General features: G+C 30.3%; 30 protein-coding genes across 58 annotated transcripts; 12 read left to right on the top strand and 18 right to left on the bottom strand.

Moving 5' to 3' along the window:
- The first annotated feature begins 8,696 nt into the window (after positions 1 to 8,696).
- Positions 8,697 to 25,565, top strand: LOC123261945. The gene is made up of 8 exons (XM_044723847.1): positions 8,697 to 9,267; positions 14,648 to 14,751; positions 15,674 to 15,850; positions 16,148 to 16,330; positions 16,471 to 16,656; positions 23,966 to 24,151; positions 24,405 to 24,489; positions 25,431 to 25,565. The coding sequence occupies exons 1-8, from the start codon at positions 8,876 to 8,878 to the stop codon at positions 25,498 to 25,500; spliced, it is 1,383 nt and encodes a 460-aa protein (XP_044579782.1). The 5' UTR covers positions 8,697 to 8,875; the 3' UTR covers positions 25,501 to 25,565.
- A 421-nt stretch (positions 25,566 to 25,986) lies between these two features.
- On the bottom strand, positions 25,987 to 33,529 carry LOC123261943 (HEAT repeat-containing protein 1). Its single transcript, XM_044723842.1, has 2 exons — positions 33,344 to 33,529; positions 25,987 to 32,292 (listed from the first exon to the last, which is right to left on the bottom strand). Exon 2 carries the CDS (start codon positions 32,283 to 32,285, stop codon positions 26,016 to 26,018), a length of 6,270 nt encoding a protein of 2,089 aa, XP_044579777.1. The 5' UTR covers positions 32,286 to 32,292; positions 33,344 to 33,529; the 3' UTR covers positions 25,987 to 26,015.
- A 160-nt stretch (positions 33,530 to 33,689) lies between these two features.
- LOC123261254 (2-oxoglutarate and iron-dependent oxygenase domain-containing protein 3-like) lies at positions 33,690 to 36,117 on the top strand. Its single transcript, XM_044722818.1, has 5 exons — positions 33,690 to 33,932; positions 34,002 to 34,439; positions 34,526 to 34,679; positions 35,698 to 35,824; positions 35,899 to 36,117. The coding sequence occupies exons 1-5, from the start codon at positions 33,823 to 33,825 to the stop codon at positions 36,051 to 36,053; spliced, it is 984 nt and encodes a 327-aa protein (XP_044578753.1). The 5' UTR covers positions 33,690 to 33,822; the 3' UTR covers positions 36,054 to 36,117.
- A 1,420-nt stretch (positions 36,118 to 37,537) lies between these two features.
- LOC123261598 (fatty acid synthase) lies at positions 37,538 to 52,564 on the bottom strand. Its single transcript, XM_044723282.1, has 4 exons — positions 52,286 to 52,564; positions 39,566 to 46,505; positions 39,252 to 39,488; positions 37,538 to 38,552 (listed from the first exon to the last, which is right to left on the bottom strand). The coding sequence occupies exons 2-4, from the start codon at positions 46,433 to 46,435 to the stop codon at positions 38,451 to 38,453; spliced, it is 7,209 nt and encodes a 2,402-aa protein (XP_044579217.1). The 5' UTR covers positions 46,436 to 46,505; positions 52,286 to 52,564; the 3' UTR covers positions 37,538 to 38,450.
- A 783-nt stretch (positions 52,565 to 53,347) lies between these two features.
- Positions 53,348 to 60,187, bottom strand: LOC123261592 (dynein regulatory complex protein 11). The gene is made up of 9 exons (XM_044723275.1): positions 60,099 to 60,187; positions 59,881 to 60,026; positions 58,104 to 58,493; positions 57,275 to 58,044; positions 56,897 to 57,181; positions 55,485 to 56,017; positions 55,308 to 55,400; positions 53,998 to 54,115; positions 53,348 to 53,801 (listed from the first exon to the last, which is right to left on the bottom strand). Exons 2-9 carry the CDS (start codon positions 60,024 to 60,026, stop codon positions 53,692 to 53,694), a joined length of 2,445 nt encoding a protein of 814 aa, XP_044579210.1. The 5' UTR covers positions 60,099 to 60,187; the 3' UTR covers positions 53,348 to 53,691.
- An 88-nt stretch (positions 60,188 to 60,275) lies between these two features.
- Positions 60,276 to 63,568, top strand: LOC123261595 (COP9 signalosome complex subunit 3). The gene is made up of 4 exons (XM_044723278.1): positions 60,276 to 60,475; positions 60,633 to 60,887; positions 61,674 to 62,398; positions 62,905 to 63,568. Exons 1-4 carry the CDS (start codon positions 60,421 to 60,423, stop codon positions 63,196 to 63,198), a joined length of 1,329 nt encoding a protein of 442 aa, XP_044579213.1. The 5' UTR covers positions 60,276 to 60,420; the 3' UTR covers positions 63,199 to 63,568.
- Positions 63,569 to 63,763: 195 nt separating this feature from the next.
- Positions 63,764 to 64,663, bottom strand: LOC123261596 (nicotinamide riboside kinase 1). Its single transcript, XM_044723279.1, has 2 exons — positions 64,515 to 64,663; positions 63,764 to 64,446 (listed from the first exon to the last, which is right to left on the bottom strand). Exon 2 carries the CDS (start codon positions 64,431 to 64,433, stop codon positions 63,837 to 63,839), a length of 597 nt encoding a protein of 198 aa, XP_044579214.1. The 5' UTR covers positions 64,434 to 64,446; positions 64,515 to 64,663; the 3' UTR covers positions 63,764 to 63,836.
- Positions 64,664 to 64,789: 126 nt separating this feature from the next.
- Positions 64,790 to 66,021, bottom strand: LOC123261597. The gene is made up of 4 exons (XM_044723281.1): positions 65,820 to 66,021; positions 65,657 to 65,737; positions 65,118 to 65,263; positions 64,790 to 65,051 (listed from the first exon to the last, which is right to left on the bottom strand). Exons 1-4 carry the CDS (start codon positions 65,881 to 65,883, stop codon positions 64,932 to 64,934), a joined length of 411 nt encoding a protein of 136 aa, XP_044579216.1. The 5' UTR covers positions 65,884 to 66,021; the 3' UTR covers positions 64,790 to 64,931.
- A 30-nt stretch (positions 66,022 to 66,051) lies between these two features.
- Positions 66,052 to 70,132, top strand: LOC123261594 (mitochondrial intermediate peptidase). Of its 2 annotated transcripts, XM_044723277.1 has the most exons (4): positions 66,052 to 66,355; positions 67,272 to 68,622; positions 69,369 to 70,002; positions 70,114 to 70,132. In XM_044723277.1, exons 1-3 carry the CDS (start codon positions 66,215 to 66,217, stop codon positions 69,971 to 69,973), a joined length of 2,097 nt encoding a protein of 698 aa, XP_044579212.1. In that variant the 5' UTR covers positions 66,052 to 66,214; the 3' UTR covers positions 69,974 to 70,002; positions 70,114 to 70,132. The 2 variants fall into 2 exon arrangements, with proteins under 2 accessions (XP_044579212.1, XP_044579211.1); XM_044723276.1 differs by lacking the exon at positions 70,114 to 70,132 and having other exon boundaries at positions 69,369 to 70,077.
- An 862-nt stretch (positions 70,133 to 70,994) lies between these two features.
- On the bottom strand, positions 70,995 to 76,706 carry LOC123260287 (cullin-4A). Its single transcript, XM_044721283.1, has 5 exons — positions 75,840 to 76,706; positions 74,980 to 75,343; positions 72,757 to 74,284; positions 72,532 to 72,684; positions 70,995 to 71,788 (listed from the first exon to the last, which is right to left on the bottom strand). The coding sequence occupies exons 1-5, from the start codon at positions 76,339 to 76,341 to the stop codon at positions 71,693 to 71,695; spliced, it is 2,643 nt and encodes an 880-aa protein (XP_044577218.1). The 5' UTR covers positions 76,342 to 76,706; the 3' UTR covers positions 70,995 to 71,692.
- Positions 75,828 to 82,058, bottom strand: LOC123260286 (PR domain zinc finger protein 15-like). 2 transcript variants are annotated; one of them, XM_044721282.1, is made up of 4 exons: positions 81,846 to 82,058; positions 81,701 to 81,765; positions 78,550 to 81,153; positions 75,828 to 75,838 (listed from the first exon to the last, which is right to left on the bottom strand). In XM_044721282.1, exons 1-3 carry the CDS (start codon positions 81,901 to 81,903, stop codon positions 78,580 to 78,582), a joined length of 2,697 nt encoding a protein of 898 aa, XP_044577217.1. In that variant the 5' UTR covers positions 81,904 to 82,058; the 3' UTR covers positions 75,828 to 75,838; positions 78,550 to 78,579. The 2 variants fall into 2 exon arrangements, with proteins under 2 accessions (XP_044577217.1, XP_044577216.1); XM_044721281.1 differs by lacking the exon at positions 75,828 to 75,838 and having other exon boundaries at positions 78,080 to 81,153.
- A 144-nt stretch (positions 82,059 to 82,202) lies between these two features.
- On the top strand, positions 82,203 to 84,175 carry LOC123260288 (probable protein S-acyltransferase 12). 2 transcript variants are annotated; one of them, XM_044721284.1, is made up of 3 exons: positions 82,205 to 82,410; positions 83,096 to 83,191; positions 83,246 to 84,175. In XM_044721284.1, the coding sequence occupies exon 3, from the start codon at positions 83,264 to 83,266 to the stop codon at positions 84,092 to 84,094; it is 831 nt and encodes a 276-aa protein (XP_044577219.1). In that variant the 5' UTR covers positions 82,205 to 82,410; positions 83,096 to 83,191; positions 83,246 to 83,263; the 3' UTR covers positions 84,095 to 84,175. The 2 variants fall into 2 exon arrangements, with proteins under 2 accessions (XP_044577220.1, XP_044577219.1); XM_044721285.1 differs by lacking the exon at positions 83,096 to 83,191 and having other exon boundaries at positions 82,203 to 82,410.
- Positions 84,176 to 84,683: 508 nt separating this feature from the next.
- On the bottom strand, positions 84,684 to 86,133 carry LOC123261300 (stromal cell-derived factor 2-like protein 1). Its single transcript, XM_044722881.1, has 4 exons — positions 85,984 to 86,133; positions 85,668 to 85,863; positions 85,166 to 85,390; positions 84,684 to 85,086 (listed from the first exon to the last, which is right to left on the bottom strand). Exons 1-4 carry the CDS (start codon positions 86,060 to 86,062, stop codon positions 84,924 to 84,926), a joined length of 663 nt encoding a protein of 220 aa, XP_044578816.1. The 5' UTR covers positions 86,063 to 86,133; the 3' UTR covers positions 84,684 to 84,923.
- Positions 86,134 to 86,886: 753 nt separating this feature from the next.
- On the bottom strand, positions 86,887 to 90,343 carry LOC123260991 (succinate--CoA ligase [ADP-forming] subunit beta, mitochondrial). The gene is made up of 7 exons (XM_044722412.1): positions 90,075 to 90,343; positions 89,322 to 89,581; positions 88,737 to 88,899; positions 88,398 to 88,662; positions 87,993 to 88,297; positions 87,802 to 87,921; positions 86,887 to 87,318 (listed from the first exon to the last, which is right to left on the bottom strand). The coding sequence occupies exons 1-7, from the start codon at positions 90,117 to 90,119 to the stop codon at positions 87,148 to 87,150; spliced, it is 1,329 nt and encodes a 442-aa protein (XP_044578347.1). The 5' UTR covers positions 90,120 to 90,343; the 3' UTR covers positions 86,887 to 87,147.
- A 448-nt stretch (positions 90,344 to 90,791) lies between these two features.
- On the bottom strand, positions 90,792 to 94,002 carry LOC123262103 (serine/arginine repetitive matrix protein 2-like). The gene is made up of 5 exons (XM_044724140.1): positions 93,829 to 94,002; positions 92,013 to 92,650; positions 91,762 to 91,937; positions 91,378 to 91,540; positions 90,792 to 91,192 (listed from the first exon to the last, which is right to left on the bottom strand). The coding sequence occupies exons 1-5, from the start codon at positions 93,863 to 93,865 to the stop codon at positions 91,010 to 91,012; spliced, it is 1,197 nt and encodes a 398-aa protein (XP_044580075.1). The 5' UTR covers positions 93,866 to 94,002; the 3' UTR covers positions 90,792 to 91,009.
- Positions 94,003 to 94,380: 378 nt separating this feature from the next.
- On the top strand, positions 94,381 to 97,587 carry LOC123262102 (GPI mannosyltransferase 4). Of its 2 annotated transcripts, none has more exons than XM_044724137.1 (4): positions 94,381 to 94,469; positions 94,527 to 94,780; positions 95,323 to 96,262; positions 96,669 to 97,587. In XM_044724137.1, the coding sequence occupies exons 2-4, from the start codon at positions 94,576 to 94,578 to the stop codon at positions 97,570 to 97,572; spliced, it is 2,049 nt and encodes a 682-aa protein (XP_044580072.1). In that variant the 5' UTR covers positions 94,381 to 94,469; positions 94,527 to 94,575; the 3' UTR covers positions 97,573 to 97,587. The 2 variants fall into 2 exon arrangements, with proteins under 2 accessions (XP_044580072.1, XP_044580073.1); XM_044724138.1 differs by having other exon boundaries at positions 94,389 to 94,458; positions 94,513 to 94,780.
- Positions 97,588 to 97,717: 130 nt separating this feature from the next.
- Positions 97,718 to 102,946, bottom strand: LOC123262100 (histone deacetylase 6). Of its 3 annotated transcripts, none has more exons than XM_044724135.1 (6): positions 102,848 to 102,946; positions 101,875 to 102,306; positions 101,710 to 101,807; positions 100,855 to 101,221; positions 100,715 to 100,774; positions 97,718 to 99,965 (listed from the first exon to the last, which is right to left on the bottom strand). In XM_044724135.1, the coding sequence occupies exons 2-6, from the start codon at positions 102,184 to 102,186 to the stop codon at positions 97,746 to 97,748; spliced, it is 3,057 nt and encodes a 1,018-aa protein (XP_044580070.1). In that variant the 5' UTR covers positions 102,187 to 102,306; positions 102,848 to 102,946; the 3' UTR covers positions 97,718 to 97,745. The 3 variants fall into 3 exon arrangements, with proteins under 3 accessions (XP_044580070.1, XP_044580068.1, XP_044580069.1); XM_044724133.1 differs by lacking the exon at positions 102,848 to 102,946 and adding an exon at positions 102,414 to 102,525; XM_044724134.1 differs by lacking the exons at positions 100,715 to 100,774; positions 102,848 to 102,946 and adding exons at positions 100,604 to 100,663; positions 102,414 to 102,525.
- Positions 102,947 to 103,090: 144 nt separating this feature from the next.
- Positions 103,091 to 105,265, top strand: LOC123262101 (mRNA cap guanine-N7 methyltransferase). The gene is made up of 6 exons (XM_044724136.1): positions 103,091 to 103,480; positions 103,559 to 103,718; positions 103,794 to 104,050; positions 104,327 to 104,508; positions 104,585 to 105,000; positions 105,081 to 105,265. Exons 1-6 carry the CDS (start codon positions 103,196 to 103,198, stop codon positions 105,158 to 105,160), a joined length of 1,380 nt encoding a protein of 459 aa, XP_044580071.1. The 5' UTR covers positions 103,091 to 103,195; the 3' UTR covers positions 105,161 to 105,265.
- Positions 105,266 to 105,884: 619 nt separating this feature from the next.
- On the top strand, positions 105,885 to 112,841 carry LOC123262089 (DNA topoisomerase I, mitochondrial). 3 transcript variants are annotated; one of them, XM_044724109.1, is made up of 10 exons: positions 105,885 to 106,373; positions 106,714 to 106,759; positions 107,080 to 107,323; positions 107,393 to 107,506; positions 107,958 to 108,603; positions 108,914 to 109,084; positions 109,156 to 109,250; positions 110,380 to 111,804; positions 112,275 to 112,424; positions 112,508 to 112,841. In XM_044724109.1, exons 1-10 carry the CDS (start codon positions 106,335 to 106,337, stop codon positions 112,608 to 112,610), a joined length of 3,033 nt encoding a protein of 1,010 aa, XP_044580044.1. In that variant the 5' UTR covers positions 105,885 to 106,334; the 3' UTR covers positions 112,611 to 112,841. The 3 variants fall into 3 exon arrangements, with proteins under 3 accessions (XP_044580044.1, XP_044580043.1, XP_044580042.1); XM_044724108.1 differs by having other exon boundaries at positions 107,080 to 107,506; positions 109,159 to 109,250; XM_044724107.1 differs by having other exon boundaries at positions 105,886 to 106,373; positions 107,080 to 107,506.
- A 1,763-nt stretch (positions 112,842 to 114,604) lies between these two features.
- On the bottom strand, positions 114,605 to 121,975 carry LOC123262090 (eukaryotic translation initiation factor 4E-binding protein Mextli). Of its 6 annotated transcripts, none has more exons than XM_044724110.1 (10): positions 121,810 to 121,975; positions 120,366 to 120,492; positions 120,156 to 120,296; positions 119,167 to 119,336; positions 118,910 to 119,108; positions 118,711 to 118,782; positions 118,253 to 118,313; positions 116,991 to 117,556; positions 115,598 to 115,713; positions 114,605 to 114,709 (listed from the first exon to the last, which is right to left on the bottom strand). In XM_044724110.1, the coding sequence occupies exons 2-10, from the start codon at positions 120,475 to 120,477 to the stop codon at positions 114,608 to 114,610; spliced, it is 1,539 nt and encodes a 512-aa protein (XP_044580045.1). In that variant the 5' UTR covers positions 120,478 to 120,492; positions 121,810 to 121,975; the 3' UTR covers positions 114,605 to 114,607. The 6 variants fall into 6 exon arrangements, 5 of the variants coding, with proteins under 5 accessions (XP_044580045.1, XP_044580047.1, XP_044580046.1 ...); XM_044724112.1 differs by having other exon boundaries at positions 118,910 to 119,105; XM_044724111.1 differs by lacking the exon at positions 121,810 to 121,975 and adding an exon at positions 121,435 to 121,569.
- A 533-nt stretch (positions 121,976 to 122,508) lies between these two features.
- LOC123262091 (neuroguidin) lies at positions 122,509 to 124,375 on the bottom strand. The gene is made up of 4 exons (XM_044724115.1): positions 124,218 to 124,375; positions 123,514 to 124,051; positions 122,903 to 123,241; positions 122,509 to 122,544 (listed from the first exon to the last, which is right to left on the bottom strand). The coding sequence occupies exons 1-4, from the start codon at positions 124,224 to 124,226 to the stop codon at positions 122,519 to 122,521; spliced, it is 912 nt and encodes a 303-aa protein (XP_044580050.1). The 5' UTR covers positions 124,227 to 124,375; the 3' UTR covers positions 122,509 to 122,518.
- Positions 124,376 to 125,528: 1,153 nt separating this feature from the next.
- On the top strand, positions 125,529 to 131,782 carry LOC123260581 (F-box/LRR-repeat protein 20). Of its 3 annotated transcripts, XM_044721753.1 has the most exons (9): positions 125,529 to 125,735; positions 125,804 to 125,891; positions 127,387 to 127,722; positions 128,542 to 128,739; positions 128,807 to 129,268; positions 129,349 to 129,540; positions 129,729 to 129,830; positions 129,918 to 130,133; positions 130,210 to 131,782. In XM_044721753.1, exons 2-9 carry the CDS (start codon positions 125,862 to 125,864, stop codon positions 130,315 to 130,317), a joined length of 1,644 nt encoding a protein of 547 aa, XP_044577688.1. In that variant the 5' UTR covers positions 125,529 to 125,735; positions 125,804 to 125,861; the 3' UTR covers positions 130,318 to 131,782. The 3 variants fall into 3 exon arrangements, with proteins under 3 accessions (XP_044577688.1, XP_044577690.1, XP_044577689.1); XM_044721755.1 differs by lacking the exon at positions 127,387 to 127,722 and having other exon boundaries at positions 125,556 to 125,735; XM_044721754.1 differs by lacking the exon at positions 127,387 to 127,722 and having other exon boundaries at positions 125,717 to 125,891.
- Positions 130,690 to 133,493, bottom strand: LOC123260582 (DNA topoisomerase 3-alpha-like). Its single transcript, XM_044721756.1, has 4 exons — positions 133,465 to 133,493; positions 132,903 to 133,174; positions 132,539 to 132,835; positions 130,690 to 132,447 (listed from the first exon to the last, which is right to left on the bottom strand). The coding sequence occupies exons 1-4, from the start codon at positions 133,486 to 133,488 to the stop codon at positions 132,252 to 132,254; spliced, it is 789 nt and encodes a 262-aa protein (XP_044577691.1). The 5' UTR covers positions 133,489 to 133,493; the 3' UTR covers positions 130,690 to 132,251.
- A 398-nt stretch (positions 133,494 to 133,891) lies between these two features.
- Positions 133,892 to 140,724, top strand: LOC123261056 (pre-mRNA-splicing factor ATP-dependent RNA helicase DHX16). 2 transcript variants are annotated; one of them, XM_044722523.1, is made up of 4 exons: positions 133,892 to 133,962; positions 134,515 to 135,421; positions 137,161 to 137,961; positions 139,660 to 140,724. In XM_044722523.1, the coding sequence occupies exons 2-4, from the start codon at positions 134,522 to 134,524 to the stop codon at positions 140,623 to 140,625; spliced, it is 2,667 nt and encodes an 888-aa protein (XP_044578458.1). In that variant the 5' UTR covers positions 133,892 to 133,962; positions 134,515 to 134,521; the 3' UTR covers positions 140,626 to 140,724. The 2 variants fall into 2 exon arrangements, with proteins under 2 accessions (XP_044578458.1, XP_044578457.1); XM_044722522.1 differs by lacking the exon at positions 133,892 to 133,962 and adding an exon at positions 133,979 to 134,040.
- A 929-nt stretch (positions 140,725 to 141,653) lies between these two features.
- Positions 141,654 to 146,701, bottom strand: LOC123260960 (LIM and SH3 domain protein Lasp). 4 transcript variants are annotated; one of them, XM_044722370.1, is made up of 7 exons: positions 146,508 to 146,701; positions 145,968 to 146,405; positions 145,328 to 145,422; positions 144,002 to 144,273; positions 143,229 to 143,459; positions 142,913 to 143,043; positions 141,654 to 142,643 (listed from the first exon to the last, which is right to left on the bottom strand). In XM_044722370.1, exons 2-7 carry the CDS (start codon positions 146,034 to 146,036, stop codon positions 142,464 to 142,466), a joined length of 978 nt encoding a protein of 325 aa, XP_044578305.1. In that variant the 5' UTR covers positions 146,037 to 146,405; positions 146,508 to 146,701; the 3' UTR covers positions 141,654 to 142,463. The 4 variants fall into 4 exon arrangements, with proteins under 4 accessions (XP_044578305.1, XP_044578304.1, XP_044578303.1 ...); XM_044722369.1 differs by having other exon boundaries at positions 142,895 to 143,043; positions 146,504 to 146,698; XM_044722368.1 differs by having other exon boundaries at positions 142,895 to 143,043; positions 146,508 to 146,698.
- A 1,770-nt stretch (positions 146,702 to 148,471) lies between these two features.
- On the top strand, positions 148,472 to 149,611 carry LOC123260505 (zinc finger BED domain-containing protein 4-like). The gene is made up of 3 exons (XM_044721631.1): positions 148,472 to 148,561; positions 148,693 to 148,772; positions 148,868 to 149,611. The coding sequence occupies exons 1-3, from the start codon at positions 148,537 to 148,539 to the stop codon at positions 149,609 to 149,611; spliced, it is 849 nt and encodes a 282-aa protein (XP_044577566.1). The 5' UTR covers positions 148,472 to 148,536.
- Positions 149,612 to 157,277: 7,666 nt separating this feature from the next.
- Positions 157,278 to 159,042, bottom strand: LOC123261158. 2 transcript variants are annotated; one of them, XR_006508624.1, is made up of 3 exons: positions 158,322 to 159,042; positions 157,460 to 158,246; positions 157,278 to 157,384 (listed from the first exon to the last, which is right to left on the bottom strand). XR_006508624.1 is itself a non-coding variant. In XM_044722673.1 (2 exons), exons 1-2 carry the CDS (start codon positions 158,757 to 158,759, stop codon positions 157,797 to 157,799), a joined length of 888 nt encoding a protein of 295 aa, XP_044578608.1. In that variant the 5' UTR covers positions 158,760 to 159,042; the 3' UTR covers positions 157,278 to 157,796. The 2 variants fall into 2 exon arrangements, 1 of the variants encoding a protein (XP_044578608.1); XM_044722673.1 differs by having other exon boundaries at positions 157,278 to 158,246.
- A 2,777-nt stretch (positions 159,043 to 161,819) lies between these two features.
- On the top strand, positions 161,820 to 192,004 carry LOC123261683 (rho GTPase-activating protein 100F). Of its 7 annotated transcripts, none has more exons than XR_006508729.1 (18): positions 161,820 to 162,360; positions 163,159 to 163,254; positions 164,328 to 164,550; positions 166,537 to 166,650; positions 167,360 to 167,542; positions 168,536 to 168,694; positions 169,841 to 170,070; positions 170,150 to 170,408; positions 170,952 to 171,201; positions 171,288 to 171,713; positions 171,791 to 171,954; positions 172,909 to 173,260; positions 173,910 to 174,517; positions 174,666 to 175,082; positions 175,170 to 175,359; positions 175,433 to 175,716; positions 177,375 to 177,864; positions 191,003 to 191,771. XR_006508729.1 is itself a non-coding variant. In XM_044723419.1 (17 exons), the coding sequence occupies exons 2-16, from the start codon at positions 164,353 to 164,355 to the stop codon at positions 177,705 to 177,707; spliced, it is 4,167 nt and encodes a 1,388-aa protein (XP_044579354.1). In that variant the 5' UTR covers positions 162,659 to 163,254; positions 164,328 to 164,352; the 3' UTR covers positions 177,708 to 177,733; positions 191,003 to 192,004. The 7 variants fall into 7 exon arrangements, 3 of the variants coding, with proteins under 3 accessions (XP_044579356.1, XP_044579354.1, XP_044579355.1); XR_006508728.1 differs by having other exon boundaries at positions 161,820 to 162,614; XR_006508730.1 differs by lacking the exon at positions 161,820 to 162,360 and having other exon boundaries at positions 162,659 to 163,254; positions 177,375 to 177,733; positions 177,831 to 177,864; positions 191,003 to 192,004.
- A 9,541-nt stretch (positions 192,005 to 201,545) lies between these two features.
- Positions 201,546 to 226,363, bottom strand: LOC123261686. Of its 2 annotated transcripts, none has more exons than XM_044723432.1 (11): positions 225,841 to 226,363; positions 210,448 to 210,607; positions 210,008 to 210,146; positions 209,678 to 209,742; positions 207,574 to 207,825; positions 206,666 to 206,983; positions 206,027 to 206,321; positions 204,917 to 205,062; positions 202,895 to 203,641; positions 202,576 to 202,821; positions 201,546 to 202,483 (listed from the first exon to the last, which is right to left on the bottom strand). In XM_044723432.1, the coding sequence occupies exons 2-11, from the start codon at positions 210,533 to 210,535 to the stop codon at positions 202,386 to 202,388; spliced, it is 2,394 nt and encodes a 797-aa protein (XP_044579367.1). In that variant the 5' UTR covers positions 210,536 to 210,607; positions 225,841 to 226,363; the 3' UTR covers positions 201,546 to 202,385. The 2 variants fall into 2 exon arrangements, with proteins under 2 accessions (XP_044579367.1, XP_044579366.1); XM_044723431.1 differs by lacking the exon at positions 225,841 to 226,363 and adding an exon at positions 225,399 to 225,829.
- A 4,540-nt stretch (positions 226,364 to 230,903) lies between these two features.
- LOC123261690 (DNA fragmentation factor subunit beta) lies at positions 230,904 to 234,952 on the bottom strand. 2 transcript variants are annotated; one of them, XM_044723441.1, is made up of 6 exons: positions 234,905 to 234,952; positions 232,959 to 233,060; positions 232,403 to 232,535; positions 231,885 to 232,096; positions 231,211 to 231,800; positions 230,904 to 231,123 (listed from the first exon to the last, which is right to left on the bottom strand). In XM_044723441.1, exons 1-6 carry the CDS (start codon positions 234,950 to 234,952, stop codon positions 230,937 to 230,939), a joined length of 1,272 nt encoding a protein of 423 aa, XP_044579376.1. In that variant the 3' UTR covers positions 230,904 to 230,936. The 2 variants fall into 2 exon arrangements, with proteins under 2 accessions (XP_044579376.1, XP_044579375.1); XM_044723440.1 differs by lacking the exon at positions 234,905 to 234,952 and adding an exon at positions 234,451 to 234,685.
- Between the last annotated feature and the right edge of the window lie 7,002 nt (positions 234,953 to 241,954).

Below are 241,954 nucleotides of genomic sequence, written 5' to 3'. Positions count from 1 at the left end.
TAAAAATTAATCTTTAATTAATTCAAGCTAACTTTTAAAATTAATTAAAATTTTTAATTAAATTTTATACTTCTTTTTAAATTAAAAAAAAAAATTTTTTAATTATAGTACTTAATAAAATTTTGAAAAAAAAAATAAATTATTGAAAAATTTTTCTGTAAAAATCAAATATAATATAATTAAAAAACTAGAAATGAACCAACGTAATTTGTGATTGTAATTTTCTCATCGAAAATTAAAATATCGAATTTAACATTTACTAGTCTTACGAATTTTATCTAAACTCATTCTCGATCGAAATTATACTCGTTATTTTAATTAAGCAAACTGTTGGCCTAATGAAAATTAGTACGTCATTTTAACATATGTAAAATTATAATTGTAATAACATTCAGAATCACGATCATGGTAATTTTATTGAACCGACTGAGTCATTGTAATAAAACTCCTCGAGGCTGGTAGACGGCATTAATAATCTAATGTCATTAAAATTAAAGTATAAAGTAGGCAATAAATCAAGGTAATGCTAATTGTAACTTATATTATATTATGACTATTGTATTAATGTAAGCGCCGTCATGTAATTAGGAAAGTCACGAAACGTATGTCAATTTAATCCCTCAGATGAGTGTGAGTGGAAGAAGAAATAATGTAAAGTGTGAATGAATTCAAGAGAATATATAAGTATTTAAAATAGTTTAATTATATATTCGTTCCAGGTTTCACGATGAGTCCCTCCAAATAGATCTCAATTGCTCAGAACATAATAGTTCTAGTGTAAAGTCTACGAGGTTTTAATTGCTAAGTGGTCTAAGTACTTTATTACTCGTAACTGCACGACGACTTAAGTCGATAAATTTTTTATTGTTGAATTATTATTGTTCTTATTACTATTCTTATTGAGAATTATGAATTTTAATGTATTATTAAATTTTATTATTAATATTTGAGACTTTTTGATGAATCTGAAAACGGATTTTTGCTTAAATATGAAGAAAAAAAATTTTAATTTTTAATTTAAGAATATTTAAGCATGGAAAATGTTTTTATTTAAAAAACGAAATTTTTTTTTACAAGTAAATTTTTAATCAAATAATTTAATGTCAAAATTTGAAGATAAATTAATTTTTTTTATTTGAAAAAAAAATTATTAAGTCATAAAAATTATTTAAAAAATTAAAAATTTTTAATTTAGGAATGTAATTTTTTAATTTAAGGAATTAAAATTTTTATTTTAAGTAAATTTTTATTTAAAAAATTTAATTTTAAAATTTGAGAATAAGTTAATGTTTTTAATTTAAAGAAAAAAATTTTTAAGTCATAAAAATGACTAAAAATTATTGAAAAATTGTAATTAAATATAAAAATTAATAAATATCAATTGATAAAAAAATTATTAAATCAAAATTTAAGGATTGAATTTAAATGAATGAAAATTTAAAAGTATAATTGCCCGTTTTCAGAATCACAAATTTGCAAATTAATTTAAACAGGGTTTTATATGACGCTCTAAGTGTTTGATATTTACCGAATTATTTATTGTATTAATGTATAATTATTATTACTAAGTACTTAAAATTAAATCAAGGGAATAAGACTTAGAGATTCGATTAAAGACGATTGCATCTTTGATAAATTAACCAATTACTAAATCGAAATCTTTTCTTATCGTCCTATCGTTTGCTCAAGTATCTCATGAGAAATACGAACAAGTCTATTAAATAAAAAAGTTCATAAATTATTACCACATATATGAATTTTAATTGTATTAGTAATTTTTTGTCATCGAATCTAATCACGAATAAAACTTTGTAATACTTTGTGTCCTTACTATTGGAAAATATTTAAATAATTGATAATAAATAAATGAAGAAATAAATAAATAAAGAGTGATAAACAAAGAATAATTGGTAAGGGGACTTTCAATCAGGAACGATAGATGTATGATACTTAGACACAAATTGTGCGATTGTATAATTAGATAATGAGTAAAAAGTATTTATTTAGCTGGCGCGACAAAAAATCAACACTAAATTATATATATATATATGGGTGATTCTCTGTAAGGATGTTTTTTGCTGTCCCAGGCATTTTTTTATTAGAAAAATTGTTATTTTGTTACTAAAAAAAATTTATTACGAAAGTAAAAAAACATTTCTATTTGGAGCATTGAAAACTAAACTGGAATAAATTTTGGTTTTTTTGCTATAAATTCATAAACCACCGAAATGTCAGTCCCCTGGGCTGTCCCAGTCCCAAAATTAAAACTTTAAGATTAAATTTTAAGTTATTCGTCAATAATATATAATTTGGTCCATAATGTTTATAAACTTAATTAGTTAACTAACAATCTTCTTCAATAAAAAGTACCGAAAGTTAATTTGTTTCATTAAATTCATTAAACCAAAGTTTGTCCCAGGCATTTTAAGATCAGTCCCCTGCCAGAAGTTCAAAGCCAAAAAAAAAATCTAGCGTGTTATTTTACCTTTTGTAAGGTTTATAAGGATCTAACTAGCCGTAAGTTAATAACCATAGGGCTGTTAGCGCTTTATCGTCATTTTATTTAGTGTCAAAGCACCGTTTGTTCTGGAAATATGTGTCTGGGCCACTTCAAAACTCAGTCCCCTGGCAACTATTTTTGTTTATAATTTATTTATAAAATTGGATCCATAAGTCTTAATATTATTCTAATTAATGTAAACATTCATTGAGAACTTAAAAAGTTGAATGCATTGAAATGGTTTGCTTGATTTTTCTCAATTTGATAGAAAAAATCAATCCCCTGGCAGTTAGTCCCCTGTCATGTTATATGGCAAAAGATACACAAATATCGAAAAAGCAAAAATTAATTCGGCTGTATATTTATTATAATTAAGCTGATAGTTTTGTAGCCCTTGTTAATTTTTTTTCTAATAAAATCAAAAATAATTTGGTCGGACAATTTTGTACAGATTTAAGACGTCCTTACAGAGAATCACCCATATACATATATTATAATTAATATTATCATTATTATTATTAAATATAAATTATATACAAATAATTGAAAGAAAAAACTAAATTGAGATTTGAGAGTATATGAAAAATTGATTATAAATATATATGAATATTGATTATTAATATATTATATATAAATATAATTATTGTCCTGTATATGTATATATGTATAAACGAACTATTATCGAGTATATAAATATACACATACACATAAAAAGTAATTGTGAGATAGCTGAAATAAATATAATTATTATTACTAATTATTTTTTCGTTTTTTTTTAATCCTGTTTATTATCTATATTATTAAGAGAATAAGAAAAATTTTGTGTCCAGTATAGCCATATGATAAAATCGGTTTTTTTAGTGATATTTAGTGTCTTTGCAAAGGTCTTGACATGAATTTGTGCCTTCTCATGGTTTCATATCATTCTCACCAATAGTCAATTTATGATGATAAGTATTTAGGCTGCATTCGAAGATGCTCTATCTCTAGATACATAATTTAGAAATTAGCTTGTATCTAGTGAACTATTGACGTTTTTAAAGATATAAGCTCAGTTCGACATTACACTCATGGAGACCTTTCATTTGAGTACCCACATCAATTTTTCATATATTTATCTATATTATATATATATATATATATGAAAAATATATCAAAATGCATGTAGGTACTCAAATGAAAGCTCTTGATGAGTGTAACATCGGGATGAGTTGATATCTTTAAAAATGTTAGTATTTAAGAAAGTACAGTTAATTTAACAAAAGTAATTATTTAATAAAGCGAAATTTTATTCATTTATTATAGTTCACAATTCACGGCAGTCACATAGTGACTGCGAAGTTGCTAGTTATTATTATTATTATCAAATTTTTTATTATTAAATTTTTTTTAGACTATTTTTCAAAATGATGATTAATTTTAATTTTTTGTAATGAAAATTTTGAACTTATTATTATTCTTACATATGAAATTATTATTATTTTGATCACGGAAAAAATATATAGGTAGAAAAAAAAAAATTATTTATAATTTTACAAAAAATTTTGCAATGTTTCGAAAATTTTTTATTTAAAATTTTGAATAATTTATTGGATGGAAAAATAAGACTAATTTTTTCTTTTATTAAATTATTGATAATTTATTTATTTATTTATTTATTTATTTATTTACTTAATACAGACCCAATTAATTAAATCAATTAATAATTGATTTAATCATAGAATTTTTTTAATTCATTTAAAAAATACCCAAATTATGAATAATTAAAATTCATTAAAAATTGAACTAAAACTTTTTAAATGATATTTCATAAATATTTGCAGTTCCAGATCAATTTTTTATCAATAAAATAAACAATTTACAATTATTTGAATTAAATAAATTTATTAGTTTCCAAAAGTCATTACAAGTAATAAAAACTAATCTAAACATAATTAAAAAAGACATGCTGGTCCCAATCAATAATCGATTAGAGTGTTGAGTGAAAAATAGTGTTCGCCCCCTACGAAATTACCAAAAATATGGTAAGACGGTAGATTGTAAAACATAGGGGAACTTTTAAACGCTTCGCTTATACAATTTGTCAATTTATTTGTGGGCTATAAACCTCGCGTTAAGTCGACCATATGTCTCGCTGAATAATTCCATGTGCAGCCTGCGTTTATAGTATGTAAAATACGTAGTTTACTGTATATAGTAGACGAGATGTATATCACCAGCAACAGTAAACAAAAACATCATTAATCCTCGTTTAAACATCCCTAGATTAAAAAAATGAGTACCACTAGTACACTTTATTTTAAATTTAAAAGCAACTCATATCATCAACATCTCTGGGAAACACGGAAGTGTAAAATAAGGAAATTAACTGTTGAATTGGGTGAGATAAACAAGGTCAGATAATTGTGCTCTCAAGAGGACAGTAACTTATTTTTATTTAGGTCTATACGGAAAATATAAACTACACTGATGAAAAAATTAACTTAGTTCATGAGAAAAAAATTTTAAAGCGAGAAAATAATTTTGAACCAAGAATTATTAATTTTAAAAATTTTTTAACTTGATTTAAAATATCCAAATGTTTTTAAATTCTTTTTTTTTAACAAGATTTTTTTTTGTATAATAAATAATAATGATAATTGATAATAAATACTATTTAAAACAGTAATAAAAGATAAAAATTATTTTTTAACAATTTTAAAATTTTGTTAATACTAAAATCTGAAAATAAATTTTCAATATTTAATAATCAACTTATAAATTTTATTATTATAAAAAATAAAAATTATATTCAGCCATAGATTTCTTCACTCAACAATTTATAATATTAATTTTTTGACAAAAAAATAATAATGTTTATTTTTATTATTTTAAACTTAAAAATAGCTTAATAACTTATTTTAAATTAAATAATAAATAAAAATTATTGTAATTAATGCGACAATTTTTGAGACAAAAAAGTACATTATTTAAAATTTTCAATAAATATTTTAGTGTCAAAACATTAAATTATTAAAAGAAGTATTATTTTCTCTCAGTGTACCAATTTCTTTAATTTAAAACACTAAAAAAAAAATAAATTTTATTATTTAGTTTTTCCATCTGAAGAAAAGAAAAAAAAACTTGATTCAAGAGAAAAATTTTTAAACTGACATTTTTATTAATTCAAGTAAATTTTACTCGATTAAAAAAATTTTCTACTCTGATTTAAAACCACAAAACTCTTCAATATTATTTTATTGGTTTAAAAATTTTTCTCTTAATTCTTTTTTAGTAAAAAGTAGCATTGAAGATGCTCTGGTCTAGATACTTGTAATGTAATATACTATTATGCAGCTTCCTGTATCGTTATAATACTCTACTCTTGAAACTAGAAGCGCAGATGCGCTTGTCGCGCACGTGCTTCTGTGAAAGCCACCGTGACACCCCCGTCGCCCTCTCACTCTTTTCCTACCTCGACATATATAAATATGGATAAATCAAGGGACATCTAGACACTAGACACCAAACACAATGTACTAAACACCGCGATAGAAATTCAGCGACAATGCGTTCTATGTACACAACATATAATGTGTAATATCAATAATACGAACGGTGACGTCTGGGCCCCGAATCGTGATCTGAAGAATGAACATCTTGAAAATATAATAATGCTTCACCCAATGCCCGATATTCTTTGTTCCTTGTAAATTTACAAAGACTTACATTCGAATTATTTTATACAAATACTTATGCTTGTACTTTATGTACTGATTGCTCAATTTTATCGCGCAGGATTCAAACAAAAATATTTTTATGGTTTTTCTTGGGAAAATACGGCTACAAATCTTTTTTTCATTTACAACAAATATCTGTTTTTTTATCTCACCTTTGTGATTTAATTCTACTCAGCGCCGCCTTGAGTATTTCATTCAAAGGGCAACGACTCTATTTCTCAGAAGGCTTAAGACGGTCGAGTAGTAAATTTTGTGGACAGTTATTCTGTTGAAAGAAAAATTTGGGATTGTAAATACCGAGGAAATTCTAGGTGATTATTATCGAATTTAAAATGAATTTAGTAGAAAATTTTTGGAAAGATTTAAAAAAAAAATTTTAGTAAGGTAAAAGCCCCAATAGATGATCACGTACCAGTCTATGATCATCTATTGGGGCTTTTACCTTAGTGATAAATAATTCGAAAGATATCGTTAAAAATATCATCAATTATTGACATTTTTTTAAGATATAAGCTCATCCTGATGTTACGCTTATCAAGACCTTTCATTTGAATACCCACACGAATTTTTCCATATATTTTATATATATGATATTTCTCATATTTGTGAAATATATAAAATATATAAAAAATTCGTGTGGGTATTCAAATAAAAGCTCTCGATGAGCTTAACATCAAGATGAGCTTGTATCTTAAAAAAAGTCAATAATTAAAAAATTACGTTTTTATTTCATTTTAAGTCATCAATTTCTTAATTTTTTATCTTTATATTAAAAACAGGTTTTAATAATAAAAAAAAAAAAAAAAAAAAAAAAGAATAAAACTAATGATAATTTAATATAAAACCCTAAATATAATCAAACGAAGCGGAAGTATCAGTCGTTCCGGAAGAATAGCGAAAAAAAATATATATGTATTTATATTTAATAAAATCCACATAAGAAGTTCCAGAGCTACTACAGGGTGTAAAATGCAGCCATTAGTAATTTTAATTTTCTTTTTTATTTTCTTCTTTCTTCTTTATACCCTCGTTCCATAACTCGAGCTCGTATTTTTTATTCCAAACTATCTCTACCCACCCAGCACAATGCATCAGCCCTTAAAGGTATATAGGTATAAGCCAACCTTCTTCGCCAGGACTCTTGCATTGTATCTCACTTGTTCCACCCTCGAGGGTTCGTTTGATCGTAGAATCTACTCGCGGGTGAATTTGCCACGCACGTGCCCACCGGGCTACACAATATTCGTATGTCTGGACACATACATTCATATATTTTCCCTTACACATATATATTTATTTATATATACAGTGGAGTGAGTGTATATCATAGTTATGGTATACAAGAGCTAGTCTGTAGGGGCTTCTCTGCACGCTACCAGCACTATCGGGAGCACTAACCAAAATGTACACGCTCTCTGACATTTCGAGCTCCACCATCGTTACGAGCGAACGCTCTCGCTTTCCTCCCCTCAGTGCTTTTGTAAATTTATAATTTAAAGTTTGCTAAAATTTTATTTTTATTTATCGCCGCAAAAATGTGAGTTTTATTTGTGCAAGTTTTTATTGTGTTCAGTTGGTGGAAATATTTATGGGATCATTGGGAATAATGATTAATATTTGATAAACAAAAGTAGACTATCTAGCAGCCACAGAAGTTTTAAATGAAGCCGGACTAGATTGCTCGTAATTTTTAAATCCCAAGTGGAATTCCCAGTTTAACTTACAGTACCCGGTTTCTGGCTCAGCGAATGTGAAAAATATCTTGAGAGTTACGAGTGATTTTTTATCAATACATTGATTGGTTTATTTTGGATTTTGTGATTGTAAAAAATAAATTTATAGCAATTTTTTAAAAATTAACCGGCGAAGTGTTGAAGAAAAAAAATATTTAATTTTCTTTGTAAATAATTTTTTTATCAATAAATTATTTAATTTAATTTATTTTTCATTCTAGTATTGCAAAAAGACAAATTTATGACAATTTTTAAATAAATTAAAAAAATTTTTTTAATAATAAATTGATGAATTTTTTATCAATAAATTAATTAATTTAATTTATTTTTTATTCTAGTATTGCAAAAATATAAATTTATGACAATTTTTAAATAAATTGATTAAAAAAAATTTTTTAATAATAATTAAGTGATTTTTTTATTAATAAAATAATGAATTTTTTTAATTTAAAATCCTAGAGTTTTAAAAATAAAAATTAATGGCAATTTTTTATAAATTAAAAATAGAATTTATTTATTAACTTTTAATAAAATGATTTTTTTTCCAACGAATTTATTTTATTTAAAATTATATTCTTAAAAATAAAAATTAATAATAAAAAAAATTATCAATTTATTAACTGCCTTTTAAAAAGTAAAAAATCAACCGACAAAGCAAAAGAAAAAAAATAAAGTGGATTTTTTTTTAAATTTATGACTAAAATCTAAAATTTTAAAGTTTCATCTGAAGAAGTTTAAATAAAACTCAAGAATCTAGTACCTGTTTCTCTAGTGCCTCTTAAGTAACTTTTGATCTCAAAGAAATATTAAAACCGAGATAAGCGCGCTCGTAATAAATATTAAATTACATTACAAAAATAAATTAAATATAAATCTTATATCAAAAGTCGGGAATGAGTTCAGTAGCATTGTGATGATTAGACATGCAACCGGGAAGGTGGTTGGCGGTAACGCTCCTCGCGCTTTCGATCTTGCACGCTAAAATAAGGGTAACTTTTTCAAAAACAACGCGAGTGTTGAAGGGAGTGAGGCTTCCCGCGGGCTACATGGAGATAGTGCAGGAAGACACGTGCTCTGACGGGGTGATCCGCTTGAATTGCAGGTCTCTGCACGCGTTCGTCTTCGTCCTGGAGGCGGAGTACCAGCGCGACAAAAGTCACAGCTGCTCCGAAATAAACAAAGTAAGAAGAGCCGCGAGGTTCCGCGAGTTCAGGCCGCGGATGCGCGAGGACTTTAAGGTGAAATTAAGGGGGAATTATATCAAGGACGAAGAGGATCCATCCCGGATCGATCTTAGGACACTTTTTAATCACAGGTAGGTTTTTACACTCTTTTATTACACATTTAACACATTTAACTTAATATAACACATTTAACTGTTAATAAATGATTTTTGAATATCATAAGATTAATAAATATTTATTAACAGTTAATAAATTATTTATTAAATACAATTTATTAAATGTTAATAAATATTTGTTAACAGTTAATAAATATTTATTAACAGTTAATAAATAATTTATTAAGTACAATTTGTAAACTGTTAATAAATATTTATTAATGGTTAATAAATATTTGTTAACTGTTAAAAAATATTTATTTAAAATACAAAAAGGAAAAATAGCAATTTTATAAATCGTATTTAATAAATAATTTGTAAACTGTTAATAAATATTTATTAATGGTTAATTAATATTTTTTAACTATTAACAAATATTTATTTAAAATACAAAGCAAAAATAGCAATTTTCTTTTGACACTTTTTATAACTTTATAGCTGGAATACATGATAATAATTCAATTCACTAAATAAATTAACGTTTTTAATATTTAAAAATATAAAAGATAATTATGAGTTGTGGTAGAATTGGGTATTTTACAATAAACGTTGTTATAATGTAATATAATTAATGCAAATAATTTATAAAGATGATTTTTGTTTATAAGCAATCTTCATATTCAAATTCACTCAACAAAATATTTATTAACTGTTAATAAATATTTTTTAACTAATAATAAATATTTTTTAACTAATAATAAATACTTATTAACTAGTGCGGCAGGATGGCCGAGCGGGTTAAGTCATTATATCGTTAATTCGTTCGTACATCATGCCGTGAGGCTAGGGTTCGAGCCCCGACGGTTATTCGAATAGTTCCAAACCAACCGTCGGGGGTCGCTCCGGTAGCCGACTTGTACTGGCATGGGTTTTCTCTGTGGTTTCCCCATCGCCACTATTCCAACAGCCATTCGAAAGAGGTGAGGAATAGGGTAAATAAATACAGTACAGGAAGCACAAGTCGGTCCACAGCCGCAAGAGATACGCAGAGATTATAAGAAGTTGAAAGAGCAGGTTGCGATGTCTAGGTGCAAAATTTGAAAGGCAGAAACTTTGAACGCAGTGAAAATTTGAAAGAAATTCGAACACAGTGAAATAGAGAGAGGCAGTAGAATTGTGATGAAAAAATTTTAAAAGGCAGTTCTTACTGCTGTACAATGTAACAAATCTATCTATCTACTTATTAACTATTAATAAATGTACTTTCCTCCCAAATAAATATTGATTGAACGTTAAAAAATATTTATTAAAATTTAATAAATTAAATAATTGTCTTCAAATAAATTAAATTGTTAATAGTTAATAAATTTTTCTATCAGTGTAGCTTCTTTTATGAATCTATGGATGCAACGAGTCTTTGAACTCGATTTTCGGGCACCAAAACGTCGGATTAAATTAAAACTTTGCACACTTATCAAAGACCGATGACAATACAGTTATTTTATAAGTTGGTCCCGATCCTGGTCAGGATCTTCAGGATTTCTGGGGTTTTATATCCGAAGCGGTAGTGTCTTGCGCCGAGCACTTACGCGTGTCCTAACACACATGCTGAGCTTACTGTTATTCTTTGAAACAAGCTTATGACTGGCAGGATCAACTAGGGACCTTTCCTACGTTTTACAATTTTTTTTAATTATTCTTTGAAAAAGTAAAACACACGCTTCTACGGTCAATCGAAATAAAAAGTATAAAATAAATAATTGTTTTAAAAAATTAAAAAGACGGTTTAGTAAAAAAGCAAAATAAAAAGTAGAAAATAATTTTTAATGAGTTTAAAATAAGAGTGATTGAGAAAAAAATTTATTTTATTGTAAAAAAGCCGGGGTACTTGATGTCAATTGTTGGAAATATTTTATTGACAGATATTGAGTCATTATTAAAATATCTTAAAAAGCACTCCCACGCTTTTTTACAATAAAATTAAATTTTTGTTTATTTTTAGCTCATTAAAAATTATTTTATACTATTTAGTAAAGCGGGTTTGTTAACTTTGTAAACTATTATTTTTTTTTGTTATGATGTGTTGAGTAAAAGGCGAGTAATGGAGGTATGGTATTGAGTTTCTTGAGAATTGTAAAGGACAAGATTAATGTGAGCATTTCGAAAGAAGACTAGAAAATGTTGACCGCAAAAAATAAATTTGATACTTCTGGTTAATTAGAAGAGAAAATACATGTTTTTAGTTTTTATTTGGTCGAGTTAAAAATTTTGTGGTGAAGTTTGCTTGCTTACTAAAAATATGTTATCAAAAAAATTTGCTAACTCACTATTATTGTTTAATTTATAAAAATTCTGTTTAGAAGTTTTATTTTAATTTTATCAAAAATAGAATAAAGAAAGAAATTTTAAATTTCATAACTTTAAATAAAATTAAAAAAATTTTGTTTTAAATGTAAATTTATTGCCTCTTTATTAAACAAAAAAAGTGACATTGAAACTAAATAATTACCAAAAATTAATTGACTTTATATTTTATCAAGAACTAATAAAAAATAATATTTTAAAGGAGATTAAATTTGCTCTATTAATAATAATAAATCAAAAGTATCGAGATTTAATTGTGTGAAAAATTAAAGGCTGATAAATTTATTGGAGAAATATAATAAAAAATTGAGAGGTTCAGCAGAACTTTTAAGTGATTTATTAAAGACATTTAATGACCAAGTATTAAAAAAAAAAATTTATACTTCAAAGTTTTAAAAGAATATTTTTAACTTCCCGCTAAGGGGCCGTTCATAAATTATGTAAGGCGTTTAGGGGGGGGGGGTTGTTGATTGAATATTATAACTTCTTACTATAGGTAGAGGGGGCAGAGAATCTAAAATTACGTAAGATTTGAAATTGAAAATTCTACCACTTTCGCACTAAAAAATGGCTTTATTGAATAGCACCATCTGTACTTCATCTCTTTAACTCGATATTGAATCTTATATATATATATATATATATATATATATATATATATATATATATATATATATATATATATATATATATATATTAGATATATTCCATCACTTTATCCTCTTTAACAAGCGCAAACTTTAGATATCCCACTTCCTAAAGACCAAACAAATGCTAATTTTTGTCCTTTATTAGTTCAATTATCTCTAAACATTGAGATTCCTAGCCATCCAGATTTTATTTTCACATCGTATGACTTTTATTGTCCTATGGTTCAATTGCAATTAATTGCGCGTACATGTCCAACGTGTGGATTGTACTTCGCATCAAATAAAAATATGAAAATCCATCGTTAGTCAGTTCACAAGTATCAGTGTGCTCGAACTGAGAGTGTATAACCGATTAAATTATTGCGTCGTCGAGCTGGACAGAGCCTGTGTCTTACATCACACAATAATGATACTCATGATGTATAATGGTACGACAATGAAGATATTGATATCGAAAAATTGAAAGATTCTCAAGAAGATCAAAAAGAATCAGTCATTTCGGTAATTGAATCAATATCAGACTGGTTAGTCAGCCCGTGGGTAAATAATAATTAGAGTTTTGATTTATTATCTATTTCTTTCAACACCTTAGGTTTTACTGAACTAATTCTGGTCAAAACTGTGATAGGTTTATAAGATTAATATTATTACAGTTAGTTAAAAATATTTATAGTAGTAAGATTGCAATAAAGAATATTTTCAGAATAAATGGAGTTATATTTTATCAATATATCCTTTTCTTATCTTTTCTTATATCCGGTCAAAATCGGTTGATTCGTTCGAGAGATATCGTGAACGAAAGAAAACCGAAAAAAGTGTTTTTTCGGAGTTACTTCGAAATTTTTAGTTTGACCAATTGAAACTTAAAAATTCTTTATGAGGCTTAAGAAACTGCGTAGAATGCCGCCAACCGCGTAGAAATCATTTCATTCATTCAAAAGTTATTGCGGTTTGAAAATTCAAAAAATAGTGTTCTATGAAACTTCTATCAGACTTTTAAGCTTAAAGAGCTCAAAAGCATAGAAAAGGTATCTTTTTGAGCTCGAAGAGCTCAAAAAAAGCGGCCAAGTATTAACGGAATTAGCGGGAAGTTGAAGGGATGGCCTTTAGGGTCAACCGTTTTCCTAATTTTTTTTCTTCATATAATTAATTAATATTTTTTATAAAAATAAAAATAAAATTTATTTAAATTTAAGTTGTAAAATTAAAATTTTAAATATAAAACTTCTATTTTACAAAATTCAAATAATAAAATTTATTAATATTGACATTGGATGTGTGAAGAGTAATAAATCGAAAAAAATCTAACATAAATAGTAATATGGTGAAAGATGTCGAGAGCAGTGATCGCAGATGTGCATCATTCGGAATAAAAAGGAGGGTCGGGAAAAATCATCGCCAGAATCGACAGAATAAGTACACAGAGAGAAAGAAAAAAGAGATGGAAAGGAACAAAGAAAAGTCCCCGGATCACGTGTTAGCTCTCAGCTCGATCCACGGGATTATCACTAGACTTCAAATCGTGGCATCTGCTATGATATTAATATAGCTTTCTCACCTTTTCCCATTTCATAAAAAGAAAATAAAAATTTTTCCTACTTGATGAATTCTTTCATATATATAGATATCGATATAAATTATAAAATTTTTTGTTATAAAAAACAGAACTCTAGAGAGAGGAAATTTATCTGATAAAAAAGTTTAATTAAAAGTATGATGAATAATTTTAATGGAAGACAAAGAAAATTATTAATCTACCCTTTGCGAATTAAAATGTTAAAAAATAAACTTTCAGTCGCTGATTCTATTGGCTTCAATGTATGTTCATTTTATCTGTGTATGTATGTGTGTGTTAAAACAACGTCCTTTACTATTGGTGCCTAACCCGTAGGCAAGCGAATGGAGTAATTGCATTTGGGTACGCAACTTTTTGCATTCCCCTTTTGTAGAACATATTCTCTGGTATTTCTCTGGCTTACACCTTTTCTCTTTGCGGTATATCTCTATACACGACTCGATTCTAGTGATTAAAAGTTAACAAACTATTGTTATGGTAGTTTTTAATTGTTATTACTTTTTTTTTAATAAAAAAAAGTCGTTGAATTAATTTAATTCAATGAAAAACGTCAAAGAAAATAACTGCAATTAAATTTTTACAATTTTTTTTCTTTTAATTAAATTTTGTGAATGAAATTAAGATACAAAAAAAAATTGTAATTAAATTTTCATAATTTTCCTTTTCATTCAAAATTATAAATAAAATTTTTAAGATAGAAAAAAAAAATTATTAATGTAACTAACTAAAATAATTATTAATTTTATTAATTAAAATTGGGAGTTAAATTTTTAATCATTTCTTTTTAATATAAAAATTATAAGCAAAAGTTTTTTTTGTTAAACAGATGCAGCGGGCGCTATCACTGCCGAGTGACCATCAACGAAGACCATCCAGGCGCGACAAAGTGGCAGCCGGCTAACCTGCGGCTTAAGTACGCATGTATACCCGGTAAGGCCTGTAACTATTATTACACCAATTAAACTAACTATGTGACCAATAAACAGCAACAATACCCCGCAACAAATATCCTAAAGCAGCTTACCCTGTGTCCACATTTCCCACAATCGAAAATCAGGCGGCGACAAATCAAATTAAACCTAATGTCCAGATTAGTATCATGTTAAACAGCTGGCTATATAACAAAAATAAGGCTTATAATTATTATTTACACAAGTTTTGAAAATTTACACTTAAAATAAAAAAAAATTTATTCAACTAAAAAAATTATTAAATAGTTAAAATTAAATAAAAATAAAGAAATTAAAAAAAAAATAATAAATAATTAAATTTAAATTGCAAATAAAAAATAAAATTAATTAATTAAAAAATAAGAAATTCAAATATCAGTATCAATAACAATTTTAGCAACCCTTTGTATAACTTAATCATAATAACTACTTTAAAATTTTAATTGAATTGAGTGGAATTTATTTGAATTTGAATGGCTATTTTAAAAGCCAGAAGCGAGATGAACCTGCCCGGTGGAATGGAGAGTGAATCAATGGCAAACAATAAAAAAAAATAAAAATCAGAATTAAAAAGAGAAGCGAGGTGGATTTTTTTGTTGTGTTGTTACTGTTATATAGAGTGTAGACCTGCAAGCTTATATTCATATATCTATATTTGATATCTCTATCTACATCTACATTTATAAATCGCAACCCCTAGATCTAGCTGACTCTTGTTCCCATCTGTTCATTCCCATCCGGGAGGCCGGGAGCGAACTGCAGGGGGTAAATCGGAATAAAAGTCGGCCAAGGGCGGATTCGCGAGCGGTTTTCACTGTATATTTTTTTAAACTGGAAATTAATTATTAATAATTTATAAATAATTGCTTGTTAAAAATGTAATTTTATTAAATAATTTTCAGAGAATGCGGTTAACAAATATTGCAACATGAAAGTGACGATTGACGACAATCAAGGCGGGTATGTTAAGTCTCCGGGTTATCCTCTGTATTATCCTGGACAGTTCGTTTGTAACTGGACTTTCCATACCGTTCCAGGTCACAGAGTTTCGCTGGTCTTCCATGACTTTAATATTCGCAGTAAGTTACTTTTTTATAAAATTATTAATTATTAATTAAATATTAACGCGCTTTTACACTCAAAGAGAAAAATTCTATCAATAATTATTAAGAAAATTTTCTTGACACAAAAACATAGTTAAAATAATTTTATAACTTTTTTTTTTAAATATCTATCAATAAAATATTTAAAAAAATTCATCAAGCTCCCACACTTTTTTTACAATAAAATAAATTTTTTTGTCAACCGTTCTATTTTTATTTTAAACAATAATTCATATTGTAATTAACTTTATTCACTTGCAAATGAATCCCCAGGTCCTGAACCGAACGGAAGCTGCCTTGACAGCGTTAGGATTCGTGAGAACGGTAGAATTTTATTTGACTCCTGCGGAACGAGAGCTGGAGTTAAAATAATCTCCCATTCTAACAAGATAACAGTCGATCTCATCTCTTCGTCACGTGTCTATCCAGGAAGGGGATTTTTGCTTCACTACGAAGGTACAGAGATCTATTTTTCGTCTAAAAAATTTTTCCAGAAGAATTCTGGAACCAGGAAAATTTTTTTATGAGTTTTATGGTTTCGATTTAACTAAAAAAAATTTAATTGAGAAATTTTTGATCTTTATAAATTATTCCAGCAATAAGGAGTTGCCCGGAGACCACAGCCCCTAAAGGAAGCTACGTCACCAACGATACCCTTGACTCTAGAACCTTCAAGTGTTTCTCGGGGACGATATTCCCGGATACGAAGGAGCCCAAAAGGACTCTTGATTGTCGAAATGGGCGCTGGAACGAGAGTATCGACAGACTGCCAACTTGCGTCGGTAATTATTCATTTAATTTATTAAATATAATAAACATAAACAAAAAAAAAAAAAACAAGAAAGTAAATTTTACGATTTTTATGTCATGGTTTGTCTAATTACCCCGCAGAAAAAAAAATATATTTATTATCTATATATTATTAAGAGAATAAGAAAAATTTTGTACCCAGGATAAGCATATGATAAAATCGGTTTTTTTTAGTGAAATTTAGTGCCATTGCAAAGGTCTTGATTTGAATTTGTGCCTTTTCAAGATTTCATAACATGTTCACCAATAGTCAATTTATGATGATAAGTATTTAGGCTGAATTCGAAAATTCTCTATCTCTAGATACATAATTATGAAATGACCTTGTATCTTGTGAACTATTGACATTTTTAAAGATATAAGCTCACCCTGACATTACACTCATCAAGACCTTTCGTTTGAGTACCCACATCAATTTTTCATATATTTCATATAATTATATATATGTATATATGAAAAATATATCAAAATGCATGTGGGTACTCAAATGAAAGCTTTTGATGAGTGTAACATTGCACGGAGAAAAAAATATTGTTAGAATAAGGATACGTATCGTTATTCTGACTATACGCCGTATAGTCATTTTTTTTAGAGATATACGCTTTATAGCCAATTCAGCTATACAGCGTATCATCAAAATGACGATCCATATCATTATTTTAGCGTTACATTTAGTTAATTCAACTATACAGATCCTCACGTTAACGAAACAATTGCCTGTTTTGACGAAACTACATATATTTACAAGAGCTATTCTCTGCATGCTTTTAAGTCAAACAAATGAATCCTTAAATCAGAAATCCGGATTGTTATTTTAAGGAAACGTCGTTTGAGGATACGTTGGATAGTCATTTTAACAATATTTTTTTTTCCGTGTGGGATGAGCTTATATTTTTAATAAAAAATTTTAATTAATAAAGAATATAATTTATAAAAAAATAAAGAATTTTAACAAAAGTCATTATTTAATAAAGCAAAATTTTATTTATTTATAGTTCACAAGTCACGGCAGTCACATAGTGACTGCAAGGTTGCTAGTTATTAATAATAATTATTATTTTTATTTACTAAATTTAAACTGATCCTTATTTTAAAATGATACTGATAATTTTTTTAACAAATAAATTATAGTAAGAAAAATTTATTAAAAAAATTCTATATTTAAAAGCTCTAAAAAATTACAAGCGAATTTTTTTGTAAACAATTTTCCTATACATAATTTATTTTCAAAGAAAAATAAAAAAATTGTCATGTCTGCTAATTTCAGTCATATTTTTAAAAATAATGTATTTAATTAAATGTAAGCTAGTAGTTATTTTTGCATATATATTTTTTTCCGCGGGGTTTGTTCTATCTGTACTGTCTATTGAAGTCGTCAGTCGTCAATACCACTGTCTAAAGCTCTTTGACCCAATTCAATACCTCTCACCAGACATTTCGGAGCGAAATAGGTCACCAGAATTCGAATAGACCCGATAATCGACTCGCGCTTTTCGTGCCAGACATTCGCATTCTATTCGCGGTATTGTGTCGAGTTTTGGGCTCAAGTGTCCGAAATTACGGCCCTGAAATTCTCGTAGGGAATCCCCGGACCTTCAGAGTACTAGAACAGGGCAAGAAGTACACTTTACACGTACTCACTCTGTATATAAAAATATACAATATATATTATCTATACATTAGTTGGTGGGGATAGAGGGAAGATTCAGTGGGGTAGAGTGCGAGTATACTTTCTTCACGACGCCAGTTAGCTCCGATACTACGACACGTGTACTCAACTCATCTCGCAAATATTCTCGATTTTTGCTCAAGGTTAGTCTAACCAACTCTCAAGCATTTATTCCCCAAATACATAAATTACACTTTAATTATCTCCTAACTTCTAAGCCACGTTTCCATTTAAATAATTATTATTATTAGTATAATTATTATTTAGGATGGAAGTTTATTTCTAATTGCCAAATAAATTCCAAGGTAGCCGTCCTTACAAAACCACTTTGATTTTGCTCTTTTTTCATTCCGTTAAACTCGCTGCCAAAACTATAAATATAAACATATATATTACTCCACGTGTCACGTGCTTACAAATTTCTTAACTTTAAATTACCAGTTTGTTTATTTTTTTTCTTCTTTTGATAATGGTAATTACTGAAGATAATTTTAATGAAAGTTTGAAACAACTTTCTAAATAATTTTAAAAATAATAGATAATTTTTTAGAGTAATTTATGGGTAAAGTATTGAGTGTTAGAAAATAATTATTTACTTTTATCTATTATTATTATGATTATTTTGTTTTAATTTTAATTATTTTAACATATTTATCAATGATATGAGTCAAAATTTTAGATTAATTTTAAATGATTTATTTTACGTGTTATAATAATGATAATAATAATAATAATAATTTTTATGTTTGAAATTTTTTATTATTAAATTTGTTAAAAATTAATTTTCAAAATGATTAATTTCAATTTTTTGTAATGAAAATTTGAAACTTATTATTATTATTATTATTATTATCTATAAAATGGTTGTTTATGGTTAAATTTGGTATCATTAGAAAGGTCTTGACTAGAATTTGTGCCTTTTCAAGATTTCATATCATTCTCACCAATAGTCAATTTATGATGATAAGTATTTAGGCTGCATTCGAAAATGCTCTATCTCTAGATACATAATTAAGAAATTACTTTATATCATGTGAACTATTGACATTTTTAAAGATATAAAAGATATAAGCTTATCCCGATGTTACACTCACCAAGACCTTTCATTTGAGTACACACATCAATTTTTCATATATTGTTATATATTATATATATGTATATATGAAAAATATATCAAAATGCATGTGGGTACTCAAATGAAAGCTTTTGTTGAGTGTAACATCGGAATGAGCTTATATCATTAAAAATATCAATAATTAAGAACTGACTTTGCGATCTTGTCAACTAATAATATTTTTGAAGATATAAGCTTATCTCGATATTACACTCATCGACACCTTTCATTTGAGTACCCACATCAATTTTTCATATATTGTCATATATTATATATATGTATATATGAAAATATATCAAAATTCATGTGGGTACTCAATTGAAAGCTCTCGATGAGTGTAACATCGGAATGAGCTTATATCTTTAAAAAATTCAATAGTTAAGAAAGTATCGTGCAATTTAACAAAAGTCATCATTTAATAAAGCAAAATTTTATTAATTTATAGTATACAAGTTATGGCAGTTATATGGTGACTGCAAGGTTACTAGTTATTATTATTGTAACATTTTGACTGATGATAATGATCAAAATTTTGAGCATAATAAATGTTTTTTTTTAGATTTTACAATTTTTTTCATTTTTCATAATAACAATAATAATAATAGTATTAGTTTATATATTTAAAATTATTTCATTTTAAATAATTTTTAAAATAAGAATCAGTTTTAATTTTTTAAATGAAAATGTTGAAGTAAATATAAGCCTTAATATTATTATTATTACTATTATTATTATTATTATTTCAAAAATTCAATTATTTATATTTAAATACAAAATTAAAAAAAAAACGCACTTACTCTTAAAAAAACTTACTAAAAAACAATAACAATATTCCATAATAAAAATATTTTCTCCAACTGTACTACAATATCAATGTCAAATAAAATCAAGTTACAAAATAACTCGGCAATCTAAACAGAAATAAATAAATTTCCATAAAAAAAAAATTTTTATTCAATTGATAAAAATGAATGAACATGACTCGAAACAACAGAAATCATTTATAGGCATAATTTATAGTAGGTTAAAAGTTTATCACTAATTAAGAACAAAAATAAAATAACATTATTCAATAATTCTCTGTTCGGATCACGCCACCGAGATTCCATTTCGGATAATTGTATTATATTGCAACGATAAATGTAAATTAAATATATAACTCGAATAAGATAGAAGAGCAGTCAAATGAACTTGAGCATTCGACTAGCGAGTTTCGCTCTTTATGTCCGTGCAATTTGCTTAACTTCCTGGTAATAATCGGTGAAATCATTTGAAACAGTCACGGTATTCGTGTTGAGACAAAGAGGTGATATTTTATTTTTTTAAATAGATAAAAATAAAAAAATCACATTTATGTGAGAGTAGTCTTGAACGTAACGAGCAGATCGGAGTTTAGTTAAGTTTAGCGGATAAAATTGCACATATAGTGGAACAGAACAAGGCGGGAAGAGACTTTGGACATTTATCTGACTGTAGAGTGTGCCTTGTGGTGATAAACAAAGACAGAGACTGAGAAAGAGAGTGAGAATCCGCGAGATTGTACAGTATCGTGAAAACGGTGTGAGAACGTGATGCTGACCGTGTTCAGCTGACAATTCCAAACCGAATTGTAAATGTCTTCGATAAATATTGATAAATTTTTTTCCGCTTTTTGGAGCTGCTTTTAAAATTTTTTAAAATGTTTTTTATTGCTATTTTTCATTTTTGTTGATTTTATTATTTATTAAATATTATTTGTGCGCTGAACCAAAGACATCATGATACGGATATTTGCAGACACGCTAAGAAACCTCATAAGTGAGTTAACTTTGGATGAGAATTCTCCTCTTTGTTCGCTCGATTTGTTTTTTTATCATTTGCTTGCCGAGTTTTTTTTTATTTAAGAGGCTTATTTGCATAAACAGAAATTACTTTTTTCATGCTAAGAGACCAATTGTAATCACATTTTTAAGCCATTGTTAATTATTTATTATTTTGCTGGAGACTGATGCAATAGTTTGTTAAATCCTTGATTTCTGCTTTATTGTAATATTTTATTATTTTACTTTGTATTAATAGTTGCGTAGGTGATATAATAATAATAATATTAATACATAATAATATATGTTGATAAGATTTTTGTAAGATTAGCGTTATCGGGGATCTTAATTTCAGTTTTGAGGACGTCAAACTCGGAATAACTTTTTTATTTGAAATTAAAAAGAAATTTAATTTTGAAAAAATTTATATTAAAAATTATTAAATGTATAAAACTATAAAACATATTAAAAAAAATATCTTTTTAATTTATTTTAAATATTATTGAAACACTAAAAATTTATTTTAAAAAAAATCAATAAGAGATTTATTTTGAACATTAAAATATTTTAAATATAAGTAAATATTTTATATATTTTTTCATATTTTAGCGTCAATTTGTGATTTATATTTTTTTAATGGTAGTCAAAATATTTATTTATTATTTAAAAAGAAAAAGTAAAATTTTATTGCTAAATTTTGATATTTAATTTTAATTAAGTTGATTAGATAAATAAACTCTATTTTGATTAAATTTCATTTTCGGATACAAAAAAAAATTAAAAGTTGACACAAAAAATGTTTTAATAATTTTAAATTATAATTTTTCGATTATTGAATTTTTATTCAAAATTTTAGCTTTAAATCTTTTTAATATTTAAAATTTGATTAAAAAATTGTCTTCAATTTTATTAAATTTAAAAATTCTATAAAACTCAAATTTTAACTTAAAAACTTTTAAAAAATAACTACAAAAACTGAGCGTAAAAAAAAATAAAAAAACAAGACATATCTATTAAACCACAGAACAAATAACAAACAGAAGCGTATTGTATGACTTGCGTGAGAATTAGTAGACAAGTCCCCAATCTACCTCCAAACGAATCCATTTTATATAATTAAGCCCTCTTCAGTGTTAGTCCGCCCGTCTTCGATACACTTGCTCATATCACTCTTATCATTCACTACATACTAATCTCTCCTCCATTCTGTCGCATTAAAAGAGACGCTCGGACAATCGACAGAAAGAGTAACAAAGAATTTGAATTTCCGGTCGGAAAGTAACTCGGTAAATACAGAGAATTATTTTTAAATGTTTCTATATACATATGCATATGCATATGTATATGTATATGTATGTACTATATATGACGCTGTGTTTTAAGTGAATTACGAGGGGAAGTCAACTGCGATAGCCTCATTCTGACCTCATGCTTCTTAGTTATTGTTATTATCATTATTACTAATGTTAATTTTATTGCATTACATGTAAGATTCTATTTAGTAGGGACTTTTAAAAATATTAACGCATGACAGCCACGTGGCTTTTTAAAATACTATTATTTCATAGAGCAAATAATATTGAATTGCATTATAATTTATTTTTTTTTAATTTATAATAATAAAATTATTATTATTGCTAGCAACCTTGCAATCACTATGTGACGGTCGTGATTGGTGAACTATAAATAAATAAAATTTTGCTTTATTAAATAATTTCTTTAGTTAAATTGCACTGTACTTTTTTTAATATTGATTTTTTTAAAGATATAAGCTTATCCCGGTGTTACACTGATCAAAAGCTTTCATTTGAGTACCCACATGAATTTTCATATATTTTTCATATATACATATATATAATATATATAAATATATGAAAAATTGATGTGGGTACTCAAATGAAAGGTCTTGATGAGTGTAACATCGGGATGAGCTTATATCTTTAAAAATGTCAATAGTTCACAAGATTCAAGGTCACTTCTTAATTATGTATCTAGAGATAGAGCATTTTCGAATGCTGCCTAAATACTTATCATCGTGAATTGACTATTCGTGAGAATGATATAAAATCATGAAAAAGCGCAACTCCAGGTCAAGACTTTTCCAACGATACCAAATTTAACCATAAAAACCCATTCTATCACATAAATACACTGGCCACAAAATTTTGCTTATTCTCTCTTAATAAGATAGATTAAAAAATTTACAAAGAATTTCTTTAAATGATAACTTTTTTTTAGAACAAAAATAATATCAAATTGCATTATAATTTACTTTTTTTTTTCTTAATTTATAATAATAATAACAGAAATATTAAAAATTTTATTATTAAAAAAATTTTTATAATTTTTTCTTTAAGAGCAAAAATATGGTCATTGACCATTTAATTATAATTATTAATTTATCAATTATTATACCAATTGACATAAATATGAAATATAAATTATTTCGTAATTTCTGATATAGTAATTATTTATTACCATTAACTGGCCAAGTTATTTAAACTTTAAAGAAAAAAAGATATTTAAAAATAAATTACGCTGAACATTAAAAAAAAATTTTTCTTATCTCGTATCTAATAACCGATTCATCAGCACTACATAAGTATAACGTTAATTTAAAAACTACTTAAACAGATAACGAAATAAATTATTATTAAATTTTTTAGTAACTTAAAACTGATAAAAAACTAATTTTCCAGCATCGTCGGCGGCAATTTTGAAAACGGAGTCGGACAGTAACCATTTATCGAGCCTATCAGACAGCAATATCCAGTCAACGGGGGTGAGAATCGGAAGAATCGAGAACGCAGTCGCCGTTGGAAGTAATTTTGATATGGCAGATCCAGCGCAATCAGCGATGAGCAAGAAGGGGGACTTTGTCATAGGTTAGTAGATTTTTTAAATTATTTTCATGCAAATGGAGCACCCTGGTCAGAGTTAGGTCGAGGGCTTTCTCCAAGCCTTCTTCAGAGAGGCGCTCGAGCTTCTGCCTGGCAAAATGGTTTATTTATTTAAATATACCGAAAGTTCATAGTTCAATGTGCCATGCGGCGTTCGAGTGACTCATTTGTAAACAGTTTAATCGATAAATCTACATTATTTATTCGCATTAATTAATTATTAATTTTTTTTTTGCAGATATGGTGGTGCCATCGATCCTGATTGTACTACTCTTTGTTGGCAACGCGGTTATTGTTTATATCATTTTTCAATACCGAAAGAGGTAAACGCTCTTTTTAATATATTTTATTATTTTTTTTTTTTAGTTAATTTTATTATGAAAATTAAATTAGCCGACATCTCAAAATTTTTATAATTTATTTTTAAAAAATTAAAAGAAAAAATTTTACATGTAGAAAATTTTAAAAATTATCCGTGCAATTTTTTTTAATATTTTTTTAGTTTTAGTTTAATAAATAAAAAATATAAAAAATTGTTGAACGTCGGATAATTTTAGTATCATATTAATTTTTAGTGTTATAATTTTTTTTATAGAATTTGTTAATAAAAGAAAAAATTATTTTAGTTCCAGATTAGGAAAATTGATTTTTTTTTAATTTAATTCTTTTTAAATATTAAAAATTTATTAATATGAATTAATTAATTAATTTTGAAAAATAAATTTTTTTATTACATAGGTTCAATTTAAAAGTAAAAATAAAAGGGATACTTGTTTAGTTTTTCATTAAATATTTTGAAAGATAAATTTTTAGAGTATCATCCTATTTTTTTTTTCTTAAAAAACTAATCAAATTAATAAAAAAAAAATGTCATAATATAATTATTTAAAAATTTTTTAATCATGTAAAAAAAAATTTTTTTTCAACTACGTTTAATTTTTGATGGTTTTTAATAAAAAAATTGTATAATACTCTAAAAATTTATGTTTGAAAAAATCAGCAAGAAAAGCGACAAGTATTTATTATTTTTAAATTTTAAACTGCAAAAAAAAAATATAAATATAAAATTTTATAAACTTGTAATAAATAATTCAAAATACAGCCTTAAGAAGAAGAAAAAAAAATTTACTTTAAAACAATTGTTTTCAAAAAAATTCTCTAATAATTGACTCTAAATTTCATATTAATTTTTACCACTTAAAAACCATGTAAAATTCCATTCCAATTTTAATAGCTAATAAAAATAAAAAAATTTTATGATCAGGAAAACGCCGGCAATCAACTCGGGAGAAGGAATGGCTCTGAGACCAGCGCAAGAAGTTCCACAAGTCTGATTACCCAACAACGCTGAAAAAACAAGACAACTATCCAATAAACATTAAAAATCCTCAACGACTTAAAAAAAAATAAAAAAACGAAGAGCCTAATGTAACTAACAGGAGAATTAAATAAACTCAAACAATAAATCCAAGCTTTGGATAAAAACCATAAAAAGTAGCTTACTATTTGAGCGACTTAAAAAAAAACTAGTTGATTTAATATTAACCGCGTGATATTGCGTCCATTTATTTAAACAAATAAAAACTGTCAAAGTTCGATACGTAATATAATTTTCCACAAAATTTTATAAACCCATAAATCACCTTATATTTTTTTTACTACTTAATGTAAAAACTGACAATTAAATTTGGGCTATTTTTTTTATGTAATCTATTTGTATTATAAAAAAAAACTATATAAATGTATTTCGAATAAGAAATTGTATTTAAGTTATAAATAAACTATTTTTTTTTCTAAATAACCAAATTTATTAATTAATCTTCAATAAAATAAATTTGCAATTACAAAATTAGAAATATTTCTGCAGCGGTTCTCCAAGAATATCTTCCAAAGTTCTAACAGCTTCCAAAGTGGCCTTCTCGACTTGTTTCTCTCCATCCTCCAGCAGTTCCGCGAGGAAGGGCACAGTTTCCGGCAAGAAGGGCATGAAGTCTTCCTGTAGTTTCCTGGCAATTTCTACAACAGCATTTAGCGCGGTGCTGCGAACATGAGAATCTTTATGCTGAGTCTTGAGCAACGTCTGGTAAATAATCTTCTTATGAATAGCAGCATCTGGGGTAGCAGCAGCAAAATACGCCACACAGGGAACAATCAGCTCCTTAGCCCTGACCTCAAACTCTTCTTTGCTTCCCATGACATTCTCAATCTGGTCCACAATCGGCTGTATCAAAATATCAAACCACTCCGAGTTAATAGCATTACTCGGAACAATCTTAAAAATCTTCTTCAGCGTCGACAAAATGGCCTCCGTGACTTCAACACGGGAGAACTCCTCCTGGAAAGTGTCGTCACCTAGCGGATTGACTTTCAAGTTGTTGTCTTTGAGCAGTGGCGCCGCTAGCGGCAGCATGAAGTTCGGTACAGCAGAGACCAACTGTGTCAAGGCCTTGGCAGAAGACTCAGGCAAAGACTCGGACAATTCGTTGATTCCGTCCATGACATTCGAAGACAACCTGTAGAAGATAATCTTCCTGCACTTGAGCTCAAAGTCTCTTCTGGTCCAAGGCAGCAGCTCTTTTCTGTAAAAATCTTTAAGGGTCTCAACGTCAAATTTCAGCACCCAGGCTATCAAAGCTTTGCTTACGCTTTCTTCAACCATATAAATCCTTTTAGCGACTTCATTTTGTTCATCATCAGTCTCCATGGCGTCATTAGTTCCTATCTTCTCGCGGAACTCCAAAAACTTCAAGAAAAACGAAGTTAGTTCGCTTTTAACCCCTTTTAAAGTTACACGCGTTAAGCCTGCAAAGGCGTTCGACAAAATGGTCATCAGAGGCGGGATTAGCGCGTAGTTCTGCCTCTTAATCACAGAATCATAAACTTCTCCAGTTGTGTGCAACAATGGCGACAATCTGACGTCTGAAGAAATTTTCTGACAAGTCGCTTTGAGTTTAGAAACAACAATTCCTATTTTTGGATGATCTGGGTCTGTGTAAAGAATATTAAGCCTGCATAATTCGGGAAGAAGTTCGTCAAGATAGCTGGACAAGAATCTTGCGAAGGAATCGACGATTTTCTGCAGCGCACTGATTATACTAATCACAACAATATCAGGAGACTCTTGATGACAGTGAGTCTTCACAAGCTTAATTATCCCAGGCATAAATTTGCTCAACAATGAAATCGCGTGGATTTTCATCGCACTGCTGAGTTCCGCGACGCAGAGCACAACAGATCCTAACAACGGTCCTTCTTTCGCGCTCATGTACTTGGTGGTGAGTATCAAAACTGGCTTGAACTCTTCAGGGTGTTCAAAAGCCAATAGCTTGGCCAGGAGCTTCAGAGTAATGAGAGCTGTTTGCTGAACGACTTCCATTTCTTGGCTCAGCATTTTTCCATGCTTGCCGACTATCTCCATCAAAGGTTTCACCAAAGTCATCAGCTTTGTGCGATTTTCTTCTGCAAACTTGCGCTGCTGGAGCCGCGCGTTGAGTAATTCCAGAATTTTGCGTCTTACTGTGAGCAAATTATGGTTGATCAGCTTCTCTACGCTCATTACAAAGACTTCACTTGGCAGAAAACTGTTCACTGCTGACAAAATGTCGTACAAGTTGTGCAAAAGCACTTTCCAGTATTTTTCCGTCGGCTTGCCTTGAGCCGAGTCTGCACTCTTAGACGCGCTCTGGATGATGACTATCAGTTCCACAATCAATTTTTCACACAAAGGTCTGATTTTGGAGAGACTTTTGTCGCTCAAGAGCGCTACTTTGTCAACAAAATCCTGAGAAGACAAAAGTACGCTCAAAAATAGGACAATTGTGTATCTGTAGTGTCTTAATTGCTTAGGAGAATTTTTACTGACGTCAAAAATGTAATTTTTTGGAAAAACAATGTGCTGTCTTTGGTTCTCTTTTATCTCCACTGGCAGAATCTTCATAAACTCGACCAATTTAACACAGACGTCGATCAGAGTTTTAACGGGAAACTCTTGAGAAATACTAAGCGCGAATTCAAGCCTCTGTGATGAAGTTTGTTGCAGCTGAGAATCTTTTCCTTGGATTAAAACATGACTTTCAAAAGTCAGAAGGTAGAACAAGTGGAGATGATTATCCAAAAGCTGCAGTAGCTTGGTAAAAATTGGAATTCTTCTGTGCTCAGGAATATCCGGTAGAGAAATAACAAAAATTCTGAGAATTTCACAGGCGTGAGTTTCATCATTATTAGCATTAATAATCGGCACAACAGTCTCGATGGTCTTGGAAATAATCTGAATTGAATAAGCGTCGTCTTGACGAAGAACAGAGCTTCCCATGAAAGTGAAGATGGGCATGATGTTGTGCAGAGCTGTTGAAATATCAGCAACTTTGAATAGTTCCACCAGAACCAGCAGAGCGTGATGATGAGTTCCAGGGTTCTGGGAAATTCTTATGCACTGAGAAATAAGATCTACTTGCTGATGAGGATCTGGAATGGGTAGTCCTTTGGAGGACAAGTAATTAATCGCAGAAAGCAGCAGCTGGTTGGTGTACTCAAGAGGACTCTGCTCTTCAAAGGCAATACACAGTCGAAGAAGTTCAAACAAAACTGGCAATAAAAGCTCCTGATTGTTGACATTCAGCTCCTGATTATCAGCCCGCTGGATGAATTCTAGCACAGTAATTCCACGCCTCCACTCGCGGGTGTTGATGATCTCCGGTCGTAAGTGGATGCGCTTCATGCGCTGAGATCGCCGTCTCTGCGCTGGAGTCAACTTGGAAGTGTCTTCTTCAGGCAGCTTGGCTTCTTTCATCGCCCTGAGCTCATCTACTATCAGCTGGGCGTCGATCTGGATTCTCTTGACCACCCGGGTGGCTGCTGTAACGATGCTACCGACCTCGCAGTCAGCTACAATGTCCACGAGCTTGCCAATTATTTTTTTTTCAAGCCCCGGGACAACTTTGCTGACTTTGTCGTAGAAGCTCTGGTCAATTTGCTTCAAGATGACAATACTGGGAGACTTCTGCTTGTCTTTCCAGGGAATTTCGACTCGGTGAGTGACAATTGCTTGGTCGAACAGCTTCCAGGCGTATTCTTGCTTCAGAGCTTCTGCTGTGCTGCTCTCGAACCTCTGCAAGATATTGCTGAGCGCTAATTTGGTGAAGAATTTATCTGGGAACTCCTTCAGCTGCTTGAGCAGTCTCACGCCTTTGGGAGCAAGTTCTTGAAGCACTTTTGGTCCGTTTACGAAAATTAGCACTTCCAGGAGCTGGGCTGAGGTGTGAATTGGTACGTTGTCGTCTAGAATTATGTTGAACAAAAATTCTCGGGTGTCTTGAAGCTTTTCCCATTCAGTTTCTTTGAACTGGGACTTGATAGCTGGGTCTGGAGATAATGTGAGGTAGAGAACGACTTGAAGCTGCTCGGGGTCTAGTAAAATTTCAGATTCTCGGTTGGAGATTTGGTTCAGAAGAACTGAAGCTCCCTCCATGGAGATGTTGAAGGTCTGAGTGATACGCTTTAAAATAGTCAACGCTGCTTCGCGACATCTTGGATTCGGTCTTGCTAAAGCGATTAGTAGATTAGCGATGAAGGTCTTGTCCTGGTGAATCCACTGGAATGAATCAGAGTGCGACAAAACTGCCAAAGCGATTTGTAAACAGTGAAATGAGGTTTGAGGCGCTACAGGTTTAACGAAAAATTGGGACAAAAAGCGCAGTAAGTCTGACGCTGAAGAAAAGTGACGTTGGAAAAATAATTTTACGCACCAAGAGTAGTGAGCTTTGTGAATAGACGAAGCCATGCCATCGAACAGGATCTCGAGGGTCCGTAAAATAAGATTAGCGTTTTCGGGATCGTTTTCAAAATCTAAATTCAACTTTGACTGGAGATCAAAGCGTCTGTGGACTTGTTCCAGGACACCGGTACCAGCTTGGAGTGGTAGGATTTCTTTGGAAGTCATTTTTAGCGCTTCGTGGATGTTTTGCCCGTTTAATTGATTGTACCCAGGCATAACCTGAACCTTGGGGTACTGTTTTATCATTTTAGCGACCATTTCAATAACTTCCAGCGCTGTTTTTGGTGGCAATTTCTTAACTGGAACCCTAACAACGGACCCGAGAAGCATCAAATTGAAGAACACAGCTGTAGCGTCGACATTGTCAGACAATTTCATGGTAGACAAAATATTCTCAGTAGGAGGTATCAATTCCCAATTGATCATATTGTGAAAAGCAGTTGACCCGATTTCTTCCGCGGTTATTCCAGAAACTACCGGATCTTTCGCGAGTATATGAGGCCCTAAATTTTCCTTCACCTTTTGCAATAACTTATTCTTATTAGCGAATTCTGAATTAAGAATTTGCAACGCTAGTGTAATTTCTTCGCCGCAGCTCGGGAATAAATACGGCAGAGTCGCGATGAAAATGCTGGTGTCGTCTCCCTCATCCCAGACTTCAAGTAAAATTTTCAACGCTGGACTGGCCAGGGTGTGGCGCTTCGCTGTGTGACACTGCGACAATAGAATCATCAAATTGTCCACCAGAACTTCGGTGGAAAACAAACTCTGCAGCCGCTCCACCGGAAAGTCCAAAAGCGCTTTGACAACTCTGACATCTTCGTCGTTGAATCTTTGGAGCAGGGCGTTGTTTAACAGTTCCTGGAACCCATCGCTGATGTGCAGAGTCTCTGTAGAGAGAGTGTTCAAGGCCAGGACTCTCTGGTCAGCGCTGTAGTGGAACAATCTGCTCAAAATCTCCATTGATTTTTTGGTGTCTCTCGTTCCCGAGTGCCAGGATGTCAGAAATTGAAGGACACTCTTGGCTTCTAGATCGTTTTCGCTCTTTTCCATCAAGTTTTTGAGGTACTCGTCGAAGCACACCGGGTACCGGGTCTCAATAGCTTTGAACAGCTGACTCAAAAATTCTTTACCAGCCATAGAAAGCGTTCCTGAGACTAAACTCGGCTTTAAAGTGGTTTTTAGAATAGTATCGATTTCTTTGTCTTTAAAATTAATTTTCTCAAAAATACTCATCACAAATGTTTTGACTTCTTCAACCTCAACTGGATTTTTTACCACTATTTTGATGGCGCTCTCGGTCAGAAGAATTAAAAATTTAGAAGTATCAATTTTGGTACTTCGAATTTTGGTGGTCTCTTCGCAGAACCACGATTTGTTGACGACGCGGTTTATTATTTTATCCGAAACTACTGTGAAAGAATGATGAGGCGTGTCGTAGACGTAGTAAACGAGCATCAATACTTCATTTCTTAGCTCGTGAGGTGGGCGTTTGAGAGCTTTAGCTAGCAAAGATTTCATTGTCCGATCATCAAGGCGCGCTTTGGTCCATAATTGTGTGAGAACCATGTAAGTACTCGCGATTAAGTCTACAACGGAACTGTTGAGTCCATGCAAAAGTACTGGGAGTAAATGACTTACTTGAACCTCGGTGATTTTTTCAGACCGCTCCAGAGCTCCGATGACTCTCGTCGCGTAGAAGGAGTACAAAGTACTCAGCCGGTGAGATTCTACTCCGTAGACTTCCGTCGCAGTGCACACGTGGGAGCAGAGTAAGTTCAGAAAACTGTTGTCGCACGCCAACCGGTTCACCACTGCAAGGGAAGACAGTGGAACTCCGGGTTTCTGGATCGGCTCAAGCCAGTGCCACTTGTTGGTCGGGTTTGTCAAGTCTACTAGCTGCAGCGCTCGTGCGAAAATCCTGGTGTCGTGATACGGTAAGATTAACATTATAAATTGGTCCTGGTTGTGCTCGTGGATTCGGAACCTACGGATTAACCACTCCAAGGTTTTGTGCGCGGTATGGAGTAGAAAATAAGGTGAGAGGTAAATTAGAAAATTGTTGATTACCGCGTCGAGTTTTTTGTTCTCCTGTGATGAGTGGACTGCTCGCTCGAATTTCAGCGAGCTTGAGGAAAAGAATATTGATTCGAACTGCTGGAAGACAGCTGATTGTTTTAGAAGCTCGTCAAAGCCACTCCTACCAATTTTGAAGACTTTTTCTAGATCGAGATTCGCAGCTTCCTTTGGGTCGAATAATAAACTCGGGCGCTTTTTGTCTTGGAGAAGCAACGACGTCTGCGGAACCTCGAGTTTTTTTAGTTGGGCTGCTAGTGATGTCGCCATTTTTTAGCTAGAAATTAAATGATACTCAAATTATCAGGCATCTAAAAAATTCTTCAAATTTTTATAAAAAATCAACTAACAACCTTGCAGTCACTATGTGACTGCCGTGGCTTGTAACTATAAATAAATAAAATTTTGCTTTATTGAATAATGAATTTTGTTAAATTGCACTGTCCTTTTTAACTATTGACGTTTTTAAAGATATAAGCTCATCCCGATGTTACACTTATCAAGAGCTTTTATTTGAGTACCCACATGCATTTTGATATATATATATATATATATATATATATATAAATAAAATTGATGTGGATACTCAAATGAAAGGTCTCAATGAGTGTAATGTCGAGATGAGCTTATATCTTTAAAAATGTCAATAATTCACAAGATATAAGGTCATTTCTTAATTATGTATCTAGAGATAGAGCATTTTCAAATGCAGCCTCAATACTTATTATAATAAATTGACTATTAGTGAGAATGGTATGAAACCTTGAAAAGGCACAAATTCAAGTTAAGACTTTGGCAATGACATCAAATTTCATTAAAATAAAACTGATTTTATCACATGACTATCCTGGCCACAAAATTTCGCTTATTCTTTTAATAATATAAATTATAAAAAAAAAAAAAAATTTTACTCAAGATTTTTTTCAACTTCTACTCCTGAAATTTTTTTTATTATAATTTATTTGTTAAAAAAATTCTCAAAAATTGTCAGATGTCTCTCGAATTCATTATCATGTAATTAATTAGAATAAAATTAAAATTTATATAATAATACTGAAATCGAGCCACTTGATAATTTTTAGAAGTTTTTTAACAATTAATTTATACACAAAAACATTTATTGAAAAAATTCCATCTTTAGATGGCTCCAAAGTTACAAATGCAATTTTTTTAAAAATAATTTATTAAACTTAGTTTATTTTTCAAGAAAAATAAACAAATTGTCGAATATCGGCTAATTTTTTTTTATTTCACTTTAAATTATTATTTATTTGTATTTAAATTTAAAAATTAATAATCACCACCAGTAAACATAACCAAAAATTTACCTTTAAAAAAGTAACAATTGTTTACTTTAATAAAATAATTGAGACAAAATTATTTTCAGTTAATTGGATTAAAATTAATTAACAATTATTATTTAACGTAATTATACGTTATTACTTTTAATATTTATTGCGTTTCATGCGGTAAATTAACACACGTGTTCCATTGTATGAAAAAAGAAAACGTGATATTTTAGACATTAAAATTAGTAGTATTCTTAAAATTAGATTGAAAAAATACCTTGTTGGTAATACAGATTCAAATTTATTATTATTTGACAAAAAGACGAGTTTCTGCGCCTCTAGCGGCGTAAAATTTCATTCGCCACTAGAGGCACTGTAACTCGAGAAACACTCAAAAAAGCCGATAAATAAGAGCGGGAGGTTATGTGATGATTTATAAATAAGTGTCAACGAACTGTCAAACGAAACGTCACTTACCGAAATCCGTCCGCAAAAATAAAAAAAATAAAAAACAAAAAATGACGCAGGAAGAAAAAAAAGTGCGACAGAGAGAAGGTAAAGGAAGTAAAACCGAGGCGAAAAAATACAGTCAGGATCAACAACAGGATCAGGATGTTCCAGTAGAACCGTGAGTAGAAAATTAGTTAAAAAAAAATATTAAAATTAATTTTTTTTAATTAAAAAATTAATTTTTAAGGAAATTTGGACCAAGAGTGTCATTTCCTTATCAGAAAGTCTGGTCTCGCTGTGTCCTGATCCTGGGAGTCCTGCTGATTGTCTGGTACAACAGCAAACGTGGCAAAGAGGTGTCATTTGCACGGCAGAAAGACATTCTATTGAGTAGAACTCAAAATCTAGATTGTGCTAATGACTACAAAGCTGAGCTAGCCACGTATCCAGGCTGCGTACCAGAAAAATGCGGCCGTGTCGTCACTGATAAGCTAGTTTCTAACACCGAAACTGAGGTGCTGTACAAAATAGCCTTGAATGGAATCAATCTAGGCGGATCTGACGGCGGAGCTAGCATACTGGACCTTCACAGCGGAGCGCTTAGCAAGGGGAAGAAGTTTATTGATGTTTACTCGCTCGAGCAAGCTGCTAAAATATTTAATCCTGCTGATTTTGCTATTTATAAGAAAGTCTACTTTTTTTGATATGATGATTGATGATCTTTATGTTAATATAAATGTAGGGGAAATTCATTGAGAAATTTAATTACAGGGTTGTCAAGACTAAGATTCAGCATGCTGTTGCTCATCACTTTGGAGTTGATGCAGATAAAATTTATTTAACAAAACCCACCTTTTTTTCGCGGATGGCCAACGTCTCTGCCAAAACTGTTCATGATGAGTATTGGCACCCTCATATTGATAAGGTTCATTTTTTTATGATTATTATTATGATACTGAAATTAGCAGACATTTGATGATTTTTAGGATTTTTTTAAATAAATTAATTATTGAAAAAATAATTTAAAAAAAAACATATTTAGATAAATTAAAAAAAAAATTTTAATGCAATTTTTTATAAATATTTTTTAAATAGAAAATTTGGTTTAATTAAATAAAAAAAAAAAATAATTAAATAAAATTAACAGATATCTGAAAATATTTAGAACTTTTTTTAAATAAATTAATTATTGAAAAAGTAATTTTAAAAAAACATATTAAGAGAAATTAAAAAAAAACTATTAATGCAATTTTTTAAAAATATTTTTTAAATAGAAAATTTTATTTAATAAAACAAAAAAAAAAGTAATTAAATCAAATTAACAGATATCTGAGAATATTTAGGATTTTTTTTTTTAACGAATTAATCATAAAAAAATTTAGAAAAAAAATAAAATTTAGAGAAATTTAAAATAAACAAACTATAAATAAAATTTTTTTTTAATATTTTCAAAGAAAAAAATTTTTTTTTTTTAAATAATATAAAAAAAAAATTCACCTTCTGACTTTAAAATCAATAATTGTTAATAAACAATGATTGATTTTTAATAAATTAATTATTATGAATAAATTTAGAAAAAAAATTAAATTTGGAGAAATTTAGAAAAAAAAAACTAAATAAAATTTTTAAAAAATATTTTCAAGATAAAAATTTTTTTTTTTAATAAAACAAAAAAAAATTAACCTGCTGACTTTAATATCATTGATAATTGTTAATAAACAATGATTGGTTTGTAATCAATTAATTATTGTTAATAAATTTAGAAACAAAATTAAATTTAGTGAAATTTACAATAAATAAACTATTAATAAAATTAAAAAAAAATATTTTTAAAGTAAAAAATTTTTTTTAATAAAATAAAAAAATACTAATCTGCTGATTTTAAAATCATTAATGATTGTTAATGAATAATGATTGATTTTTAATGAGAAAAATTTTCCTAGGAAACATACGAACACTTTCATTACACGTCTCTATTGTATCTAAATGACTTTGGCCGAGATTTCGATGGTGGGAGGTTTGTATTCATTGATGACAATAATGTCAACTCTACAGTCGAACCTCGTAAAGGTAATATATTTAGATTCTTTAAAATATTCATTTATTTAATTGGATTAAATACTTACGAGTGAATAATTAAACAGGCAGAGTGTCAATGTTTACGTCTGGAGGCGAGAACCTTCACGCAGTAGAACCCGTGACCTCGGGAACGCGATTTGCACTTACGGTTTCATTCACGTGTAATCCCGCGGCCGCGATAGCAGATCCAAGTTTAAAAACTTCCAAAAAACGTACGTGAATTTTAAAAATAATCCAACCCATCAGTATTGATAAAATTTGTTACCTTGATATTTATAAGTTAAGGATAAAAAAGTAATTTTTAAAAAATTGAATGTACAGTGCGCGTCATTCATTCATACCGGTTAAAAATTTTTTGGTAAAATAGAAAAATCAAAATTTCGACATCTGTAAATAAAGAAATCAATAAAAGGAAAATCTTTATAAGCATCAATTTAAACAAAATTGAAAAAATAATGCACTGAAAATAAATAACTCAAAATATCAATCACGATTAAAATAGAAATTAAAAATATTAGTAATTAAAATAATTACACTTTACAAAATAAATAATAGTAAATTTATAATATTAAAAAAAAAAGACAACAATATAATTGGATAATTTTAAAATTTATCAAATATAAATATAAACATTGAATAAAATAAAATGAACTGAATTCAGACAAGTCAGTAAAAAGACATTTGAATATTTATTTATATTTATAAAAATATTGACAGTTATTAACATGCGAACTCTTAAACAATAGACATCTATAAATATAAACTAGCAAATTTAGAAACCCGTAATTTTAGACATCTGTAAATTTTGATTTCTATAAATTCATAAATTAAAATAAAAATACAATTAAATATATAATTGCTTGCAATTTATAAGGTTATAAAAAATTAAAACAAAACTTCTATAATGCTCGAGAGCCCTCGACTACAACCCTTGGATGCTTACGGAGTCGGTTCTCCAGAAGGTTGCGGATCAGGCAGCGGCGAAATTCTCCGCGCTCCAAAAAATAACCTAGACAATTCTTAAATAACGAGTGTCGTGTTTATCAGAGTTAGCTACTCATAATGGTTTACGGAGTCGGTTCTCCAGGAGGTCTCGGATTAGACAACGGCGGAATTTCCCGCGCTCCAAAAAATAACCTAGACATTTTTAAAATAGCGTGTGTATTTCTTCAGACTGACGTTGTATATGTTCCCTACAATTTTGCATTCTGTTATAATTTTGTTTTTAATATTATTTTTTTTAATATTTGATTATAATTTTTTCTTACGTCGTGGGCGCTTATTTTTGACTGTAAACAAAGAATTTTATAAAATAAAGCAGAAACAGAAAAATAAAATAACCATTTGAAAAATTGACATGTGTATGAAGATGTGTAATTATTTTTAATTACTGATATTTTTAATTTCTTTTTTAATCGTGATTGATATTTTGAGTTATTTATTTTTTCAATTTTGTTTAAATTGATGCTTATAAAGATTTTCCTTTTATTGATTTCTTTATTTACAGATGTCGAAATTTTGATTTTTCTATTTTACCAAAAAATTTTTAACCGGTATGAATCAATGACGCGCACTGTACTATTTTTTTTTGTTTTTTTTTTTTTAATTGCTAATTAAATACGAAATTAATAGTAATAAAATCTTAATTAAATTGTTACTTTAGTAGTTAAGAAAAAATAGGATAAAAAAATAAAAAAAGTGATGGAAAATTGGAACATTGTTTTATTTAATAATTAAACTTAAAATTACGACCATAAAATTGTGGCATGTGTCCCAATCGTGTCTTACAATTACAGTATTAATTAATCTTTATTTAGAGTAATATTATGTAGTAGTGATAATAGTATGTAATGAAAAATTAGTCACATATGTTTAAGAACACCTGCTAATAACAACAGACATTTAAAAAGATTATAATTAAGCTAAATCACAACATAATGAAGACGAATGCATCATAATATATATAAAGATCAAGAAATGCTTTTAAAAAAATATAAAGAAATATTTTTTACATTTTACAGAAGTATATTACAAACTTTAACGTTAACTTACAATTGAACAATTCAATATATTTTAAAAAACGATTATCAATTTAATATTTTTAATAATAAATAATATCTAAAGTTATTAATTATTATTAATTAATATTTAATGATTCATTTTTTTTATTTCCTACAATTATTGTGTGATCCTCGATACTCTCATGAGATATGGCGTTAATAGTAATAAATATGGCGTTCCATACAGCTTGAGAATGCCATTCTGTCCACTGAGTGACATCCAAACGCCGTATAGACACGCTTTGATCGTACATTGCACCAGCTTCAATTAGTACATTTAAATGCTGATTTCTTTTGTGTAGATGATTTAAAAAAAATTATTACAATAATAAAAATAATCAATGAGCTTAATCTATAAAATGGCTTTTTTCTTCATGAGGAGACTCTCCCAGAAATAGATTTTATACACGAGGATTGTAGCTGACAGTTTTCAATCATTATTTATATAATTAAATAAATATATATATATATATCTATTATTAGTGAGAAATTTTTTCTTTAGTTTCATTTTTTTTGTTTAGGAATGATGTACGTTTGTTACTTATTGACATTCTCATTTATGCGTTCAATATCTCAGCCATTTTTTTTAGACTATCACCCGTCATTATTGTTCTGTGGTTACCATATACTTCTTCTACTTTTACACTTTGACTACAGTACTGTAAAAAAAATAATTATTTTTATTAATAATAATAACTAGCAACCTTGCAGTCACTATGTGACTGCAGTGAATTGTGAAATATAAACAAATACAATGTTGCTTTAAGGTAAAAGCCCCAATAGATGATCATGTTCCAGTATATGATCACCTCATGCATTTGTATACATATATTTGTGAATATAGATATACAAATTCATGGAGTGATCATATACTGGTACATGATATCTATTGAGGCTTTTACCTTACTAAATAATGACTTTTGTTAAATTGCACTATACTTTCTTAACTATTGATGTTTTTAAAAATATAAGCCCACCCCGACGTTACACTCATCAAGAGCTTTCATTTGAGTACCCACATGCATTTTGATATATTTTTCATATATACATATATATAATATATATAAATATATAAAATTCATGAAAAATTGATGTGGGCACTCAAATGAAAGGTCTCGATGATGGTAACATCGGAATGAACTTATATCTTTAAAAATGTCACTAGTTCACAAGATACAAGGTAATTTCTTAATTATGTATCTAAAGATACAGCATTTTCGAAACTTTTATTATTGTTAAAACTTTTAAGTTAATAATAATAATAATAATAATAGTTATTATTATTAAAATTGAACATTGAATATCAAAAAAAAATTTTTTAATTTATTAATTATAATAAATAAAAAAAAAAAATTTACCTCAGTAAGTCCATAATCACGACTGAGTGACATAAAGCTGTCTGTTGATTTAATAAGAGTAACATCACCATTGAATTTACCGGATGGTCTGTACTTATTAACAGCATACAATTTTTTATAAAATAATAAACTAGCATCTTTGATGTCCTCGCCTTCAAAAGGTGTTGGTCCAATAAGTTCCAGCATTTTTTCCATCATTTCTTCATGGCTGTCAATTTCTCTGAGTGTAGCATACGCCTAAAAAAACATAAAAAATAAAAAATCAATAAAAATTAATAAAGACCTCAATCATAATAAATAAAAAAAAAACCTACCTTAATAAAGTTGACATCAGCATTCAATTGTCTTACAAAGAAAGCAAGTGCTTTACGTTCTCCATCGCTCTGCAAAGTAGACCCAGATTGCGTAGCATTTTTTCCAATGCTTTCGCTGTGTTTGTTAACAAACTCCGGAGATCCATCAATCAAATTAAGCGTGACAGTTTCTCCCTGACTCTCCAGTTGCAAGGCCATTTCAAAAGCAACACAAGCACCGTATGAGTATCCAATCAGAGTGTAAGGCCCTTTCTTCTGGATCTTTTTAATTTGCGAGACATAAAAATGTGACAAGTTCTCCATGGAGTCCAGAGGCGCGTCTTTGATGCACTGGAGTCCATAGACAGGTCTCTTGAACATGACAGCCAGGCCTTTCATGTTGGAGATAGTACCTTCAATAGCATGAACGAAGAAGATCGGCTGCCCGGTGATGTCATCGCTGTTCAGTCTCAAGACCGCTTCATGCGGGACAATCTCCGACCCTGAGCACTGGAACAGCAGGGAGTCTTCTTCCTGATCTGGACTCTTGGGCGAGCCAAGTTTTCCTGGAGAGTTGCTTCTTGAAGTAACTTCCTCTCCACCGTTAGCAAGAGCAGCGAGCTTAGCAAAAGTGAGTCCTCTAATTTCCTGAGCAGACAAAACTAAATCGAAGTTTCTCTCCAGCGTCTGCTTGATCTCAGTTCCCATCAGCGAATCCATACCCAGGTCAGCTAAACTACTAGACTTGTTGACAGTCTTTACATCCTTGATTCCCAAAATATGCCCAACTGCTTCCAAGATACTGACCTGGCTGCCAGCGTCTCCATGCTTGTGTTTGTCAGCAAGCACCATGGAAGCAAGGACCGGGTGTGGCTGCTGCAAGAACGTGTCCATGGTAGCCAGACAACTGGACATCCTCTGGGGTAAAGTTCCTCCAACTTCAGTTTCATTATTACCCATGGTCTCAAGAATAAGACCCACATCTCCAATAGCTCCCCACTGAATAGCAAGTCCAGGGAGTCCAATAGCCTGCCGCTGCTCGCAGATCCTCTCCATAGCAGAGTTAGCCAATCCATAGTTAGTCTGACCAGCGTTACCTCTTCCACAAGAAACAGAAGAGAATACAACAAAGTAGTCCAGCGCAGGACACATTTTCCTCGAGGCAGTGTCTAAGCTCTTAGTACCATCGACTTTAGGAAGCGCAACGGCTTTGAAATGCGCTTCTTCCTGGTTCTCAATCAACGCGTCTTTCAAGACAGCTGCTAAATTGAATATTCCTCCAACAGGAACGTGCTTGCTGGACTCCTTAATCAGTTTCTCAGCACCCTGGAGCGTGGTGACATCAGCAGTGGATATAAAAACATTGATGCCCATTTCTCTCCAGCGACGGACACAAACCGACTGATACCCGGTTCTGATTCCAGACCTAGAGGTCAAGACAATATACTTGGCACCGCGAGTGATCAGCCAGTTAGCAAGCTCCAGTCCGAAGCCTCCTAGACCTCCAACGAGAACGTAACTCTTGTCTGGGTTCATGTAGGTCCTTGGAATAGCAGCAACTGTCTTAGGTCCAGGCTGAGCGACTCCGCGAGTCTCCTCGTCTCTGATCTTCAGTAAAACTTTTCCTATGTGCTTTCCTGAAGCCATGTATCTGAACCCTTGCTCGATCTGCTGCTCGGAGAAGACTGTAGCAGGTAAAGGTCTGACTGCTCCGTTGGCGATTCCCTCGGAGACCAGTCTGACGACTTCTTTCTTCTCGATAGAGTCGGTTCCGAAGAGCGCGTCCAGGAGGATTCCGTGGAAGCTGGTGTTCTTGAGGAAGAAGGCCATTCCTAGACCAGTATTGTTACTTAAATCGAACTTGCCAATCTCCAGGAAGCGCCCGTCCTTGGCGAGACACCTGACAGACGCCTGGAGTTTTTCTTCAGCAAGAGAATTCAGGACGACGTCGACTCCTCTGCCCTTGGTCTCAGTAAGAATCAACTGCTCGAAGCTGGTGTCTCGGGAGTTCCCAATGTTGCGGTCGGTCAGCTGGGGGAAAGTCTTCTTCAGGAAGTCTCTCTTGTCCTGAGAACCTACCGTGGTGAATACTTTGCAGCCAGCGTGGAGGGCAATTGCAATACTTGCTTGACCAACTCCACCGGATCCAGCGTGGATCAGGACACTTTCTCCAGGCTGGAGCCTTCCTCGGACGAACAAAGCGTAGTAACTGGTCGCGTAGCAGACAGGAATTGTAGCAGCTTCTTCAAGGCTCCATTTTTCAGGAATTTCCCACATAAATCCTGGGTCAGCTAGCACAGTAGTGGCTAATCCTCGGGCAGCGACCATTCCCATGACTCTGGTGCCTTTGCTGTCGCGACCCGCGAACTCAAGACCTAAAATACAGTCCTGGCCAGCTAGATCTCCTGGAAGTGCGTCGGGTGGAAGCTTTCCTGTGGCCAGCATGATGTCTCGGAAGTTCAGAGGCGCGTAGTAGACGTGGCAGAGCTCACTGTCGGGGTACTTTTCTGGTTGGTAGAAACTCAGGGGGCCTTCTATCCACCTGAGACTGTTCAAGTCACCTCTAGTGAGCGCGTTGATGTAAGCATGCTCTACTTGAAGAGAAGACACATCTGTTTGAGAGTCCATGCGCAGATGACGGTAGCTTCCCCACTGGTTTCCCTTCAGGACGTTTGAAGTCAGCTGTTTGTTCAATTGTGACGAGTAGAAGGAATTCGACAACGCGAACTTCGGAGCGTTCTTGTCCTGGATGAAGACGTAGCGTGCATTCTGGCCTCCTGCTTCCCTACGGATGCAAGTCATCAGTCCAATAAGACCCAAAAGTTCTTCACCTTGAGACACTAGTAAAATTTTCTGGTTCTCAGTCTCGGATTTTTTTAACGCAGCTTTCACACCTTCCAACCACGAGAAGTTCTTTTCGGTTATCTGGATGATTATCGGCTCAGAAGTGTCTTCAATTTTCTTCAACAGAAGGTAAGATTTTCCTGGAGAAGATTGACTGGCTGCTAAAACCAGTCCAGAGTTTTTCAGGTAAGACTTTTGAGGCGTTCCAGTTTCTTCCAAGATGACAAAACCGCCTGGTTTGATAGAAGCTACCAAATTAGCAAGACCTGAAGCGTTTCCATTGCTGAGGATGTCCGCACCGATGACAAAGTGAAGGTCCTGACCCACCGGAGTCTTAGTCAGATCCTTGGCGACTGTTTTAATATCCCACTGCTCTAAATTAGCAGTGTAGTTTTCTGGAGAAGTAGCAGCGACTTGCATATCAACACTTAACGCTGGTTCGCTGAGCAAGATGTCTACCACAGAAGGAGCCAGAAGAGCTTCTGCGCTTCGTTCTCCCGCGGCTTCAACTCCTTTGACCTTCATGACTCCCAGGTTCTCAACAATGGTCTCCAATAAGACAGTCAAAGCATGAGTGCGAGCTTTAGTAGGATCTTCAACGAGTGTCTGAGCATTTTCATACGGAATGAAGACATATCGCTCGTGTTTGGGAGCTGACTGAGTTTGCTGTCTTCTGGGAGCTAGGGAAGCTTTCATACCTCTTAACTCAACACCACCTGCCTTGATAATACTGATATCGGGGTAGGAGTACACCGGAAAGCCTGATTCTTCTTCCAGAGCTTCAGCGGCCTCTAGATGAGCTACTGGATTAATTGCAGCGTACTGGAGCCGCGTTGGAAGGTACAAATCCTTGGTGTCTTTTCCCAAGATACTGAACTGTAGCATGCAGTCCATAAATGAAATCCAGTTTTTAACCCAAGCAAGTTCTCCAACAGTTCCACGATTGTCTGACGATTTTATTCCCTGGAAGATTCCGTTGTAATCATACCCGCGGAGTCTCAGGTCCTTGTAGACGTCTCCGGTGGTCAGGTTCAGTAAGTCAGACTCGCTCTTGACTGTAGGTACTGGCAAATTAAGCTGGTCCTTCTGGATGTTTTCTGACTCGCGGATTTTACCAGTTACTGCTGGAGATCCGCCCTCGCAAATTTCAAAAGCACCTGTTCCCTCAAATATGTTGATTAAAAATCTCACTGGACCTTCTTTGGGCATAATTGTCGCCCGGTGGAACTGAACGTCTTCCAAAATAACTGGAGTTTTTTCAAAATCTTTCCCATGGAGTTTTGCGAATGTTTTCCAGACAATTGTCAAGTACCCGGTAGCGGGGAATAAAACTCTTCCGTCAATGGTGTGTCCAGCAATGTGAGCGTGTTCTTCTTTTGATAAGTCAATCTCTACGACAGTTTCTCCAGAGCCCGCAGTTTTTCCAGAAAAATCAGCGACCTCCCACTGGACAGAGTGGTCCCAGCCGATGATAGAATTCATCATGGGCGTTCCTCGGCCAACTGGGAAGCTTACCGGTGGGTAAAGTTTGCTGAAATCCGGCTGAGCACCAGAGATGTAAAGCTTGCCGACGTTGGTCAAGAAGAACTCGAGGTTGTTGGAGTGATCCTTTTTGTGCAAGCCGACGTTGGTCACTGTTGGAGCCAAAGAGCGTCTGAGAATCGCTTGGAGCAAACAGTGCGGTGCTATTTCAACAGTGATTGCATTTTCAGGCACGTGTTTTAATGCTTCCTGGAAGAGCACTGGAGAGAGAAGGTTGTTGACGTGGTACGCTGGAGAGCTGAGTTGCGCCAAAGGAGTTCCCCAGGCTGACTCCGGAATTGAAGAAGAGATCCACCTTGAAGTTCTTTGCTTGGGACTGGTGATTATTTTCTCCAAGACTGTCCTCAATTTAGGACCTGCTGAGGCGATGTATTTAGAGTGGAAGGCGACTCCGGAGCTGTTGACGATCTTCGCGAAGACTCCTTCAGCCTTGAGGTCTTCAACAAACTTCTTGATAGACTCAACGGGTCCTGAAACAGTAACAGAGTCAGCGGAGTTGTGACAAGCTGGTGAAATATCAGCAGGACACTTTTTAGCAGCGTCTTCCCAGCTCAGACCAACAGCAGCCATTCCTCCGGGTGGCAATTGAGAATCCTGAATGCTCTTTCCTCTCCAGTAAGCCGCAAGGACAGTTTGCTCGGGGGTGAAAGTTCCATCAGCGTACGCGCAACCTAACTCTCCTACAGAGTGTCCGACAATTCCGTCCGGCTGGATGCCCATCAGTGTCAAAACATCCACCAAAGCCACCTGGATCGCAGCGATCGACACAAAGCTGTTTAAAACACTCTCAAAAGTCTCGTCAGTCCCGTTCAAAATTAAATTTAACAGGTCAACACCTTCCGGCTTGAGGGCTTCTGCGCACCGACGCAAACTGCGCTGGAAAACTTCTATTCCCATCAATTGTTTTCCCATTCCAGCCCACTGAGTTCCCATTCCTGAAAAGACGTACCAAATAGGTCGCTTTTCCTGGGTCGAATGATACTCATCAATCTCCTTAACTTCACTTCCCAAAATTTGGAACCCTCGGTAATTATGTCCAACAATATTTTTATTATGAATACTGTGTACTAACGCAACAAATTCATCATCTTTTTGCTGCTCTCTGACCTTTTCTAAGAAAAGATCGCAAGCTTCTGTTGACCTACCAGATACTCCAACAATCTTGGGAACTTCTACATTCAATACCGGTGGAATTTTGGGCTTTGGATTGCTTCTTAAAATAATATGAGCGTTAGCTCCTCCAAAACCGAAGGAATTTACTCCTATTAATCCTCCATTCCAGAGCGTAGGTTTATCAACAACCTGAATTCTCCCGTCATTCAGAGCCGCAATGTCAGGATTGGGAGAATTAAAGTGTAAATTTGCTGGAATTATTCCAGCTTCCATAGCAATCAGCATCTTAGCAATTGAACAGAGTCCACTAGCTGGCTCAGAGTGACCCATGTTAGACTTTACTGACCCCATGAGCAGCGGAGAGCTTCGGTTCTTGCAAAACAAGTTCGCAATTGAGTTTACTTCCTGGGGATCTCCAACTTTAGTCCCGGTTCCGTGAGCTTCTACGTAGACGACGTCTCTGGGATCAATTTTAGACTCCTCGTAGAGCTCCTTCATCAATTTGTTCTGCATGTTTCCGGAAGGGTAAGTGATTCCCTCGGATTTATTACCGTCGACGTTGATCCTGGAGCCGACGACTGTCGCGTAGACTCTCCTTGCGTCTCTGGCTTTCTGTAAATAAATTACAACTGCTGCTTCTGCTCGGACGTAGCCGTTTCCGGAGGCGTCAAAGGCCTTGCACTTGCCGTCGGGTGACAACATGCTCAAGCGGTGGAACTGCAGGGAGCTAGTGGGCTTCAGGACTAGGTTGACTCCGGCGACGATGGCTGCGTCGCAGAGTCCGGTCTCCATGGACATAACCGCTTGGTGCATCGCGTACAGAGATGAGGAACATGCGGTGTCCACTGCGAAGGATGGACCGGTCAAGTCGAAGGTGTAGGAGATTCTGTTGGGGAACATGGCGCGGCAGCACCCGGTCAAGCCGTACCCGTTGACCATGTCTGGGTCCGCGGTCCAGAACTCGTCGGACTCTGAGTCTGATACCCCGACGAAGACTCCAGTTTTGGAGCCGCGGATCTCCGCTGGGTTGATTCCTGCGTCGATGATGGCTTCGTGGGTCAGCTCTAGGAGCATTCGCAGCTGCGGGTCCATTACGGTTGCTTGCTTCGCGTGCACTCCGAAGAAAGTCGCGTCGAATGATGCCAGGTCTTTCAGCTTCCCTGTTCGGGCGGGCAACCCGTGCAAGCCTCGCGGCCATCGCCGCTCGTCGTCTGTTACCATGTCTATGCCATCGAAGAGGTTTCGCTTGAACTCCTCGATGTTCTCTGATTCTGGCAAACGACCGGAAAATCCGGTGATTACTATCTCGTTGTCTGCTGAGTGGGATACCCCGTTTGGAATCGTTTGGTCGCGCATCATTGGGTTGTTTACTCCTTCAAATCTTGCTGGCATTTTAGAGATTTTTGATCAAGAGTGAGCTTCTGGGTGATTTATCTGACGTTTTAACCTCGTGGACAGCAGGCTGGAAAAGAAAGAGATTTTTAGTTTTAGTTTTTTTTTTTTTTTTTTATAGGAAAAAGTTTGGAAGAATATTTAATATTTAAATATAAAGTTAATTTAATTTTTTGATAGCTGAAAAATTAAGAAAATAATTTAAAAATTACTTTTTTTTTATAAAAAATTTTAAATAGATTTTTTTGATTAAATTAAATTTTTTATTATAAATTATTAAAATAATTGATTTATTTATTTTATGAAGTTCCTTTTGATACTTTTTATTAATTTTAGTCTTTTTAAAAATTAATTATTAATAGTTAGAGAAAAAGTTTGGAAGAATATTTAATATTTAATGTAATTTAAAACAATGTAAAAATTTTTAATTTTAAATCTAGTAAAAAGTGATATTAACGACAATATGAAATATTTAAATAAAAGTGGTGTAGAATCAGAGCTTTAAGTATGTATTAAGATACAGATTAATATAAAATTACTGTGATTAAAAAATTGTAAAAAGCAGTTCTTACTGTTGTACAATATTAAATAAATCTATCTATCTATCTATTTAATGTTTGATATTTTAAATTTAATTTTTTAATAGCTGAACTATCAATAAAATAATTAAAAAATTACTTTTTTTTTTAATAAAAAATTTTAAATACAGTTTTTTCATAAAATTTGATTAAATTAAATTTTTAATTATAAATTATTAAAATAATGAATTTGTTAATTTTATGGAGTTTATTTTGACGCTTTTTATTAATTTAAAAATACGGAAAATGTAAGCTTAATTTACTTTTTTATTTAAAGTCAAATATTTTGCAAAAAGTCAAAAAATTAGTTTCAAAATTTGATTGAATTTAATAATTTATAAAATAAAAATATTGGACGATATTTAAAGTTGCAAAAATGTTAATGAAATTAATTAATTGTATTTATAAAAAAAAAAAAAAAAAAAAAAAAAAAAAAAAAAAAAAAATCTCGTAATTACTTAATAAATTAAGTGCGAGTAAATAATTAATCGAAAATTTTTTTACTGGAAAAATGATTAAAAAATAAATTTAACTTTCACAAAATTTATAATAATTCTTATTTTACTTCAAAAGTATTTTTTTTTAATTAAATTACAAACAATTAACTAATTAAATATTTACCCCTTCATTATAAAATTCTTATCTATTTAATAAAAATATTTTAGAGTAACAAAACAGCCGGCTGTTAAAAGTGACTGACAAATAGAATTATTAAAAAAAAAAAAAAAAAAAAAAAAAAAACCTAACTGGTAAACAAAACTTGTTTGTCTTTTCTCGAAGTAATTGCATAAAATAGGTTTAACTTATTGTTAAAATAAAATCCAATTGCGATTACTCAATTAAACTGTACGTCGTAATAGCCGTGACCTCGAGCTGGGAGCAAGTAATTGAGCTGCCGTTGACACTTTGAGTTTTAAATATTATTTAATAGTTCAAAGAGCCAGCGTTTTTAATGATCCGATTAACCGGCACGTAATTGGATCATATAAATGCTAAATATAAGTGAAAAAAAATTTTTAAATAAAATAAAAAATGCGCAATTGAATAGAAGATTAAAAAGTAAATATTTAAACAATAAAAAATTCAAAATTTCCATAAAAGATAAACAATGTCAAAATGACTAGTGATAAAAATTCAAATTACGCTCACGCTTGTGTCAATCACATCGACCTTTTGAATAAATAAAAAATAATAAATAAAGATAACAATAATTTTTCCTAACGTTGATATGTTTAATAAAATAGTTACTTAATGTTCAGTGACATTTATACGATGCAAAAACACACGATCGCATGATCACGATTCCAATTGATACAACCGTTATCACAAAAAATACGCGGATCATATAATAATATAACAACCCGCAGTAAGAATACAAAAAATCAAGTATTATTTTATAATAATATTTTCCAAAAAATATAGTAATTGCATCATTTTGTTGAGATTATTTTAATCGACAATTACTTAAATAACAAAAAATTCAAATAATGTCTTAGTGCTGCGCCAAAAGAATTAAGTCGTAAGCAGTTATTTTAGCTGACATTAATGTTGTTACTCGGTAAAATTCCGAGATTAAATTTTTACTACCGAGTTTGATTGGCTTATTAATAAGCGATTAATTAATCTAAAGATTAGATTTTTTGCATAAGTTTTTTAAGTTAATAAATTCAAATTTTACATTAGATTTTATTTAAATTTTAATTGTGAGAAATATTGGAATTATGAAAAAAGTGTAAGAGATTTTTTTTTGTAGGAAATTTAATTATCTTAAAAAAAGACCCTCATTATTTTTATCGTAGCACTTATCTTTCATGAGAAAATTCCGGGTTTTAAGGCGAGAAGAAACTTTTTGTAGTCAGGTAATAATTTTGTGTAAGATCTAAATTTTACACTGTTAAAAATTAATTTTTTTTTTGGAGAAATTTTCAACTGAGAAAATTTGAAAAAGTTTATTGTTTCAAGCAGAAAAATTTCTAATCCAAAAAAATTTGGTAATTATTCACAAGTGGGGTCCACCCTATTTTTGGCCATACCTAGGTGAAAAATTAACATTTCTTTATTTTTTTTTCTGCTTGTTTTTACGGCAAATTTATGATAAAAATGTCGTGAAAGAAAAATAAAGATTTCGATAAAAAGTACATAAAAAAACGAACAATTGAAAAAAAAAAGTTGAATATCACAATTTTCTAAAAAATTTATAAATTTTTTTGAAAATTTGTTAAAATTGTGATAATCAACTTTTTTTTTTAAATAGTTCATTTTTTTATGTATTAAAAAAAAAATATATCAATAAAATCAAATAGAAATTTCGTTCAAAAAAACTAAAATTAAAATCATGGACCCCATTTGTAAATAATTACCAAAAATTCATTTGAGAATTTTTTTTAAAACTATTTTTTTAATTTAGAATTTCTTTTTTAGAAACAAATTAATTTTTTTGACAAAATATCAGTAAAATTTAAATGTATGTCCTTGAAATTTAATTAAAAATTTTTATGCAAGTATTTTTGATATTTTTACTTTAAAAATACAGTCAACGCTCTCTGTATTTGACTCGTCCGTACAGGACCATTCTCTGTATTTGACTCGTCCTTATCCATAAGAGCTGTGTAAAATCGTCAAATATAGAGGAAGAATGTGGTCAAATACAGAGAGGTCCAATACAGAGAGCGTCGACTGTATTAGACGGTTTTTAGAAAAATATTAAAAGACGTAAAAGATAATCGGGATTATCGTGAAGAATATACCGGGTAAGAGTGAGGGAAGTGAGCCACGTGTATGAAAGCTTTGTAATAAAATAAAAAATAAAAAAATGAAAAAAAAAAACAAATATTGATAGCGAGCTGAAAGATATGTAAAAAAATTTATCAATTTTGAAGGTTTTATCATGACGAAATTGGATACACGCGTCTTAATAAAAAGCTGATTAAATAGTGTGCTAATGTCGTGGATCTGTCGTGTTTAATCAAAGCGAATGTTATTGCTTGATAATTAATAATTAAAATGTTAATTTATGAGGGAATATAGAGTAGAGTAATGAATAACATTAAGAGGAAAAATAAATAAATAAATAAGTAAATAGAATGAGTAATAGCGAATAGAAGGGTATATTTAAAAGTAGATGATGTATTGATGTGTTAAATAAAATGCGAGTGAAACAAGGTCAAGTTCAATTGACAACAGCTGAGAGTCGTTCGATAACTCATGCGGATTTACTTCCTTCTTAATTATCATTTTACTTTAATATCGCACTTGCTGTCGCACTTAGTGTTAACTCCAATCCGACAGGTCACCAACACAAATCGTATGAGTACCTACGACAATAACTTCTTGCATTAGGATTAAATATATCGGGTTACTTCGATTGTGTTGAGTGTTGGAAATTAATTCCTCACTTGACTTTATGATTTTATTTTTTACTCACGTGTTTATTTTAATTTTACTTTTGGTAAGTATCGGAACACGTGATTTCAGGCATTGGAGCTTGTATTACTTTCAAAGTTTTTTTTTTTAAATAGTGGATAGTATAAAAAAATTTTTTATATAAGTTAAAATTTATTTTATGATAATTAATTACTTAAATTTGGTGATTAGATATTAATTTTTAATAATTAATTAGAGTTCAATGAAATTATGTAAATCCTAAAGATTAAAATAATAAAATCAATGTGATTGTAATTACTAAACAATTAATGAATCACTCTTGATAACTCAATTATTTTATCAATCACGCGTTCATCAGAATAATAAATTTTTTAATAAAATTATCTAATTGTTAAGGAAATTTTTTTTTTTCATTTTAAAAAATTCAATTAAATATTGCTAATAAAAAAAAAAAAAAAAAAAAAAAAAAATATTTGTTTATTTGAAAAAGTTAAATTAACAAAATTCAATAGAAATAAATTATTGATAAAAAAAAAATTACTATTGTAAATATTTTAAAATAACTTTAGAGTAATTTTATCAGTAAGATATTTATTTAGTAAATTGAAATTGTAAATTAAAATATTTGTAAATAAATAAATTTGTTAAAAATTAAATATTGACTATTTGCATAAAAATAAATTATTCTGTTAGTTATAATTGATAGTCAAAAACAACTTTGAGTAATTTTTATTTTTAAACCGAATATTAATGTAATTAATATGAATAATTGAAATTAAAAAAAAAAAAAAAAACTTAAATATGAATTTAAAAGAAAAATTTGACTTGCAATAGTTGATTGTGGGTCGTCAAAAAGGTGACACTTGCATAATTATCTCATAAATATTTTGTTAATTTAAGCATTTTTAAAAATGGCTAGAAGAATCTTTAAGTGAAGTGTAATTAGTTACTCATAATATCGAGTACAAAGAAATAAAATAATCTTTGCAGTGGCAAAAGTCAGCTTAGAGGAAAGATAAATATTACTTGCAAATACTCGGTATGGTAACGATAAATTCCAAAGAAAGTAATACAATGCAACACCCGCCCTTAACTTCCTGCGAGGATGTACAACCATGACCTTGACAAATGAAACCGTTGAAAAATGTAAAATGACATACAGTAAGTATTAACAATTAATCGAAGTGAGTATTGAAAGTCTAGTAGCAATAATTAATGAATAATTGGTCAGGCTTAAGAACACGTGATCTCCGCGTGTTCGTTTAAAACTTATTTTCAGGTTCAGGTGTTCGATAATTTTGAATATGAACAATGCATATAGGTTATACTATGCGTATATAGAAGTACTCACGTGGCCTAGACTTTTTCTATCATTAATTTCAATTGTTAAAATTACAAAATCTTAGACTCTGCTACTGCGCTGGAAATAATGTATCGCTGATGTTACTTCCAAGCCAATAAAATAATATAATATTATAATAATATTGTATAATAATATTTGCATAAAAATCTTAGAGATAATATAAAATACAACCAAAAACCGGAAGTTTCTAGTGGCGTCTATATTTCTAACGTACTGATGCGTCACACAACACACGGCATTACCGTTTGGTTTGTGACGCTCCAAGTACTCCAGCTTATATTATATTTCATTTTTCACCAATTAAATATACATCAAGTACACAATGCTTCTTTTAATATCATCTTGATAATCAATTAATAATTGATATTTAATATTTTATTAATTAGCTTTCTTCAGGGAAAATATTTTTCTAAAAAATAAATTAAGTATTAAAAAGAACAATTAAATTAAGATAAATAATAAATAATTTTTATGATAATAAAAATAGGATTAATTAATTATTTTTAATTGGAGTAAAAAACTCACCTAAGACGTGGATAATCCAGTAGAATTCACAAATGGACAACAAAATCCGTTTTTATCAATTATTATATTTACGAATTGCTTAAGTAATAATGATAACACCGGTAATTGAAAGAGCACCTGAGTCTCTGATAAAAGTAAACAAATTCAATAAAATAAATTATTTTAAAAATTAAAATTGATTGTATTTTAAGTCGTTGAATAGTTTTGAATATAGTTTAATGAATATTTATTAGTCAGTGTTGTGCCGAAAAGTTCCTACGAAAGAACTTCACTGGCTTGTCTCAAAGGACTGGCTGGCGTTTGGTTGTGCGGGCATCTCGTTATTATTGAATTGGACCGGCCCCGTGGTCTGACATCAGACCATGTGGTTCTGACCAATAGGAGTTTAGATTTTCCGACGCGCGTGCGCGCGTCTTTATAGCTTCGTGCTCCCGCGCATCAAAGACCAAGTACCGACCGCGCAGCTACGTCCCTTATGTTTTATGTTATATCTCAACATTTTTCGTCGCACTTACATCAGTTACATCGTACGGGGATCTAAGCCTAGCCCTTGTTACACGTAAAAAGTCAGCGACATTATTCAACTTATTGTTGGATTATATTTATGTATTATCTTGGAAGAAGCTACTTTGGAGCCATGACACTCTGAACCTGTCAAGTGTAAGATGAAAATTAATTAGCAGATATTTGATAATTTTTATAATAAATAAATTGCAAAAAAAATTTACATGAAATTTTAAAAATGCAATTTTTAAAAAAAAATTTTTCGGAATAAATTTTTTTAAATAAAATTAAAAAATGATCAGCTGTTAACTTTAATGTCAAACAGAGCTTCTTTATACCACGTGGGACAACACCTTGAAATGAATGATTTTTTCGGCTCACCTGTGCTAAAAGTAAAATATTCATCCCTCATAAATTATAAATATTTAATAGGACAATGTGATTAAATTATTTTTATTTTTAATAATTATAATTAATTTATTATCAAGTGAATAAATAAAAAAATTGAAGTGTAATTCTAGATGAAAAGATTAAATAAAATTAAACAAATCATTTCTTTATCTCTTAATAGGACTTTTGTCCAAAGAATATAATGTAACAATGATAGTAGTGACAAATATGAATTATTTTATTTTAAGAGTACAAAATGTCCGAGATGTTATGATATCATATCGCGAATTATATATGTAATATACTATTGTCACTCATGGCACACGTGAAATTAATTGCCCGATCAATGTATCAATTTTATTTTTAACTTTATATAAATTTTTAGTGAATCGAGACACAGTTTACTGATAAACTAGCAGAGGTCAGATAATGAAACTTTTTTAATAAAAAATAACTCTAGAAGATAGTTTTATCACTTAAAAAATAATTCTAAATAAATTATCAATGTTTCATTATTTTTTTCCTTTTTTCTTCTGCTTTTCGTTAGCCTCTTCTAGCTTTTGGAGCTCTTGCTCTACAGCTCGCTGCTTCTTGCGACACGTTGGTGTTTTTGAGTACCAGGCTAAAAAAAAAAATAATTTTTTTTTCCAATTTTTTTAGAATAAAATTCAACAATAGAAGAAATTATCAAAAGAATTTTTATCCCATTTATATTTTTTTTAAGGGATAAAATATAGGGGCGTATTCATGCGTAGGTATAATACTCTCCCTACCTGAGCCCCCTAAAAATAATTATATAACAGATATTCATTATATACCTAGAAAAGCTTCCTCCTCTTCTTTATAAACAGGATCACGGGTACTTAAAGCATTTACTAATTCAACGTGGGTTAGCGGCTGAACTCTTAATTGGACCATTCTCTTTGTAGTCATTACCTAGAAGATAGATAGATAGATAGATAGATTTGCTTTATTATGTCAAAACCTAATAGCAAATTTATAAAAAATACAGATCTAATTAAGGGTACATCATACATACATACAAAAATAATGAAAAGTACACAATTAAAGTGATGATTAACAATATTGACTAGTATCATTATTATTAATATTAATAGTATTTGCTATAGTAACTATATAATTATAATCTTAATAAGAAAAAAAAATTATGAATTGGAAGATGGGTAAATATAATGATTTACGTTAATATAAAATGAGTGCAATATAGAATGTAGTAACCTTTTGTGTGAATTTACATAATGTACCTAAACATGATTTTTGCTATTTCTATCTTTTGTATAATAAGTTACAACTCATATCCTATTATCTTTTCTTTTCTCCAGCAATTTTTATCCTTAAATAATTTTTTACTTGTCCTTTTGGGGTGACAGGAAATAATTATAAGTGTAATATATACTTAACCCTCGGAGTACACACCTCCGAACAGAACTTTGGAGTACACACGGAGTCAAATTGACCCTACTTGACTTTTGAAGAATTACATCTCAGAAACTATGCATTTTATTCGGAATTCAGTTTATTACATTTTTGGTAGGTAAAACAATGCTCTTTTAAATACAATCATTGTTATTCTGAATTAAATAGTTGTTAATGTTGAAAAAATTAATTAAAAACTAAACTATTTTCGAAAAATATTTTAGGATAAGAAAAATTCTGGGTTCAAAATGACCCCTAGTGTACTCCGAGGATTAAGTTAAAATTATAACCAGGCCTATGCACAGATGATTAATTTTCATCTCTATAGGTGCATACTATAGATGTGTATATACATATATAGTATTATATGTATGTATACATGTATATTATCCTGACAAAATAAATAAATAAAGAAATAATTATAATCTATTCTAGATTTAAAAATGAATAACATAAAAAACATCATTTCAATTTAACCAATTTGCTCAACAGGCTTAACAAAATTCTGTAAGTAGTGATAAAGTTTAAAAAAATAAGCGTTGTTAGATGTCCAGATTAAATAAGTGGTCATCCATCTTATTTTTAAAAATCTCCAAGCTCGCAGAATCTACAATATCAGCAGGCAATTGCTCCTAGAAGAAACATCACTAAACAATAAAATAATACCTACGCAGTATAAAATAATAATTACTTCATTAATCGCGGCAATAACAGTACCGACGGTAAATCCGTCGCAAATTTTTGACATTGCAGATGTATCGAACTGTCGACTGATTCCAGAGTACTGATAAACAAAAAAGTTAAGCCGGTATTAACGACAAATTAATATAACGTCATTGCTGTTATATATTAGGAAAAAAAAGAGTACTTTGTACAATAAATCTTTCCACAGCATCGACATCGATCCATAGTCTGGCCTGGGAATGTAAATAACTTTATCATACGTCTGATACAACAACTTCTGATCGCCGTCCCAAGGAGCATTGGACGTACCGACCAGAATGACTCGATCTTCATTAATGAAACTTTTAACGAGCTTCGGCAAGTCTTTTTTTAGGCGCTTGGGGTCGGTTTTGTCGGTTTTGGGGACTTTTTTGACAAAAGGTTTCTCGGCGCCATCCATAAAAATTATCGAAGGCTGGAGCAGACGCGATACCTTTGAAATTAAATGGAGCAACATTATCAGTCCAGATTTTCCTGGATACTTGCCAGCTATATTAGCTGGAGTTATGTCGAATAGAGTTGCGCCCAATTCAGTGCAAATTGCGTGGACTAGCATTTTTTTACCGCTACCATGCGGTCCCGCTATCAGAACTGATCGCACTAGCGGTGACAATAACTTCACATCTTCATTTCCTTGAGGCAAGATACAGTACTCGGCTACTAATTGTCTAATATCGCCTAAAAATCAATAATTGTTCAATAAAAAATTTTATTTAATTAAATACACATTGAAAAAAAATAAACTTTAATTAAGACAAAAACTCTTGAATTAATTAAGTCAAATTTATTCAATTTCGTAGTATAAGAATTTTTTTTATTCAAATCAAGAAGATGAAATTCTTCAAAATTATTTACTTGATTCAAATAAATTTTTTTTTTCTGTGTAATTATTTTTTAGCACTCAAAAAAGTAATCCAATATATTTTTTAGGTAAATATTTACAAGTGGGGTCAAACATTTTAATTTTCATTTTTTTGAACAAAATTTCTATTTGATTTTATTGATAGATTTTTTTTAAATACATAATAAAAAAAATGAACAATTAAAAAAAAAAAAAAAAAAAAAAAAAGTTAATTATCACAATTTTAACAAATTTTCAAAAAAATTTCAACTTTTTTTTTTTAAATTGTTAGTTTTTTTTATGTACTTCTCAAAAAAAAAAAAATACATCAAAAACATCAAAAAAAGATAAAATATAAATTTTATCCAAAAATATGAGAGCTAAAATTTTTTCCAACTTTTGAAGGCTAAAGAGCTATCGAAATTATGGCCCAAAATGGGGTTGGCCCCACTTGTAAATAATTACCAAATTCTTGAACCAAGAAAATAATTTTGAAAAATTTCATTGTCTTGAATCAAGACGAAAAATTCTTGAATTAAGTGAAATTTACTTAAACCAAAAAAAGTTTCTTAGTTTAAGAATTTTTCTACTCAAATCAAGAAGATGAAATTCTTCAAAATTATTTACTTGATTCAAGTAAATTTTTTTTTTCTATGCAATTATTTTTTAGCACTTAAAAAAGTATTGCAATATATTTTTTAGAACAATGGATTCACCTATCGTAGGAAGAGGATCTTTCCCTTTGTCCCAAAGATCAAAATTCGCGTAAGATTTTTCACCTCTAAAACAATTTAAATAAACTTCTGGAACGAGTTTAATAATACCCTGGGTCAATAGTTCCTCAAAGAGTGATTCCGTAGTTCGATCAGGCGTCAAGTCTTTCTCTTTCTTGCGTTTATTACGTTTTCCACTCCGACGCATTCGCTTTTGCGGCTTTTTAGCCCGTTTACCTTTGTGTCCTTTGTCTCGGTCCAGCGCTGCCTGAAGCGCCTCGATATCGTCTGTAACAAAATCACTCAGTAACTCAAACATTACGCTCTAACAAATATAGACCATAAAGGTCAAATCTATTGAGTGATAAGTCCAACACTTACCTCTGAGCGCTTGATCAACCCCGACTCTTACCTCATCCTCGATCTCTCGGGTCTTTTCAGACAGAATCATGTCGTCGTAAGGCAGCTGCCAAGGGTTCTCGGACTCGTCTTTGTCCCTCCAGACATCCTGATACTCGGTATGCGCTTGGATTAATTCAGGAAGAAAATTCGAAGGAACCACTTTGATCCCAGGGTCAGATTCATCTTCGGATTTTTCGGTATCGCTCTCTTTTTTTGACTTGGACTTTTTAGATTTTTTGGACTCTTTCGATGAAGATGACTCTTTTGACTTGCTCATCGAGCTCTCGGTGCCTTGTCGGCTCAAAATCATCCTGGAGCCACCGCTTTCGGCCGACGGAAGCTCGGGTATCTTGCCAGTCTGCTGGAAGTACTCATTAATCCACTGCCTGATGTCACTTCTTATATTTTCTTCCATGATAGCGCTCTTCTCGCTCCTAACATAATCCTTGATCTCAGCAAGTTTCTTCTCGAAGATTTCTTGGTACTCAACCTGCTTTGCGTACCTGTGAAGTTTTATTTTCTCAGCATTCCTATAATTATCCGTAATAACTTGACCTGGTTGTACCATTCCAATCAACAGCATCTCTGCAATTCTTCTCTTTCTCATTCGTCTTCGCGTTATGTAACCACGCCAGACTTTCTGGATTCTCATTGTAGCCATTATCTCTCTGAGAACGTCGACCTGAGCTACTTCTGGCTTTATAGTCGACCTTTCTTTCATTTCTCGGATTTCTTTCATGAATTGAAATCTGTCGATCAATTGAAAATTAATTGCATATCTATTGGTGCCTAGAAAGCAAGAAATTACCTGACACGTCCCTGACGGGCTCTTTCGTGAGTCTGTATCAATCTTATAGCTTCGGACTCAGTCATTTTACGCGGCTGCACGACTTCATCCAGGACACCTGCATTTCTTAAAACTTCGCTGATGAACTCTCGACGCTGCAAGATTTCAGACTCTCTTTCTCGCCTGAAGTAATTAGGTATTCTTAGTTCTACTTCTTGGGGTAAAATTCCATACTTTAGTAGTACATCGTCATAGTAATTGTACTCAGAGAGGTCTACTTCCACCAGCTCGTGTTTTATTTCTAATATTCTTCCTAGTGTTGAGTCTAGAAGTTTACGCAGCAATATGCGCTTTTGCGGCTGGATCATTTGATCGTAACATTGCTCTAGTTTATTACAGCATACGATGTACCTTATAATTAAGTGACAATTAATTTACAAGATACTTGATAATTTTTGTAACAAATAAATTATGGCAAAAAAACTGATATGGAGAAATTTTTAAAAATTAAAAATGCAATTTTTCTAAAGACAATTTTTTGGAACAAATTTTTTTGTCAAAAAAAAAAAAAAATTAAAAAACTTTGACTGATAATTTTAAAGTCATAATTAAATGAAAATTATGATTTTTGTAACAAACAAATTGTTACAAAAAAAATTGACATTTAGCAATTTAAAAAAATAATAATACTAGTTACACGGAAAAAATTAAACTGTAATATTCACTCGGATTCCGGTTAATTTTTATAGTTTCAAACAGTAAAGCGGACATCGGGGTGGCAAAAATATAAATATTACAGAACTTAATGTAGAAAGTATAAAAGCCACAATTTATAATTTAATATCCAAAATAAGTGATAAGTAGCTGTCATCACTATAGTAAATAACGACGCTTTCATCTTAAAAAAATTACAGTTTCAAACAGTAAAAATTGCCATTTCAATATATAGTCAATATTATGAGGAGAAGGGGAACTCAGATGAAAGAGAAGGGGGTCTCACTCTGGGAGAATTTAACATTTGAAACAGTAAAAATTATACTTTTAAAATATACATTTTACCAATCCAAGCAAGTCAATAATTACAGTTTGATTTTTAGCGTTGCGTTTAAAATTTACCATTTTACTTTATAAATATTGATGTTGCTAGTATTAGAAATTCACTAACTTTATTTTATACTTTTTACATATCATAAGATCATTTTTTAGGTACGAAATGATAAATATCAAAGTCTGAATTCTTAATTATTATACTTTAACATTTTAGATATTTACATAGCGAATATTACTGTTTGAAATAGTATTTTCTTCCATGTAAAGAGTAAATTGTAACGTTTAAATGGTAAATATTATAAAGTGTGAATAGTAAAATCACGATTTTACTGTTTAAAATGATAATTTTTAACAGTTGATCATTACTTATTATAAATCGACTGTTATTTATTACAGTTTACTTTTTTCCGTGTAGCCGACGTTTTTAATTTTTTGATTTTTTTTTTCATTAATTAAACTAGGACAAAAAATTTTTTTTTTAATTGGACATAGTTTGTCAAGTTTTTTACAAATAAAATTTTTTTTTTATTTTTTTGTAATAATTTTTTCAATAAAAAAAAATTCTCAAAATTTTTAGATGTCGGCTACCTTAATTTTCACAAAAAAATAAATAATGCAATTTTTTTAAAAATAATTTTTCAAAAAAAAATTAAAAAAATGGTCGATAGCTAACTTTAATGTCATTTATTATTATTATTTTTTTTTATTATATTTTGACCTAAAAAAAATAAAAAATAAAAATAATTACCTAACATACAACTCAGAAATAATTTTATGAATTTTCTTCCTATCTTTTTGCGGTTTAGCATTTTGCAAATTAGAATCTGTTTGTAAAATTTCTTCAAGACATGATTCTGTATCTCTCCACAGTTCATTGTAAGTAACATTTGACATCTGTAAATAAATTAAAAATAAATAGCTTTTGTAATTATTCTCAACACTCAAGTTAAGTGATTGTTTGATTACTCTAATAATGATAAATAAACTTCATTGTTGCCATAGTAACAAAACATTTTGAATTCGCGTTCGACTTTCGATTTGTACTTATGCAAAAAGTGACAGACAGTATCAAATCGAACAACTTCACATTACTGGCAAGCGCCATCTGGTTGATAATAAAATGGAAACTGTAACGCGAAAAAAAAGAACGTCATTATTAGGTCCGGCAAATTGGTTAAAGTGCTTCGTGTCCTCACTGCTGATGTACATTAGTTTATTTTTTGTAAATAAATAGTTTGAAATAATAATTTTTATCAGTCGTGGTGATGAGCAATAGACAACACTGACAATGGCTTCGGCACTGGAAGTGTTTGTAAATAACGTCCAGACACTTTCTACTCAAGGTTAGTTATTTGTTCTCAACCACATTTATTATAACCTACAAATTTTCCGACCTTTGATTTTACATATTTTTTTTATCCCAAAAATTTTTCTTTAAACTTCAAATTTTTTTCATGAGTCATTTTTTATTTTTAATTTAATAATTTATTTTTTTTTTAGGTAATTACCGGGAACTATGCGACATACTTGGAAAATCACACGATACGTTGACGAAAAATGCCTCGCTTCTAGATAACGTCCTTGAGACGCTTGATCTACAGCAGCATTCTCTGGGAATACTTGCTGTGCTTTGCATCAAGCTCAATTTATCTTCTGGACACCCTAATTCAGAGGCGAATAAATTGCTTTTTACCCAAGTTCAAGAATTTATTCTAGGATGCAATGGCGAACAAGTTAGATTCGCGCCTGATAGTTGTAAGTATTTCCATTTATTTTTATTATTTTGTTTGAAAATATCTAAAAATTAATGACTTTAAAATCAGCAGAGTTTCTTGAAAGAATAAATTATGACACTGAAATTAGCAAACACTTTTTTAATTTAGTTTTCTATTTCTAGAAAATTGTATTTATAATTTTTAAGATCTTTTAAAGATTAAATTTTTTAAATAAATTTTTCTATATATGGTGATATTAAAGTTGTTACTGGAAAATTAAAAAAAAATTTTTTAACAAATAAATTTGTTTTAAAGAATTATTTTTAAAAAATTGCATTTTTTATTTTTTAAAATTTCTACATATCAATTTTTTTTGCCATAATTTATTTGTTAAAAAATTTTAAAAATTATTAAATATATGCTGCATTAATTTTCATTTAGATTTTCCGATATCAGAAATTTTTTTTGTTGAAAAAAATTTTTAAATTTCTAATTGCAATTTTTAAAAAATATTTCTTTATTCTTGTAATTTTTATTGATTAAAAAAATCAAAAATTACTGAATGTCTGCTAATTTTATCATTATTAAAATTTAATGGGTTAATTTTTATCTAAAAATTATTAGATGTCTTAATTTCAGTACAATAATAAATTATTTTTAAAAAATTGCATTTACAATTTTTCTTTAAATCTTAAATGTGAATTTTTTTATCAATTTATTTGTTGAAAAAAAAAATTATCAATTTTATAATTTAATTATTATAAAATTTATTGATTTTAGTGGGATAAATTTCTTCCATAATTAATATTAAGTATTTATTTTTTAGATGCTGAGCTGTGTCATTCACTCACCCAATCTTTGATCGAGATAAACACCCCAATGCGCGGCATAGAACTCCTCCAACGCGCGATCCGGAAAATCCAGTTATACGACAGCCAGTTGACGTCAATCCACGCGGACCTCTGTCAGCTGTGCCTGCTAGCCAAGTGTTTCAAGCCCGCCCTGGAGTTCCTCAACACGGACATCACCGGCGTGAGCCAGGAAGGCGGACAGTTTGAATCTAAATACTTCCTTCTGTACTACTACTACGGCGGGATGATTTACACGGCGCTAAAGAACTACGACAGGGCTTTGTACTTCTTCGAGGTGTGTGTGACGGTGCCAGCGATGGCCGTGAGTCACATAATGTTGGAGGCGTACAAAAAGTTCATCCTCGTCTCGCTGATTCTTCATGGAAAGATAGTCAACATACCGAAGTACGCGAGCCAAGTGCTGGTCCGTTTTATCAGGCCTCTTAGTCAGCCGTACTGCGAACTTGCTACTGCATATTCAACGAACAACTGCGAGGAAGTTCAAGGAGTTATTAATAAATATCGAGAAGTATTTGTCAGAGATCATAATCTTGGTCTTGTTAAGCAAGTACTTAGTTACTTGTACAAGAAAAATATTCAAAGATTGACTAAAACTTTTTTGACACTCAGTCTTAGTGATGTTGCAAGTCGCGTACAGCTTCCTGGGCCAGCTGATGCTGAAAAATATATTTTGAATATGGTAAATTTATTTTTATTAATTTTTTTATTTGTTCCATAATTTAAAATAATTATTTGATAGAAAATTTTAAGTTATACACTGAGAAAAAGAATTTATTTTGCAAAAAATGAACATTTTTAAGACAAAAAAACAATTTGTTTAAAATTTTAAACAATTTTGTTTTTTAGGTTAAAAAATAGAAAATTTTTTCACAGTAACTTTTTTTATTGAAAAAAAAAATTTTTCTAGATTTGAAAAAAACAATTGTGGACGAAAATTCACAAGTTGTCGATTAAAAATTTTTTTTTTTAAATCAAAATTTTTTTTCAATAAGAAATTTTCTGTGAAAAAAAATTTTATTTCTTCAGTTGTTATTTCCAACAAATCAATTTCTTGTCACAAAAATGTCCATTTTTTGGAAAAAAAAAGTTTTTGCTTTAAGTAGTTTAATTTTTAATCGAATTATCAATTTTTACTCAATAAAATTTTATGCTAATTAATATATTACTATAAATGAATTATTTTAGATTGAAGATGGAGAAATATATGCAACGATCAATCAAAAAGATGGAATGGTAGTGTTCCACGACGACCCAGAAAAATACAATTCACCTCGTATGCTTGCAAAACTAGAACAAGAAATGGCAGCATGTGCCGAGTTAGACAAACGAGTACTTGCCATGGAAGAAGAAGTAATCGTAACACCACAATACGTTCGCAAAGCATGTGGACAAAATGACTCAGATGATACCGCTGGTGCCCCGGCTACTAACGTCACAAATGCCCAAGTTCAACCTAAACTCAACACTTACTCTATGTAATATACGTCGTGCTATCTTTACTTTATTATTATTAATTATTAATTAATCAATTCATCTGAAGTAAAAAATTGACAAGAGAAACGTCACTAAAATCCGCATAATTTATTAATACATTTTCTCTTACATTACACTTTATAAAATTTTTCATTAAAAAAATCCGTCTTTTTTATTTATTATTAATTACATTAATTACTGTTTTTTTCTTATGTGGAATAATAAATGCTCAACGAAAGGTAAACTTCATTAATTTCGAATAACTCCATTACTAGCTAAGAGTTGGTAGTTTGTAAGTTTGTATGTGAATTTACTACGCGTAATTGTTTACAACCCCGATAATTTACCTAAGATAAAATAAATGACTGAAAAGTAACTTTTTTTTTTTTTTTATTATTCAAGGAATTTAATATTTCATATGAAAATGAAGTTAGCCGACATTTCAAAATTTTTATTGAAAAAATTTCAATCAAACAATTAAAAAAAAAAAAATTTCATATGTAAAAAACTTGAAAAACTATGAATGCAATTTTTTAAAAATATCTTTTTAGTTGTAGTTTAATTAATAAAAAACAAAAATTTTTAGACGTCTGCTAACTTCAGTGTCATAAATTTCATCCACATCTGGAAATAAAAAATTTTCATCACATTGCTTTAGAAATATCTGCTAAAACTCGCTGAAAAATTTCCTCTTGTTTCATGGTACCGTCAATGAAATTAATCTTATCCTCACGCTTAATCTCTTCAAGATGTTTTTCATACTCGGGCCAAATAACTTTATCAAAGTATCCAGGGACGTCTGGTGGATCGTAGACTCTTTGCTGCCTCCTTTCCCAACACTGCTGTTTAGTTAGTGTTAAAAAATACTTGAGATTACATAACTCGGCAATAGGCTTATCGTTAAATATCAAAAACCCGTCAAGTATTAACACACGTGTCTCTTCAATTTTTTTATTAATATTTAAGCTATTAATATTGGCTCCACTTGATGATCTGTTGGATCCCGATAGGATTTTTAACACATCTGCGTACATACGACTCGTATCCAAGCTGGTAAGAATATCCCAGTTGTGATGATTCAATTCAGGAATATGAACGTGTCTCGGATCATCTTCAGAAAGAAAATAAGAGTCTTGATTAATTAATCGACTGTTTTTAAAAAATTCGTGGAGTTTTTTTGATAAGGTGGTCTTGCCACTACAAGTTGCACCACCGATGCCGACAATTAACCACCTGGCCATGATTTTTATCAAACTAAAAATGTTTTTTAATTTTATTTCAATTGCGATTTAGATTTATTACTTAAACTATAATTTGCTCACTATGAACTGAAGTTAGAGCGATAAATTACAACGCAATCATAATAATTATAATTATCTATGATTATATAATAAAATTCCTCAAGTTGTTTGTATCAATTGAGCAAAAAAAAAAAAAAAATAAAGTTGTCGATCTGGATGATTGTTTACTTTAAAATATTTTTATTTAGTTATCTTTCTTCGACGCGAACATTAGAGGGCTGAGATGATAGCAAGTGAACGCAACAAGACCTCCAATGAAACATAAACTGATAACTGCTGGGACCATCAAAGCGACGTCGTGGGAATAAAAGAGTGACTGCAATCGGCTGTCGTCGATAAATGGTAACCCTAGGACCCACACAGTGTAATAAAGGAATAATATTGATGTTGTGATGAGTATAAACTTTCCTCTTTCACTGTCGCTGCTCAACATGACATTTATAGCATAAACTCTTCTTCGAATTTAGCGAAATCTTCCTCGGTGAACGCTGTAGCTTCTTCTTCTTTGGGTTTTTCTTTTTCTACTACAGCGCGTTTTGACACTGCGCGTTCGATCAACTGGAAAATTATTAAATTTATTTTTATTTTTATTAGATTAAGAAAAAAATTAATATTAAATAATACCTTGGTTATCACTTCTGTATTGACGGAAAAACTACTGAGATGTAATAATTTTTCAATGTTTTCTTCAGTCAGGTCTTTTTTGTCAGCTAGTTTTTTTCTTGCCTCGTTGATTGTTACTTTGCGGTTGTGCGTAAAGACAGATGAATCTGTTATCAACAATATGATTTTAAATTATATCGAAATTAATAGACATCTGACAATTTTTTTAATCAATAAAAATTTTAAGCAAAAAAATATTTTTAAAAAATTGCATTTAAAATTTTTTTAATTTTCTACATGTCAAATTTTTTTCTTTTAATTTTTTGCAATTAAAAAAATTAATAAAATTTTTTAATCTTGGCTAATTTAATTTTTATATCTGTTCATTTTTTTGGATTATTATAAAAAAATTATTATTATAAATTTAAAATTATTATTATTATTATAAAAAAATTCCACATTTAAAATTCGAAAAAAATTACAAGTGCACATTTTTTGAAAAAAAAATTTTTTTTTTATAATGGACTTGCAATAAATATTATAAGAAAACTAAAAAATACCTTTTTTATTTTTTTTGTTAACTCTGTGGTTAGCAGGAATCAAACCTAGTATATCGTTCGTCTTTTTCTTCTTTTTTTTATCTAAAAAATAAAAAAACAAACATTTAAATTTTAATACGTAACCTCAAAAAAACAAATTGTTAAAAAAAAAAACAATACTAACCTAGTTTAACATTATCACCAATATTTATAATCTCCAAACTCGCGCGAACAAGAGAATTTGACATTTTACAAAAAAATCAGCTGTTTGTTAATTTTACTCTGCTTAAATTAATATAAAAAAAAGTCAACAGCAAGAGCGATGTGAGTAACATGTGTTTCTTTTACTGTACAATTTTTCACTGTTATAATTTTACAGATTCCTACCTTTCTACTTTCTATCTCTATCATGCCGGACTGAACATGTGTGACTTATAACCTCGACCAATGTTTACATTTTAAACATTTTAAAATCTACTCCAAAAATTAAAAAAGAAGAAACAGCTGGTAATGACTGGAAATAAAAAAAAATTTTAATTAATTATTTAAGTTGATGACTGTTGACAAGTTTATTTAAAAATGTTGCGAATATTACGTGAGTATGTGAAGAAACCAAAAGGAAGTCGGAGTGTCAGCACTTGGTCACCCTTAGCAAAAGCTTTTAATACTTCTGGATTGACAGAAGCTTTGTCAGTTAATAATCTATCTCGTCAAACAAGTGTAAGTTAAAAATTTCATATTTTTTATTTTATTTTATATAATATATATTTTTTTAATTTTTATTTTTATAAGTATAAAAAAATTTATGATACTCATTTTAATACTTAATGACCAGATATTTGATGATAGTTAGGTTTTTTTTATTTAAAAAATTATTATTAAAGAATTAAAAAAAAATTGTAAATTTAGAAGATTTTAAAAACTATAAGTGCCATTTTTTATAAAAATTTTTTTAGTTCTAATTTAATTAATGAAAAAAATTCCACGTAAAATTTGTAAAAAACTATGACAGCAATTTTTTTTGTAAATTTATTTATTTGACACTAAAATGAGCACACGCCAATTTTTTAATTTTTCTTGAATAATAAAAAAGTAGGCCTAGAAAATTATTTTTAAAAAATTGCATTTATAATTTTTTAGAGCTTCTAAAGATGGAATTTTTCAAATAATTTTTATTGCTATAATTTATTGGTTAAAAAAAATTCTAAAAGTTAATTAATTTATTTATTTATAAATAAAACTATAACATAAATAAAATTTATTTATTTATAATATATTTATAAATCACTGACGATAATTCAAACCATTAAAATTAGTGCTATCAACAGTGCTTTAAATTTTAAATTTAAATTCAAACTCAAGTCTGACATTTTATTATTCAAACTACAAATTATTGTTCATTTTTACTCACCTCATTCTTATTGATTGAAATTAGTTGATTTCATTATTCAAATTTTAAATCGTATGCTTTGTTCGATTAGTTATAATCCTAACTTTGTCAATTTATCTATGTAGATCTGTTTATATTCTTATATGTACATTTTTACTTGTTTTTTTTTTTTTTTTTTTTTTTTTTTGTATCAAGTAAATAAATAGAATAAAAAATTAAACTACAATAAAATATTCACTTTCGCAGGGATTATTTGGAGTACCAGAGCTGACAACCGCAGAAGGATTCACAGAATTAAAATCCCAAGCAATCAATGACTCGGACCGTCTGATAGCTGAAGCAGTAGGCCATGGAAGAACCCGTAAAATGGTTCAGATCTTCGACGACCTGTCAGACTCTCTCTGCAGAGTTGCAGACCTGGCAGAGTTCATCCGGATGGCGCACCCAGATCAAAAGTACGCTTTAGCAGCAGAAGACACCTGTCTGGCAGTGAGCGGGATCGTCGAGAAACTGAACACCCACCAAGAGCTCTACACCTCTCTGAGCAAAGTCGTTGCTTCTGGTGACATAGTCCCGACCTCTGAAATAGATAACCACGTGTCTAAATTATTTCTGTTTGACTTTGAGCAGTGTGGGATCCACCTTCCGGAGAATCTCCGTCGCCAGGTGGTGCGTATCAACGACAAGATCCTCCAAGTAGGCCAGAAGTTCATGGCAGGAGCCGTCACCCCTCGGTCTGTCGACTGCGAGCTGCTTCCTGAGCACATCAGGCAGTACTTCATGAAAGAAGGAGATAATATTTTGGTCTACGGTCTTTTTACTGATTCTGCGAACGCTTTGGCGCGTGAAGCTGCTTATAAGATATTTTTGTACCCGGACGACCGACAGGAGAGTCTTCTGCAGCAGCTCCTAAACTCCAGGCACCAGCTGGCCGAAATTTGCGGGTTTCCTACGTACGCGCATCGCGCTATCAAAGGAAGCACCGTCGAGACTCCAGAAGTAGTCAGAGAATTTTTGGATATTTTAAACCTCGAGTTAAAAACTAGAGCTGCAAATGACTTCGACACAATGCGGGATATGAAAATTAAAGAAACTGGAACCCAGCTGCCTTTGATGCCCTGGGACACGACTTATTTCACGACGAAAGTCAAAAAAACCTGGCTCGGAACCTCCAACAATGAATTCGCGCCGTATTTTTCTTTAGGAGCATGCATGGATGGTCTCAATATCTTGACTCAGAGCTTGTACGGAGTAAGACTTGAACCCGAGCCTGCGGACGCTGGAGAAGTCTGGGCGCCTAGCGTGCAAAAGCTCGCGGTGGTTCATGAATCTGAAGGAACTCTAGGACACATATACTGCGACTTTTTCGAACGCGCTGGAAAGGCCAATCAGGATTGCCATTTTACAATCAGGGGAGGAAGAATGCTGGCGGATGGCTCCTATCAGAACCCGGTGGTTGTTCTGATGCTGTCGCTGCCTTCACCTAGGTGGAATAATCCTTGTTTGCTCTCACCTTCGGCTGTCGATAATTTGTTCCATGAAATGGGACACGCGCTGCATTCTATGCTCGGGAGAACACAGTATCAACATGTTACAGGTGAAAAATATTTTTTTTTATTTAATATTTGTTTAAATCTGAGACTATATCTTTTTTTATTAAAATTTGTTTTTTTTTTTTTATTTTAAAGTTGAAAAATTTCTAATTGTCTTGTTTTTTATAAAATATTTAGAAATGAATTTTTCATACTAGTGAAAATTTATTTTATCACTTTTAAATTATTGTTTGAATGTCTTTAAACTCTACAAATTTCTCAAAATTTCATTAAAAAATTTTTTTTATTAGATCAATTTTACATACTTAAAAAAAAACCTGCATGATATTCTATTAACTAATTTTTGAAAAATATTAATGAAAAATTAGACAATTAAATTTTTTTTTTACTTTAAAATTGAAAAATACACAATTATCTTTTTTTTTTTTTCATTGAAATTTTTTAGATATCAATTTTTAGAGTGCCATACTATTGAAAAATAATTTTATCGCCTTTATATTATTGATTGAAAGTAAAAATTTACAAATTTTTCAAAATTTCATTAAAAATTTTTTTTATCATCATATAATGAATTTTTTTTATTGTTCAATTTTAAATACTTAAAAAAAAAAAAAATAGTATAATATTCTAAAAAAGAATTTTTCAAAAATATCAATAAAAAATTATACTTTTTTTTTTTTATTTACAAACTATATTAAAAATTGACTAAAACTCAATTAAAATTTTTCTATGACCGAAAAATAGTGAACGTATTAATTCAAATAATTAATTAATAAATTTCTAATTCTAGGAACTCGCTGTAGTTCAGATTTCGCAGAAGTACCAAGTGTATTAATGGAATACTTTGCAAGCGACAAAAGAATAATAAAGCTCTTCGCCAAGCACTATCAAACCCAAGAACCATTGCCCGACGACATGATAGAGAAGCTCTGCGCCTCTAAGAACGTATTTCCATCCTCGGAATTACAAGTCCAGGTTTTCTACAGCATGCTGGATCAAATGTATCACTCCAACAAGATCCAAGGCTCTACAACAAAAATTCTGGAGGACATCCAGAACAAATACTACGGACTTCCCTATGTAGAGAACACTGCTTGGCAGCTGAGGTTCTCCCACTTGGTCGGCTATGGCGCAAAGTACTATTCGTACCTTATTTCTCGTGCAGTCGCTTCCTGGATCTGGCAGACGTACTTCCAGAAAGACCCGCTCAGCAGGTCAGCCGGTGAAAAGTATCGCAGAGAGTGTCTCGCTCACGGAGGTGGCAAGCCGGCTTCCAAAGTCGTCTCTGACTTTTTAAATAAAGAAGCCAGTGCTGGTAATTTTGCGAACGCTCTTGTTAACGAGATCGGCGAAAAAGATCAGCATGTTCAATCGATCATGGCTCTGAATAAATAATTGTTAATATGTCGCGGCAAAAGGTCCCAGTGAAAAGCCATAGGGGCGTATAAAAATTTTTTTTTCGGAAATCGACGTATTTTCGTCCGAAATGTGCAGAAATGCAAAAAAAAATTTTATGGCTCCCGGGACTCACCTCGGATGCCATAAGGGCGTATAATAAAAATTCTATTATTTTTTTTTGTCCAAAAAAATTTTTAATTTGAAGAAAAATGGTTTTTGCATTTCAGCACATTTCACAAAAAAATACGTCGGTTTCCAAAAAAATCAATTTTTTGACTTATACAATTAGTGCAAAAAAAAATTAATATTGATATTTATAATATCATTTTCGTTGTATTTCTATTACAAGTAAGAATATTTATTATTTAGTGATTTTTTTTAATCTTACCCTATTTACATTCCTTTGACAAATCCTACGAAATATTACATTATTAAAATAATGATAATTAATCAATAAGTTTTACCATAAGTCCAAAAAGGGGACACAAACACAGCACATAGTTTGTAATTTTTTTTTTCTTTTTTATTGGTAAATTCATTATTTAATAATATAAATTATAAACATAATGTATAACACTCTTATCAGAACTAAAAAAATAATTTTGTAGCATTTTTTTTTTATTGAGGGTAAAAAATATTTTGAAAATCATATTTATGATTTACGACTAGTTACTGTGTTTGTATCAAAATATAATTATTTAATGCCGGCCAGATACTTTTAAATTAACTTGCCCTACTGTGATATAAAATTAAAACATAAAAAATCTGGCCATGGTTTTTTTTAATTAGTTGTTCCAGTAAATGAATAAACTACGTTGATAAATAGTGAGATGATCACAAAAAAGTCTCATGACCTCTCAACAAATTGTTTTTTTTTATAGTCATGATGATAATAATAATTAATATTAATATCAATTAATAATCATAATGATTTGTTATTTATAAATGATGATATTAAATGTAAGTTATAATTTTTTATACAATTATATTCTATAATAGTTCACACTTTGTTGATTACTTCAATGAAAAAATTTAATAATATTTATTGTATGCTATTGTTATCATTTTAATCCTTTGATCTTTTGGAGTTTATTTATCAATTGTTTAGTTTTTATGTTTTGTAAATAATTATTATTTAAGTCGACGTCTATGCACTGGAAACACTCAACACTTTTACACTCGTACAAACAGTCTCTTAAAATGTAATTATTATTTATTATTAATCGTTACAAAGTTTAGTTGTATCGTATCATTGCAAGCTCAATTTATTGCAAGCAAATATTATTGAGCTGTACTTATTTTTTTTTTTTTTTTTTTTTTTTTTATAATTACATTCTTTTTAATAAAAACAAAAAACGAACCTGAATCAAGTGAAAAAATAAAAAAAGAAAAAATATCGAGCTGTGTAATTATTAAAAAAATTCATTTCACTGTTGAATAATTTTAGAAGCTGCATTAAAGTAGTCACTTGTTCACTGATTGATAAAATAAAATTCCAGATCCTCCATTTGTCGCTGACGACATTGAGTAATAAATTTTATTGCTTGTTAGATTTATTTTAAACTGCGAGCTAAGACGGTCATTCATCTTCTGTTACCTTGACTTATTTTTATTTACTTATTTTATTTTATTCCATTTCCATTTATGTTATGCTGATTATTTTAATTCTAAACACAATTCCCGTAGGTTCAACGTTACTTTGGCAAGTGGTTGTGGTTACGCAACGTAATTGTACTGATTTGCATTGTCTTTGTCTCGTTCCATATAGTCACGATCTATCAGGGATTCGATCCTTTTCTTCAAATCAGCCGGCTAAATTTTTTAAAACATATAAACATTAATTATAATCATCATTCAGAATGCATTTTAAAAAATAAAATAAGATAGAAATTTTTTTTTCAAAAAATTAATTGAATAATTAATAACTAGTAACCTTGCAGTCACTATGTGACTTGTGAACTATAAATAAATAAAATTTTGCTTTATTAAATAATGACTTTTGTTAAATTGCACTGTACTTTTTTAACTATTGACGTTTTTAAAGATATAAGCTCATCCCGATGTTACACTCATCAAGACCTTTCATTTGAGTACCCACATGCATTTTGATATATTTTTCATATATACATATACATAAAATATACATAAATATATGAAAAATTGATGTGGGTACTTAAATGAAAGGTCTCGATGAGTGTAACATCGGGATGAGCTTATATCTTTAAAAATGTCAATAGTTCACGAAATACAAGGTCATTTCTTATTTATGTATATAGAGATAGAGTATTTTCGAATGCAGCCTAAATACTTATCATCATAAATTGACTATTGGTGAGAATGAAATCATGAAAATACACAACTCCAGGTCAAGAGTTTTCAAACGATACCAAATTTAATCATAAAAACCCATTTTATCATATAAATACACTGGCTACAAAATTTTGCTTATTCTCTTAATTTTTTTTAAATAAATTATTAATCTTAGCATACAGCTGAAGATAACAGCGACAAAGAAATATTTTAATTAATATTAATATATAAATAAACAAAATTACCTTGACAGGGAATTTTAGTTGATTATAAAGTTCACTGATAAGAAGATTATGAGTCAGGGTTTTCCTCATTTTCATAATCCTCACAATAGCTGCATCTATTTGATATTGTCTATCTTGATAAACTCTTTCTTCAGTGGCCTTTTGTTCTTCATTCTACAAAAAACAAAAATAAATTAATCCATCAAAAAATAAGCATTAAAATAACTAAGAAAAAAAAGTCATTACCGTCTCTTTCATTTGAATCTGATTAATCTTTATTCTAAAAAGTTTGTTAGTAAAATCAGCGTGGAAGACAAAACGGTCATTATCAGCAACATCACGCCCGCGTGGATTTTTCTGCAACACTCTAGCTTTTCCACAAGCTAGCGACTGTAAAGTCCTGCGTAATTCACCGTCTTCAATATTCGTAGCCGCTTTAATTTCTTCTAGTGACAAATCATCAGCATCGTTGAACAAAATAAGCACAAGACCTTGAAAGAGTGACACCTGAAGTTCCTTATTCCCCGCCTGGAACCAAGCTTTAAGAACACAGTGCCCCAAAGTCGGCTGCCATTGAAGTTTGCGTCCACTGTGCTTGCCTAGATAAAATTTATTGAACACCTCCTGGTACTGGACCATTTCCGAGGGCAACGTGACCTCCATAACCGGGTAGGTCGGCCAGTAGCCCATTGTCAAGATAGATACCGTCAAATCCAAATTATTAGCTACTATCTCGTGCTGGAGATTACCAGAGTACTGTTTGAACGCGATATTAATGTCCTTGCTGAGTTCCATATCCTTGAACATGCCCTCTAGCTTGCTAGTAAATCCACCTCCGCATTCTTGCTTCAACTTAGAAAGCATCGACTTCTCCGCGTCAACAGAAGCCGACTTTCCTACGAGCAATCTTTTGGCCAAGTCTTTCTTGTAGAAAGCTTCGAAGACATCTTTGCCATGGATAAAACGGAAAAGAACCATTATTTTATCCAACAGTCTCTCCAATTCTTCCTCAGTCGCCTCCTTGTTGCCGGCCCTTAGCTTCATGTCTACAAACTTGGCTATCAATTCCGCGGGTTTGTTCGCGCGCTGATTGATGAACGCCTCAAAGGCTTCCTTCAAACTGTTACCGAATTTTTCATTCCTGTAAAAACAGGTGTTAACAATATTATCCATTTTATCTTTAAAGTCCAGCAGCTCCTGGACCATGGTCTTGTCCTTCTCCGGGTCGATCACTATCGTCTTGCCTTTCTTTTTGATATAAGCGTTGAAGTTAACGCACAATTCCACCAGCCCGTTTTTCACACGGATGTACAAGTTGTAGAGTAACGTCAGGTCACTGATGCGGTTCTCCTCGAGCAACCCGCTGAGACCCTTCTGCAAGATACTGGTCACGTGTTCAGACAGAAGCTGCTTCTCTACTGTGTGGATCAGCGACCATTTGGTGGACATGTCCAGGTAATGGAGGAGTCGCTCGTTCTCCTCCTGTATTCGCTTGTCCACGTGGGCCAAGTACTCCGGTACGTCGTGCTCGTTCATCAGTCGCTGACCCTCCGCTGCGTAAAGCCGCTCAGTCGCCATCAGGAACTTCGTCTCGAAGGCTTCCTGGTAGATTTGGAGATCTGAGAGCATTCTTAATAATGATTTTAAGAGTGTTCGATCGACTGTGTCTCCTTGACGCTCTTTTTCTATTAACATCAGCAGACCTTCCACTGTTCGGGTTTGCACAAGGTTATTTAACACTATGTGCATCCTGAAGAGGTGTAAGCCCATGTCCCTAAAATAATTATTGGGGATTATTGTTTTTTTTTTTAATGTTTAATATTAATAAACCTTGAAAAGAATTTTTTTTGGTTATTATTTACAAGTGGGGTCAACCCCATTTTGCAGCATAACTAGGTGAAAAATGAACATTTTCAAATTTTTTTTTATTCTGCTTGTTTTTACGGCGCATTTATTATAAAAAATCTCGTGAAAGAAAAAAATAAAGATTTCGATAGCTTTTTTGCCTTCAAAAGTTGGAAAAAAATTGTAGCTCTCATGTTTTTGGATAAAATTTCTATTTTATCTTCTTTGAAAATTTGTTAAAATTGTGACAATCAACTTTTTTTTTTAAATTGTTCACTTTTTTTATGTATTTAAAAAAAAATATATATCAATAAAATGAAATAGAAAATTCGTTCAAAAAAATGAAAATGGTTGATCCCACTCGTAAATATTTACCTTTTTTTTTTTATTTCAAGTTTTTTTTTTTTTTTTATTTCTGTGTCAATTTTTTAATATTTTTTTTTGTCATAGTTTGTTACAAAAACTATCAAATATCTGCTAAATTAATTTTCATCAATTTTTCTTAAATTTATCTCTAATAAATTCTAGACCTTGATCTCAGTGTTTAAAATAAAAATAAAAATTAAAAACGATAGAAAAAATTTTCAAGGTTTATACAATAAATAAATAAATAAAAATGAATACCAAATAGACGAGATAGTAGGATTCTGTAAAACATAAGTTCTATCCAGGTACAAAAAGATACTGCGAATCATAATCATCTGGCGACAATGACTCTGCCAACACTCGTTCATTTTTTTTAAAAATATATGCCGATCCATGGACTCGGCTAAAAATTGTTCAATGTTTGCCTTGACGTGAGACTCCGTCAGCACTGTCAAGTTCGCGTACAACGTCGAAGCCATCTTGTGGTTGCACATGTTCTCAACAGCCTGATACAAGTCTTCCAGCGAGTACCGTATGCTTTTGCTGGTCTGTATCGCAACTACAGCTTCTCTCAGTTTCTCCCATGTTTCCTCCTGATAGTTTTCCGGCAGTTTTGGCTTGTCTGAAAATAAAACAACAAATTTAATTCAAGTAAAAAAAAACCTACCAACAATGAGTAACAAAACTAAATATAAATAAAAATAAAAAGTGGCGAAAAATTCTATAAATGTACACATTGACGAACATTCTCGAGCATCCTGTGCTATTTTATTGTTTCTTAATCATTTTTTTTTTTTTATTTATTTTTCATTTTTTATCCTCTTATAGAATTATTATCAAAAATAATTTCTACTATTATTAACATACAGGTTATGTCGCGTTGGCAAAAACCAAACGACAATTACAATCAGCAAACAATTAAATAAAATAGGTCTGAATTTGAGGCTGGTGAATAAAAAAAAAAAAAACAATAATTTTCAATGACAAATTTCGCAATTAAAGGCAGCCTGCCAATTACAGTCAGCTGATTGTAGGTTATGTCACACTAAAAATGAATCGCCATTAAAAAAATCTAATTAATTAAAAAAAAAAAAAAATAAATAAATATAAATTCTTACTTTTAAAATTTTTAATAATAAGTTTTTTAGCAGATCCTGGCTTGGAATTAGCAACATTGGACGACTTATTAACTCCATTTGGATTAGAAACATTTAGTGCCGAAAAATTAGCTCTTTTCTCGGTGGTAGCTGTCGCCGTGTCAGTCATACTGTTATCAAATTCCTCGTCGTCGTCGTCGTCGACGTCGTTAGAGGTTGATGCCGCGGCCTTGGAGGTCGAAGCTGAGTTACCGGGGTGGTTATTGTGTCTGAAGCGCTTTGACGGGCCACCGCCGTAGTCAATCAGCACAGGTGGTACAGGCTGACGTTGATACTGAATCAAATTATTGGCACTGGTACTAGTGCTGGGACCGCTGCTGCTGCTGCTACTGGTGCTATTATTACTACCACTAGTGCTAGGACCGTAGTGACTGTGGTTGTGATGATTGTGGTGATGATGCTCGACAGCGGGTCTCTTCACCTGTCCTATTGCCAGAGGCTGGGTCCTCCCGAGCCTAGACATATGCAAGCATCACCCGGCCGTGGGCCCTGTTTTTATATAAAGAAATGGATAATAATTTTTCAAGATGATGGATTAGAATTTTTTTTTTTGCTGTAGCTAGCTGACACTTTCCTGCAGATGCTTTTATTATCTATTTATGTGAATATTTAAATTGGTATTATTATTAGTTTTTGTCTTACTGTTTTTGGGTTATTTACTTGTAATTATTATTGTTTTGGTAATTGTTTATTTGTTTTCGATTAACTACACAAACTAACTACTAATTGGTCCACTAGTGTTTTAATAGTATAAAAATCATCGAGAACGATCGCGCAGTACCGCGGACAAAATTTTACGATCAGCCTTTTGTAAAAAAAAAAAAATTACATACGATGTCGTTGCGCGCACGCGCTATTTTATTCATCTTTTGACGGGACTTTAGTCAAATGTTATTTTTGTTTGAATTTTTTTGAGAATGTCACTGACTCGAGTGCTTAGTATGAAGAATAATAAATGTTCTTTGTTTTATTTTTTTTACACTTAAATTAGCAGACACTTGACAATTTTTTCATTTTTTTCTTTTAAAATAAATTAATATTAGAAAATTACTTTTTAAAAAATTATATTTATAATTTTTATGAAAATTAATTTAGGATATATTGAATATTTTTATGAATTTTATAACGAATAAATTATGGCAAAAAAAATTAGAAAAAATAATTGATATGTAGAAATTTAAAAAAAATAAAAATGCAATTTTTTTGGAACGGATTTGTTTGCTAAATAAAATTAAAAAATTCTAAAATGACTGCTAACTTTAATCTCATATAATTTTTTAGATTTTTTAAAGATGAAATTATTGTGCTATAATTTATTTGTTATTAAAAAAATTCTAAAAATTATCAAATGTCTCTTAAATTCAAGATCATTTATTTTGTGTCATAGATAATTAGTTTTTTTTTATGGTTCTGAAGTTGAAAGACATTTAATAATTTTTTTTTTGCTCGACGGGCAGAAAGCGTCAACTTTCGGCCCGCTGCGCTAAACGAAAGTGCCGCTTCCTGCCTTCGTCGAGCAAAAAAATAGTATACACTCCACGGGAAGTAAATAAGAAAGCCTCAGATCACATGTTTGTTGACCTCGGCTTCGCCTCGGCCAACAATTACATGTGATCTAAGACATTTCTTACTTTACTTCCCTAGGTGTGTAATATACTATTTGCCCTCCGGGCGGAAAGTGGCAACTTTCGTCCCGCTGCGCTAAACTAAGTTGCCGCTTTCCGCCTTCGTCGGACAAAAAAATAGTATACACTCCTCGGGAAGTAAATAAGAAATCCTCAGATCACATGTTTGTTGACCTCGGCTTCGCCTCGGCCAACAATTACATGTGATCTGAGACATTTCTTACTTTACTTCCCTAGGTGTGTAATATACTATTATGACAAATAAATTATGGCAAAAAAAATTTACATGTAGAAATTTTAATAAATTAAAAATGCAATTTTTTTAAACAAATTTTCTTGTTAAATAAAATTAAAAAATTGTCAAGTGACAGCTAAATTTAATGTTATATTATTATTTAAAATATATATTTATAATTTAATAATAATTGAAGTGGTAAATTAAATAAAATAAATTAACAGCTGATTAGTGATAAAAATGAAAATATTTCAAATGCTATTTATTTCTAAAACCTGAGAAAATTATTTTTTATATTAATATTATTACATTAAAAAATTTATGAGAGTTGAACAAAAGTCTGTATGCAAAAAATGGTAACTGAAAAATCATTAATAATAAATCTAGATAAAATAGTGACAAGTGAGAAATGTAACTTGAGAATAATAGTATTTTTTTTAAATAATATTGCTTAAGATTGCAAATATTTTGCATCACAGTTACATCAGTCTCAAAGTTTTCATTGGTAACTTTAACTTACAATAATATTTATGATAATAAAAATAGCAGATGTATTTAAAAATTTTTATAAATCTCAACAAATATCTATAGAATTTTTTTTTAATTCTTGATCTGCTATTTTTATTCATTTTGACTGAAGTTTTAATACTTTATTAATACGTATAGCACTGATAGACTCTTAAAGTTATTAAAGGACCCATAAAAGAAATCTGTCATCAAATATATCAAGCTCATAAAAATAAAATAATTTTTTTCCAACAGATTTTTTTTATAAGCCCTCAAATACTTAACAACTACATCTAATATATACTTCAGTCTTCTGAATCTTTGAAATATTCCTTCACGATCCTAGAATAGTATTATTATCTAGAACATAAAAGACAAAATCGCCATCTTCGCCAAAAATGTAAGTATTATTCAAGACCGTTTCAGCTAATTGGGAATCTGAATCAATTCTAAGTTGGGGAACATCATTAAGTAATTGACTGTTCACTTCCAGGTCATCACTTTTAACATTTTGCATCAAATCTTGAATATTCTCAGTCCCTTGAATTTCTTGAACTGTATTTAAATTCTCCGAAAATTCTGCAGCTACAGGTTCTGCAATTGATTTAGCAACTTCATCAGTAGCTTCTACATGCTCCGTAACATCTTCAGCAACTTGCTGTTTTACCAAAATTTGATCAGAAGTACCTGCTTCATCAGGACTCTTCCCACTATTTCCAACAGTTGATTTTTCTTCAAGTTGTTTGTAAAACCCCGGCTTACTCCATTCATCAGTAAGATCCTTGTGCTGTTTCTCAAAATGTCTTCTCAAACTATGCCTATGTCTGACAGTGGACTTGCAAAACGGACACCTGTAAATAATTCCACTGTGGCAAGTTTGCATATGCCTGGCAACCTTAGCTTGAGTGTGAAAAAACTTTTTGCAAACATCACAAGGAAATCCTTCTAGATTTTTATCATGACCAGCGACGTGTTTATTAAAAGCGCTTTCACTCATGAACGTTAGAGAACAGTGAGGACAACTATGCAAGACTTTTTCAGCATGAATTTGTTTGTAGTGCTTCAAATAATTGTACTTTTGGAAAAAGCTCTTGTCACACTTATCGCACTGGTATTTTTTGTTCCCATGAAGCAGAACATGAACATCAAGAGCCCTCTTGCTCTTGAATTTCTTACCACAGACATTACAAGGCAGCTCTGCGCTCTGATGCGTAAATTTGTGTTGCTTCAAAACACCAATTCTGTGAAAACGTCGATTGCAAATTTCACACTCGTAAGCTTTCTCGCCATGAGACTTTTGATGCTGTTGAAGACTCCAAAGATTTTTAAAAATATCTCCACATATTTCACAGATCACCAATATTTCTTCCCCAGCCTTTTTTTTCTTCTGAGCTTTCGGAGTCTCATTGTGCCTCTTGATATGACGCTTCAGATAAACCGCGTTGAAAAATTTCTTCCCACACTGGCCACAAGCTTGCTTGGGTGACCCACACTTGTGAGAGTCCAACTCGGACCTGGTCGAAAATTTTTGCCGACATCTTCTGCATCGATGAAGCTCAGAGTGCCGAGTAATGTGATTTTTTAAATATTTTTCTCTTGCAAAATTTTTTGGACAATATGAGCACTGATATCGAGTAAAGCCTTTGCTCTGGCTCTTAGTGGCTGCACAAACGTGTGATACTAAATTTTCTTTCCTAGCAAATACACAGAGACAAGTTGAGCATATAAATTCTCCAGTATGTTTGCGCAAATGACGGTACAGATAATGTACCCGTAGGAATTTTTTTCCACAAATATCGCAATCAAAATTTTTGGTTGAATTTTCAGAAATTTTTTCCTCGTCATCCGGAGTGATGTCTAGCAGCTCTGAAGACAATTCTTCAACATTGAACTTGACAGAATCCGCACTTGAAATGTGCTCGGATAAAATAGAGTCCGCCATGGAACTTACGTTCATATTTAAACATTGATTTTCAAGAATGGATTTTAGGGATGAATTTTCTATAAGACTTCCAGTATGATGAAGCAAATCATTGGTGTTAATCGAACTGTCCAGTAAAGACAAATCATGATTTTCTTTTTCAGTCATAAATTGCTCGCTCATGTTCAAAATAGTGGCGGCATTTTGTTGCTGCTGATTAGCAGTTGTTGGAATTCCGACAATATTTTCTTCATTACTTGCTAAGCTGTGACAATCAACTCTGTGTCTTTCTAGAGTAGCAAAATTTGGAAATTTTTTATTACAAATGATACAAATAGTTCCTACTAGAGGCTTGTAGTGATTCATCTGGTGCTTGGCGTAAGCAACCACTGAGTTAATAGTCATCGAACAAATTCGGCAAGTCCAAATTTTCTTTTCGTCTTTTGCGCCGAGCTTCGTCGGAGGAAGTCTATCTGCTAAGTCTTGAGCCAGGGCTACGTCTAAAATCTCTACGGAATCTTTTTCATCAGCTGTTATCGGCTGGAGAGGTGGGAGAGCTCTGTTATTGACGTGCAAGGGGATCTTCATCTTCTGGGCGTAGTAGGGCGCGTACCAGACTCTCAGCTCTTCTCCAACGGGAATTTCTCTCATGACAGTGTAATAAATTTCTTGGTTAGACTGGTAGCAAATTAAATTCTGCTCCTTGGCGTTGGTTGCCGGTGGGATGAAGCACATCCAGTTGCTGGTGTCTTCGTCGGAGTAGTCTAGGTAATAAGTGTCGTTGATAGACTCTTCGAAGATTTTTATTGCGAAGTTGATTGCGGGGTTCATTGCCCAGTTTCGCTTTGCTTCGAACGGGCCGAAGGTCATTCCTCGCTGGTAACTGCGCTTGGCAATGACACTTGTCGTTCCATCGGCCATCCGGGTGATCTCCAAGTCCTTTGGTAGGGTTTGGCGAGCTCGGGTAGTTGTTTTGGAATCGCGGATCTGGATAAATTAATTAAATTCGTTTTTTTAATGAAAAAAAAATGTATTTTATGATTTTTAATTATAATACTGAAGTTAATTGACAACTGTCAATTTTTTTAATTTTTATAAAAAATTAATTAGAATAAAAAATTTGTATTGGAATTTTTTTAATTTTCACATGTGGAATTTTTTAAGTAAATTTTTTTTATAATAATTTTATTGCTATAGAATAATAAAAAAATGTGTATCAGTTAAATTCATATTATTAAATTAGCCGACGTTTTTAATTTTTTGATTTTTTTTAAATTTATTCATTAGAACTAAAAAATATTTTTTAAAAATTGCATTTATAGTTTTTCAAGTTTTTTATAAATAACAATTTTCTATTTTTTTGTAATTTTTTCAATAAAAAAAAAATGTTTGCTTTTCGATGTCGACTAACTTAATGTCAACTTCAGTGTCTTTCTGCAATTTAAAAATTGTAATAAAAAATATTTATTTTCATTTTGAAAAATATTTGAAAAAAAAAAATAATTTTTCATAATTATTTAAAATAAATATTTACATATTGAAAGTTGGTTAAAAAATAACACTCATGAGTTTTGTGAAGGTCACCACAGATATTACATCCTGAAAATAAAATAATAGATTTATGTAATCAAAAATGATAAATTTAATTTAAAAATAATTAATTTAATCTGATGATTTACCTGAAAAGTCTATTTTAGTATTATTACCAACGTTGCAATTAAGCAAGTTGTCTTCCATTTTTTCTGTCTTTGATAAGTCATCAAGTTTAAATTTATAAATTTTATTAAAAAATTTTTTTATATAATGATAAAATAATTAAAATAGGAAGATTGAAACTGAAACACATGATCAGTGTTTTTGTTTGCAAAATTAGGTTAAGTTCGAATTGAACTAAGCAATAATTACACACATATAGAACAAATAACTATAAATTTAAATTTGGTGATTTTCTAGTAATTTCTTTTATGACTATCATTTTCGCAGTCACGTGCTTAGTGTCTCACTTGCACTGCAGAGACATCGTATAGATAAAATATCTTTGAGTGAGATAAAATCTCACCGCAGATGCTGACAGGGTTGTCACTCCGAAAAACAAGTGAATGTTTGAAATATATTTTTCAGTACTGCTTTCAACTCAATTCACTTTTGTTTACATTATGCCATCGATGCCTTCCAACAATTGTTTATTTTTTTTAAATATCTGTAACAATGCAAAATTACTTTTTTAATAACAATAAAAAAATGGTAAGTTATAAAAAAAATTAATTAAATTTGAATATTTTTAAAGAAAAACTTATTTTAAAGATTAAATTATAATAATACTGAAATTGAGTGACAGCTGATAATTTTAGAATTTTTTTTTGACAAATAAATTATAGCAATAAAAAAAACGACATTAAAATTAGCTGTCACTTGACAATTTTTTAATTTTTTTTAACAAAAAAATTTATCCCAAAAAATTATTTTTAAAAAATTGCATTTTTTACTTTTTAAAATTTCTACGTGTCAATTTTTTGTTACAAAATTCGTAAAATTATCGAATATATGCTAAATTAATTTTCATAAAAAAATTTATTTATAGAAGTCCATCTTTATAATCTTTAAAAAAATTATATATTAATGTTTACTACTTTTTAATTTTTTTTTAACAAACAAATTTATTTTAAAAAATCATTTTTAAAAAATTTCATTTTTTATTTTTTACAATTTCTAGATGTCAATTTTTTTTATAATTCATTTGTTACAAAAATTGTCAAATATCTGCAAATTAATTTCCATAAAAATTTAATTAAAAGAAAAAAATTTTCTAAAACTAGTTTATTTTTAAAAAAATCAAAAAACTGTCGTCTGCTAATTTCAGTGTCATAAATTACACAAAAAAAAATTTCAATACATTATAAGCCTTACTAATAATTACAAAAATAAATAGGAAAATAATTAACGTGGCAGAAGATAAACAACCAGCCAATGGAAGTCAGTTGATGTTAGCAGCGGACTAAAGCTGACATAAATTTCAATCAAACTGGTGAGTCCAAAAAACTAAATAATAATTAAAATAAAATTATCCTTAATGTTTCAGAAAAATAAATAAAATTAAATGGAAAAAAGCAAGCTTTATAAACTAGCCTTCAAAATATGTCCACCAATTGCATTGATATTCAGCATCCTGGTGACAATAACAACTCTGTACATCAACGAAGGACTATCACCGCTTTTTATCTTCATTTCGATCCAAGTTTACCTGAACTGGTTCGCAATTTACACGATAAGCCAGGGAGTAATGACTGCTAGACGTCAAACACGGGACGAGTCTGACTCTGACAGCGTGGCAATAACCATCGCACAGGAATATCCTGCAAATGTGAAGTACTGGTACTGCGATAAGTGCCAGAATTATACGTACAAGCCTACTCAGCATTGCGTAGTATGTAACAAGTGTTTCCACTACCGGGATCATCATTGCTTCTTCATCGGCGGCTGTGTCATCCAGGAAAACATGGGAAACTTTATCCTAATCTGCTTCCACACTTCTTTGGCTTGTCTCTACTCTCTGATGGTAATCAGGCCGTATCTGTATGAGAATTTGAGAGATATATTAGAGCAAGATCCGAGTGTTGTCAACGTAATCATCAATTTTTGCTTTCCAATAGCAATAGCAAGACTCTTGATCTTCGGAAAAACTTCTTGCTTACTATTGATAACGTTGTTTGATACTTTATTTTCGGTGTGGATCGTTTGTTTGGTCTACGGAGCTTGGAAGTTGTTCAGTTGCTACACTGGAAGACAACGATACTATCCCCATGTTAGAAGAAAATTTGATTTAATGCAGATATTCGGCAGCTACGGTCTGTTGAATTTATTCTTTCCCTACAACGGATTAATTAGTTCTAGAGATTTGAGAGGAAGATATCTGCTGAAAGATATTTAATTTATTTAAAAGGCTCGATATTTTTGCTTAGTTAAAAAATCATGATAACTATAAAATTAGCCGACGTTCTACAATGATTTTTTTTTTCAACAATTAAATTACAAGTCAAAAAATACTTAGAAAAAATTGCACGTATAATTTTTCAAATTTTCTACATCCAAAATTTTTTCTCATAATTTTTCAATGAAAAAAATTTTTAAATGCCGGTTAATTTAATTTATAATAATAAAGTTAGCCGAAATTTTTGATTTTTCGATTTTGCTTAATTTATTAAATTAGAACTAAAAAATTATAAAAAAATTGCACTTCAATTTTTCTATAAATGAAAAATTTGTAAATGTCGGGTAATTTAATCTTCATTAAATCATGATACTGAAGTTAGCTGCCAATTGTTATAATAAATTAATTACAATAAAATGCTTCTAAAAATTTTTTTTTAATTTTCACATGAGGAATTTTTTTACTAAATTTTTTTTTTCATAAAAATTGCTAAAAAATTATAAAAAAATTTCTGTCAACTTCAGTTTCACCTAAAAATCTTGTAATTATTGTAAATTATGTACTATAAATATTAAATTACAATTTAAACTATTTAATTTAATTATTTATTGATAATCCTCACGCTTTGGTTCATTCACACCGACAAACAAAAATTAACATTTATGCATTGACATATCAAGTGGAATATATTTACAACTCAATTATCGATGGAGTGATGTCAGAGTCTTGAAGACAATTAATTTAAATTAATTATTATGCCTTAACTTTTATTGTATTTTAGTCTTAGTCTTTAAATTTATTTAATCATAAATTATCTCAAATGATTCATCTAAAGTTCATCGTGCCTACTGCCGTGTAAGCTTGTCGGGTTGATGAAAAGTCCTTCCATCGCTTGCCATTGCGTGTACCCACTATGTACCGAGTGTTCTCCGACTACTTCCATTTGTCCCGCAATTGGAGATCCGTATGATCTTCCGCTTACAGATAAAAATCTAAAATATTTTTTATTTTAATAATTGCACAAAATTTCAGCAAATAAATTTTATAATTAAAATAAAAATAAAGACTTACACTTGAGTATCGATATGCTGAAGAGTAACTGGCTCACGTCTATCCCAATATTCTGAGTTGCAAACAACCATCCAGTGATCACCCGAATCACCCTCGCCTTTTTGGTCACCATAAGCTGATACTTCTTGCTTGCCGCTCAATGGTGAGCGCATTAAATGGGAATGAAGATTTTTTTTAGTATTTACATGCTCGAATCTTACCGTATCTCCACATTTTATAGGTTCTCTATTATTAAAAAAAAAAAATTTTATTAATAACTTATTTGAAATAAATTTTTGATGACATTAAAATTAGCAATCTTAACCATTTTTCAATTTTTTTTTATCAAACAAATTTTTAAGAAAAATGATTTAAAAAAAAAAAATTACACTCTTCATTTTTTTAGATTTCTACATGTCAATTTTTTTTGTCATAATTTGTTTGTTAAAAAAATTATTAAAATGATTAAATATCTGCCAAATTAATTTTTATAAATTTTTGATAAGAGAAAAAATTAAATTACCCTCTGGTGAATGGTTTTTTAGTGGGACCCTTGACAAACCAATATGAATTAGCATCAGTCTCAACTTCTGTCGCTGTTACGGATTGTTGTCCACTTCCACTGCCATACTTGACATCGTGAGAGTGCAACCTTACTTTATAGTCAACATTTAATAATTTTAAAACGGAGCTGTAAGTGACGTAGGGAGTACCAGTTACTAAAACAATAAGTTGTAGGTTAATTTTATATTTTTTTTTTTTTATGTTATTGCAAGCATAAATAATAATTTTTTTTTTTATCATTTAAGGATAATTGTATAAGTTAAATGTATATTTACCTCCAAGTATATTTGTTAAGGATATAATTATTATAAAAATAGGAAAAACTACCCGCTGCATCACACACCGCGTGGCCATTTTAAATGGAACTGTCAGCAATATCGCGTGGGGAAATTCTATTGGTTGATATATTTTTTTCCTAGTTGGATTGATAAAGAAGAAAACAATTATTTTTAAATACCAAAAAAAATTTTTAATGACAAAAAAAAAATCATCAAACTTTTGTAATAAGATAAAAATTTTTTAAATGTTTTTTTTTTAATTTATTTAATTGTTATTATTATTATTATTTTATGTAAATAAAAATATGTTCTTCAATTTTAGATTTTTGACAGATGGACAATTAAAATTTTTGTAAATTTTATTTAAATATTTAATTTTTAAATAATAATAATAATAAAATTTAACTAATAATTATAAGGATTTTTAGAAAAGAAGAAATGAATACATTTTTTTAGTTTAATTAATCCGTTTTATTGGTAATAAATATTAAATCAAAACGGTGAATTAAAATTTTATCAGCCAGTTTTCATTAAAATTAATAGCAATAATAATAATTAATAAAAAATAACTATATACATTAATATATTATTAATTATTATTTATAATTCAATCAATACCTTCAGTATAACAATTAAAAGTATGACTGAAAAATTTTAAAACTTTCAAATAACGCAGGCATTAAAATAAAATCTTTAATACTGAATCACAGACCTACGACCGATCTGAGCATCATAATAAAACCAAGACATAATAAAATACAAGTGCCTGCCAAAAATTTTTCTCATTGTGGCTACTTTTATTAAATTGCAATTTTATATCGATAATTGTAAGGTTTAATTTTCTCAAGAATTTTTTCTATATCAATATGATAAATATTTCAATTAAACAGATAACATTAATAAGTCTGTCAGTACCGCGAAGCGATATATATATGTATATTAATTTACAAGTGTTGCAGTATTAATGAGAGAGGTAATTTCCACGTGCTTTTTTCAGTTGAGTGATTTTAACAGAAATAAAAAAATAATTATGCTAAATTGATAAAAATATTATAAATATTAACTTTTAATTTTACTATTGATTTTCTCGCATTAAGATTATGGCGATTTTTTTTTTAATTATAATGTCAATACGTTTATTCAATTAAATAAGCGCTAAATTTATGAAATTTGAGGAATTTCAAAGTTAACGCTGAGATTTGCTGAGTGAGCTAATTTTACAATTGTCGACAATTTTACAGCAATGCGAGCTGCTTCATCAAGATCATCTACTGGTACGATTTTCAATCCAGCGTTAGCAATCAAGGCTTTGGCTTCATCGACGTTAGTTCCCTGTAATTTAAAATTCATTGATAAAAAAATTATTAATTAATGAAAATTAATTTAGCAGATATTTGATCATTTTAAAAATTTTTATAACAAATAAATTATGACAAAAAAAAATTAAAAAAAAAAAATTGACATGTAGAAATTTTAAAAACTTAAAAATGCAATTTTTTGGAACAAATTTGCTCGTTAAAGAAAATTAAAAAATTTTCAAGCGACTGCTAACTTTAATGTCATAACAATATTAAAATTAATTTAGCAGACATTTAATAATTTTGAGAATTTTGATGACATATAAATTATTCCAAAAAAAATTTGGAAAAAAATTGACATTAATAATTTTAAAAACTTAAAAATGCGATTTTTAAAAATTTTTTTTTTTGAACAAATTTGCTTGTTAAAGAAAATTAAAAAATTGTCAAATGACAGCTAAATTTGATGTCATTATTAATTAAAAAATAAATTTATCAAAAATAAAAAAAAAATTACCTGAAGTCGTACAACAACTGGAATCTTGAGATCTAATTCTTTCGTGGCTGCAATAATACCCTCAGCGATTACATCACATCTCATGATACCTCCGAAAATATTGACCAACAAGGCATGAACCTAATAACAATAATAAATTATTTTAATTAAATAAATTTACTCCCAGTTATTTATTTAAAAATAAATTTTACCTTGGGGTCGGATGTAATAATTTTGAAGGCTTCTTTAACAGCTGAAGCAGTAGCACCACCACCGACATCCAAAAAGTTAGCGGGCTCTCCACCATGAAGCTTGATAATATCCATGGTAGCCATGGCTAAACCTGCACCGTTGACCATGCATCCAATATTTCCATCAAGCGCGATGTAATTCAGCTCGAACTTAGCGGCCTCGACCTCTTTGGGGTCTTCTTGAGTCCAATCCCGGAGGGCAAAGAGGTCTTTTTGCCGGAACTCGGCATTGTCGTCAAATCGGCACTTGCAATCAAGTGCAAAGTCTAGAATAATATAAATATAAACATAAATATATGTTGATAAAAAATAGCGATAAGTATTTTTAATCTACTTATTACTCATTCTAATCTTTTGATAGCTTACAGTTGCCTTGGATGTCTTCGGCAAGAGGGTTGACCTCGAGCAAAAGTGCGTCTTTCTTCAGGAACATAGCGTAAAGGTTCAGGATGATGTTTGAGATATAATCCTTAACGTTGCCCAGACCAAGTTTTTCAGCGATGCGGCTCGCTTGTTCTTTAGTAATACCTTTGTTGATGTCGATTGGTTCGTACATAATGGCATCTGGGTTAGTAGCGGCTACTTCCTCGATGTTTACACCTCCTTGACTTGAGGCAATTATTACTGGACCCTGAAGATATTAATTTATGAATTAAAAAATTTATTTTTTAATTAGGTGAAAAATTATTTGGGTTTAATACTTACTCCAAAGGCTCGCTCCATCATAACTGCTAAGTAGTATTCTTTTCGAGGAAACATCCGCTGTGTTACCATTACAGCATTACATATTCTACCACCCTCACCAGTTTGCTTGGTGATTAATAATTTTCCTAACATCTGGGCTGCTAGAGATTTAGCTTCTTCTGGTCTATTAAAATAAAACAAAAAAACATAATTAATAATTATTATTTATTATCATTAAATAAATCATAATTATAGAAATAATAAAAATCATATATAAGTTAGCAGACATTTAATAGTTTTTTTTTTATTTCTTTGATCAATAAAAATTATGAGAACAAAAATATTTTTAAAAAGTTGCACTCAGAATTTTTCAAATTAAAAAAAAAATTTTTTTTTAAATAATTTTTTCATTAAATAAATCATAATTGTAAAAATAATAAATATTATATTAAAATTAGAAGACATTTAACCATTTTTAATTTTTTCAATCAATAAAAAATATTGTTTAAAAATTGAACTTGAAACATTATCTTTCAATTTTTTTCAATAAAAAATTTTTTAGATAGCTAATTTAATGATTATATAAAAAATAAATAAAATACATACGTTTCACACATTTTAACACCACTGACAGAGCTGTCCTTGAAGTGACCCTTTCCACGGCCACCAGCCAAAACCTGGGCCTTCAGGACAATGTCCTTGGTCTTGAGATCAGCAGCAAGAGTAGCAGCTTCATCTGGAGTCTTGGCGACTCCAAATTTGGGAGTCGGAATACCGGCTTCATTGAGCAAGCTGTATGAGATGTGTTCATGCACATTCAGACATCTCACCGGTTGTTTCACCAATCCATTAGACTTTGAAAGAATCTAAACAAATAAAAATACACAGTAAGTTAATACATACTAAACAATATCATTAGCACTATTTTCACCGATCATATTTATATTGTATTACAAGAACATAACTCGGGATATTTTAAACTTCTAATAATAAACAACAAACGTAACGTCACAAGAGTTAACCTTGACTGACGAAAAGTAAAAAAAAAAAAAAAGTACACTAGAGATAACACTAATAGTCATTGCATAATTATTAATCCTAAAAAAATAATCGAATAAACAAGGTCATTGGCGCAATGCAACGTTTTGCGATAAATTGGCTTTAAATTGTCTGACCCTGGCGCCTAATTTAGAGACTTGACACAATCTAACATGGAGATCGTTCAATGTTGATCAGTAACCATGATCTAAATATTTAAAAATTAATTCAATCACTTTTTCACTTTGTTCAGAAGAAAAATAAATTAATAATGTATAAAAAAAAATAATTTATTAATTGAAAATATTTAATAAAACTTACTTTAGAGTTTAAACGGACAATCGCCCGGGACAACATGGTGGCCATGTTACTTGAATCTAAGACGGTGGCAATGGACTGTCAGCTGGTGCTTGGGTTTTATCTTTCTTGTCTACCACCAACTTCACTCTTTTTGCTCTTATATTTTTATCACCAGTACAACTACACTAACCCGTATTTTATCTCTGTACTAGTGTAATCGAAGCAAGTCCGTGTGCTGCTGAGATGAAAATTAAAAACCATGTGACTGATCAGTGGATCCCTCTGGGCTTCTTCTTCCTTTTGGCGAAATTACCTCTCCTCCTCTACGCATGCGTTGAACAATTGCGCATGCGCACACCCGTTTTTCTTTTTCTACCGTGGCTACAGAGGAAAAATTCGCGAGTGAAACTTTCAGCGAGGAAGATATGCATTATTAAGTTTAAATGCCTTGGAGAGTTTATTAGTCATGATTTATCATCGATAAAAATATTATTTCATCAGCTGATTAAAAAAATAAAGTAGAGTTGATAAAAAGAAGTAATTTTTTTTACTCAAATAAATAAGCTATTAAAATGTTTATTAAATAGAAAAAAATTGTTATTTTTTAAATTTATTTTCACTCAATTGAAATAAAATTAAAATTAAGATTATACTACAATATAAATAAAAAAAAAGAGTTAATAATTGAATCAACGAAAAAATTTAGTCTATACTCAATTAAATTAACAAAAAATTGAATAAACTTAATATTAATTTTTTAATTTTAAATGTAATCAATCGATTCTTTTATAGAATATATTTTATACAACAGTGCATCAGCACAATAGATCATACACTTAGTACGATTACGCATATTTAATTGCTGCTAACCATGATTTAAACGCCTGTCGCAGTCTTTGATAAATATATTTTAATATTAATATCATTATAATTAAGTTAGTTAATTAATTAATTAATTAGAAGCTAAATCTGTCGTTAAGAGTTCTGCCAGTAACTCCAAGATTGTTGGAAACACTGTACATAACTTGGCTGAAGGTCCGGTCGTCAGGATTTGCTGGTATTGACGCCACAGTTTGGGCACGGCTGCGTGAGCGAGACCGTGAACGACTTCGTGATCTTATGAATTGTGGTCTTGGAAGCTGTTTATAAATAAAAATAGAGATAATTATTATCTATTAATTTAAATAATTACACAATTAAATACCTATGAGCGATAAAAAATTTTTTTATAAAATTTTCACGCAAGTTCTTTAAATTTTTTAGCTTATAATGATGTAAGCTATTATTTTTTATCTCATAAGTTTTTAAAAATAAAAAAAATTACGGAGTTCTGCATAGTGGGTCTGAAAGGTGACCGTTCTCGAGACATATGACGCATATTTGCCAAATTACGAGGCGGACCTGGGTTGAAAGTCATCTGGCGGTTCATGCTGTACTCATCTCCAAGAGTACACATAAAATTGACGTTTGGATTCATTCTAGTAGCGCTAAAAAATAAAAAAAAAAAAAAAAAATTAATAAATTATTTTTCAAGAATTTAATAAATAGGTTTAGACGTATTTTATCTAGGTTATTAAAAGATAATTACTCGGATTCCTAGTAACAACGCATTAACTGATAAAAAAAATTACAAAATATCACGACTTTACAAGCTAATAAAAAAAAAAAAAAAAAAAAAAAAATACAATAAGATAATTCAATAGTTTACTTTTGTCTCATAAGTTTCTGAGCGTATTGAGCACGCCGCTGAGTGCGTAATATTTGATCAGAACGAAGTCCACCGGCGTTGTACATCCTTTGTTGCGTTGATAAAAGTTGTTGTTGCTGGCGACGCTCGAATGCGCGTCGTTGTAATGCTGTCAGTGCTTTTGCCGGGCGATACACCTGGAAAAATAAATTATAATTATAACCTTGTATTAATTAATTACAAATAAATTAATTACAACTTAAATAAATTACCAGCTGATCGTCGGCGCGTTTCTGTTTGTTCTGAAGCTGAAGTAACAATTTCTTAGCTCTCTTAACGCGATTTCTGTACGCAACTTGATTTAGACTCTGATATCCCAGACGATTGTGAACCGAATTGGGGTTACGCAAATCTGGGAGGCTGTTTGTTTTCTTGAGTACTCGAGAGTTGGGTGAAAAATTTTTAACAGGAATCGTAGATAGGTTGTTACGACTCCTCGATCTAGTCAACCCGAATCTCGGGTTCTTTGTGCGACGAACAGCGAGCGCTTTCTTGTTAATCTGCTGTTGTTGTTGCTTATTTTTCAGCGCAAATCCAGGCTTGGCTCTCTTAACAACTCCATTCTGCTGCTTGTATCTCTTAGTAACAAACCCACTGTTGGGCTGATTAGCATTTCGGCCTCTCTGCAGCCGCCAAGCCTGACTCTGGTTGCGTTTTTTCGCGTTAGCAGTAACTCCATTTTTATTAAAGTTCTTCTTAAAATTGGCGTTAAAAGTTTTAGTTCCAACACCGGCAGCATTACGTGGACGTCCTGTACCTCTTGTATTATTTCTTCTCAAGTTTCTCTTGATAGCTGGTTTTCCATTGACATTTTTCTTTTTTTCCTTGCGGTCCAGTTTTATGATTTCATCTTAAATAAAGGTAAAATTGGTTGATCGTTTTCTTGTTTCCGTTCATATTTTTAACTCTCAATATTTTAGCTTTAATGTGAGCGTACGGTCTCAATGAAATTTAATAAATAAAATTTATTTTTTTAATAAAAGATGTTGAAGGATAATAAAACAGCGCGTTTAATTATTTTAAAATTCATATGAATTTTTTTTACGCAAAGTAACAGGATTTACCTTAAAAAATCATTGGGAAATTTTAAACTATTCTTCATATTGATAAATAAATTTATTCCATAATAAAATCACTCGCGTAAACTAAATCGCTGAAGACAACCGACATGACTCATGTAGCTTCCTTAAAATACATTTTTAAATTTCTGACAATTTTAACATCATGCATTACGTATACTCCATTTTATCTATATATCTATATCTATATATATATATATGTATATACATATATCTTGATTTAAAATAACTCCCTGGTGATTTAACGTCTTATAAATATCATCCGTCGTAATGGTAATGATCTTCTCGAGAGATAATAATTATTCTCGTTGTTACTTGAAAAATTCCTTTTTAGGAAATACCACCATCTTCTGATCTTGGTATGTATGTGCTGCTATAAATATATATTATTTACATAATATATATCTGTATACACTCAAATCATTGTTATGATTATTATCTATGGTATGGTTCTGTATGGTATTGTTTATAATAGACATATAGTAGAGTATAATATATTTATATGAAGAATGTGGCTAAAGGTACGGCAACTGGACGATACGGCTCCGTATACATACGACTCGTGTACAAACGGAGTCGTACGCATACGGAGTCGTAAGCATACGGTCCTGATGAAGAATCGGAAAATTATAAAATTAATTATCGAAGAGTCCCACACATTATATTAATATTAAGGGCTTCACTTTTACCAGGCATCTTTTCTCATCTCCCTGAAAGTATTTCAGAAGGGATTTAGAAAAACAAAAACTAGACATTTTTTATTTAACTTGTCTAATGGTTGTATATATGTATGGTCATCCTTATGTGAATGTAAAATTTTAAAAAATTTCATTGGATTAATTATCTGTAGACATGTTAACTTAACAACTGTGAAATTATATTGAACCGTACGCTCACGGAGGTATTACATCGTAGATACTTAAAAGATTTTTGTGCTTTGGCCACTTACCAAGAGACATATTTATTTTCGCGTCAAATTCGGCCATATTGTGTGGCTTTGTTTTCTTTAATTTTTAATAGAAATTATTATGTGTGCGCACAAGCGCGTGCCTTAATATAGAATTGCATAAACTTTCTTCTATATTATTGTATATTTAATCACGTTATGATTAAATAGGCTTCACATATATTTCGTCTCAATTTTTAATATTATTATTGTTATTATTTATAAAAAAAAAATATCCTTTTAATTATATTTTATCACGAGCGATCAACGCACCGAATGTAATTATTATTTGACACTTTTAAAACGCGAAACAGTCGTAGTACCGCTGATTATTCAAATCGACAAAATAAATATTTATATTTGTTTGCTTTTATTTGTGAAATTCGGACAGTAAACTGGACACTACACGAATGGACGACAAACTTTAACGAACTAAAATGGCGGCCGATGCCATGGAGACGGAAGAGAAGACAAGCTGCAGAGTGCAGAGACCTCTGTTTTGTTCAATCGTGCGCATGCGCAGAAACAAGTGCGCGCGCCACTTGAAATGCCTGAAAAAATAAATAAAAGTAAATAAATAGGTTATTGTTATTACCTAGCGCTTTGTAAATAATGGATGTTCATTTTGATATTATTTTTAATTGGTAAGTTTAAAAATATTTTTTTTTTTTCAAATCAGCTGATTTCATTTTTTTTTTTAGCTGACGAAAAATGTGACGTTGATTTGTTGTAAAATTAAAAAATATATGAATGATGACGTTGAAGGATTTGCTAAGACGATTCACTAGGACAACAACAAGTAAATCTAGTCAGGAAAAAACGAAGAAAGTTGAAAAAAAACCATCTCTTATTGTGTATTGGATTCTTGCTGGGTTTAGAATTCTGCTCACTTTGCTTCCGCAAACTGGGTACATTCATCCTGATGAATATTTTCAATCAATAGAAGTAATCGCAGGTCATTTTATTGATATTTTTAAGTACCGGAAGTAGTGGACAGCTGTCATTTTTTTTAATAATAAATCAAATTTTTTTAATCACCAAATATTGAAGTTTGATAATGAAAATTAAATTAGCCAAGATCTGAAAATTTTAATAATTTTTTTTATTGAAAAAAATTAAAAGAAAAAATTTCACATGCAGAAAATTTGAAAAATTATACACGCAATTTTTTTAAAGTGTTATTTTACTTGTAATTTAATTGTTTAAAAAAAATTCGAAAATTGTTGAACGTCAGCTAATTTTAGTATCATTCTATGATACAGAAGTCAGCTGACTATAATTTTTTTTTTTTTTTTTTTTTTTAATTACAATAAAAAAAAGCTTCCAAAAATTTTCACTAATAATTTCTTTTAATTTTCACATGTGGAATTTTTTAATTAAATTTTTTTCATTGCTCTAAAATTATAAAAAAATTTTTAATATCTGTCAACTTCCTGCTATTTCTGTATTTTATAATTAATGATTAATGACAATATAAAAATAAATATTTATTTACAGGCGATCGCTTCGACATAGACGTGTACAAGCCATGGGAATACAACACAACATTCCCAATAAGATCGGCATTTGTATCCCAAGTGATAATAGGAGTCCCATACTCCATAATAAACGTGCTATCTCCATATCTATGGTACTATTTTCAAGTAAAAATCAGGACACCGTACTTCCTGGCGACAGTTCCACGACTAGCAATATGTATCCTGTCATTCTTATCAGATTACTGTCTCTTCAAACTGTGCCAGATCTGCAAGCTGAACTATCGATCGCGATTAATAATTTATGCAAGTTCCTACGTCATGATGATTTACGCCACGCGTACTCTCTCAAATTCCATAGAATTAATTTTAAATACTTTATTAATTTACTATGTCTCACGATGCATCGTATACTCTGAGCAAGTGGTCATCCAGAGTGACCACTTCAAAAATGCCTATGACAAGGCTCAGAATATTGTAGAACGAGTAAAGTACTACAAATTGCGAGCATCGCTTCCTTCGCACTCGCTCAATCATTGCCTAGTCCTTGCGACTCTTACAGTACTTGGTATTTTTAACCGTCCCACATTTATTGCTTATGCATTTCCACCAATTTTCTTCTGGCTTCAACGAGGACTAGGCTCTCGTAGTGTCAATCTCTGGGATTTTCATGTACGGATTATTATGTTTATTCTCTGTGGTATTCCAGTAACTTTATTTTTAATAATAGTTGACAGTTTTTATTTTGGATACTTGACACTTGGAGAAATAATTAATTTAGATGTAGGATTTAAAAATATTATTGTAACACCATTGAATTTTTTGAGGTATAATTCTGTGACAGATAATCTCGCTGACCATGGATTACATCCAAGATACTTGCATTTTTTAGTTAATGTACCACTTTTATTTAATATTATAGGCATTATTGCTCTTGCCGTCGGCTTAAAAATGATTCACAGGTATAAATTTTTTTTTTAAATTATGTAAGTATTTACAAGTGGGGTCAACCCCATTTTGGGTCATAACTAGGTGAAAAATTAATATTTTCAAATTTTTTTTTATTCTGCTTGTTTTTACGGCGCATTTATGATAAAAAATGTCGTGAAAAAAAAAATAAAGATTTCGATAGCTTTTTTGCCTTCAAAAGTTGGAAAAAATTTTGGCTCATGTTTTTGGATAAAATTTCTATTTTATCTTTTTTTTTTAATTGTTCATTTTTTTAAAAAAAAAATATATCAATAAAATCAAATAGAAATTTCGTTAAAAAAAAATGAAAATGAAATGGTAGACCCCACTTGTAAATATTTACAAAAAATTATTATTAATAAAAAAGTATAAATTTATAATTAAAAATTTAATTTTCAGCATTACAAAAAGACACTGGTTGGAGCTACCACGGATCCAAAGTATCGAAAGCTTGATGACAGCTTGCTTCATATTACCAATTGGACTTTTATCACTATTTCCTCACCAAGAGCCAAGATTTATCATTCCAGTAATTTTTCCTATCGTATTTCTCTACTCTCCAATAATTGAACGCAGCAATAGATTATTAGCTTGTAAAAATACCCGAGAAATAGTGGGACTAGTAAAAAAAAATATTGGAGTAAGAAGGCTTCAGTACCTCTGGGGCATAAGCAATATTTTACTGATAATTTTCTACGGATTTCTCCACCAAGGAGGAGTGCTACCTCTTACTAGGCATGTAGCAAGAGAACTTAAAGCCAAACCCGAGCTTACACACATTCATCTCTTTACTTCCTACACCTACTCGCTGCCCACAGCTCTTTTGCAACTGAGAAACACAAAGAGGACTTACACGAGCTCGGATCAACATCGCTATAAGCTTAAGCAAGATTTCTTTCTCTACGAGCAAGGCAGCAAAGCAATGAGCGACGTACTTGGTATAATTAATTCCAAGATTGTCGAGTGTGAAGCTAAGTTGAAGAGTGATAAAATTCCTTACAGAATTTATTACGCAATGCCTTTTAATTCATTAAGTAATTTTATTAATGAGCACAATCTCGCTGTTAATGGTACAAATAATTTAACTTTTAGTACTGTTAGTATTTTTTATCCGCATTTAACAACCGAAAAGTTACCTCTGTTAAATTTCACAAGCAATTTTGAGTGTTTTTTGGTTGACAAATTAGAAGTTTGTTTTGAAAAATTTATTTCGAATTTATTAAATCGTTTTGTACAATTTTTCAAAAATTTTGGCCTATTAGTCATTCGGATACAATATTCTAAAAATATTGATAGTATTTAGGATATTAATTAATCTTGTAAATTTTATATATTTTAATTAATATAAATAAAATTTTAAATTAAAGATTTAATTAAGAGATAAGTTAAATTTTATTTACTATAAAAATATAAAGTAAAATTATAATGAGATTAATTTAAAACGAGCATTAAAATATTTAATCAATATATTATATTTCACATTTCAATACGAGGTTCATCATAAATCCAAGGAAGTTCTTCGTTAAATTTACTGAGGTAAGCGGCGCTTTTAGCAGCGTGAAGTCTCGGATTATCAACGTAGGCTTCGCATCCATAACACCAGACAGAAAGATCAGTGAAGCTGAGAGTCAAAGGGTGTCCTTCATCTTGTCCATGGAGAATAGCATGTTGATTAACAGCTCGCGCGCAATTAACCCCATAGCAGTGAAGACAGATCCAATTTTCGGCTGTACTATTGCACTCTTTGCAAGGAGCTTTTACATCAATACCTTGTGCCGGAACCTCAGCTATCAATTCCAAGTGAGGACAATAACTCAAAGGAATTATTGCAAACATCATACTGTCCATCAGCGGTTTATCTTCATGGGGATTCCCCGAATCAGTTGGATTAACTCTCGAAGATCCAGGCTTGCTTTGGCTAGAGCTACACCCAGGTTGGTCCTCAACCTTCCCCGGTTTTTGTTCTTGAGAATCAGAACACTGCTTGGCCTGGCCACTTTGGTTGACATTCAACCCACCCATTTCTTTAGACAGCTGATGGATTCCATTTTTCTCAGTTTGCCATTCTTCTTGCAGAATTTTGGACTCCACTCCTGGACTCATGTCAAACTTAAGACTCACTGGTTGAGGAATGACATTTTCTTTCGGCAACGCAGCTTGATAAACTAAATTTGGCCAGTATGGTTTATGAGTTTTTAAAACATTTTTAATACTAGTAATAGCAGAAGTAGACAAAGCAGCAGTGCTGCGAGTTATAGGAGCCAGAGGATCTCCAAGAAGAGCTTTAGTACACATGGTCATTGCGTAAGAGATTGAGTTGACATTGTACCCGCCTTCTAAGACTAAAATCAGCCGACCATTAGCCAGCGATGACAACCAGTGAGTAAAGTGTCCATAAGCTACCGGAGAAACGCTGTAGCCACCAAGAGGATCTCCAACACACGCATCAAACCCAGCAGATACAAGAATTAATTCCGGGTTGAATTGATAAGCAATTGGTATAATGATCTGCTGAAAGGCAGCAATGTACTCAGTGTCACCCATTTTTTTGCGGTTCCAGGGAATGTTTACGTTGAAGCCTTCGCCTTTTCCCCTCCCGACGACGTTGTAGTTAGCTTGCTCTGAGGAAGGGAAAAAAGAGCCATTGTCGTACCTGTGAATTGAGATGTAGAGAACTTGAGGATCTTCTTCAAATATCGCTTGAGTCCCGTTGCCGTGATGGACATCCCAGTCGAGGATCAACACGCGCTTGCATCCGTGAAACTCAGTAGCGTAACGCGCAGCAATGGAAACGTTGTTGAAGATGCAGAAGCCACAAGCTGCGTCACGCTCGGCATGATGTCCTGGAGGACGAACTATCGCGACTCCTGACTGGCTTTCTCCGTTGAGAACGCTGTCAACCACCTGCAGAACTGAACCTGCTGCTACGCTAGCGCTGGACCATGTCTCGGTGTGGAGGTAAACGGACTCAAAGTTCCGTGACTCTTTGTGAACTTCAGACATTTTCTTTTTTTCAGTCGCCTTCATACTTTCTACGTAGCTTTCAGTATGCACTAGCAGAAGCTCTTCCTCTGTGGCAATCCGACCGGGAATTCTGTGACACCGCTTGAGCAAGTCGTACTCTTCGTGCTTGGAAAATATTCCAGAGATTCTTTCAGGAATTTCAGGATGCCTCGTGTCGGTAGGGTGGCAATGCTTCAGCATACGCTCGTCGTAGACCAAGGACACTCGGTGAGGAGCTTTGTTTAACTTGGTAGTCAATTGAAGGGAAAGTAATTGGTTGCGAATGTCATTTAGAAAAATGTCACTTTGTACTGGGTAATAATTTCGGGTCTCGTAGACAGTTGGTTTAGTTTCATTCTCTTTGAAAACTATCTCTGGAAGGTGACGGTCGCATTCTTTGGTATCTTCTGAGTGGATACTGTATATGTCCTGGAACTCGTAGCAGCTCCAGTAAGGCTTTTGTGCGTAAATTACATTTAAAATTGTCTCTCGGATACTTGCTGAAGGTGGATCGAGGGTTGATATCATTGGACACGGGTCACCTAGAAGAGCTCTTAAAGTTAGAGCCGCTGATTCTGACAGAGACTCTAAGCAATATCCGCCTTCGAGAATCACAGCTACTTTTCCGCTGGCTAGGCTGAGTAATTGTGAAAGTAAATGCGCGTAAAATGCTGGAGTTATTTTCATTTCTCCCTGGAATAATTTAATTATTGAATTAATTTTTTTTTTAATTTAAAGTTGTACACAGAAAGAAAAATTTCTCGACTGGAGAACAAAATTCTTGGCTCAAGAAAATTTTTGGGTGCCTGAAGGAAAACCGAAGTTGTGTTGGCCGAAATAAAAATTTTTCTTGAAATTCTATTTTTGGCGGAAATAATTTTTTCGTAATTCAAATTATCATAAATCTTGACACAATAAATTTTTATATTTGATCAAGATTTTTAGATACTTTAGGGAAGCAGTGTCACCTACTTCAGCTAAAAAAATTTTCTCACCTTAAGAAAATTTTTCTATTGAATATTTGATACCCATTTTATATTATTTTAGCGTGCAATTATAGATATTGAATGAAAAAAAATGATTCAATATTATTTGATCTTCTCATTTGAGATGTTAATCAATAAAAATATTAATGAAAATTTACTTTTATCGAGATACTTATTTAATTTTTTGGAGCAAGAGATAAATTTTTTCAAGACAAGAAAAATAACTTTTATCAAGAACTAAATTTTTTGGAGCAAGAGGCTGATTTTCTCAAAACAAGAAGATTTTCTTGACTTAAGTGAACCTTTTTTTCTGTATAGCTTAGATTATTTTATTTATTTCACCACCTTCTCGTCTCCAAGAGCAGAGTCAAAGCCAGCTGATACGACAATGAGATCGGGGTGAAACTAAATAAAATAAAATAAAAAAAATTTATTAATAATTGGTGATAATATTACCTCGGGACAGCCGAGAGCGGCGTCGTAACCTGCTGAAATTACTATGAGATCTGGTTGAAACTGAATTAAAAATATGGACAGTTTAATTGTTGTTATTATTATGATTATAATGGGATGTAGAGTGGAAATTAAAAAAATACCTCGTATGCCATAGGCAGTAGAACTTGCTGGAAGATTGCTAGATAATCTGCGTTCGTCATACCAGTTTTATTGAGGGGTATGTTGAAATTATATCCAATACCCGCGCCTTCACCGACGTAGTGGTAATCAGATTCTCTTAAATTAGGCCAGAATTCACCCTGCTCGTAGCGGTGGATCGAGAAATACACGACGCGGGGATCGTCATAAAACATTTGCTGCGTCGCTTGTCCGTGGTGGACGTCCCAGTCGACAATTAGCACTTTCTTGGCTAAGCCTTCACTCAGCATTGACTCAACTGCAATGGCTACATTATTAAAGAAACAGTAACCACAGTATTCTGTTTTCATTGCATGATGTCCCGGTGGCCTAAAAAAAGTCATTTTTTGTTAATTATTATTATAAATTTTCATTCCATGATTTAAAAAAAAAATATCGTGTGTGAATTGAATAATAAATGATACTGAAGTTAGGAGACATCTAATAATTTTTTTATATTTTTATGACAATTAAATTATTATAAAAAAAAATATCAGAAATTCTTTACGTAGAAATTTAAAAAAAGGTATGGGTGCAAATTTCTTTAAAGATTTTTTTTTACAATGAATTAAAAAAAAAATTTTTTTAATTGTCAAATAGAAAAAAAAATCTACTTGATTTGAGTAGGAAAATTCTTAAACTAAAAAATTTTTCTCAACTTAAGTAAATTTTACTTGATTTAAGAATTTTTCGTCTTGATACGAGACAGTGAAACTCTTCAAAATTATTTTCTTGGTTCAGGAATTTTTCTCTTGAATCAAATTCGTTTTTCTATCAGTGCAGATGTCTGCTAATTTCAGTTTCATAATAATAATTACCTAATTATTGCCATTCCATTTTGAACTTCTTCTTTACAAATAGCTTGTAATAAATTAATTGTCGATCCAGCGGCCAATTTCGACAATTTATATGTTGACTAAAATAAAAAATGAATATTAATATCAAGCTTAAATACTCTTTTAGCTATATGAAATTTTTCTTACTGGATGAACATAAATAGCGTCATATTTGGAAGATAAATCTTCGAGTTTAGTGAGATCAGTACACCCATCAGTCGCCTTCAGAATATCAATCTGCTTGCGACTATGTTTCAGCAATAACTCCTTATTTGTCGCCAACCTCGGGCTGATGTTCTTGCACCTATCAATCAACCCGAGTTCTTTGCATCGTTCTAGCGTTCTAGTTAATCTTTGAGGACATTCTGGATAATTTTTGTCCCAGAGGCATTGATGTTCTGCCATCGAATAATCATAAACTAACCCCGTCTCTCTCCGAGTCAGCAGACGTGAATCCATTGCACTTTGATAAATATCGTAAATAAAATTAGTGTCTGGTACCTTTGTCTGCAGGAGTTTCAACTTTTGTTCAGCAGCAGCCTTTCTTTTCGCAGCTATAATTTCACTAGACGGTCTAACCTGAAATAAAAAAAAAATATTTTAATCAAAAGATTGCAACAGGTCTTATCAGCTGGCTGATAAAAGCTATAAATTTAAATTTAAAATAAACTTATAAATTCAAGTACTTTTGATAATGGCGATTTATTTTTGTTGTTGGTCGATGACTTTTGTTTTGCAGACATTTTTAAATCAACTCAATAATTAATTTTTCCAAATAATTTAGTTTTAATAATAATTATAAATATTAATTAAATATTTTATTATTTTAAGTATAAATATAATGCGTCACTGATAAACACACTGATGTCAAATGATACTTAAATAAATAATAAAAACATGTGGGCGATTAACTTCCCACGGAAAATAATTAAATTATTCATAAAAATGACAAAACATTCTTAAAAACTTTCAAGATCTCATATTTTATTAATTATCATCATCATAATAATTATTTAACCTGAATATAGATAATAATTTGACATTAATAATAATAAAAAAAACATTCACTCTGTCAAAACAATGAAAGTAAAAGTATAACGAGTGATGAACAATTGTTTACCCGTAATTTTATCCAGATCTACTTTGTTTTAAATAATTACTCAACCGAAATAAAAAAAGAAAATTAGAAAACGTTATTGTTTTGTTTTTTTTTTAAGGGTGTTTGTTGGTGCATTACGTATTTAATTATTTAATTATTTACACTGAGCGCGGCAGTCGCGTGGAAAAAATTAAAAAAATCTCTCATGAAAACAAGACTTACTTAAAGCTTGACACTCAACTCAAGAGTCCAACCAACGCCATTTTCATAAAGCTAATCTTTGAATAAATAATTATCAATTAATATTTTATTTATTTAATTAATTGATTAGTAGAGCAGCTGTTATATTTATTGAATGTTTGAAAATGAATGAGAGATTGGTTCCTGAAAGAGTTAAAGTTATTTTTTTTTAATTTTACCGAGTTTACGTTGAAAAACATGTCGTCGAAGGAAGTTGTTGATGACACCGGTTCGGATGGTCCTAGTGAATCTAAAAGGAGGAAAATAACCGATGAAAAATCAGTGTGTGAACCGGAGCCGAGTGTTGAAAAACCCGCGGAAAATTCAGAGGTAACTGAACCTCGTCTGAGTGATAAAAAAGAACAGGAGGAGTTGAGTAAACAGAATGTTTCAAATGTTGGACAGGACTTGACTGTAAGTATTTTGCTCGGTTGTTTGTTTATTTATTTTAACTCCAAAGAGAAAAGTTGATTGGATTTTTTTAATTTTTAGGTATCTAGTGCCTCGACGACGGATAAAACCCCTGGAGTTCATACAGATGTTGTTGCTGAACACTACAATGCTATTCCGGAGCGAGGTTTGTCTCATAGAAATCAGAGTAGAATTTTTTTCATGAGAAATTTTAACAACTGGATAAAAAGTATGCTTATAAGTAAGTACTTTTTTTTTTTTCATTGAAAATTTTGAAATTTTAATTAATTAATGGGATTTTTTTTTTTTTTTTTAGATGAGTATCTGGTGAAAATAAAAGACTCATTGCCCCATGGGACACCTATTAAAGTACTTGACATGTGTTGCGGTAAAGGTGGTGATCTTTATAAATGGAAACAGGGAGCAATTACGCACTTAATATGTACTGATATTGCTGATGTTTCTGTTCAGCAATGCGAGAGTCGGTATAACGAAGTTGCTAATCAGGCTAACAATAATCGTGGATATGCAAAAATTTTTACCGCTGAATTTATTGCTGCCGATTGTACAAAGGTAATTTCACTCATGAAAATTAAGTGAGCCGACATCTAAAAATTTTTAGAATTTTTTTTTATTGAAAAAATTATTACAAAAAAAAAAAAAATTAATTTCATGGAAAAACTGTAAATTCAATTTTTAAAAAATATTTTTTTGTTCTAATTTTTTTAATAAAAAAAATCAAAATATTAAAAACGTCGGCTAACTTTAGTATTATATTTCACTCTATTTTTTTTTTAATCAACTTGGATCAAATTAATAATTGTAAAATTTAATTTTGAATTTATTCAGGTACGTTTAAGAGAAAAATATAAAGATGCAAGTGTCCAACTTGATTTAGTAAGTTGTCAATTTGCATTACATTACAGTTTTGAAAGTTTACCACAGGCTGAATGTATGATGAGAAATGCTAGTGAGAGTCTTAAACCAGGTGGTTATTTTATCGCAACCATTCCAAATGCTAATGATCTAGTGTAAGTATTTTTATTTTTTTTTATTTACTCTACTGATTTATTCTTGTTAAGTAAATTTCGCTGTCATAAATTTTAGATATCAATGGAAGCAGGCTGAGGGTAATAAATTTGGAAACAGTGTTTACAATGTCGAGTTTTTGTGTGACAAAGAAAACATACCTCTGTTTGGCGCCAAGTACAATTTTCACCTAGAAGATGTTGTCGATTGTCCAGAATTTCTTATAAATGTTACAGTATTAAAAAAACTTGCTGCTAAATTTGGACTTGAATTCATATCATTTGAGAGATTCAACGAATTTTATGCCCGGTGCAAAGCCGATGGCAAATCCTTGCTGGCTAAAATGCAAGCAATGGAGTCATATCCGCCGTACCATGAACCTGAATTGAAGGGTAATAACCCTGAAGATTATCAGCATGCGATTCAGTATACGCAAAATAAACCCGATCATCGCAAAATCGGGACACTTACTCTTTCCGAATGGGAAGCTACATGTAAGTATTTTCAGAAATTACTAAAATAATTTTTTTATTTTATACTTTAATATTTATATTAATTTTAATTATTTTTTCAGCTTTATATGCCGTAGTTGCATTTAAGAAAATGAAAACATCGTGGAGTAGCGAGGGTAAACCTGAATACTCAAAAGCGTGAGGACTTTTATACATTTTTTTTTTAATAAAAATAGGTTTAAGAAATTACTTGCGTAATAAAAAAATGAATTGTACAATTATTGAAATAAACATTTTTTCAATCTTACTCTAATTGATAATCTGATCTAGGGGATTTTTTTAAAAAGTTGATGAAATAAATAAATAAAATTTATTTATATAAATTTAATATAAATTTTTTTTTCTTTATACTAAAATTCAAAAATCTGTCAATTTTTTGGATTTTTAAAACATTATTACTATTAGAAATTTTTAATAAAAAAATTCCATATCTAGAAATTAAAAAAAAAAATATTTTTTTATAAATAATTTATGATGCTAAAATTTAGCAGGCATTTAAAAAATTTTAATTTTTTAAATCAATAAAAATTATAAGTAAAAAAATATTTTTTTAAATTTTCTACATGTCAAATTTTTTTATTTTCATAATTTTTTTCAATAAAAAATTCTAAAAAATTTTTAAATGTCGGCTAATTTTATTTTCATAATTTTTAATAAAAAAAAAAATTGTCAGCTGTTTTTGAATTTCAGTAAAAAATTTTCCTTATCATCTAATAATTAATATTCGTATTTTTTCCAACTATTTATTAATCCCACACAAAGTTATCAACACAAAGAAATTTAAACCAATAAAGAAAATCTGGAAAATCACGTGACCCAAAAATGTATGCGCATGCGCAGTTTTGCATTCGTGGCACTTAGCTATTTTCCAGCGAGTCTCTGGCCTCAACTGTGTGCTCTCACTTGTGCACTTGTATTCTAGCGACTTGTACCATCGTTTGTGCTTCAAGTTGCCGTGCTGGTGAGGAGTGGAGGCCTCCTAGCCCAAGCTCATTTAATATCACATCACTGTTCTCGCATCCACCTCAACATTTTACCCCAATACTTGTACTCGTATTGCATAAATTATACAATTACATCGTGTACAAGCACACAACAGACAACAGCTACTACATATTTACAGTGTACAGTGTACAAGAACCGACACCGAGTACAGAGCAGCCGCCAGTTGCCAGAGCCAGTAGGTCTTAGTTACCTGTCGTCATCACTACCATCGCTTGCGGTCGCTACCACTTTTTCATACATTACAAGTTAAGTACAAGTGTACCGCAAAATTACTCTCACTCAACTCTGAGTGAATTTCTTGCCGAGGTAGAATGGAAGTCGAGCAAACCGCCAGACCGAACTCTGAATCCGTAAGTTTATTAATATATTTTATTATATTTATTTATTTCACGAATTTTTACCTACTCAGTTATCGATAAAAGTTTCGTATCATCTCAGTTTACTCTTTAAATACGGTACGCTTGTAGAGACGCGAAATTTTTCAAAGTCCCAAAATGGCGTCTGCGACTAAGTCCCGAGAGCATTATAACTCAATAATTATAACTCTGAGTTAATATGTAATTTTTTACTTTCTACAGCTAACTATTTTAATTTATAATTATTGAGTAAATAAATAAATTATTAATAAATAATTATTAAAAATATTTAGTGTGTTGATCCAGAATTTCAATGATAATTTTATTATTTTAGGAAAAAAAGGCCAAGGAAAACAGTAGCGCAGCCGGGAATCATGGAGGTAAGAAACATGACGAACAATACGTAAAATAAAATCACAAGTTTGAGTTTATAAATCGTGAACACGTTCGAGAATTTTCTAAGTTAGGTTAACTGTATGATAATAAATCCATAGCGTTTGGTGAGGAATAAAATAGCCTGAAGGTGTGTGTTTAAAACTATTGAGCTTATTAAAGTTTAAAAGATATCTCGTTTTATTGTTACATACATATAGTTTGAGTATACCACGTGCTCATATCGGAGTAACGTATTCTTATGTAGATGTAGAAGTCCATTAATTATTCAAGTTAGCTGATCGATATGTTTCTCTATTTTATTTAGATACTCATATGAATGGTATGTCCAACGGGTTCGATCGCAAGAAAGAGCACAAGTCCGAGCGTAAAGACAAGGAGAGATCTCATAAGTCTGAGCACCGGGACAAGGATCGCAAGGACAAGGAGAAGAGCCACAAGTCTGAGCATAAGAGCAAGGATCGCGACAAAGACAAGGAGAAGGATAAAGATCGGCATAAGGACAAGCACAGCTCCTCCAATGGCTCGAGCTCCAAGGATAAGGATAAGGACAAGGACAGGCATGCCAACAGCTCTAGTAGCAAGGATAAAGACAAGGACAGGAAGAGCAGTTCCTCTAGCAAGGATAAGGACAAGGAGCACAGGAGCAGCAGCTCGGTTACCAAAGACAAGGAAAGGGATAAAGACAAGAAGGATCATCATAAATCTAGTTTGAGTTCTAAGGATAAAGACAAGTAATTATTTTTTCTTTTTTGTTAGTAATTATTTTATTAAAATTTATGAAAATTAAATTAGGTAACATTCAAGTTAGCAATTACTTGACAATTTTTTAATTTTATTTAACAAAAAGATTTGTTTCAAATAATTATTTTTAAAAAATTGCATTTTTTATTTTTTTAAATTTCCAGATGTCATTTTTTTTTCTAATTTTTTTTTTCTTTTTTTGTGTTAGTAATTGTTTTATTAAAATTTATGAAAATTAAATTAGGTAACATTCAAGTAACAATTTTTTTATTGAAAAAAAATTAAAAGAAAAAATTTGACAGAAAACTTAAAAAATTCTAACTGCAATTTTTTAAAAATATTTTTTTATTTGTAATTTTTATTGATTCAAAAAATCATAAATTATCAAATGGCTAATTTTATTATCATTAAAATTTAATGTTTTAATTTTTTTTTATTAAGGCATCATTCAAGTTCGAAAACAAAAGACAGTAAGGATAAAGAAAGAAGCAAGGACAAGGATCGGCATCACCATGAATCCTCCCGGGATAAGGAAAAAGACAAGACATCCTCAAAAGACAAAGACCGTAGACACAGTTCGTCGTCTAAGGACAAAGATCGACATTCCACGTCTCATTCTTCGTCAAATGATAAAGATAAGTCCAGGTCGGACAAAGATCGGCACCGCCATGATAAAGACAAGGATCGGCATCGCCGTGATAAGGATAAAGATAAGAAGAGTCGCGAGGACCGCGACAAGGGTGAAGTTAAAGAAGAGATCGTTGTGAAGGAGGAGGAAAAGAGCCAGGTTTATAATGATTCTCAGGCTTATGAAGAGAAACCTCTGATTAAAGACGAGCCTGTGAGCCAGGTGCCGGTAGCTGAGGATGAAGATGACTCCAACAGTGAAAACGGTCTTTGTATCAATGAAGATGATGGCAATGATGCCGCGGATAGAAATGTTAAAAGAGAGGAAGAGGATGAGGATGAGGATTACAAGCAGGAGCAGAACAGCATGAACTCGTCGGATGCTAATGATACCAGGCTGTCGGATTTGCATAATACCACTCTGAAGACAGAAGAAGAGTCTGACGAAGACTTACCACTGGTATGATCTTGTTGCTGTATTCACTTCAAATTTTTTTGTTAATTTGACACTTTAAATTGGGTTATTAGAAATTTTTGATAACTCTGCTTAGATTTTATGGTAAATTTTTGTCGAGTTATGGGCCATGAGGATTATGGAGACATTCTGGATGATTTTTTAAAAACAAAACAGCCGACTGGCTATCAGTGTAGCTTTGGTTATAAATTTAGAGTACTATATTCATTAATTTGCGTGTATATTATTTTAAATGTATGTTTTATTGTTGACTGATTATTTTACGGTTGATATATCTGTATTTATTTGTTTTTAGAGTGTACGTAAACCGTCTCAAAATTCTAAGAGAAAAGTTGACTCCTCGGATGATGAAGATGATGTTCCTTTGGTCGCTAGGAAAAAAACTAAAAAGGAGGTTGTTAAGAAGAAAAAGAAGAGAAAACACTCTGACGATGAAGAGGAGAATGACTATGAAGAAGTTAAATCTGTAAGTTATTTTTATTAGTGATTTTTTTTTTTTTATTTTTTATTAAAATAATGGTTTTATTTTTATGACAGAAGTCAAAGAAAAAGAAAACGGCAGCCAAGCCTGTAAATAATGCGTCTCCGAGGAAGAAAAAGAAGGACGAAGAAGAAACAGAAGTTTGGAAATGGTAAATAACATTTTGAATATGTAATTAAATTGTTGAGTTGAGAATTTTATTGAGGCCAATTCTTACATCACTTGAGCTTGGTTGTATCACGTGGTTAAACAGTATAACCTCTTTTAGCGTTGATGTAATTTGATGAGTGTCTCATTGAAGTAGACAAATTCGATAACTTATTGATTGTTTTATTTTATCTGTACTGCTGTAATATTCAGCTGTAAAATCTGCTTCGTATTAATTTATTTAATTAATCAGAGATTGTTATTTAGTCATGAGTTATTTGTCTTTTAAATGTACTAAAGGTTACGCAAAACGGAGTTAATTATGTCAAGAATTTGATTACCAAGAAGCCAAATAAAATGCGCCCGAGCATTTTTATTTTTGAGAAATCGATACGTAGATTATTTCTTGATTGCTCTGGTAGTAATAATGTCGCTCGATTTAAATTGTATAATAGTTTTAATAATAACTGCAGATCGTTGAGGTTATGGACGCGTGTGTTGGCTAGAAAGCCTGCGCTAAGTGTAAAACCCGGGAAAAAAATCAATCAATGGTTCAAGAACTTTTTTTTTTTAATAATAAATATTTAAATATTTACAAGTGGGGTCAACCATTTTAATTTTTATTTTATTGAACAAAATTTCTATTTGATTTTATTGATTTATTTTTTTTTGAAAAATATATAATAAAATGAATAATTAAAAAAAAAAAATAAGTTGATCATCACTATTTTAAAAATTTTCAAAAAAAATTTATCAATTTTTTAGAAAATTGTGACATCCAACTTTTTTTTTTAAGTTGTTCATTTTTTTATGTACTTTTCAAAAAAAAAAAAAAAAAAAAAATATATATCAAAAACATCAAAAAAAGATAAAATAGAAATTTTATCCAAAACCATGACAGCCAAAATTTTTTCCAACTTTTGAAGGCAAAAAAGCTATCGAAATCTTTATTTTTTCCGTTCACGACATTTTTTATAATAAATGCGCCGTAAAAACAAGCAGAATGAAAAAAAAATTTGAAAATGTTAATTTTTCACCTAGTTATGACCCAAAATGGAGTTGACTCCACTTGTAAATAATTACCATATTTTTTTTTTTTAAATAAATTATTAAAATGAATTTTTTTATTTTAGGTGGGAAGAAGAAAAAAAGTCAGATGGAACAAAATGGACATTTTTGGAGCACAAAGGTCCTGTGTTTGCTCCAGAGTACGAACCACTGCCTCCATCAGTTAAATTCTACTACAACGGCAAAGAGATGAGACTCACCGAGCCAACTGAAGAAGTAGCAACATTCTACGCTCGTATGTTAGAGCATGATTACACTACCAAGAAAATATTCAATGACAATTTCTTCAAAGACTGGCGCGAAGTAATGTCAGAGTCTGAACGCAAAACAATTACGGATTTGAGCAAGTGTAATTTCCGACCAATGCACGATTACTTTATCCAAAAGTCTGAAGAGCGCAAAGCAATGACCAAGGAAGAGAAGAAAGCGCTGAAGGAAAAGAACGATGAGATAACTAAAGAATACGGGTTCTGTACCATCGATGGGCACAAAGAAAAAATAGGAAACTTTAAGATTGAACCGCCAGGCTTGTTCCGAGGTCGTGGTGAGCATCCCAAGATGGGCAAGCTTAAAAAACGAGTAATGCCGGAAGATGTTTTGATAAATTGCTCAAAGAATTCTGTTATTCCGAAACCACCACCTGGACACAAGTGGCGCGAAGTTAGACACGACCCCACGGTGACGTGGTTGGCTTCTTGGACTGAAAATGTCCAGGGGCAAGTCAAGTATGTCATGTTGAACCCGTCGAGTAAATTAAAGGGAGAAAAAGATTGGCAGAAATATGAGACAGCGCGAAAATTAGCCAAGTCTATAGATAAAATTCGTGCTGAGTACCGTGAAGACTGGAAGAGCAAAGAAATGCGGATTCGACAGAGAGCTGTGGCACTGTACTTCATTGACAAATTGGCTCTGAGAGCTGGTAATGAAAAAGACGAGGACCAAGCGGACACCGTTGGTTGCTGCTCGTTACGTGTTGAGCACATTACTTTACATGAGCAGAAAGACGGTAAAGAATTCGTCGTTGTGTTCGATTTCTTGGGTAAAGATTCTATCAGATATTACAACGAGGTACCGGTTGAAAAACGCGTGTTCAAGAACCTACAGCTGTTCAAAGAGAATAAATCTGATGGAGATGACTTGTTTGATCGGCTTAACACCGCTGTGCTGAACAAACATCTCACTGAACTTATGGACGGGCTCACTGCCAAAGTCTTCAGGACGTATAACGCTTCTTGGACCTTACAACAACAGCTGGATGAATTAACTGATCCTGAATATTCGGTTGCCGAAAAAATTCTTGCTTACAATCGGGCCAATCGCGCTGTTGCTATTCTTTGTAACCATCAACGGTCTGTTCCTAAAGGACACGATAAATCTATGGAAAATTTGAACGCTAAAATTGAAGCTAAAAAAGAAGCTATCAAGGAAGCTGAAGGTCAAGTTAAAGATACCAAGCGGGAAGCTAAGCATGGATCGATGAAAGCTAAAGAGTATGTTTGAGATCATATTTTAATATTGACATTTAAGTTAGCAGTTACTTGACCATTTTTTTATTTTTTTTAACAAACAAATTTGTTCGAAAAAATTATTTTAAAAAATTGCATTTTTAATTTTTAAAAATTTTTACATGTCAATTTTTTTCCAAATTTTTTGAACAATAATTTATTTGTCATCAAAATTCTTAAAATTATTAAATGTCTGCTAAATTAATTTTAATATTGTTATGACATTAAAGTTAGCAGTCACTTGACCATTTTTTAATTTTTTTTAACAAACAAATTTGTTCGAAAAAATTAAAAAAAAATTGTATTTTTTATTTTTTTAAATTTCTACATGTCAATTTTTTACAATAATTTATTTGTCATAAAAATCATTAAAATGATCAAATGTCTGCTAAATTAATTTTAATATTGTTAGATTTTTATTATTATCTAATGAGGAATTTTTTTTCTTTGTACAGTGCACATGATAAAGCTAAGAAGAAATTGGAAAAATTAAAAGAACAACTGACTAAATTAGAGGTACAACGAACTGACCGTGATGAAAACAAAGCTATCGCCTTGGGAACGTCTAAGCTCAATTATCTCGATCCGCGAATTACTGTAGCATGGTATTTATTATTATATTTTATTTTATTTAGGATTATTAAATAAATAAAGAGTATAAAATATAAAATAATTTTTTTTTTTACAGGTGCAAGAAAAATGACGTGCCAATTGAAAAAATATACAACAAAACTCAGCGTGATAAATTCAGGTGGGCGATAGACATGGCAGGACCCGATTACGTTTTTTAACAACATTCATTGTAATTAATTTATGAATAATTACATACTTATACATATATATTTATATATACATATAAATATAATTTTTATAATTTCGAATGGTTGACAATTCGACAATTCGATAGAGTATTTAGTAAATTTTTTTTAATTAAATTGCCACAATAATTATCTATTTGTTTTTATTTCAATTAAAGTGGTCAGTAGATTCATATTCATATTGTGCTGGTGAATAAACTAAAAAGAAATTCAATGATTTTTATTTTTTAAACTGACAAGTTATGATTTAATAGTAAAAAAAAAAAAAAATAAGCGTGAGTGTTGAAAAAAAAACGAAAAAAAAAAAAATATAAAACTGCGTAGTAAAAATAGCAAAAAAACACGTTTTATATAAATATTATATAGTGTGATGAATGAATAAAGTGTGTAATGTCTTAGTTAATAAAGTAATTACAATTAATAACAGTAATAAAGATAAAAAAAAATAATTATTAAATTAAAGTGATAATGAACGGTTTAAAAATGTGTAGACTTCTTATGGATTTTGAAATAATAAAATACAAAAGTTATTATTTAAATTTGATATTGTAAATAATGTCTCTTAATGTACAAAATGTATAACTTGATGTATATGCTACGTCTTAACAACGCTGTACATTTAATCACATCATTAATTCGGGCACAACCGGTGTGAATTTTTTAAAATTAGACATTTAAATTTATAATTAACAAAAAAGATATACATATTATTAGTTAACACTTACGATATAAATAATAATTAAGGAAACTCATCGTCCCACTATGAATATACGTCAAACGCATAAATAATTATTATCGATAATCAATAATTAGTGTCATTTAATAATAATAATAATTAGATAAATTACGAAACAACGATAGATTTAAAGCACAAGATCATTCATATTTGATTAAATTTAATTTTTATATTATAATTATATCATACAATAACCTGCCTATATTAATGCAAATTTATATTATAGCATGTCCTCAATATATATATAAATATATTTAATAACGTATATTAACATACTCAATTATCGAAGCGTGGAAGCTAAGATAATTGATAATTTATTATTTTATTTAAACAATAAACAATCAACAGGAGAATTAGTTATTTTTAATCAAGGAAGATGACATTTTATGTCCAGTGACTGAAAATTTATACTTTTTAAGTCAATCATATTTTATATTGTTTGCTTGTGATTTAAAACTTTTTTTTCTAACTTAATTATCATTAATTTCACGACTCTCAATGTAATAATTAGACAATGATATTATATAAATACATATTTAATTAATTATTCAAGTGATTAAGGTTTAAATTAAAAAAAAAAATTGTCATAAATATGCGACTAATAAATAATCAAGTAATAAGTAATTCTGTTATTTTATTAATTCCTATTAAAATTTTTTTATAAAGCTCAAGTATAAGATTTAAAAATAAAAAAAATTTTTTGTACTTTGATATAATTTTATTAACCAGTACAATTTTATCACCAACGGTATAAATAAATTTTAAAATAATTATAAAAGCACAATATCTAATAATTAATAAATAAATGAAAATATTAATACCACCGTTTTATTTTATAAAATAAAAAAAATTAGTAAACAAAAATAATAATTGAAGGACTAGTAATTAATAATTTTAAAATAAAGTCTTTTTAGTTTGAGACTAGACTATCGCAAAGAAAATAAATAAATAAATAATAGATCAGTGTAAATTATTTTAAACGAATAAATGTAACATGAAGAGTATAGTTAACAAAAATAACAAACGTCGATAAATAATTAATCAGGTCTAATCATTGGTAAGCTAGTAAAGATATAAAAAGAAGTATAATATTTTTTAAACGTGCCAGTTAGTGACTCTTTTACTGTCTAAAAATCATCAAAGCAATTAAAAATAAAGCGAGTAATAAATTCGATACTTAAGAGTCAGTACTTGGTATATTTATGGTAATAAATATTTAATCTTCTTTTTCTTATCATTCTAAATCAATTTCTTCAGCTGAAGACAGCACCGTTCTCATTCCAGCGGTTGCGACTTTGGCTTTGTAAGTGTCCGGTTCGAACCAGCGAATCGGTGACTGAAAAAAAAAAATTATATCAATAATTAATACAATTAATTAAAAAAAAAAAAAAATAATAAAATTAAATTAATATTAGAAAAGCTTACCTTGTTAAAAAAAAGTGCAAGTACAAATTAGTAATTTAAAGAGCCAAGAGTTAGTTAACAATTTTAATTATAATTATTATGATGGTTATTGTATTAGTTATTAATGTATTTATTTTAAGTTTCTACATTTCCTCACATTAATCTTTTAAATCGTAACGCTCTCCTAATAAAATTTTGATCTCAATATTAATAATAAATATTAATCTTAAATATGTATTTGATTTTTTATCTTTGGAATTAGTTTTATATGGCACGGATAATTTTTTACCCTCGACAAAATACTTACGATTAATACATTACTATAATTATTTATATTATTATTAATACTAATAATTAAACTCACTAATACCGAGATTCAAATCTGAGATTCAATACATGACAAATACTTATTCATATCCTATAAGTCTTTTACTCGTTCTCGTACTCCAGGTACAAACAATATAATATTTTTTTCAAATACAAATACTATCACGTTCAATGCAATTATAAAGATCAAATTTAAACTTTATAAAATATTGAGTAAAAGTAAGCTACTTTTTAGTATATGCGTACGATTTTTAAAAACACAAAGTTTATCAAGCAATTAAACAAAAAAAAAAACAGTAAAAATAAAGTAATAATTATTGATTAATCAAATCAATGGAGTATGAATGTTAATAAATGATTAAGCAGTTCATTGTTTTGGTTTTAGTGCGTATTTGGTTTAGTACGACCGACGGTGGCGGTCACAATGATTAGACATTCCATAGTGTAGGTTTGAACGTATGAAATTGGTATCGGTCGACCGGCGAGTTTCTACCTTACGAATAATATTGGGACATTCTTCTTTTATGCGCGCCCAGTTAGCTGGTGGTCGCTTTGCGTAAGGACCTTTTGCGCAGAGTAATAATAATTCATATGACATTTCTCGATTTTCTGTAAAAAAAAAAATTTTTATAAATAATAATCTATATTATTAAAAGAATAAGAAAAATTTTGTGTCCAGGATAGTCATATGATAAAATCGGTTTTTTTTAGTGAAATTTAATGTCATTGCAATAGTTTTGACTTGAATTTGTGCCTTTTCAAGGTTTCATACCATTCTCACCGATAGTCAATTTATTATGATGAGTATTTAGGCTGCATTCGAAAATGCTCTATCTCTAGATACATAATTAAGAAATGACCTTGTATCTTGAGAACGATTGATATTTTTAAAGATATAAGCTCATCCCGAAATTACACTCATCGAGACCTTTCATTTGAGTACCCACATCAATTTTTCATATATTTATCTATATTATATATATATATATATATATATATATATATATATATATATATATATATATATATATATATATATATATATATATATATATTTGAAAAATATATCAAAATGCATGTAGATACTCAAATGAAAGCTCTTGATAAGTGTAACATCGGGATGAGCTTATATCTTTAAAAATATCAATAATTAAGAACTGACATTGCTATCTTGTCAACTATTGATATTTTTAAAGATATAAGCTCATCCCGAGATTACACTCATCGTCGATACCTTTCATTTGAGTACCCACATCAATTTTTCATATATTTATATATATTATATATATGAATATATGAAAAATATATCAAAATGCATGTGGGTACTCAAATGAAAGCTTTTGATGAGTGTAACATCGGGATGAGTTTATATCTTTAAAAACGTCAATATTTAAGAAAGTACAGTGCAATTTAACAAAAGTCATTATTTAATAAAGCAAAATTTTATTTATTAATAGTTCACAAGTCACGGTAGTCACTATGTGACTGTAAGATTGCTAGTAATTACTAATTAAATTACAACTAAAAAAATATTTTTAAAAAATTGCACTATAATTTTTTTAATTTTCTACATGTGAAAATTTTTCTTTCAATTTCTTTTTTTTTAATAATTTTTCAATAAAATAAATTTAAAAAAATTTTCAGATGTCGGCTTGTTTAATTTTCATTAATGTGACACTGGAATTAAAAGACAATAGACAATTTTAGTTATTCTTCTTATTAAAAAAATTATTTTTTAAAAATTTCACATGTAGAAAATTCAAAAAAATATTAGTGATATTTTTTAAAAATATTTAAGTTCTAATTTAATTAATAAAAAAATTTTTAAACATCTGCTTATTTCAGTATTATATAATAATAATAATTATTATTAAAATAAAAATTACCGTTTCGTCGATTATTAATTTTTTCTTTAATCGTTTGATTAGTAGACTTAAAAGTTTCTTCGCTCTCGGAAGTCGCATTACTCTCCAAGCTATTTTCCCTTTTTACAGCAGCATCAACATTAACATTAGCATTATTATCGGGGATTTTGACCTGCTGATTATTGACAGGAGTGTTGGGAAAAGATGGAAAGTCATCAGTAAAATCAAAACACTCGATCCCACTGTCTCCAGACCACTTGGAAAAGTGCTCATCGAGAATGATTTTAGCTGTTCTCACAAGATTCAAGTTGCTTCCAGTTATTTTTAATGAATGATTGCCGACGTTTACGGTGTGCTTGTAATCGCCAATGTTCGCGTCGTTGGTCGACAAGCTGTGAAGCAGTGTCGAGCGCATCTGCGATGGCTGCTGGAACTGCTGAGGAAGACGATTACTTTCGTCCGAGGCGCTGCTGTTCAAAGATGAGCTTGATCCTCCGATACCACTCGTGTCAGCAGCTCTGGCCGGTCCCATTCGAACTGGTGAAGCATTTCGTTGGATTGTTTCCTTGATTAAATCTTTCGCGTAACTTAAATAAAAAATATTATTGATAAATATTAAAAAGTTAATATTAAATATTATAATTTTTTTTTTACTCATTTTTTGGATTAAAAAAAAATTACTAAAAAAATTAAATATAATCTATATTAATAAGAGAATAAGAAAAATTTTGTGTCCAGGATAGTCATATGATAAAATCGATTTTTTTTTAGTGAAATTTAGTGTCATTGCAAAGATCTTGATTTGAATTTGTGCTTTTTCAAGATTTCATATCATTCTCACCGATAGTCAATTTATTATGAATTATTTAGCTTGCATTCGAAAATACTCTATCTCTAGATACATAATTAAGAAATGACCTTGAATCTTGTGAACTATTGATATTTTTACAGATATAAGCTCATCCCGATGTTACATTCATCAAGACCTTTCATTTGAGTACCCACATCAATTTTTCATATATTTATATATATTATATATATGAATATATGAAAAATATATCAAAATGCATGTGGGTACTCAAATGAAAGCTCTTGTTGAGTGTAACATCGGGATGAGCTTATATCTTTAAAAACGTCAATACTTAAGAAAGTACAGTGCAATTTAACAAAAGTCATTATTCAATAAAACAAAATTTTATTTATCTATAGTTCACAAGTCACGGCAGTCACATAGTGACTGCAAGATTGCTAGTAATTTATAAAAAAAATACTAAATAACTTACTGTATTTTTTCTTCTGAAGTCCCAGTTATTTGGACCAGTCGTTCTCTAGCTCCAGGATTTACTGTAAGATATAAATAATAAATTAAAAAATAATCAATTAAAATTTTTAATTTATTAATTAAAAATTTCATAGCAGTTATTTATAATTCAATTGTGACGCAGATTGTTACAGTGCATATTAATTGAGAACCATGCGTTCTTTTTTTTTTAATAATAAATTTAATATGCTAATGTTAATCAATGGTAATTACGGATGATAAATGCTGAATAAAACTAGTATAAGTAAACAAAACGAAGTTAATATTGCGTTGGATGCACGTTAACATGAGTGTTCAACAACACAATGCTCTCACTGCATTCTCGAGTATTAATAAAATTAATATGTTTTTTTTTATGGTTTGTTTTATTTTTTATTCTGTTTGTTTACTGTACTTTTATTCATTCGTTGTCTTTTTTACCTCGCTGAAAGGAGATGATCGTCTCGCTGAGCTCCTCTATCATATGAACACGTCTTCCCTTTATTCCCATCACTGTTTCAATGTTCAAATTTTTTTAAAAAAGTAAAATAAAATTTCGAACGGCTATTTGAAGAATATCTTCTAAATCGCTGTTTAAAATAATGAACTAAAAATATTTATAAAAATCAAATTCAATTACCTTTTCCAGAGTCGCTGTTGCGAATCACAACTTCATCTTTGCAGTAATTTTTACCGGGAATTCGCGTGGGTTTAGTGAATTTTCCGCTGGTTTTTATTACTTCACCGACACCGAGCACTGGAGGCGTTTGGGGTGAAGTCAGATTGAGGGTTGCTACTTGGTTGTTCATCCCATCAACGCCGATCATATTATCCGACTGCTAATTAATTAATTAATTATTGTATGAGAAATAAAATTTTTAAAAGGTGATTATTTACTTCATTTAAATCAGCAAGCTTGGATGCATAATAAGCATCCATTGAGTCATTGTAGCGCCATTGCTTAGCTCTCAGTTCAATTAGCTCCAGTAAATGAATTCTTGTCGTCAGATCGAGTCTTTCGTCTTGGCTTCCATTGCGTATGGCTACAAAAGCTCTGTCCAATTGATCTAAAAAATAAAATTATTAAAAGTTAGTTGGAAAATTTTATTTTATTGCACTGAATAAAAAAAAGTCAAGATAATTATTTAAAACTGCCTGTAAAATTAGCATTGATAAAATTTTAGCGTTGAATGAAATTATTAATGATTGCTCAGAATTTAATTAAATAAAAAAATTCTAATTAAAACAATTAATTAGCAACAAATTTAATATTAATACAAATAAATTTATGATACTGAAGTTAGCTTTCAATTTTTTACGTTCTTATAAAGAGTCAATTACAATAATAAAATACTTTTAAAAATTATTAAAATTTTCTTTATTGAAAAAATTATTAAAAAAAAAAATAAAAGAAAAATTTCATTTTTAAAAAAACTTGAAAAATTTTAATGTCATTAAAGTTAGCAGTCACTTGATAATTTTTCAGTTTTATTTAAAAAATAAATTTTTTCTAAAAAATTGCATTTATAATTTTTTTAAATTTTGATGTGTGAATTTTTATTCAATTTTTTTTCCATTATTAATTTGTTAAACAAATTAAAAAAATTATTAAATATCTGCTAAATTAATCCTCATAAAATTTTATGTGAAATTAAAAAAAAAATATATTTTTTAGTTCTAATTTAATAAATCAAAAGCGTCGGTTAACTTCAGTATTATTAATTTCAGGTCATATAAATTTTTATGCTTAAATAATAAATGAGATACTGAGACTCAACGCTAGTCTTACGGACGTTCTAAAAACTCAGATAAAAATTATTAGTATTAAAAATGATTGATAATATAACTTATTGATAGTATAAAAATTATTGATAATGAAATAAAACCTTTATAAACTGGTTCGAATTGATGAGCACATTGTTTCAAAGTATTACACATAGTAATAATATTCTGCTGAAGAGTTGGGTCGTGAAAACCATTCGATAAATTCGAAGCTACATTATCAATGAGAGATACCAAGTCTTCAACTAAAAGAATTATTAATTTATTGAATTATTATTGTTAAATAAATAAAAATAAAATTTATAAATAAATACCTGTAGCAATTCTCTCATCAATACTTGAGTGTCGAAGATTAAGTTTTAAAGGCCGTGGCTTTTCGTGTTTTTTCGTCATTCTAGGTCGTGGTGTCAACTGGGTACTTGCCATTTCGAATCGTTACAACTGTTGACAATAAACAAACTTATTAAAAAACTAATTACAAAAGTATGATCTAGAATTGATGAAAAATTCAGTGTAGTCACTGAATGCCAAGCCGATGTGAACTGAAGCCTGAAGAAATAGAATTAATAAGTGTTACTTGATAAGATCCATAAAAAAAGGGAAAGGGAAGTAGAAAGAGAAAGAGAAAGGAACTGAAAAAGCACATGTAGTTCCAGGTAGGTGATTGACCCTGAAAAAATTAGAGCCTGCATTAAAATGGTATAAAAAAAAAACTTCACTGTAGAAAATTCTGAAATAATAGATTTATAATCATAATCACTAATTAGAAAGCAAACAATTTAATTCAGTAGTCAGTTAATTGATAAATAAAGCACCCAGATATTGAAGACTATTAACTGGAATAGAAAAAAATTTTTAGGATTAAATTTAACAATTTTAATTACATTGTTATTATTTAAGATTATTTTATGATACTTAAATTAGCAAACAATTGATAATTTTTTTGAATCAATAAAAATTATAAGAAAAAAAAATCTTTTTAAATAGAACTTAAAATTTTTTAAACTTTCTAAATGTCAAATTTTTTTTATTTTTTTTAACAAATAAATAGTCGCAAAAAAAATTGACATTTAGAAATTAGAAAAAATAAAACATTACATTTTTTAAAAATAATTAATTAGAACAAATTTGTCTATTGTTAATAGATAAAATTTTTTTAATTTTTTAAACAAGCTTTTGAGGTTATAATAAGAAAGGTACTATAAACTAGATGATTCATTAATGAAATATTAGCGTGTGGGAGATTGATGATAAATAATCTCGATTATTCGTTTAATTACGATGTAATTTGAGATAAATAAACAATGATTAATCTTTTAGTACACAAAAATAACAAAATAAAATAATACTAAAAATAAATTCCTGATAAAAGAACGAGCTTACATTGTTGTTATAAATATTGAATAATACAACTTGGTGTTATTTATCTCACTGACTATTTTCTTGTTACAATTTAATAGGTATTAATTTAAATATAAAGATGAATATGAATATATACGACAAACTTTTTACGTCACTCTGCCAGCGACGAGAATAAAAACAGCTGGTTTAGTAAGTAAAAGATTGAATTTTTTCTAATCCTAAATCAGTAATTAATTATTTCACAATATGTTTGTGTATATTTAATGTAAATTCCTGACTTAAATAATTTTATCAGTGAAAAAAAAATTATACATGTCAATTGTTAATTAATTAAACATGTTGCTTATTTTTTATTGACATAAATAAATTAATCAAAGTAATTATTTAAAAACTTACTTTTAATAATTTAACCCACGACTTACTGATGTATTTCGAACAATGGCTTTCTTTGCAAAGAATATGACAGGAGGTTTCGTCGTTTCTTTTTCCTGTTATACATGTACACCAAGGAATGTATATACATATATATCACCAAGTGCCTATATATATGGAGATGTTTGTATATGCCATTTGTTTCACATGCATCAGTATGTGTCGCAGCGACAGTGGTGGTAATAGTAAAAGGCTTAGCTTTTATATTCTGGCAAATGAAAGAATTTAAACATCAATCACGTATACACCTTTAAAATAATTTTATTCTGCATAAAATAAACGATATTACATCTATTATTTTGTTTTATTATTACAAAAATTAACAGTAGTTATAGATTAGTTAATTGAACTCAATAAATTATTTACATTATTTAACCTGTATACAACTAAAAATTGTATGATTTATTTATAAAACCAAATCAAGAGTCCAAACTTAATGATCAAATGAGTATTTTTCCCTTAAATCATAATCATGGATTTTTATTTTTTTTAATTTTTTTTGTTTTAACTTATTTATAGTAAATTCGTAAGCTCATATGTGTAGGAGGTTCAAGGTAGAATGGAGATGATTTAAAATTTTTTTTTTTTTAATTTTTAGCATTTGGAAGTTTGTTGGCTTCTTAGTTATTTAAAATTGCTTGAATTTTTTTTTTTTTTTTTTAGTTTTTGGCATTTAGAAGTTTCGCTTCTTCTTAAAACCTAAACAGAAATAAATAATTAATTTATTATTGAGATAAAAAAAAAAAATTTAATTCCCTTTAAAATTAATTCTCAAATTTATTTTTGTATTTTTCTATTATAATTATTTTTAAGAAAATTAATTATTTAAAAGCTTTGTAAAAAACACTAATCATGCAAATAAAATCCAATTATTATTATCATTTTTAAGAAAATAAATTTTAAATCAATTAATAAAAATATATTTAAGGAATTTAAAAAAATTTAAGTATGTAAATTATTTTTTTAAAAAGTCTGCTAATTTAAATAAATTGCATTAATAATTTTAAAGGGAAATTAATAAATAATTAAAATAAAATTTAATAATTAAAATACATACGTTTCTTGGTTTTTTCTTTACCCGCACGACGTTTTTTCCCAGCAGAAGGACCACCAAAGCTCGTAATTTCATCCCCAAGAGTACCAAGAGTCGACATCTGACGATTGCGATGTTTTTCTTGTTTAGACACCGGTAACCGCGTCATGTAAGTCTCCTCGTACTCGATTTTCTCCTTGTGCTCATTACTCAAGTCTATTTTCTTTTCCCTGTCAAGACTGTCCTCCATGGGTGTTTCGAGGAATTCTTCTTTCAGTTCCCGTAAAATAGCACCCGATACAGCCTGTCTGCGAGATCGTTCTTCAGCCTTACGTATTTTGTCCAACTTGGTGTCGTCTCCATCTAGAAAAATTAACAATCAGTTTCCGAATTTCCAAATAAAAATATAAATAATCAGATGAAAATTAATTTAGCAAATAGGTATCTAATAATTTTAAGAATTTTTTTCAACAAATAAATTATGGCAAAAAAAAATTGTAATTTTTTAAAAATAATTTTTGGGAAGAAATTTGTTTGTTAAAAAAAATTTTTAAATGATTAAATATTTAAGTTTAATGTCATAATAATTAAAAATTAATAATTAAAATTAATGTCATAATAAACAGAGTACATACCATAATGATGAGCTGAGATTTTAGGTGGCACATAGACGCCTTTTTTGGATTTCTTTTTATCAGAGTCTTTGGCCTCACCATCCTGGTCATCACTCTCACTCTCATTCTCATCATCGTCGTCAATTTTGGCAGCAAAAGCTTCGGGGTTGGCTTTGAATTTGGTCGGATCCATGTCATCGCCCACGCTCATGGTACTTCTCACCAACTTTTCGATCTGGTACTTGAGCTTGTAGTCAATCGGCTTAATCTTCTCCAACACTGTTTTTATTTCAACAAGACGATCAATCGACGGACTTCCTTCGATCTGCTCTCCCGAGCACTTTTTTATAATAATGTACGTCAAATTTATGAGGTATGACAGTAGCATGTGATACTTAGTTTCTAAAAAGCTCAGACCCTTGGACGTTGATAATTCATTATTTTTAGCACGACTCATCATCAATTCCACCAGTTTGTTAACTTCAATAACACTTGCATTCATTTCAATTAAAAGACTCAGCGACTGAGCCAGGTCCTTCTCCTCCATTTCATCCGTAGCCTGTCAAACATTTTTTTTATCAATTTTATTTCCTCTTTCTTTTTATACTTTTTTTATCCTACCCTTCTTTTTTTACTTTTATTTTATTTCGTTTTATTCTTTTTTCCCCCAACTTTTATATCAATACCTAACGCCTTTATTTTAAATATTTATTGTTAATACTTACGATAACCATCTTCTGTGACTTTTTAGTGATACTTTTAATACATAATAACCTTTATTTAACTCATGTATGTACTTTTAATTATAAAATTCACGTGGGATACAACACATATCAGTATCACATTCGCCATATTTGTTTCTCTGTGGTTAAACTTTCAATTTAGCTTCCATTTGATTTACTAAAGAAATTTATTATTTTTGTTTCTTTGCTTAAATTGATAGTTACATTTTTTAATGTCAAATAAATGTTTATTTCTTCTTAAAAATAATTTTTTATTATTTGTAAATTGAAAATTTGACTCCGGACGTTGACGCAACTTCTGGCGGGAAAATTTAAATGATATAAAAATCATTTTAGAAACTTTTTTCAAGCTTGCGAAGATTTTATCTACTGAAAAAGAAGAATATATAAAAAATAAGCACATGAAAGATAAAAATAATACTTTTATATTATTAAAAAAAAGTAATTTAAAATGTTAGTTTAATTTTACTAAAAAAATATAGGAATTTTCAATTACTTACCAAGAAGAAATCACTTGAAGAATAGTATCTTAATAAAATGTTCAAGAAGATTAAAAAATTTTACAAAGTTTGCAAAGATTTTATTTGCTGAAAAAGAAGAATATATAAAAAATTAGGACATAAAGATAACGATAATACTTTTATATTATTAAAAAAAATCACTAAAAATGTAAATTTAATTTTGTTAAAAAAATGGAAAAATTTTTCCAAGTTTTCGAAGATTTTACTCACTAAAAAAGAAGAATATATAAAAAATGATTATGAAGATAAAAGTAATACTTTTTTATTATTAAAAAAAATAATTATAAGTATAAATTTAATTTACTAAAAAAAAAATAAAAATTTTTAATTACTTATTAAGAAGAAATCACTTGAAGAATAGTATCTTAATAAAATGCCCAAAAAGATTAAAAAATTTTTTTAAGTTTGCGAATATTTTATCCACTGAAAAAAGAAGAATATGTAAAAAAATAATTATAAGTATAAATTTAATTTTTATTAAAGAAATGTAAAATTATTTAATTACTAAGAAGAAATGATTTGAAGAATAGTATCTTAATAAAATGCCCAAGAAGATAAAAAATTTAACAACGCATTCAAAAGCTGCGCGCGAACCAATTGTTGACAATTGACAATCGTTACTAGAGAGCACATAGACCCCAAGGTAGACCAATGGAAGCGGTGTAAACACAGAACAAACGTGTAGGATTGGTCAGTTAGTAACTAACTCACCTCGGAGTAACAAATGAGCGCGGCGAGTGTCGTCACCTGGACTAGTTCCAAGAGAAAAGCTGCTCTCAGCGAGGGGTACCAGCGGGAGTGCTTGGAGAGAGAGACTTTTCGGAAGCAGCTGAAAGATACCAAGAGGAAGCGAGCTAGCCGACGACTCCCCCACTTAGGCGATAAAGAAGAGAGAAAAATATACACAGTAACACGTCCGTGGTAGGTCCTCCAGAAGCTCGGCCATTTGCCTCAGCGAGTAGCGAATTGTAGTTGAATCGTGAGTGACACCAAGTGACACTAAACATACAGTCTGACAAAAGATTTTATTTAATAACTTTGTTTTAGACAATTAACTGGGCGGGTTATACCCGTAAATAGAGTCAAAATAACGCGGCGGAAAAGGATGATCCATTCGGGGCGTACGAGACTCGAGGCAAGTATTTTTTATTGTCTTCAATTACTATTATTACTTTTCTAATGCTCTACGACTTGTTAGTATTATTATTATTTATTTATTTATTTATTATTTTTAGTGTTATTTTTTTATAATAATAATAATTGTTATTTATTATTGTTGTATTATTTTTTATTAGTGGATTTGTTACATTGTTTTATTGTGTACATTCGGTAGGAGTTGAAGACAACGGATGACAAAGACAAAGCCCTGAAAAGTGTAAAAATTGAAAAGGAGAAAAAAATAATAATAAAAGATAGATAATGTTATGTTTTTAGAGAAAGGAATAATCGCATAAAGTTTATAAAATTGTGTAGGTGCACACATGAAGACTATGTCCATTTGCATGTGCTGAATAATGTTATTCAAAAGGAGTCCTGTGTCTCAATGTTGATCGCTCGATGTTGTGTTGTCATTCGTCGAGGCGAACAGCTGACTCTGTGTATTCTCTTACATCTGAGTGAGAGTCAAGTCGCACTGCCATCATTTATCTTTATTATCTTGTGATCATTTCTCATTATCATTGCCATAATCATAATCACTATCACTATCATACGCATTATCATGATCATTGTCATTATTATTCCAATTACGCTTAGTAATGAATTATTGCCATGGGAGCACTGCTTGGAGATAAAATCAATCAATTTTGCCGTTGACCTTTTATTTTGGTCGCATGACAACTGTACCTGTGCGAAAATAGTCTTCTCAATGAATCTTTTTGTTCATGGGGATATTTTTATCAATAATATTTTTGCACGGTTCAGAAGTCGTGTTATTGTTTTTGGACAGTGAAAAATTTTGAGTTTTTTTTTTTTTAATTATTATTTTAACGTGGTTTGTTTGGGTGAAAAGTATTTTTATTTGAATCAACAATCAGCTGTTTCATTTTTAAATTTAATTTTTAAAAGATTTTTTTTTTTTTTTTATTATTGTGCTGCTTAAGAAAACAGTATCATATTTAATTTTTATACAAAAGTTTTAATATAATTTTTTAATTAAATTTAAAATTTATTTCAAATTTTAAAAATTAAAAAAAAATAAAAATACCAAAAATTACATGATGAAATTTATACCAAAATTAAAAATTCACTTAGGTCATTATAAATTTAAATAAATAATTTTTTGCAATATTTAAAATAAAATCAAATAATAAATTTATAAAATTAAACTCAAAATTTTTTATTGAATTTCTTTAATCATAATTGAACCCTAGCATAAAATATCAACTGATTGTCTTCTTTCCACCGATTAACCCTAAGCAGTCGTCGAAGCAAATCTTCATCCGAAATAAAAGCCTGTTTATTTTTATTAATTATTTTTTTTTATTTACTTTTTACGGATGATAAAAAAATATAACGGGTTTGCGTCACAATTAGTTTTGGCAAAATAAAAAAAAAGCTAAAAATAAAATAGATTAAAGGAACCGACGGGAAAAGGTTAAATGAACGAAAAAAAACTTGGGTTGTTGTAGCAAAAAGTAAATGAAATAAAAGTGCATAAAGGGATCCAGACAGTTGGGAGGATGGAGCAATCGACGACGACGGGTAATCAGTGGTCGAAGCAACAGTATCTTCCCTATCAGCATTATTATCATCATTACCACAATTATTATTACTATTATAACGATCATCATCATCGCCATCATCACCAACACGATCATCAGCATCATCAGCGTCAACAGCATTGCTGTGATCGGCACCACCAGCATCACCAGAACCAGGAATGTCTTCCGAGCTCTTGCTATATGTCCCCATCGATTGCTCACATTTCGATGAGTAATATGAAAAAACAATCCTCTGGCGTACAGGTTGGTATTTATCATCGGCCTACAATCCTCGTGCTAGCTTTATTTATCTTTATCTCATCAACATCATCATTTTATTATAATAATGATAATAGTAATTATTTATATATTATATGTCTGATATTGTTTTTTTTATTTATTATTTTTTAGGGAAACACCACTGTGATAAATATACTCGGGTAAAAAAAATATATATTTATAATTATATACAATTTACAAAATTATATAAGTCTATATAATTATACATAATCTTATATATTTTTTTTTATAGTTGTATATAATATTATTTAATAAAAATTAATTTAGCAGATATTTTATAATTTTTAGAATTTTTTTTAACAAATAAATCATGGCAAAAAATTAGGAAAAAAAATTGACATGTAGAAGTTTTAAAAAATTAAAAATGCAATTTTTTTGTTTAAAAAAAATTAAAAAATGATCAAGACTGCAAACTTTAGTATCATTATTATTTGCGCTATTTGCACCATTGTATATAATTAAATTATTTATAATTATATAGGGCCATTTATATATATAATTATAAGCAATTTTATATAAGTCTGTATAATTATACATAATCATAATTTTTTTATAGTTATATATAATTATTTATAATTTAATACAATTATATATAATTATATAGATCTATTTTTATGTATGAAATTGTATATAAATTTTTTTAATCCGGGTATGAAGAAAAAAAAAACTCCCTACAAAATGCTAAAAATAAAATTATTTGATTAATAATTCACAGTGGTGTTCCCCTTCGAAAATAAATACCAATCCTAATATTTCTATTTATCAATAATTATTTATTTATAGCTAACATGGGTATTTCATGACGACGAGGCGCAAATAAATAAAAAACTGCCAAAGGAATTACTATTAAGGATCCTATCATATCTTGATGTAGTCTCGTTGTGTCGATGTGCTCAAGTAAGCAAAGCGTGGAACGTTTTGGCTTTAGATGGATCCAATTGGCAACGAATTGATCTATTTGATTTTCAAAGGGACGTTGAGGTAAAATAAAAACAAATTTTTTTATTAAAATAAATAAATTAATTAAATAATTAAATAAATTTTTTAGGGACCAGTGATAGAAAATATATCAAGAAGATGCGGAGGTTTTCTTCGTCAGCTGTCCCTACGCGGTTGCCAGAGTATCGGCAACAACTCAATGAAAACCCTAGCCCAGTCTTGTCCTAACATCGAGGAGCTGAACTTGAGCCAGTGTAAAAAAATCTCAGACGTAACTTGCGCGGCTTTGAGCAGCTACTGTTCAAAATTACAGCGTCTGAACCTGGACTCGTGTCCAGAGATAACAGATCTTGCGCTAAAGGACTTGTCAGACGGGTGTCGGCTGCTCACTCACATTAATCTGTCTTGGTGTGAGCTGCTCACGGACAACGGGGTCGAAGCACTGGCACGTGGATGCCCGGAGTTGAGGAGTTTCCTAAGCAAGGGCTGCCGACAGCTTACTGATCGGGCCATAAAGTGCCTCGCTCGTTACTGCCCAAACCTCGAAGCAATCAATCTCCATGAGTGCCGAGTAATTTATCCTGTCATTTATTATAAACACAAACTTATATTTTATTAAATTAAATTTTATTTAATATTAATTTATTTCAGAATATAACTGACGACGCTGTGAGAGAATTAAGCGAGCGTTGCCCGCGACTACACTATGTTTGTATATCAAACTGTTCAAATTTAACAGACGCCTCGTTACTGATGCTAGCACAACACTGTCCGTTGCTCAGTATTCTTGAGTGTGTTGCATGTACTCACTTTACTGATGCTGGTTTTCAGGCTCTCGCTCGAGTACGTTTTATTTATTTATTTATTTATTTATTTATTTATAATTAAACAAACTACTTGAGCTAATAAACTTTTCAGTAGTACAGAGTTCCTCTTGAGATAAATTTTAAAATCTAAAAAATTATGACTAGCGATCCAGTAGTATAGGAATCAGAATGAAACTATATTTAGTGTTTATTTTTTTTTTATAGAATTGCAGGCTATTAGAGAAAATGGATCTAGAAGAGTGCACCCTCATCACAGATGCCACTCTCATTCATCTTGCAATGGGTTGCCCACGACTTGAGAAACTGGTACATTTCAATTTTAAAAATAGCTTTTGCTATTCGTTATTTAAAAGAAATAGTACTAAAAAAATTCTTTTATTTATTTTTCTCCAGAGTTTGTCTCATTGCGAGTTAATAACTGATGAGGGGATACGGCAGCTAGCACTTTCACCCTGCGCTGCCGAAAATCTAGCGGTTTTGGAGCTTGACAACTGTCCTCTTATCACGGATGCTAGTCTAGATCATTTACTGCAGGCGTGCCATAATCTTGAACGAATCGAGCTTTACGACTGCCAGTTAATTACTAGATCCGGCATACGTAGACTTCGGGTAATTAATAATTTTATTTTATTTAAAAAAGTAAAAATTAAATTTAATTTATTAATTGTTTTAAAAAAAAATTTAGTCACATTTACCAAATATAAAAGTACATGCGTACTTTGCACCAATGACACCACCACCAAGCGCCGGCGCATCTCGACAACGTTACTGTCGTTGCTGCGTTATCCTGTGATTTAACAATCGATTGATACTCATAATATATGAGTAATAATAACTAACTTGTTTATTGATTCGCCATTGATTTACTGGCTGGCAACGGATGACATTCATTCACCTGAGGAAGGAAGCTATCCTTTTGATGGTATTCGGAGGATATTTAATGTCATTACGTCTGAAACAAGTAATTGGGGAAAGGTTTGTTAATTAATAACAAAAAACATAAAACTAAAAAAATAATAACAAAGTCCGCGTTTAAATTTGTCATCAATCAACTAAATAAATATCACAGATATTTAATTGTTATGTTGATTATAATGTTTATATTATGTATTTCGGATTACTCTGTATTTTATTTGTGTAGACATTATGTTCCTTAATTTTTTTTTTTTTAATGATAGACTGTTTTTATTAATTAACGTTCTCTGCGTTATATTAATTAACTAGGAGAGTACAGACTGAAAATGAGAAACAAATAAATCAAATTTTTATTCACGCGGTTTTTTAAATTAAAACAATAATTATAATTATCGATATAATTGTTATTGTTGTTGATACTAAATATTTCATAATTAATACGAATTATTATTTTTTATTTTAATTTGATAATTTAAACCGAATTTTAGGCCGCTGAAAAAATTACTGACAATTTAAATCGCACGAGTTGTTTATTGAAAAACAATAACAAATTTCATTAAAAACATAATGATAATAATAATAATTGTATTTGCGAACCGATAATGTAATTAAAGGGATAAAAAATTGTGGCACGATTTTTGTGGGGCCACTTCTGAGAAGTGTTTTATCAACAAAATGATTAATAAAAAATTGTAATCGACTATGTCGTTTTAAAATATACAAACATCTAAAATAATAATAATAATAATAAAAACAAGCGCTAGTAATTTTTTAATCTAGCGCAAACTCGCCTATGAGTGTAAATTTAAAATAAAAGGAAACGTGATGGATTAACTGAAATGAAGGCCAATAGTTAAAATAATATTAATCATATAAATAATAATTAATTATAAATATATAAATATAAAATATGTTTTATACGCCACATGTCATCATTAGATAAGAAACAAAATAAATAATTTAAAAGAAAATTATAAAAAAAAAAAAAAAAATCGATAATCGTCGTGTCTACTATCACATAAATAGTGTATCAGTAGTAAGTACCTTACGTCATATTTGGAAAGTCGCACATGTCTTGAAACGTACCTGAACGAGTCGTTTTAACGATCCTGCGACTAGTATATTCTATATATAATAATAATATATACTCGCATATATATTTATTATATAAATACGTGTGTAAGTTTTGGGGACATTACCTGCGATTGTCCAAGTTTGAACAGCTACTAATCGCGAAAAAATAAATTAAAAAAAAAACAAACCCAATATAACTAACTACTCTTTTTGTAAACGTAATATTAATCACGTTAAACGGGTTAATTAACGTTGTGTATTTGTGAAAATAAATTTATTAAAAAAGAGCTGAGATGTGAGGTATGAGGATTACGACGAGAATGTGATGAAAGCGTCTGGCTGTGCTGTAGATGATGATGGTGACGAGTTGTATTGATATGAAAGACTATTGTTCGGTGGAGGTCTGATGATTGTTAAAGAATGTATTATTATTTAAATTTAATTAATTATTAAGTAAACATTATAGATAAAATTTTTTTAATCATTGAAACCCCAAACGACTATCGAGATTGCTTTATTAAATAGCAATTTAATCATATGTATATTTTCAGTAATACCTATATGTGTACTATAAAATAAATTTAAAAACGAATTGAGTTTTAAAATTATCTTATCTAAGTTTAATTTTTTTATTCATTTGTAAATTAGTTATTAAATATTCAGTTAATACTGTAAATTATAATTTAAACTTTATATTTCAATGGAATATTCAAGTAGTATCAATAAAATCTAAATAAATCAAAAAAGAGAACCGTATTTTTTATCACCAAGTTTTTTTTTAGGTTGAGCGGGTTTTTTTTTGGCTGGAATACTGCCGGCGCTTCTAGTAGAATAATCTTGCGCCCAATCAAAAAACCCACATGATTTAGGAGACTCCTTGGAGCATGTGTAAAACTCTCTGCCTTTGTTCGCTCCGTCTTTTTCCACAGTTTGTCTGGTAGAAAAAATAAAAATAAATAATATAAAATAAAGTCAAGTGTTGTTGAACTATCGGTAAAAAATAATTAACGTGAATCAATACACACAATCGCGCTAGCTGACCACAAATACACCTGACTTGGTTCCCAACAGAGTTCAACGTTCCAGAGGTGTATTGATCGTCGAGTCTATTTTGATCGTCACCCCTGTCCCTATCCCAATCCTCGTCCTCATCCCATTCCCACTCTAAATTATTTTCTGAAGGTTGTTGAACGGCGGAAGGTTGTTTCCGGGCGGCAACGTCGATATTTGCCCATTGAAAAAACTCGCAAGCGCTTTCTTGACCTCTCGAACACCCGTAAAAAGACCTGCCTTTGTTGGCTCCTTCTTTTTTTACTACAAATCTTTTAGAGTATACTTTAGCATGATAAATCTCAAAAGCTTTTAATAAAATTTAATAAATTAACATACTTGCAAGCTAGTTCTCCACAAACGCAGATTAAATTACCTTCATTTACATTTATTTTACTTGCTTGTAAATTTTCTTCTAAATTATCATGCTCCGATTTTGATGCTGATTTTTTGTCAGCCCACCTGAAAAACTTGCAACTGTTGCCTAGTTTTTTGGCACACGCATGAAATGCTCGACCTTTATTTGGGCCTTCTTTTCTTACAATTGTTTTTTTTGCCGGCTCATTACACTTGCACTTATAATTAAAGGAAGACATTTTTATTCTTCTATTCTAAAAGTAAAAATAATGATAACGTTAAAAATATTTGTCAATTGTGATGACACTGAATTATATAGCAATAAAAATATTTAATAAAAAATTTATGATATCAAAATGAGCAGTCTTGACCATTTTTTAATTTTTTTTAACAAACAAATTTGTTTCCTAATTTTTGTTTGCTATATTTTATTTTTTTCAAAAATTATTTAATATTTACTAAATTAATTTTCATCAAAAATTTAATAACAAATTCCATAAGTGAAAATTAAAAAAATTGACAGTTGTCAGAGTTGTCAGCAGACTTCAGTACTATCAATTGTGCTCATAAATAAAATTGAAAAATTTTACCTGTTATTTTTTTAAATCATTTATAAAAAAAAAAACAATTTTATAGTATCTAATTTATATAAAATAAAAATTATGATAAATTTATTCAAGTGGAAATATTTGTTAGGGTATTTTTAGAAATTGTCAAGTCAAACAATGAACAAATATAATAATACAAATTGTTAAATGTCTTTTTTTCAGTAACAAAAATTAAATAGGTTAGGTTAATTTTATATGTATATGACATTTTGAATAATCATTTTAGTGCGCGCGAAATTTTAGTTACCATATTTATAGATGGCAGGCTGCAGCGCTGTGAAAATATGGAGGCACTGAAATCATAACCTATTTTCAAAAAAGGAATGACTTGTTTAGAGTGAACTGATAATTTTTTTTAAGTACTTAATTAAAAAAATAAATAAATTTATATTGCAAAGAAAAAAACAAGTTTTAAATCAAAAAACATTTTTAAAGTAAGTATTGACAATATTTTTCTTAATGTTAAAAATATAATTACTGAGTTAACCTAATAAGAATCAAAATAAACAAACGCAAGTTATTTGTTTCACATTTACAATTTTTTTTATGACATTGAAATCAACAGCCAATTTTTACATTTAAAATTTTTTAGATTTTCGTAACAATTAAATTATTATAAAAAATTCCACGTGTAGAAATTAAAAAAAATTACAAGTATGAATTTTCAAAAATATTTTTTTTTTTCATAATTAAATTGTTATAAAAATTTCAAAAATTATCAGATGTCTGCTGATTTTAGTAATGATAATAAAATTAGCAGACATTTAACAATTTTTTATATTTTTTTCATTAATTAAATTAAAACAAAAAAAATTGCATAATTATTAAATTTTCTACACGTGAAATTAAAAAAAAATTTTTTTGTCATAAATTTTTTAAAAAGAAACATTCTAAAAATTGTCACATGTTTGCTACCATTATTTTCATATTTTAGTATTATATTTTTTTTACAAATTAAATAATCAATTAATCAATAAAAATTTCAGTAAAAAAATGAGCAAGTACAGAAAAAGAGAGAAACAGTCCTCCGACGAAAGTGACTCGGAAGAAGAAACCCGGAGGGACATCAAAGAACGTGACGAATTCGCAGAACGTCTTCTTCGGAAAGATGAAGCAAAGACGCGTAAAATTGCGATGCCTGCGGGCTCGACAGCAGAAGCTGCTAAACGGCTGAAGCTAATGGAGACTGAGTCCCGCGACAAGCTTCTGCCAGAGCTCAGGAAAGCTTCGCGTCGGCAATATCTAGAAAAACGTAAAGCAGACAAAGTTGCCGAGTTGGAGGCCGACATAATCGACGACGAGTATCTCTTCGACGAGGAAACGTTGACGGAGTCGGAGAAAAGGGCACTGGAGCACAAAAAGCAGTTACTGGTGCTGGCGAACGAGCATGAAAAAGCGCGGAATCTTGAGCGTGTCCAGAGGTACCATATGCCTGAGGCCAAAGGAAAGGGCGAGAAAGATGACACGGTAGTCGATCTCACCGAGAATGAAGCTCCTATTTCTGAGCAGAGTAGGTGGGAATCCCAGCAGATGGGTTCTGCTGTTTACAAATTCGGAGCTAAGGACAAAAAGCGCACTGAGGACCATGAGCTGCTGCTGGATGATGAAATAGAGTTCATCCAAGCGCTTCAGATGCCTGGATCTGACAGGATCAAGAAAGAAGACGAGGAAGAAGCTAGCAAGACAGTCGAGAACAATAAATTACAGTCGATTCAAGAAACTCAGCGGAGTTTGCCTATTTATCCTTTTAAGAGAGAACTCATCGAGGCCATAAAGGAGCACCAAGTGCTCATTATCGAGGGAGAAACAGGGTCTGGTAAAACTACGCAGATCCCACAGTATTTACATGAAGCTGGGTTCACCAAAGGCGATAAAAAGATTGGATGTACACAGGTAGATTATTATTATTAATTTTATTATTTTCATTATTCAAAAAATTTACGTCAATAATAATAATAATAATTTTTTTAATCTAAAGTATGATTATTATTATTATTAGGTACTTATTTACAAGTAGGGTCACCCTATTTTTGGCCATATCGAGGTGAAAAATGAAAATTTTTTAATTTTGTTTTATTCTGATTGTTTTTACGGCGCATTTATGATAAAAAATGTCGTGAAAGAAAAAAATAAAGATTTCGATAGATTTTTTGCCTTCAAAAGTTGGAAAAAATTTTGGCTTTCATGTTTTTGGATAAAATTTATGTTTTATCTTTTTTTGATGTTTTTGATAAAATTTTTTTTTTTAAATACATATAGTATATTACATACCTAGGCCAGTAAAATAAGAAAAGTATCAGATCACATGTAATTGTTGGCCGAGGCGAAGCCGAGGTTGACAAACATGTGATCTGAGGCTTTCTTATTTACTGGCCAAGGTGTGTATACTATTTTTCTGCTCGACGTAGCCGGAATGTGGCAACTTTGTTTAGCGCAGCGGCCAGAAAGTTGCCACTTTCCGGCCGGAGGGCAGAAAAAAAAAACAAACAATAAAAAAAAAGTTGGATATCACAATTTTCTAAAAAATTTATAAATTTTTTTGAAAATTTGTTAAAATTGTGATAATTAACTTTTTTTTTTTAATTGTTCATTTTTTTATGTATTTAAAAAAAAAATATGTCAATAAAATCAAATAGAAATTTCGTTCAAAAAAATGAAAATTAATAGTGGGTTACGACCCGAGGCCATCATATCACATACGTCAGGGCATCCAACATTCTGGTCGTGGGTTGTATACTATTTTTCTTGCTCTCCAGCTGAAAGTACGCAACCCCGGGGAAGGCGATTTGCAAAACCGAGGCGAAGCCGAGGTTTTACCGGAGGTGAGGGGGGCGCCGCCCGATTTTTGCAAAGCCGAGGTTTTGCTGGTCGGGGTGGGCATAATAAAAAAGTAAAAATTAATAAATAAAAAAAAAAATAAGTTATTTAAAGTTTACTAACAAATGCTCTGATTAAGAGAGATAACATGCACAGAACTCGTTACAAATATTTAAACTCGATTTAATAAAAAAATTAATTTTTTTAAGTTGATTAAAAATTAGTTTTTAATTAGACGGCTAAGAAAGATTGAAATTAAATTATTAGAAGCTTGTAGAGTACATGGATTGTTTTATAAACATTGCTTTACTAGCTGTCAAAATATAAAAGAAAGCAAATAAAATTTACAAAACTTTTATATTATTTTCTAAAATTTTTATATAAATTATTTATGCTGTATTATTATTAAATAGTTCATTAACAATAATCTAGTTAGAAATTATTTTTAATTATTTGACATTTTTTGGTTAGTTTCTGCGCTGACACGTTAGATACAGACGATGTTGTGACTTTTATACACAGTTGAAACTCGCTGTATAGGCCGGTCGCGCCACGAAAATACGAAAGAAAGCGAGGTTCTATGCTGCGGCCAGAAAATATGCGTAGCGCGCATGCATTAGAGGAGGCCATAAAAGTTGCTCTTCCTGGAGTAAAGTGCGTCCAGGAAGAGTGTACTTTCGGCTAGGAGAGCAAGGAAAATCATTGACCCCACTTGTAAATATCTACCATAATTCTATATAAGATTTCTTCTAATTGAAAAATCATGGATAAAATTAAATATTTTTTTTTTTTTTTTTTTTTTTTTTTAATTAAAGCCCAGAAGAGTCGCTGCGATGTCCGTTGCTGCAAGAGTCGCTCATGAGATGGCTGTCAAACTTGGCAACGAAGTCGGGTACGCCATCAGGTTCGAGGATTGTACATCACAACGTACAAAAATAAAATACATGACTGATGGTACGATGCACCGTGAGTTCCTCAGCGATCCGACTCTTGACACTTACAGTGTCATAATAATCGACGAGGCTCACGAGCGTACGCTACACACTGACATCCTTTTTGGACTTGTCAAAGACATAGCGCGTGAACGGAAAGACCTGAAGCTTCTCATATCATCGGCAACGTTAGACGCCAAGAAGTTCAGCGAATTTTTCGACGACGCTCCGATATTCCGGATTCCTGGTCGACGCTATAAAGTCGATATTTACTACACAAAAGCACCAGAGGCTGACTACATTGATGCTTGTGTTGTTTCGATTTTACAGATCCATGCGACTCAGCCGCGTGGAGATATTCTAGTCTTTCTTACAGGTCAAGATGATATTGAGACTTGTCAGGAAATTCTTCAAGAAAGAACGATGCGGCTCAAAATGAGCGAGTTGATTATTACACCAGTTTACGCCAATCTTCCCAGTGAAATGCAGATTAAAATTTTCCAGCCGACACCACCTAATTCTCGGAAGGTTGTTCTAGCTACTAATATTGCAGAGACGTCGCTGACGATAGACAATATTGTTTATGTTATTGATGTTGGGTATGCGAAGCAGAATCACTTCAATGCGCGGACGGGAATGGAGAGCTTGATTACAGTTCCTATCAGCAAGGCGTCGGCTAATCAGGTAAGGTTTTATTATTATTATTATCATCTAACAAAAATTTCAAGTTAATAATAATAATAATAATAATGAAAACTAGCAATCTTGCAGTCACTATGTGACTGCCGTGCCTTATGAACAATAAAAAATTAACATTTTACTTGATTAAACAGTGACTTTTGGTAAATTGCACTGTACTTTCTTAACTATTGACGTTTTTAAAGATATAAGCCCATCCCGATGATATACTCATCAAGAGCTTTCATTTGAGTGCCCACATGCATTTTGATATATTTTTCATATATACATATATGGGTCATTCCACCAAATAAGAACATTTTTACGGGGCGACCCTCGCGGATTATGTTTAAAATTTATGGAGGTGTTCTCTATAATAAGAAATGAATTCCCTACAAGTTTCAGCCCTTAATATGCAGCGGTTCTAGAGTTATGATTTTTTGAAAATTTGAAAAAAAATTTTTTATTAATTTTTCTGATGAGGAAAACTTTTTTATTAAATTCCACTAAAAATCTTATCTTGTGGGAAAAATTCTCAGCTTTTGAATGAAAATATACATTTTATCATAAACACATCAGAAGACCCTTTGAAATCCAATTAAAGTGGAAAAATTGATTTTTCTCGGTGTGCGGTGCAAGGTACATCCAATTTGACTTTTTTTTTCTGAAAGATCAGAGTTTTTTACACAAAATATATGGTTTTCACGATGTGCATATTTTTTGTTCAATCACAATTAAATTAAACGTAAAATCTTTATAATTAAAATACTTTTATTTTTGAAATTTTTTCAGATGTTGATACAGTTTTAATAAGAGCTTATCCAATTTCATCATTTATCGGTAAAAGTGTGCAATGTCTGTGTACCCTTTACCGTTTTTGATAAAGAATATCGTGCGTCTAACAAATTTTTTTTGTCTAAACGTCTTCAGACGTTGCGGCAGTAAAAATGAACAAAAAAAATTTTTCCTGTTATTTAAATGGGAAAAACTTCAGAATCGATGGAGGACCTCTTAAAATTAAAATTAAGAACTTTCCTTTGGACAGGGCTTTTGTTTCGACATATTCTACGATATTTTGAGCGGAAAGTGAAAAAAAAAATATCCGATTTTTTTGGCACACCCTAATATACATATATATAATAAATATAAATATATTAAATATTGATGTGGGTACTCAAATGAAAGGTCTCGATTAGTGTAACATCGGGATGAGCTTATATCTTTAAAAATGTCAATAGTTCACAAGATACAAAGTCATTTCTTAATTATGTATTCAGCAATAGAGCATTTTCGAATGCAGCCTAAATACTTATCATAATAAATTAACTATCGGTGAGAATGATATGAAACCTTGAAAAGGCACAAATTCAAATTTTATTATATGACTATCTCGGACACAAAATTTTTCTTATTCTCTTAATAAGATTGATAATATGTATTATTATTATTCAGGGTTCAACAAAAATTTTTTGAATAGTTTTCATACTTTTAATGATTAAAAAAAATTATTTTTTGTCAAAAAGTAAAAATAAATTTTTTTTTGTTTACTATAATAATCCCAGTCAAGCTGGTTATTGTTATTTTTATGAATATTATTGTTATTATCATTATTATTAGTTATTATTATTATAAAATATTTCTCTTAATTAAAAAATCATGAAAATATTAAATCCAAAAAATAAAAATAATTTTTTTTTCTTCTAGCGCGCAGGAAGAGCTGGTAGAGTTGCTCCAGGAAAATGCTTCCGGCTATACACTGCTTGGGCTTATCAACATGAACTAGAGGACAATACTATCCCGGAGATTCAAAGAATAAATCTTGGAAACGCAGTGTTGACTTTGAAAGCTCTGGGAATTAACGACGTAGTAAATTTCGACTATTTAGACCCACCTCCGTCCGAAATATTGGTGCTTGCTTTGGAACAGCTGTACGCTCTGGGAGCAATAAACCACAAGGGAGAGATGACGAAGCTTGGTCGTAGGATGGCAGAGTTTCCACTGGACCCGATGATGGCGAAGATGCTGCTTGCGAGCGAGAAGTACAAATGCTCCGAGGAAATCGCTACGATTGCGGCAATGTTATCAGTTACGGGAGCAGTTTTCTTCCGGCCTAAAGATAAGATAATTTACGCGGATACGGCGAAGAAAAATTTCCATGTACCTGGAGGTGATCATCTGACGCTTCTAAATGTCTATAACCAGTGGCAGCAATCAGAGTTCAGTACTCATTGGTGTTACGAGAATTTTATTCAGTACAAGTCGATGAAAAGAGCTAGGGATGTCAGAGAACAACTCGTAGGACTGATGCAGCGAGTGGAGATGGATATAATTTCTGGGATCTCCGACACTGTTGCTATTAGAAAATCTATCACTGCTGGGTATTTTTACCACGTTGCTAGACTGTCCAAAAGCGGAAATTACAAGACAGTCAAGCACAATCAGACTGTGTCTATCCATCCGAACAGTTCATTATTTCAGGAACTACCCAGGTGGATTGTGTACCATGAATTGGTAGTCACAGCGAAGGAATACATGAGACAAGTGACGGAAATCGAAAGTTCCTGGCTGGCCGAGGTCGCTCCTCACTATTACAAGCCAAAAGAACTGGAAGATTCCACCAATAAAAAAATGCCAAAAGTCGTTGGAAGATCGGCGCCTGATGGCACCTAATTATTTATTAAAAATGTTATTTTTTTATTTTAATAAATAAATTTTGTACATAGTTAACATGTAAGAAGCACTAAAATAAATTTAAATTTAAAATAATTATTTTTTTATTAAAATTTTTTATAAAAAAAATTCTAAATAATTTTTATTAATATTTAATAAAATTAATTTATTAAGTTTAACTAGCAACCTTGCAGTCACTATGTGACTGCTGTGACTTGTGAACTATAAATAAATAAAATTTTGTTTTATTAAATAATCACTTTTGTTAAATTGCACTGTACATTCTTAACTATTGACGTTTTTAAAGATATAAGCTCATCCCGATGTTACATTCATCAAGAGCTTTCATTTGAGTACCCACATGCATTTTTGATATATTTTTCACATATACATATATATAATATACATAAATATATGAAAAATTGATGTGGTTACTCAAATGTAAGGTCTTGATAAGTGTAACATCAGGATGAGCTTATGTCTTTAAAAATGTCAATATTTTACAAGATACAAATTCATTTCTTAATTAAGTATCTAGAGATAGAGCATTTTCGAATGCAGCCTAAATACTTATCATAATAAATTGATAATTAGTGAGAATGATATGTAACCTTGAAAAAACACAACTCCAGGTCAAGACTTCCAAAGGTACCAAATTTAACCATAAAAACCCATTTTATCATATAAATACACTAGCCACAAAATTTTGCTTATTCTCTTAATAATATAGATAATAGATAAAATAAATGAACAATAATTTATCGGAAAAAATAATTTATTTGTACATATGGGTACTAATTAAAATAAGAGCATTAAAAGCAACATTTGTTTACTATTAGCACAAAATAAAAATTATTATGATTTTTAATACAGAAAATAGAACAGTAGAATGTAAACTTTGATCTACATAATGCACATAGATATGTATATTATATCGTAATTTAAAATGATACAATAATCATATTTATTAAACTTTATCTTAACCCGATTTTTTATTTAAACTATTATTAATTACAAAAATTATTTTTTTAAATATTAATCAAAAAATACTTTTTATTTTTTAAATATTCATTTATTATTTTTTTTAATTATTACTAATATTATTTAAAAGGCAAAATCCGACAATTGTCGTGGTTTTATTAATTTACAAATCGTCTAGACCGTAATATTAATTATTATTTTAGTTCTAAGCTTTCTATCAAATATAAATTGTAATACGTGTTATAACTGTATTAAAATCTAGCAATTTTTAACACTTTTCAATTATTTAAAAATTAACATTTAAACATTCAGGCTAATGAGCAGTAAAATACTCATGGCGTTTATATTTATGAAAAAATATTATTTAAACAATAATGAGTACTCTGTATTTAAAACTCAACATTCTTGAAAAAAAAAAGTAACTAATTTATTTTATTTAATATAATAATAATATTTATGATTGTCGAAACAATTGGAAGATTACGGAATGATTTAATAGTATATAAATGCTCTAAAAATTTATAAAAGGCACTGTTTTTATAATTAACTATCAACTATTAATTAATAATTAATAATCTCCTGAATCATATATCAATATTACGCAACAACAAAGTGTACACATTTATAAGAAAATATATATGTGGTCCCTCAATATAATGACAATTATTAATTCGTGTTCTTTATAGTATTTGTTTGTTTCTTTTATCTTTCTCGTATTAAATCCACATTAATAATAGTAATCAGTGTAAATAAACGATCGCAATGTTTACAAAGACAATATTTGTCGGATAAATCAAATCGTTGTGAATGTCTATTGTTTGATAATATAAAATATTATTAAATATTATAATAATATATTAAATATGGGCTGGTTCAACATAATTAGCTGGCAACATTCCGTGACGTCCGGTTCGTTGTACAAGACCCGTCATCCAGCCCTCGTCGATTGCCGTGCAGTTGAGAATCAGGTCACCGTCGCAGAAGCTCACTTCATCTACATCTTGTGCTTCGTAATCGTACAATGCGCGATAAACTCTCTGATTTTTTAATTAAATAAAAAATAACAAATAAAAATTATAAAAAAATAACTAAATTTTTAAAAACTTGTAAATTAAAATAATTTAATTTTGAAAAAATTATCAATTAAAATAATTCAATTTTAAAAAATTAATTTAATTTTTAAAAAAATTATAAATTAAAATAATTCAATTTTTAAAAAAAATTATAAATTAAATTAATTTAACTTAAAAAAAATTATAAATTAAAAAAATAAAAATAAAAAATATACCAAAGTATTAGCTTGTACCGGAGGCGGGTGCGGCTGTTGCTGTTGTGGAACATGATTATTATTAATACCAGGCGTTAAAGATCCGTAATACTCATTGACTGGATCTATGTCAGCAACAGATCCTATTTTTCTTGTCGGTGGATTTGTTACTGCATAAAAAAATAAAAAAAAAAAAAATAAATAAAATTACTCAATGCAGTTAAATAAGCACATTCTTTACATATCAAGTAGCAATATAAATAAAGCATTGCATATTATAATACAATCTTGAACAATAAAAATAAAAACAGAAATAAAAAATAACATTAAAAAAACGGTTAAGCGCAAAACATACCTGCGCCCTTATCACTGGTATAAATAACAGTAGTAGCTGCTTGTCTAGCCGAGTACGGACTGGGTCTAGCCTCAGTTATTGGATCATAGTCAGCTATTTTTCCGGGAGTTTTTTGAACAGGACTTACTGTTCTCACTGGCATTGCAATGTTAGCGTTAGCATTAACGTTAGCGTTAGCGTTAATAACACTGCTTGCAGGTGCTATTGAACCGTCTGTATATTCTACATACTCTAAAACACACATTACGACACAATGACACAATAGCAAACACACATCTCCACCACCGACACTGATTATGGTTATGATATAGATCAGTGACCAATGACAAAATTGAAATTAAGTTAGCCAACATCTTAAAATTTTTAGAATTTTTTTTATTGAAAAAATTGTTACGAAAGAAAATTTCATTCGTAAAAAACTTGAAAAATTATTAATGCAATTTTTTAGAAATATTTCTTAGTTCTAATTTAATAAATGAAGAAAAAAAAAATTAAAAAACTAAAAATGTCGGCTAACTTTAATTTTAATGACAAATTACAAGGACAAGTTAATAAAAATTAAGTTAGCTGACATCTCTAAATTTTTAGAATTTTTTTATTGAAAAAATTTTGAAAAAAAAAATTTCATTTGTAAAAAACTTGAAAAACTATAAGTGCAATTTTTAAAAAATATTTTTTAGTTCTAATTTAATATATAAAAAATTAAAAATGTCGGCTAACTTTAGTGTTACGACAAGTTAAAATTAGTCTAATATAAATGAAACATAAATTACCTATTTGTTCGTCATTTTCTCCGGTCATCGTTCTCTTCTGCTCCATAATAGCTTTTTTTTGAAGGTCCCCGTGATACGCGACGTTAGATATTATTTTACTATTCTGTTTGATCCTCAGCGTCTCTGGGTCGTCGGCTACCTGTGTAAATTTACCCTTGGCTTTCTCGAATTCCGCGTGATACTTAACATTACTCTGGATCTTTGTGTTCTCGGCGATGCGTTTCAGTTCTGGTGTCTCAGCCATTGTTGTCGCTTTGGCTTTTGGTATATGCCTAGAAAAATATTTTTGTTCATTATTATTATTATACTATCAAATTATTATTCTATTATTTCTACTAATCGTTTCATTGTATAAGTATATTTTAATGTTTCTTAATAATTCATTCGAGGAAAAAAATTTTTTTTACTCCGACAATAAAAGATATGATTTGTAATAATTTTCTACATGAATTAACAAGATTATTATTTTTTTTTAATAGTTCTAGTTGATTTCAATTTTTATAAAAATTTATCAACTTTCTTATTTAATATGCATTTATATCATTAAATTAAATGATATAAAATTAAGAACATATAGATATTTGTATGTATATATGTAGTTGAATAGTGATGAAAATGAATCATGACATTTTTTTATGAGCATTATATTTAGTAGTTAGATAACAGAGATAATTATCATATTAATGTAAAGAACAAGTTTTATCTAACAATTACAGAAAAATTATAAATAAGTTTTAAGATTTTTTTTTCTTATAATTTTTTTAATAAATTTTTACAAAAAAAACTTATTTAAAAAAATTTCATTTTTAAATGCTCTAAAAAATAAAAAATTTCATTTTTTAGAACTAGTTTATTTTTCAAAAAAATAAAAAAAATGTCAAGTATTTACTAATTTCAGTGTATTTTTTTTTTTTTTTTTTTTTTTACATTAACTGTCGGAAGTGTATTTAAAAATATTAATATTACTAATTATTCTCCATTTATAACTTTAAAAAAAAAAAAAAAAAACTGGTTAAAATAAAAAAAAATAATTAAAAAAAAAAAATAACCGGATACTAAAATGACAATTATTAATTACAAGATCCATTGTTCGGCAATTAATAATTAATATAACAAAAATAAGGTCAAATGTAACGAAACTTTCACAGAGAAAGATTAAATACTTGAAAAATCATCTCCCTCGGCGTTCGTTTAAATAAATAATTTTAATTTTCGTCCACGTGACTAAGTCAATGACTTGACACCGCCACTAACAAAATCACTTGACGTATGTTTATTTATTTACTCTCTAATTAAATAATTAAATTACTGAAGATAAGTACTTACGCCTCGCAGTAAGGTTGTTTGTTGAAACCCTTGTAAGTCCTCATATTGAGGGTCATATTGCATCCTTGGCACTTGAAACACTGCTTGTGCCATATCTAAAAAAAAAAAAAAAAAAAAAATATGTCAATCACCTATTTATTTATCGCTTTAAATTTAATTACAATAAATAAAATAGTTAAACTCGATAATGAATCAGATTACTGAAAATAAAAGTGATCATAGTAATAGTAATAAATTAATCGTAATTCTCTTTCATTTAATTAATTCATGACATCATTTAAACGTGGCCGTGAGACCGAGAGAGTATTGAGAACGTCAAACAAAGCAATTACATTCACTACCCCTCTCTTTTATTATTCTTCTAAATTTTTTTAGGCAAGATTAGAAAAAAAAAAAGTATTTTCCCACGTAAATTAGACGTTTCCTCCGACAGTGTACAGTTTTATCACCGTTAAAAATAAATATTTTCCTTGTAAATTGAGACATTAAAATGTCTGACAGTCAAAGAAGGTTAACTACTACCGGTTACTTTTTCTTCAGGCGAACATCCAGCTGTCTTTAAAATAACCCGCCGCCCTTACAGAAGTTAAATAAAAACTAATATTTAAAAATATAAATATAAATACCAAAAATAACTAACCTTATCCAGACACTTGAGTTCCTCGATGGGATACACAGTTTTTTCACACCGGGCACACGTCTTATTCATTATAAATAATAAAACGCTCGTATCTCCAAAAATAAATTTATTTATTTGTTATTCTTCAAGTAAACTGTCGCTCGGCAAAACAAGTCCTGGAGAACAGAAAGCTTTTCTTACGTGGGTCTACGGTGCCAGCTTGCAATTTTTCGTTGATGCGTCACACACATTTAAAACCATACCAACTCATCCAAGAGCTTGAGGATACAATTCACAAATGACGCAAACCCATACACCAGTCGGATAATATTCAGGAAAATATATATTTATATCCTTGTTGCACGTAGTAATATATATTACGTATATTTTAAATATTATATATGCCGGAGTTTAATAAATAAATTTATTTTTTGCAGCTGATTGTTCCACGACTTGTATCTAGAATGTGAACCAGTCAATGAGTGTGTGTTTGTGTTGAATGGATCTCACACATATTTTTCATTTGTATCTAAGTGTTAAAATATATATATATATACCTACGTGTATTACTGTATATTCTTGGACGTGTATGCGAGTAAAAGTATACCATACCACCACAATTGACGTTTTAATTCTGTAATATTCGTTGACGAAACAAAATATCACTTTATCCTCTTTCTATTTCTTTATTCTTCCTCTTTTCTACTGCTACTACTAAGGTGTAGTCATTAATACAGCCTTCTACACTAAACTTAGCACCAAAAAAAAAAAGTCTAGGGTTTAAACTTTTTTGTTGGCTACATTGAGAAACCTATATAGTGAGAATTTTTTCAAAAACAAACAAATTTTTCCGCCGCAGCTGAACGAGACTGGGCTGAGCGCGCATCAACGACGACGCGCTAAGAGCGCATGCGTCTCAATTCAAATAGTTGTCCCGCTCCCTTGTATTTATTCAAATTTCAACGCAATAAATAAATAAATAATTTTATTAATTAATAAATGAATATTTTATCAACTAAAAAATAAATATTTTATTAATTATTAAATAAATATTAGGGCTGTACAATTTGACCGGTTAGGCCGGCTAAAAAAGTTATAGCTAAGTTAATCAGCCAGTTAGCTGGCCAGCTTAGCTAATTTAACCGATTAGCCGAATTAGCTTAGCTAATTAGCCAACTGCTAAACCAGTTAAATAGCTAATTTTTTAGATGCTTTTTGTTGTATACTGAGGTGCGTATAAGTATTGAAATTAATGTTAACCTCGTTTTTTGGGAAAAAAATCATGAAGAACAACAGAACAAACGAGAGTAAAGTAACTTAATGACCTATGAATTAATTAATAAATAATTATCCGGATTTTTTAAAACGTATTAAATGAGCAATTTTACTCTGCGATTCAAATTACGCACTCTTTCTGATATGTCCAATGAAAAAATTTATTCGAAAACTAATTCGTTTTTTTGCCAATATGATCATCAAGTGTTGTAGTGTTTGTCTCGCAGATTTTATATTTGTATTTTAATAAGACTTCATATTTTTTATTGCTGTTCATTTGAAATTTTCACAATGTCATCTTTATGGAAGCATTATACACTTGTTACAAATGGCATTGCCAAATGTAAGTATTGTCCAAATGAGTATAATATAAAAAAAAATTAGGAAAACGGTTGACCCTGAAGGCCATCCCTGCAACTTCCCGCTAATTCCATACTTGGACGATTAAAATGGCACTTATGCCGTTTTTGAGCTCTTTGAGCTCAAAAATACAATTTGTGTTGTCTTGAGCTCTCCGATATCAAAGAGCTATCAAAGAGATAGCTTTTTTATGCTTTTGAGCTCTTTGAGCTCAAAACTCTGATAGAAGTTTGATAAAACACTATTTTTTGAATTTTCAAACCGCAATAACTTGTGAATGAGTAAACCAATTTTTAAGGGGTTAGTGGCATTCGACGCAGTTTTTTAAGTCTCATAAAGAATCTTTAAGTTTAAATTGATCGAACTAGAAATTTCGGAGTAATTCTGAAAAAACACTTTTTTCGATTTTCTTTCCTTCACGATATCTCTCGAACGAATCAACCGATTTTGACCGGATTTGCGGCGATCGACGTGGTTTTTCAAGGTTAAAAGCTGATTAGTTTTTAGAGTTGATCGATAAAGCCGTTTAAAAGTTATTAAAAAAAAAACCACTTTAGAAAAAAAATTTTTTCACCGTTTTTTTGAGATTTCTCGAAATCTATCGGTCCGAATCGGTCCAAATTGTATTCAAAATCTGTTTGGCCAAGCCCTTTTGAATGGCACCAACCACGATGAAATCGGTCAAACCGTACCAAAATTATAGATGGTTTACATACTTACACACACACACACACAAACATAGTGAGACCCTCGCGGGGATAGTCAGGGAAGCTTCCTGTGCCCTTCAAACTTCAAGATCTGATAAAAACTCGATTTTTGCAAAACGGAGTAAAACCAATAACTTCCCGATTTTTGAAAATCTTCGATTTTCTTAGCGTGAAGTTAAAAACTACGTCATTGCTAAGATACCATTTAAAATGTAAACATTCTGATAAAATTGAACCGGTTACACCTAATGAAGAGACAGAATCTGATTTACAGTAAGTTTTTTCCTATGTTTTGTACTGAATTATTTAATTCATCAAATTCAATATTTTCGAAACAAAAACATTAAATTATTCTAATTTTTTAAAAATATGTTTTATATAAATGCATTATTATTCATGTTCAGCTCTGATGAAGAATCAAATCCAGGTCCTTCGGACAATAAAAAAAAAGCGACGAATAACAAGAGAATATTACAGCCATAAAGTATGTATTCACTCATTTTTTATACTAAACAATACGACTCTCTATCGATCATTCGTTTAATGTAATTAACTTCTTTTTAATTCTTTTTGTTTCAGAATTCTAAGTCAGAAGCAACTACTATATCGCTTGTTAAATATATTGCCATAGATATGCTGCCTTTATCACATGCAGAAGGTCCAGGTCTTACACAATTTATGAAAGACATTCTTCCTGAATATATAATTCCCAGTAGAACTGTAACTAAAAATCCTTTAGAACTTTTGTACGAGTCAGTTCGAAATGATATTCTTGAAGCCTTTCATCGCTTTCCTCACATATCAATTACAACTGATGGTTGGTCATCTCGTTTATCAGACTCCTTCATGACTATTACGGCACATGCCATTGATGATTTATGGAATATGCGTTCAGTAACTTTGGACATAAATGAAATGTCAGAAAGTCACACTGCAGAAAATATTTACAAGTATTTGTGTAAAGCTCTATCAGAATGGAAAATAGTTGATAAAACAATTGCTGTTGTACATGACAATGCTCCAAATATGGTCGCTGAAATACGAATGAGCTCTAGTTCAAATGTTGAAATTGGCCAAAGTGTGCGTTGTTTCTGTCATACGTTACAACTGGTAATTGAAAAAGCTTTCAAAGAAGATATTTTTAAAAAACATCTGCAAAAAGTTTCCGCCAACGTTAGTCATTTCAAGCATTGTAATAAAGCAACGAAAGCTCTCACCGATGCTCAAAAAGAACATAATTTACCAGATCATTGTCTAATTAGTTATTGCGTAAAGCGCTGGAATTCAGCTTATGCCATTGTAACAGGGCTATTTACCCTGTGACGGTAAAACCGCACACGCGTGATAATTATTCGACGCAGCACTGGCGCGTCTCGGTCTTCGGGACCCATTAGCATTAAGTGGGGGAAATTTTAGGTTTCTTGGCTGATCGCGTAGCTGCGGTGAGTTAGAAGTAGTGCAGTGACCAACGCAGTAATATCGCTAGCCAAAACAGTCCAAAGAAGGAAGCCTGAGTTTCTAAAGCACAAAAATTACACAGGTATTGAGACTTTGATTCCTTTGATGAGTCAAGGGGGTCGTATACCCGGCTCATCAATTTTACTACTTCTCATTATTAAATCAAATTTTTGATAATTCAATTGTTTATAATATTTTGCCTAATAATAATTAAATAATTAATTAATTGTAATTAATTCTTACTCGTTAGCATTGTGAGCATTCTTCTTGGGGATCTTATACCCGAAGAATGTTCTAGACCTCTTGGGTTTAAAAGTCGTGAGTAATTAATTTATTAATTTGGCCAGTTTATAATTATTAACATCTTAAAATTGGTTTAAATAAATTTACTTCATTAATAAAACATTAATTTGAATTCTGAATATTGAGAATTATTCCAATCGGTGGCTCACGACCGGTCAAGCGTCGGTCGCATACCCGAGGTCATATTTGCTACGCACTAACGAACATCGGCGTCCATTTTGAGCACGCGAATTCCTGGCAATTATTTCACGCGATAATTTATTAGTAAGAACAATTGAATTATTATTATTTAATATTATTTATTACAAGAAAGTATTATTTATTTAATATCATTTATTGAGAATCGACTACTGAGTTTCGACGCCATTGAGATCGAATTACCCGTGGATAATTTTTCGTGAATTTATTTTACATTGAGAAAAATTGTTTTATTAATTATTTATAAATCGAAAAATTCCACGTGGTCATTTATACATTGAACTATCGAAGACTAAAATTATTATTTTATTGGAATTATTTGTAAAACTATTTATCAGTGTGGATTACGTCCGAGAAAATTTAGTTAGAATTTTACAAAGAATTATTCTTAAGAATTTATTCAAAATTTAAGAAATAAAATTACGAGTTAATAATAAAGTGTTGATTTTAACATTTTCTTTGTGTTACTCAGATCAGCTGTCAAATTTGTGAGTTTTATTAATAATTTAAGTATATATTTAAATAGATTTTAATTTCTGAATAAAAAATAAATTGTTTCCCATAAATACAAAGTTAAAGAACTCAATAAAGAATTCAAAATTTTTAAATAGTGATTAATTAATTTTAATCAATAGTTGCTACTTTACTATAAGTCAGTGGCAATAGGTGATTATAGGATTAATGATGTATTAATTTCTAATACTTAATTATTGATAAATTCGTTAATTATATATTAATGGAAAATAATTTTTTTTTCACGCTGCATTTAAGTATTTCACGTAATGACACAAATCAAAATTCACCAAATTAAAATGACGTTGAGGCTATCACATTCACATGTCTAAATATCTTGTGTGGCTCCCGAGATCCCGCGCAAAATAAAGCGGAGCGGCGTCATAATTTAACATATCTTTGTGTAAATTCAACATATTATTTGTGTTACTAGAGAAAACATCAACACAGCCTTTATATTGAATTGACATTTAAAAAGTGTTATTTATACTACTAACCGAATGGGAGTATTCTTTAACATAAATTTTGTGTTGGTTGGCCAGTAACATTACAAAAGTGTAGTTTTACTTTGAATTAACACCTGAGTGTGTTAAAAAATGGATGGATTGATCAATACAAACAGTTTGTGTAGAATTAATATAAATTTTTGTAAAAAAATCATCTGCACAAAATTTTATGTTAAATTTTACGAAAATTTTTTTACTGTGCAAGCTCTTGTTAAAATTTTGAAGCCTTTTGAAGTAGCTACAGAATTAATGTCTAAAGAATCTGAGTCCACTATTGGAATGATACGGCCTGTTATTTATTCTATTATTGATAAATTTTTGCAATACGATGAAGACAGCGACCTTCCAAAAATTCAATTATTAAAAGATATTTTTCAAGAAGAACAATACAAGTACGGCTTTTGAGCGATGATAGTGATACTGTATGTGCGTTAGCTTGTTTCTTAGATCCTCGGTATGATTATTATTTGATTTATTAATATTAGACTATATGATCTGCTCGCATATTTGTTGATAATAACAAATATTTGAGCAGTTATTTTCTATGTATTAACTTTAAAATGAGAAATATTTCTTTGGATTCCAAAAACACTTTTTTGTTTTTTATTTATCATTATAATATTTAATTTAAATAAATTATTGATTATAAAATTTACTTTTATTTTGGCAGATACAAAAATATGGTTAATGAAAGTGAAGATTTCAGAAAATCCGTTGGAAAAATAATATTACAAATGATGACAGGAGAAAATGCAGGATGGACACCAGAGTTTGTTAGTAAAAATAAGAGAGAAAAAGACTTAGATTATCTTTTCAGCTCTGAAATAGCATTATCTCAAAGCTTCGAAAGAATAGGCTAGTTTTGACTCTGACCAACGAAATGATCTGAGTGAAAAATACCAAAGAGACATTAAGAACTACAAGAACGAGCCGAACATCCCTCGAAGTGATAATCGTCTTCAGTGGCGGAATATAAAATATCATAAATATCCTTTACTAGCTAGGCTTGCTCGACGATTTTTAGCAGTTCCTGCATCGAGTACACCATCGGAAAGAGTTTTTTCTACTGCTGGAAACATCATTAGTGCAAAGAGAAACTGCTTATTACTAGAAAATGCGAACTTATTAATTTTTCTTTATCAAAATATAGATCTTACTGAAAGTAAATTTAGAAATTAATTGATATAGCTCACTGTAACTGAAAAATGTTTCAAATACTAAATTGATACTTATAATTAATAAATTATTCTATTACTGTTTTCTATTTAAAAAAAAAATTAATTAATTCATAGGTCAATAAATTACTTTACTTTCGTTTTTTCTGTTGTTCTTCATCATTTTTTTCCCAAAAAACGAGGTTAACATTAATTTCAATACTTATACGCACCTCCCCTCGCGGTTTTTGAAATACCGTAAATTTTCGGTATTAATGCGCTTACCATAAATTTACCGTTATAATTCTGAAATAATACGGTATTTCTGTGGTCATTTTGGCCAGTTTTTTTTACTATAGTTATACAGCATTTCTACCGTACTTTTGCTGCAAAGTTCAGAAATAATACGATAAAATTACCGTAAAACTCTAGAACTTTTACCGTAAAAAATCGATGTATTTACTACAATATTACTATGATTTAACAATAATAAAATCATATTTCTACGGTAAAAATACCAAAGATATACTGCAATTTTGCCGCGATTATACTGATATAATTAAAGATATAATGCTTTCTACCATAAGATGGACGGTTGTGTTTATTACTCGGTGAGTCTTATCAGGTGACTGAGTAAATAGTTACGGATAGTGTCTCTGATAGCTCAACTGGTAGAGCCTTAGGCGCGTAACTAAATGATCCGGGTTCGAATCTCGGTTTGGACTAAGAAAAATGATAATAATAATAATAACAGAGAAATTAATTGATCAACCTCTTAAAAATGATTCATGATTATTTATAATATTATAAAGAAAAATTTTAAGTTATTGAAAAATAGTAGTAAAGCAGCATATTTTTGGTATTTTGCCGGTAATAGAAAGTAGGGATCTTCTTTTCCGGTTTTTGCTGCAATAGTGCCGCAGATATACAGTAAATATGTGTTACATTTACGGTTTAAATGCTGTTAATATACCGTAATTTTTCTATTTTATTGCCGTAAATATTCTGAATTTATTTCGTAATTTTTTCGTAATAATTCGACAAAAAAACTGGCTAAAATAACTGAAGTATTACGGTAAAAATACAGCATTTATATCGTATAAATACCAAATCTTTACGGCATTTCCAAAACCGTGAGGGTCAGTATACAACAAAAAGCATATAAAAACTAATTAGCTAAGCTAATTTGGCTAATCGGTTAAATTAGCTAAGCTGGCCAGTTAACTGGCTAATTAACTTAGCTGACGTTTTTAGCCGGCCTAACCGGCCCAATTGTACAGCCCTAAATAAATATTTAATTAATAAATAAATAAATATTTTATTTATCAATAAATAAATGAATAAATTAGGATTTATGTAAAAAAATGTTTACATTAATCAATCCCGAATGGAATCTCCCCAAATCCCCACAGGACTGTGTAAGGAGATATAAATATTTTCGTATTATTTATTTTGGTATGTTGAATGTAAATGTATAATGTGTTAATTACCTGTCCTTCAATTTATCCGTCTTCAATGACTCATAATAGAAAATGTTTGCATTCACATATACAAAATAGTATATGTGAATGTTGTCTTTCTCAAAATTTCCCAAATTATTAATGCGCATGCTTCTAAAATTTTCGCGAAGAAAATAGGTGTACTCTATTGTGGATTTTGACAGTTTTGCGGAGTACTTGAAGTCGGCTCAAGCATTTAATAATATTTTGAATTTATTTTTTTTTTTAATAATAAAATTAAATAAATATATTAATTAATTAGTAAATAAAAAAAAAAAAAAAATAACTAAGCAAAAGAATAAAAAAGTAAAGTGCAAAAGCATGGAATGGTTTAAGTGTGACTGGGAGTGCGATGAGTGTGAAATATATACCGATCGACCAATTAGAAGACGCACGAGATGAGTTCCGTTCATATCTAGAAAAATTAATGAAGTCCAAAATCGACAATAAGACTATGAAGGAAATTGATGACCGTTACCATATCAAATTTCCGAGAAAAGTAAGATATACATTGATATTTTGTTTTTGTTTATTCTCATTCTCGAATTTTTATGCGTTTTTTTATTTTGTTTTTTATTTTTATAGGAACCTCGTTTCGAAGAAAACAAATGTGAGCAGTCACAAAAACTCATACATGAATTTTAGCAAGATATAATTTAATGATTTCTAATTGGTTATCTGTTCATAAAGTAGAACGATGGAATTAAAATATAACCCTAATATTTAATAATAATAATGATCTAAATATAAAAAAAAAATTATTTTTAAAACAATTTTAATTTTATTTGACAGCTTAAGACTATAAAATTCAAATGGTTAAAGTTTATTGTTTTTATTTTATGAGCTTATATAATTAGTAATTGGAAACGTATAACAGAATTTAGTTATATAGAAATTTTACAGTTTAAACCTCATTATATCATTGAACGTTATATCGATATAATTATAAGAAATATTAATTTGCAAATTGGATTTGTAGTTCTATGATTGATTATTAAAAAAAATTCTGTATTATTAAGATACTTATTTTTATTTTCCATTTGCGTGACATGAGCGCTTAAAGAATATAAGGACGATTGAATCATCTTCCAGCTGCAGGGTCTGATGATGATGTGATCATCGGTATCATGAAGAAGGAAAGCTTGAGCTTTGTAAGAAAGGTAAGTCAACATTTTATTATTTGGTATGAAGTATTCAACCCATAATTTGAAAACTGAATGACGCGACCACAACCTCAGACAGTTGATCAGAAAAAAAGTTATAAAATTTTCCATTTTTTTTTTCGTATCACTAGAGATCAATTCTTAAAGGTTCACCTGTCTTGAAATAGTATATCACATACGCCAGAGCATCCAACATTTTGGCCGTAGGTCGTATACTATTTTTCTTGCTCCCCCGCCGAAATTACGTTTAACAATAATAATAATAAAGATTACTATTAGCTTCTGACCATTCGTCTCAATATTATCACAAGAACTGATCATCACAGCACGTGTATTTTGCAAAACCGAGGCGAAGCCGAGGTTTTGCTGGTCGGGGCGCGTATCAAAAATATATGAAAATTGAAATTAAAAGATTGTAACGAAGGTCAATAACACAATTAAAAGTAGGAAATTTACGAAATTTACACTTTAAATACCACTTTATTTCAGTAACCAAAACTAGTAACATAAATTGTCAGTAACTTCAACATAATTTAATTTTAAAAATAGAATAGTTAAACTCAATAAATCATATAGTATTCCAATTGGGAAAATAATACTTTAAGAAATATTTTCTTTATCACAATCACATTTTGTCAAATTAAAAACGCAATTATTGAACGTACAGTTTTCAAATTTAAAGGCATGATCTTTCGTTGTTAAATCTAGATTGTTATTATTTTGGTTATTTAAATTCTCAGTATGTCTTTTTCTCTTGATTGGCGGAGGTTTGCTCGTTGTCTGATGATTTAAAAAAGATAATTTAATCCCTGATTTGGTCGTGAATGGTAATTTATATTTATTATTTTTATTGTTATTATTATTATTGTTATGTTAATAAATGCTCAGGGGTTGTCCCCGGAGTCCGATTCTCCGAGGGCCCAGCCTGAGCTCCATCCATTACTGCTGGACCACTCCGCACAACAAGGCGGTTAGTGATCACAGCAGGCCAAAGTCATTTCCCTAAGTAGACGGAGGGAACCTAATATTACAGCCTTCTGCATCCTGACAGCCAAGAATTCAGCTTTTGATGAGCAAGCTCGAACTGTGGCAAGTGAGGATACAAAAGACTATTTCATCCCTCCGAGGACGCCAACAATCAGGACGACGAGCTTGACACGGTAACCTGGGTAAAGTTTGCCAATTTCAAACAGGAGATCCTGATATATCTGTCTTTTGTGCTCTTCTTTGGCTGAGATGTTGTGTTCAGCCGGGGCCGAGAACTCAATGACATAAATGTCACGAGTAGCCTTGTCGAAGAGCACAATATCAGGTTTGTTGTGATCTATCCGCCGAGTTGTTGCAAACGGCATGTTCCAATAAATTTTGCAACTGTCATTCTCAACAACCTGGGGAATATCTCCTGGCAGATAAGGCAGCACTGGTGTCATATCAATACCGTAGTAATGACGAAGATAGTAGTACAGTACTCTCAGGGCAGCATTGTGACGCTGGATGTATGCACCTCTCGCCAGCACAGGACATGCTGACAAAATGTGCATGAGCGTCTCCGGGTGTTGTTTACACATCCTGCAGGTCGTGTCCGGGAGCTGCACCTGGAGCACCTTGCTACGGTATTCTAGAGTGTTAATGACACCATCTTGGCAGGCAAATATGAACCCTTCAGTCTGGACATCAGGCCAGCTGACTTTAAGAAGGAAAACGTCAGCTGGGTGGACAAGCCATGATCACGCACGTGTTTGAAGTACACGCTGTGCATAGACTTGTCCATCAGTTCGCCTAGGAGTAGTTTTTCCTCGGCGTTCCTGATGACGCTCTTAAATTCTTCCTTTCGGAGTTCCATAAGAGCGTTTATTTCTCCAAGACCAAGGGTTCTTGCCGCATATATTGCTGCCTTATATAAGAACGACCCCTTATGCGCATTCTCATGTTTATGAACAATTTGCATAAGAAAGTCATCCTCATCTGCAGTGAAATTGACAACTTCGTGTGTTAAACCCAGGACTAAACGATCGTGAAGCCGCTCCAAGTTTCTGCAAACCTCTCCCACCGATCGACCGGGAGAGGTATAATCTGGCGACTGATGAATTGGGGTGCATGCTCCGGTTCATGTTGATAGTCTTACGGGTTCTGATGTCGAGATCTCGCAGATTATTATTATTATTATTATTATTATTATTATTATTATTATTATTATTATTATTAGTATTATTATTCATTATTAGTTGGTTTTGAGTCTTCTGTGGCACAAAAAGTGGCTTTTGATTCGCTGTAGTAAAACCAGTGGGTACGACGGTTGGAACTGAAAAATAAAACGTGAATTTGAAATTGGGATATAAACGTATTTTGTTAAACAAGTATTGTCATTTTTACTTACTCGAAGTTTGTTTAGGGTCCGTTTCAGTAAAATCATCCTCAAAATCTGACCAATTTAAATCGATAAGTGCTGATTCAAACTCGTGGGTTTCTTGTTCGGTGTTAACATTCGCTTCTTCGGGATTAATCGTTGAATTTTCGGGGTTAACAGTTTCTTCATGAGCGTTGATGGTTTCTTCTTGGGAATCAATGGTTGCGTCTTGAGCATTATTAATTACGGATTGAGGGTATAAAATGTCGGGTTCTGCTGTGCTGGTTGATGGTCGGGGTTCAGGAATTACCTCGGTCTCATTCTGGATTATTTCATTGAAAATCATCTGCCTGTTGTGTAAGGAATTTTAAACGTAGCCCTGGGCGATCACATCTGAACGCCATCTCCCTAGCTGTTTGATCATCTGCATGTTCGCGCCGGAGTTCGAGAGAAGCGTTGCAGATGATCTTCTAAAGCAGTGGCCGGTATGTCTATTGATGTTAGGCAGATCCAAATAAGTCGCAATTTTTTTCGGCATTCCTCCTATAGTATGACGTCCTATAGGAGTTCGAGTACATCTGTCTTTCGTGTATTGGATGAAAAACCTGTCATTGAAATTACCAGATGGTCTCTTGGAAATATAAGTTTTAACTTTAGCGTAGAAGAGATTCCCAATAATAAATTGGCCAGGGTAATCATTTTTATTGTCATTGATAGATATTAAGTACCTCCCATTCAAATCTTCTACGTCTCCAACTTTCATGTTTGTTAATTCTAAACATCGTAAGCAGCCACATATTCCAAATATTAATACAACCTGTAAAAATTATGATTAAATATGACAAATGTAATTAAATAGTAATAATTAAGTGCGGAAATAATCTTTTGTTACCTTCACTGCTAAATATTCTGAGTCAGGAGCTTCATCAATAAATTTTTTAATTTGTTCCCATGTTAAAATAAAAGATTTCTTCGGTCTGTGTCCTTTAGCATTTCGTTTAATCATACTTTTTAAATTTAAGAAATTATTTATCTGTATATCATCATTGGTATTTAATGTCTTTTTTAGCATACTCCACACGCTCCATAGAGTTAATGGACTTAACCTTTTTTTTAAATCTTTAAAATAAACAATTAAATTGTTTTCTTCTGACGTCGAGAGGGAATTTTTATTTTTTTCCTTCCAGTTTTTGTAGGCATTATAATTTTGCATGTATCGATCAGCTGATTTCTTTGGTAACGTTTCACTCTGCACAATAACTTTAGCTTCTTTATCAAATAATCGCAGCACTTCTTCTTCATCAGTGGAGCCTTCAGACGAAGAGTCCATTTTTTTGTATTTATTTTTTGGAGTTAATTTTATTTTAATTTATTTTAACTAATAAATGTTTGAAATAGTGTTGAACTTTATATTAAACTTATTAAGCACTTATTATAAATTTATTATGAAATTTTTGCTATTTAATTTATTATAATTTTAGGATATTATTATTACACGAAAATAATCGTAGTTTAACGTTTAACAGTTCTGTCATAATGACTTTTGTGGTTGTGTTATTGTAAACAATGACTATTGCTATATTAACAAAAACAATTGCTATGGTAGCGGCCAGAAAATCTCGTAGCCTGTAGAAGCGCTCTGCAGCTCGAGCAGGCCATGAAAAGTCGCTCATTCTGGCGTAAAATGCGGCCAAAAAAATTTTTTCCTTTCGAAGGCATTTAAGCTATCGAAATCTTTTTTTTTCTTTCACGACATTTTTATCTTAAATGCGCCGTAAAAATAAGCAGAATAAAAAAAAATTAAAAGGTTTTGATTTTTCACTTAGTTATGGCCCAAAATGGGGTTGACCCTACTTGTAAATTATGACCCCAAAGATATATAAATCAAATTGAAACTAGAGCATTCGTTTCCTATTTCAGTTACTATAAACCTTTCGTGTCATTTGTTCAATGTGAAAATATAGAGACTTAATGCAATATATGTAATATAATTGTTCACATTGGGCTCGTTCAAGTTTACTAAGCTCTTGAGAGATCTTAGCAGACCATGTACCAAAAACCAAAAGTGACTACATTCTCTCTAAAGAACATCTATAAAAAAAACAATGCAAGTTATACTAATCTAAGCTCAGTCCAGCGAAGAACTTAGTAAACTTGAACAAGCCCATTAAAATATTAAATAATTTTTAGGCTCGGTGAAAAATAATAAACCTTACATTTATCCTAATACTCTTGACACTATATCTATCTCAATCTCTCGTAGCCTACCCTTGATTGAAAATACTAATTGAAAATGATGAGATTTGAATTGTTTTCAATAATCCTCATTCTTTTTTTATGTATTTTAAATATACAGTTTACATGAAGGGACTGTTTATTTTTTCAATACTTTTCAATGAGTATATTTAATCAGGGACTTTTCGAAAGTTTCACTTCTACCTTGTGTGACTTGCACATACACACACATTTTTATTTTTTTTTTTCGATGTATAGGTTCATTTTAACCCATAAATTCGATAGGTTAGTTTTTTTGGCTCACCCTAGTACATATATACATCTTATATTTTTACATCTCAAAGCGTCAGATTATCACTACGCTATATAATCAAGTACTTCTTAATAATTAGAAAAAAAATTATTTTTAAGACAATTTTTATTTTATTTGACAGCTAAAGATCTATGAAATTCCAACAATTAATGTTTATTTTTTATTTTCATTGAAAATTATTTATTTGCGCGAAATAAATTAAATTAGTCTTTGTGAGTCACGTAATCCAAAATAGCGGCATTTGGTAGGGTGCAGTAGAATCGACATAAAAGCTAGTTCTTTCCAGTCTGACAAAATCCCTGATAGCAGGGAGCTTTTTTAAGAAGTAGTGGGCTTTCAGCAGTTACGGTTAATTTAACATTAAGTTAGCGGTATTTCTTAACTGAATAACAGTTGTAAACAAATTGACGAAAATCTACGGCCGAAATTTGAATAAAAGTTAACACCAAACTTTTAGTTAAATTTCCTTTCAACTTTACTAAAAATACTTGCACAGCAAGTCTTGAAGTTAAATTGCAGAGTAACTTATAGGCAACTTAACTAAAACCGTTTGGTTTGCAAACTCTTTCCATCAAGTTGGCTACAAATTTCGGCAGTAGATTGATGGCAAGTTTGAGTTAAGGTGGCTATCAGGGATAGCAGTTATATATTATTCCAGCTGAAAATAACTACCATGCAAATTTAAGCGATGTCAATATATTAACCGTTGTATACTGCGCTCTCGTAAAATATAAACTTATCATCAATAAATCACCCGTAAAATAGTAATTTCAAGGAATTATTAGGTATTAATACTCTTGCCATGTATATCAAATGAAACTGTTATCGTCATCGGGTAATGAGAATGTAGATTCAATACAAACCGATGGATGGCATCGTAAGTACAATAAATGAAAATTGTGGAAATTAAACGGAATCATAATTCAAGAGCATAGAGTTAAAAATACGAAAGAAAGTTAAAAAATTACCCTTGCACTTAAATCGGCCCCGAAATAAAAATTTTCAACGTTAAGACCAATTTTTAGGCTATTTAGAAAAGTCGTTGATAAATAATTTCAATTGAGAAGATCATACTCTTATAACGGAAGCATCGATGTACGAAGATGCTATTGGTATAGCCAAATGCTTCCAATGAATTCTGCGATGAATAAATCGTCTACTTTAAGTAAAAATTCGCTGCCAAAAACTTATAATGAACCAGAATCAGTAATATTGCTATTAAAGGATGAATTGAACACTCTTTTAACTGAAACGTCGATGTTCGAAGATTTTTGAGTTTAAAGTGCTTGGAAATCAACTTATTGGAAGAGCGTTTTTTCGAGCGTTTAAAGCTCGAAAGGAGCAGGAAGTTTCAGGAATTTGTTTCAGGATTAATTGATTTTCAAATATTTTTGAAAGATTAGGAATCCGCAAAAAATGGATTTAGCGAAAATTCAATTCATATGCAGGTTGAATCAGAGTGGTGGGTAGTACAGAGAAAAAATAGTTTTTTAAAAACTATTATTTTTTGAGACTTAAAATTTAAAGACAGATATGTTAAAATTTATAAACAACATTTACTAAAAATTTGTTTCAAACAATCGTCTCCTTGACCATGGAAAAATTCATTAAAAGGTTTTCAAAATTCAACATTACCTGTAATATCTCAGTCTACAGTCTAAGAATTTTACAAACATGTTGTTTTGCTGATCAGATAACCGATGAGTTGGATTCTGATTGTGAAATCGTGGGAATGTAACAGATCAAAGTGAATTCACAAAAATTATTTTTTCATTTATGAATAAAATTATACAAAATTTTATGAAGTTTTATAAAATTTTATTAGGCCATTTTCCGCATAAAATTTTATGAAAATTTATAAAATACTATGAAATTTCACAAAGAAAGGGGCTGGGTTTTAAAGTGGTCGATGTGGTATAGAATTATCTTTCTACTTAATTCTTCTTAATCTTATTCTTTTCCAAGAGAATGAATACTTTCATTATCTGAATGACCTGAAAAATAATATAAAACTGACAAAATTCAATCGATCAAAATATTATAGAAAATTTGCGCCTAGACAATTGTCTCTGTCATCTATTCTTCTGGATACTGCATAAGCTGAAACGTAAGGAGGCGGCTCACGATTACGAGGACTCAAGGTTCATGAAGTCGTGAACGTGAGGGGTTGTAAGTGGCGCGCGCATATATACTCACAGTGTAAATACCACATTGATGTATGTATATTCAATGCTAGGTGAGCCTCGACTTTTCGAGTCTGCGCCTTGCAAAAGATCAAATATGTCTACCCTTGTAGTTGAAAGTTAAGGGATGCAGTGCGTTATCATTGCACTATCTTAAAATATAATTTTAGTGGACAGTGAGCGTTCCTGGATAGCAATAGGTGAATAATATATATTGTGATAAGTAAATTACATTACTTTCAATAAACGCGAATCGTCAATAAATATAAACTCATTTCAATTTCTTACTTTCACCTTTCTTCAATAATTTTTATGAAGGTCCATGATTAAGACCGGGCTTTTCGGATTTTTACTATTGACTTTAGATATTACTGGTAATTTTTAATTAATTAATATACTCTTTCGATAAATTTTTTGTGAAGACGATCAATAATTTCTAAAATTGACCTAAAAAGTAAGTATTACTTTAATATCATTTAAAAATTAAAAGCTAAGATAGTCTCTATTGTTGATTAATTTTTTTTTTTAGTTTTTTAACATGTAGTGTCTTTTCTCGAAAAAAAGATATATTGATCCACGGCTAGTCCGGGATATTAGCTAGCACGCCACCACGATATTATAGGAGCTTTTCCAGTCAGGCGCGCGCGATCCCATTTTCTGTCTTATTTCTATTTTTTTTTATTCCTGACACTAAATTCGATTTTTAATTATTTTTGTCTTAATATAATTTCTTTCGTAACTTTTAATTATGTGTGTTATTACGATTTTTATCTTTAGTCGAACCTTCTTATGGAAATAACAAATATGATTCTGTAAAAGTCGGTGGTTGACCTTAATCTACGTCAGTTATCGATTTTACACACTATACTCTTGCAAGTTTCATTCTGAATAAGCATAGTATATCACGGGTTATTGCTCTTTATGAGAAATTGTATTAATTACAAGTTCGAAAAATCGAAATAACCTTTTTTCCAATTATTAATGGCATTATATTTCAGGACAGATCAAATAAGTAAATTAAGATGAAAAAATTTATCGATGAATGGATAAGCAGGGGCTCACGGTCCCAACCCATAAGAGATGATTCTTAGAAGGTAATAAGTTATAAAAGTTGCATGAACCTTTAAGTAAAAATTAAAAAAAAAGTTTAAAATAAAATTAATTAAAAATGTATTTTATGTTTGCTTAGTTATCTTGTTAATACTATTTAATGTTACATATTTATAGATATGTGATGTATAAATAATTAAAAAAATAATAAACTAAAAACTGGTTACGAAAACGTACAAAATAAGTTTCAAATTCTCTGTTACGTTTTATACCATTTACTGTCAGTTTTTTCAGGAAAATTAAAGATAAACACAGCTTAATATGATTAAAACTTCTCCAAACAGTTTTAAATTCATCAATATATTATTTATAGTTAAAATGTGCAAATTATAGTTTTATTTAATGTATTACCGCTGTGAATTTAACTAATATGAGAAGTATATTAATTAATCTAATATTGTTTTGAGAAATATTAACCACAATAAATTTTTTTTGATCGCTTTGATTTTCCTTGAGAATGACGGTAATTTTCCAGAGAAAAAAAGTTCAATTTTTTCTACCTTTATGTTATCATAGCGAATTTTGTTATGTGATATAGAAAATTATTCTTAGGCCATATAGCGAAATTACCTATGTAAACGATTCCACAATTTGTAAATTAAAATGATTCGTTTGTTTCTAATCTCGAAGGTTAAAACCACTTTTTTGTTAGCTTGACGTATAATGCAAGTCATGACTACTATTTTGGGTTTAATATGACATATGCCATATTGACGGTCTAGTTAGCAATTGGTCTAACTGCTTATTTTTTAGAGGATGATTTTTTTAACATTTTGATGTAGCAATAGTCCAATGATAAATTATTTGAATGATCCAAATTCACAGACTGTTAAAATCACGATCCTCCTTTATTGCTCTACCGTAGTCAACAAGAGCTTAAATTAAAAAAAAATTTTCATACATTACGAAAAATTTAATTAGATTACTGTAAATATAATATTTTTACAACTAAAATGCATAGTTCTTCTATTCTTCTTATAAAAATAAATCTTCTAAGTTATTACAAATAAATTAAGAATAACAAAGTGAGAAAATTGCTGATTATTAACGTTTACAGAAAGTAGGCATGACGAGCCGAACTAATGCAGTGGCGAAAACACGTACGCATCAAGTACGGTGGTCGAGTTGGTGTTGGTCAAGGACAGCAAGAGGAAGACCAGGTGCAGGTGCACGAAGTGCAGTTGCAAGGAGAAAGGTGTGCTCGACTCAATTACGTTTATCATCAACCTCGACGTTGCAATATCAGTCCGACCATAATGCTTTGTTGTGGCCGGAGAAAAGTAAGTGGGCATTTATTATCGTACAGCCTAAGTACTTACTATAAAAATCATATGAAATCAGAATAAATATCGCCTCCTTAGAATACGTTATGATCAAATAAAATGTTTCGATGAATAATTGATAATATTAATATTAATCATTTTCATTAAAACTCAGAACGAAAATTGAAAAAGAAAAAAATTTCCAAATTGTCTATTTTCATTAGCTTTAGCAAAACCAAAAACCAATAGTGTTTTTACTTCTCTTTAAAAATCTAAGAGAATTGAAAATTTTTCGTCTGTTAAATTCAACTTTTACGATTAATATTATAGAAAATATTGTTCGATACGTTACGTTAAAGTTACTTGTCTAAGATTGAGGATCTATTTTCATCAAAATCTTGTGTTACCTATGTAATATATAGACCCGTTGCGCTTCCTCGTAAAACGCCGTCTCGATTTTGTTGAAAGTGCCCGTGTAAAAATGATATGATATCATTATGACGCTCATAATGAATATCATAATGAATCTCATATTTTGACACTAATATATGATTCATATAAAAACCATATCAATACATTTGAAACCTGTAATAAGTAAAATACTTATGGAAACGATTTTTTTTTAACTAGATTATAAAATTTTTATTTTTCTTATTGGAGAAAAAAAATTTCTAGTAATTTGATTATGGTTCATTATAAAATTTGATCTACACGGATCGGTCACATGGGGATTCGTGACCAATCCATAGTGACAAACGCATAATTTCATACTGAAGTCATAATAGTATCTGCGTAAACTCATGATGGAATCAGGCTGAAATTTTTCAAATTCATTATGATATTGTAATGATATTGTTGCCTTCTATTCATAATTCAAGAAAACAATTCTTTATTACTGTTGGAAATTCGTTAGGATAGTATCTCCATGATGATATTAACATAATTTCATTATGAAAACATAATAATATTGAATTGAATTCTAAATTTAATGATGGTCATATCTGCATAAAATCATAATGATATTGTTAGCCTTTTTAAATCGTGATATAAAGTTATTGAGTCATAACTATATACAGGAAATAATGCAAAATAATTAAATTAAAGAAATTTTTAGGACGATATAAATTGTTTTCAAAATAAAAAATAATTATCTTGAGACGAAAAAATTTTTTCAGTTAAAAATTTTTTTTAAACCAAGATAGTCAATGTTTTTCTAAATATTCTTCCAAGTTAAGAAAGTCAAGGAGGAAAGTTAAGTAGTTCAATAGTATAGAGCATGATAAAAATACTGTTTTTCTCAATTGTTATACATTTCCTCTGATTAGCAGAAAAAATGAAAATTTTACTAATCTACTTAAAAAAGATTCGTTCTCACAGGTATTTTAATTATTACGGGTTTTCGAAGTATTGATATGGCTCTTATATGAATCTCATATTAGTGCCAAAATATGAGATTCATTATGAGCTTCATAATGATATCATATCATTTTTACACGGGTGTAATCATAATCTTAATCTTAGCCCTGTAATTGGCACTCCAAGCCTATCAGAATATTTACCTTTGCACATATGTATCGGGAATAACTATTTATATACAGATAGATTATTTCAAGAATAAATATGAAATATATCAATTTTTTATCATTTGTAACTTCAATTATAAGTTACTAGCAGTTCGCCCCGGCTTCGTACGGGTATTTAACGAAAATTTTCAAATTATTCATAATATAAGATATAGTCTATGTCACCCGGGGATAGTGTAGCTTTCCAACAGTGAAAGAATTTTTCAAATCGGTTCAGTAGTTTCGGAGCCTATTCAAAGCAAACAAACAAACAATCAAATCTTTCCTCTTTATAATATTATTAGTATAGATAAACAATATTCTATAAACAATTCTAACAGATCGAACTCTTATCGAAAAATTTTCTATGATCTAATTAGTTTTTTAATATTAATTGTTTATGGTTCTATGTTTTTGACAAACTTTTTTCATTCAATTGTAGGAAGGAAGAGGAGAAGTAAACGACATCAGTGCCAGTCCTGGTCGACAGGCTCCCACAACTCAATTGCGACCTAAGGATCCTCCTGCGATGGTAATACAGGGAGATTTCCGAAAGGTAGAGAATTCAATGGGACTCAAATAAAATTTATTTGTAGAACAGAACTTATGCGAAACTTATGACATTAGAACAAAATCACTTCAATGAGACCTTTATTCTTCATTTGGTCATAACATTTAAGTTCACTCAAAAAATTTAAATTTCGAGCTGTGCGTCTGACATATTAAATAATTCAGTTTGTTTCAATAGATTTGGGACTAAAAACTGACTCTCCTTCAATCATCAATTCTATATTATAGGATTTTTTAGTCAACAAAAAAAGCTGTAATCAAAGTCCTGGCTATAGTAATCAAAACCAATAATCACACCTATCGAAAATGATTCCCATTATGATTTATTAAGTTGTACAAATATACTTGCCAAAATATTTTATCAAGATGCCAGATAATTAACATCATTTCTTGTCAAAGTATTAACGTGATACCATGACTTCTAAATACATGTTGAATTCACGGCAAACGCATTTTTTACATTTATTTCTTGTCTTGAAAATTTTAATGAAAAAAAAATGCTAAACCAATGGATATTTTACAAGAACATATTATATTTCATGATTTTTAGTTATGAAAATAACTTAGTTTGACTAAAATATATAATCTTGGTTTTCGTGATTGAGTGAAACAACTGATATTTTTATTTACTTTACATGGCTTTACTCTATTAAAATGAATAGGTTTTATTGAATTTAAGACATTTAATTTTACAGGTTAGTGGGATAAGCACAGAAATTTTCAAACAAATTGAAACGGTTGAAAATGATCATGATGCATCAACTGCGGCTGCTCTCGAAGTAGTAGAAAGACGTGGAGAAATGGTAGTTCGAACTATTGAACCTCGACAAATGGGCAGACAAGCTGCTGAAGCGGCTAAGAAATTGACAGCGTTTCAGGTAAGTTATTTATTTTTTTTTAATTTGCAAGTATTTAAAAAGATTTTCACAAATGCTTTTCTCTTTAAAATCTACAATTTAAATTTGCAATAGACTATTGATAACAGTCATAATGCTTGATTTGACATATTAACATAGTTCTCTCGATACTATAAGACTAAATATAAAATATGTGGTTTTGTTTGAAATACGTTATTTTAGTACGATACAATTTTAATAGATATTTATTATCTAGTATTGTGACACACTTTAAATCTGTAATTTTAATCGTCTAAAGCATTCTATACTTGTAAGGGGGTGCGGGTGGAAAAACTCGACTTTTTTATATTTCGAATCTCCTACCTTTGCGGTTTTAGAATTACTGTCAAATCACAGTTAAATAATTCTCACCTTAAGTTTACTGTGCGTTTAGAGTGATTTCATAGTGAATTCACAGTCATTTTGTGCCATTTTGTCATTGCGGTTGATTTATCATATTGTTATGATGGTCTTTGCCGTATATTTGCCATAGGTTTATGATGATCTGATAGTGGTAATACTGTGGCTTCATAATGGTTTCATAGCCAATTCATAGTAATTTCACTGTGATTCTATTGTTATCTGATAATGGTAACATTGTAGCTTCGTAATGGTTTTACAATCAATTTATAGTTGTTTCATCATAACTTTACTGTGATTCTATAGTAAACTGATAGTGTTACGACTATCGTAAGGCCGTGAGTTTGAAATAGACTCACAGTAAACCTGAGTCGAAAAATAAATTCACATTTGACCCTTAAAATCTTCAATGAGGTTTTTGAGAATCAGTTTAAAATTTGGAGATTGGATTCAACATAGAAAGTAATCTCAATTTGTACCTTAAAATCCTCCTTTCAGATGGTTTTACAACTTTTAACTACGAATGAATGCAGGTTACATACAATGAAGTATACTTTTCTGATTTTTGGCAATAATGGCATGAATTAGAAATCATGTTCAATTTAATATTTTCAGGACTCCAAACATCTTGTACACTTTGTAGAGATAATAAAGAGGCCAGGTCAAACGTTGGGCTTGTATATACGTGAAGGAAATGGGATTGATCGAAATGATGGTGTTTTCATCTCTAGAATAGCAATGGAGTCAGCAGTTTACAACAGCGGTTGTTTGAAGGTAATTATAACTTACGAAATACCAATCAAAATGTGACCAATTTATCTGACGCATTACATCAGTCGACACGATTTTTGAGATGTAGTTTAGAATATATAATTTTGTTTTCGTTTTCGTAACTGAAGAATAGAAAAATAATTCTTATCCAAAGCTTGCTTTCGTGCATCGAGTACTGTGTTCGAGTTTCTCGTGAGATATGTACGATTGTTAATTTAATGACTTTTAAGGCAAGTATAAAGTAGATCTGAGTGATGTGTGTGATTGATTTGTCTAACCCCCTACCTTTTTCCCTTTGAACTATAAAATCTACCAATCAAAAATACCTTTTTTACAGTAAAAAAGACCTTAAAAAAAAATAATAATAATAAAATAAAATATCAAACGAAAAAAACAATATATTTATTACCTACGCTGTAAAAAACTCCGATAAAATTTTACTATGGGTACATTGTATCGCTAGACTATAATGAAACTGTTTACAATTTTTCTAAGAAAATCCGGGAAAGTTAACTTCGATACTACAAAATTTACGAGTATCCCATAGTAAACGTATGCGCATTAGTCACGACGCATGACACTAGGAACTGAAATTATTACACACTATTTTTAATTCAACAGTAGAGAAATAAAGTCCGCCGTTAATATGTACCACCGCGAAGAGCTCAAAAACGTAATAAGTGCAATTTTTAGAGTCAACCGTTTTCCTAATTTTTTATGTTGCTGCCACAGGATTTTCCTGTTGCTGTAACATGAAAATTTTGTGTTAGCCACGTGAACGTATCATATGGTAGCCTCTATTTTTTTCCGTGTCATATTTAACAAATTTAGTTCTAAGCTTAATGTTAAAATTTAAAATAAAGAAAAAAATTAGCACCCGTTATTATTAATTTTTGCCTTGTAATAAAAAAGTTGAAAACGAATAATTCATAAGCGAATAAGAAATTAAATTCGGCTTCTTCACCGCAAATCTGGTTTCCGAACTGCTGCCCAGTTAGGGAGCTAAACTCAAACTGAATTAGGTTTAGGTAGTCACCAGCAATTGTGGTTTCCAAATCACTGTCTAAGCAGAAAGCCAAATTTGATAGAACCACGCAAACATATCTTTTAGCTAGAGATAAAACATTCATTGAAAAAAATTTTTTTTAGGTTGGAGATGAAATTTTAGCTGTTAATCTTGTAGATGTGACGCATATGAGCTTAGATGATGTAGTAATTATAATGTCAATACCACGAAGATTAGTTTTGGCAACACGACATGGACCTCATCAAACGATTGCTCAAACTCGTCAAAATGAGCACAGACCTCCACCCGTTGTAGTAATAAAACGAGAACTTAATGAGGATGAAAGTGATCACATAACGAGTAACCATATTAGGTAAATTTATAATTCAATATTCAGTTCTGTAAATCAATCAATAGTTCATTTTATTAAAGAAAGAACTTATGATAATTAGAGACAATAACAGACGCAGAGGCGATGGAAGAGAAATGCTTCCATCTCGATCAAGACTTGGTCTCAATGGTTTAGAGTCGAATCAAGACATTAATAGTAGCAATGGTGATCTCTATTACAATTCAAGGCCTGAAGGACATTGGTCATATCAACCTCCACCACCTCCAATCATAACACATCAACCAAAACCTTCTACAACTCAACATTTTCAGCCATATGAACGAGGATATCCAAAAACTTTGGAAAGTTTAGCTGAAAAAGTAAGTTAAATGTCTATATCACAAAACAAATTATATATAATTTTATATATGTTATAAATAATTCTATATGAATTATATATATTAGACTGGGCCAAAAAAATCAACAATTTTTTTTTAATTTAAAGTAAAGGTGGCAGTCTCTCAATGCTCGAGTCGTTTTTGGTTACTCCTTATATCTCCTCTTCTCCCTATTGTTTTAACTCGTTGAATCTTACTTTTTCTCACCCAACTAACGTAGCACTAGGGACACGAGTACTTGAGATCACCGCGCACTGTGATCTGTCGACGTATTATTACTCGAGGCTAAGCCTCTAGTTGATATAGCAGGAACCTTGTGACAAAATGTAGTTCTCATGCATTAGGGAACATTTGTTCTGTGTGATAAAGAAAATAACTACAAAAAATGTAATGTAAAAGAACACAATAGTAGTTTCTTATTATTTACATGGTTTAAGGAATATTTGTTTCAATTTATTTTCCGTTTAATAAAGAAATATTTATCTGAAATAAAGTGATAGATTCACAATTTTGTATCTTAATTAGGTACATTCATTTTACACAAGTCCTATGATGCCTAATGGTAATCGCCGAATGTCAGCGAGTGGTGGCATTCAATCAACAGCGAACACTACTAGACTTTCAGGACAATCCCAAGGCTATGGATATTCCCAGCATACACCAAGTGGGAGAATAATGCCTCGAAGCGGCTCAGATCAGCATCTTACGCGAGTAGATTATTCAAATATTTCGACTCCAGCGCGACATACTCTGTTGAGATCAAATTTGAAATCAGGTTTATTCATATTCTATTTGAGACATCTTAACAATGAGAAGTTCTTAAGATGATAGATAATGATCGTATATTGAATATTAATTTAGGTTCTTCTACATTACGATATAATACGAGGTACGGAACTCAAGCTGATACTTCATCGACATCACAACGAAGTCAGAATCAATTTGGGATTCTTACAAGACGACACCGACCTTCTATAGATTATGCTTCCGATACTGAGGCTACTTGTTCTAACTCTCCAAGATCGACGTATTATTATTACAGACAAAATATGAAAGATCAGTCTCAGAGTAACGCAGTATCTCATTTAGCAACAATGTCAAGGACTCAAATAGGTCAAAGTTCTGGTGGTTTGAGATCTAACTCACTACCTCGAAGTGGTCGATCCTTGCCACAACAGCCAAGTCTTCGAACAGGACTCACGACTGTCGCTTCAGGTCTTATAGATCAAGAAGACAGTGATGGTGCGCTTTCAGCACCGGAGTTACCGTCATTTAGAAGAGACAGAGGTACATTAATTTATACGATAAATTCTTTAGATTGATGAATCATTATTTCTAATAATCAAACTGATTTCATTTTCCAGGGAGAATACCTTCTTCTCCCAGTGTATTCACATCTGATGAATATCGAGCGTGGTTGAGTCGGACACCAAGTACGAGTGCATTATATGAACAAATAAGAGCAACAACTAGTAGACCACCGCGATATACTTATAGTGCTGAAAATATTCACGCAGCAGTCAATCAGGTTCATATAAATATTTATAAATAATAAATATGTATAGTCATCAACAATAGTGTCTCAACTGACATTTCTCTCAAAATTTTGATATCAGCACACTTAGATTCAAAAGAGTTTGTGCGATGAAAATACACCGTAAAAAAAATCTTCCAAAATTCTAGTTAGGACGTTTTTCCTTATGTGACTATCTATATAAGATGAGTTTTCATAAATATAATTACGCAGGATATGTATACGTTATACCATGCTATGACTATTGAACTGCAGAAACCCTGACGGATCCAAAGTGCGGTAGAGTACAGTAATGTACGGCAAATTTACGGTATAGTACGGTACATACAGTGATTTACCATAACACAGTATGAAACCGTAAATTACGGAGATTGCACGGCAAATTACCGCGATTGTACAGTAATTTACCGTTATTGTACGGTAAGATACCGCGATTGTACGGTAAAATACCGTAATTGTTAATAAAATACTATATATAATTATACGGTAAAAAAGTACTGTTTTTGTACCCTAAAGTACCATAATTGTACCGTAATGTACTGTAGTTGTACGGTAACTTATCGCTAAATAAGGTATATTTGACGGTAAGTTACCATTGGAATACGGTAGTGCGGAAAGTTCAGAAGTATATATTCTACCGTATTTTCACCGAACGCTACCGTAATTGTATCGTAATTTTACCGTTCTATACCTTATTTTCATCGTTCTATATTGTACATTGCGGTGTTTTACGGTTTCTACTGTGCAAGTAGAATGCTAATGTAATCTACTGTGGCCATACGGTATATCGACCGTATTTTTACCGTATAATACCGTAATTCTACGGTATTTCAGATCCACTATATATTTTAAGTCATAGAACACTCGTACTTAGAAGTTATTCTAATAATATGTTCATTTATAGAGTATAACTTTGCTTAATCAAACTTAACTTTTAAAATCAAATAGAAAACAGAGTTAGGGAACTACGGCTCGTATAGGCCTTTACCAGGTACGCTTGATCGGCTTTCTACAAGATCTGCATCTGCTCAACAAGTTAATTTAGCCAATTTACGAGCATCGACAGCTGTAAGTTCAACATCACATCGAGCTGGACCAGGACAAAGATCTACTTCCGTCACTCCAAATGCTAGATCTGTTCTAAGCAGTCAAAAACCTTCCTTGAATTCAGTTGCTAATCAGAGAGCTAATTCAGTAAGAAGAATCAGAAATTTGTTAGAGCTGGAACAAACCAGAAATATACCTACACCGACGCCGACAAGAACACAAGATCAAAGGCTGTTAGATATTAATCCTTCCGGTAAGTTTTTCAAATTAATTTTAATGTTATTTAAAACGAACTAATTTTGAGTAAAAAAATTGTTTCCTTTTTACAAAAAAATTTTCTTATTATTACAATCTTCTAATTCTTATTCCTTAGTATTTAGCGGTTTAGAATTGGGTCATATAGATTTATATAGTCTTAGTTATTAGTATTCAGCATTATTTCAAACAGATTTCAGTTTTATTTCTTAATAAAAAAACTAATCAAAATTAGACGAATAATAGCATAAATTAAAGGTAATTATGTGAAATTTAAGTTAAATTTGATAGATTTAAGTTATCTCCCATGGGTGGAGAATGATTTCCATAAAATTGACAGAATTCTAATTTTTTTGAAAATAAAAAAAATTTTCAAACACCCACAACGCGTAAACTAACCGGCCGATTTTGCTCATCTTCAAACTTGATCTTGGTATTGATCCACAGAATGAGCCCACAAAATTTCATAACAATCGAAAAGTTAAAATTACACTTGATATTTAGAAGTCACATTCAAAAATTCCTGTTGAATGATATTACTTTTTGGAAAAAAGCAAGTCTATTGTTTTTTCTAGAGTTATATTTTTTGACTACAATGATATGTATGTCAAAAATCGATAGTTAATGAAAGCTTCTTTATCTTTCAGAATTTTTAAAGTATAAAATTGAAAAACCACCAACAGTTGGCACGCCTAATTCAACAAGTTCATTATTAAGTTCTCTTGGGGAGACATCAAGTAGTGATTTTGCTAGTGGAGTTAGTGGACTTCTTTGGGTCCATCTTTTAGCGGGGCGTGGTCTGCGATCAACGACTTCTTCATCAGCTGCTACAACGCCATCTACACCATCAGGTCAACCAAATATTACTTCTTGTGGCTTAAGAGATCTCTACTGCGTTTTAGAATGTGATCGAGTCCACAAGGCTCGTACGGTTGTACGAACTGGTGATCTTATGTTTGATTGGGATGAAACTTTCGAGTTGGATTTAGTTGGAAATCGTCAACTTGACCTACTCGTTTACTCTTGGGATCCTCAACACAGGCATAAGTTATGTTATAAAGGATCAGTTCATCTTGCGACATTACTCAAAGAGTCTCCAATACATCAATTAGCTCTTAAAGTTGAGCCAAGAGGAACTATTTATTTAAGATTACGTTATACAGATGCTCATCAGACATTCAAACGACGAGGACTTCCGGTGATATCCTTAGCTACTAGAATTGCTCCTCTTTTCGGAGTCGATTTAGATACAGTGGTTAGTATCATCATGACTTTTTCTTATTTTAAAGCCTAAAACACTCGATAAATTTGAAATTAAGTTCTTAGAATTGAAGTTGTCCCTGGAAAAATAGTAATTTATTACAAAAACGTTCCGATATTTTTGATTTAATACGTAATTTCAGGTGAGTAGAGAAAGTAAGACTGGCGGAGTACCGGGTGGAGTTTCTACAGCTTTAACCGTGAATAATAATATGAACATTCCAATAATTGTATGGCGTTGTGTAGAGGAAGTTGAAAGACGTGGACTCGATATAATTGGATTATATAGACTCTGTGGATCTGCTACTAAAAAACGAATACTTAGGGAAGCTTTTGAGCGTAATGCTCGATCAGTAGATCTTTCTCCTGATAACGTACCCGACATAAATGTTATTACGGGAGTACTCAAAGATTATTTAAGAGAATTACCAGAACCACTTTTCACCAAGTGCCTCTATCAAATGATGGTTGATGCATTAGCGGTATGTCTCCCTGATGATCCGCAAGGTAATGCTAAGCTAATGTTTAGTATACTTGACTGCTTACCAAAAGTCAATAAGGTAAAAACATCACTATCTATAGTAATTAATCTCTTCTGATTTATTTAATATTAGTTGTTAATCATAAATTTTTTTCCTCTCTTTTAGTGTACCTTGATATATCTCTTAGATCATTTAGCGTTGGTGTTGTCTCAATGTAACAAAATGTCACCAGCTAGTTTAGCAGTTTGTTTTGGACCAGTATTAATGTTGCATTCCGATGATTCGACGCATTTAGATTTTCAACAACCAATTGCAGTTTTAAAATACCTTCTCGAAATCTGGCCAGTGAAGTCAGGTAATGTTCTCAATGAATTTATTCCTTTAATTTTTATATGAGCTGAGTAATCAGCGGATTTTTTCACAGACAGTTCGGAAGACTTCTTCAGTCGGTTCAACACTTCCTCGAGTTACGCCAATAATCGGACTTACCAGCAGTACCAGCAGCAGCAATATTATCAGCAATCATCATCCATCACTGCCGCAACTTCACCAATTGTCTCAGCATCAACAAAATCCAGTATTTCCGGGTGCATTAACTCGAACCATGCTGCCTTGGCAGCCGCCACTCTCACTTCATCATCCGCCAGCCAATTCAATTCCTATGGGATACGGCCTATCCACTCGTCCACCTCTACAAATCAAGCAGCGACAGGTATGTCACGTAGATGAAATATTAATCTCACTTCTGACAGCTGGGTGGATGTCGATTAAAATTAGCATAGAAGTTGATGAGATTGTAAAGCAGAACCTAAAATATTCTTTTTTATGAATGCTTCGAAGACCATGCGGTAGGCATAGGTCACCCTGAGGGCCCCTTCGAAGTTATAGTGCTGCTTTTTTCTACTTCAAAATATTTGTCCATACTTCCATCCCATAGAGTAGAATTGAGTGAACTTTTTCGAGAAAAACTCTTCTCTTTTTGGTTCGTGGATCTATTGTATTAGTTAAGATTCCGGATTGGCTGGAAACAGTCTTGCTGGTTTTTGTGCATGCTAATTCATGGAAGTAATTTATTAATAAGTTAACCATATAACCACGTGCAATCCTCTTAGTGCGAATGAGTGATTCACCAGGTAACCTGATTGGCTAACCATGAGTCATTTCAACAGGAGTTATTGAGACGTCGTCCTTCCCATGCAGCTTGCATGCCAATCAGTGCAGCTGGTAAGGCATCACACTAGTTTTTGTTATTGTAGAGCAGCCCTGATTTGAATTTATGATTAAGTCTTTTATTTGAGGATTATATTATGTTGTGTGGAGATAATTAAGGTAGTTGTCGTGGTACAATATTGTCAAAAAATTAGAGATTATACGCGCCGCAAAAGTATATGAACTTGTAAGCTAAGTAATCCATAATTTTTACGCAAGACGGTCAAAATTTTTTTTAAACTCACAACAAATACATTAAAAGACTGTCAGTTTTTTTAAAGTTTCTGACGGTTAGTTTTTTTTTTTTTTTTATAACTAAGAAACTGGTACAGAAATTCAGAGAGCGTATGCAATCAATGTTAAATATCCAATTTTTAATTGAATTCATCTCGGGTGATAAGTGATCAATCGACTTCAAATTTTGAGGGTAATTGAATCATCATGTCCTTAGTAAGTACACAAAAATTTAGAATTTTCTGACGCTATGCCTTAACCACGAAAACTACCTTAATCCACACAAGTCCAACATTCTAGGGTAGGGTGTTCCTCAGTGTCACAGCTTAAACAGAAATTGGACTTCAGTTCTTCTGGGCACTTCTGGAATCTATATCTAGTCATCTTACAGGTGACATACTTCTTTATTAGCTCAAGTACTGTCACCGGGATTCGAGGGTTAAAAGACGTTGATAGGATGAGTGAAGTCGTTGAACCGATTCGCTACGCTCGTCCGGATAAATAACTCGTACTCGATAAGAATGCGCACATAGACTCAAACTCGTGACGTCACTCCAAGTCGTCAGAATCCCTACCTTTGCGCATATATATCGAAAATAACTATTCATTATGGGAAAATTTTCCAGCTTTTTGTGCGTGAATATAGCAGGAAGATTAACCGTTTCTTAGATTTTTTTGCATTTATCTGTACACCTATCTGATATCAGTATATCTAGATATATTTATGACTTAGAAAATGGATATACAATGATTGAAATGATTTATAAAAAATAAAAAGGGTTTCATGTCAATGATATATAAATATGTATTTTTCTTTAAGGTAACTAATTGAATTTTTTTTGACGATTACACTGTTTTATAGCATTATCAACAAAATTTTATTCGTGTGTAAATTTTATACTTAAATTTTTTAATAATTTTGTGCAGGTGGTAGTATCGTCTCCCGGTTCACCTAGCAGTGAGGAGTCAGCTTCACCTGAATCAAATAATAAGAACTCACAAAATAAATTAAATTCAATAATGAGTGCAACAAAACTATCAACAGCAACATTTAATGAAACTACACCTTCAACTACAACAACAACAATAACAACAACGACTACAACAATTAATACGATTCGACATGAACAAAGCACGCCTACAAGTAGTGCGAATACTGAAGAAGGCAATACACTTAATTCAAGTGAACATCAACGACGAATCGATCATGATGCTGAGGCTAGTCATGATGATCTCATTTTAAAAAATAATAAATCTTGAATTCAATAAGCATCATGAAACTAAAGGTGAGGGTGAGAATAATAAAAAATAAGTCGATACAAATAAACCTAACTTATAAAGTAATGCCAAATATCTTTTCATCTTTGTTCGATTACTACACAGTCTGACCAATACATCAATTGAAGCCAATGTTTCGGTAAACATATTGTTAGTTATATTTACTATATTAACAATAATATTAATTGTAGTGAAATTAATATTCCGTAATAATAAAGTAATGTCCAATTGACACGGACATTTTATTAATCGCGTTTGTATTAACATTTTTTTCTATTATAATATTTACAATTGATTGTGTATCTTTATACCTCTTTATAATAATAGATGCTTCGGAGAATATCGAATTCAATAATTTATAACCAAATCTTTTATATTATTATATTAAAAAAGAAAAAAAATAACAATTTTTATGAAAGACCGATGTTGATATAACAAATTATTCGGTTTATTCATAGTTTTTTAAACGTTAAAGGTCCAATGAAGTCTGATTTATTTATTGTTAAGCACTTAAGGTCTTTCTTGAATATCATGATCATTTAAAACGAGTTCCAAAATTGAAAATTAATTAATAATGACTTAGTTTCATTTCATATCGGTCACTCTAGTAATATGCTATCTACGTTATGTGGGTGGAAATGAAAAATGCATACATAGAGACCGATCGTCTCTGCATATTTGGGCTAAAAAATACCACCCATACTTGGATACCGCTACGGCTTTAAGGGCAACTAGCAGCTTGGAATAGGTGTACATGTAGCTGCACTGAGAAGACTACACAGTAAAAAATTTTTCGTCAAATTTAACACAAAAATTAGTGTTGATGACTTTTTTTTACACAATTTGTGTTGAATCATCACTCTATTGTGTTGAATCAACATACTAAAATGTTAAATTCTACACACTAAAATGTTAAATTCTACACAAACATTTTTACACTTTACACAATGACGAAAAATTTTTTACTGTGTAAGAATGTAGACCGGGTCAAAACTGTCTAAAATATAAAAATTTATTATCATGAACAAATACTAATAACGCTTTAAGCTAGCTGAAGTAGTAATTGAGTATGGGTCGTATTTCGTAGGTCAATTGTAAAAAGATGATTCATCCAACTATTTATGAATTTGTCATTCCATTCACATTACTTCAATGGGATATTTCTCCAGTGACCGATATGGCATAAAATTAAGTTACCATCTATTATATATTCACGGTCGTTAAGCAAATTATATTAAAAATTAATATTTTCCAATCTAAAATTAATGAATTACAATTGATCATATCACTACAATATCAATCGCCCAAATGTTTTTGATTATTTATATATTATTTATATACAGTATCATCTTGTTGTTGGATGACTTAGAACGTACAATGAAATTGAAATGTTAACTTCCTCAAAAAATTAGAATATTATTCTTGTTAATAATGTCAATGAAATAGGATCTATTTAAAAAACCAGTTAACAAATTAATTATTTCTTCAAAACTAATCAATTTTATTAAAGTATGGGGATGACGTTTTTTTATGGCTTTGTATACGAAAACACAGTAAAGAATTTTTCGTCATTGTGTAAAATGTAAAAATTTTAGTGTTGAATACTTAACATTCTAGTGTTGATCCGATTTTCAACACACAAAAATGTTATTTGATACTTAAGTAACACTCTTTTAATGTTACATCAACACAAAGCTATAAAACGCATAACATAGAGCTGTGTTAGTTTATCGTTACACGCAGATTGTGTCGAATTAACACTAATTTTATATAAAAAAGTTAACACAAATTTTCGTGTCGAATTTGACGAAAAATTTATCACTGTGAAGGTTCTTCCTTTTTCTTTATTCTCTTTTTTAAATTATTTCTCAAATTGCTTATTGAATGGCTTCTACAATGGAAGATAGACAGTGGTCTATATCTTAGTGCTTTTCTGTCAGCGATTGAATTGTCTTTCTGTACAATGTTGTGAATGGTTTAATTGAAAGAGTTCTAGAAACGTAACCGAGTAATCCTTATTCGACTCCTGGTAAAATAGAAATTTTTACTTATTAGATCTTTGTATTTACTTAGCTTTGATGATTAAATTATGATTCATACGAATATAGTTGATTTACGATGTGACATAAGAGTTTTGTTTTGATATGAGCCCAAATTTTTTAATTTGAAAATATTTTTCGTTTCTTTTTTTCTATTTCTTCTCTATTTATTACAATCAAATTTTGTTTATTATTAAAGAATTGTGTTAAATAAATCACGAATGGAAAAAAGTTATAGTCAATTACTCCAACTTAAAATTGACGGTTCAAGCTCATTCCAACCGATTCAAACAGAAATTCAAACCTTATTCCCGAAGTTTTTCATTTACGATATTTCCGAAACGGATCAACCGATATAGAGGTTTTTAGCAATATTCGACGCCGTTTTTTAAGTAAAAGATCAAATTTATATTCGAAATCGATCGGTATGGTTTAAGAGTTCTTCAAATATAATTTTATTAAGTACTTAATTTTTTTTCAATTTCTCAAAATGCATCGGGCTGATTTGATTCAAGATTTTAGGAAATATAAATTCTGCCAAGATTTTTTAAGTGTCTGATTTTCGCTCGGTTGATTTGTTTAAAAGTTATTACAGGCTATCATATACACACATACACACACTCACACACACCCTCGAACATCATCCTAAAAATAGTCAAAATAGCTTTCTAGGACGTCAATATCTTGAGATCTCTCATGGAGAGTTCAATTTTTGAAAGTTGGGATGAAAACAATGATTTCCTAATTTCACAAAATGTTTTATTTCCCTGACGGGAAATATAAAAGGTCATTCAGCAGTCGCAAGAAGTACGCATTTCACTGTGTTACTGACAACTTTTAGAATCGGGCTCTACATCTAGTAGAATCGATATCTACTGATAATGAATGGTCTAAAACATACGGAAAGTTTTTCGACAAATGAGATTATACAACTAATGATACATTTGGTTTTTTTTTAATTTTTTTTCTCGTTACGGTATAATTTTATAGACCAAAAAAAAATAAGTTTCTGAAAGTTTCAGTTCCAAATTTAAATTTTGAAAGGTCGCTCATAATTTTTTTTTTTTTCTTTAATTAGTCATATCGCCGACTTTAACTGTTGGGAGTAGTACGTTGGGGTCTTTTTGGTTTGTAAAAATCTTAAACTACGCAGCAAAATCAAATCTCAACCAAGCTGGTTTCTAAGACCAGCTTGGGATTCGAATCCACGCTTGGAAGTTTATTAAATAAACTTATTAAATTAAAAAAAATTATTTTTTCTGTTTTGTGCTTGATTTTTAGTTCATCTCGTGCTGTATTTTTATCGATTATGGTACTAATAATAAAAAAAAAATGCATGGAATTTTAATTCGAATTGTAAAAGGTCGCTCGAAAAAATCTAAACTAATGCACTAATAAATTGAAATAAATTATGAGCAACCTTTCAAAATTTAAATTTTGAACTGAAATTTTCAGAAACTTATTTTTTTTTTAGTCTATAAAATTATACCGTAACGAGAAAAAAAATTAAAAAAAAAAAAATCGATTTTTGACGATTTTTGAAATTTTTAAAAATTTGGAGTGACCTCTTAAAAATTTTTTTTTGAGCTGTCCTTTGGTGAGGGCTCTTAAAACATTAAAAACTAACATTTTTTCACTCGAGACTCAAAAAAAAAATAGTCGGTTATTTTGCGCCACCCTAATATATATATATATATATATATATATATGACTACGTATATAAGAACACGAGATATTCATACAACTCTTTCCTTTAGTTAATTATTAAAAAAAATTCTAGCAGACTTCATAAAATCATATCAAAGATCATTTGTAAGCATATCAGATCAGATGTGGCCATATATAACTGTATCGGGTCTCTGGTCAAAAATTTTTCTTATTAAAATTCATGAAAACATTAAGCTATAAATGGCAATTTGCCCGTATCAAATCATATCAAGTCACAGCAGGTCATATTAAGCTATATCGAGTCATATCAAAAAATCATCGTGAGCTTATTTGCCCATATCAGGCCAGATTTAAACACATTAATTTTCACGATTTCTTGAAAGGATCAGACAAAGTTACATACACTGGAAAAAATCGGGAGTGAATTGTACTCCGCATTCACTCCCATCACTCAGAGTACCGGACTGAAGTAATTCAACACTCCGCGTTTGGAGTGAATCTGGTTTGCTTTAGCGGACCGATTTCAGAGTGATTCCAGAGTGAACCTTGATTTTAATCTGAAAAATATCCAAGTACGGAGTTCTTAAACTGTAATAAATTTTTACTTAATTGAAACTAGTTTTATGCCCAAATTATTTTTTTTCGTCGGTATGAAATAAATAAGTGAATAAATATATATTTATACATAAATAATATTTGTAAAATTTATATAATATATAGAAATTCACTTGAGTACTTAAATAAAAGGACTCGATAAGTGCAATGCACTATTTCAAAACCGTGGTGAAAAGATGCGTGTTGAAAAGATACTCTTTACAATGTTTCAAAATACCCACCACTTCATTGAATTTTCATCATTGTTTATAAAGAAATTGTCGTGAGACAGAATGATCAATGGTATGGAGATTATCGTGACAAGTATAGAGAGCATGCAAGTATACGAAGAGCAAATATAGGGAGATTCCACTACATTCAATAATAATTTATTTATCTAAGACTATCGACCGTGAATCTTTATTTTTTTTATTTATATTATTGCTAATGTAATCTATGTTCATTGAGAGATAATATATTTTCTATTGACAAAAGCATCAAATAAAAAACAATCACATGAAATAAGTACATAAGGTGGCATAGAATTGAGATTTATTTGCTAGAAGTTATAATAAAATACGTGGGAGTTGAAAATCGTGTATGAATTCAATTACATATCAAAAATGTGTAATTCAAATCACTTTCAGTTATTTTGATAAAGACTGAATATTAATCCATGCACTCTCTTAAAATAAATCAGTGGAATTTCACTGATTCCAACCAGTGAATGCAATTTCACTGGTTGAATCAGTGAACAAAATATCTGCGCGCATGCGCGCTGTTATGTCAACTGGTTAAATCAGTGGAAATCCACTGATTCACCAGTGAAATTGTCATTCACTGGTTGAATCAGTGGAATTCCACTGATTTATTTTAAGAGAGTGGGTTATTCTATTGAGCCGCACATAAAGGTTTATTTCGAGTAATATGGACTTTTGTCTTCACTACCTTCACTTACTGAAATCTCTGATGAGGAGAATAAACCATTGCCAGGTCCTAGGCAAGAAAAAATCCTGCTCTCAAGCTTCTGCGCTATAAATAATTAGAATGAGAACAGATAATGTGTATGACTGTGCCATTTGTCTGCCTAGATCTCAGTTCAATATGTCAGCAAACCTTAGTGCAATTGTAAACTTACATAGATACATTCAATTTATGAATGTCGAAACCTTGCTCGAGAGATGAGAAATATGTTCTGCAATTTTATTGTAAAGTACCGGTAAAATTATTGCTTATGCTAATTACGTATTTCACAAAACTTCATTGTTTTTAGAATTCTCGCCTCGACCCTTTTTTGTTATTGATAACATAGTGGTGCGATATCATTTTTATTTTATTAATATAATACTGTAAAAATAATAAGTAGTTGAGCACTAGGCCTACTTTAATGGGACCAATAGCTCGAATTTTAAATTTCACACCCTTGCGATAAAAATATATATTCTAGGAATATAATAAAAGGAATGTATCCTAGAATATATATTTTTTCGTGAAAGCCGATAGTTATTAATTTCACATAATTCTATTTTTTTACCTAGTAATAACTCTTAGAAATATAATTTGAACTTCAAAAAGTACAATATTTTACAGATTTTAAAGTACTAAATTATTTTGTTGTTAACATTGTTTTATTAGACGTAACAATAATAATAATATTAATAATATGAAATAATCATAACAAGTATATTTTTGCTGGCTTATGACGATATGAATTATGTTTGTATAATTTTTTTATCACTATTTAGTCTTCTTAATCCATTGCTTAAGAAACCTTCTACTCTTTCTTAACTACTTAGAACTATCGACAGGGAATGTCGAGCAATTTACAATATTTTCGTAATTATTAATTATCATCTTTGAGTCTAAGCCCGTGATCACGTTTGATCAGTGATAGAGTGCAGATCATGTAAATAAACATGAGACTAACAGTGTTACCGTGAGTAACTTTCCGCGACTTTGACCTCACTCGACGGAAATTCAAGTTGCCGTAATTGGAAAATCTATTTATCGAATTTCTATAAATTCTCATATTCTGATTATCTAGCCCTACTGCGTATGCTGTGATAAAGAATTGGATTTCAAAGGCGAGCGGAAAATGGTTAACATTTAAACCAGATCTTCAATGGTTCTATCTTCTGAAAACAATACTGAGTATAAAACTGTAAAATTTTTTTTGCTTGAAAAATGCGCCAAGCAAATCATGATCGAACAGTTAAGTTAAAACCAAAAGTTAAAAAAAAAAAGTTTTCTTTGAGATAACATTAATGTTCTTTAACGAACTGACTTGAGACCCAATAAATAATTATTGTGTTTGAAAACTGTTTCGAATTCTGTCAAGAAAATGAAAATCGAATGACGTGTTTATAAAACATTGTTGTTTAAAAAATCTTAGAAAAAATGTTGATTTGAAACAATTCTCAATAAAAAAATTTTTGAACGTTTCAAACTCAAAAGTAGGTGGAAGTGATGGCCTGCAAAATCAACCTCTTTTCATATTTTTTTTAGTTTGGGAGCTTGAATAGTTTATGCAATTTATACTGAAGTTGTATTTGTTTCATGTTAATAGAATCATATATAAATATAATAATATAATATCGATGTTTTTACTCCACATCTCAATGGAGTAAAAATTTATGAAAACGAGATATGACTTGCGTATTCTACTATAAATTACATTTTTTGGCGCTCAGAGAACCATATAAAACGCTGAAAATAATAACTTGAGCTTATTGAGAGCGGATAAATGCATTTATAAAAAAGTAGTGTTAAACAGATCAATTTTCTTGCTTAAAACGGAGAAGAATATTATAAGCTATATCGAGATCGAATCACTTATCCAAATGACATTGTTTTAAAAAACTCAAAGGTTTTGCAAAATAATTTCTTGATTTTTGGGCTCGGAGATCTTGAAGAAAGCGTAAAAGTTTATGCATTCGTTATCTAAGAGGTAAATGTCTTATCAATAATAATATATACGAGCGTTTTGAGCAATAGAATAATGGGAGGAAATGGCCTACAAAATTGACGAGGTTTCGGATTTTTTATTATGAATTATCAAAATATTTATTCTGACAAGAAAAATGTTGTTTATTTCTATTAGAATCAAGTATTTAAAAAGATGATCTCAAAGCGAAATGTATATCTATATAGTTTCCGAATCAAATCTTTTCAAATCGTTTTAAATTCCTTTTTTTTTAATCAGGGTTGAAAAATTAAATATCCCGAAAATTTCATCTGAAAATAAAAACATTATTTAGAGTATTGACAATAACTCCCCTAAATGATTGGTATACAATCAATGTATATCGAATATACATACTTAGTATAAGCCAAAATATTTTTTCTCACCTCCAGGCGGAAAGCGTCAATTTTCCTCCCGCTGCGCTAAACGAAAATGCCGCTTTCCGCCTCCGTCGAGGAGAAAAATAGTATACACACCACGGGCAGTAAATAAGAAAGCCTCAGATCACATGTTTATTGACCTCGGCTTCGCCTCGGACAACAATTACATGTGATCTGAGACATTTCTTATTTTACTGCCCTAGATGTGTAATATACTATTTCATAGCCCAGCTTTCATAAAAAATTTAAATTCTTGGAAAAATTCAAAGTACCCTGAATCGGATAAAGACCATAACAATAGGGTGTACTTTTTTTAAAGAAACAAGTTCGATGTGTACAATACTAACAAATTTCAAAGTCTCACATTCAGAAAAATTTTTTTTGACCTAAAAATCATGGCTTTATCAGCTGAAAATAGTCTGAAATGATTAAATAACGTGACATCGCGATGAAAAAAGGATTTTGTTTAATCATATATAATCATGCATAATCGTTTATAAATAGTTCTAAAAATAAATTCGATTTAGTTATTCCTAATTACGCATATGGTTGTACTCACGAATATTAGAGCTGATATGATCATTGATAATCACTTATAATCAAGTAAGCTACGAAACAAAATGTAACAGATACTTTTGTAATCACATCGCAAATAGCCATCCAACCAAATGCTGTAGCCATGCTCGATGATGCTTAACTGTGCTGCTATTTTAGATGTTGTTAATATCACGAAGTACATTATGCATTAGATCTGTATAAGATAAATGTGATGTGCATATTAATTTCATAGTCTACTCATATATTTCTAATTTGTTCATTTGACTAAATTTTAACACAACCACATTTTTCGAATAATAGTATAATTATTAGAGATCAGCGATGTAGCTTGGAATACCTTAAGGAAATAGTAACTTTGTAAATTGATTCGCTTAATTATCTGTTCTAGATCTTTAAATCCTATAATTATGTTTTAACTCTCAAGATATTTCAAAGTAGCAACAGCTTAATGTACATATAAAAATATATAGATACATAAATAAGGCATAAAAGTCATGAATGTAAAAGTAAGAAAGAAATTAAAATTTTTCATGTCAAAATTTGTTGTCGGCAATGATGTGATACGTACGCGTTTTGATGCTGCTGTGATTTATATCAATTTTTCTTTATTTCAACTGTAATGAATCCTTCGATTGTAAAAAATTCCGTGAGCATTGAATACTCCTCAACACCTTATTAAACACGAGAACCACCTCAGACTTTTGAACATATACTCGTGCAATTTCTTGATGAGAAGAAAATTTTAAAACTATTGCCTCAAAAATTTGCTTTTTTCATCATCTATTCGAAAAAGAACACATTGTCTACTTCTTAATCTGCTGTGCCTTTTTCTCAGCCGTTAGGGCTGAGAACGGTATCATAAATTATACAAAAACATTTTTAATTTATCGAAATTAACTAGACTAGTTATTATTATTGTTATTTATTTATATTAATGTTATTATCTATTTATCTTATATTAATCAACAAACTCCAAAATAATAAAAGAAATGCCAATTGTACTACAGTGAAGTCTCCATAAGTTGTTCATTCTGCCACTTTGACTCTCCACTATTTTCCACTAAAAAGTAATGGGGGAGCTTGTCTACTGCCGTCTATTTTTCAACTTTCATTTCTGGAATTAAAAGCACCTCAGAGTCCATGTTGTAGAGACGCTACAGAATTATATCCAATTTATTAATAAAAAAATTTTTTTTCAATTTCCGCTATGAAAATCAACAATTTCAAAAAAATCGGGGAGTTATTGGTTTCACCCCGGTTTTCAAAAATCGAGTTCTCATCAGATTATCTCGTTTTGAGATCCTTGGAACGTAACCTAACTATTTTTACGAAGATGCCTTTTCATGCGTGTGTGTGTAGCGGGAGGGGGGGGGGGGAAACTCGTTATAATTTTTTTATATGAATAAGAATCAATTCGGTTTGCTAGATTTGGAGAAATCTTAAAAATAAAATTTCCAAGAAAATGTTTTTTTTGGATAACTTCTAAATTAATATATCGATCAATTCCAAAATCTAACCAGTTCTTAATCTAAAAAAATCGTCAAAATCGGTTGATTCGCTTGTGCGATATTTGATTTTAGAAAAATTAAAACGATGTAGTTTTTTAATATAATTTTTCAATTCTTCATTAAATCAGATTCATTCTAAGAATTTTATGAAAGCTCTTTTAACCGTGCTAACTGCCACCAAGCATTTTAAAATCAGTTAATTTTTACAAAAGTTTTTGCAAGTCAAATATTTTCAAAAAAGTGTTTTTACCGAATAAAAACTACATTTTCAATCTTACAGAGCTCAAAAGCACATAACAGTTCTATCTTAAATTTTAAATGGCTCAAAATAGTTTTGGAACTCATGTTTTTGAGTTCGAAGATGATAAGTGAAATTTGGACCGCTTTGCATTTGAAACTAGCGGAAAGTTGCAAGGATAGCCTGTACAGTCAAGTGTTTTGTTTTCTTAAATTTTCTCTGAAATATTTACCAGAAGCTGCGAAAAAGTATGTGCTAAAACCGTAACCCATTTTGATATTTAGAGACCAGAGCATAAAAATATGTATTAATTTTCACGATACTCTCATTCATTAAAACTTTATAAATCTCCAAAAAATTGAAAGAATTTTTTCTGCGTTATTTAAATAGCATATTGAAACATGCAAGTAGCCACCTCTTAATATTAATATTAAGAGCTCAAACTATACCAAAAATTTTTTTCGATCATCTTGAACAATCTTTTTAAGGTAAGTAATGATAAAAAAATAGTTTCCTTTTTTGGTTCACGTTTTTTGAGCTGAAAAATCTAGTAGTTGTACAGACGAAACATTTTTTCAAAAATGTTGAATTGCGATATTTTCCGAACGAATAAACCGATTTTGATGGCAGAGAAAGTCAACGCGGTTTTTCAACCCCAAAAAGATATCTGTCTACTTAAAAAACAATACGAAAAGACATTTTGAGAGCGGATCTGATGAGAACTCGATTCTGAAAATTGGAGAGAAGCTAAGGACTTTGTAATTTTAAAAAGTTATTAATTTTCATGACGGGAAAATACAGAAATCTTATTGTTTATTATTTTTTACTTTACATAAAAAAAAACAGCACTGATTACTACTTGTACAGTAGTACTCAGTAGTGTTTTGGAACAAAATGTTGGTAAATTGTTTCGGAAAAGACAGGGCGCTATGTAGAAACTACTGGATGCTGTCTGCATATTAGTGAATCGTGCGCTAGCACTAACAGTCGAGTATCACCTAACACTTTCTCCTGTCTATAAACATTTTTCTAAAACATATAATGCGTTGAAAATAAAAATAATCTGTGGCAGTAATAATTATATAATAAAGTTTTATGGAATTATTCTAACGTGATTTAAAAAAATAAAGCTTCTATTAAATCATGGCGTTCTGTAACTTAAAAAAAGCTATTTTGACTTTTTGTATTAGGACATACACTCAGCTGAATGTATACACCATTTTCTGACTGGGTTGACAATAATGAGTGTGCAGAATTTTTCACTTTCCTTTATCGGTGAATAATGTACTATTCTTTTAACAACAACTAAGAAACGAATCAAATGATTGAGATCTAGTTTGCCGTATTTAATAATTTTTTGTGAGACTTGAATCCTGATAGATTCTTCAGTTGCTGTCGTGATGACAAGCTACGTCCTATCTTATATTTAGATGGGTAATACACTTAATATACTTACTGTATTCTGTAAGAGTACTGCGGTAATCGCCTATTTTTAGCCAAAAAAAATCTAAAAAGTTTACTCACCTGTGTTTTTTCTGTAGCTGATAAATATTCATGAATGATCAGGCCTAACGGTTTTCTTCAGGGATTTTTTTAATATCGAACGAGTAACTTCTTTTCTGTCACTCATATTATCTTTTGTCCATAAAAAGTGCGTTGAATGACACAAAATCGGATCAAAATCAAAAGACAAGCTTAAAAAATATTTTACTCTCTCAAATCTTTCAAGATATTAATCTCGTTCAAGTTTATTAAGTTTTCTGCAATTTTAGCAGATCTTGTACTAAAAATTGAAAGTGTTAATATTTTCTATTTAAAATAGGACTGATTAGTTCTGGGTAAACTTGAACTTGAACTAGAGACCAATTTATCCAATTCGTTTCAGACATTCAAGTTCAAAGGACTCACAAAAAAATTTACTCACTACTTTCGAGTTTGGAGAGCACAAATTAGTTTTAAAATCCATAATTCTGGACTAAAAGATTTCATAATTTATTAATAGGCATTTTTTCAAAAATTATGAGCTCAAATATAGCTGAAAATGTTGAAAATTACTCACATAATTAGCGATTCTATGTCATTGTTTATTTAAATGTTTTTTTTATTATTATTATTACGAATAAAACAAGTTTTTAAGTCCATTAAGTAAAGTGTCATAACTCTGAGTAAAAATAAATTTAAAAGATCCGTTAGGATAATCTTTAGATTATTAATTTTTTGAATTCTTTTAAATACTCAAGGAAAATTTACATGTTTAAAATAATTCTTGTGAATTTTTTTAACGTATTAATCTACTTGAAATTTATTTAAGACCTACAAAAAAGTTAGTTACGTAAAAATTCACTTGTTTTAAGTAAATCGGTAAGATTTTTTATTTTTTTTAATGAAAATAGCTCCTGAAGTATCTATATTGTATTATGATTTGTTTGTTTTTTCATGCTAGTACCCTATCAAATAAATTCATAGAATTATAGTCTAGATTTATACTTAGTTTTTTGTGGGAACGCAGCATAAAGATATGAATAAGTTGATACACTGCGCTTAGAATAACTATTTTTTGAAGTTAATTAGAGAAAAGTGCGTAGTTACATTTAAGTTAAATCAAGTTTTCAAATAAAAATTTTTTTTTCTTTAATTCTCAATTATTTTCTATACAACTTATAATTTTCATAAAAAATTTTAACTTATCGATTTCACTCCATTTTTAGAAATATTTCATTTTAATTTTTTGGGTTTTTCATAATGTAAATTTTTTGTATCTATATGGTAGGAAAATGTCAAAGAATTACAATAAGACGATCACTGCGCTTTAGATAATCTTGTAACCTATATCAATGAGTACGAAAATGAATTAAACTATGAAGCTCATAAGGTAGAAATAGGTAAATGAAATCTTGCTATTAGCACCTTTTATAAAAGTGTGTATTGACACTTATATACGCTATATAAATACAATGTTAATTGAAGTGTTTTCAATGATTAAACATTTCCCAAGACCAAATTTTTTATCCCGGATAAATCAATTATCTTTTAATTATAAAAGTTGAAAGAATGATTACTTTTTTTAATAGAAAGGTAGCTAGAAGTTTTGCAATAAAAAATTTATTTTTTATTCCATACTCTTACTGAGTATAATAACAAACAATAAAATTGACTTATCTACCATAGTTCTATAATTATAATTGAAGGTAATTCACTAGACGAAATAATTTATTAGTAGTTATTTTATTTTCATCATTTTTCAATATAATATTAATTACATATATACTTCCACTAACTTATAAACTCATGATATAAATCTAAACTCGATTTTGAACTCTAAATTTTCAGCATATCAAGCCGAACGCACATTTTATCACTGCCTTGGATTAAATAGAAATTAACATAATGGATTTGAAGATAAAAATGTCTTAATACAAATATACTGTCATTTACTGAGAATGTAAGTTTAACAATACCAGTATTAATTTATATAATTGGTCTTAAATAATTAATTAATTTGTTGCACATTATCTGTTATATGAACTAAGCTTGATGTCAGTATATATCTATAAGTAAGCTCGAGAATTGATAGAACTATATTATCACAATTAATATAGATACGGATAATGTAAAAATAAAAAATCAAAGCCGATAATATCTATAACGATGAAAAATGTATTTATCAGTATTTATATCATAGTTGTAAATTTATTTCAATTATTTATAATTCTACTTTATTAAGAAAAATAGCTTTAAGCCATAAATGTATAAAGAATGAGTGTTGCATGAACAAATAAGTTGAATAATTATGTAGTTCGTATTTTCAACTCAAAATTTAACACGATATGAAAACAATAAACAGTAATCGTAAGAGGTGATGAAATAAGAAATTAAGTTGAAATATATATCCATCACCGACCGCTCTGTTTCGAAATGTATTTATATAAGAAGAAAAAAATTTTTTTCCATGTCTGTACTGAAAATTTAAATTCCTACTTTGTTTGTGGGAAGGATTGGTGCTTTTGTTCTGTGAGTAAACAATCGTCATAACTTGATAGGTAATTTAACCTTACTGCAAAACAAAAGCAAAAATTTTTAATTTGGATAGCAGATACGGTGAGAAACAATATAATACCAAGAGGAAAATAGGAGTTCCAAATACCTGTGTTAGTTAATTTCATTTTTGAGTTGAATGGCGATTTTTTACGTGGTTTTGAATCTCCTACATTCCTTTCTTCAGTGTGTTATATACTAATGTATAAAAATAAAAAAGATACGAATGTTTTCAGATGAAAATGATTATAATGCTCTTTTTATTAGAGAATGATAAATATATAATTGTAGGGTAGTGTAAAATTTTTGAGGAATACATAGTAATATTGTTGTTTTGTTGATCATATTTAATAGATTTTATTAAACTGTTCCACGTCTCGCATAACGTCAGCGAAACTTTTGTCTGATTAAAGGAATTTGTCTGATAAAAGTTTTATCAAGCAATGTGTTCATATTTTTAAATATTAACGGTATAATATTGATCCTAACGTATCTAAGATGCATACGCTAATAAGAAATACTGAAAAAAAATCTTTTTCTTTATTTTTTTTTTATGGTATTATTAACTTATGGTATTAGATTAACTTTTGAAAGATAAATTATGTTTTAAATATTGCATTATATTGTATATACTAATGAATGAATTAGGCTCATTTTTTTTTATAAAAGCATTGCGTTATTCTACAATAATATTTTTTATATGACTTATTATAGTTAAATTTACCTGAATTTATGTTTTGTTGTAGATTTTAAAATTTTATAAGTGATTTGATTGAAAATGTCTAGATGTTTGACTTCCACTGTAACACAATTTAGGTATTTTAAATTAAATTTCTCAGAAAATACCTTAATTTTCAATTGAGGATGTACGAGCACTGAGATAATTTTAAAAAGGCTTGTTTTTTTTTTTTTTTTTTTTTTAATATCCAGCTTAAATACGTATAAACGAATTCTGAAAATTTAAAAGGCGGTAAACAAAGTGTTTAAATAGATTATTAACTCTAAATTTGGGAATCTTTCTCTTTATTATCGAACAGTTTTTGTTCATCCCCACTCTAGTTCCCTGCTCGTACTTCCTTACATCACGAAGTTGATGATATAGTATTATTTTAGATTGTGTCAATTCAGAAAAAATTTTTTTTATAAAATGTATACTATGTTTTAAATGGGAGAAATGAGCATACACATTTAAATTAAGAAATCATCCGTGAAAAAAGCTTCATTTTCGGATACATTACTATTACTTTTTCAAGCATTATTATTTATGTAATAATACGCAATCAAAAAATTTGAGTATAAGAAATTTAAATTAAACTCTTTTGGGATATTTGCAGTGTTAAGATTTGCGACCATTCTTATTTTTAAAATGGGTGCTTGTCGAGACGCGGTTCTGGTAGCTATGACTATTTTTATAAGTTGCAAAGTATTATAAATTGAAAATCGTTGCATTATCGTTATTAGAGAATATATAAAATTAAAATATATGAATATGTAAAAAAAAGTACGTGTTGATATTTTAAGTAGAAAAATACACGACGCTTAGTGTATGATGCATTTCAGAGTGGTCGATAAAAAATATTAAATAAGTTATTGATGGGTAATAATTTATTTAGATTAACAGTTTATTACTAAAAAAAATATACAATGGAAGCGGCAAATAGCAGAAATAAATCAATTATAATTAACAACGCCTATTGTCTAAGTAGCATTTCATTTCATCAAATGGTATGCATGATGAACACTTATTATACTAAGCCGTAAAAGAATTTGTCGTCAGATGAAGAAATTCAAGCATGAATGTAAAATTATGGATAAACTGTTTTAAAAAATCGATCATATCGTTTTCTAATTTATTTCACATATAATACATGTAATATCATATTATACTGCCATTTATAAAAATACATGTCTATAATAAGAAATATATGATTGACATATAAAAAATAAATATGTTATGGTGAAAATATCATTTATCTTTTTTTATCTTACTATATATACCTTGCACGCTTCCTGCACCATCCGCACTTTGAAAAATTTTGCCCTGATAAATTAATTAAAATTACTGACTAAATTTGAATAAATTATCTAAATAAATAATGTCACTCTTCACTATTCACACTATTCATCTAGCGACGATATAACTGATTGGACGTCACCCAAAAGTCTTACGTACTTTACCATTTTTTTTGTTCATTTGATATAAAATAGACATTTTTAATACATACTATACTGTGAAAATGCCTTACTCCGCCGTCCATTATTACGGCTTCAAATAAATTATATTATTTTACTCAAATTTTAATATTTAATTAAAATTTTGTTACTTCCCTTGTTTTCTTCTAAAGTATTGCTACTAAAGAACATAAATATGCCCGGTAAGTAAGAATTATAAGCATTGTTTTATTAAAATCGATGCTTATTACAATGATAGACCTTACTGATAGCATATTTACTTTACTTGCATGTTGCAAACAAAATTTTTTTTTAATTCAAAAATTCAATAAACTTTGAAAACACAAAAAAATCCGATCTTTAAGATTTCAGGATCCCTGGAAGAAAGTGTTCAGACATGATCATGTCTGTTCATGCATGATTATATCTGAAACGTTAAATACGTCCATGTTGGAATATTCGTCATTATTTAGACGCCAGAGTTCAAAATTAATCCATGGTATCGAATACTATTTCGAGGAATGAATGTGTATATGATAAAAGATGTTTATATTCTCACCTCCGGGCGGAAAGCGTCAATTTTCCTCCCGCTGCGCTAAACGAAAATGCCGCTTTCCGCCTCCGTCGAGGAGAAAAATAGTATATTACACACCTAGGGCAGTAAAATAAGAAATGTCTCAGATCACATGTAATTGTTGTCCGAGGCGAAGCCGAGGTCAATAAACATGTGATCTGAGGCTTTCTTATTTACTGCCCGTGGTGTGTATACTATTTTTTTGCTCGACGAAGGCAGGAAGCGGCAACTTCGCTTAGCGCAGCGGGCCGAAAGTTGACGCTTTCTGCCCGTCGAGCAAATAGTATATTACACACCTAGGGAAGTAAAGTAAGAAATGTCTCAGATCACATGTAATTGTTGTCCGAGGCGAAGCCGAGGTCAGCATGTGATCTGAGGCTTTCTTACTTCCCGAGGAGTGTATACTATTTTTGGCCGACGGAGGCGGAAAGCGGGAACTTAGTTTAGCGCAGCGGGACGAAAGTTGCCACTTTCCGCCCGGAGGGCAAAAAAATAGTATACACACCACGGGCCCTAAATAAGAAAGCCTCAGATCACATGTTTATTGACCTCGGCTTCGCCTCGGACAACAATTACATGACAACAATTACTGCCCTAGATATGTAATATACTATTTCTATATGTTTATAGAAATAAGTATATAGTAATAAGTTAGTTATAAGTTTTATTATTATTATTGTTATTAAAGAGTTCTATATTTCAAAGCCATTATCCCCGATCCAAATTGATGTTAGACTAATTTTTTAAATTTTTCATTAAATTTTTATTTATTAAATTTATTTTCACCACATTATTGTCGGTATGAGCACTCAATACCATCTTCGGGTGAATATATCTACACCGATAGAAGAATTTATTTGTATTAAAAAATATTTGTTAATAGTTAACAAATCATTTATTAGAGACCATTTTTTAGTATTAAACAAATATTTCTTAGCATTTAAAATGATTTATTTGTATTTAATAAATCTGATATTCATTTATTAAATATTAACAAATCTTTTTAAATATTAAAAAATATTTGTTAAGGACTAAAAAGCGGTCTTTAATAAATGATTTGTTAAATATTAAAAAATATTTTTAACTAAGGTAAAAGCCCCAATTATTGACGCTATAAGAGACAAAGTTATGATTTCATTTTTTTTAAGCAATCAAATATAAATATCGATGAATTTTGTTTGTGGTAATGTCTTCAGTAATGTTTTAACTAATCAATTTCTTTTTTTAAAATGATAATCAGTGATATTTACTAATTAATTTTAAATAATTAAATATATGATCTGGATACACCAATTATTGACGGGTTAAAAAACTGATTGATCTAATTATTGACGTACCGTAACCCCAATTATTGACGCCCCTACTGCACATGCGTCGAATCATTTGGTTATATTGTTATTTAAATATCAAAAACTTGATATAAAGTAATCAATATTATTAAAGTTAATTAATAATAATTTCTATGAATGAATAATTATTATGAAAAATATAACAATTTATTTAAAAACTTATTTAACACTAAAACACGCCGAGTTATTTGACAGTTAAAAGCCTTGAATATAATCGCGTATATAACGTATTTTATACTTAAAAAAAAAAGGCGTCATAGCGCTGTCGACTGGCTGTCAATATGGGATTCACCATAAAAATTATGAACTAGTTATCGACTCCCATTATTTAAATATCGTAAAGCATACAATTAATTTCGATTATTTAATTTTATAAATATTTCATATATTGTTAATTAAAAAAAAAATAGATCATATAATTACATGAAAAAATTAATTTAAACTCGGCAGTTAAAAAAATGCTTTTCTAACCAAAGTTGTTAAGAAAATAGACGCTCGTAAGCTGATTTGATGAACTGGTGCTAACTTTATTTTTTTTAATAATTAATATTTAATATTTTGAACTGAATGTGATTTTTTTCAATTTTTTAATTAACTAGAATTTAATAAAAATTTATTTGATCGTTATTCTTATTACAGATAATTTAATATATTTAAAAATAATTTAGGGTGTCAATATTTAGACCCCTGTCAATAATTGGGGCTTTTACCTTATAAACAAATCCTTCTATCAGTGTAATAATTAAAAATTTTTTTATTTTCAATTAAGATTAAGCAAAGCAGTTAATTTTTTACTCAGTGAAATTTTTTTCGGTTACTGAAAAAATAATTCGGAACGCTCAGACCAGTCCGAATTATTTTTTCAGTAACCGAAAAAAGTTTCACTGAGTAAAAAATTAACTTCTTTGCTTAATCTTAATTAAAAATAAAAAAATTTTTAATTATTAGATATATTCACCCGAAGATGGTATTGAGTGCTCATACAGACAATAATGTGATGAAAATAAATAAAAATTTAATGAAAAATTAAAAAAATTAGTCTAACATCAATTTGGATCGGGGATAATGGCTTTGAAATATAGAACTCTTTAATAACAATAATAATAATAAAACTTAATAGAACTCTTTAATTAGTAAAAACACCGACCTTCGGAAAAAATAGACAATTATTGTTATTATTAAGTGTGTCTGACTGAAAGATCGTTACACTTTTTCAGTTGAGTTTTAGTCAGTTGGTTACAAGAGCGCTCCTTGTAAAGATATTTTTTTCGAGTCATAATTTAATAAAAGATTTATAATAGAAGAACTAAATTTCATTACTTATTTAAAATAATATACCCATAAACTAATAGTCCAAAACTGATCATACATAGCCGTGCCTGTTCATGTAAGCTCATGCCAATTTATGTATGATTATACACAGAAAAAAAAATTAACTTGAATCAAGTAAATAATTTTGAAGAATTTTATCTTTTTGATCTGAGTAAAAAAATTCTCAAACTAAAAAATTTTTCTTGGTTTAAATAAATTTTTCTTGATTTAAGTATTTTTCGTCTTGATTCAAAACAATAAAACTCTTCAAAATTATTTTCTTGGTTCAAGAAATTTTCTTTTGATTCAAGTTAATTTTTTTTTTCAGTGTATCTAATCAAATCTGAAGGATAATAAAAATGCCCAGGCCTGATATGTTTTATAGTAAGTATAAAAAACTTATAAGTTACAACTCGTATCATATATTTTTTTTTATTTATTTATTTACCAGAATATACAAAAATAATACATACATTATATACAAAAAATGCACTTCTTCGCCGTTAGATTGTATGGTTAAAGTTAGGTCATTTTCTTCTTCAGAAAAGTACTTAAATTACAGTATAGTGAAGAAAAAAGACAGTCATCAAGTAAGAAGAAATAAAAAGAATAGATTTAGTATTGAATATTAGAATCAAAGAAAAGTAAAATGTTTAATAAAAAATAAATTGATTTGAACAGATACAAAATAGATATTTATGTCATAAGGCCGTGAAGTGGTTTCCTGACAGCAACAATATTTCGATATGAGCTTAAGGTTTATAGCGGGAAGGCTCAAAACGGGGGTAATTTTAACGGATATGTACACTGGTTTTACAACATTCGCATCACAAACATTAAAGCGAATATCGAAAAAAAGTTGTCAAAATCGTCACTAAACGGCCAAATGACATACAATATTTTTTGTCATTATCGCTCCATAAGTTTAACTTTTGAGGGATAGGAGACAAATAATGACATATTTAAATTCTATGGAGTTTCATTATTAAGTGCACTAATCTCAAAAATAAAAAAAGTTAACATAACATACTAAAACGGCTTGAATTTTGATGTTTGAATTTGTCGCAATGTTTTTTGTGTGAGTTTATGTTCGGCGAAGCTACAAAAATTCGGCTGTCTTTATGTTATTTATCCATTTTCAGCCAAAACATACCTACTTTTTTTTATCATGAAAAATTTTCTCCGGAGTCAGACTTCAAAATTTTTTGGCTGGTGTAAACCCGGCATTAAAAATACACCGGAAAATGGTGTCTTGATGTCAAGTTATGTATCAGTTTTAGGCAGCTTATTGTTCATCTACACATATATTTATGAATCGAAAAATTATTCTATTTGACACTTAGAACAATTTTAATCTTTGGAACTTTGAAATTTTTTGACGGTGTAAACCTGGCATAAGTTATACACTGGAATATGGTGTTTTAATGTAATTGAATTTATCATTTTCTAACTGTTTGTAGCCCATTGTTATTTAAAAATTATAAAATTTTTTAGGATTCAACACTTAAAAAAATTTCAAGCTGTGGGACTTAGAAATTTTTTCACGGTGTAAACCTGGCATGTCATACACTGGAACATGGTGTCTTAATGTCATTGAATTTATCAGTTTCTGGCTGTTTGTAGCCCATTGTTATTTAAAAATTAAAATTTTTTTTACGATTCAACACTTAGAAAAATTTCAAACTCTGGACTTTAAAAAAATTTTCGGTGTATACGCGGCGTATACTTTGGGTGAATTCGACACGTATACACTGTGTATACTTGGTGTATACTGAGCATAAACCGATCCGTTAGGGTATTCACATTTCTAGTTTCACCAAAAATTACAGTGATTCTACTGTATTTCATTTAAAGCTCTGGCGTAAACCGTGATTTTTTTTATTACTAAATTTTTAGCGCTTGCATTCAAAATTTCATTTTCTGATGCTTTTGAACTTGTTTTCTTAAAATTCGACAAATTTTTTTGTCATTTTTTTTCGTGATACAAAATTATACAATTATTTATAAACAATTTTGTATACTTATAAATAATTTCTTTTCCTCGAGCAGTAGCAATGAATTTATCAAATGAAAAATTATTTTCCGAAAGCTATAAAAAGAAAACATTATCACACGCTGCTTGTGTTTTTTTTTTTTTTTTTTTTTTGTAAATATGCCACTAATACTTCGATTAGACAGTACAACAGATAATCAATAGGATGCTTAATTTACAACAAATATTTTTTTTGAAATATTTTTGATAATTTGAAGACGAAAGTTTTGTCATTATATATTATTTATATAAAACGTTTGAGAGAAAAAAAAGCAATGAATGTTCGCTTTGCGCATGCGCCGCCAATTGTAGCTAGTTACTTGTCAAATGGACCAACTTTGATTGCTCTGTTTTTTTATTATGAACAAACAACAACAGCATTTTAGATTTTGAATAGCAACTTTCGGTGATCTTCTTTACATTCATACATATTTATTTTAATATTAAATAATTTTTCCTTTTGTAATTAATCTTTTAAATTGTGAAAAAATATGTATTTCAAATTAAAAAAAAGTCAAAACTCAAAAATTCTTAACTATACGCAAATTTTATAAGAGCAACTTTTGCCTTAAAATTGTTCGAAATAAAAAAAACTATTTCTTTAGTAAAAATATATTTTTTTTAACAATTGTTTAAATAAATGGCTATAAACAATTGATGGCCCATGATTTCGCAAAAATAATGACGATGTTCAGTTTCAGCTAAACAAAATATACGGGATAAGATATTATGTCCACGAAACTCAAAATTACATGAAAAGGTAACAGCACGGTGTTTCAGGGAAATACCGTATTTTACCGTAAATTCACCGTAATCGTTTCATTTTACCGTGATTTGAGATTTCGAAGAATTATGGTAATTTTACGGTGTTTCATAAAAATTTCACCGTAAATTTCGGTGCATTCACCGTGAATTACCGTGAAAACACGGTGACTTTACCGTTTTTTACCGAGAAATTCGGTAAATAACCGAATTACAGGTTTTCACCATGAATTCACCGTGAATCACTTTAATTACGGTATTTTACCGTGATTCGGATCCGCCAGGGTGATGGCTTTGAGGGAGCTTAGGTTCCAGAGCCAAATAAATTTTTTATCTATCTATCTATCTATCTATTTATTTATGTTGAGATTATGATTAGTATTTATTATTATTATATTCACTTGTATATTGCAAGCAGAGAAATAATTAGCGCCACTCAATAGTAACTAAGTTCAAAATTTACTCAAAATCATCGGTCGGTACACAGAAATGGTCTTTGTACCAAATCTAATGAACAATTTAGCCATAAATATTAAAGAACTGATAACTGTGTGTTTTTGTATAAATATCTTATTAGTGAAATAAATGTATTATACTACATAATACTTTTACACGCGCTAGTTTTTCTGAAAGTACAGTTTCTGATGAACAAAAACACTTCAGATGTAGATTTACAAGCATATTTGCATAACAATTCCATGCTTGTAAAGGTGGACCATTTCTTGAACTCCGCTGTCCATCTTACGGCACCAAATAAATATCTTAATTATGAAAATAATGATGATGTAACTAAAACAAATAGTTTTTTCATAGTGAGACCGGTTAATTTAACAGAGATAGATTAGATTTTAATGAAAAATTTAATATGTAAACATAGAATTTATAATTTATGTTTATAATCTTTAGACGTATTGAAAAAAAAAAAATTATCTAATATTGTAATTTCTCAAATCACAATCTAATTCTTTTTGAAAATTATTGGTTCCTGTGATATTGATTGTTGATTGAAATGTCGTTAAATTGATAATACACCTAGTATTCTTCATGAATAAACTTTAAGCATAAATTATATATACCTACCTTGTTTCAAATTAAGTTGATGTTTTTTTTTTTTATTATTGTAATAAATATGTAATAGATACTAACTAGTTTAAAATAAACTTACCATAAATTATAAATTAAAAATGACCTTATTAAAGTAATTGTGGATTTTATTATTATTTAAATACGAATTTCAGATAAAATGAACAAGAAATTATTCCTATCGAAAAAATGCAGAGAAGTATTTTAAAATATCAACTATTTGAAATACTGAAATTAATTTACTTCAAATTAGGCTAAATGTATCATTAATAGTTAAAATTCTTTTTTCTTATGAGTTTAATATAAATGAGCAATAATTTTTTCATTTAATCACGATTGGCATGAATGTTGCGTAACATTTATATATTACGTCATATTACTGTCATGTGTTCACTGGGTAGTCCAGCGCTCCGTTTACAACGGATTTGAACGGGGCTTGGCGCCGGAATCTACTGAGTCTGTGGACTATTTTTAAGATAAATTCTTTATCATTTAAAGCACTTAATAATTGGGAAAGTTGCTAGCTTCTTGCATAAAAAAATTATTGTTTTGAAATTTGATGTTTGACCTCTTTTTCTTCATTTTATTACACATGACAATTGATCACAGTTACAGCAATTTACATTATACACATTTACTTTGTAATAACAATTTCGTATTTTTCTTAGAATTGATTCAATAATTATTCTCATTCCATCTAAAAAATATTATTATTATTATTATTATTATTATTATTATTAACTCTAAAATCATAAGTTGTTTTTGTTGTTGTTGTTACTCGTTACATGTTTTGAAGTTAATATCCTTTCATGTTTCTTAATCAACTTTATTAGTATAAATATTAAAATTTCATTTTACAGTATGAATTGTATTGCGTTGGATCACATTCTTAAAATCTACTTACATGTATATTCTATACACATCATTGTCGGAAAAAGTTCATTTTTTCTTTTAAGTTGTAAGTTATAATCAATATCTACATGATAATTATTATTGAAACTTGAACTGTCGTACAAGCGATATTATTATCCTAAAATTCCAGTTTCATTCTATGAAAAAATTGTATCTATTGCTATATCATTTGATATGAATTAACTGTAGGTGATTTTTTCTCTACAATCATTTAAAATGCCATATATTTATAGTACGGGTAAAAAATCTATGAAATTTTATACAGATTATAATTACGCGCTATAATTCGATGAACTTTTGTTCAGCAAATGCAGTTATTTTATTATTTTACATTAAAAAACGTTGGTGCGTATATTTTCTCAATTACTTAAAAATTACTTTTCATAGAGTTAGCAAAAGAATGATTTAACACTTTTTACATTTTGTGCAGTATTTATCACGGAATTTTATAAGTTGGATTATGAAATCAAATGACGATCAAAATCACCTGAGACTGTCAAGGTACAATATGACTACAGCCGTGATCATAATCAGGCTCGATGCTCGCAGATTTATGCTACTGTTATCATCCGTGCAGCGACCTAAAACATTTTTATTCAATTACTCTTACTTAGAGTTCATTAGATTATCATGAATGATTAATCTTTGAATGAGATGAATAATCTCTACGTACCAATGCTTGTCACGTTGAAAGCCAATACTGGAGAAGATGAAGAGACACCTCTTTGACACGCTACTGGACTTGCAGTTAGACTTACAACACCGCCATTCTCACGGTACATAAAGCATAATCTTGGACTGCTTCCGAAAGTCTGAGATTCAGTTTTATCGTTAATCCGATCAGTTTTTGGAATTAAAGGTGTTGCTATTACGAACTGTGTTCCTTCATTGTCAAACCACCTACCGTGGCATGAATAAGCTATAGAAAGAAAGGATAATTAATTTTTGAGCCAACTCATAAAATCATAGAAATTAGAGAAAGTTGTAATAACCTGTTATAGATGCAGTATCATCTATACATTCGCTCTGAAATTCCATTCGATCAGCAGTCGAACAACCAATAGTCAATGTAGTGATTTCAGAATTACATGGAAGCTTATCGTTTTCTCGTTTTTCTCTTTTTCCAAAATTATTATTGCTTTTATCATTGACTCTTATTTCAAAGTTTCGTTTCACTCGTGAAAAATTATTATTTGAAAGGGCAATTTTCTGAATTACTTTTGAATCAAATAACTTTCTCAGTTGTTTGCTTTCATTTCCAAAATCTTCAAAATATTCATTTAATGCTTGAAGTTTTTGCAATGCATTATATTTTGATTTTGAAGACCAAGATTTATGAAGATTAAGAATTTTATCCAAGTCCATTCGCCAATTATTTATTTTTGGACTTCTTGCTATTCTATAAGGTGATTTATTAGTTACTTCTACAATGGATTTTCTGCGAGTTCTTGTGCCTTTAATGTTACTATGATAACGGTTTGAATGGTTAGACCTGACTTTTCGTCCGATATGTTCGCGGATCGAATATTTATTATTAATACTTCTTCTTTTAGTATCAATTTCAAAATTTTCATATTTACGATCTTCAGTATGTCTAACTCTTTCAGTTGGTTGTATTTGAATAATTAAAGACTTTTGGAAAGATTTTGAATTTTCACGTGTGTTTCTTTGGTTACGATTGATACCGGTTACTGTGAATTTTCCAAGATAAGGACACTGTTGTGGTATTGAAGAACTGGCTAAAAAATAATAATAAATTTTGTTACTCGGCCACAAAGTAGAGCGATTGACTAAGAATTTTGATGTTGCGAAATAAAGTCTAAGCTTTGTGGCACGAATTTACAGAAATAATTTTGAGTTTCATCTAAGTTGACTCTGGTGGGAAATAGAATAAAATTTTTAAAAATTTTAGGAGAAAGAAAAAATTATAAAATCAAGATTCTTTATAATTATACGGTGCAGCCGAAGGACATACATTTTTCTCCAATTAATATAATCAAGAAAAAAAAATGCTGTGATTATTAATGTCTAGTTTGGATTATACTGATCTATGATTCGATAAGCAAGTCAGAGAAAAAACATTTTTAACTTCCCGCTAAGAAAATTGAAAATTTTCAAAAATCGGGAAATTATTGTTTTTACCCCGTTTTTCGAAAATCGAGTTTTCATCAGATCTCGACGTTTTGAGGTCCTAGGAAGCTTCCCTGACTATTCCCGCGATGGTGTGTGTGTGTGTGTGTGTGTGTGTGTGTGTGTGTGTGTGTGTGTGTGTGTATATATGTATGTAAACCTCTCATAACTTTTGAACGGCTTGACCGATTTGATCGCGGTTGGTGCCATTCGAAAGAGTTTGACTAAACTTAGATTTTAAATACAAATTGGACCGATTCGGACTGATAGATTTTGAGAAATCTTGAAAAAACTGCAAAAAAAATTTTTTTAAATGTGGTTTTTTTTGAATAACTTTTAAACGGCTTGACCGATCAATTCCAAAAACTAATCAGCTTTAAACATCGAAAAACCACGTCGATCGCCACCAAGCCAATCAAAATCGGTTAATTCGTTCGTGAGTTATCGTTGACGAAAGAAATCGAAAAAAAGTGTTTTTTTCGAATTACACCGGAATTTTCGGTCTGATCAATTTGTGTTTGAAAATATATCATAGGAATTTGAAAAACTGCGTCGAATTACGCCAACCGCGTGAAAATAGGTACATTCATTCAAAAGTTATTGCGGTTTGAAAATTCAAAAAATAATGTTTTATTAAACTTCCATCAGACTTTTGAGCTCGGAGAGCTCAAAACTACACGAAAATTATATTTTTGAGCTCTTCGAGCTCAAAAACATAATAAGTGCAATTTTGAGCGCTTAATTACGAAAGTAGCGGGAAGTTGCAGGGATGGCCCTCAGGGTCAACCGTTTTCCTAATTTTTTTTTATTTGATCTTTACAAACAAAAGTCGTGATGACATTTTTTGAAATCTGAGTTATATGTGATAAATCATGTAAACTCACCAACTAATGTAAGGTAAGGAATATTATGAGATTGATAGTTAGAATGGCCACATGCTTCCTCTCGTGTTAGAGCGCTATTTCCAGTTTGCACTTCCATGATGTGACTATCCCTCTTGTAAAACGTCATGCATATAAAACCACTTTGGCTATATGAAAAAATTTCAAAAAGAAATTAGAAATTAGCTTGTCACAGTCATCATTAAGTTTTTGACAAATTTACGTTGCGCACTTTAAACATTAGTTCTGGGTATACGAATATATCAGTAAATACAAATTCGAGCTTGAATTAAAGTCAATAATGTGACTACGTTAGTTATTTTTGAAATTCGTAATATAGAAAGAAGTAGAGAATGATAATAGAGTATTTATCATAGCCTGGTTTCGACATCAATAGAATGGATCAAGTCTTACTTGACTCAACGAAGGTAATTGGTTTATTCTGATAACAGCGAATCGTCTTGGTAGAAGGTATTGAATGGCGTATTTCAAGGTAGTGAGTTCGGTCCCTTACTTTTATCTTTATACATTTTTAAATTCGCAAGACGGTTAAATTGTCAATATTAATTCTGCGGACGATATAGTTACATATGCTTCATGCTTACTGTAAGTGATAATTTCGAACAATTTCAAAAAAACAATTTCAATTGTTAATTCTATTATTTACTAATTAATATAAATCAATCAAATTGTATCATGAGCATTGTATCAAACGTATATTTGTCAATTATTAACTTTATGTATTGTTGATAGTCTTGAGGGAGCTTAAAACTACTGGATCAAATAAAATTTTCTATCTGTCCATCTATCTATATTGGGATCCTTAGAATCTAGATATGTGATATAGTGACGACATGTACAATTATTTAAGGTAGGCTGTGATATGAGTATCAACATGATGAGCATAAAACGAAAACAACTCAAAATTTTAGTTTTGACAGTCAATTATCACAAAAATTCGAGAAAGTTGTTTACATGTGCACGTGCGCGCGCGTGTGTGTATGTGTAGTACATCATAATTTATCCCTAATCTTTTGAAGTTTGATTTTATAGTTTGTTAGATTAAAGTGTGCATTCAAGTCTAAACTCTTGTTTAAATAATCGCTTACTTACCAGCCAACTGTGAAATGAGCTACAAGCATTGTTATTGTCTGTGAGGGATTTGATTGTCTTATGCTATTGCAAACAATTTTGATATCTTGTTCTTCTTCATTATCGACAATATCTGGAGAACCGAAGGAACTAGCATCAAACGAAGAATTGCTGGAATTAATCCTGGATATATGCAGAGTCGCATTTCGAGAATGAAAAGTGTACGATCTGCTCATGTCTAACGTATGCCATGTGAGACCACTATTAGAAAAGCCAGTAAGCCATTCTGGAAAGGGACACCTTCCTGGAGTTGAAGCTAAATGAAAAAAAAAAAAAAAAAAAAAAAAATAGTTCATTATTTTTTAGCCTCATGAAACTTTTTTAGTTTTTGAAATAAATAAATTCAACTGGTATCATTACGCGAACGATTTCATATTAAGCATGCACTCCCGCTTATCGATGCACAGATGGATGATCCAATGCTTCGAGATCATCTTTATTCAGTTGTCTCACGAATATCTTTGTTAAACTTTATATAACATCATTCAGTAATTAATTATGATAATATTTCATGGATACCAAAGTATGAGCACATTAGTGGTGTAAAAATTAACAGTAAATTTGTTTTTCGAAGGATTTGAATTTATATTGGTTACATACCTTTTGTTAACGTCATTGTCCGTGACCCTTCCATAGGACTAAACAGACCATTACAAGTAGCATCACCACTTTGAGCAACTCGGTATACATCTGGAGCATTTTCAAGTATAGGTCCAATCGCTGGGAAGGTAATCTCTTGATCAATAGTATCCATTCCTAAAATTGCTCTGCCTAGACCACTAATACTGGGACTAACTCGTTCATAGACAAAACATCTATAACGCTCTTCGTTACTTGAAGCATGGCCGTGGTGTAGTCGACCTACCAAGTATCGACTACTTCCTTCTTTCCATAATGCTATGCATTCAAGCTCTTCTACTGTAACAAAAATTTTCAATTGAACTTTTGAGGTAATATAAGTTATTTAGCTCATGATTAAAAATTTACAATAAATAGATGCAAATGATCGGACAAAACCAGAATCTTAAATAAAAATATTCTATAAATTTTTAGCCTTTACTTGATAACAAGGGATTTTAACTGAAAAAGATAAATAAACTTTTAAGTCTACATTCGGTTGGGTTAAAAACTCGACTAATTATGGTAGATTATACAGAAACCTAACGCACGCTCTAATACCAGCATTTGAAACGCTTAAAGTACGATTAACGTTCCACCTTTTCGCATCTTTCACGTCGATTGAAGAAGAACAGATAACTAACGAAAATCACCGTAAAATAATCGCGAAAATCAACTATCACTTTATATATTTGCTTTATTTATTTTGAATTGTGTATTTTAACTTTTATAAATTACAATGAAACAATGTCAGCACTTCTTTCTAAAAGGGTTGTTTATTTAATTCGAGTTGTGTCTTTTTATAGTCAAGATAGACCTTAATCATTGAATTTAAACAAAAATAATTTTTTTGTTGCGAAATTGTATTTAACAATGAAATATTTACTTACTTGCACTTTCGGATGCAGGTACGTCTGGACATGCTTGATATCTAAAGAGAAGTCTACTATCATCAGTGCAGGTGTCAACGTTACTGATTGGACTTGAACATGTTCCATGCCCTCGGTTGTAAGTGAATGTCATAGGACCACGAAAAGGACAAGATACAGCTATCGACTCCTCCCGAAACATTGAATAAAGCAGTGCGTCACCGGTTATGTATGAACAAAGTGACGCCAGAGAATTTCTGGTGTGGCAGAACGCTGTATAATGAAACAAATACAATCAAATATTAAAATTAAGAAATTAAGTCAAAAAGTGAAAGGTATCGTTGGATACCCAGAAGGAAATAGGTTCCTATCACTATAAACTTATTCGTAAATTTGAAAGTTAAAAAAATTTTTAACTTCCCGCTAAAAAAATCGGGAAGTTATGGGCTTTACCCCGTTTTGCAAAAATCGAGTTTTCATCAGATCTCCACGTTTGAAGATCCTATGAAGCTTCCCTGACTATTCCCGCGATGACGTCTCTATCTGTGTAGGTGTGTGTGCATGGATGCATGAAAAACTTCTCATAACTTTTGAACGGTTTGACCGATTTGATCGCGGTTGGCACCATTCGAAAGGCCTTGGCCAAACCTAGATTTGAACCGGTAGATTTTAAGAAATCTCAAAAAAACTTCGGAAAAATTTTTTTTAAAATGTGGTTTTTAAAACTAATTTAAAAACCATTTTCAAACTATTCAGCTTTTAACATAAAAAAACTACGACGATCGTTACCGGGCTGGTCGAAATCGTATATATATACACGTAATAAATACATATATAAACATATTATATACATATATAACATACATATATAAACTTTTTAACCATATGTATTTTCTGAATCCGCTTGATGAGCTGAGTCGATTTATAGCAAAATTATTCAAAAGTTCCATCATGAGGTCCATGACAATAGTTAGATTTCTATAAAATCTACTAATAAAATGAAAATGTTAAAGAGTATGAAATAATAATTACGTACAACTGTGTGTGACGACTAGGTGTGATAAATTAAATTGTAATTCTTGTTCAGATTGTGTCAATTCATAATTATAAACGGCAATAATTGTAAACCATAAAATATGTAAATTAATTTTGTTTGTTTTGTTAATATACGTTTTGTTAAAATTAAATTCAAAAATTAATAATCAATGAAAATTGAAAAATATTTGAATTTCTAATAAAACTTATAAGAAATTCAAAAACATTGTATTAATTTTAATTTTTCAGAATCTCTAAGTACGCATTTTATAATTTTCGAACGAATAGCAACTTTTTCTTTTATTCCATGAAAAATAGTGAAGAATTCATTCCACAAATTTGTTAGTCCATTATAATTATCATTATTTCTATTGTTGTCATCATTTAATCAAAAGTGGTTTACGCTTCTCGATAAAAAACGTTTGGATCTAAGCATATATGATTGGATCCAAACCGTCAGATATGCTTGGATCCAAATTTTTGGCGCAATTCAAGCGAATCCAAGCCGATCCAAACAGATCTAAGGAGATATTTTCTGGTGTTGGATCAGAGAAAATTGCGCCATGAGACCTATTGTTAGACTAAGCTGAATAAGAGCAACTATACATTTTTATTTAGTAATAATCAGTTCGGATTTAATAATTATTTTTCCACAAGACGTTGAAGTTGCCAATTATGGCATGCGGTATCTTAGAGAATATATGAAGAATAGTGCTGTGTCACTAGAGAACAGGTGGAGATTTCGTTGTTCATTCTCTATTTGGAACGATAATTAATCACCACTCATTCTTCTGTAACATAGTGCTGTTTATCGACTCTGTAAACTTACACATGTTAGATTGGCCACTTTATTGTCTCGTACAAAGTAATTTCTGCGATTTATACTTCCAAATCCGATATTCAGAGAAATAATTCAACTGTGGTAGAGGTTGATAAAATAAGCATTTCGATTTCTATCAAATAGATCTCTCAAAATTATTACTCTGCATTCATTTTAGTCGATTGAAAATATATGGCGTAAAAAGACATTTTATATTTTAACACTATAAATAAACGTACGGTATAGTATATTGACTTAATAATAACTCACTTTCTTTGTACTGCAAGACGTTCGTATGTTTTTCGTGAATGACAACACACCGATAGCACGATTTTCTGTAAAAAAGTAAAAAATCGTTTGTCAAATCAACCTATGATATACACAAAACGTTTATTTCTTTAATTTTCAAGGAAACCTCATTTTTGAAAATGAGGCTGGAACTAATATAGGTCCAAATTTTTAGAAATTTTTGAAGTTCAGTCTTTTAATGATGTGATAGAAAAGGTCATCGGGTAGCAGGATATATGGAGAACGCACGATTTACTGTTCTATTCTAGCACGAACTAGATATAACTAATGGTAGAACAAATAATAACTTACTCATCAACAACAAGAAACTTGTCTCCTTCGTTACGAAGACATCTACCTTTACTAGATAAAATATTTTTTGATATTAGGATTGGCTGTCTGACACCACTTTGAAACCATGTACCTTCCCATTGTGGTGAAAATGCGCATTCTGAAACAATTAATGAGATCATAATTTTCTTATAAAAAAAAAATCGTGAAGATTTATAATTAAAAAGAGGCGACCAGGTGACAGAAACAACCCGTTACAAATCAATTAAGCATAATCGTCAATGCTCAAATACAAAATTATTGCAATAGAAATAGGAGGAAAAACTCGCCCTTCACAAAATAAAATGCGTGTTTTCCAGCCACAGGTTATAAGAACCACTATGCATTGATTTCGTAATCATTTTTTAGATATTTTATTTAAACTAATTTACGGAATATAACAGTTAATTGCATTACTTTACCTGTTTGTTTTGAATTGTATGCCCGACTACTTGCTATGATTATCAGAAGTAGTAATGGGTTTCTTAAGTTTTTAAACAGTGGCGGCATAATTCCGTAAGTCGGATCTTGTACCTGAGTAGTTGTATTTTCATCCGATACCCCTCATTACACTCCAGTTTGCTAGAAAAAATACTGTTGTTATGCTACTATTTTATGTTTATTTACAGAGCAACACTATATTAAATTGAATTCTTATTTTATAAGAATCGAAACCAAAATATTATATTACTATTAGATATTAAATTATTTTTTAAAGTGATAATAAATTTTGAACTAATTGTTTTTTTTGCTGCTAATCGATTGCTGCTAACTACGTGAAAATCGGTTCACTCCTTCAAAAGCTATGGCAAATTGAAAATTAAAAAAATACTGTTTTATCAAACTTTCATCAGATTTTTCAGCTCGAGGAGCTCAAAAATATTGCAACAGGCGGCAAAGTTGCAAGCACTTAATGACTGAATTTAGCGAGAAGTTGCAGGGATGGCCTTATGACCAAGGTCTGACTTTTTTGTATTTGAGTATTTTGATTATTTTTATTAACTACTTAAAAATTAATAGAAACAATTATTATGATTATTGCGGCGATTATTATTTAATTATTGTATTTATTTAGTTAATAATATTATATTATTGTTACCGAAGGTTTGATTAAATTAAGAAATTAAGAGTGTGAGAAATTATTTTGAAGCCGAGCGAATTTAGCGAGCAAAAGAATATAATTGTAAAAGAAATTAAAAGACTGGGGAAATTATTCTTCTATAAGTCCCGAGCAAGATTTAGTATGGGAAAGCGACTAATGGATAGATGATGAAAGAAATGACGATTATTATTTTAAAGAATTGTGTTTGGAAAAGAAAATTTTCGACAATTGATGAGCTTGCGCGAACCTCGACAGAGGGCGAAGATTTCTCGTTTGTAAAGTAATATCAAAAATATGTAAAGTTCCGTTTTGAAAATAAATTTGACAAGCAATTTTTTCTCGGGAGAATTACTCGTTTGAATACTCTTCACCAAGTAATTCAAGAGGATGATACTCTACCTGGAGTCTGACCAAAGCCCAGGTAAGTATCAGGGACCGACCGGATGAAAGTGCGACTCCCCGTACCAAGACCTTCAGCTGAGGTACGGTAGGTGATTCATAAGCCGTTTAGGTGGGGGCGAGGAGGATACTCTCCACTCGCTATCAGGGTAGAGTTTAGGGCCCTCAGGGTTGACGGCTAGTCGCCCTGGGGGAGGGGGGGGGGTGTTATTGGGAAACTAGTTTTTGCTTTGTAGACCGCGTTTTTGAGTTTGAACCGCGAATACCATCGTGTATGTTTGGATAGAATGTTCTATTGTATTAGTGTATATTGCTTACATTGTTTATATTGTTTACTGATTTTGAACCGCGTTATTAATTTTGAACCGCGAATATGTGTGAAAAGAGTGTTTTAATGTATTGTTTATACTGTTTAATTTGCTTATATTGTTTATATTGTTTATTAACATGATCAGGCCAATAAAGAGGTTTTCTTTTTCTTTGACTTATTTAAAATGAAGTGATTTGTTTATATTTTGTTATTTTTAATGTGATCCCCGTTTATGACCCTGGACTCCGGCGAGCAAATATCGAGCCGGGGATTAATTAGATATTTTTATTAGAAAACATGGACGTTACTGCCTTTAGGGTCAACCGTTTTCCAATTTTTTTTATAAATTATCAATGAACTGGTTAGTTAAACAAAAATAAGTATCAGAAAGCGAATAAGAAATAGCCTGTAAGAAAAGCAGCACTAACGAGTGAAAAAGAAAGAAATAGCAAAAACAATATATCGTGAGCGAAATACCTTAAGTCAAAGTAAGATTTTTTTCGATCCGGGAAAAGCTGTTAAACTGACCGAAGAATACGTCAATATTATCTCCAAATCTATATGAAGATTAGAAACAGTATGCATTCAGATTGTGAGTATAGAAAGAAATTTTTCGAATTTAACTAAAGAAAGTTTAATAAAATAAATCATGAACAACAATAAGCTAAGATTTTTAATTGAGGTTTTATATTTTTCATTACTAATCTAAATTAATTTCTGCTTGAATATTGATCATTTTTCCATCAAAATAAAAAAAATATTCCTATCCATTGTAAGTTAAACTTTCATCTTGAATAACGTTTGAGCAATTGAATTTATCGAAAAATCATAAACAATATTTTCTGTAAAACATTCAATTTCCTTCAAGAATATATAAGGTAAAAAACCCCATTAGTAGCACCTTTAACTCCTATTAGTGGCACTTTTTCTTTCAATGAAAAAATGTTCTGCTTGGAATAAAAATTAAAAATTTTTTTGATCTAAAGGTCTTAAAGATTAGAAATAATATATTCATTATTATTATATATTCATTATTGAAATTAATGATTTCATTAATTGAATGAGTACCAAAATCAAAGAAAATGTCAGTAATGGGGTTGCCACCACTAATGGGATCTTTTACCCTATCTCTAATTTCTATCGATTAAATTGATTAAAAAAAAAAAAACAAATGAAATGTCAAAAGTCGCAAAATCCTATCATATTTAAATGGGAAATATATCGCTGATATTCCCCGATAGAACATGGTCTAATATAAAGATTAAGAGCTTATGTTGGTCTGATATTTTTCGTTAGTTCATGAACTAAAGCTTAGGAGTCACTGTATTTTTGATCACTTTTCAAAATTAATTGCTTTATAGAAAATTAATAGTAAAGAAAGCTAAGTGCTTAATTAGGATGTTGAAAAATGAATGCTCTGTTCGAACATTACTGTTAATGCTTGCAGAATGCTCCTTTTGGAGTTGAGAAAAAAGGAGTTACTGTCGAAACAACTCTTAAAATCCTCAGTTCATTTTTCATTAAAGCGTACTTAACTTGATATTATGAAAATGTAAAAGCTGTTTTTAAATTATTATTTTTAGCAGTAACTCAATGCATTATTATGTAAAAGAAAACCTAAATATTTTTATGACTCAATTAGCTTTTAAGATGTTCAAATAACAAACTTAAAAAATTTTGTAAATTAGTGAAATTTTGAATTCTGCATAGTTTTCAACATAACTATCTTAATTTTTTTCTCTCATCAGAACTTTTTTTTTATCATCAAAAAAAAAAAAAAAAACTTCTAGAAAACCATCTATAAGTAAAAAGGCAAATTCTCAAACTATCCACTGAATTTGAACGCAATAGATAAAATAGATGACTCAAATAGATAAATGAGCATATTATGTATATAGATTCGTTAATTTTCGAGCTTGAAGAATTCAATAACCATGTAAAAGCTATTATTTTCAGGCTTGAAGAGCTCAGTGAGGTGTGAATCAATATATTTGAGAGTGCTTTGACCAAAAAATAACGTGAAATTTCAGGTGTGACCCGAAAATCCAATTAACCATTTGTCAAATTTTTTCCATTTTTACCTTCATCAAATTTCCAAGTTAAACTGATGAGCCTCGGCAAAAACAACATAGTACCATTCGATACAATATTGTGTTCTTAGACCAAGAGTTGACAATAAAGAATAGTCAGGGGAAGTATTGTGAAAGGATGTTCGAGCTTTACTACATGTTCACGTTGAACTTACGCAATCACAAACATCACAACCACATTGCTCTATCCCGGGCATGTTTGTCGATTACGCGTAGAAGTATTGATTAAGCTCCAACATTTGCCAGAGCCATCTGTGTCATTGCGCTAAAGCTAAGATTTTAAAAAGGTCACGTTGATAATACTATTATGTACCAACTTTTTAAGAATTTATAGACATAAAACACGTTTCTGGATTTTTACTAAAAAGAAATAAAAATTTCTTTCGAATTTCACGAAAATTTCATTTACAAAAAAATGAATGCCCGTGTTGAGAAAAATAGATAATTCTCATTACTGGGTCATAGATATGGTTGACTTTTAAACAAATTCCTTTTTTTTTTAACTCGCACTGAAGATTTTAGGATGTGTAAAAAAGTTTTCTTTAGAAATCGGAGCTTCTCATTATAAATTTTAATTATTGCTGATCGAGTATATAATATTCTAATAAATTCAATATAGAAATGCAAGCGTTTTGTATTGCAAAATTTTCAATCAGAATCATTAATTTTTTTTTGTGATTTAACTTATTGCCTAAACATTATCAAATTCAAGACATGTTTCTATGGAGTTCTGATAGAACTTGAAACAGCGTAACATTTAACGAATGTAACAGTCCGAGAATAACTACTCGATTTTGAAATTGAAATTTCTAAATGTAACAACTACTTAACTATAAAATTACAGTCATTTCTAAATATTTAGTTTTCAATGTCTCGCTGAGAAATTTTCGAAAATTTAGAAGTTTATTGGTTTCAATAAGATTTAAAAAATGTTAGTTTTGGTCAAATTTGGATACTTTAAATTCTTTAGAAATTATTTTAATGATTCCTATAGCAGTGTGTGTTTTTGAGTTAAATAGTTATAAGAATTTTGTTTCTGGAGAGTTGTCAAAAGATTGCTTTTTCCATTAACTTTGCAAGTAGGAAAAACGAAAAATTTGTTAAATTTTTCAGTCATTTTGGAAAAACTTTAAGTGTAATATCACCCGAATAAATCATTAAGTCTCTATGTCCGAGTCGAAACTAATGATGCAGTATTTCAAGTAAAAAAAATGACCAAGTATCAATAATCGATTTAATAAATAATTCTAACGTAATTTCAAAGAAACCCTGTTTTGAAAATTTTTCGTTAACAATATTTCTTGAACAAATTCAACGATTTTTAGACATCTTACATCATTCGACGCAGTATTTTGAAATCAAAAACTAATTAGATTTTGGAATTAATCGGACAAGCCATTCAAAAGTTATGAGATATTTACATATATACCCAAAAATTTACTTCTTGAGTTTCAAGTAGTAAGGTTATATAGAATATTTTTTCGTCCTTAAATTTGATATTCTTTCTGACTGTGCAGTAATACTTATTTTTTGTTATACTGGCTCCAAAAGTTCAACTTTTGAGCGCTGGGTGGCGTCCGAAAAGATACTAATTTCTAGAGACTCTACCATACCGCCTTTTTTCCGCGGCCTAGGCCGCAAAGTTTACTTCCCCCTTTTTTTCCGTACTGTCCTTGTGCAATCAGATGAAATTTAAAACGAAATAAATCAAATTCTAGTGTACTGACCGATGATTTTGAGTATTGTTGAGTAAATTTTAAACTTAGTTACTATTGAGCGGCGCTAATTATTTCTCTGCTGGCAGTTTATTACAAAGCGGACCTAATGTTAATAAAATAACAACCACGCCATAAATAAATATTAATAAAAAGATAATTAATATAAAATTAAATTTTTTTGCCCTTGTGAAATTTCATAAAATTTGAATATGTCATTATTTGCCTCCTATCCCTGAAAAGTTGAACTTATGGAGCGATAATAACAAAAAATATTGTACGTCATTTGGCCACTAAGTGGTGATTTTGACAACGACGATTTTACGATATTTGCTTTAGAGTTTGTCATTGTCAGAAAATCGCCACTTTGCGGCCATAGGACATAAATTACCCGTGTAAAAAAAAGTTTCCTGAAAAGTTCCGGAATAGTTCCTGGTCCGGAACGTTCCTATGATAAGACAATCCGGAACATCCCCGGAATACTTTTGCAATGTTCTCGAAATAGTTCTGAAACATTCATGGAACACTTCCGGAACATTTCCGGAAAATCTCCGACAGACTTATAAAACATTGCTGGAATACTTCCCGAATAAATTGGGAATACTTACGGAACATAATCCAAACGTTTACCGGAAATGTTCCAGAAGCATTCGAGGATTTTTCCAGGGATATTTTAAACATATCCCCGATGTATTCCCAATATATTTTGTAACTATTCCCAATTTGTTCCGAAAGTATTTCGGGAATATTCCAGGAGTGTACTGGAGATGTTCCGGAAGTATTCCCTATTTATTCTGGAAGTATTCCAGCGATGTTCTATACACAGTAAAAAATGTTTCGTCATTGTGTAAAGTGTAAAAATGTTTGTGTAGAGTTTAACATTTTAGTGTGTAGAATTTAACATTTTAGTATGTTGATTCAACATAAAAAAGTGTTGATTCAACACAAATTGTATAAAAAAAGTCATCAACACAAATTTTTGTGTTAAATTTGACGAAAAATTTTTTACTGTGTAAATCAGCCGGAAATTTTCCGGAAATGTTCCGGAAGTGTTCCACGGATGTTCCAGAACTATTTCGAGAACATTGCAGAAGTATTCTGGGGATGTTCCGGATTGTCTCATCATAGGAACGTTCCGGACCAGGAACTTTTCCGGAACTTTTCAGGAAACTTTTTTTTTACACGGGTACTATTTCATGTTGGCAAATATGAAAAAAAAAAAAAAAACTCCATTCGGCCACACCCGATATGGATAGATAGATTTCTTGGATGAATATTGAAAATAATATGTAATTTAAAGACAAAATACTAGAATATTTTTTTAATTTTCCGAACTACTAAAGAAATTAAGAAAAATTTTGAAAATGGTTGACTCTAAAGACCATCCCTGCAACTTGATGAGAATTCGATTATCGAAAACGGGGATAAAACCAATAACTTTTCGATTTTGTGAAAATCATTGATTTTCATAGTGGAAAGTAAAAAAATTTTTCTTGTCAGCCCGGAAAAAAATGATCAGACCTGACCATGCCTGTTCATGTATGATCAGGCCTGAAATTAGACCTGATCATGCCTGTTCATGTATGATCAGGCCTGAAATTAGACATGATCATGCCTGTTCATGTCTGAAGCGTCAAATACGCTCAAGCCTGTTCATGTCTGAAGGGTTAAATACGCTCAGGTCTGATCATGCCTGCTCATGTCTGAAGGGTAAAATACTCTCAGGTCTGATCAGGCCTGTCCATGCCTGTCCATGTCTGAAGTGTGAAATACGCTCAGGCCTGTTCATGCCTGTCTATGCCTAGAAAAGTTAATTAAATTTACCCTACGGTAGGTTTTTAATGATAACCAAAATACTTTTATTTATTAAATAATAAAATATACCGTTTATTGATAATTTACAAATTTATCAATCGAAATTAATGTAGACACATTGAACATATTCAAAAATTTTTTCTTAGCATAACACTTCAGACATGAACAGACATAAACAGGCATAATCAGGCCTGAGCGTATTTAACGCTTGACATGAACAGGCATGACTATGTCTAATTTCAGGCCTGATCATACATGAACAGGCATGGTCAGGTCTGATCATTTTTTTCCGAGTAGATCTGATCAGACTTGCATAGTCAGAGATGTGATAAAAATTTTTTCTTTGATGAAAAAAATTTTTTTGGACATTACAAAATGTGCAAAATTATTTTTATCATTACGTTTAAATAATTTTGAAATAAAAAATTTGTTACATTTGGGATGTTTTGCTCTGCTCTGCTCCTGCCTAATATTAAAATCATTACTTATTTTATTATTTAAATAAATGTGATGTTATAATGAGATTCGGTTAAATAAATAAATTAGGACTATCAAAATATATTATAAAATCAAATTTTAAAAGATCTAAAAAATTGAGCTATTTGGCACCACATGATATAACTCCAATATTCTCGTTAAGCACTCATTCACTCCGCTAATCGATCTCCAAATATTTTACAGTGTGCACAGTTAGTGATTATATGAAAGTTGGACTCCACTTTATTTACTACTAGCATTTCGCCCCGGCTTAGCACGGGTATTTAACAAAAATTTTCGAATTATTTATAATATAAGATAGCCAATGTCATTTACTATAAAATAAATGTTATCGTTTCATAATTTTTTATGAACAGTAAAATTTGATCTCCTGGTAAGCGGTCGCACCTCGTGGTTCAAAGTCGGTCTTCTCGATAAACGATAGGAGCTTGGAGTTCAATGTCGGAAATAGTCGGGCAATGGTACTCAGAGTCGGAACTATTTCGGACTAAGGGGGGTCAATGTCGGCTCTAAATTTCGACTCAGTTACCCGGAGTAAAATTTTGTTATAATATTTTAGTGTTGATTTTTGAGTAAATTCTTTGCTATAAATTATGTGGAAAAATATCATTAAATTTTATCAAGCCACTGAAGTAATTTTAAATTAGTAAAAAACTTTGAAGTTTTTGAATTCATTAATCCATCGTTATGGAAATAATGATTACATATAATTTTAACTCGTATCTACTAAATAGTAAGTTTTCAGAAATCAATAAAAATATCTATCTTAGCGCAATCTACGTTAATATATATGTAATAAAAATGCAAAATACTCTTAGTTCGTCTATTATTATGTAAATAGAGATGAATTTTAATGCTGACATAGATAATTATTAAATAATTTTAATGTTTCGATAATTATGACGTAAGTTGAAGTTTTTTTCTTTTACAGATTCGAGTTTATGACTTTAAAAAATATGAAAATCGGTTGACCGCGCGGGCCAACCCTGGAACTTCCCACTAAGTTTGAATTTGAAGCGCCTTAAAATGTGTATTTTGGTTAATATTTGAGCTTTTCAAGCTCAAAGCACAGTTTTTCATTTTTTATTTATTCTTTAAATTTTTAATTTGGTAAACTATTATTTTTGGCGACTTTGACAGATTTTTAATTTGAAAAACTTTATCTTTCGTAAATTTTTAAATTTTTCTAGTTCAAAGTATAATTTTTTACATTCTTTAGAATTTTATTTACATTTTGAGATTTTGAGCTCTCGAGTTCAAAATGTATCCATCTATATTTTTTTAATTTTTTCGAAATGACTCGATGGATTAACTTTCAAATCTAATCAGATCTAAGTTTTAATAAATCATTTCGAATGTCATGTCGTAGAATTTAATCAGTTGATTCGCCTTTGAGAAACCGTATGACAAAAATTTATTTACACACATACACACACACACACACGGCCGGACACCTCGGCGGGAATAGTCAGAATGGCTTCCTGGGACGTCAAAACGTGGAGATTCTATGAAAACTCGACTTTCGAAAATCGGACCGAAAACAATAATTTCTCTTTTTTCGAAAATTTTCAATTTTCTTAGCAGGAAGTGAAAAAATTTCCGAGTCGGAAAAATGAGCTTACATGAGCTTATATCAATTATTTTATATACTAAGTAAGTCTATGTAAGTTTATTTTTTCGATTCGGGTTGTTCTTTTAATTGTTTTGTGATCATATAAAATTAATATTTAAGTATATTGAGTCTAGAAATCATATCTAAATCAAGACTAGAATAGAGTCTAAATCAAGTAATACTTTTTCTGTCAACAATTGGAACTTCTAGGTTTTTTGCTAGTAGATGAACATAAACGATTAACTTTGTTATTATATTAAGACTATAGCTGATATGTGGGTGAGTTTGCTAAGCCGCACACTAGTGTGGAAGTTTTAATTTAGCCCATCAAAATATTCTCTTGGTTTGCGTTAATATACTTTTGATACAAGACACTTAACTTTTCGGTCGGAGATGTTGGTCTCTTGAACTAAAAAGCCAAAATTCAAGACACGATATTCTAAAAGCAAGGCAATAGGTGGTCTTTAAAATGAAGTTCTTGAATCAAAATTATTTCTTTTGTCTTATTTTGAAGATTTACGTAAATGTAAGAGATTTTTTCACGGGTGAAAATTAAAAAACCGATATTCGGCCTCGCCTGACATAGATAGGTAGATTTCTGAGATGAATGTTGAAAAAGAAATCTACCTAAACAATAGAATTTCTAATACATGAAAGCTATTTGACAATTGAAGTTAAAAATTAACTTATTTTCAATTTTCCAAACTACGAAATAAATTCAAAAAATTATCAAAAGTCGACAAATAATAGCTTAAATTGAAGAAGAACTTTGATACAAATGTAATAGATTTGAGCCATGTTTTACGGCTAAAAAATTATTAAAAGAAAAGGCCCGAAGTACATTCATTGAAAAACTGTTTCAAATTTTCAAATACACGAAATGAATTAAAAAAATTAGGAAAACGGTTGACCCTGAAGGCCATCCCTGCAACTTCCCGCCAATTCTATATCTAAACGCTTGAAATTACACTTATGACGTTTTAGAGCTTTTCGAGCTCATAAATACAATTTGTGTATTATTTTGAGCTCTCCGAGCTCAAAAAATAGCTTTTGTATGCTTTTGAGCTCTTCGAGCTCAAAAGTTTGATGGAAATTTGATACAACAATATTTTTTGAATTTTCAAATCGCAATAACTTTTGAATGAATCAACCGATTTTCACGCGGTTGGTGGCATTCAACGCAGTTTTTTAAGCTTCATGAATAATTTTTAAGTTTATATTGATAGAGCGGAAAACTTCGGAGTAATTCCGAAAAAACACTTTTTTCGGTTTTCTTTCGTCAACGATAACTCACGAACGAATTAACCGATTTTGATCGGACTGGCGGAGATCGACGTGGTTTTTTGATGTTAAGAACTGATTAGTTTTCAAATTGATCGGTAAAGCCGTTTAAAAGTTATTCCAAAAAAAAACACTTTTGAAAAAAATTTTTTTTTTAGTTTTTTTGCGATTTCTCAAAATCTACCGTTCCGAATCGTTCCATAGTATATAAAAAATCTAAGTTTGGTCAAGCCTTTTCGAATGGCACCAACCACGATCAAATCGGTCAAGCCGTTCAAAAGTTATAAGAGGTTTACATACATCCACACACACACACACACACATACAGACATACAGACACCACCGCGGGAATAGTCAGGGAAGCTTCCCAGGACCTCGAAACGTCGAGATTCGATAAAAACTCGATTTTCGTAAAACGAGGTGAAAACAATAACTTCCCGATTTTTGAAAATCTTCGATTTTCTTAGCGGGAAGTTAAAAATCATCAAAATTAGACAAATAGTAGCTTAAATTGGAGGCAATCAAGTGAACTTTAAGATATATTTAATAAATTTTATCTATCTTTTACATCTGGAAAATTATTCCTATAAAATTGACGAAATCCGAAATTTTCAAAAATGAAAAAAATTTTCAAACACTCACAACTTGGAAACTAACGTTCCGATTTTACTCATTTCCGAACTTGATCTTGATATTGATTCATCAAATAAGTCCACAAAATCTCATAAAGATCGGTTAAGAACTGTGGTCGCAATCCTGCTGACAGCGCGTTATATCAAAAATATATAAATATATACAATCGCGTTCATTAATTTGAGTCAGTTTCTCTATACTTAGGAATTTATTGCCAACCCTAAATTTGGACGATTTTAAACTCTAAAATTTGAAAATCATAAATTTTTCCATTTTTTAAATAAACTAAATGTAATAGTATATTACACATCTAGGGCAGTAAAATAAGAAATGTCTCAGATTACATGTAATTGTTGTCCGAGGCGAAGCCGAGGTCAATAAACATGTGATCTGAGGCTTTCTTATTTACTGCCCGTGGTGTGTATACTATTTTTCTCCTCGACGGAGGCAGAAAGCGGCATTTTTGTTTAGCGCAGCGGGAGGAAAATTGACGCTTTCCGCCCGGAGGTGAGAAAAAAATAGTATTTCTTGAAGTAGTACTACCGTTACCACAAGAGTCAAATCCCAAAACCTAACCTTATTTGATTAACGTAGTAGATTTCTTTATACTAAATCACGTTGGAGAAAGAGAGACAAAGATAAATTTTGAATGTTTTTTATTAATAAATATTCTCATATTTTTGGAAACCATACTGATTGTTATTAAATATGTTGAGACACTGCAAAATGTCCCGAATTTATCAGCCTGGCGAACTACCACCCGAAATTTCCGTTACCGACACTAGCTAAATTAATGTGTAGCCCCCGTGACGTCACAAGATGACACGAGGAGGGGAAAATCAGCTACGAGCCTCAAAACCTGAGCATTGATCGACACTTCGATCTTTCCCCCGGTGTCAACCACCACGTTAGATATTTCTTAGTCAATTTTACATACCACTATTACCACTATTAGGTGACTACTCACGAAAACTTACTAAAAATTCATAAAAAGTCTATTGTTAATTATTCTAATTAATCTAATATTCTCTATTACTACTATTAGGTAACTACTCACCAAAACTCACTAAAATACTATTAAAAGTTCATTATTCATTATTATAATATTTTATATTACTGCTATTAATCTTACTATTTTGCATTAGGTGATTATTCACCATATTTATTATTAATATTCAATTACTTATAATATTAAGTTTAATTATTCTATCCTTACAAGTATTTTGTTAAATTATGTTACCGAAATACCACAAGTTTATATTTAAAGTGTTAAGTTGGTGTAATAAAGTCAAGTTTGTTATAATCTTTGTCATCTTTGTCGCCAATTACGAGTCATTGCTAAAATATTACCATCTACCTATTACGAATCGTTATATTTTATCTACAACCAGCCTAAAGGGTCAATCAAGGACAAAGGGTCATCGTTGCAGTTAAAATTTGTAAGTAACTAAGACAAGTTAACTGGCACGCGTGAGAACTTCTGTCTAAATTAATAAAATCATTCAAAGACAAAGACATTCATTGGTTCACGGGAGCGGAATATCCCAAAGCAGCGAATCCCACTTTTTAGAAGTTTAGGCGATTATTTTCTTATCCGCGAGGTCTAATGGCCTAAATAATTAATTAAATTTTTAAATTAAGCAAGAATTTAGTGTTTCAATGTTCTAGATGTTATTTTCTCTCGTTGCCTTGATTTTTATAAGAATCTGAACGTCCAGTTTTGTGAAATAAAATAAAGTCTATGATTCTCCATAAGGATCAATGGTAAAAGCAAAAATATTTAGATATTAATATCTTTTTTTCAGGACTTGTCAGGCTTCCAAAAATTTTACTGCTTAATTATGATATTATAAAATACCAATATGCCAAATTTCATTAAATTCTGAACGTCAATTCTAAAACCGGTAGTACTACCTTAAATGTTTGAAACGTAAATAATGTCTAAAATAAATTAAATATATCGTAAAAAATATGAGAAATAAAAAAACAGTTATTTAAGAATACAGAAATTCGCAAATAAATGTATTTATCAAATCAGCAATTTAAAAAAAAAGCATCAATAAAATGTGGTGGGGTAAAGAAAAAATTTTTTATCACTACAATAGACTACAAACAATTTAGCACTCATTTAAAAACATATTATTGAATTATTTCTAATATTTTCTGCTTTCCACAGTATTTATTATTTTTTAAGTGCAATAATTGGTTCTACAAAATGATAAAGTATATTGCATTTATTAGCATCGTTTATAAGTAAAAATAAAAAAACAAAAATCAAGTTCTTCTTAGAGCGGGTTCAGCATGATGAACCTCATTAATTTTCATAGCGAGAAGTTAAAGAAAGAAAAATGAGCTCCCCAAAAAAAAAATTGATGTGAGGATAAATTTTGTAGTTATTCTAAAAAAAAAAAAAATACTCCTAAAATTTCTGCACTGCGCTTACTCAAACGAATTAATCGAGTTTTGAGTAATGATTGCAATTAACAAAATTTTTTCGGTACAAAAAGAGAATGAATTTCAATAATCTTATCGTAGAAAAATAAGAATTTTATAAATCAATTTTTGAATTCGAGTTGAATTCAAATTATTGTAAATTAGTAAAATTTCAGTGATTGATTCTGCGAAAGGGAAATTTATTCATTTACTTGTCCGGAAAATTAAAAAATTCTGGAAAGACTTAGTTCCTTTTTTTATAGGATTTTTCTACGAATTAATAATAATGAATAAGAATTTAAGGAATAGATATCTGTAATTGATTTTGTTTTTTTTTTTTCAAAAATAAATCAATTATATCTATCATTTTTAGGATCTAGTATAATCAAAAGTGTCTACAAAAAGTAAGCAATTAATATTTTATTGGTTATCAACAATCACCAATAAAACTAGTTGTATATTCTCATACCATTTAATGAAAACCAATGCTGAATTAGTAAAAAATCAAATCACTAATTAAATGAGTGAAAAATTTATCGATTATGCAACACATTTAAGTCCAATATTGCTGATATAATTAGAAAAAATTTACTAATAGCTAATGAGAACCGCTGTTGAATCAGTTAAAGTTGATAACACTTATTGAGTTAGTGATAAATTAACTAATTTTTTCAGTAAAATTAATAGTTTTATAGCGAAAGAATCTTTGCTAGCTGAATTAGTGAAAATTAAACTATTTCAATTTTAGAGAGGAGGTTTACAAAAAACACTTTTAAAATTTTTCCTCCTATGATATCTTAAAATGTTCAACCGATTTTTAATATTTTATGATAATCTACATTATTTTATTTGGAGTTTTGATTAAATAAATTTTGATTAAAGACTGATTAAATAAATTTCGATTAAAGAACTTTTGTCAATCGTTCGAAAGTTAGAAAAAAAAAATATTTTTTAATCATTGATTTTTTGATGATTTACTAGTGTAATTAAACGCAATACTTAAGAATTCTCTCGAATTTATAATAAAATACGAAAAAATTGAGAAATTAAGGGTTAATTTCTTATTTTTTCAACAACTGAGTATTACCAAGCGCGTGACTTTTTTTCTGTCAACGTTGAGACCATTTTGCATTGATCTCATGGAAGATATGTTATGGTTTGTTTTGATATTTTTCCGATTCGAAAAATTCATTCTTGTTCAAAATTCTAAAGCATTTCTAGTAAAGGTTGAAAGTATCATTATTAATATTTTAATTTCTGTGCTATATTTTTATTTCTTTGCAGCTAAGATATCAAAATGCAGCTTCACTAAGTAGTTCACTGCCGATTGCAGTTATTCATAATCTATATTGAAGTATATCATAATTAAACTCAAAATACCAAACTTATAATCATAACTTAGAAAATTACTAAACGTCTCATCTTATTTAATCTACTAGTGAACTTAAGTTTATAAAAATAAAATGTTTTCTTAATAAGACTCACCTTTGCTTCAGAGAGGTATATAAGTCAACATTGAATAATAATCTCAAAATATTTATTCGATATAAATATATTTTAAGCACTGATTGAATTATTCCCTTTGGCAATAAATACAAATAAATGTATTTTATTTGTATATACACATTATAAAAAGATATATGTTAAAATTTTCATTTCACAAAATACCGTAACAAAAAAAGCACAAGTGTACATCCACAAATACATTTCTTTTTCAAAATATAATTAGATTTATGTGACAATTGATTACGCTGCATAATTAATACATAAATTAGCAGATAAGAACTCAATTGATAAAACCATGATCCAGCGGAAGGGCATCACAATTGTTAAAATGATTAAAATTAACAACTTGTCACTAACTTAATATGTCAAATTAAATCTTGATTTTTATCACTTAAACAAATCATTTATAAAATAAACTTACTAATATTTCGAAAATTGATAATGGCACTCTTAAAAAAGTAAACAACAAATAGTAATTAAAAATATGTAATTACAATTAACTCAAAAAAGTTAACATAATATCTGAAGACTAAAAATATTCGTAGACAAAATGAAAATGTACATTATCGATCGGCTGCTGGAAGCTTTACACTACACATCAGCTAATTCTGTATAATATTCAAGACTGACATATTCCATAAGTAATGGATAACTTCTGAAAAACACTAAGTAACTTTATTAGTCTATATAAAAATCTAATCCATTTTTAAATACATGACAATTAGATAAATTGATTGAAGGTAAACTGAGTGTGTTGATTTGCATCAGAATAAAGTACAGTCTAGTATTAAAACTCATAGAACACACACTCTACTAGAACGTCCGGATCAGACTGAAATCCTCGTTGGTTTGGAGTCGTTGATCGAAACGTCATACTCCAAAGGGCTGAACTAGTGGCGCCTCTCTTTTCTTTTGGCTTCTAAATAAGAGGTGGTTCGAGGTTTCTCTTCCTTTATTTCGAATATGCGCCTCACCGATTGCTCATGGGGTATGTGCACGGATAACGCCGGCGCGGCCGTACACACTCATGATTACAAATACAAAACGAAAAAATTAATGTAAGAATGGGCAGAAGAATAATTTTTCTCGATTTATACAGCATCGTTGTACCCCTGAATTCTAATTCGATACAATTATTAATATTATTTTTCGATTTCGCCTCATGAAAAAACTAAAAAAGTAAGAAATTTTCTAAATTTTTTTCCTTCCTCGTATGAAAACTAAAAACTTTCCAAAATTTGCAAAATTAAAGTCTTCCATAACATCTTCTAAAAGTCAATTTTTATTAAATTTTACTCTTTTTAAAGCTTCAGGAAGCTGTTCTGACTATTTTTACGATAATATTTCGTATGCTCTGTGTACATGAATGCGCGCGCAGGAATATATATGTATGTTTATGTATCCAGTGTATAAAAATTTTACATAGAAAAAAAGTCAGGATCGAAATTTTTGAGCTTGCTATAGTTTGTGCTGATAAAATTTAATAATTTCAAGTAGATTAATTATTATAATTGAATATAATTAATTAATATCAGTAAAATAAAGCATGAATTACTGTTATAATATAAAATTTAGGAACAAGAAGTACCGTAGAATTAAATAAAATTTTGCAACCTCAAAATACCGTTCTGCTTACAGTAAACATAGTCGGTAGTCTGGCGCTCTGTTCACAACGGATTTAAACGGAACTTGGCGCCAGATTCTACCGAATCTGTGGACTCTCATATCCTTTAATTGTATCAACTGATCAAAATGCAATTTACAGCAATTGAAAAAGTTTGATTTGATTGAAATGTCCTGATGTTTTGAGCCGACTTGGTAGAATTAATTTAAGAAATCTCAGAAACGAATTACAGAAAATTCTGAATACAATTGATCTTTGAGGCCATTCTTTACATTTCGCGATTTATAAGCTCAAACTGCTACTTGTGACTTAAGCGCGATCGAAAATCTGTGTTATTAAAAGAAAACACTATCAGAACATGTTAAACTTTTTAATTTCATATCTATCAAATCTATCGCTTATAAAATTAAAAGGCTGTGTCAAAGAATATAAGATTGATTGACCTTTTAAATCGGGTTTTTCTTGGACTCAAAACATTTTAGTCGAATGTTGCCAACCATATTAAACAATATATTCTATAAATGTATCTGGATCTAATTTTCAGGAAAAGTGTTTGAAAAATTGATTCAAATAAGTTCGATTGAAATTATTAGTTTCTATATCAATGTTATCTCACAATTATTTTTTCGAAGTAATTCAATTATGCGTTAAGCAAAAATATCGGGTATTCAACAATAGAAATCAAGAAGTTTCATGTCATCAAGGACAAAGATGACATGGTGTTGATCTTAAACACCCAAGGAAGCTTTTAAAAATTCTGCGAATGTTGGAAAATTCTGTTCAAATGACTTAGTGGTAAATGAAAATAAAATAATGGTGATAGAGAGAGCGGTTTAGAGAGAGCGATCAGATAATGGAACAACACCCTCGACCTACAAACGACATGAGCTGAAAATTGCGTGTTAATTTAAATCACGGTAAATACCCAGGTAACTTCTTTATATGTAAAGAAAATTTTAAAAAATACACCAGATGGTTAGCAAAAAAACGAAACAAACACTCAATTCAACTTGAGGACTGATTGGAGGATCAAGACAGTCAAAACTCTAAGCCTAATCATCTACGTTTAGAGTTCACTTACAAATGTCAGTGTAATATCGAGGGGGGTCTTATTATCTACACCTATTTTGTTGGAACAGTTATCAATACGGTCTATAACCTTAAATAGCTTCTTCCATGGTAAATCCAATTGTTTTCTCTCATAATCACTTCGTACAAAAATATATATGGATACTTTGCTGTCTTCAATATTGATTATGTAATTTCCCTATGACAGAATATCGGTATTGATATTGACATTGAAGTATCAGTATCAGATTTGATATTTCTCATTATTTTATAATGTGAATCCATGAAATAAAAACAGCGTGAGGTGCACCCTACGCTTTTTTATAAGAAAATGATTATTTTGTAATCAATCTTTCCGTATTTTAACCTCGTTAAAAAATTATTTATACTTTTAAGTTTGGTTTTTTAATGAAGCGTGTTTTTCATTTTGTTACTTTTGGATGAAATTTTTTTCTTAATGGGGGCTGAAAATTTTTTCTTTTTACTTGGAATATAAATAAAAAAGAGGATTTATTATATTTAAGTCCTCGAAAACTAAGCATTTTCTCAAGTGCCCCGTTTTGATCCCCTCTTTTCCTCTGATATCTTTATTTTATTATTTTAGAATTTAAAAATTTCGAAAAAAGAGTTCTTTCAACAGAACTCTTGTATTTTCTGTCGAAACAATTTTTTTTATTCAAAATTTTTTTCGTGCTAAAAAAAAATGAGTTAAACACTACAAGTTTTTTAATCCTATCATTTCAATATGCTTAAAAAACTACGTCAAATTTTTCCATGTTAATCAAAATGCGTAAATTTATCATAAGACTGTCGCAATTTAAAAAATCTCGAAACACTCGTTTTTTTTTTTTAATTTTCGATTTTTGACCTGAAGAGTTTAAAAATGTATATAACTAATTTAAAATTGAGAGAAATTTAATATTTGTATATCTTTCAGTTTTTAAGTATTATGAGTATGGACATAGCGGGAAATTCCAGGGATACTCTGCAGGGTCAACTGTTTTCCAGATTTTTCTGTTTAGACACTCTCTAATAGAATACTATACAGTATTTTAAGAGGATGTGATAAAATAAAAGCTTGTAAATTATCGCTGAATACTAGTGCACTGATAGAAGGATTTAGTTCTATTTAATAAGATTTAGTAACAGATACTAAATGATTTAGTAACAAACCTTTCATTACCAAATATTTAGTAATAGAAACTAAATCATTTATTAAAGCCCATTTAGTTGCACCAAATAAATATTTAGTAGTATTTAACAAATGAATTATTGGTACTCAATAAATCGTTTATTGGTATCCAAAAAATTAATTTTTTAACTAATTTTAGCGTGTAACCTAATTTTTCAACTTAAAATAAATAAAAATAATTAAAACAAATAATTTTAAGTAAAAATGTAAGGTATTATAAAGAAAAGAATCTCATTAAATTATATTTTTTCGTTTGAGACATTTATAAAATTAAAAATTAAACAAGTTTTTAACACATCAATAATAGAAAAATTTTAAAATGTAAACTAAACTCCACTGAGAAAAGACATAAATAGAAGATATTCATTGGGAGTATGTGTGTTTTTAAAGGTTTAATAAATCTCCCAAAATCGAGCTGAATAACATAATCTAAGTTAGTGAATAGATTTTGTATCACATAAACATCGGAATTAAAGCATATCCATCTACCGACAATACTTGCCAAAGAAATATTTAGTACCTGTTACTAAATATTATTTGGTGGATCTAAATATTTATTTCCATGTAATAAGGCTTTGTTCATATAAAGAAATCATTCATTAAGCTGTAATAAATAATATTGATGGGTACAAAATATTTGTTTTTCCCAAATAAATGAATGAAAATTTTGTTACTAAATCAGTTTAGTACTCTGTACTAAATCCTTCTATCAGTGTGGTATGGTCTGTTATCTCTCAAGTGTACATGAATTTATTTCACGACGCTGACTGTAAAGCTAAATACTGTATACAAAGCATTCATCTTTACTCTGAATTAATCCAATTAGAGTTCTTATTATTCAGTTATATTATATTTATTTCAAGAAGAAAGACACTGCTTGAATAAAGCTTGGTGAGTATCTTAGGAACACGATCATTTTAATTTTTATAGACTATAAGATATAATTCATAAATTTGTAACGTTTACATATTATTCTAGTCAATAGAAAGTTCTACTATTTAAATGAAAATATCATAAAAATATTATATTTAACTCTATCATAGTAGAGTTATTAACCTTCTATTATACACGCTAAAGATTCTGTTTTTGTTACATGAGGAGAAAAGAATCATTGTAATGCTTTTGAGCTTGACAGAGTTGCCAAATCTATTTTGAGCACCTAAAATATTGTTTCATGAGATTCAAATGAACTTAAATAAATATGCATACCAAAATATTCATAACGATCAATTCAATGGTCAACCGTTTTCCTAATGTTTTTCTATCAATGGCCATTACAATTCCCCGATCCGTTAATACTACAATCAGGACGTTGTTACTATCTATTTTCAGTAAATCAGTCAGTAATTAATGCACTTAGTATAGTTACGTAAAATATACGGAAGCAAGGAATTATAATTAAAAATAAACTATCTAAGTGAATTCACGGTATAATTTTTGCTAATCAATTAAGTCGACTTATTCAATCATGTTTACAATTTTTCGAACTTATTTAAAAAAACAATTTAACTATATAGCGCGAGTTAAAGTATATTTATAAATATTTATAAATTTTTCTAGTTAAATCAGTAAAATGTATTAATAGATAACGTAAGTCTAGTTCAAAACAAAAACATCCAAACAGGGTTGTGATTTATTTTAAATCTAAATTGCGAAAATTGCTCATATGAGATCCTTTGTCGTGACATATAATATGTACAAGATTTAAATTTTTGACTGTAAATAAATTACTGTAACATTCATAGACATCATCACTTTTAATTAAATTTTCTTCAGATAACTTTATTAACTGCGGCACCAAAGTACGTGATCTTTCAATTCTGTAATAATTAATTTGCATTGTTAAATCATAACTAACATTCAAAATATAAATAATCATTAAACAACGTAATGTATATAATACTTACTTATGATCTAAATTCCAAGTTGAAAAAAGAACAAGTTCTTCATACGATCGATATGGATTAATTTTATGTTTTTCTCCATAAGCACAGTTGGTCGCATTCCAAATGCCTTGACATTTGAATTCTCCACTCGCATCGCAAAGTGCATATTCCTCACTTCCTCTCCGAGAAAATATTTTATGTGATGGAATTTTCTTATTATCAACAGTTATTTTTCTAATTTCACGCTGATTATCAAGAGATACCTTTTTAGCATCAATTTCATCTTCAAGAGCGTCTATTTCTTGATCAATTTTTTGTTCTGTTTTCAATAGTTCAATTTGGCAAGGACAATGGCTGTAACACTCGTTATAAGCTCCATCCGTTGTATCTAATAAGTGATTCACTTTTTTTTTATAAGCACGACTTCGATCGAAGTAGTATCCAAAGTAATGATCTTCTTTGAGTTGTAATTTAAAATAATTAATCACATCATACAGTCGTGCTCTCGCTTCATGGTTAGTTAACCACGTATTAGATGCTTTAATTTGTTCAATTGCTTTATATAAATACCCACGTATTCTGTCCTGGCATCTACGATGCATGTATGCTTCCTGAAATAAAAGAATCGAATCAACCTAAAAATCAGTTACTTTTGCTTTTAATTATCATGAAAGAATCCTAGTTTTAATATATACCTTAGTCAAGACATTACTTTCCAAACCTTTAAACCACTCTGGATGATCATCTCTTTTACTAAAAGCAGTCTTAGAATCATCGGTATTTAATACGCTGTTCAAAATTGCAACTTTTCTTTTTAGATTGTCTGATAAAAATTTATAAGCTTGTTCACCTGCTGTGAGATAATCGATGTTGATTTTTTTCAGTATTTCATACAGTAAGTCTGCATCTGTAATGAATAAAAATAAAAAATTGTTAATGTATTCTAACGAGTGTTTTGAAATTCATCTTTACTGGAAAGAGTGACAAATTTATATATAAAATTTATGAGTTTCTATGTGTGAATTTGTTCGTATTTTGATGTGTTCTATAAAAGTTTATGAGATTTTTCTAGTTAGAATTAACTTCTCCGTCATTCAAGTAGTTTATAGTTAACCAATTATCAGCTCCCTTTATATTTATTATTTTTAAAAATATACTTTTGGTTTTTTAATTAAAACTTTACATTACTTCATTTAATCATTCGATTGCTTACCCGAAAACAATTTTTCACCAGGTTTCTGAAGGATCAAAGTTGTTTGAGATTCCAAGGTGTGGAAATACTCATCATCATCAATTAAAGAACCATCTAAAAGGTATATATTGATCTCTGCAATGTCATTGGTTACCTACGTAACAATTTATAACAATAACAATCTAAATTAAATTGAAATTAATTACGTGATATGAAAACAAATAATTAATTCTGAATTCACGCACTAAAATTATTTTTAATTTGATAATTGATAGATAGTGTGGTTTAGGATGAGATTATACTGTGAAGGAAGACTGAATCAATTATAAACTACGTAAGTACTATCGAATAATTTTACTTTTGCAGCAGAGCTATCTATCATATAGTTAATGATTATTAGATAACACTTACATCGTAATTAGTGTCAGAATATTTTAAACTAGACGAAACATGAAATTTTTTCTGAATATCATGGAAAATAGTCACTCAGTATCAAATGAATAGAGTGAATGAATGTTATTAATCTCCACCATTCTCTATGAACAAGCGATGAAATACAATATGTTTGACTGCTTACGTTGAATTTTAAACAAGCTTTTCGTTTTAATTCTTGAAGACTACGAGAAGCGATCCCAACTTTTCGAGTTCTATTAACATCTGTTATCTTGAACCCTTTGAGCTGAAAATATTTATACAAATATACTTTTCACATTATAAAATTTTAACAATAATTTAAAAAAAACCTATCTAATGATCGTTGAAATTATAAGTTATAATAAATAATAAACAAAATATTCGTAAAGAATAAATTGAAAAAACGGCTACAAATAAGTTTTAGAGATTTTTATGTAAGTTACCAAGCAAATTTATTTTTAACTCTTTATATGTTTCAAATGTACGTATATATTTGCCTTGTTTTATAATATTTTCTGATTAACAAACATAAAATCACATAAAACGATGAATTAAGTTTATCAATATTTGCTTGAAGTACAGCTTGAAACATTTATTTCTTCTAGAGTGTAAGAATAAAAGTTATCTCCTGCAGTTTTTCAGCAACTTGCATGACTAAAGAAGATTATTGGGATAAATTTAATTTTACACTGAGAAAAAAAAGTACTACTCTTGAGAAAATTTTCTTGTTACAAGAATATATATTCTTGATAATTTTCAAAAATATATTTTCATGTCTCAAGAATTGATCGAATTAATTGAATTATTTTTTGTTTAATTCAAGTGAACCTATTCGTTTGTTAATCTATCAAAATTAATGCCAATATTTTATTATCATGATAGATATTGATATTCTTTTATCAAAAAACCAAAATTTATTTTAAACGATTCTTGAACCAAGAAATTTTTTTCTGGACAAAAATTTTTTTTTTCTCAGTGTACTTCGTTTCTGATGAATAATATTAAACTGAGTAAGACCTTTTCGCGGTGATTTCTGCGCTTGTATATACTCAGAACCTTTGTTTCGTCCAATAATGTTAGAGCATAAAAACGTATCTCGAATGAATAATTATTTCAGGAAGTGATATATTTTTTATATAACTATGTACAAAATAGAAAAAAAAAATTTTTTAAAGAGTTTGGATTTAGACCTTTATTGAAGAAATTATCGGCAAAACACTAAAAACCAGAGCAATTTTATTGAAAATATTTTAGTTGAGTTCGATTATCCCACTAAAACAATATTATAGCTGAGACTGTGGCTGTAGATAATTTAGTTGAATTTAAAAATGCTTGCTTCAATCACTTTTTTGAACATGACAATTAAAAATTGCAATCTTTATTTTGGATCTTATTTAAATATTTTTTCTTGTAGAATTATTATGACTTTAAATTAAGTTATTTGTTTGTATTAAATAATCTATTTGGATTTTATAACATTTGAAATTAAATCTAATTGTAAACCTTTAATTAGTTAAGTAATCTTGTAACCTATGTAAACCAATGTAATTTAAATATTGATGGCTTTGAGGGAGCTTAGGTTCCAGAGCCAAATAAATTTTTTATCTATCTATCTATCTATCTATCTATCTATATGAATTTAATAACTTAATCACCTCATGCTTAGCTTCGGAGCTCATAAATTGAGCAATAAAATTTGTAAATGACATAATTTTGTTTTTTTATTTATTGTAAATATTTCATATAGCGCGCAATTTTTAATTAATTGTTTGATATAAGTTAATATATGACTGTTTGCATATATATTTGTTATTTTCGTGAACTAAACACAAACGACAAGTTATAAATGTAACGATCGATTTGAACATTAAAAGTTAATTCACATTAGCCAAAATAAACATCATAAAAAATTAATTAATAAAATAGAGAATTATCAATTATATCACTTAGTCACTCAAAATATGTAGTGTCGAAAACTGGTAGAAAATGTATCTCTATTTGATTTTATTTTTTATATTTATAGAAAATAAAGATAAACACTATACAGAATAAAAATATATAAAGATATTCTCCATGATAGTAAGCACTTTAGTTGACGTTGATATGTACCTGCACCCAGAGAGTAATTCTCTGGATAAATCTTGAATAGTTGGTCATTTTAGCGCCATCTATTAAAAATACTTGTCACTTTGTCATCCACAGATTCGGTAGAATCTGGCGCCAAGTTCCGTTCAAATCTGCTGTAAACGGAGCGCCAGACTACCGACTGTGTTTACTGTAAGCAGAACGGTTATTTTGAGGTTGCAAAATTTTATTTAATTCTACGGTACTTTTTTTTCCTAAATTGTATATTATAACAGTAATTCATACTTTATTTGACTGTTATTAATTAATTATATTCACTTATAACAATTAATCTACTTGAAATTATTAAATTTAATCAGCACAAACTATAGCAACGCAAAAATTTCGATCCTGACTTTTTTTCGATGGGCAAAGTGATCTGCCACAGACTAAATAATTCGAGAATGCATAGTAATCCTTCATTAGATGAGAAACTACAGTTAAAAAAAGATATTTCACAGCTTGCATCTACACCCGCCAGGGTGCGCTGGAATTATTTTTACATAAACTGTAGTTTCAAGGGGATAATTTGCTATAAAAAATGCAACCAACGCCAGATTTAAGTTGGTACCAATTGTAAATTTTTATTATAATTACAAAAAATACTAAAATCCGAACAAAAACAGTTTCACTGTAAAAAAATCGCGCCAAGTCCACGTTCATAAGACTATTAAGAAAAAAAAAATTTGTTTTTTTCTTTACAAAAATATATAAAATAAAAAAATCCAAGTAACCGATATGATTGTTTATGATTTTCGGAAGTTAAAAAAAATTTTGTTATAAATTTAAAAATTAAGAAAAAAATTTTGGAACGTACTTGGTGTGCGTCATTGTGTATTTCAATTTTTTTAAAGTCCTAGTAAATAGATTTTACGAATTTCATTAAAAGTAAAATATTTTGCAACCGAGCACACTAAATACGTTCCAAATTTTTTTTTTAATTTTTAAATTTGTAACAAAATTTTTTTTAACTTCCGAAAATCATAAACAATCATATCGGTTACTTGGATTTTTTTATTTTTTTATTTTATATATTTTTGTAAAGAAAAAAACAAATTTTTTTTTTCTTAATAGTCTTATGAACGTGGACTTGGCGCGATTTTTTTTACAGTGAAACTGTTTTTGTTCGGATCATCATATTCTCTGTTGATAATAGTAGAATTAGTCAAATTTGTCGAAGGCAAATAAAATCAACCGTGATTCTCAAATTAAATCACTCTTGAAATGCAATTTTAATATCATTTGTAGTGTAATTTTAAATCAATATTTTTTCCGTGTGTCTTTTTTAAAACTCTAGACTTTGAGTTTTTTTTACTTGGGCAAGACAATTTGCCAAAATTCTGAGGAATGATTTTTATAGGGTAAAAAAGGATAAAAAAACTTTCAACCAAATCGATAGGAGTTAAATTTAAAAGAGGTCGATTTGGCATAAAATAACTTATACAATCATATAAAATTCTATATAATTGTACAAAAATTATAAAAATCATTATACATAATTCTTTATAAGTTTTTTTAAGTTGAGACCGTACGATCAAGGGCGCCAGAGTTAACTGGAAATAATTGAAAATTAATCAATTTTTATTTCCCGGGTAAAAGTTTTTTCATGAATTTTACGAAGTTTTATAAAATTACATAAAAATCGCTTAAAAGTGATATAAAAAACTGTTATAGTTGAAAACATGAGCATCATAAAAAGAAATAGCAGATTGTCGATTGTGAGCGTTACTAGTCACTTACTTTGTAGAAATACTAATAGGCAAGTGATATAAAAAGAATCTAATGACACCAGCTGGCACACAGAAAAATAACTTCCCGATTTTTTGAAAATTATCGATTTTTATAGCGGGAAGTTAAAAAATGGTTTGTACATTTTGACCAGACCTACTAAGGATTATGCATTTCGATAAGCTGAATCTGAATTTATGGTCGGTTTGGGCCGTATACTGCCAAAATTTTGAGTGAATTTCAAAAAACCGTCAAAAATGGCTACAAATCGCAAAAAAGTGTAGTTATGCGAGCGAAAAATGAATTTTTATTTCAAATTCATTAAAAATGTTTCTTATTTATTTCTATGTACTGAATCTAAATTTAAAGTACTTAATAAATTAGCTCTCTTCTAAAAGTCAGTAATACGGCTTATTTATTTTTTGAAATTAAATAAATATTATGAGTTATTTTTAATTATCCAGACATCTTATAAATTTCATTCACTTTTCGTAAATCATAATAATTTTTAAATTTTAACTTGTTAATTCTTGATTCTGCAGTTTGATTTATTTCTGCATAATAATCAAATAATTTTTTAATTCTGTAATTTTTAAGACAAAGTTTGCTCGTTAATTATTTCAGAAATTTTATACTTCTCATATATTCTATGCTTACTAATTTAATTAAATTTTTAATTTACTTATTTTGAGATATCACATTATTTATCTATAGATTTTTAGTAATATATATTTAATTATTTATTTATTTATTCTATTTATGTTAATAACTCATCCAAATTCCCGATTAGAAATTGTAATGAGGAATGCCGAAGAATTAGTGAGGGGCAAGTTTGGCTTGCCTAACTTAGGCAAGCCTAATTTGCGCCTTCTTAAATCCACGTTAGGCAAAACGAAGATTGGCATGCCAAATTTGCATGTAATTTGAGACATCTATTGCAAGCCGAACTTCGGTGAACCTTTAGAATGCCTGACTAGCTGGAAATAACGATAACCAAAGATTTGCCGAAGTTTGGCTTGCCATAAATGTCCCTAGTTACCTTTAAGTTTGGTAAACCGAACTTTCGTAAGCCTTTGGATTTTATAATTTCCTACAAGTTAGGTATTCCAAACATTCGCCGAACTTCGTCTTACCATAGATGGCCCTAGTTACTTTTAAGTTTGGCAAACCGAACTTCCGTAGACCTTTGGATTTTATAATTTCCTGCAAGTTAGGCATTCCAAACGTTTGACGGACTTCGGCGTTTCTAGTCAAAGTACTCCAAAACGGAGTGGGAGAAGATATTTGGCTTCAAGTCTTTCCAAGGCCAAGCCTTATTTTAGTTCTATACATATAAAAGTGTGTATTTATGAGAGTATTTGTGTATTGTACATATAAATATGGTGCCGAAGAACCAATTCGGGGCAAGTTTGGCTTGCCTAACTTTCCTAACTAGGAAAGTCTCATGGATTCATTAAGTCTGATATATCATGAGAATGCCGAACTGGTTTCAAGTAACGATAACCTGAGTTTTGCTAGTTTGGAGCGAACTTGGCTTTTCGAACTTAGAATAGCCCAATTCGAATCTTATTTATTTTAAATTAAGCAAGCCGAACATTGGTCATGCTTATAAGTATCTTGAGGCAAGAGGTCGCTCATCATCGGCGTAGCGTCACGGTATGGTATAAAGCCCTCGTGCGTCGGGTACGGTGTTCGAGTCTCGCGTTTAACGATTTATTAATAATTAATAATAACTAATTATAATTATTATTAAGGCGAGTGTCAAGTAAAGTTAAGTGTTATGTGTGATTAGTGTATCTAACTCCTCCATCATCTCCTTCCCCCTTGACTTATCAAATCTACCAATCAAAAAAAAAACCTCTTCACATTAAAAAACGCTCCAAAAAACACAAAAAAATTACCGAAAAACAAAGTTAAATAATAAAAGATACACCGGCACACAAAAAAAGTTGTCTGTACTTGGGACGCGCCACATATATTCCCATGTAATTTGACCCGCTGAACCCGAATTTGAGGTCCGTTTGGCCCCTACACCCTAGGATTTTGAGAAAACTGTAAAACCGAAAAAAACGGGAAAATTGGGGTTTTGGTGATTGAAAAATTTTTAGATTCTAACTATGCATGATTTTCATGTATTTCGATCTGCTTTATACTTATCTGAAGTGTACTCAGACCAGCAGCCATTAAAAGTCTAAGTAAATCCCGAAAACCCATGAAAATTGCGAAAAACAAAAATTCCCAATATTGTGATAAAAAAATGTATTGAGCTAAATATATGATGATTTTCATGTAGGTTTATCGACGACATATAAATCTCCAACTTTTATAACTCAGACGTCTCGAAAACATCAAACAAATGTGCAAAACCCCGAAAATTGGAAAAAATCAAATGTAATATAATAAAAATCGAGTTATTATTCAAAATAAATAAAAATCATATCATTCGATCTGTGGTGCATAAAAAGTATTTCGTCTTAAGACTTAAAAAATTAATTTTTTCGGAAAATATCATCAAAACCCTTGATTTGAATTTTAATTGTTCTCCGCTTATATCTCACCCTTTTATCTTCAAACGTCCTGCATAAAGGGTTTCTCTTTCGTTTCCTCTCTTCTTCGGGTAAATCTCTTCAGAGTCCAACAATGATCTACCATCATATTGACATCCACTCATGTTTTGATGGAATGTTTCTTCTCTTTCTTCACTGAAATTACCAAGATTTTCAGGAAAGTGTGAAAGATGAGATTGTAAATAGTGCAATTTTGTATTCACATTCCCTAAAAATTTCGAGATACTTCCTTAAAACTTCCCAAGCTGCTCGCTCAATCTTGGGCAACTCATATTCATGATTAGCATCCTGAATTGAGTCCGAATTTGGGGTACATAAAAATTCCTTCTTTCAATTTATTGTCACTTATAGCTGGAAATTTTTCGTCCAAGTACTTAACACAGTTGCCATTTTTATCGAGAGCTTTGACAAAATGCTTCATAAGGTCAAGCTTGATATAAAGTGGTGGCAGCAAGTACTTGTAAGGATTAATGAGAGATTCTCGCATAACGTTGTGAGAACCATGATTCAAATTCTTTCTTGTTGGCCGTTCTTTTCTACTGTAGGGAATTTTCCGATCGTGACTATCCTACAAACATACAAGAAGGGATATATTGTGAACCAGATTGTTGGCTTAACTAGTGTAGCAATTTTCAGATCACCACAAACTTTTCAATGATTTTTGGTCAAATGAGCTACTGGAGTCGGTGCTTTGAGACTTCGCTTAGACAAAGCAATGAAAAACTTTCACCTCGTCCTGAAAGTGTTCGGCTTTAACTCATCAATCAAACTTCTTACATCTGAACAGTCCACTAATGAATTTTCGCCGTTTTAAAAATGTTATCAGATTTTTTTCCCTATCACGATAAAAATAAGCTGTTGTATTTTTAGTTAATAAATTTTTTTTCTTTAAGCTGATGTTTCAGGGTTTTCACTTCTAGGAACTTTTTGGGCTCAGAATCGATTTCTTGCTTAAATGCTTGTGCCTGTAACCAGGGCACCTCCACGTGGTGACGGCGGGCAACAGGACCGTCTGGCATAGTCCCTGGGTTAACGGCTTGAATGCCGTCATGGCAGGCACAAGTAATAAGTGTTTTACGATGCAGGGACCCGGAATCCCAGTATCGGCGTCTGGTCAGAGTGAGAAAGCAGGCTCGCAGGCGTCGTCATCAAGTGACTGCAGCTCTTCATTAGTGGGTGACTTGGCTTCTGAAGCGTTTAATATGACAAGAAGTGTCCTCACATATGTAACAAAACCCAATTGCTTCTGTTACATATGTGGAGAATTTGAAGTAACGAAAGTCGTAGATCTTTTTCAAACAAATTAGAAAATGTCTACGAAACCTGCTTCGGTATCCAGATTACGAACTGGGAAGCAACTTGGGTACCACATTCACTTTGCAATCGGTGTCACACGATGCTTACTCGTTGGGAGCAGACGAAAAGTAAACAGTGCTTGAAATTTTCAAAACCTGTGATTTGGTCTGCACCAACGAGTCAAAAACTTCTATTTTTGCACGACGGGAGTTTCAGGTTTTTCTTCGACAACCAGACATAAAATTCAATCTGCCAACGTAACATCAGTTGTGCCAGCAGAAAATGTTTTGAATGTCGAAGAACCTGCAGCTCCTGAACCAGTGAATGAACATGAAGAGATGGAAGTTGAAGATAACTTTGAAGAAATCGATCCTGAACCCGAAGAGATCCATTCTGAGGATGAAGAATACATCCCGAGTGGTGTTCCTAGAAGTAAAGACCCTGAAGTCTTCGATCAACTTGAATTGAATGACCTTGTACGAGACTTAGGACTATCTAAGGTAAAAGCTGAACATTTAGCCTCAGCTTTAAGGAAAAATTTATTAGCTAAAAATACAACAGCTTATTTTTATCGTGATAGGGAAAAGAGTTCCGGAAGTATTTTACAAAAGACAGCGAAAATTCATTTGTGTACTGTTCAGATGTAAAAGGACTGATCGATGAGTTGAAGCCAAACACTTACAAAGACGAAGAATGGAGGCTTTTTATTGACTCCTCTAGGCGAAGTCTTAAAGCTGTGCTTCTTCATAATGGAAACTTATTGGCACCGATTCCAGTAGCTCATTCGACTAAACTAAAGGAGACTTATGACAATTTACAGGTTGTATTAGATAAAATAAACTATTCAGAACATCAATGGAAGGTTTGTGGTGATCTGAAAATTGCAACAATATTGCTAGGCCAACAATCAGGGTTCACAAAGTACCCCTGCTTCTTATGTTTGTGGGATAGCCGAGACCGAAAGAATCATTACATTCAAAAAGAATGGCCAACAAGAACAAATTTGAATCCTGGTTCTCACAATGTTACGCGACAATCTCTAATTGATCCTTCCAAGTACTTGCTGCCCCCACTTCATATCAAGCTTGGCCTTATGAAGCAATTTGTCAAAGCTCTGGATAAAGATGGAAACTGTTTTAAGTACTTGGGCGAAAAATTTCCAGCTATAAGTGACGCTAAATTAAAAGAAGGAATTTTTGATGGACCCCAAATTCGGACTCTATTCCAGGATGCTAATCTTGAATATGAGATGAACGAGATTGAGAGAGCAGCTTGGGGAAGTTTTAAGGAAGTATCACAGCAATTTTTAGGGAATACGAAAAGTGATAACTACGCAACTTTAGTTGACGAGTTGTTATACAACTATAATACTTTAGGTTGCTTAATGAATACAAAATTGCACTATTTACATTCTCATCTTTCACACTTTCCTGAAAATCTTGGT

This window comes from Cotesia glomerata, linkage group LG3 (assembly GCF_020080835.1).
Source record: "Cotesia glomerata isolate CgM1 linkage group LG3, MPM_Cglom_v2.3, whole genome shotgun sequence".
Classification (NCBI taxonomy): domain Eukaryota; kingdom Metazoa; phylum Arthropoda; class Insecta; order Hymenoptera; family Braconidae; genus Cotesia; species Cotesia glomerata.
Note: the sequence above shows the minus strand (reverse complement) of the source record. Positions and strands in the feature narration are given on the sequence as shown.

Excerpts from the sequence above, each read along its gene's own strand:
- LOC123261945 (XM_044723847.1), top strand. The coding sequence starts at position 8,876 with ATGCAACCGGGAAGGTGGTTGGCGGTAACGCTCCTCGCGCTTTCGATC. Across the intron at positions 9,268-14,647 it reads AGGACACTTTTTAATCACAG|ATGCAGCGGGCGCTATCACT; the intron begins GTAGGTTTTTAC and ends TTTGTTAAACAG. Across the intron at positions 24,152-24,404 it reads GAAGGGGGACTTTGTCATAG|ATATGGTGGTGCCATCGATC; the intron begins GTTAGTAGATTT and ends TTTTTTTTGCAG.
- LOC123261943 (XM_044723842.1), bottom strand. The coding sequence starts at position 32,285 with ATGGCGACATCACTAGCAGCCCAACTAAAAAAACTCGAGGTTCCGCAG.
- LOC123261254 (XM_044722818.1), top strand. The coding sequence starts at position 33,823 with ATGACGCAGGAAGAAAAAAAAGTGCGACAGAGAGAAGGTAAAGGAAGT. Across the intron at positions 34,440-34,525 it reads GCTGATTTTGCTATTTATAA|GGTTGTCAAGACTAAGATTC; the intron begins GAAAGTCTACTT and ends ATTTAATTACAG. Across the intron at positions 34,680-35,697 it reads GGCACCCTCATATTGATAAG|GAAACATACGAACACTTTCA; the intron begins GTTCATTTTTTT and ends AAATTTTCCTAG.
- LOC123261598 (XM_044723282.1), bottom strand. The coding sequence starts at position 46,435 with ATGCCAGCAAGATTTGAAGGAGTAAACAACCCAATGATGCGCGACCAA. Across the intron at positions 39,489-39,565 it reads CTGATGTCAACTTTATTAAG|GCGTATGCTACACTCAGAGA; the intron begins GTAGGTTTTTTT and ends ATGTTTTTTTAG. Across the intron at positions 38,553-39,251 it reads GTGATTATGGACTTACTGAG|TACTGTAGTCAAAGTGTAAA; the intron begins GTAAATTTTTTT and ends TTTTTTTTACAG.
- LOC123261592 (XM_044723275.1), bottom strand. The coding sequence starts at position 60,026 with ATGTCAAATGTTACTTACAATGAACTGTGGAGAGATACAGAATCATGT. Across the intron at positions 58,494-59,880 it reads ATTTCTGAGTTGTATGTTAG|GTACATCGTATGCTGTAATA; the intron begins GTAATTATTTTT and ends CTTAATTATAAG. Across the intron at positions 55,401-55,484 it reads GGAAAGATTTATTGTACAAA|TACTCTGGAATCAGTCGACA; the intron begins GTACTCTTTTTT and ends TTTGTTTATCAG.
- LOC123261595 (XM_044723278.1), top strand. The coding sequence starts at position 60,421 with ATGGCTTCGGCACTGGAAGTGTTTGTAAATAACGTCCAGACACTTTCT. Across the intron at positions 60,888-61,673 it reads TAGATTCGCGCCTGATAGTT|ATGCTGAGCTGTGTCATTCA; the intron begins GTAAGTATTTCC and ends TTTATTTTTTAG. Across the intron at positions 62,399-62,904 it reads AAAAATATATTTTGAATATG|ATTGAAGATGGAGAAATATA; the intron begins GTAAATTTATTT and ends GAATTATTTTAG.
- LOC123261596 (XM_044723279.1), bottom strand. The coding sequence starts at position 64,433 with ATGGCCAGGTGGTTAATTGTCGGCATCGGTGGTGCAACTTGTAGTGGC.
- LOC123261597 (XM_044723281.1), bottom strand. The coding sequence starts at position 65,883 with ATGTCAAATTCTCTTGTTCGCGCGAGTTTGGAGATTATAAATATTGGT. Across the intron at positions 65,738-65,819 it reads TGGTGATAATGTTAAACTAG|ATAAAAAAAAGAAGAAAAAG; the intron begins GTTAGTATTGTT and ends TTTATTTTTTAG. Across the intron at positions 65,052-65,117 it reads ATACAGAAGTGATAACCAAG|TTGATCGAACGCGCAGTGTC; the intron begins GTATTATTTAAT and ends ATAATTTTCCAG.
- LOC123261594 (XM_044723277.1), top strand. The coding sequence starts at position 66,215 with ATGTTGCGAATATTACGTGAGTATGTGAAGAAACCAAAAGGAAGTCGG. Across the intron at positions 66,356-67,271 it reads ATCTATCTCGTCAAACAAGT|GGATTATTTGGAGTACCAGA; the intron begins GTAAGTTAAAAA and ends TCACTTTCGCAG. Across the intron at positions 68,623-69,368 it reads ACAGTATCAACATGTTACAG|GAACTCGCTGTAGTTCAGAT; the intron begins GTGAAAAATATT and ends TTCTAATTCTAG.
- LOC123260287 (XM_044721283.1), bottom strand. The coding sequence starts at position 76,341 with ATGTCTAGGCTCGGGAGGACCCAGCCTCTGGCAATAGGACAGGTGAAG. Across the intron at positions 74,285-74,979 it reads CCTACTATCTCGTCTATTTG|GGACATGGGCTTACACCTCT; the intron begins GTATTCATTTTT and ends TAATTATTTTAG. Across the intron at positions 71,789-72,531 it reads AACTAAAATTCCCTGTCAAG|CCGGCTGATTTGAAGAAAAG; the intron begins GTAATTTTGTTT and ends TAAAAAATTTAG.
- LOC123260286 (XM_044721282.1), bottom strand. The coding sequence starts at position 81,903 with ATGGAAGACAACTTGCTTAATTGCAACGTTGGTAATAATACTAAAATA. Across the intron at positions 81,766-81,845 it reads TACTAAAATAGACTTTTCAG|GATGTAATATCTGTGGTGAC; the intron begins GTAAATCATCAG and ends TTTTATTTTCAG. Across the intron at positions 81,154-81,700 it reads TTTTAACCAACTTTCAATAT|ATCCGCGATTCCAAAACAAC; the intron begins GTAAATATTTAT and ends TAATTTATCCAG.
- LOC123260288 (XM_044721285.1), top strand. The coding sequence starts at position 83,264 with ATGGAAAAAAGCAAGCTTTATAAACTAGCCTTCAAAATATGTCCACCA.
- LOC123261300 (XM_044722881.1), bottom strand. The coding sequence starts at position 86,062 with ATGGCCACGCGGTGTGTGATGCAGCGGGTAGTTTTTCCTATTTTTATA. Across the intron at positions 85,864-85,983 it reads CTTAACAAATATACTTGGAG|TAACTGGTACTCCCTACGTC; the intron begins GTAAATATACAT and ends TTATTGTTTTAG. Across the intron at positions 85,087-85,165 it reads CAGCATATCGATACTCAAGT|ATTTTTATCTGTAAGCGGAA; the intron begins GTAAGTCTTTAT and ends AAAATATTTTAG.
- LOC123260991 (XM_044722412.1), bottom strand. The coding sequence starts at position 90,119 with ATGGCCACCATGTTGTCCCGGGCGATTGTCCGTTTAAACTCTAAA. Across the intron at positions 88,663-88,736 it reads TGATGGAGCGAGCCTTTGGA|GGTCCAGTAATAATTGCCTC; the intron begins GTAAGTATTAAA and ends TAATATCTTCAG. Across the intron at positions 88,298-88,397 it reads CGAAGACATCCAAGGCAACT|ACTTTGCACTTGATTGCAAG; the intron begins GTAAGCTATCAA and ends ATATTATTCTAG.
- LOC123262103 (XM_044724140.1), bottom strand. The coding sequence starts at position 93,865 with ATGGCCGAATTTGACGCGAAAATAAATATGTCTCTTG. Across the intron at positions 92,651-93,828 it reads GAAAATAAATATGTCTCTTG|ATGAAATCATAAAACTGGAC; the intron begins GTAAGTGGCCAA and ends CCTTTATTTAAG. Across the intron at positions 91,541-91,761 it reads CAGAAACTTATGAGACAAAA|CGCTACTAGAATGAATCCAA; the intron begins GTAAACTATTGA and ends TTTATTTTTTAG.
- LOC123262102 (XM_044724137.1), top strand. The coding sequence starts at position 94,576 with ATGATGACGTTGAAGGATTTGCTAAGACGATTCACTAGGACAACAACA. Across the intron at positions 94,781-95,322 it reads ATCAATAGAAGTAATCGCAG|GCGATCGCTTCGACATAGAC; the intron begins GTCATTTTATTG and ends ATTTATTTACAG. Across the intron at positions 96,263-96,668 it reads GGCTTAAAAATGATTCACAG|CATTACAAAAAGACACTGGT; the intron begins GTATAAATTTTT and ends TTTAATTTTCAG.
- LOC123262100 (XM_044724133.1), bottom strand. The coding sequence starts at position 102,470 with ATGTCTGCAAAACAAAAGTCATCGACCAACAACAAAAATAAATCGCCA. Across the intron at positions 102,307-102,413 it reads ATAAATCGCCATTATCAAAA|GTTAGACCGTCTAGTGAAAT; the intron begins GTACTTGAATTT and ends TTTTTATTTCAG. Across the intron at positions 99,966-100,714 it reads CCGCTCTCGGCTGTCCCGAG|GGAGAAATGAAAATAACTCC; the intron begins GTAATATTATCA and ends AAATTATTCCAG.
- LOC123262101 (XM_044724136.1), top strand. The coding sequence starts at position 103,196 with ATGAGAGATTGGTTCCTGAAAGAGTTAAAGTTATTTTTTTTTAATTTT. Across the intron at positions 103,719-103,793 it reads GATAAAAAGTATGCTTATAA|ATGAGTATCTGGTGAAAATA; the intron begins GTAAGTACTTTT and ends TTTTTTTTTTAG. Across the intron at positions 104,509-104,584 it reads CCAAATGCTAATGATCTAGT|ATATCAATGGAAGCAGGCTG; the intron begins GTAAGTATTTTT and ends CATAAATTTTAG.
- LOC123262089 (XM_044724107.1), top strand. The coding sequence starts at position 106,335 with ATGGAAGTCGAGCAAACCGCCAGACCGAACTCTGAATCC. Across the intron at positions 106,760-107,079 it reads CGCAGCCGGGAATCATGGAG|ATACTCATATGAATGGTATG; the intron begins GTAAGAAACATG and ends TATTTTATTTAG. Across the intron at positions 108,604-108,913 it reads CTGACGAAGACTTACCACTG|AGTGTACGTAAACCGTCTCA; the intron begins GTATGATCTTGT and ends ATTTGTTTTTAG.
- LOC123262090 (XM_044724110.1), bottom strand. The coding sequence starts at position 120,477 with ATGGCAAGTACCCAGTTGACACCACGACCTAGAATGACGAAAAAACAC. Across the intron at positions 117,557-118,252 it reads ACTTCAGAAGAAAAAATACA|TTACGCGAAAGATTTAATCA; the intron begins GTAAGTTATTTA and ends TTTTTATTTAAG. Across the intron at positions 115,714-116,990 it reads AATTAATAATCGACGAAACG|AAAATCGAGAAATGTCATAT; the intron begins GTAATTTTTATT and ends TTTTTTTTACAG.
- LOC123262091 (XM_044724115.1), bottom strand. Across the intron at positions 123,242-123,513 it reads AATCTCAGCTCATCATTATG|ATGGAGACGACACCAAGTTG; the intron begins GTATGTACTCTG and ends TAATTTTTCTAG. Across the intron at positions 122,545-122,902 it reads TAAAGAAAAAACCAAGAAAC|GTTTTAAGAAGAAGCGAAAC; the intron begins GTATGTATTTTA and ends ATTTCTGTTTAG.
- LOC123260581 (XM_044721753.1), top strand. The coding sequence starts at position 125,862 with ATGATCCATTCGGGGCGTACGAGACTCGAG. Across the intron at positions 125,892-127,386 it reads CGGGGCGTACGAGACTCGAG|CAAAAAGTAAATGAAATAAA; the intron begins GCAAGTATTTTT and ends GGGTTGTTGTAG. Across the intron at positions 129,541-129,728 it reads GTTTTCAGGCTCTCGCTCGA|AATTGCAGGCTATTAGAGAA; the intron begins GTACGTTTTATT and ends TTTTTTTTATAG.
- LOC123260582 (XM_044721756.1), bottom strand. The coding sequence starts at position 133,488 with ATGAGCACAATTGATAGTACTGAA. Across the intron at positions 133,175-133,464 it reads GCACAATTGATAGTACTGAA|AATAGAAGAATAAAAATGTC; the intron begins GTCTGCTGACAA and ends TTTTACTTTTAG. Across the intron at positions 132,836-132,902 it reads TGTGGAGAACTAGCTTGCAA|ATTTGTAGTAAAAAAAGAAG; the intron begins GTATGTTAATTT and ends ATACTCTAAAAG.
- LOC123261056 (XM_044722523.1), top strand. The coding sequence starts at position 134,522 with ATGAGCAAGTACAGAAAAAGAGAGAAACAGTCCTCCGACGAAAGTGAC. Across the intron at positions 135,422-137,160 it reads AAAAGATTGGATGTACACAG|CCCAGAAGAGTCGCTGCGAT; the intron begins GTAGATTATTAT and ends TTTTAATTAAAG. Across the intron at positions 137,962-139,659 it reads GCAAGGCGTCGGCTAATCAG|CGCGCAGGAAGAGCTGGTAG; the intron begins GTAAGGTTTTAT and ends TTTTTCTTCTAG.
- LOC123260960 (XM_044722369.1), bottom strand. The coding sequence starts at position 146,036 with ATGAATAAGACGTGTGCCCGGTGTGAAAAAACTGTGTATCCCATCGAG. Across the intron at positions 144,274-145,327 it reads AAACAACCTTACTGCGAGGC|GCATATACCAAAAGCCAAAG; the intron begins GTAAGTACTTAT and ends ATATTTTTCTAG. Across the intron at positions 143,460-144,001 it reads AGAAAATGACGAACAAATAG|AGTATGTAGAATATACAGAC; the intron begins GTAATTTATGTT and ends TGTGTGTTTTAG.
- LOC123260505 (XM_044721631.1), top strand. The coding sequence starts at position 148,537 with ATGAAGAGACAGAATCTGATTTACA. Across the intron at positions 148,562-148,692 it reads GAGACAGAATCTGATTTACA|CTCTGATGAAGAATCAAATC; the intron begins GTAAGTTTTTTC and ends ATTCATGTTCAG. Across the intron at positions 148,773-148,867 it reads GAGAATATTACAGCCATAAA|AATTCTAAGTCAGAAGCAAC; the intron begins GTATGTATTCAC and ends TTTTTGTTTCAG.
- LOC123261158 (XM_044722673.1), bottom strand. The coding sequence starts at position 158,759 with ATGGACTCTTCGTCTGAAGGCTCCACTGATGAAGAAGAAGTGCTGCGA. Across the intron at positions 158,247-158,321 it reads CAGAATATTTAGCAGTGAAG|GTTGTATTAATATTTGGAAT; the intron begins GTAACAAAAGAT and ends TAATTTTTACAG.
- LOC123261683 (XM_044723419.1), top strand. The coding sequence starts at position 164,353 with ATGCAGTGGCGAAAACACGTACGCATCAAGTACGGTGGTCGAGTTGGT. Across the intron at positions 173,261-173,909 it reads GTTAGATATTAATCCTTCCG|AATTTTTAAAGTATAAAATT; the intron begins GTAAGTTTTTCA and ends TTTATCTTTCAG. Across the intron at positions 175,717-177,374 it reads TACAAATCAAGCAGCGACAG|GTGGTAGTATCGTCTCCCGG; the intron begins GTATGTCACGTA and ends AATTTTGTGCAG.
- LOC123261686 (XM_044723432.1), bottom strand. The coding sequence starts at position 210,535 with ATGCCGCCACTGTTTAAAAACTTAAGAAACCCATTACTACTTCTGATA. Across the intron at positions 209,743-210,007 it reads AAGTTTCTTGTTGTTGATGA|AAAATCGTGCTATCGGTGTG; the intron begins GTAAGTTATTAT and ends ACTTTTTTACAG. Across the intron at positions 206,984-207,573 it reads ACCTGCATCCGAAAGTGCAA|TAGAAGAGCTTGAATGCATA; the intron begins GTAAGTAAATAT and ends TTTTTGTTACAG.
- LOC123261690 (XM_044723440.1), bottom strand. The coding sequence starts at position 234,504 with ATGTCATTTACAAATTTTATTGCTCAATTTATGAGCTCCGAAGCTAAG. Across the intron at positions 233,061-234,450 it reads GCTCCGAAGCTAAGCATGAG|CTCAAAGGGTTCAAGATAAC; the intron begins GTGATTAAGTTA and ends AAATATTTTCAG. Across the intron at positions 231,801-231,884 it reads AAAGTAATGTCTTGACTAAG|GAAGCATACATGCATCGTAG; the intron begins GTATATATTAAA and ends CTTTTATTTCAG.